Source organism: Pempheris klunzingeri, chromosome 8 (genome assembly GCF_042242105.1).
Source record: "Pempheris klunzingeri isolate RE-2024b chromosome 8, fPemKlu1.hap1, whole genome shotgun sequence".
Taxonomy (NCBI): Eukaryota; Metazoa; Chordata; class Actinopteri; order Acropomatiformes; family Pempheridae; genus Pempheris; species Pempheris klunzingeri.
Genome location: NC_092019.1, coordinates 22,175,146 through 22,414,356, shown reverse-complemented (window position 1 = coordinate 22,414,356; position 239,211 = coordinate 22,175,146). Strand labels below are relative to the sequence as shown.

The 239,211-nt window shown below is 41.9% G+C and overlaps 20 protein-coding genes across 31 annotated transcripts in view; 13 read left to right on the top strand and 7 right to left on the bottom strand.

The window, feature by feature from the left end:
• Window positions 1-4,088: 4,088 nt before the first annotated feature.
• Window positions 4,089-16,312, bottom strand: bag6 (BCL2 associated athanogene 6). 3 transcript variants are annotated; one of them, XM_070834726.1, is made up of 25 exons: window positions 16,224-16,312; window positions 14,716-14,803; window positions 14,496-14,613; window positions 13,815-14,029; window positions 13,512-13,583; window positions 12,835-12,957; window positions 12,535-12,734; window positions 12,170-12,302; window positions 11,854-12,054; window positions 11,539-11,761; window positions 11,184-11,234; window positions 10,547-10,899; window positions 10,379-10,451; window positions 9,883-10,223; window positions 9,256-9,517; window positions 8,938-9,107; window positions 8,618-8,671; window positions 8,310-8,418; window positions 7,957-8,081; window positions 6,922-7,056; window positions 6,518-6,583; window positions 6,202-6,426; window positions 5,425-5,532; window positions 5,189-5,335; window positions 4,089-4,683 (listed from the first exon to the last, which is right to left on the bottom strand). In XM_070834726.1, the coding sequence occupies exons 2-25, from the start codon at window positions 14,794-14,796 to the stop codon at window positions 4,588-4,590; spliced, it is 3,681 nt and encodes a 1,226-aa protein (XP_070690827.1). In that variant the 5' UTR covers window positions 14,797-14,803; window positions 16,224-16,312; the 3' UTR covers window positions 4,089-4,587. The 3 variants fall into 3 exon arrangements, with proteins under 3 accessions (XP_070690827.1, XP_070690828.1, XP_070690829.1); XM_070834727.1 differs by having other exon boundaries at window positions 6,527-6,583; XM_070834728.1 differs by having other exon boundaries at window positions 9,904-10,223.
• A 70-nt stretch (window positions 16,313-16,382) lies between these two features.
• On the top strand, window positions 16,383-18,156 carry glrx3 (glutaredoxin 3). The gene has a single exon (XM_070834729.1). It carries the CDS (start codon window positions 16,395-16,397, stop codon window positions 17,370-17,372), a length of 978 nt encoding a protein of 325 aa, XP_070690830.1. The 5' UTR covers window positions 16,383-16,394; the 3' UTR covers window positions 17,373-18,156.
• Window positions 18,157-19,241: 1,085 nt separating this feature from the next.
• On the top strand, window positions 19,242-24,260 carry LOC139205839 (apolipoprotein M-like). Its single transcript, XM_070836168.1, has 6 exons — window positions 19,242-19,355; window positions 19,783-19,922; window positions 21,277-21,347; window positions 23,261-23,395; window positions 24,036-24,134; window positions 24,232-24,260. The coding sequence occupies exons 1-6, from the start codon at window positions 19,242-19,244 to the stop codon at window positions 24,243-24,245; spliced, it is 573 nt and encodes a 190-aa protein (XP_070692269.1). The 3' UTR covers window positions 24,246-24,260.
• An 8,183-nt stretch (window positions 24,261-32,443) lies between these two features.
• Window positions 32,444-37,721, top strand: lta (lymphotoxin alpha (TNF superfamily, member 1)). The gene is made up of 3 exons (XM_070834898.1): window positions 32,444-32,566; window positions 34,924-34,985; window positions 37,403-37,721. The coding sequence occupies exons 1-3, from the start codon at window positions 32,444-32,446 to the stop codon at window positions 37,719-37,721; spliced, it is 504 nt and encodes a 167-aa protein (XP_070690999.1).
• An 11,297-nt stretch (window positions 37,722-49,018) lies between these two features.
• On the top strand, window positions 49,019-50,288 carry tnfb (tumor necrosis factor b (TNF superfamily, member 2)). Its single transcript, XM_070835130.1, has 4 exons — window positions 49,019-49,207; window positions 49,313-49,367; window positions 49,477-49,536; window positions 49,794-50,288. Exons 1-4 carry the CDS (start codon window positions 49,019-49,021, stop codon window positions 50,249-50,251), a joined length of 762 nt encoding a protein of 253 aa, XP_070691231.1. The 3' UTR covers window positions 50,252-50,288.
• Window positions 50,289-53,852: 3,564 nt separating this feature from the next.
• On the bottom strand, window positions 53,853-120,404 carry gabbr1a (gamma-aminobutyric acid (GABA) B receptor, 1a). Its single transcript, XM_070835614.1, has 24 exons — window positions 120,376-120,404; window positions 117,205-117,291; window positions 116,815-116,879; window positions 115,358-115,496; window positions 107,667-107,852; window positions 105,844-105,861; window positions 97,590-97,750; window positions 90,659-90,793; window positions 84,133-84,303; window positions 83,315-83,416; window positions 82,955-83,020; window positions 82,541-82,732; window positions 78,191-78,436; window positions 76,770-76,833; window positions 75,753-75,830; window positions 69,654-69,804; window positions 65,689-65,821; window positions 62,885-63,001; window positions 61,387-61,497; window positions 59,464-59,557; window positions 58,411-58,538; window positions 56,110-56,238; window positions 55,120-55,263; window positions 53,853-54,137 (listed from the first exon to the last, which is right to left on the bottom strand). Exons 2-24 carry the CDS (start codon window positions 117,281-117,283, stop codon window positions 53,853-53,855), a joined length of 2,994 nt encoding a protein of 997 aa, XP_070691715.1. The 5' UTR covers window positions 117,284-117,291; window positions 120,376-120,404.
• A 970-nt stretch (window positions 120,405-121,374) lies between these two features.
• Window positions 121,375-127,603, bottom strand: sh3bp5la (SH3-binding domain protein 5-like, a). The gene is made up of 6 exons (XM_070836084.1): window positions 126,942-127,603; window positions 126,406-126,468; window positions 125,853-125,981; window positions 124,672-124,836; window positions 123,746-123,919; window positions 121,375-123,455 (listed from the first exon to the last, which is right to left on the bottom strand). Exons 1-6 carry the CDS (start codon window positions 127,173-127,175, stop codon window positions 122,922-122,924), a joined length of 1,299 nt encoding a protein of 432 aa, XP_070692185.1. The 5' UTR covers window positions 127,176-127,603; the 3' UTR covers window positions 121,375-122,921.
• A 518-nt stretch (window positions 127,604-128,121) lies between these two features.
• Window positions 128,122-131,187, bottom strand: mgat1a (alpha-1,3-mannosyl-glycoprotein 2-beta-N-acetylglucosaminyltransferase a). The gene is made up of 3 exons (XM_070835174.1): window positions 131,010-131,187; window positions 129,691-130,624; window positions 128,122-129,473 (listed from the first exon to the last, which is right to left on the bottom strand). The coding sequence occupies exons 2-3, from the start codon at window positions 130,321-130,323 to the stop codon at window positions 128,775-128,777; spliced, it is 1,332 nt and encodes a 443-aa protein (XP_070691275.1). The 5' UTR covers window positions 130,324-130,624; window positions 131,010-131,187; the 3' UTR covers window positions 128,122-128,774.
• A 4,746-nt stretch (window positions 131,188-135,933) lies between these two features.
• On the bottom strand, window positions 135,934-138,304 carry rnf183 (ring finger protein 183). 2 transcript variants are annotated; one of them, XM_070835834.1, is made up of 2 exons: window positions 138,234-138,304; window positions 135,934-137,486 (listed from the first exon to the last, which is right to left on the bottom strand). In XM_070835834.1, exon 2 carries the CDS (start codon window positions 137,418-137,420, stop codon window positions 136,440-136,442), a length of 981 nt encoding a protein of 326 aa, XP_070691935.1. In that variant the 5' UTR covers window positions 137,421-137,486; window positions 138,234-138,304; the 3' UTR covers window positions 135,934-136,439. The 2 variants fall into 2 exon arrangements, with proteins under 2 accessions (XP_070691935.1, XP_070691934.1); XM_070835833.1 differs by having other exon boundaries at window positions 135,934-137,525; window positions 138,234-138,297.
• Window positions 138,305-139,975: 1,671 nt separating this feature from the next.
• dhx16 (DEAH (Asp-Glu-Ala-His) box polypeptide 16) lies at window positions 139,976-154,101 on the bottom strand. Its single transcript, XM_070835025.1, has 21 exons — window positions 153,879-154,101; window positions 152,613-152,815; window positions 152,222-152,460; window positions 151,256-151,424; window positions 151,116-151,172; window positions 150,557-150,811; window positions 150,224-150,457; window positions 149,721-149,912; window positions 148,833-148,943; window positions 148,489-148,604; window positions 147,858-148,068; window positions 147,476-147,574; window positions 146,855-147,007; window positions 146,340-146,480; window positions 145,905-146,067; window positions 145,646-145,764; window positions 144,708-144,775; window positions 144,228-144,390; window positions 142,890-143,051; window positions 141,015-141,188; window positions 139,976-140,759 (listed from the first exon to the last, which is right to left on the bottom strand). The coding sequence occupies exons 2-21, from the start codon at window positions 152,808-152,810 to the stop codon at window positions 140,631-140,633; spliced, it is 3,153 nt and encodes a 1,050-aa protein (XP_070691126.1). The 5' UTR covers window positions 152,811-152,815; window positions 153,879-154,101; the 3' UTR covers window positions 139,976-140,630.
• A 1,262-nt stretch (window positions 154,102-155,363) lies between these two features.
• Window positions 155,364-161,299, top strand: LOC139204876 (lysosomal thioesterase PPT2-A-like). The gene is made up of 8 exons (XM_070834897.1): window positions 155,364-155,531; window positions 156,613-156,766; window positions 158,797-158,892; window positions 159,036-159,143; window positions 159,239-159,322; window positions 159,430-159,514; window positions 159,845-159,899; window positions 160,059-161,299. Exons 1-8 carry the CDS (start codon window positions 155,364-155,366, stop codon window positions 160,200-160,202), a joined length of 894 nt encoding a protein of 297 aa, XP_070690998.1. The 3' UTR covers window positions 160,203-161,299.
• A 4,996-nt stretch (window positions 161,300-166,295) lies between these two features.
• Window positions 166,296-175,413, top strand: LOC139205117 (myosin-9). The gene is made up of 10 exons (XM_070835227.1): window positions 166,296-166,520; window positions 166,617-167,629; window positions 167,872-168,018; window positions 169,804-169,878; window positions 171,261-171,377; window positions 172,013-172,162; window positions 172,415-172,558; window positions 173,147-173,299; window positions 173,921-174,112; window positions 174,326-175,413. Exons 1-10 carry the CDS (start codon window positions 166,349-166,351, stop codon window positions 174,428-174,430), a joined length of 2,268 nt encoding a protein of 755 aa, XP_070691328.1. The 5' UTR covers window positions 166,296-166,348; the 3' UTR covers window positions 174,431-175,413.
• A 486-nt stretch (window positions 175,414-175,899) lies between these two features.
• On the top strand, window positions 175,900-180,711 carry tektl1 (tektin like 1). Of its 2 annotated transcripts, XM_070835838.1 has the most exons (8): window positions 175,900-176,181; window positions 176,796-177,080; window positions 177,489-177,593; window positions 178,412-178,562; window positions 179,145-179,311; window positions 179,434-179,529; window positions 179,604-179,717; window positions 180,238-180,711. In XM_070835838.1, the coding sequence occupies exons 1-8, from the start codon at window positions 175,900-175,902 to the stop codon at window positions 180,463-180,465; spliced, it is 1,428 nt and encodes a 475-aa protein (XP_070691939.1). In that variant the 3' UTR covers window positions 180,466-180,711. The 2 variants fall into 2 exon arrangements, with proteins under 2 accessions (XP_070691939.1, XP_070691940.1); XM_070835839.1 differs by lacking the exon at window positions 179,434-179,529.
• Window positions 180,712-181,955: 1,244 nt separating this feature from the next.
• lypc (ly6 domain containing, pigment cell) lies at window positions 181,956-182,806 on the top strand. The gene is made up of 3 exons (XM_070836110.1): window positions 181,956-182,065; window positions 182,282-182,401; window positions 182,569-182,806. The coding sequence occupies exons 1-3, from the start codon at window positions 182,014-182,016 to the stop codon at window positions 182,772-182,774; spliced, it is 378 nt and encodes a 125-aa protein (XP_070692211.1). The 5' UTR covers window positions 181,956-182,013; the 3' UTR covers window positions 182,775-182,806.
• Window positions 182,807-184,692: 1,886 nt separating this feature from the next.
• On the top strand, window positions 184,693-187,689 carry zp3d.2 (zona pellucida glycoprotein 3d tandem duplicate 2). Its single transcript, XM_070834896.1, has 8 exons — window positions 184,693-185,172; window positions 185,774-185,889; window positions 185,974-186,074; window positions 186,431-186,605; window positions 186,704-186,809; window positions 186,931-187,019; window positions 187,127-187,203; window positions 187,349-187,689. Exons 1-8 carry the CDS (start codon window positions 184,693-184,695, stop codon window positions 187,687-187,689), a joined length of 1,485 nt encoding a protein of 494 aa, XP_070690997.1.
• A 359-nt stretch (window positions 187,690-188,048) lies between these two features.
• On the bottom strand, window positions 188,049-206,532 carry fli1rs (Fli-1 proto-oncogene, ETS transcription factor-related sequence). Of its 3 annotated transcripts, none has more exons than XM_070835321.1 (10): window positions 206,412-206,532; window positions 198,652-198,851; window positions 197,978-198,141; window positions 193,380-193,583; window positions 192,187-192,264; window positions 190,991-191,059; window positions 190,601-190,663; window positions 189,862-189,909; window positions 189,531-189,617; window positions 188,049-189,096 (listed from the first exon to the last, which is right to left on the bottom strand). In XM_070835321.1, the coding sequence occupies exons 1-10, from the start codon at window positions 206,427-206,429 to the stop codon at window positions 188,573-188,575; spliced, it is 1,455 nt and encodes a 484-aa protein (XP_070691422.1). In that variant the 5' UTR covers window positions 206,430-206,532; the 3' UTR covers window positions 188,049-188,572. The 3 variants fall into 3 exon arrangements, with proteins under 3 accessions (XP_070691422.1, XP_070691423.1, XP_070691425.1); XM_070835322.1 differs by lacking the exon at window positions 206,412-206,532 and adding an exon at window positions 205,854-205,982; XM_070835324.1 differs by lacking the exon at window positions 189,531-189,617.
• Window positions 206,533-211,534: 5,002 nt separating this feature from the next.
• On the top strand, window positions 211,535-216,051 carry etsrp (ETS1-related protein). The gene is made up of 8 exons (XM_070835806.1): window positions 211,535-211,618; window positions 211,983-212,064; window positions 213,289-213,408; window positions 213,526-213,600; window positions 213,678-213,827; window positions 213,916-214,176; window positions 214,716-214,834; window positions 215,200-216,051. The coding sequence occupies exons 1-8, from the start codon at window positions 211,553-211,555 to the stop codon at window positions 215,482-215,484; spliced, it is 1,158 nt and encodes a 385-aa protein (XP_070691907.1). The 5' UTR covers window positions 211,535-211,552; the 3' UTR covers window positions 215,485-216,051.
• An 846-nt stretch (window positions 216,052-216,897) lies between these two features.
• Window positions 216,898-219,591, top strand: LOC139205721 (apoptosis-associated speck-like protein containing a CARD). 4 transcript variants are annotated; one of them, XR_011584468.1, is made up of 4 exons: window positions 216,898-217,190; window positions 218,601-218,642; window positions 218,730-218,768; window positions 219,409-219,591. XR_011584468.1 is itself a non-coding variant. In XM_070836013.1 (3 exons), the coding sequence occupies exons 1-2, from the start codon at window positions 216,938-216,940 to the stop codon at window positions 218,624-218,626; spliced, it is 279 nt and encodes a 92-aa protein (XP_070692114.1). In that variant the 5' UTR covers window positions 216,898-216,937; the 3' UTR covers window positions 218,627-218,642; window positions 219,409-219,591. The 4 variants fall into 4 exon arrangements, 2 of the variants coding, with proteins under 2 accessions (XP_070692114.1, XP_070692113.1); XR_011584469.1 differs by having other exon boundaries at window positions 219,388-219,591; XM_070836013.1 differs by lacking the exon at window positions 218,730-218,768.
• A 2,737-nt stretch (window positions 219,592-222,328) lies between these two features.
• LOC139205720 (apoptosis-associated speck-like protein containing a CARD) lies at window positions 222,329-226,153 on the top strand. The gene is made up of 4 exons (XM_070836011.1): window positions 222,329-222,635; window positions 223,977-224,024; window positions 224,574-224,618; window positions 225,090-226,153. The coding sequence occupies exons 1-4, from the start codon at window positions 222,383-222,385 to the stop codon at window positions 225,350-225,352; spliced, it is 609 nt and encodes a 202-aa protein (XP_070692112.1). The 5' UTR covers window positions 222,329-222,382; the 3' UTR covers window positions 225,353-226,153.
• Window positions 226,154-229,539: 3,386 nt separating this feature from the next.
• The window catches only part of LOC139205641 (uncharacterized), a 17,346-nt gene continuing 7,674 nt past the window's right edge, over window positions 229,540-239,211 (top strand). For 2 of the 3 annotated variants that reach the window (XM_070835914.1, XM_070835916.1), the window contains exons 1-14: window positions 229,540-229,644; window positions 231,108-231,381; window positions 231,485-231,528; window positions 231,649-231,934; window positions 232,249-232,292; window positions 232,736-233,021; window positions 233,353-233,396; window positions 234,102-234,390; window positions 234,705-234,748; window positions 235,192-235,477; window positions 235,809-235,852; window positions 236,559-236,847; window positions 237,535-237,563; window positions 239,114-239,211. The exon at window positions 239,114-239,211 is cut by the window's right edge and continues 179 nt beyond it. In XM_070835914.1, the coding sequence (XP_070692015.1) occupies window positions 231,117-231,381; window positions 231,485-231,528; window positions 231,649-231,934; window positions 232,249-232,292; window positions 232,736-233,021; window positions 233,353-233,396; window positions 234,102-234,390; window positions 234,705-234,748; window positions 235,192-235,477; window positions 235,809-235,852; window positions 236,559-236,847; window positions 237,535-237,563; window positions 239,114-239,211 (2,048 nt within the window). In that variant the 5' untranslated portion in view covers window positions 229,540-229,644; window positions 231,108-231,116. The remainder of the gene's footprint in view (window positions 229,645-231,107; window positions 231,382-231,484; window positions 231,529-231,648; window positions 231,935-232,248; window positions 232,293-232,735; window positions 233,022-233,352; window positions 233,397-234,101; window positions 234,391-234,704; window positions 234,749-235,191; window positions 235,478-235,808; window positions 235,853-236,558; window positions 236,848-237,534; window positions 237,564-239,113) is intronic. The other variant, XM_070835915.1, reaches the window with a different exon arrangement.

Genomic DNA, 239,211 nt, shown 5'->3' with positions numbered 1-239,211 from the left:
ATTATTATAGTATGTTGTGATAAAATGTTTTAACATTTGCTTTGGCTCAGTTTTCACGTAGTTGTTCATTTAGTTTTAATATGTAAAACTGCTTTGCACCTCATGTTAGCACACATTTTCAGGCTCATTACAAAGTCTACAGTTTACAGAATTGAGGACATTGATGGCTGCAGACTTTTCACTTATAGCCCTAAATGTCAGCCTCAAGGTGGCACTAGAGGGAAAATCACACAGATTGTATTGATTCATCCTTTTTCCATCCATTTTAAAGGCCATAATAACTTCTGCATAGGGTGAAGCTTTCTTTCTCATCACTGCAGACTTGTTACTGTGCATAATAATAACAATAAAGCTTATTTAGAAACTCCTCTTCAAAACCAGGCATGACACTGTTCCTTGGAGAAAGGGGTCTAAGTTGGAGGAGACTATTCTTTCACACAGATTCACACACTGAAGCTGCTTCAGGAGCAGTTCGGATACTTTGACTTGCAATCTTCCAATTGACACTCTACCTCTGAGCCACAGCCGCCAGTGAAAAGTGTAAAGTAAAACATTTAAAAATTGGGAATGATCATTTTGATATACAGAAGAGATTCAGATTCAGTAATGAACAGTGCTTGAGACATCCCACTGTGTGATGCATTACTTTATGTGCTGTGAGATTTTATAGTAAAAAAGGAAAAGCTTGGAAGCGCTTCCAGGGTCAAAGGTCATTTGGGGGGAGAAGCAGAGAGGAAGCACATGGTGAGTGTGTTGCTCATGAATTAAAAAGTTTGTTTCGTAAATCAGATAATTGAAGAGACTTGTGATGAAAATATTACTGTTTAACAATTTCTGACCCTTTCGGTGGTTAATGGTGATTTGATGCAGCAAGACCAGCAGTTAATAACGACATGAAATGTGCACAGATGGTTAAAACGGTTTCAGATGATTGAGGAGTTGGCATAGTAAATGTAGGCTTTGACAGGCAAACCATCTGGGCCCATCTATCTTAATCACCAGAGGGATTAAATGAATGGAAATACTCCCAGACTGGACTGAAGTGACTTTACATCCCGACAAAAGTCACTGCGAGTCCTCGGTCTCCTGGGTCCTTCTGCACAGTGAGCAGGCTGCTTTGTGCTCCACCACAGCCGCAGTGAAGTTAGTTTTAAGTGGGATACTGGACAGGCATACTCCGCACCCAGCAGCGCCTTCTTATTTAGCGGTGGCAGCAGGACAGTAAGCTCCATCAATAAATCCCCAAAACAGTGTTATTCCAGTACATTCATGCTGACTTGACAATGACTGAATGATTATTCTAAGTTGATTTCATGTAGCACACTTACTTTGATTGTTAATGTATATGTATTTTGCATAAACATTTCAATAAAAAGTAACTGCAATGAATTCAGTAGCGTCCATGTAATGTGAGGCCAAATCAAGACGGAAAGTGGACAAATAGGACACGGCTGTTCACACTAGATTCCAGTGCATATTTAACATTTTTTAAATATTTTTGGGCAGATTATATCTGATACATAATAAACATCTTTGAATGTAAGATGCAGTCAGTCTGGAATCTGCTCCGATCAAACCGACTGACTTTGGCAGCTTGAGAAAGAACATAGAAACCCCAGAAAAATTCAAACTTGTTCTCATCCTCCAGGCATCTATGGAAGACCAAAACCATACTTGCATTTTTTTAATACGGTTTTCTCAAGATCATTGTGTTCGCTTGAGAAAACAAGCTATGTTGTCATTAGATGATGAGAAAACAGAACAAAAGGTCTTTTCCTCTTATTGCTTATAATGTTTGTCAGATGTGAGGGGTGGCCTGCCTGCAGGACAAGCAGTCAATAATCCTGTTCAACAGATGAAAGGATCAGAGAGAAGAGTCTGTTACAGTCTCCACCTAATGTGGCAGCCTGTGGTTACAGGTGCAGCACCTGTAACCACAAACACTCCACTGCTGCCCCCCGCTGGCCTGGCCGTGATCCGATACTGATCCATTTGCATGGACAGACAGACTATTAGTGCCAAACACTGCGAATTTTACATCAGCAGGAGATAAATACACACAAAAAAACGATGGGGCCTGGCATTGAAATTTCTGCCTGTGTTAGACTTTGACTGTAGTAGGTGCTACTTTCAGCCTTGATCAGTTAATACAGTTATTAAGAATTTGTGTCGAAGAGGGAGGAGTGGATCAAAAATTGCAAACAAACCCCGACATGTTAAACACATATACATACAGTCTAACTTGCAGTATTACAGGGCTTTGTTGAATACTCGTTACTGATTGGTCAACAGCATTCATTGGTCTGTTATTTCTGTATAGCAGACCGATGCTCTGGACACAGTTCTGGTAGCAAAAGCAGTAAATTAATTTCTAAATCCATTAATCAGTTTTAAGACATATAAAATATGACATTTTTTGTGTCAAGTAACTGATTTGTTTGTTTAAGAATGGATGTCTAGTGTCCCTGACAGGGGGATGCAGGATCCCAACATGAAGCATCCTGCATCATCCTCTCAGGGTTTATTTGGCAATCATGTGATCAGCTCACTAAACATTATCCCTTCCATAATAAGTTTATTTGCCACGTGTCTGTGCAAGGCAGCCAAAGTTTCTCTTGTGTGGGAGGACTGTTTGCAACAGTTGTCAAGGTGCCATCTATACATGAAGACATGGCACTCCTGAACTCTGATGAACATTACATGTAATACAAGGAAACAACCTTTTGTTTTCCCATGATAACGGCCTGATTATGTCATTATCTTGAGATAACAAAGCTAATTTTCTCTAGAGAAGATAATTAACTTGTGATCTCGATATAACAGTGTTAAAAGAAAATAATTGCAAACACAGTATTTCTGGGCTTCCTTTCTTACTGAGTAACAGTGCAACACTCTGTATGACCATACAGAGGTCTGGTCTCCTTCACACAGATTGTTCCTGATGAGCCCTCAGACCCCACACCATCTTTTCACAGTGAAGATGGACCCCACCTTAAGGCGTAAGTAGATATGATCAATCATGCCAGTCACAAGGGTTGTTTTCTGCAAACAGGTACTTTTATGTTCAGCACTATACTATAATAATATAGCTGATAGTTATTAAGGATCTGTGTACTTCATCCACCACTGCTTTTCTCCTTTCATACACAGTGGAATGATCCTGCATTTCCCTTTTTCACCTTTAGCACCGAATGATGACAAACAGATTCCACTGAGCAGAGATGAGATGAAGCAGGACAATCAAGGTAAGTGAACATCAGCTGGAAAAAAAAGAAAATCCTTAATTTCCTTCACATCGAGAATTGAAGAACAACACATAAAAAGATTATTACAAAACAATAGTAAAAACGGATTAAACTTCTGTAAAAAAAAAATTAAATGAAGAATGGTAGAAGAAAAATGCTAAATGTATAATGGATTGAATGAATTTTAAAAAATGTAGGAGGGTTTGGCTTGTGCTGTGATTTTTCCCTTTTTTAAATAGCATTGCTTTGTGTGCCCATCTGTGCCACTATAACACTCAGTGTTTCCATTATCAGTGACATTTCTGCAGGGGTCAAAGCTGACATATGGTGCCACAGCACACGTCTCATATTACTGTATTTTATACTGTAATATGAGCTTAAGGGCTGTACTTAAAGTTAATGGTACAATGATGCTTGTTATGATTAATGCCAGCAGAAGACTAACATGATCACTTCATGGGTGGAGATGATTCTTCACGTATAGAAATATATTTTTAACAGTCAGAGGCAGTTCAGATATAATTTTTCTTTAAACTATATGATAAAGAAAATCAGAGCAACTTCCAACTATCAACCAGATAATGACAAAACCTTCCCTTAAATTGTAATTTAATAGAAATGTAATTCTCCCTCCCAAAAAACTGACCATTATATAGTAAATACTGACTTGTGGTGCTCTCTGGTGGACAAACTATGTAATTACAACAGTTTCTGAACCATCACATAGTGCATTTTATATTTTACTGCAGTTTCTTGATATGCGCCATCACACATATGTACCAGTACTGATAAATGTGATGAGCTAATATCAAAAATAACCCAGACACAAAATGAGCATTCTTTGACTGTATCAAGATTTTTATTAAGCTTACTGTACATTCATGTACCAAACAGCATGTTCATCACATGAAAGTGTCCTCTTGCGCTAAAGAGTATTGAGAGTGAGGCAAAAGTCCACTAAATAATAAGAATTCAGGCTCCATATTAACATAGCTACACGAGGATAAGAGGGCAAAACAAATACAGACATACACGTGTATCCAAACTGAAGTAAAGTGACCCGATTTAGTCAAACTTGAGTCTGTGCTATCACTTTTAACAAGGAACGTTCTCTCAGTAAAAGTTGGACCAAAATAAACAGAAAGAAATAAAGAGGCACTGGGGAAGCAGTCACATTAGCATTAATGAGTCAAGCGAGCTGCTAACTGCTTAAAAGGCAAACAGACAGTTTTGGGGGGGGAAGCTGTGTTGAGTGGTAGTCAAATGAAGATCTGAGAAATAATAAAGCAAAGCTGGAGATGGAAATGGCTAGTCTTGCAGATTTCTTATCAGTTTTACTTGATTATGAGTCTGACGAAAAGGCTCTGTGTGCGTTAGGACACTGCTGGGAGTTGAAATCCGGGTCTTCCCTCACTCGTTTCTTTAGGTCTGCTTTAACCTGAAAGGAAAGAGAGACGATCATTTTCATGGTGGGACCCACAGGCAGCATGTCAGACACTGACTTAGTGGTCGGAGAGGCAGTCATGTGGTCACAGCTTTGCTCCCTATGAGCCGCAACTGAGAGCCGGATAGAGAATCTTAGCTTTGTTTTTAGCAGTCTGTCAGTCAGTATACGAACACCATTTCCCATAAGCCCCTGATTATTGTGGGCTAAAGGTTGTGATTAGTTCAGAAATGTCTGTAACGACAGCAGAGGGGTGGACTACAAAACCAGATAGTTCAGATTAACTGGCTGATACAACAGGAGTGTTTGGTACCAGTCTGACCACTTTGTGCTTTCAAGACACGCCCTGCAGTGGGACCATGTGTGTGCGTGATAAACATGCTGAGAGAATGTTATGCTAACCAAAACTATGAAAACAAGAGGACCTAACATATTATCAGCCCGAATCATGTGCACCGTGTCCCTGACGTGTGCTAATGTTCGAGCAAGATGCAATTACCTGTTCTGCATAAGCTTCCTTCAGCTCCGGAGTCTCCAGATCGTCTTGTAACTGCTCAGCCGACGTGATGGGCTTCACTCCTGCTGTCCTGGCTGCTTGACTCACTGCGTCAGAGAGGGAGAGGAGGCTTCCACCACTCAGTCCTGTCTGAAGACGCAAACACACGGACACTGTGAGGATGCTATGGACTGGTGACACTCATTAGGAATAAGTAAAGTCACAACTGATCTGATTACCTTCCTGCGTTTAGCTGGCATGCCATGCAAATATGCATCAGACAACGGCGGCTGAGCCTTCATCTTCCTCTGGGTGATCATATCACACCTGATGATGGGCACCCATTCCTACAACACATACACAGCACATAAACGGGGAAGATCTGGATTAAGAATTATGAGAGGTATCTTTTAATGATAAATTCACTTTTTTTTCAATTCTGTCTTAAACTTTCCTCCACTGCAGCTCAGCAGGGAAACAACGAAGAGAGAATGTTTGTAATAAAAGCACTGTAACTCTATAAAACACCAACTTGATTTGACTAAGTCAGACTGCAGAAGTGTCAAAACATAAACTTTGGCTTAAGTTCAAAATGAAGGCGAGTTCGGAGGAGATCTCAGCGTCCAGTATGAACACATCTGCAGCAACTAAAAACGGTTTAAATGAACATATGGACATGTAAGACGGACTTGCAAGAAGATCCTAAATCTCAAGCTGATAAAGATCGAATTTGTGGAGCTCACGACATTAAATTTAAACTCTATCAATGTGTCCTTCCAGAAACAATGTCCCAATTACTGTGGATAATCAACAATGTTCAGTATGAACAGTTCTACAGAGGAAATGCTTCCACTAAACTGTTGACCGTTTGTTCAATGGATTATCCAGCGAGAGGAGGATCCTGTGCATGTGAAACAGAGTGGCGCTACAAAAACGCCAGGTGTTGTCATGAAAACCTTTCCCTGCAGTTAAAAAGACTAATGTTAAAGGAGTAAACAAACTGTGGGGGCTCTCACAGGGGGAACAGCAGCTGCCCAAGCCTCTGACTCTCGAGCAGACTCCTCACTCCCTCCCTCGGCTCCTGCCGCAGCCATGTCGCCACCCAATGGTGCGGCTCCTCCCGAGGCTCCCAGATCCCCAGGCAACACCCTCGTTTCCCGTGATGACGCCCTTGTGTCGTGTGACACCGACATGGCCTCCTCTGCTGTGGTGGCTGCAGCTGGCGAGAGGGTGTCCCCAATCTTTGGAAAAGGAGAACAGCGAAATTAAAGGACCACTGCAGTACTTTAACTGTCGAACTGAGTTAATCTGAAAAGGATATTAAAGACACACCATGCTTACCGTTGCACTTTGTGCTCGTTCAGGCTCTTGTGTGCCAGTGGCAGAAGACTGATCTCTCTGTGAAAGAATGTCATCTAATATTTATTAGCCATTACAGACGTGCTGTCGAAAGTAACAGGATACATAACAGCCATCAGGTAAGAGGGAAACCTTGCTCTGCATGTAACATGTTACAAACACATGCATATCTTGTTCCACAGAAACCATTCAGTTTTAACACGTGAAAATTCAGAAAATAAAACTGAAATCTACAGTTATGGGAAACAAAATCTGGAGTGTAACTGATCATGTCAGTTGCAGGTTTGATTTCCTCCAACTGCTATTTTCTGGGAAGGAGCCACAGAGGCTGAGAAAACGTACAATGTTAAAAGAAAGACATGCGTTCAGTCAGTTACCTGTGTGTGAACGATGTAGTTCTGGATCTGTTCCTGCGTGACGGGGATGTGCTCCAGAATGACCTGCAGCCTCATCGTCATCATGCTGGTCATCCAGTTGACCAGACTGGGGCTGATGTCACTGGACATCCTCCGCTAGAGCGAAAAGAGGAAATAAAGCTTTTGCTTCACATCTGATGTTTCTTCTGTATTTTGTCATCTTGGCGACATTCACTCTCTTTGGACTGTTAAAACATTTAGCAACTTTTGTTTTGTCTCCATATCTCTTGTGTGACCATTCATCCATTACAAAGCCGTTTTAAGGGCAAAGTAGGTGACAAGTGAAATATGAGGCTTGTTCATTTTTAATGACTCACTGTAAAAAAAAAAAAAAAAAAAAGGGGTCATTTTAAAATCTAAAATGTGATGTAATCACTACTGAGAATAAAGTTCACTTTAATTATCCATGACACTTCTGAAATCTTGTGTGGCAGCTTAGAAGTTCATTTTACAAACTAATTCTGACTCAGTGGATGAAAAATGACAAAATGGTCGAACAAACCTCTCAGCAACACCACAGGATTTAAGTGGCATGGTAATGAATGTAAATTGGAACATGAAATGAGAGTTATTTATGAAGTGGACCGGTGAATTAACTGGAGGGACAGTACAAGTAAATAGCTGCAGGGTGGAACAGTACACCCCCAAATGAAATGCGTTTTCTTTTCATAGGAAGGGCAAAACATGGCTAATGGCTTAACAGGCTTCACTTGATGCAATGTTGGCAAGCAGATGAGGCAAAATAATAGAAACATTTGCAGCCTCCCATAAACGGTTTCCTTCAACTGGTTGTCTGGCTTGTAGCTACGCCCCCAAGTGACACTGATGCCCACTGGATATTGACATGAGTGTACATTTGCACAGAGCACCTAAGTTGACATTTTTTGGAAAACATGCTAAATTTAGTTTGATCTGGCGTCTACAGTCTGCCACAAAGAGAGCAGAAGCCAAGCAGAAACAAACAGAGAGCAAATCAGGGAGAGATTGTATACTGACTATTCGGTGGTTGATGACCGCAGTGAGGGCTCTCTGGTCTCCTCTCAAGCAGTGCAGGTTGAGGGCAAGACACTCAAACAGTGCCTGGTTACACATCTGTAGCAGCCGGGGCCCAAATGAGTCATCTGGACGAAAAGAACAATGACATTCAGTCCTGCTGAGACCGTGACATTTAAGATTTTTAAATTACCTCACAGCAGTACTCCAAAGACATAATACATACATGATCCAAATATGATCTCTAGTACCGCAACCTACACGTGAGCACAAATGGAGGCTAAACTGGAGCTAAAACATCCACACGTAAACCCAATCACCAAGACCGACTGACTCGTACTGTTCTTAAGGTTTACCAGTGCAACGCAGAATATGTGTGGCGATGTGCATCAGCTGCTGTCTGAAGAAGGACATGTTGGTCTGGGTGACGTCAACGCCCTCCAACACTGTGACTGAAGACTCCCTCTGTGGGAGACGAATGAAGACGTGCCGTCAGTACATTTAAGATTGAAAAGGGCCTCAAGTAATTCAACTAACAAAATGTGTGTTGACTCAGGTCTTCACTGCTGATGACTCAAGTCATCGACTTTCAGGGGGCAGAACCGCATCTAATTATGAACCCTTTTGTATTTTGACAAAACTGGAGGAGGAATGAAGGACTTACAAAGCTCTCAGTGATATACTCCTCCAGTTCATTGACAAGACTGTCAGCCGCAGCCTGTGGGGATGGAAACAGGGGACATGAGGAAAAACAAGAGAATGATGGCACATAAAGGGAGAAGATGACAAAAATCCAACAGTTATTGGTCAGTTACTCAAAAGAATAAAAAAAAAAAAAAAAAAAGACATCATACCATCAAACATGGGACCAATAATGAAAAGTAATTAGCTCTATCTGCTTTTCACTACCCTCAAGTATTAAAAAAAGTGAAAACAACATTTAGAGGAAAAACAATTCCCCTCCGAATGGTGAGTGGTACTAACAGCAATGTTCTCATCGGTGGGCTCTCTGCCGTTGAGGTAGTTCTGGGTGAAGAACTGGGCCAGTTGAGGCTGGATGCGGCCAAGGGGCTGGTGCTGGCCATGAAGCAGCATCACCAGATCAGACATAGTGAACGTCTGGCACACCAACATCAGCAGCTCTCCAAAAAACCCTGGGAACCACAATTAAAAAACAAACAAACTAAAGAACACAATCGAGAGGGACGAAATTTAGTATTTTCTAATATGCTCCTTGACTGAACGACTGTCACCCTCAGCTGCTGTACCGACAACATATTGTACTTGTGTGTTTGTTCTTACCGGTAGGATCCTCAGGACTGATGAAGATGTTGGTTGCTTGGGACAGCCTCTGCATGAACTGGGCGATGCTCTCTGTGTCGTTCTGGGCCTGGCCCAGAGAGCCCATCATGGTGCTCAGGACGCCACGGACGATGCCAGTGAACAGCTCTGGGTTGAGGGCTTCCGCTGCCCCAGGGGGGTTGGCTGCAGGGTTGGGCCCTGCAGCATGGGCAGGAGTGGTACCAGCGGGAGGTGGGGGTGGAGAGAAGACGGGCTGGGAGGCCTAGAAATGGCATTAAATGAGGAGTGAGGAGTTAACATAACGTTGCTTTACTTGAAATGCAACTGATAGATGGATAACACAGACAACTCATTCACTGTCAGACTATCTGCCCTCTGGCGGGCCATTAGGAGACATGGTGATAACATCATTTGAGCTGAAAATGTAATGAATAGCAAAACTATTTTATCCATTTAACAAAAGTCACATTTCTTAAAACTTAAAAGTTGTCCAAATACAAGCATTTGTTTATGAAATCTTTTCACATGAATTGTATGCCGGTGATACAGTTACTACAGAAATGACATGGAAATCCTTTTCATGCAAAGTCTGTTAAGTGCACTGACGTTAATCATTCAAACACAGACCTGCTGCATGAATTCACTCACTCCCTGGATGAAGGCCGGGACACCAGATGTGGTGACAGTAATTGAAGGTGCCCCCACAGGACCCACGCCAGCGCCGCCGGCTACCCCCAGGAGAGAACCGAGGAGCTGGCTGAGGTCTGGGGGCATCTCCTGGGACTGGGGCTCACTGGTGTTGGTCTCAGGTTGGTTCGGTGGGCCAGTAGTGTTTGTGGTAGGTGGAGGTGTCGGACCCGAGGTGGAGAAAGAAAAGGAGGAGGAGGATGAGGAGGTTTGAGAGGAGTTGGAAAATGAGGAAGAGGCAGACGTGGACGTGGATGAGGAGGATGTGACTGTTGATCCACCTGTAAAAAAACAAACAAAAAAAAACATAACAGATTGAACTATCACTGGTTGACAGCAGTCCTTGACCAATGTTTTTATATTTTTAAGCTATTATAGATACAGAAAAATGCTGCAAATAAATTCCAAATCCAAATCCAACACTGGAAACACGTACCCATTTGTCCTGGCAGCAAAAGCTGTCCAACCAGTCCACTAATCATCTGGTTGAGAGCAGCAGGGTTGAAAGCCTGTGGAGCAATAGTTTTAAAATTACTCTCAAATGTTCAAAATGTTGACGACCAGCCTTAAAAACAGGAACCAGTTCAGAAAACACTATTCCCACCTGTCCCGGCTGCTGGCCTGGCATGGCAGCCCTCACGTTAATGGTGGTTCCCCGGGTGCCAAAGGCTTGAGGGGGTATGTTGGGTGCAAAGGGGGGACGGGTGAACACGACCCTGGCTTGGGGCTGGGGGCCAGTGTGGGGAGGCGGAGGGGGAGCAGTAGGGGTAGTGGTGGGTGTGTTAGGGCCCGTGGTGGTAGCTGAGGAGTTGGCTGTGGAGCTGTAGCCAGGAGGGGTGGGTTGGGGTGGGACTGGTTGGCCGGTGGCAGTGGCGGTGGCGGCGCTGGTAGCTACGGCAGCAGCATATTGGCTGATCTGTTGCATGAGATTCCGCATAAAGTCTGGGGGGAGGCTACCTGAAGGGGCAAACAGAAGCCAGTGAATAACAGTAACATGGTTTAGTATCATTGACTAGTCGGATTTACTTATCAACCCCTTGATTACTCTCTCTTTTATCTACAGAAAATGAGGGGAAAAAAAATCAGGAGCCTGAAAAAGAGGGCATGATCAAAACCAATATTCAGTATTTGCATTGCAACTGTTTGTAAATTGGATTATACGATAAACTGGACACAGATTGTATAAACCAAGACTGAGTTGTGCAAAATACATGCCAAGTGTACAATCAGCTGGCCTTTACCTGGAGGTACAGGTATTTGTTGTCCAGCCGCAGCAGGGTTTTGACCTGGGCCTGCACATACACACAAAAACAACGCATATATGGTTTGAACTCATTTGTACAATCCTAAAGAAGTTCACTGTGTATTAATCTCCACAGAAGTGCATCATTCAACAAACATCAAGAAAAAAATCATGTGAAATGTGAGCATGTAAAGTAGATACAGTCAAAGTTCCTGTCTTCTGATCACTCAGCAAATGCTGGTGGTGGCGGTGCACAGTGGATGCAGTGGTGTGGTATGTGCGATCATTATTCATCATAATTCTGACACAAGTGCTGCCGAGCATTCAATCAGTGGCGGCTGGGGACAACACACCGTCCGTGTTCATCTGCATCATGACCACCGGGACTGCCTGGTGGCTGATCCTGATGACCCGGGGGCCAGTCTGTCCCTGTCCAGCCTGCTGATTGGACGGGGAAGTCTGTTGGGGGGAGGTCTGTCCCTGACCTGCCTGTTCCGACTGGTTGGTCGGGTGGGTGGGCGGAGCTTGTCCCTCAGTGCTGTTAGCTGTAGCAGTCACTGTGGCACCCAGGTTCATCTGTCGTCGAGGATGCAAGAACAGTCAGTGTGATCAAGTTCAAAAGGTTCACGTCAATAACTTTTGAGTAGAATATGCTTAGTTTCACGTACTTGCACTGGGATGTGGTGGTGCACAGCTCCAGGCAGGGTGACCGGGGTGGCATAGTGGGAAAATGGCCGGACAACGTGTAGGTGGCGGGGCACAGGGCTCATGAGATTCAATCGCAGGTCACTGAGGGCCACAAGGGCGTTGCCAAGGAGACGGAGACACTCCCATGTTAGGACAAGAGTGCGCTGGTCCTCCTCTCTCTCCTGTAGCAGAAAAGAAACCAGCTTGGGCAACTTTTTCACAACTATATAATCTGTATTAACTGTCCAAAGACATCCTAATTGTTAGTTCATTATTATTTGGCTGTTTGAGTCCTACTGTATTATTGTTGTATTCTGCTGTGGTGGCCGTCTCCAGGATGGTGTGAGCTCTCTGGATGAAGGGCTGCAGTCTCTCTTCCACCCTTCGCAGCTCGGACAACATCTCCGCCAACTCAGCTGGGCTGGGATGACTGGGAGAAGAAACGTGGGCAAAGTCAGCCACGATCAAACAAAACACAGACATACAGTATAGCCACGAACAAAATCAGAAAGATAATGGCATGTCTCAATAAAACATCCAACCTGAGAGGAAATGACTCTCGCTGTGGCCCACGAGGTGTTTGCAAAGTTCAGAAATGATGCATTAATTCTATACTACACTGTAGTATGTGGCATTAACCACTGAGAGAGATGGTGTCTCACTTGGGTCCAGGTTGGGGTGTTGGTCCCTCAGGTTGTGCTGATGAGGTGGGTGGAGGAGGGGGAGTTGTTGGAGGCGGGGAGGTGTCCATGGGCTGGGCAGAGGGAGAGGGAGTGGAGGTGGTGGACGAAGATGAGGGAGGTGGGGGTGCAGAAGCAGCAGAAGCCGTCTCTGTTTGGGAGGCTGAGTCGCTCGGCCGGCCCTGAAAAAAGATACAAGAAAGCGAAGGGAGGTTGTTACTGATGAGGCAGTTATTACTCTGGAGATTTGCTACTTAAGTAATCTGAAGGTTGAGCTCTCACCTCCATTCTCTGAATTACATCATTGATGTCCCTCAGCAGGTTCTCAGCCAGCACCAGCCGCAGCCTGGGCTCACTCTGCACTGGCTGGTCCATATCAATGTGCACGTTCACAGATCCATTGCTCTGAGATAGAAAAGGTGACGACAAAAAACGACATGTTATGTGAATGTTATGCAGGGTTCGCACAGCTTTTAAAGAGTAAAATTCAAGCACCTTCAAGGTACCTAAAACAAAAAGCCTCTCAAAGCCTTTATCAACACATCGAAATTGTTACTGTAAATGCAACTGCAAGAAATAAAGTTTACAGAATTCCAACAGCAATCGATATCTTTTGTCTTGTTATTTATTTTACCAGCTGTTCATATTACCGTTGTATGTTTTGATCATGATTATTTTCTGGCGTGAGAAGCCAGGAGACAACAAACAGCAAAATATGACTGGATACAACTGCATATTTTTCCTTTCAAGTATTAAAACATTTGTTGGTTTAAATGGGCGATTGTGTAAATGAATCACCAGATTATGTTGAAAATCAAGCATTTTTCAAGGAATATATTAGAATTCAAGTATATTCCTAACCTTGAAAACATAACAGTTAAAACTTAGCATTTGCCAAGCCTTCTAGACTTTGTACAAACCCTGGCTATGTGGTTGTATGCTATCAGCAGGCATCTTACCCCAGTGCTAGTTGTGACTCTGGCATTCCTGGCATTCTCTCCCATGCCGGACACCATCTGCTGAACTGACATCTAAATGGGAAGGAGGACAAAAGTTAAATATTAATAACTGACATTGTAAAAGAACAAATAAAGGTATAAATGATCTGCACATCTGTGCAGCAGAAACGGAGATGTAAAGATGTTTTACTCCACACATGCTTCTTCCTTGTCAAAACCTACCTACCTACATTACCCACAATGCTACTCAACTGCCAATAGTTTGGTCTGACATTTCCTAAATGTGTCACAAAGCAGACCCACCTGTATCTGCTGGGGGTCCATGATGTTGACAGGGAGGTTGAAGGTGCCGAGCATTACGTAGCTGTTAGCGTTGCGATCATGTGGAGGCACTTGTGACGTTCCCTGGGAGGACGAGGAAGCCCCGCTGTCGGCTGAAGTGCCTCCTGACCCAGAGCCATGCTGGGAGGGCGGAGGGGGTGCCCGCTCCACAAGGTGTATCACCTTGCCACCCACATCTGGGAAAACAGTGGAGAACCACAGTTACATCTGTTCACTAACAACAGTGTGCTGACTTCACACTTTTGTTTTGAGAAATAAGAAAATATTCTAGCTTGAAGTTGTGGCCAAGTTATGGAAAATTACATTTGCCAGCATTGCCAGGACTTTTGGAGCTCAAGTGGGCACTTCAAAGCTAACTATAATATACAACCATTACTTTCTCCTCATGCAATATTGGTCCACCACAAAAGCAAAATAACACCAAGGCAAAAGAAAACCTTAAAATAAAATACAAAACCTCAAAGTAACTTATTTAATCAATGTGTGTAACCCAAATGTGATCAAATATCAAGAACACATAATGACAAATAGATAACCTGCACTAGTATTATACCCAAAATAGCAAAAAAAAAATCTAAAAGTGCCATGAAACACGATTAAATCCCGTTCAAAACTGCTTTAACTATCCCCTTGATTACTTACTGTAGTCTGCCAGTGTCCTTTCATCCTGTAAGACTCTGCCCTGGTAGATCAGCCTCTGTTTGTCCACAGGGATACCCACTGAAGGGGCAATGTGCTCCTTGAACTCTTTCACTGTCAACTGCAAAAAAGATGGGACAGACATGAGTCACAAGACTACCACAAAGGCTGACTGAATATGAGAATTCAGCCCAGTGTTTGCAGTAGGAACTGATGAATTTACCTGAGCACCAACAGTGTAGGTTCTGCTTTGGGAGTCTAATGTTTTGACAGTCACCTCTATGTCAGCAGTTTGTTCCTCCATGGTGTTCCTGTATCACAAAACAGCGTGTTCCAGTAATGATAGCCCAACTGAGTCTGGATTCAACAACGCCAATATCAATACTTGAGTGTTAAAAAAAAAAAAAAAACTGATCATATTGTATCAGCAGATATTCACTTCTTAACACTGAACACCTCACATAAACAACCCTTTTTGATACTGAACAGGACATTTTATATTAGAAAAATGAACTCCTCTGTGCTTTCTGGTGGACAAACTATGCATGTTTCTAAGAGACCTCAGACATATCTTTGGTATTTACCTATCGAGTTTTCTTGGTTTCTTATCTGCTGCCATACGCACTGATAGAATATATCAGTAATAAGTTTATACAGTCCAATATGAAGACGAAACCGATTAATTGGTACTGCTCCAGCCCGTAATCTGATGCTGTCTTAATCTGTAGTTTCTTTTCATTAAGTGAATAACCAACGAGTGTATAAAATGTCAGAAAATAACAAAATATAGAAGAAAAAAAACAGAAAATTAAAAAAACCCAATGATGTTCCTGTTTTCTAAATGGATTTGCTTCTCCCATCTCTTTTTATCGACTTTGTAGTAGTTTGATCAGACATCATTATGGGCTCTGAGAACTTGGGATGGCAGTTTTCCACTTTTCCTGCCATTTTTCTGCCTAAACAACAACTCAATTAATCAAAAACCTTACTGTCAGATTAATTAAAACACAATTAGCAGATGACTCAATAATGAAAATCATGGGCTGTCACTTAGACACAAGTTAGATTTATCAACAAATTATTGTTGAATTACATATTCAAAACTTCAATATCACAAATAACTGATGTTTCACTCTGGCGATAAATAAAGACTTACAGCAAAAAACAACACAAAGAATAGCTCAATCTTTACCGAGTCGGCAAATCATAGCTTCCTTACGGTCAGAAATATAATAAATGCAGCAGCTGCTGAGAGAAATATCAACGTGTAATCTTAACAAAGCCAAGCCGAGCAGATCAACCAGAGGAAAGTAGCTTGTTGGAGGAGCAGCTTAAGTTGGCTGGTGTCGCTTGTTAGTAGTTGTGTGATAACGTAGTTAAGCTAGCGTGAACTACCAGCTAAGAAGGCTAACGTTAGCTACATTAAGTTAGTTATATCCCGTTAGATCAGTCAACGACACATGTATTCAAAATTTTAGCAATATTTTAAACAATTTGAACAGTTAACGCTAAAAGTGATTAACGTTACGGATAGCGTTAGCCGGCTGTCGTTAGTTAGCATGGGTTAGCTAGCAGGATTTAGCTTAGCTTGGCTTGGAAACCAGGCAGACGTTAGAAACGAAGCTAACTAGTAAGGAGGCTAAGCTAATGCTAAATAACCTCAACGTTTCAAAAAGCTTATATCGAAGACAACCAGGCATTTCGTTTCATAAGGCGTTGTTCATCGGTTACCTTAAAAGTTACACTATCCTTTCAACTTATCCAGTGTATGCAGCTGTTTCTTATCATCAAATAACATGCAGATGACTTCCTAGTAGAAGCTCTGGTACTCGCCAGAAGCTACCAGGCTGCACGGATGTGACGGCAGAGAGACACCGGAACCGCTCAACAGGGGACAGAAACATGGCGAATCTCGTGGAGGCGACGACCCAGCAGCAGTTTGAAGATTTTTTAGCCAAAGCTGGAAAATGCCTGACCGTGGTGCATTTCCAGGCGGCCTGGGCCCCTCAGTGCGGCCAGATGAACGAAGTGATGGCCGAGCTGGCCAAGGAACACAGGCACACCACTTTTGTCAAGCTGGAGGCGGAAGCGGTGCCAGAGGTGTCGGAGAAGTATGAGATCGCCTCTGTCCCCACTTTCCTTTTCTTCAAGGCGGGAGAGAAGGTGGACCGCCTGGACGGGGCCCATGCTCCGGAGCTGACTAAGAAGGTAGAGCGCCTGGCAGTCAGCGGGAGTCCGGGCGAAGCCTCGGACAGCGGCCCCACAGACCTGAACCAGCGGCTGAAGAAGCTGATCAACGCGGCCCCCTGCATGCTCTTCATGAAGGGGTCCGCGCAGGAGCCCCGCTGCGGCTTCAGCAGGCAGATCGTGGGCCTGCTGAAGGAGCACAACATCCAGTTCAGCAGCTTCGACATCCTGTCTGACGAGGAGGTCCGACAGGGGCTGAAGACCTACTCCAACTGGCCCACCTACCCTCAGCTGTATGTGAACGGAGAGCTGGTGGGAGGCCTGGACATAGTGAAGGAGCTGGCAGAGTCTGGAGAGCTGGAGAACACGTGCCCGAAGGCTGTCACCTTGGAGCACCGCCTGAAGACCCTCATCAACCAGAGCCCGGTCATGGTGTTCATGAAGGGCAACAAGGAGGCTGCCAGATGTGGCTTCAGCAGGCAGACTCTGGAGGTTCTGAATGGCACCGGCGTGGATTATGAGACCTTTGATATTCTGCAGGATGAGGAGGTGCGTCAGGGGCTCAAGACCTATTCTAACTGGCCAACCTATCCCCAACTCTATGTGAAAGGAGAGCTGATCGGAGGTTTGGACATAATCAAGGAGCTGAAGGAGAGTGGAGACCTGGTGTCGGTGCTGAAAGGAGAGTCTTAGGTATATTTTTCTCGCCACCAGGAAGTGGGAACAAAGAAGCTGAAGCACAGGCCCGGATCAGCCCTCTGTCACTGATGTAACATCCAAGAGAAAATGTATGAACTTAAAGTAGATTTAATAATCAGATTGTTCACTTACAAACCAAATTATTGGAGCATTTGGACAAATTCATGTTCTGGTTAAAGTCAAAACTAGTTAACAATGAGAAGTGACCTCTGGTTTTCACTCTGAAATGTCATGAATGTTAATGGAAAGTTTAGCTTTTCTTGAAAATACATCTTGAGAAAAGTTCGCAGTGAAATCTAGTAATCACTGCTCTTGGCCTAATTTAGTCTGACTGTGGGATAAAATATACTGACAACAGTCGGCTTTAGTTATTATCACCTACATTCTGCTTTGTTGGGTACATCTGTCCTTCCAGTACTCATAGACTCACACTGGTTCATTGTCTGCCGTCCTGTTCACACTGTCTTCACTGAAATTCAGAAAAATTGTCTTTACTTCTGTCCAATAATCACTGGTTTAAATACTTAGAGCTAATTCTATGTTGCACTTACTGTTGCTCTGTTCAATAACATAATTAAACAATTTAAAAATACAAGCTTTGTTGGCGTTTGTGTAATACTCCATTAACTAGCTGTGTGATGTAACATTGCAGACTGCCTGGGCAACTAAACAAATCCCATATTCAAAAACGGGTATGCAACTAGGACTTATACATGACATTTAATAACGTTGAAATGCATTGATTTTTGCTATAGAATAAAGGATTACTTGCTCTGTCTGTTGTCCTGCTCATTTACTTCACATGCGAGATCTGCGTTTGTAATGTACGTCACCATCGAGAGCGAGACGAAAACCTGATCTCTGCATGTTTATCTCACGATAACAGAGCTGAAACGATGAGTCCATCATTCAGTTAGTCGATCAAAACAAAATTAATCAGCGAATATTTTGATTGCTGATTAATCACTGCTGATTAAGCAAAATAGGCAAAAATGGCCTGGTTTCAAGTAGCGAAGATCCTTCAATGTGAATATTTGCTGGTTTCCCTTGTTTTCTACAAAATTAAACTGAATATCTTTGGGACTAAATAAGCACATTGGGAGTGTCAACTTGGCCTGTGAAAAATAGTGATAAGCACTTTTTTCTTTTCACTTTTTCTGGAGGAGCAAAAGATTGAATGACTAAGTGAGAAAATAATCATGTCAAGTCAACAGTTCTGATTCTCAAATCCTGATGAAGACAGACAAACACCAGTGTAGGATGACAAAAAGTCAGAGTTATATAGTTAATGATTCTTAGTAGACACATGTTGACAGACAGTGTGTGGGACACCGTCAGTCAGGGCACCACAAACTCAAACATGTTAGCGATGCTCTGTTTTTTAGATGTTTTCGAAACAGGTTTTTGAGGTTGGAGGGCGTTGGTTTACTTGTCAATAATAAGAAACTTTCTATAATTCACTACAGCCATGCTGAAGTAATTTAAATAGATACCACCACCTCCTACGTGATGATGACTCAGTAGGCCTCACAAGGAAAAGCTTTTAAGTGAGTTTCTCCTTTGAGCAGATTTTGGAACATGATTAAAGCTCACCGTGTGAAAGAATGATTCATTTTACTATAAGTGTAATAAGTTTATCCCAAAGCTGAGTCTTTACATTAAAGGACAAGGAAGCCCCGTTTTTAACCCTTTATTGGTATTATTTTAGCTTTGAAATTTCAAGGGAGTTACAGCCAAACATGTTAATAATTTACTGACACCCACACTATTTTAAAGTGGAACATTACACAAGTTCAGTGCCCTGAGGACTAACGCACATTTTGATTTGAATCATTGTCAAGTATCAGCTCTGCGTTTGCAGTTATGTTGGATCAGATGTTGTCATATTTTATCTATTTATACGGTTTGCTGTATCAGGCCATAGTTCCCTGCACGGTTCCTGAGCTGTTGTCGGTCAGCGCTGTCGACCATCAGCAGGTGAGAAACAGATTTCCTGTTTTAACAGACTGCAAAAGGTGCTCACATACTATAACCTAGGATGACAGAGTAATAATCACTTCTGCACCTGCACTCTGCTTTGGATGGCCTGCAGGGAAGCTGAATGATTTGACAAATGTTGTACTTTGTGATACATGCACTTGAGCTAGTTTTAATGTTAGTCCAAATACATACCTGATTAAGTGCATCTAGTGAGTAAATAATGCACTGACATTTCACACTGATTGCAGATACAGACGTTTACTGACATATCTAGGCTACACAGACACACTTTCCACTCCCTCTGTTCTTTCCAGAGGGGGTCTTTGCCGCAACCTGTGGGTTTATATCTTAAAATAGTTCAGTGTCTGTGCCGCCGATGCTACCCCACACTGTTTTGCCACCTCTATGTGTCTATGTGTTCTAGTATCTGGGGAAATGGTACTTTAAAGCAGCAGTCAGTCACAGAGAGGCTGACATCCAGCAGTTCACAGCAGTGGACAACGTTTTGTTCACCATGGAGGAGACATCCAATGACACACTGCTGCTGACTGGGCATATGCGCGTGTAAGGCAGCAAGTACACGCTTGCGAATACACACACACATACTACCTTATAGGGAATAAAACCCAATTTTCCAGAACCAATATGAGATGTAGCAAGAATATTATAATACACCAAAATATGAAGCTATTTTCTCTAGAAATTAGGTTTTGACGTGGCATTCATGGTGATAGTTGACCTGAAATACACTGTTAGGTGAATTACTACATACGTGTTTGAATAAGTCAATACAGTGAAGTATATTTTTATTATTTTTTTATTATTAATGTTTAGCCATTTTCAGAGGTAGTTTGCTTTAATAAAAAAAATTGTATAACTTACATTTTGTGGGACTTTTTGAACTCAAATTAACGTCATATGCAAGTCTGGACTGGATCATAATTCTATGCACCAACAATATCCAGTGGTGAAAGAAGCACTAGTATTCTTTAAGTATGTGAAAGTACCAGTCCCATTATGTAAAATACTCCATTACAAGCAAAAGACTTGCATCTAAAATCCCATTTAAACAAGAGTAAAGCTTTTTTAGCTAGCTGCTCGAGCTGCTCGAGCTGCAGCTAGTTTTCACTGGTTTAGTCTACAGTAGTCCGTATAGTCCAGTGGCTCACAGGAGTCACTACTGCATAGCTTTTTTATTCTATTTATATCATATTCTACTTGCATAAGCATCTGTTGTTTAACATATCTCTACACTGTTGTTCTTTGCTGCTGCAAATTTGCAAATTTCCCCAATGTGGGATGAATAAAGGTTTGTCTTATCTTATCTTATTACTAGGGTAGGAAAGGAAAAACCTGGCCTCTCCTTTTTGGTGGAATCTAACTTGAATAGTGATTTAAAAAAACATCTGAGGGAAAATCGCTCACAAATAAACTTACAGACTTTCTTGTGAGGGGGTGCACAAGCCAAAAAGGTTGGAACCACTGTTTTAATCTTGAACAATGTATTATATTTTATTAGCTTATCATACATTTATCACACAAGTAAAATCTTAATGTGGAAAGTAACAAATAACCACACCTATCAAATTAATTGGAGTAAAAGGTACAGTATTTCCTTCTGGACTTTACTAAGTTAGAGTACTTAGTTACTTTCCACCGCTTACAGCATCAAAGTCGATTATAGCTCATAAGCCCATATACATGTATGAAAGTGCTGGCACTATCACGAGAAACAATAGAACCAAGAAAACCCAAGATCATAAATAGACACCAGAATTAGGGAAGTGGCATCTGGGAAGTGAAAATGTGCGAATGCATGTTTCAAAAATGAAAGTCACATCTATGTTATGATGTCATATGATGAAATATAACACCGCTTCATACTAAATGTGTATTTATGTTTAAAATGTTTTTTCAGAGGAGATAACTGCTTGAAAAAAACCTGGACCTATCATATACATCCCGAGAGGGATGATTTGGAACTGGAAGGTAACTACAGCACCATCTGTTTTCACTGATGCTCAGAACACACACACACACACACACACACACACACACACATCAATTGGTATGGGTTTCTGAGGCCCAAAGCCAATTTTGTCTTTTTAAGAGACACTGCAGATGGGAATTTTGTACAAGTGTTAAAATTAAAGAAAAATAACTTAAAATAACACATCAAAACATTTTCTAAAATTTTATTCGGAGCACGATTGGAAACCCCCTGAGCCTGAATGGATTTTCAGCTTTAAAATGTATACCCCTGAATAAAATCAATTAACAAAAACACTAAATCTATTCAGTTCCAAACTTGTCAAGTCTAACGTGTCTATACTCACATTGTCTCACATAGGGCAAGTAGATATTAGTGTGAGGAAAAAGGTTGTGCAAAAAATCATGAAAAATCATTTTCCTCGCACTGACACACGGGAACAGTACACTACAGACTGTTCCATGTAAACAATTTTATGGAAGTTGCTGGGTTACCACTGCCTTGTTAGTTTGTTTGTGTTATTGTGTCACTTTGGTATTTTAAAGGGTTAGTTCAGATCAAACAAAATACGTGTGTATCTCCTCCCTTCTCTCTCCTCTTGTTTTCCTCCCCACTTTCTCCCCCACTGTAAACGGAATTTCCCCTCGGGGATTCATAAAGTATTTTGATTGACTGATCACACAATAACACAAATAAACTAATTAATCGAGGCATCAGTAGACCAGCAATTCCTGTGTTCCGCAAGGTAAAATTACTGTTGTTGTGAGTGGAGCCTGGTGGGTTTGAATAGCACAATACAACGGCTGTCTCTGGTTAAACAAAAAGGATCTTACAGGTCTCTCACTGTAGTGGTCCTTTCCCTAATGTTGTCAGACACGTTGGATAACAATCTGAGGCAGTCAGTGGCAAAAACAAACACTTTTACTGGAAATACTTTGATCAGGCACAATACTGTCGTATCTTCTCTGATGATGATGATATGCAGTTGATGAAAGGAAACTTCCGCTGACAACGACTTAGTGAATAAAATAGGTTTATTGCAAAAAGGTCAGTTGTCTAACAGGCACCATGGAGGCCTGGGAAAACGTTCAGCCAATTGTAGGAACAGACAGCGTAAACCCCGGCCGAATCTGCTGTCTCTCTGTCCTCGTCTTCCTCGAGCCACCTCTCTGGTCACTTCTTTATACCCCCTTGACCATACATCCCAACATCTGGTTTTCATCCATATGACAGGTCTAGTCTTTGTTTTAGGGGTACAAGGATATATTAGAAGGACACCATCCCCCAGTATCTAGTAAGGGGGAGCAAAGGTCAGATCTCCCCTGGCCAGGTCAAGCAATTCCCAGCCTCTCGTCTCCAGGTAATTGATCACAGATCCAAAACAGAGAAACACTGACCACTGCTACATCATATGCCCTAAAGGCACATACCAAACACCACATTCATATTTATACTCACTAAAGGCACATATCAGACACTACAATACCCCTGTAGGACTACATTGCAGCCATTAAACCCATTAGCTGCCTGTTCACAGCAGCTGGCTCAGGCAGTCTGCGAGACCATTTCCAAAACAAAATTAGTAAAACAAATATGTAAAAATAGGGCCCAGGTTTAAAAATACTGGAGGTATCCTTTATATCAGCTGATACTGTGCTTCTGTGGTGCATACATGTTCAATGAACGATCAGAAACGTGGAGCTGTGCGCTTCGCCCAGTAGGTAATGCAGCCCGGACCAGTCCAGGACCATCACAGTCTACTGATCAACTAATAGAAAGCAGCCTTAACACAAAGACACTTCCGTTAGTGATGATCTTTGTAGCCTTTTGGGAGTATAGTGAGCTATGTTTACCTCGTCCTGTGTGACTCACTGATCAGTACGGTTGCTGCTTTACTGGTGTTTTAATCCAGGAAGGTCCAAGAGAAGGAACTTGCTCTGGAACGGCAAGTGGGCCAACTGCTCAGAGTGCATCATTTTCCAGGAAATAGAGCCGCCTCTAAACGAGACTGGCACTGAGGACTCCCTCAACAGATTCATGCTGTATGGTAAGCCATCTTAAAGGAATAGTTCACCCAAAGCAATCCTCATTTCAGCCCAAGTTCCCATAAAATATCTGCAAACAGCCTGTCCTGCATAATCTGTGTTTTGTACTGTGCCCACAAAGGCAGAGAGCAGTAACTAAGGAAGAAGTAAACTGAAAAAAAATTTGTTAAAACTTTTTGGTTTTGGTTGATCAAGAACTTTCATAATCATAACCCACATTAGATAGAAAAATATGGACTATTTACAGCCTTTGTTCACTTGTGTCTGCCTGTTCTTTACTTGGAATATTTACAGTATATTGAAATAGACAATACATTATCTTGCTATTTTAAATTCAGCTCTCCTGCCTCAGCCATGTAGTTAATGTAGCTGCATCTGTTGCATCCTGTCTTACATCAGTATTTGACCAGATGAGTCATTACTATGGCGAGGCCTAAAATCCAATGTTCAGCTTTTTACCTTTAACCTGCTGAGCCGCTGCTGACTGCAGCAAAGTCCAAGAAATGGAAAAATAGAAAGAGAAAAACTGGATTCTTGGTTTTATTTAGCTACACAGCATAAATAACAACCAATCCCAGAAAGATTCACTCAAATGTGACTGCTGAAACCATCTTTTTTACTGTTGATTGCCTTTCACTGTAGCTCGCCACAGTGACATTGACCCTGAGGTGGTGAAATCGTTTCTGAAAAACTCAGCTTGTCACAACATGTTGGCAAGCCTCAGACTACCTCACGAGAAAGGTTTGTCATTTACACTTTTTTTGGGGGGGGTGGGGGTGATACTTCTGAATCTTGATATGTTTCTTTATGAATCTAACAATTATGTCTGCATTTATAGAGTTTTGCACCTAAATACTAACTCTGAGGTAAGCATGAATATTACATTTTATTTTCATGATTTTTCATTCTTGGTCTGTCCTTGCTGATTGAAATCACAAGCTCTTGGTTTTACACATTTTCAGGATGTTGCTGGAGCCGTGGATGTCCTGGGTGGATTACTGCAAAACAAAGCAAAAGCAAAAAAAAAAAAAACAAAGTAAAGCAAAAATACAAACAGACAAGGCTTTCCATCAGGAAATGTATAATTTCATTCATCTTTTGAAATAGACAAACAAACTGCAATAAAAACTAGTGATTTGTGGTGTCAAAATTATGAAGCTCAGATGAAAAGTGAAGCCATCCGTGTCACTTTCAGTCCAAATAGGTGCAAAAGCTTGAGTTGAGAAAGAAAAACACCTTTTGTGGGGGAGGAAACCCTTCACAACCACCCTGCAAAAACCCAGGGAATTCCCATGATGCCACTAACAGAACAATCTCTTCATATAACTTGAATGAAGGCAGCGGCTTCACATTTCACACAGTTTGCTGGTGTCTGATGACAAATCCTTAAAGAAGCATTCTTTAGAAACTCTGTTAAAGTAATTCTCAGTACGAGTTTCATATAAATACATCTTGTTTCCCTCATTCATACAAAGTTTATGAATTATGTCTCGTTATAACACCTTGTTTACATCCAAATCACAGTTTCATCAGAATAAACAGATGGGATGCATGCTATCACGACTGTGCTTGTTGTTATGCTATCACAGCACACCTAACACACTTACCTCACCTTCACTCGCTACATGATTGTGAAATCATTGCTGCTCATTTGCTGCTGAACGTGTCACAGGCAGGGTGACGCATCCCAACTGTAAGACATTATTTCACAATACGGTTAGTAAACAAAGCACAGTCACTTAGTAACATACATATTTGTGAGGTTGGTCCGGAAATAGAGAAAGCAGAGGCTAAGCTCCCTTCATCAGCTTTCTCAGTCTGGTTTCCCCTCAGTGGTCTCTGACTGAATAACAAACTGCAGTGTGTCATCTTTTTTCACATTGTGTTATTGGTACTTTAACTGAAGTTAAATTGCAGAGGTATTATCAGCAAAATGTACTTAAGGAATCAAATGTAAAACTCACAATACAGAAAAATGGCCTCTGTGAATGATATTTTATCATAAATGACATTATTAAACTAGAATACTGAAGCAGCAGGTGTAAGCAGCATTTTACTGTAGTAGCTGGTTGAGGTGGAGCAAATGCTAATACCTATATATAGATATGTAGACACTGCTTTATCATAAGGGTTCGCAAGCCAGAAAGGCTGTGGTGGGTTTACTGGTTTCATCTTTAAAAATGGCTTCTATTTGATAATGTACGCTGATCTAACTGATTCTAACTAGTAACTCTAGCTCTCCAAAGTCCAGTTAACTAGTTACAATCTATTCCAACATGACCGACAGCCACAGGATGTTTCCTGCTTCACTGAAAAGTCCATTAGTCAGTGTTTGTGAACTGAAAGTTTCAAGTTTCTACATCCCACTTGTATAAGTGGCATACCGGCATACACAATTGGCTCCCAAACTAGTTGTTATTTCACAGCATCACAGTCGTATGTGTGGGCCAGGGGTGTCCAAACTTTTTGCAAAGAGGGCCATATTTGGGAGGTGAAAATGCGTGGGGGGCCAACCATTCAGCCTGACATTTTTTGAACCATCAACATTAAATGCAAATGAAATATTTCATGAAATTTTTTTTATTGCAAATGGCATACTTTTCATGTCTTAACACAGAAAACAAATCTAAAGTTTTACCAAAATCACTCTGCCTTTCATATTTGAAGACCACATAAAAAAGGTAAAACATTACATATTATTCACTATGAAATGCTCACTATGAACTTCTAAATTCAAACATGTGAACAGGAAAATAACACTAACAGTTACAATTGGATAATGTTCATTTGATAACGTTACTTTGAAACCGACAATTAAGTAAGAAAGCATGGCTTTACTTTGTCGACATGTTTCGACTGCATCCGTCTTCCTCAGAGCATCATCACATGACGCTCTGAAGACTGTTTTCTTACTGAATTGTCGGTTTAAAAGTAACGTTATCCTACTAACAGTTATATTATACAATAGTACAAAACATTGAGGGGTATATGAATCCCTGTATTACTCGTGATCAAAAAGGAGAAAGGCAGTGTTTTTCATTATTTCAATTTTAGACTCAAATCAAATGTCAGATTTAATGTCAGATGAAACATCTTCAATTCTCCGTACCACAGTGTTACGGGCCAGGCAAACATTACCAAACGACTGCCTTTTCTCAGGACAAATTTTCTCCACAATTTTCATCATGCAGTCTTGATGAATTCACCCTCAGTAAAGGGTTTGCAGTGCTTGGCAATCAGCGTTGCCACCTCATAACTTGCCTTTGTGGCATTTTCATTCGATTCACAGGCTCTTGTAAAAAAGCACTGCTGTGCCGTCGAAGCAGCTTCCAGTTGCTTCAATTTTGCGCCACGTTCCTTCCCGGTTAGCTTGTCGTAGTTAGCGTGTTTCATCTGGTAGTGCCTCTTGATGTTGAACTCCTTGAAAACAGCCACAGTCTCATGGCAAATTAGGCAGACACAGTTGTTTCGTATTTCGGTGAAAAAATACTCCATTTCCATTTGTCTTGAAAGCGGCGGCCCTCGCTGTCAACTTTCCTTTTTTTATTTACAGTCTCCATTTTGCTCTCATGCCCTTTGACCCTTGTGACGAGGGTCAAAGTTTCCCGCGGCGAGAGTGTGGCCACAGGTCGGTTGCCATCTTCTGGTAAAATAAATAGTTTTTTGTACACTGTATTTTATACTGTGGTCAACAGTGCTGGCGGCCGCATATTATTGATTTTATGACAGAAGCCGCAGGAAATTTGAACACGGGCCGCATTTGGCCCGCGGGCCGGACTTTGGACACCCCTGGTGTAGGCCTTCAACAGGCTTTCTCCCTTCAGCTGGTAAATGAGAAAACAGCCTTCAAGTGTCAAACATCATTCTGCACGGTGAAGACGAAGCATCAATATGAAGTAACATCAAGAAATGAAGTAACGAAGATTGTGTTTGCTCTTGTTTTTGCAAAGCTGACTTGAAGTAAAGCAATGTGCTTGTGTATGTGTTTACTTTAAAAATCATGACTGGATTTTTGAAGATGAAATATCGTCATCTGCCTCAAAAGTCCTGTATCGGTTGGGGCACAGTGAGGATGAAACATCAATGTGAAGTAACATTAAGAAAGGAAGTAACAATAGGACTAAGCAGAGTGCCATGTTGGATGGATGTTCTCACTGGGCTCAGTGGAAATTTGACACGACTCTCAACTTTTCTATTAACTTTGATCAAATCTAAACATAATCAGAGATTAGCTTGGTCTCTATTCATATGCAAAGGTGTTGGGCCAATGATGGGAGATTATGTGGAACTGTGCTTTCATCAAACTTGTATCTATTACAGATGAGACACACAGGGGACAACAGGGAACTGCATGTTCCCTTTGTTTGAGTGGGGACAGCACCCAGCAACCCACATCCAGCCCACCTAGTTTTCATGTAAGCACATGTAAGTGTGCGTGTGTGTGTGTGTGTGTGGGGGGGGGGGGGGGGGGGTTGTATGTGTGTGCTTGACAGAGAGAAGGTAGGAGAGAAGGTAGGAGAAAGTCAGTGACATTTACTGATCCAGGAGAACATAGACTGGTTTGTTGGGGATGCCCCATGGAGCATGAAACCAAACACAGGAAAGTGAAATGGCAATTGACCCACACTCTCTGTCTCACAGTGCATTCATCACAACAGCTTTCACTACTGTTTTCATACCGAGACTTCTCATCCTCATTCCTACATTTACATTTGATCTACTGTAATTTTGTGCTTATGACCATCAGTAAAGTCCACACTTGGGTCAAAACAGCGTTTCAGATTCTGAGAGCTCCACACTGTTGACAGGAAAAATCTCTGTACTGTGCTCTGTTAGCCCATCATAGATCTAATGTATGGAAAAATGATCTGAGATGTGATTTTAGTGATAACCAACGGGACATTATGTGAACATGTTCACACATAAGATAAATAAACCTTTTTTGTCCCACACTGGGGAAATTTGCAGCAGCAAAGAACAACAGCGTAGAGATAAGTTAAACAACAGATTCTTATATAAGTAGAATATGATATAAATAGAATAAAAAAAGCTATGCAGTAGCCATTCCTGTGAGCCACTGGACTATACGGACTACTGTAGACTAAACCAGTGAAAACTAGCTGCAGCTAAAACAGTAAAATGCTGGCTACACACTGACTTTTGATACTGCTTTACTCCTGTTTAAATGGGATTTTAGATGCAAGTATTTTGCTTGTAATGGAGTATTTTACATAATGGGACTGGTACTTTCACGTACATAAACACAACAATAAAAACAATTGGTTTAAAAAAACAAATAGAATAGAAAAGCCATGCAGTGTATACAAATATAACAAAGAGATTGCACTGTAGTAGAATGGATGGTTAGTGATGAATTATTGCAGAAAAACAGTATTGCACATCATTGAATAGGTTTTTTAATACAATAATTGAAAAGAACTGTAAATGTATGCACAGGATGTACCTGTTAAGGTGTGTCTGAACACATCTTCCTGTTGTAAAATATGCACATATTCACTCGAAAAAGGAAGAAGGAGATATTTATGGCCTGACTGTCACTGTTTTGGACTTTCCTTTGAACTTAACTGCAGTAAAATAACTCTTTGGTACAGAACTGGACAGGAAACTAGACCCCACATCTGCGAAGAGGACTGGCACGAAACCAGATGCAGCAAAGAAACATTTAAACATGTCCAACATTTAGTTTGTTCAGACAAATGCTGAACAAAACATTACAACAGGAACAACCACTTATATTTTGAAAAGTTAGGGTGGGGTGTCTGTCTGAGAACATGGACACTTTTGACCACTTCCTCAGCACAGTTGGACGTGCTTCGATTTTACTTAGAAAAGAGATACATTACATGTACTGAATACGTTTTTTCTCTTTAAAAAAGAACAGCATTTCTGCAATAAAGTCTTATTTTATCCTACATTAACACCAGCTCCTCTTAACTGTTGATTAAAACTGCTTTCAGGATGTGGGTAAAAGTAAAAGCAGAGCAGCTTCTTCAGTGCAACTTGAATAGATTCAACATTTTTCAAGCTTGACTTAAAATAACAGTCATGTGCCCATATGTACACTGAAACAGATTTGGGTCGCTGTAATCGCTCATCCTGTTCATACTGGTTGTTCTACTACCCTATCCAATTATATTGTGCTGAAAAAGAGTTTGGGGTTTGCATCTGGACTGTTGTCTGTGGTTAGCTTGGGGAGAGGTTGTGGTTTCAGTTAAATGTGTCTCGAGTGATGAGGACTTTTTCTATACTAAACCAGACCACAATCTTTCCCAAATCTTAACCAAGTGCAATGAGTGCCTAAACACAACCATAGCAAAGTTTAATAGTGCTGTAGTCACAAAGAGTGGATATCGCATTGCAAGATCAGATATTCTTAAAAACATTGTCAGTGTTACATCAGTGTAATGATATGTTCACTATCAAAATTTCTGCATCTTGCCAGATACTGACTACTTATGGTTAGATATATGATGATACAGATGCGTTAACAGAAAGCGTAAATTCCACAAATTAGTAGTATATAAACGTTCTCTTTCAGTCTGAAGTCTTCTTAAAGTTCCCCTTCATATAGCTTTCAATGAACATGATGAGGTATAAAATCCACAGTTCTCGTTCTATATGAAAACGACATTTGATAGTTAATCTGTAGCTAATTTCAGGGTTCAGTCGGTGAATAACACGCTTTGTGTTAGAGAACCTCCACAAGAGGGAAAAACAATAAGAGAATTTTACACTAAGAAAATGGTTTTGTTGGATGATGAGCTGTCAGCCTGCTGAAGATCATATTAGCTTTGGAATACAATGCAACAAAGGCGACATGTGGATTTTGTCCCTGATCACTTACTTTGAAAGCTCATGAGGAATGAATGTTTTAATGGCAAGTATGAATGTAACATTACACTTAACTTTTGTAACTTGTATCTAGCCAATGTTCAAAATATTTTGTAATACCCCACTAAACCCAAGAAGACATGTTAAACTACAAAGTATGTACACTGTTGCCCATAAAGTTGGAATAACTGTTCAATACCCCCAATTTTGTTAAAGCCTGAATACACAGTTTGCAAAGGTCAATTGTGGTTTAACTTTCACTGTGATATGTTAGGAAGAGTTGAAATAGATATACACTTTATTTATCAAGAACAAATCACATTGTCACAATCATTTCATGAGAAGAGGTAAAAAACATTTTATTCCAACTTTATGGGCAACAGTGTATAATTTCATTAATAGAATTATATGAATCATTTCATAAATATCAGCAACATAATGTAATCTACAAAATAAATCTCCACTATATTTATATCATCATACATACATTATCTTAACATGTGCATCATGGCTTTTGGAAAATACTGCCCAGTGATAAGTGCTGGTGAGAAACTAAATGACCACAAACACCCACCACAACAAAACTAAACAGCCAGAGCATTAGAGGCAACAATTTAGAGAAGGGAATTTACACTCTGGTCAGACTTCTCATGTGGCATATCTTACTCACACTGTTCCCTTAGTAGGTTACAAGAACCTAAAAAAAAACCCATGCCGGTGTTTTGCTCTCTTTATGTGCACATTTTTATACCGAGTGAGATCAAACCACCAATTAGAGCGTTAGAGGAACTTGCAATGTGTCTCTTAACTGATTAGTCAAACAAGGAACAGAATGAAGGTGGCTGAATTTCACCTTAAGATGGTTTTCAAAGAAATGACCAAACTTACTTGAGTATCTAAATTTGAGGTGTGTACCAGCACCTCATGAAGCTTAAATGCACTCTTTCTAAGCTTTCTTAAATCTGTCAATTTTAAATCCACATATACATAAACACTTGTTTAGCTGACATTGTACATCATCAAGACAGGAAGTGGATTTTCTCATCACACATTAGTACAAGTCAGGTTAAATGCATGGTGTGAAGAAAAAGTCCCTGTCATATTTGTCTGGGTGTAAAACTCTGACCTATAAACATGGGAAATCACAAACACCACCCACAACACTCACTCACTCACACACATTTATTTCTTTACATCTTGTTTGGCATTCATCACAATTTCTCGTAAAATGTTTTACTATTACTACTATTTACTTATTAAAACTCTCATTTTAGGAGAACTGAGGGCGATCATTTGTTCTGGATCAAAGTTATACTAGCTTATATGAAACTGCACTTTGGTTTCATTAATCAACTCTAATGTGTGGTGTGCCTTTCAGTTTCGGCCCACATTTTGCGGCCCATAAGTGGAGCCACCTACATCAGAGCCTCCCTCCTCCTCCCTGTCCAACCCATACTCTCTCTACAGAGGAAAAAAAAAAACGCTATCTAATCTACACCCATGTAAAAGGGAAAACCCTGTCAATCTGACATGTCTCTCAGAGAGAAGCAGCAGATGAATTTGGACACTGAGAGGTCAACACACACCAGGTGAGTCAAGATTCAGTGAGCGAATTTGATGTCAAGATATTGTGTTAGATTCCTGTGACATCTCTGAGAATCCTTGTGTTTTTATCCAGTGGTCTGTGGTTAGGTCGCTGCCAGTGAGAGAAAGGTGTTGAGATGCCGTAACTCTGTAACAGATTTTCTCTTACAATTAATCAAAAAGGGGCAAAGCAATTATCCCAATTTAACTTGCTGAATCATCTGAGATGGGTTACGCCTACAGCTAATAATACATCATAAGCATGTAGCAGAGCAACGTGTGTAAACAACCATGATCAAGCACACTGACATGCAACTCTGCACAGGACCCAGAAAACCTCCCACTCCCACTTATAATAGTAATGACAGTGATAGTAATAATTAGTTAGTAATAATGTCAGCAGTAAAAGTGGCAAGGAACTGGTGATGTTATCATCACTATATCTGATAAAAATGATGCTCATGTCATGAAAGTAGAAACTAAAAATGTAATGGTCAGGACGTAAAAGGGGTCAGACTTGATATTACGTTGAGACCTCAGGAAAGTGATGAAAATAGGCACAATTTCCTCAAGTATACAGCAAATTTAATGTGTCTGTGTGTGTATTTGACAGAATGGAGTGTCACTCGAGGTCCTCTCATAAGTACCTGTTGCTGCAGGTGTGGTGTGGTCTCCTCACTGTGGCCATGGTGGTTATGGCTACACTTCTCACTTCAATCAAGCCAAAGTCAACTCAGGTCAGTACATCTGACATAAGACGACTTTTAGATTCATATTCATTCACTGCGGCTGCTTGAAGTTTCATCTATGATCAGACAGGTTACGTTCTAGTGGCTTTATAATAGTAATATGATTCAGTCGGAGTGGTTTTGGGACATGTCACACTCCATGTGTTTTCTCGTGTAGCTGACACATGTGCCATGAATGAACTTGTGTTTTTAGAAGTGAATGCCAACACGTGTGAAGTCATACAAGTTTAAATAAAACAAAAAAAAACGTAAGCTATGAAAATATATTAACTACATTATGTGCAATGTGCATCATAGCTGTGGTGTATAAGGTCCTTTGCTATCACAAAGCAGTTCATAATCTAACCTGCCTTTATGAGTTTGCTGCTGTAAGTCAATGCCTCTAGGTGGCAGCAATGTCATGATTGACAGGATCTGGTAGCTGGAGCAGAGCTTCAGGGATCTTCTCAGGTGCCTCAGTGCAGCACATGTCCACTTAACGGGTGGATACTAAAAAAAGAGCACTTCAACACCTCTTTGACATAAAGTCGGCTAGTATTTACTGGAGTGTATGGGATTACATTATATTGTATAAGTGTTCCTGTCATTGCGTCCATGTCCGTGCTGTGACATGTAAAACAAGAGCAGTAGTTTCCTCATTTTAAACCCAGCACTCTGGTTTCCTTTTTTTTTGCCTCATAAAAGCCTCCAAAAACCTGTTGAATCGACTACAAAATGTAAACAAGGCTGTGTCATTGTTCACAACTGATATTTTGGGAGACACAAGGTTAGATGCTGAAAAACTGTAACCTGTCGCTCTCTTCTGACAGTCAGACGACAAAGTAACCAGGATGATGAGGATGATTACGATAATAATAACGCAGACGATGAAGGTTTGTTTTCTATCTTTTCAAGGATGAAGTCTCTACACTGAAGCAAGTTGATGTCACTCCACCAGGTACATTGATTACGAGTATTTTAATGAAAACATGACATTTATATGAATGAAGCTGAAGCTTTAACTCTAAAAGTTTTCTTTTGCCGTCAAGACTTTTGTGTCTCACTCAGTAGGTAAGTTAGATCATTTTATTAGTATTATTCTTATTATTTTATTTTTATATATATTTAATATACTTAATACTTGAATGTCAATATACTTTAACAACATTCTTAAACTTTTATTAATAAATTACAACAAATTTAAAGATACTAGATACTAGCTTAAACAGTTAAATGCACTGTGAACATTTCCACAGTAATTTCATCAGCAACTAACCTTATGTTGCTTTTCAGGATCCTCTCTGTCATACATCCAGCTAATCCGCTGTAAGTACGCTTCTTCTGATTAATCGTGTTTAATCATGTTTATTTTCTTTGCTTTGTCTTATGTGGTAAATTGATGTGTTTTATTAACACACATATGTTTAGAGTTTTAGGCAGCTGTAAAGGTCATCTGTCTGTGGTTGTATTTTCTGAGCTTCAGATCAAATCTAATCTAACATGTTGCGTTTCAGTCACCTGTTCTGCTTTTTTCAGTTCCATTGTTAATTTCCACCCAAAACTGGTCAAGCAGAAAAGATCAGTCGTTAAAGTTGAGACATTTCCAATGAGAGCAGTTTTGGTGCTGTCATTATGATTCTACTGGATGAAAACACACTCGACTCCTCCAGTGACTGAGTAGAACAAGTTCAGACCAGGTCTCTCAGAGCTGCTGAAAGTCATTCTGAGAAACGTAGGAAGTCTTTCAGCGAAGAGGGCAGACTGAGGGGAAGCAACAAACAAACAAAATGACACCTGATTTAGATTGTTCAACTGTCATTTTTAAGTGAGAAGTTCAGACTGACAGAGAGATCTCAGTGGGTCTGTTTGGGTCCTGTCAGGTTTCACCATTAAGGGTAAAAGCCCTGAAAGCTTCTCTTCTGAATCAGCTTGCTGCTATATATGATGGGGTCCTACATGGACACACAATTTTCTGCCAAAGTTAAGGGCTCACCTGAGTTTGCCATGGGTTTTTGGGTATTGAACTCTTAACATATAACAACTAAAGACGTTATTTTCCAAACTTACTTAGTTGCTCATTTAGTCATATAATATTATAGACCGCTTTAAATTCTAATTGTCGCAAATATAAAAAGGTGTCTACTTTTACTCTTGTGGAGTAACATAAACAGTATTTTGTCACTCTTCACTTGAATAACTATCAAATCTGAAAGATGCACTTACAGGCCCATTACATTCACATACAATTCATACATACACATAGTCATGCTTAAACCACTTATTGAGACAGACATATAGCCCCGTCATGTTTCCCATCTCATGCATTGTGTTCCACCCACTAAACTGCCTTTTTTTCCTGTGTGAAGTGGGCTCCTAAAACCTCAATAAACCCGAAGCAGGGCTGCAATGTGGGCTGCACAGACTTAAGGTATAATTACAGCCCACAGCAAAAGACATCATCAGCTTGTCAGGGGACGCTTACTCTGCCAAATGGAAAGAAATTAGCCATTAATTGAAAGATTAAGTTGGTTTGTCTCATGTCTTTATTCAATGTGAGATGAAAATTTGAGTGTGATGTTTCAAAGGGCCATAGACTATAGAACTATGAAAGGCCATTTGACTTAACTTCTTAACACAGTTCCATAGGTGAAAGGTGCCAAATATCATCACTTTCCACGACTCCATTTGCTAAAATAAAAAAATACTGTAAAAAGCTGAGTTTCGACTGTCCGGACGCTGTTTTTACATTGCAAAAAGCTTTACAACCTGTTGCTTTTTATGGCGCTCTTGCAATTTTAGATTAAAATGCCACTTCACATACCATGAAACCCTGCCAAAAGCACTGATTTTTACAGCGTTTTTTTTTTAATAGAGAAATGAGATCTTCCTTGTGTTTTGTATAGCCAGCAATTCCAAAGTTTCTGTAAACAATCTGTGGCATTTTTGGTGTGGTTTTTAAGGTGTATTGTAAAGTGGCATTTTATTGTTAATCTCTGTTCACCATAAAAATTACCCCCATAATGCCATTATGCTATTATTTTCATTTGAGTGTTTGGTCAAGTTAACGCACAATATATTTACGCATCAGGTAGATTTTCTATGCTTTAAGATATTACCTTTTGGCATGATAACACCATAGACTGTATTTAAGCAGTGGACGTAGCCACTGTGTGTCAGAAGCGATGTTGTTTAGTCACAAGGTAGTCCCGCCTTTGGGTGTCCAAACTTTTTTCACTGAGGGCCACATACAGAAAAACACACAAAGGGCTGGGCCACTCACTAGAAGTGAGCTATATTACTAACTCTAATCCACTACAGGTGATGTATATCTCCTCACCTCTAGTGGATTAAAGTTGGCAAAATCAATCAAATGGAGGTAAATTCAGCTTGATAACTGAATATGATTCAAGAAAAAAAACAGCCTTTCCATTAGTGGGCTTTCATTTATTAGTTGTGGTCCAAGCTGGTCTTTGCCTTGTAGGCTCTTGTTCAGGTGATCAGTGAGATCCACTAAAAACAGAGAGAGGATCACTGAGCTCATGAAGAGCTCCTTCTCTCTCCAACACTGGTCCATTTCTGATCTCAGGGAATCAAACCGCTGCAGCACAGAGCCACGACTTAGCCAGCGCACATGAGAATGCTAGAGCACCTCGAATTAACAGCCTTACCTCCACTTTCTTGCCCCTCGGTGGACACCGTAGAGGCCAGTCCACTCACCTGTCCCAGCTGGAGCTCCATCCGTCGTACCTCCACACAGCTCCTCCCATTTAAGTCCCATCATGCCAACTGCATCTGGCACAGCTTCAGAAACATCCTCACCCGTCGTGGTGCTCTTTAGCCTGCTAACATCAAGCAGCTCCTCCTTAATGTAAAAGTGATCTTCATTAGTTATCAGCTGTGCTCTCATCGCACACCACGTCTCAAACTTTCTACACTCACTTGCTCTGTTACGTTTCCTTAATTCTGCCATTTTGGGTCACCTGTAGCACATTTCTTCTTCGGTTACTCATTTTATAGAGAAGCTCTCCTCGTTAAAGACAGTTACTCCACCTAGCGGTGAGACTAAGAAGTACAACACAGTCCAGCGCAAGTTCCATGTGTGGGCCGTGTTACAATACATTTTTAGAATTTCCTGCGGGCCAATGAAAATTGCTTTAGGGTCTATTTTCCTACTAAATGAACATCATGCTGTGTTGAAGACCTGAAACTACCAACTGAGACCATAAATAGGAAAATGTTTACTGAGGTAATAAATCAAGTGAGAAATAGGTTCATTTTGTCATAGACCTCCATTCATTTGGACTTCTTTTTGTAGCCAGCGGGGTCACTCCATGCTGGTCATTAGAGAGAAGGCAGGTTTAAAGCACTTGTGCATTGGCTTCACTTTTGAGATCCAGAATCTACGTCCACTTCCTTTCCACACTCTATGGTTAACGCACAAAATATCTAAACCACAGCCTGGCTTTTGTTTCATGCACGCCATTTCCTTTGTGGTGTACATAAGTGCCTGCAGGGCGCCTCTAACAAGTGTGTAGACAAGCACATGAGACAACACAATGCGCTCCCTTGCATTGTTTTGAACATCACTGATGTAACCCACCATATTAATACGTGAGACTGCCTTGTGGCCACAACAAGAAAATGCACATATACATGTCAATTTCTATTGATGACCAAACTCTGTGTTGTTTGTTGTGTAAAGACATTTCTAAGGCGTTATTCGCTCAAATGGCCTTCTGTTTAAAGTTTCACATGTGAGGTTGAAATGTTTTATGGATGAGCAACTTAAGAAAAGTTTGTCAAATCTACAGCTTCGGACAGTGACTCTTGGAAAGACTCACCCAGATGTGACTCCTGCTCCCTCTCCCTGCGCAACAACTCCATCCACTGCACAGAGCACAGCCTGTACTTCATCTACGCCCAGGTCACTTTCAACAATCTCCCTACTCCCTCCCTAATGGCCAAATCTGTGATTATGATAAGAAATGCCACAATTGGTAAAACTGTGAAGATACTGGTTGAGGGGATCTACCCAAACACAACAGTGGGCTCTGTGTGGGTGGCCACGATTGTCAGCCTCACAGCGGGAGACAGTGTCAGCTTAGAGATCAGAGGTGATTTTCGAAGAGAGAACACATTCTGGGGTGCTTATAAGCTTCATTAGCACTGCAGGCACTGGGATTTGTTACTGTGCTGCGAGTTAAAGGTTGGACCGTTATGTTATTAGTAAGCCTATACTGACATATTTCAACAAAACCTGTTCATCATCTCTATCTTGGTCTAATATCTTAACATTCAACTGTGACAGTTTTATGCCAAGATGTCTAAATCACAGGTATTCAGTGATGTTGAGGAGTTACTAAATCTTAAGGTTTTTACCACAGATGTTACTGACTTTAATAAAAGGTCACATCTGCACACCTTGCTGGTCTATGGATCATATCAGTCTAACCTAGGCAGAGTTTCTACTTTTAAGTATGCCAGCTAGTTCTGACACCACACACTTGTGTGTCAATTAATAGTCTTGTAAATTTGTAGGCTAGCTCCATTTTAAATTAATGTATACTGTGACTGTCATGGGCATGAATGTGTTTTTTACTGCTATGTTCTTATGTAATTTATAAAATAAAATTATATTGCTGTGGTTTGATTTCAAGGGGAGGGAAATGAAAGAGGAATAAAAATTGTATTGCTTGAAAGAGTCAATTTATTGACTTCTTCTTTTCACTGTGAGCTGCCCACATGAGGGTGCCAGCATCCTCCAAATAATGAAGGTGTTACATCTGTCCCTCTCTCGCCATTATTTCCCACAGATCACATTACACAGCCTCATAACTCGTCCTACTGTCAATCAATTAAAAGAAAAAAAGCTACAAAAACAGTCCACGGATACCTGAGACACCTCAAAAGTAAAGTTAAAAAAACCCAGCCAACATAAAAACTGGTTTTGCGCATCTTGCTGGCCTGAGGCTGATACTATACACACATACAGTTCCTACGTGACATGGTACAACTTTAATTAAGCTTTGCATCGAGGAGGCAGGAGACACATGTGCAAAACAGGAAGCCACATATTTGGTGCAATAGCAGTCACACTGCTTCCACTTTTCAACATGTCGAATGCACCTAACCAGTCATAGGTAATGTGTACTTTTCTGACTGCATGTATGTACTGTGGTCCTTCAGCTGTACACTCATTAAACTGTTGATATGTCACTGCACCAAATGCACCACAACAATTCCCTGTATACTTAGATTTTAACCAAACTGACTGCAGTTCATTTGCTGAACTGAACAATTCAGTCCAATTCAGTGAACAGACACTGCTTTTGAACAGCATATAAGCCCAGAAGCCCATTTAAGTGCTGCTCTCAATTATTTTAATGCAAGTTAACGGGTGAGAGTAAAATGCTTGATCGTGTTTGTACCTCTATACGCAGGGGAACCCTAAAATTATCAAGACTAAGACTCTACAGCCATGCAAGCAGCTCAGTGAGGCTTCTCTGTTTGCTTTGAGCAAAATGTTCACAGAGGCTGACGTGGGCTGTGTCTACAATAACACCTTATCTGCACTATATTTACTGTCCATCATTTTATTTGAGTGTCTGAGTGTTTATATCATGTTTATATATATGTATATATAACATAGAGCCCGCGTAAATAAAAAAAATAAAAAAAGTACACATATAACATGTTTATCATGTTCACTATCTTAATTCAGCATGTTAGCTTGCTAACATTTGTTAGACAAATTCAAATTATGACCTGATATGGAGCCACATAATTCAATTCAATTCAATTCAGTTCAGTTCAGTTCAGTTCAGTTCAGTTCAGTTCAGTTCAATTCAGTTCAGTTCAATTCAATTCAATTCAATTCAGTTCAATTTGTCATTTTTATGCACAACACAAAAACAAAATAGCATTTTTTCAAAACCCTTGTAAGTAAACCATTTGAAACATTTAGTGCAACCTATATAAAGTACGTTTAGTACAATGGTAGAATAAATATGGGTTTGAAACATGTTTAAAAGTCAGTGCAAAATAAAATGCCATCATAAAAGCAAGTTTACACACTGAGGAAAAAGGTGACTGTTTAGGTGTTACCAGTCAGATAGCTGTTCTGCAGTCTTGTCTTGGAGCAAGTGCTCCTGTACATTTTTCCCTGATGGCAAAAGAGAGACCAGGCAGGGGGGAAAAAAGGTTATGGGATCATCAATTCATTATAATTCATCCCGAGGGGGACATTTATATCAGGACCAAATTTAATGGCAATCCATCTAATAGTTATTAAGACATTGAGCTGAAAACTACAATTCAACCCTGTGGTGGCGCTATGGGAAGAGTCAGGTGAGCAACAAAGTCAGTAGGTCCTCTGGGAGCAATGAATGTATATACAAAATTTATGGCAATCCATCTTATGATTGTTGAGACATTCCATCAGCCAGCCTTGCCATCCATACAGCAATGTCACTAATCTTAAACACTAATCACAATATCTAAACTGTCTTCACTTCCCAGGATGTCTTTACTCTCCCAGAATAACATGATTCACAGAAAGACTGAAGTTCATGGGTACAGATATACATCCATGAACACACAGTCACGTGCAGCTGATATCTCAAGAATTTTTAAATGGCTGTAAAAGGGTCACCAATACTTTATAAGCAGCATTGACGTGACCTTTTATGACGTAGTAAATATTCCCTCTGTGTAAGGCCCACACTTGCCCTTCATCTTATCAGTATTCACACAACCTGCGGGCCACATTAAGATCAGGATTTAGTGAAAGCGGGCAGCATGACATCACCTCCAGCAGGTATCTTAGGCGGCTGACTTCCTCACACATTCTCTACAACACTTGCTCCTTTGTTCTCCTGTGCCTTTGTAGTTCTGAAGGATTGCTTGTCAGCCTTGTCATTTCTGTCGGCCTCTTAGTCGGGACTCTGACAGCACTTACAGAGAAACAGAAATGTTGTTGTGTAAGTGTCGTAATAAAATTGGCTGTGGCTTGAACAGAATCAAACACTAAAAGACATGAAGATATTATCAGATATAGCGAAACAAGTTGAGGTGGTTTCTTCGTGGAAATGTGGGAGAGATTAGCAGTAGGAGTTCAATGAAATAATGTGACAGATGATGAGCATTCAGCAGAACTTTCTGATGGGTTTTATTTCATTTAAGAGTCTGTAAACCATTATGCTTAATGTGCAAGGCATCTTTTGTCAGGGCATTTATCAAATAATCGCATTAGCTCTAATAGCTGTTCATGTTCCCAAGGTCTTCTTACCAAGTTAAAGTGTCAAGAGCCACATATCAAATTAGGTTTTATCTGCCAATGCTTAGAAAATGCAAATGTTATATATGTGCAGGGGTGGAGGACATACGACTGAGATCGGTTAATTAAGTAAAATAACAATATTTCAATGAAAAGGATACACCAGTAGAAATCCTATATTCATAGTCTTACTTGGGCAGCAGAACAGAAATATTAACAAAATGTACAAAAAGCAGGATGGCCCCTGTCAGTGCACTTTTTTTTTTTTTTATAGTTTTGGATAATGAAATCAATGTGCAAGTAGCTGACCAAGGAAGAGTTAAACGAGTTACTTATTACATACTGGAGGGTAGTTTAATTTGTAAGAATGCACTTTCATGTTATAGTACAGTACAGCAGTACAAGTACCTCAAACTTTTAACCTAAGTATAATAAATGTACTTTTGGATGTGTTTTTGGATGTTTTCTCACGGAGGGAAATTTCAGTGTTACAGCAACCAAGTCATATGAGAAACAAATAGCGGTACAAACTCAGGTGAAATAAAAATAAACTAAAACAGACTAACGTTTTAGTTGAAGCACATAATGATTAAATAATGCAGCTGGATTGAGCCATCGCATCAGTCTGTAAACATGTAATGATATAAAAAGATATATTATCTTTTGTGCAATGCATTCGTGAATGAAAACCCTGAAAAAGTGCATTTCCTAATACAGCACTGTAACACTTCCTGCCTCGTTTACACCACCATTTGATGATTTCAATTGTTTTCGTTTGTGTGATTCTGTTGCTTCTTGTTCTTCTCGTGTAATAACACAAAAACAGGGGAAAACCTCCATCATCACTTCCTCTGTCTAGTCAATGATACTTAAATGTCAAGCACTTGACTAAGTCATGTTGACTGGATGTACTTCCTGTATTCAAGTGTGTTTTTCTTCTGAATATATATTTTTATTATTTATTCAGATGTAGCATTAGTCACATGTGAATGCTCATGTTGAACCAGCTGTTCACCATGTGATAGTGTAAACTGCCTCAGAACAAATATTAGTAGCTGGAACCTTAAAAAAGTGTGTTTTTCATTTTAGTAAGAGGCTGTTTGAGTCTGGTGAAGGAGAAAGAAAGGTGGATAAAGGTCAAACTGTGTAGTCCTCAAAGATCAATAAGGCAACAAGTGAAGGAGGAAATTACTGCAAAACACTGAATTTATGTAATGCAGGAATTAATTCCCTAAAGATTAATGAAGTGGACCTAGAAGTGGAAAGTGAAATTCGAATCCCCAGCAACTGGGAAAATCTGAAAAGTCAACCACATTTTCTGCATCCCTCAAAAAATACTGTTTGGATGGCCTTTAGCAAGGCACTTAACCAAAGTAAAAGTAGATGTGAAACTACTAGCCTGCCTGCTCCGCTAGTCGTTAAAGGTCGAAAAGAGTGAACTCTACTGTAATGGTACTGTATGTCTTAGTCACCTTCTAAACTTCTTAGTCAGTGACTCCATCTTCACAACTCCTGTTTCACACGGAAAGGACAGAGTTGATTGGCAGTTCAAGTTCAAGATTATCATTGAAACGAGTCACCTGTGCTTTGAAACCCCGTATTAGCTTAGCTTATTTTAGGGGTGCAAAGCCAGAGCAATTTTACTTGTATCTTTTAATATTAACAGCTGTAGAGTAATGTTACTAGCACAGGTGCTGTCAGCATCATGCAGGGCAGGACAGTGACAGAGAGCCTAATAATTGCATAAAAATGATAGCCTGTTAAAGAATAGCTTGTAAATGGACCCTGCCACTAACAGTTAACTACTGGTTGGAGCTCAGTCCACACACTGACTGATGTAAGTTAACCTTAACTTATAGGCTTTAACGTAACATTAGCTGCTGTCAGAGCACAACACTGTTAGCTAGAATACTGTTAGTAGAGCAGGACTGAAAAGTAAAATATTTCCATGGTAATTTGCCAACCTGTGGACTCAGTAAGGTAAAAACAGGTGTCCACTGAATGGAGTTGTTGACCTTAAAACACCAGCTTGATCCTGGAGAATAAAGGGACATGACTGAAAGTGGATCAAATGAATATTTTCTGTGTATCTTGCGCTTTCTAGGTCAAGCAGAGTTGATGAATATTTGTGTCTTCAGGTCATTTATAAAATAATTTAATACAGATGGTTTTCTGTTTACATTAAGGTCTATGGTGGGTGTCGTTTGTTTTCCCCCAGAAAAGGACGGAGACGTGTTGGAAGCTCAGATTCCCAGATGTGCTGAAATAATTTTAGTTAAAGGTTAAAGATTAGATCATGTTATCATGATCTAATCATTATCATGTGCCAGATTTACCATTCCTCTCACTCCCACTGTCTAAAAAGTATTTAGTCAGCCACCAATTGTGCAAGTTCTCCCACTTAAAAAGATGAGAGAGGCCTGTAATTTTCATCATAGGTACACTTCAACTATGAGAGACAGAATGAGAAAAATAAAAAATCCAGAAAATCACTGTCTGATTTTTAAAGAATTTATTTGCAAATTATGGTGGAAAATAAGTATTTGGTCAATAACAAAAGTTCATCTCAATACTTTGTTATATACCCTTTGTTGGCAATGACAGAGGTCAAACGTTTTCTGTAAGTCTTCACAAGGTTTTCACACACTGTTGCTGGTATTTTGGCCCATTCGTCCATGCACATCTCCTCTAGAGCAGTGATGTTTTGGGGCTGTCGCTGGGCAACACGGACTTTCAACTCCCTCCAAAGATTTTCTATGGGGTTGAGATCTGGAGACTGGCGTGGCCACTCCAGGACCTTGAAATGCTTCTTATGAAGCCACTCCTTCGTTGCCCGGGCGGTGTGTTTGGGATCATTGTCATGCTGAAAGACCCAGCCACGTTTCATCTTCAATGCCCTTGCTGATGGAAGGAGGTTTTCACTCAAAATCTCACGATACATGGCCCCATTCATTCTTTCCTTTACACGGATCAGTCGTCCTGGTCCCTTTACAGAAAAACAGCCCCAAAGCATGATGTTTCCACCCCCATGCTTCACAGTAGGTATGGTGTTCTTTGGATGCAACTCAGCATTCTTTCTCCTCCAAACACGACAAGTTGAGTTTTTACCAAAAAGTTCTATTTTGGTTTCATCTGACCATATGACATTCTCCCAATCCTCTTCTGGATCATCCAAATGCTCTCTAGCAAACTTCAGACGGGCCTGGACATGTACTGGCTTAAGCAGGGGGACACGTCTGGCACTGCAGGATTTGAGTCCCTGGCGGCGTAGTGTGTTACTGATGGTAGCCTTTGTCACTTTGGTCCCAGCTCTCTGCAGGTCATTCACTAGGTCCCCCCGTGTGGTTCTGGGACTTTTGCTCACCGTTCTTGTGATCATTTTGACCCCACGGGGTGAGATCTTGCGTGGAGCCCCAGATCGAGGGAGATTATCAGTGGTCTTGCATGTCTTCCATTTTCTAATAATTGCTCCTACAGTTGATTTCTTCACACCAAGCTGCTTACCTATTGCAGATTCAGTCTTCCCAGCCTGGTGCAGGTCTACAATTTTGTTTCTGGTGTCCTTTGACAGCTCTTTGGTCTTGGCCATAGTGGAGTTTAGAGTGTGACTGTTTGAGGTTGTGGACAGGTGTCTTTTATACTGATAACGAGTTCAAACAGGTGCCATTAATACAGGTAACGAGTGGAGGACAGAGGAGCCTCTTAAAGAAGAAGTTACAGGTCTGTGAGAGCCAGAAATCTTGCTTGTTTGTAGGTGACCAAATACTTATTTTACAGAGGAATTTACCAATTAATTCATTAAAAATCCTACAATGTGATTTCCTGGATTCTTTCCCCCCATTCTGTCTCTCATAGTTGAAGTGTACCTATGATGAAAATTACAGGCCTCTCTCATCTTTTTAAGTGGGAGAACTTGCACAATTGGTGGCTGACTAAATGCTTTTTTGCCCCACTGTATGTGACTTAAACCGAGCCTGTTTGTGTCCCATTTACAGTGCACAGACCTTTTCCCAGGACTTAGCAATTAGCATCTAAAGAAACATTTCCCAAATGAGTTGGCAGAGGTCAAAATAGAGCTAAAAATAGAGTGAATGTTGAACTTGTAATACTTTTTAATGCTGTTATTGAATCAATTATTTTATTATGTTGAGAACGTGAGCTTTTATTTTTTACAAGTTAATGAAATAATCAAAATGTTACCACAGAAACCAAAAGCCTGTTTCCTCATCACTTAAACCGTGCTAGACCTTGCTCTAAGCACAGTGTGACGCGTAGATCAATAATGTGTCATAATATTCACAAATTGTGTTTGGCAGTAATCTGTTTGTCAGTGTAAATTGATCAGTGTTGGATCCTGTCCAGGCCAGTGGGGGCAGTAGAGCGAGTCTGATTTCTCCTGTTTAACAGGATTGTTATCTGGCTGCTTGTCCTGCCATTCAGGATCTACAACATATGCATCCTGGCATGGCACTCCTGATGAAGTAATATGAGGAAACAACCTTTTGTTTTCTCATGATAACTTGTTGGTTATCTTATCATCTCAAGATAACAAAGTTATGATATTATAATAGAAAATGTATTAATTCCACTGATGCAAATTCCTTTATGTTAGTGTTAACCAACTAGCCTCTGGGTACAAACCTCATCAGACTACATTATCATTTTGTTTTGGAGGCATTTTATATGCTCTCACACACACATTGAGTACAGCATCTATGTAATCTGCTCTAACTTTTATTATACTTATCTCAAAGGCTTTTTCTCCAACCAAACCACCACATTTATTTCTTATCACTTAGTTAAATTGACTTCTTGGACCACGTTAACCTGCCCGCTGAGTTTGGAATCAGCTAATTTCATGGATATTACTACGGGATAATGGAACAATCCCAGACTCAGATAAGTACCCAATCTAATATATTGGTTTTTAGATAAACTCCTGACAAGTACAGTAGGGAAACGAGGAGGTAAAACACCTCATAGTGGGTACAGCGTAACTTCTTTTCAGCAAAGCGGAGGTTTGTAGGCCACCAGACTATACAGTCTAGTGGTAGCGGAAGCCACCTTGCATTTGTGGTTAAACCTTGTCTCGTCCTAGTTTATTCCCTTACACATCAACAGCTCCCACTGAGGGAGTGATGAGACAGAAACTAAAACCTTGTGATGTGGATTTTTTGTTTCTTCAAAAACTGGCACCTGTGATTGTGTCGCCAGATAAATCTGAAAATGAAGCTCATTGCATCTCATCTTGTTTGCCCACAACAGCTTCCTTCCTTCACTTCTTACCTCCTCTGCCTCCCACCCTCCTTTCCTTCCTGCCCCGGGGTATAATCTTTGTCGGCATTGTGGTTGAGCTCCACTGCGTGATGACCACACAGTCCTGGGATTTCATGATGCAATCCACGCGCAAAATAGGCAAAGAACAAAAGAGGGTTTATTCAAAGCGGTCCAGATATGGCAGGGGGAGTTACATGTGGAGAATATGTCACCATATAATCAGGAGAGGACTGATAGTGATTCAGTTAGAACAAGAAAGGGAAAAGGAAAGGGCACCCAGATATGAAGGCTCAAACTCAGGAGGTTCAGTTTCCAGTGTTATATTCCTCTATGAAAAGAGGTATTTGTCTCTGGGAGGAATCCAGTGGGAGTTTATGAGTTACATATTACAGATGACCTCTGACTGGGAAAATGTGCTTTTTTTGTCAACTTGGAAAGGTCCAACAGATTGTAGAGCATGATACAAATCACTGTATATAAAACCAGGAAATAAAAGAAGAACGAGAGAGAAAACAAAAAGAGGTCTTGGCCTATTAAATTTGTGTCTATATTGTTCTTTTGATTTATCCAGATCCAGACATGACAGCATCCCCGTTTTTAGCAGTAAAGATCCACTTTCCATCACACATATCCTTTACTATGTCCGTCCACTGTGTAAGACTGGGAGATCCCTTTTTACATCTGCAGTTACCACTTTTTGGGCAAATGTTGTAATTGTTTCAGAGGTACAGATTACATTTTAACACGTCTGCTGTTATCAATCCAAGATACAGTATCTTACTGTCTTTAAGCATTTCAAAACCTAAAATGTCTCAAAGGATTAAATATATATTCTCCTGAAATATTCTAATCTTTTCACACTTTTCACAGAAAATGTAGGAATGATTAGCATTTGTGCGCCTACACAATCTCCCGGCACTGCTGTTAGGTACGGAGTTGTTTATTTTTAATGTGAGTTGTGATGAAATTTACCGTGGATGTGCGTCGTGGTACGTTCATAGAATATCAATCCTCCTCTGATATTTCTGCTTGACTCCAATTTCACTTTGACACACACAGAATATCTTCATGGATCTCCCCACTTCATTCTTTCAAAATAACCATGATAAGGTGCAGACCCTAATCATGGTTATTTTGAAAGAATGAAGTGGGGAGCGTAGCCTGTATATGTGGTTCCTGTACAGTCTGATGCCACAGGATATCACAACCAGAAGCCTCATTTGGTGAATCTTCTTATGAATAATCGAGAGGCAGTGGGTGAGAGAGCAACAGGAACTGCAAAATAGCAGTGTAGATATTTGTTTGTGTGTGTGTGTGTGTCATGTGGGTGCATATCATGATGGTGATGATATCATCCTGCAACATCTTGCGGTCGGTTAGTGTTTGCATGCTGGAATGAAACAGTCAAAGCCAAGAGGTGCGATTACACACACGAGAATCACGCACACACACACGCACTTAAAACTATTTTTTCTATCGCAGCACTTGAGTCCTTTCAGGTTTCCAAGATACACAAAGAGTTCGCTCACAAAGTCATGCTGCACTCTGAGCAAACAAACAGAGCAATCAGTACAATGCAAGGGAAACTGAATGAGAAAGAGATCTATAATTGGTGCCAAAAACAGCCACTGCCAAATAAAAACAGAACTTGCTGGACATTTTAGGCATGTGTGATGAAAAACCCACACATTTGAATGTCAGGTGAGAAAGTGAAATGGGGAAACGGAGGCAGAGACAGCAGCCGATAAGGAGAAGTGTAAAAACTAGTTTGTTGAGTGGTTTGAACTGAGTTTCATCATCAACCTGTTCTGAAACAGAAAGGCGAGAGTTGTCAAGTTTTCTCTTTTGCGCCTGAGGTAGTTTTCAAAAAGAATTGTCTTTATGTAAAGGTGTCATAAAGAACAAAGAAAAAAATCTCCAAAATCCACATTATGGTGTTCTTGGGACGTTCTCTTCTATTCTTTTATATAGCAGCTAACACGCTGTGATGTAGTTACAAGCAGATATAAATCTTTACTGATTTAATTTTAATAAATGCTGTAACTTCTCCTTTTGGCACCCTAAGTGCAGGCTGGTGTGTAGGCAGATACTGAATGATAAGATAGTCAAACACGTCAGACATGTCCTTATATCTGCTTACAGCTACATCATAAACCGTTCACTAAGTATTTATACTGTGCTTATAAATGCTATCAGGCAGTTAAAGCAAAGTGCTGCCAAAATAGCCGATGAACAGGTGGATTGTTTACACGAGCTCACATTTTTGTGGTATTTCAAAACATCTGGTCTGAAGTGACCTCAAGAAGCCGGTTAACCGATTCATTTGTAATCCTCAGCACTTTGAGACAGAGCTTACATTCTTTGGGTGGCTCGAGTCAGTAATGAGCTCAGTATGTCTTTATAACTTTGAGCCTGCCTCAGTGTGTGTGTGTGTGTCCAGTATTTGTGCTTGTGCATGAATGTCTTTGTCTGTGTGTTACAACATCGTGTACATTTTTTGAAACCCAAAAGAAGCGACCAACCACTTTCCCATCCTGAAACCGCGACTCCCATTGGGTACGGCACTCTGGTAAAACTCCACTAAAATTTCTGTGACTTCTCTTTCCCTTCTGGTCGCGGCTCTTTTCTCTCCATGGCCCAGGTCGCTCTGCTGCTGCCTCCTGCACTGTCTCCGCTTACAGAGTGACATCACTGGAGTTTCCCTTCTGCAGAAGCAGCTGCCACAGCATAAATACTACAAGCTCTCCGGCAGAAGTTCATTCTAACACAATAGCAACACAAAGAGAGAAGTAACACCACAGAGCGCTGGAAGCACCTGGAGACTCAGACAGAGCATCCAGTCGAGTGGTTAGTTGGTAAATATTTCTCATCAGCAAGCAGGGAAAGCTCTTAAGATCAGAGCGCACAGCATGGCGGCGTACACAACTGCACCAGAAGACGTGGAGATGGGCCTCAAGGAGAGGATGGTGGTTTTGGTCGAAAAGAAGTCATCTACAGGGTTGATATGGAAGGTGACCGGGGCCCTTCTCGTTATGGCCCTTTGTTTAGGAGGCATCCTGCTGTTTGCTTGGTACTGGAATGGAAGGCCAGAAATGATGGTAAGGACTTGCTTTTATCTGAATCCTTTTAAAACCCTACGATTTTCAGGCAAAAAGGACATTTCTGTGTTTATATCGCTAATTAGTTTTTTTCTCTTTTTACAGACAAAATCAAGCTACACGGAGGCACTAATCGAGAAGGACACTACCGAGAAATCAGGTGATTACATGCATGGATGCTCATTTAAAATGCTCACAGGTTTTGCGAGATCCATTTGAGTCTTTGTGGATTATTTGAGACAAGCTCTGGTTTGTCTTCCTCTCCGCAGATCCACACTACAGGCTGAGGCGTATCAGCAGCAAAGCCAAGGCAGCCATCCATTTGGAAGGTGAGTCATAGCTTTCCTTGATTCGGCCCTCAGGAAACAATGGGCTCATAATCTTGGCACTCTTCCACTTGGTGGAAGTGGTATTTGTAGCATGCTATTCAGAAGTTCTGTAGTCAGGAGCACCATAAGGAAGTTGCTGGATAACTTACTCATAAGTTACTCAGTCAATATTTCCTAAAAACATACAGTTTATTATTCGCTCCCAAAAGAATCAAGATTTTTCAAGACTGTAACAGCGCTTCTTCTTCATCTTCCAGGTAGCTACGAAGAGGGCGAGAGTTTGAGCGACCAGATAGAGTGGAGAAACGGTCAAGGCCAGGCGTTCGCTCAGGGCGGCTTCCGACTCGAGAACAACCAGATCGTCATCCCACAGACCGGCCTCTACTTCGTCTACAGCCAGGCGTCGTTCAGAGTCTCCTGTAATGATGGCGACGAGGAGGGAGCGGGAAAACGCCTCATGCCTCTAAGTCACAGGATCTGGCGCGACTCAGATTCCGTAGGCAGCAAAGTCTCTCTGATGAGCGCGGTGAGGTCGGCGTGCCAAAACACTGCTCAGGAGGACAGCTACAGAGTCGGACAGGGCTGGTACAACGCCATCTATCTGGGCGCAGTGTTTCAGCTGAATAAAGGAGACAAACTGTGGACGGAAACCAACCAGCCATCAGAGCTGGAGACCGACGAGGGCAAGACGTTCTTTGGTGTGTTTGCACTTTGAAATGACTTTTTGCTTTGAAACTTACAGAAACGATACAAAGCTCCGCACTGTGCCATGTGTTTTGGCTTTTTAAGAAAAAATATTATGTATGTATTTTTTTATTCCTTTTATTATTCATCTTCACGGTGATGGAGAAATGTTTAAATCTCAATGGAGATAAAGCTTGTTGCTGAACAGGCGCTGCTGATTTTTAAAAATCCTATGAACTGTAACAGTTTGTAACATTTTAGGCACTTTTTCTACATTATTTATGCTGACCTGAGATTGTAGCAGACTAGACTTTCTCTGCTGTATCAGATGATGACACAGCTCTTCCCTGGAGAGTTTAGGTTCAAGGATTATGAGGATTATGTTCAGAACTGTTTGTAACTAACTTGTATGTATTTATTTGTATTTATTTATATTTAACTGTTGGGATTAGGTGTTGAAGATTATATTTATATACTTAATGTGCACATAAACCTAAATAAAATACAAAGAAAATCATGTTCTTGTTTCACTGCAAAGGATGAACTCATTTCATAGCTGAGATACCAAATAGAAATTTGCAGCTGAGTTGGCAAACAGCCAGCTAGGGCAGTAGTTCTCACACACACGAACACACGCACACACACGCACACACACACACACACACACAGAGGAGTGGGCTCGGACCATTATTTGGCAAAAGCTGCTATGAAATTCCTCTACAGCCAGCAAATACTTCCTTTGTTAGATCAGACAAGACGAGGGGAATTTCCTACTTTTTTGTGTCTTGCCGAGTGCTGTGTCAGGTGGAGGCCCGCAGAAGCCTCAGCCCAGAGCGGGTTTTCCCCAGTGACACCCCCCCACACACACACACACAACCTCTCTCCCACCACGCACACACACCCTACATCCTCCCTCCTCCCCCACGCCACCGACCCCTTCCCTCTATTACCACATACCTCATCTTCAGTCAGCTGGAAAGAGACATGACATGAGAGGGAGTGTGTGTGTGTGTGTGTGACTGCAGTCTGTCTGTGATTGCATTTAGTGTGTATGTGTGTGTATTATGCGATCATGGGACTGCAGCTCAGCGGGTTTTGACACATTGCCATCATCTAAAAACACACATTACACAAATATCAGATGTACTTGGGCGTGATTTGTCTACTTTTATCTACAAACATCCGCTTATTGTCTGAGTAACGAGGCTCCCACTGGCCGTCACAGCTGGTCATTGAGTTGAAAACAGCTTCCCTCTTTCCTTTAATGATCTCTTCTCCTGGGTTTATTTGCTCTTTGACTCCCACGGGCCAAACTGGAGAAAAGTATCAGGTTTCACTGACAAATAAACTCAGCCTGACAGAGTTAATTGCTCAAAAGGTCATTGTGAGTCAGGAAAGCAATAAATAATTGGTGACATCTAGTGGATGATGTAAACATGCTCGGACGTGTTATCCACACAATATCGAGACTCGAGACAAAATTAGGGAGCTGTTTGAAAAAATGCACGTTTTGTAAAAAGCTAAACATTGTAGCTATAAATTGTAAAATTGTGGTGCCTCAGATGTTTCAGAATTGAGGTGATTCAGTGTTACCTGAGCTGAAATTTGGATGAAAACTTCACTATTTCATGTCATTTCAGAGGTAATTCAACTTTCATTTTTGTCTCCGTTTTTTTTTTTTTTCATTTTTGGAAATGAACACTGTAACTCCCTGTTTGTTTATCCTGCACTTCTGCTGATGCGAAAGGTATCATTGAAAAACAAAAATACCCAATGAAAAAACAAGTATTTTATTTAAGGTAACCATATATTTGCATACACATATTCTGAAATATATTAACATTTAAGATCTTAGATATAGTGAATACAAATATCCCCAAATCCATGTATGTTGTCGTATATGTGCAAGATAATAGAACATTTCCTAAATTATGTCTGCATTCATATGTTACACTATCTGACCCAGGTACTGTACAGTTAATAAATATGGCCTATTTCATTCATTTATGTCCTGTGACTGTCCTTCTCCATACCCTGAGCTGAAATGTATTAGAATAACAGCAACTAAAGTGGAATAACCATAGTTTCAGTTCAGTTTAAAGTGCACACTGAAATATACATATTTAAAAATATTTGACAGTATTGAAGTATTGTTTTACCTGCTGATAAAGCTGTTCAGGTATCATTGCTTTATAAAATCTGGAAATAGCTCATGAATGAAATAGTACATCCAGATTAACTGCTGAATAAATACAGTATGTCACATTACTTCATGTGTTTCCTTCTTTACAACTTATCCAAAGGCAAAATGGGAAATAAAAACAAAAATAGCATCCATCCAGATTGTCTGTTATGGAAAAACATTAAAAAAAAAAACCTTCCTTTTTAAAATAAAAAGGCTCACAAGAATGACGTATAACAGATCCATATGTATAAAAAACTGTGCTTTCTCTGAATATTTACAGAAATAGCCATCGTAGAAGCCCCACATCTCATCACGCTGCTGCTGTAGAAATATAAATTGGCTTTCTTTTTCAGCAGGCAGAAAGTACAAATTACTCCTCTAGCACGTTTTAGATTTTAACCTTTACTACCTACAAAATATGAGGTTCATTTGCAGTGGCTGTGGTTGAAGCAGCAGGCGATATCTGCAAAATAGAATTAGATGCAGTATGAGGGAATTTTTTGATGGCTACAACTGTACTATACTGTTCGATAGATCAACAACACAAATCTCAAAAAATACATTGTAAAACATTATTTCAAATGGCGAAAACTATAAAAATTGTCCCTATACACGAGCAAGCTCTCACCATTTTCTCCTTTAAAATGTGTCTAATATTGTTACATCAGCATAGGACTGGATTTTTAAGATGCAGTGTTGTACTTGAATACACAGTCCTGACAACAGACATCCACACATGCTAAACTCCTCAGTCCTTCTAAATTATGGCTATTTAATAATGCACATCATCACTTTTCAGTGAAAACATTATTCCACCCAGTCGAGCTCGGCTGCTCTCCAGAGGAAACATTGGGAAAAAACTGTACATTGCTTTGTCCCTTGGTAAATTTCAAATTTTCGCCACTCTCCTGAAACATAAACAAATAATTTAACAACAACTCCATGACGAAACAGATCAGATACTACAGAACAATATAAACCACTACTGTATGTGCTTGTCTAGTCAACAAACTCGAGAGACAAAAGGTGGAGACGATATAGCAAAGACACGAACACAAACGTTTCCTTTAGAGATCCATGATGCGGTGTCTCCACAACAGAACGAGAGAACAAATGAGGGAGAGGAACGATAAAGAGATCTATGACCTTTGAAGAGACCTCAAGTGCTGCTAGTCTGAGATGTGCTTGTCGCCACGTCGTTGCTGGGTTGAACACAGTGAGATCAAAACTGTGAGCACGGGTGTTACCTGCGTGACTCTCCGCGAAGCTGCCAAGTGTAAAGCACTCCTGTGCGCACATCTGTGCTTCCAAGCTGTATTTTAAAACAGTGTCACCACACCGCCGTGATCATCGCAGAAACAAGTGAAAGTCAGTGTCTCTTTGTGTTTCGTGTCCCTCGTGTGTTTTGTGTGCCCACCCCCTTCCCCGAGCCCCCTCCGTGCCTCGCCTATTTGTACAGCAGTGGGATCTGGCTGTTGTGACAGTGGTTGCGGCTCATCTTGCTGTCGGCCGGGTACAGGTTGGAGGAGTTGGAGAAGGAAGGCGGGAGGGAGTGATTGTCCATGGTGGGGTTTGGGTAGCCGGGCGGGGGAAGCAGAGACTTGGGATCCGGCTGGGACGACGGCGGCGGGGCGTTGTGGTTCTGATTCTGGCCTGTGGAAGGTCGGCGGCGGTTGCGTAGAGCCTGTCGCTCAGCCAGCTGGTTGCGGAGAGCTGAAACCCTCTCTTCTTTCTAAAGACACGAGAGGGAGTGAGATTTATGGAGCCGTCGTGTCCATAGTGGTGCAGCTGTTTGTCAATCGGTCAGCAGAAATCAAATGAACCAGCAACTATTTTGAGAATCATCAATTGACTCATTTCTTACACAAACCCAAACATTCTCCGGTTCCAGCTTCTCACATATGAGAAATTGCTGCTTTTTATAGCAAAATGAGTAATGAGTAAATGAAATATATTTGGGTTTGGGACTGTTGGTCAGGCAAAATGAGACATTCAAAGATGTCACTTGAGGTTCTCGGAAACTATGATCAGCGTGTTTCACATTGTTTTTTAGCAGTATGTAGCAGATATGTATGGTTTGTGATGTAGTAAGCACATAATAAATGTCTATTCATGCATTTGTGCTGACTTCCACTGTTGTAGGAGAAATCTCCAGCCTAGACTAACAGCTGTACAAAGCCATTCTGGGTTTTAGAGCAGAGGGATCTTCTAGCACAAAGCGTGGGCAGCATGGGACCTCCCAATCAACAATTATCCCAATACATTTATGAATCCATGCCCAGAGTTTCAGGACTTATGCATAAATCCATCATGCATGAATTAACATGCCGTCTTTGCATCTCCAGCAAGCAGGATCCAACTCAGAGGGCGTCCAATAAACTCTATTAATATTTTTTAAGCGTATTAACCTTGTACATACATTCCATGACATATGCTTGTTGCATGTTGCGTAAAATATTAACCCAATGCTGCCTGGAAAATACAATAATCCATGTCCGTATAATGAATGCATATTAATACATGAATGTGTTTTATCTGTGTGTCCATGAATATATATAAATATATTATACAGTGTCTGCCTCCAGGATGAACTAAAATGTTAACTAAAATGGAAATGTACATTATATGCCTGGCATTTGGATGTGCATCTTTAATAATAAAAATAATAATAATGTGACTATGTCTGCATAAGACCGTGTATGTAATGTCTTCACCTCCTGGATGATCTTCTGCAGCTCCCTGTTCTCCCTCTCCAGCTGCCTGGATTTCTCCTCGTCGTTGTTGTTGGTGGACGAGCCGGTCTTCAGCGTGTCCTGCTGCTCCGACTGCCACTCGCCGCGGGTGATGAGACGCCGCATCTGGACCGCCACAGGAACAGGAAGTAAATAAATAACAAAAACAAGCCTGAGAGTACAGCAAGCTGAATGAATAATACATCTATTGAGAACACCTGGTGAGAACACATTTTTAATGTTTGCAGCCCTTTCAGCTAAATCTCTCCAATTATCTGAAAGCTTCAAACTTCTTTCAACGCTGAAGTCCATTTTTTCAGGGGTTCATTCTCTAATTTTTCTCTTATTTAACTTTATTTAATCTTGTACGGTGCGGTTCCTGCACAGCCTCTCAATCAAACAATGGTAATGATATTGTGAATTTTTTTTCCAAGAATTTTATGAAGTTTGAATTTCTGTAGGTGGCACTCTTTCCTCTGTCTGCAGCAGCTCATGTGCATTTCCCAGCTCCTCTTCTATTTATTCCAAACAAATAATTATAGCCGCTGCCAGACATGTAAAATGTCTCACTTAACTCGTGCCAGAGGGATTTTTTCACAACACCAAATGTTTACAGCAGCCACACATCTAAGAGCTTGTTATATTAAGCTTGATTAGCTTGATGGTGAAGTCACAGATCTCAAGATTATAGATTTGATCATATAAGTAGCCTTCTTATTTGATGTCACAGCGAATTCAGTATAGCAGTATTGCACAAAGAAGCAAAGAATATTTCCGTGATTTTTAAAATGCAAAGTTATCAGATTTAACTACTTTGAAGTTTAGCATTTTCATGCACCACACAGTACAGACTGGACTTTCTTCCTAAAGAAACCGAGCGTGCCACGTTTGACCTTTGATTTTTCTGCATTACAAGTGTACTTTTCAGTGTGTGCAGCAGTTCTTAAAGGTGTCGGTAAAGAGGCAGAGCACCTTGGGTACAAAAAGCACCACCAGAGTGATGTAGGCAGAGAAGACGACTGCTAGAGAGGCAAAGGCAAAGGAGGCGTCCTGCTGTGAAGACAGGATCATAGTCACCGGAGCAGTGATCAGGCACAACACCTGCAAGAAGAGAGAGGAAGACGGAAACAGAGGGAGAGAGGGAGAGGAAGAAGGAAAGAAAGACAGGTTGAAACAAAGGACGAGTAAGAGTGAAGTACAGGAGAAAGAGGGAGGCAGGGGGTGTTGGAGGAGAGGAGGTGGAGAATAAAGTGTGAGTGTGTGAGGGAGAGAGAGAATGAGAGGGCAGGAAAATCACATCCATAAAAGCATTAGGCATCTGTTTATCATTCCGGGGAGGGCTCCCATGTGAAAACAGCATTAAAAAGTCATGACTGAAGTGGCAACAGCGCGCTGACAATCACCACATTGTCATCTCATCAGGGCCTGGAGCTCACAGCTTAGCAAGGGGGAAGGAGGTCCCTTTACAGACACCATTAACTATTGAAACCATCATAAAACTGAGATGTGTGTATCATAACATAAAATAATAACATTGTCTCACATTATGGAACCATGTGATGAAATGAGCATGCAAGCTGCATTTAATGCTCTCATAAATAACCACGAACGATGATCAATGATAAATCCTCTCGTCGCACGGAGGAGACAAGATCAATCCATTTACTAATTACATATCCACAAAGCATAAGCTGATAAATGCTTGGATGCTCATTAAGATGCCTCCTTTTTTATTTATTAATGAGAATCCAGGCGAGCGCAGGAAATTCAAGCAAAATGGCTGTTAAGACTAAAAAAAGAAAAAAGAAAATGTTTGACTGCCTTTTGATCAAAACAGAAAAATTCCTCTGGCAGTTAAAGTGACAGAAATGACTTTTTCCAGATATTTTACATCAATTACAAAGTTACCCTGTGTCAAGAGTGTCAGGAAATGGCAGTGAGTATTTGTCTAAAGTGGCTAAAGTGAACATAATGGCAGCTATTTCAGTGTAAAGTGCATCCTAGGTGCCAAGATGATTCACTTGCTATTAACAGCCACTGAAAAATGTTTATGACAGACAGCAGTGTTTACCACTGTACTTTAGCACCTAAATGGGCACATTTTTAAACCTACTCCTGTCACAGGACAAGGTAAAAGCTCCATACCAGGCAGAACGTATGTGATCTGTGCCATCTGCCATCCACACACAAAGACAACACATAACCAACAGATTTCACAGCATTAAAGCTAAAGCACAAAGCAAAACTACAGTTTTGCACCTTAGTACAAAACTAAGGCATGCTTGAGTTGCATCAGATTGCAGTACAATAAAAGTCTGAGATGCACCCTTTAGTGTTTTATTGATTTTATTTAACATTTATTTCACCAGGAAGTCCCATTGAGAACAAGTCTTCATGTTAAAATGGAGACCTGAGATATGATAGCTGGTTATCGTAACACCACGGGCACCATAAGCATCATCATTCATGATTTATACAGCAGCTTGTGCTGGCAGTATAATGATTTGGACAGAAATGCATCCGGGGATCTGAATTTTAGAGAACAAAATCTCAAGACGTACTTGAATGTTTTATGTAGGAGCCTGTTTCTGTGTCTTGTAATCCTCCAACCAATCATTATGTACTCTTCCGTATTTTACACTAGATCACCAGTCTGGGGTGTTCAGCACACCCCAAAGGTTGCATTGAGAGGAAAAGCACTCATTTATATCCCGTTGTGCCCACAATGGACTTGTTGCTCTAAGATTTTTGAAGATTGATGCAAGATGGTGAATTTAGAAACCATTAAAAATCTAATTTTTACATTCCCTTGCAGCTGCACAGGAAGTATTTCATTGTGATGTTCTGTCACGTTTAGCCAGTTATCTACTCAAATAAGGAAAATACACCACAGAGGCATTAAGGGAGCATCAAGTTATTTATGAACTCCATTAACTTTGTAAACTGCAAAGTGAGATTGAAGCTTTTAAGCCTTTGCAGCTGAAGTGTCTTGACATGCTGGTCAGTTGCCTGTTTTGCTATGAAATGAGCAGGAAAGTAGCTTCAGGAGGCACCAGGCAAAGCAATCGTGGAGGCACTGGCTCGGATTAACTCCCTACAGATATACTACGGCCATTTTGTTCTATGGGGCAATAAAAATCGTACTTATTGCCCCGTTAATGTTATTCAGCACGCTACAGAATACGCTTTGCAGAGAAAGCAGAACAGCAGAAAGGAGAGTCGCCCAGAAACAAGAGTTCAGGCGTGAAGACGTCATTTCTTTTTTGGACTCACAGCAACGTTGTAAATAGCCATCCCAACGGCTCGATGGTCATTGATCTTTTCTGTGGAGACAGACTTGGTCTCGTAAGCCAGAAATATGCCCAGCAGCAGCAGCAGACCCTTGTAGCCATAAACCACACCTACAGGAAGAGGGAAACAGTGAGAGAATGCAGCTGACAGAGTGAAAGAGTGAGTGAGCAGCTGCGTTTGCATGAACATGACAGAAAATATAAATATAATATGGCATGTGTAACGCAACTGAGGCCTATATGGATCATGTAAAAGGCTCACCATGGCTATTGCTTGCTTCTAGTGTAAAAGAGAGTGAACATTTCAATGTGGATATTGAGGGAGTATATGAGTATGACCATCTTGTGCAGAGGTAGAAAATCAAAAATGTTGCCACAATAGATTCTATAGTGCAAAAAAGGTTAAATATGTTCAAAGTCAGTCGGAGGGAGGCAGACTGACAGAGAAAAGAGAATAAAACCGTGAAAGAGAGTGAAGTGGGGAAGAAAAGAGAATCTGTGACGGAGTAAGTTCGACACTTCTCCAGACTGCCCATTGTTTCTTTATACCGCCTGATATTAAAGCACCATCTTTTCTTCTCTGAGAAAGAAATTGCTATGGGGCAATGGCCCAGTTTGTGACCCACATTATTTGAATTTCAGCACCATTATACTTTCATAAGAGCTGCCACGCTAAGAAAGACAGACAAGAGAGACAGACAGGGAGAGAGAGGGACTGCGTGGGCCAACAAAAAGAGAAGCAAAGAGGGAGAAAAGCAAGAGAGAAAAGACGAATCAAACCTAAGAGGGTGGCGGGGGCTGAGGGAGGAGGCTGTGATATGAGACCTGTTTAATTCAGAGTGAATGGCAGTGACGTGTGTGTGTGTGTGTGTGTGTGTGTGTGTGTGTGTGTATGTGTGTGTGTGTAGGCATATGTGTCTGCATACGTCCATGTGTGTGACAAAGATATTCAAAAACCAGAGCAGAGCAAAGAGTGATAAAGAGACAGATTGAGATATGAGAGGGTAGGAAAAAGAAAAGAGGAGAGGACCGATACCGAGCCACGTGTTCATCTTTTCTGAGCTGCAGTGCTCCAACAGGGGCTGAATCAGGACATCCAAATCTTCTTTAGGGGCCTCCTTAGTGAACTTCTACTCACATGGCAGATAGAAGAGGAGGGAAAAGGGATGGAAGGATAAGGAGACGGGAGGAAAGAAAGAGAGAAGGGGGAGATAATAAGAAACGATGAGACAGCAGCACACTGGAAGAGAAGGCAGAAATGCGCAGTAAGCAAAAGCCCCAGCGCACGGTTGATCCCCTCGGGTAAATAGGGTCTTCCCATAAGTCAGATATAGATGACTGAATTAAAAGGCTATCAAATATCCAATAAATATGAAATATAGCTATCGAAAAACTCCATATAAGGTTTGAGTGTAGTTTAAGTCAGTGCTGTGCAGATTTGGGCTGATGATGACATATAGCTCTTGCTCCAATGCACATAATGAGTAGAATTTAATATGTGCAGTCTACATGCATCTCGGTTTTTATGTCTTATCCAGGCTTTTGACGGTGTCTAAACAGTGTAACTGTTTCTGATTGTCCGCCTGCAGCTGTGTCTTGATTCCTGAGCATCTTAGAGAACGATTTCTGTTGTGATTGAGCGACCTAAACAGTTGAGAGTGACCTCAGTTTGCTTTCTGTGTCTGAGCTCTGCAGCATGTATCACTATGCTTCATGTAGCTTCTCTATCTGATGGAAACAAGAGCGACAATAAAACTTGATCTGCGTTACTGAAGTCAGTCATTTATGCATCACTTATCAGCATATCTTGTAAATTACAATGTAATTTGAGCCAACGACACACCTGCGCACATAGCAGACAATGAGAAACCTGGATAAGGTGTTCACATGCCAGAGTATCGCAGTTTCTACCCAGCTAGCATCCAGGATTCTCAAAACTAGGACAAGGGCTTATCCACGTTTGTGAAACCAGGATATGGTGTTTACATGTGTAACACATCACCTGGATGATCCCACAACCAGGTCACATGGAAGCTCTTTCTTTGTAAGCCACTTTGGACAGATATGTCTGCCAAATACACGCCCCGTAATGCAACGATGAGGTTTCACCTTTTTCGCACACAGATTTCACATATCAAAACGCACCCTGTAGGGGTCTTGACCGTTCGTGGTGCTGTGGAGCACTATTTTGATGAGATGGCTCCTACATGGTTTTTATCTGGAGTTCAGTTCTGTATTGTTCCACCAATATATATCAGTTTTTTAGCTGCTGTCGTTAACATCGTCTGTCTACCATTTGATGCAAGGGGGGTAGCGTACAGTGGGGCCTATGGGTGCATTTGCATTTACTATTTTGGAAACAATTGCATATGAATGTTGATGAAAGCAACTCCAACTGCACTAAATGTGCTATAAATCCAAAACAATGAGTGAAAAGAGCCTAAAATGCACCACAGAGCTGCAAACTTGGTTGATAATTGTACGTTTTCTGCACTGTGAAAGTGAGCATGCAAGTCCCTGGATTCAGTGTTAATGCTGAAAATATCAATTAATGCAAGTTTAATGAATTTAAACATACAATTTAATGGGGAGGAAAAAATAAATGTTTAATGAAGTTCAATTAACATGTTTGTTTCCCGGTTTGATGAATGTGGAATTTTGTTTACGCCAAATTCCACAGGCTGCATTTTAAAAGTGCTTACACTATCAAACACAAATAAACATAATTATTCATCTCATAAATGTGATATGTTATAGTACTGCTGTTCAGCCGAACTTTGTGAAATGACATGATATTTATCCTTGTTTCGGAGTTGTAAGATGAAACAAAATGAAAGAACATTTCTACAAGCGAGGCCCGGAGTCTCATTACTGAGTTATTGACTGATGACAGTGGCTGAATGGTCTGTGCAAATGGGCGATGACACACAAATTATCTCATCTGTCTTGCGTACTCTACCTCAACTGTAATGTGCAGAGGATCCACAATCTGCCAGATCATGAGTGACAGGAAGTCGATAGCCAGCAGCACTCCAACTGTTGCGTAGAGTTTCCATGGCTCCAAGTGTTGCTGTGAGTTTGAGCAAAGACACACACACACACACACACACACACAGAGAGACACACAGACAACAGTCATCACTATCCAAGGGCATCACGAGCCGGTCCACAAACAAAGACAAACAACCAGGATAAATAATAAGACAGGCGTCCTTGTGATTTCTGGATGACTGGGCGCGAATTGTCTTTCTCAATGTGTGTCTCTGAGTGTGTGTACAAGTGTGTCTGTCCAAGTATATTTTAGGAGCAGCAGGAGTTGCGTGTGTGTGTGTGTGTGTGTGTGTGTTTCTGAAGGCGACACCAAGAGCTGCAGTAGCTATATTTGTGCTGCCACCTGAAATCATCATTTATACACACTGCTGTTGTGTGGACAGTTTCCGAGGAGACCGATATCAACTTTATTATTGTTAACTTAAGCTGTTACGGAGGCAATACACCCGTAACCGAAAACAAGCAACCAAAATGAGCTCTCCTACTGTGCTCCCCCCCCCTCCTCTCTCTCTCTCCACACATCTTTTTTTATTCGACCACGCTGGCTTACTCACAGCACCTCCAACATAGTAACAGCCATTCAAGCGAGCAATGACTAAAACTGAAAAATAAAATAAAGGAGAAAACACATTACACAGTCCTGAGCGCCTCCTCACTTGAATTGCATGAAAAATGATTTGAAAAGCGCTCATTCTCCCTTGATTTTGTGAAAGTTTCTTTAAATACTCAAGCAGAGCTCTCTGGCAGAATGCCCTTCTGTGGACATGAAGAGAGTTGAAAGTCAACCCGATTCGTTGTGCTTTGGCTCAAATAATAAACCCCCTGAAGGTTGGATTTCTGCATAGAACTTTAATACTCATCCATATTCATAAATATTCCATAAATGGCTTAATCTCTTATTCTTCTGATTAGGTCTCAGAAATTCCCACAACACATCACAGACTGGCAGTATCTTGCTGACTCCAGGATACACTATCTTCAAGGGGAAGCACACACACCCACACACACACATAAACACATACACACCCACTCTTAAACACACCAGCATGCACAAAAAAGCTGATGGCGTGGGTATCAGGGGCCTGGTTTGTGTCAAAAAAGTCTGCATGTGCCTGTTTCTGTGCATAAATGTTGCATGTGTGCATGTGTAAAGTACAGTATCTATGTCAGTGTGTGTCCAACACCCTTATCCCTGCACTGTCGCTACAACCCCGCCACAGTGAATGATGCCGAGCTGGCCTCTCAGAAGCTTATGTTAGGAAGCCTGCAGAGTTTTCAACTAAACTTTTTTTTTTTTTATCAGCTGGCACCACACACGCTGCGTGGCCTGGCCTCCCTCTCCCATCCTTTCTCTGCTCTCCTGAGACCGCTGAGAGGCTTATCCCTCCCTCACTCAGCCTCCCTACCTTCTTCTTCTCCTTCTTTTCGTCCTTCTTCGTGATGAGGGTGTGGACCCACCAGATCTTGGTGAACATGCTGCCATAGGCCAGGCTGAAGCCGAGGCCGAGGAGCCACAGGCGGAACTGGAGGAGTGGGGGAGAGAAAAATAGAGGGGAGGGAGGGTGAGGATAAGTGGGAAAGAGGGGAGATGGGAGGAGAATTTTAATTCTAAAATACCTTTATTCAAGTATGGGGGTGCAATTTTCTCTGTAAATGACACTATGATTTAACCTGTTACACTTGCAGTATATTAATCTAAAACTTAAGAAATTATGATGACGCTGATTATTGTGTTGTCTATACTATTGGTAGTATATGAATAAATATATATACAAACAATTCAATGTTATTTGAGTTTAGCTTCATTGTTAAAGAATTTTGCTACAAGGGCTCTGTACTTTACCGCCTCTCCTGTAACTGATGTTTTATTGAAGCATTTTGTTGTTGTTTTTTTGAAAAGAGAGTATTTACTGTGAATAAAAATAGAGGTTACATCAAAATGTTCTTTATTCAAAATAACACGTAGAGGAGGTGGGAGTACTTTTTCAGAACTGCATAGTGCATGAAGGTTTTCTTCCTTTTAGGTTGCGCGCATCCCCAACAACCTCCAGCCTGTGACAGCTGGCAAAGTGTTCGCTGCAGCTCATTAAGCCTATCAGTGACTCAGATGAAAATATCAACATCTTTATCAACTCTTCTCTTTTGTCATCTGGAGTCTAAAGGAACATTAAGAAATGTGTGCACATACTGCCACATATTTCAAATATGCATATGTTTATTCGCATATGAGATAGATAGATAGATAGATAGATAGATAGATAGATAGATAGATAGATAGATAGATAGATAGATAGATAGATAGATAGATAGATAGATAGATAGATAGATAGATAGATAGATAGATAGATAGATAGATAGATAGATAGATAGATAGATAGATAGATAGATAGATAGATAGATAGATAGATAGATAGATAGATAGATAGATAGATAGATAGATAGATGTTTGGGGAGATGTAGAGATTGCAGAAACAGGAAAAAAAAACCTAGCCAGAGCAGGAGGTCAGAGGCAGAGTGCAGGAGACAGAAAGAACAAAGCATGAAAGAGAATGACTGGACAGGGACAAAAGCGCAAAGAATCGACAGAAATGGAAATCTCCCTCTCGCCTCCACAATAAAGAGACCCAACATGGGTGAAGTACTCCCACTCCTCATTAGTGCTGGGATCCCATCGTCTGTGCTATTCTGACACCCAGCAAATCATGTCTCCACCACTGAATACCAAAATCCATTCAAATACTTAATGAATTATGTCAGTGTTTAAACTTTCATCATCTTTCATCCACTAAGTGTGTGTGATTGAAATCCTGAAATAACTGATTGGCTTGCAGGTGTCAGTTTGCCACAGGCAGGAACATCAAAACTATCAGGGCATCACAACACACGAATGAGGGTTTGCTTAAACTAGGTATGCAATTTCACAGTAGAATGGGGATTTACTAAAACTGACAGGTGTACCTGCAAAGTGCAAAATGAAATAAAAACTAGGTGCACTTTTGTGGTCTGTGGATGTTGATAGTAAACTTTAAGATGCAACATCTTAACCTTCACTGACCTGCAGGAGAACCAGTCAGTACAAAATAAGCCAAACAGTGTTTGACCCCTCAGAACTCTATTTTAAATTCAAGTTCAGATCCACAAATTTAAGATACCAAACATGTCGGGATACATTTTGTGGAAATGTGTATAAAATAATAAACAAGACAATCTGACAGCAATTTCAATTTGATGGAATAGTGCAGCCATATAAAAACACGGGTTTATACACATTTCACTCAAAGTATACATCAAATAGCTTTAATTAAAAACTTGAATAAAATGAAACACAGTGTGTGCAGTATGAGACACTGTCAGACACCATGAAATAAGATGAAATACCCAACCTTTAAGCTAATTACAATAAACGATGAGGTGAACTATATGCTAAAATCCAACTGAAATGAAATCATTTCTTTTTTTCTGCTACAGACCAAAAGAGACAAACTCATATTTCATATCTTTTATCTTTATGATGGCATCTCCAAGTTCTTCATCTACATGGATGGGGAACTTCTTTCCATACAGCCAATCAGATTGCTTCATTTTAAACTATATTTGCATAAGGCAGTAACATCATGTGACCATCTGTTACATAACAGAGAGTCACAGACTTTGAACAACAACCCACATTAGCTTTCCTGCTAAAGCCTCCTTCTTACCGAACTAACTTACAAACATATAAACACGTTTTGTCCTGATAGGCTTTCGTCTTGTTGAATAAGCGCCCAAGCAAACATTGACCAGGGAACAGTGCAACGCTGACACCAGTTCACAAGTTTTAGTTTGTCTCCTGCTGGGGCTCAGCCTGCCAGCAGCTGTTAATCAATCAATCAAAACCTCCTTCTGCAAAAACTGATGACTAAATGTAAATTCTTTTGGATTTTAAAATCTAACAGGATTGGCCTTCAATGTAATAGTTTTTCATCAAACCAAGGTCTGAAATTTGAATTTCATTTTTATCTGCTACTTTTGAGGCAAAGACGGAGAACAAATGCATACAATTTTTAAAAATCTGAATTTCATTTCTTTTTTGGATTACATCACATAATACATTTCTTTTCATTTCTGTTTTGGTACTAGGATAAAATTAATGACCCTGATATTTGCAGACAATACCCAGCCCTGCTCGTCTCTGCCCCTGTCTGTCACCCCCTGTCTCTTCTCCTGTTACCTGGCAGACGACCGGGAACTGTGATCTGTGGACGTGGTGGCCATCAATCCCCAGTGGGAACACTGCAGCCAGAGCCATCATACAGCCCACCGCCGTCATGTTGTTGAGGTACGGCTGAGAGTTCTGGATGTAGCTGAAACAGTGAAAGATTGACACAGGGACATATCAATAAAAAAACACATGGTAATTATTATTACTGCTTGAAGGTACAGCTGGTGAATTTGTGGGTAAAGGTGTTAATTGTGTTGGTGGTTTTGCTGTCAGTTCTTAGAAATGTCATCAATTGTTGTAAATTGCTCTCCTATTGTTTTTTAATTAAAATTTTATCATTTTATTTCCTTGTTTAAACAGTCTGGCTCTAGGGGCTATTTTTGGGTGACAAGACTAAGAGTCTACAGTTATGCATCAGTCTAGTCTGCAAGTAGGGACGCTTTGGTGCAGCAGACATTTTCTATTTCTGTTTGTGAACTCTAATTGCCAGTGATATTCCATAGTACGTACTGTACAGAATTAATATGTTGTATGGATTTGGGACACAGTGATAATGTTTTTCATGTTCACCATCTTAGTGTAGGGTCTAAGTATGCTAAAATTTGCAAAAAAGACTAATTACAGCTGAAGCTGATGAGAAAGTTGTTAGTTTGCAGATATTTAGCCACACAAAGTATTGGAAAAATATGAAACCACGACATGATGATGGTACAGAGGAACCAGAACATGTGTAGCAAATTCAATGGCAATTCATCCAACTGTGTTATAGACATTTGTGAACCTCCTGGTAGACGCCAGACAAAAAGTCAGCTGACACTGACAATGAGGTCTGTGGATTATCCAGAGTAGCGGGAGATTATTTCTGGAAGGACACATTGCTGTTGACATTTTAAAATGATATCATCATAAACGAAAGCGCCTTCTCCTCCACTGTGGAGTGGTGGGAGAGACTTACACTACCTGCATGGCTAGATCCCATTGGTGGTAACATTTTGTAATTTAGGTGAATCAGTCCTTTAACATACTACATGTGCTGTATCATTTTGCCATGGCAGCAACAATTCATTGTGGGTGTCTTAAGCTCCTTATCCATATTTTTCAGCCCACACCTTTGACATCAAATGGAAGTTTTGAAACGTTGTCAGTGCGCTGAAGCGTGGCTGAGGTAATCATGAACACTGTATGTTAAGGTAAAGATGGGAGCTTAGAGGATAATAAGACAGAAAGTAATTACCATAATAAGGAAGAATAAGTACAGTGATTTCTATCTATGTGTTTGTATAAATGCTACTTTAGAGACAATCTCAGTATTACAATTTTCTCAAAAACTCCAGATTTAAGACCTGTGTGTTTAACATAATCTGCTCTGTACCATAACTCCCACCCACCCAGCCTTCCTCTGTTCTCCAGCGCGAACTCATCCTGCAGCAGTAGGTGTGTCTTTTATTCTTTCATCCCATTGACCTGCCCTTGTGTTGCCCCCGAGGCTACGCTGCTTATTTACTGTACAGCCACACACTTGTGCGGCATGCATACAAACACACACTGAAATATACACAGTCGTACATGCACACTGGCCCCAATCCAACCTTTCATACCTCTGAAAACCTTTAATGCTGTTACATACCATGAATATATGATGTTCTTTGCACTGCAGGAGTTATTTTCTGATTTAAAGTGCTGCTCTTATCACGTATGCACCATGTCTTGTGGTTGCTTTGAATTATGGTTGATTGGAGCAACTATGTGAAGAAAAACAGGCATCTTTTTTCTTGAATGAATATTTCTACCTGAATTATTGTTGAATATTTTTGAGTGAAAGAGGTTCTTATGTGAAGGACCAAGGATCTGATGTTTGTAGCTGCTATTCTAGTTAGAGCAACGCTACCATTCATTTGGAGTTCTGTTTCTGGCCACCTGGCAAATTTAAGTCCAATGTTGACACTCTTTTGGCTCCGTTGTGGTCTCCACCAATGCCTGTAATGAGCTGAAACTCATTATGAAGCTTCATAAATCTGACAGAAGCAGCAGATTCATATGGTAATTCTTTTCATGTTCAAAGACAGAAATGTGTAGGATCAGCGACCCCTTTCATACTGTCATTTGATACATTACAGCTGCTTTTAACGGCGTCTTAGTGTTTCTGAAGGAATCTTCCTTTAAAACTGTGATTGTGTTTGACATTCTCTCGTTTTAAAAGTGGATTGGTTATGTATTTTTGTCTTCTAACATGGCAGTTGGTGGCAAATTTGTTTAGTGAAAACAGCTTACTGAATAAATATGATTTGATTTGATCTGACTCATAGTGTTTTGGCTGCTGAGAGCAGCCCTCGGTGAAACTATGTTTGAAATATAATCAAAGCTGGAAAAGGGCCTGACTGGCACACTGGAGCCAGCCAGAGAACCCCAAAGGAACAAACCTCTCCAGCTTTCCGCAAAACTCCTGATAAGCTCATGGACTTATGGGACTTTAAATCACTTTGACCCGGGTCAAACATAAAAATACTATGTTAAAAAGGCATCAGAGATATGCTACGCCGGGTTCATAGACATGTATTAAGCTTAGAAATCCAAGATCAAAAGGCATTTTTAAAGGAAGTCTATTTGCATTTGGTCTAGGGCTATGCTTAAGCTGCGACAATGAGACCAGCTGCTAGACTGAGAAAAGCCACACCCAAATCACTAACTTTGTAGTCCATACACTCAAGACGCAGAAGTGCCATTCAGCAATCACATAAACCTTAAAGAGGGAAGGATCTCTGCTGAACATGTGAATTATTTTTTCCTGTGTCTCATTTCCTACAAACACTTACAGCCACAGTGAATGATCAGCTCTGCTGGAGCAGCTGAAGGGCGCTACCGGAGGTCATTTCTATTCACTACTCGGAGCCAATGTAGCTCCTCAAACAGGTGACTTTCATGTAACAAAACTGTGGCTTTAACCTCTGACGTCCCGTTTAATTCATCAATCAATACTCATTATATTCAGTTTTTTTTTTAATCCTTTTAAAAATGACCTCTCTCTCTGTGGAGGACAACTTTATTTTCAGGATTGTATAAGAAATCCCTCATCACTAATGCCTTTTGGAAGGACAAACTTGAAGTGTGGAAAAGCAAAAAATCTACAATCCTTAAAACATGTATATAGGTAACTAGAGTTACCGCCTCGCAGCTGTGCGACACCAAGTTGCAGTACACATCCACATCTGCCCAGACCCAAGACTAGGTACCAATTCAGTATCCAAACAAAGGTGAAATATGGTCCCAATCTCCCCCTCCGTTCCTGAGTTATGGTGTTGAATAACGGCCAGAAAAGTGTTTTTGCAGAACATTATGATGTCACTGCGAAGGTGACCTTTGACCTTTTGGATATAGTATTTGTATGAACCGTTGTCACAATTAGCATAAGCGTTCTTTTTGGGCCAAAAACGTGTTTTGTTTGGGACACAGTGACCTCGATGTTTGACCATCAAATTCTAATCAGTTCATCCTTGAGTCAAAGTAGATGTTTGTGCAAAATTTGAAGAAATTCCCTCAATGTGTTCCTGAGGTATCGCATTCACAAGAGCAGGACGGACAATCAAAGATGTAATGCCTCCAGTCACAGCTGACAACAAAAAGTTAAAATGCTGTGTAACAAACACTAATAACCAACAATTGTTCAAATTTTCATTTGCCAATTATTCTTTCAATTCAGTGATTAATTGTCTGGCCTATAAAGCATCAGAACAGATTCCTTGAGTCCAAGATTGTCTCATCAAATGTCCTCTTTGCTCAACCAACAATCCAAATTCTTCTATTAGAAAAGCTGAAACCATTAAAAAAATGGGCATTTTAGCTTAAAGACTGACTAAATCAACACTTGCTGATTTATTTTCTGTCAATCCACTATTAGATTAATCGACTCTGCAGCACAGGATCTTTGGTCTATCAGTGTGAGAATGAAATGACTCATTCAGCGTTGGTGAACTCACCGGACGTTGCCATTGTAGATGTTGAAGGTCAGACAGACGATGCCGAGCAGGATGCCGAGGCCGGCGAAGACGGACACAGCTGCAAACAGCTTTTGAGACAAGAACCTGTACTCTTCGATCACCACTGTCCGATCAGCCGGAGGTCCGGCGCCTAAACGGAGAGAGTCAGAGAAAGAAGTGTGAGGAAAGAAAATGCTTCTGGTGCCAAATGCGATATCAAGGACACACCCCACATCTCACTGCATTAATGGGATGATGACTTTTAGTCTGTCTCTCAATACTTTACAACTTCATCCTGTCTGTAGTTCTTAAGTTATAGTTTAGAATTTAACCTACTAAAAAAAGACTAAATAACTCAGATGTCTTAACTGTTACCTAGTTAATCAAGACCTGTAAGGCCAATCAGTAGTAGAGTACAATACAAGAGTACCTGGATATTCTGCAACTGAAAACACAGAACTTTTTATTTAACCAGGGAAGCATTGCTTAGAGGCAGGATCTCTTTTTTTTAGGAACATCTTGTTCGTACTCACACTGTTACACACATCGTGACACACACAGTCCTATCCAGCCACTGAGCATCTCCACTGGAGTAGCAAGGGTTGAGTGCCTTGCTCAAAGTGTCACAGGATCAAACTAGCAACCATCTGATCACAAGGTTACTACTCTAAAGTGACTTAAAATGAATACACAACCTGCTCAGGAGCAGAAAATGTAAAATCTGAGGAATTAGCATCTAATTATCAGAGTACTAATTACTGCAGTTAAGTGAAATCCCGTCACTCTGCACAATTTTTCATGATGATTGAGTCACTGAGTCAAGAAGACGTACATCTGATGCACGTTTGACTGATTCTTTAGAGACTGCTGCATGCAATATCTGGTCATCACTTTGCAACTGGCCTGCAACTGCACTACAGTACACATCAGAATTACAGTAGATACTGTGAGTGCCAACCAAAGTGCTCTCACCTCATATGATGCTCTCATGTTCTCTCTACTTCTCCCCCTGTTGCTTGTTTTTTAAATGAGTCAGACAGGTGGTTAAATGTCGTTTAAACGCCAGTGTCATTAAATCAAATCGCTATCAAGAAATGCCTGTTTACCAAAGCAGACTGTCTGACAGGCACTCAACAGAGGTCAGAGCCAGGCTGACCCACTCAGATCATCACGATACTGCACCCACATCATACAAACAACCAGCGTTTGCATTAACATGTGGAAACTGCTCTGTATATGTTTGTATTTAAAATTTCCAACAGCTGGAAATCAAGACACCTTTAAGCAGTCAGTGAAACTCCTCAGAAGTATCTTTCATTTCATACCCACTTTACGCTGCAATTGGCCGCTGTGCAGAGGTGAGAGGGGAGCCTTCTCTCTCTGGCTCACTTTTTTCCTTCTTCCTTCCTGACACAACTATTTCTGTCACTTTTCATGTGAGCAACCTAGTTCAACACTATGAAAACGATGCGCAGTTATCTGTATACTTGTGTATTTAAAGACCCTCTATGACCGGGTGCTTTTCATTCTGCCTTTCAGTGTGGTCATTCAGAACAACTATAAACACTTCTGATTTCAGGCACGGTCGCACAACATGTCATTAATAAGTACTGTTAGAGCACAACTCGACCTTTAGATATGCAAGTGGCTGAGTCAACAGCAGTCGGCAGCTCTACATAATCCGTTTTATAAAAAGGAAATCATTGAAGAGTTTCCCTCATTTAGGGATGCGGCAAGTTAAACAAAACTTTCATCAACAAGAACTGACTATGCACTATGCATTCATGATTCTCGCTGTTTATTCAATGCCTTAAATAAAAATACTACTTGGAATGATGCCACAGGCGTCCAGAGTCGCTTCTCATATTAGGAGCAGACAGTAGTAGTGTACACATGTAAATAGCCCACAGGTAAGCATCAGCATGGGGGCTCCACAACCTCCATGCTGAAGCACAGAGAGATAAAGTATAAAACTCTGACCAATGATTCACACTTAAACATCAATTTCAGTGGTTATTATACTTCTACTACTACAACTACTACTTCTTATGTAAATGTCATGTAGCAAGCAAGCAGACAAATTTGGTGTTAATTAAGAGTTGCAGCTTTAGGGCTTTAAAATGTGTTTGTGTGTGTGTGTGTGCGTGTTTGTGTGTGTGTGTGCGCGTGTGTGTGTGCGAACTAACTACCCAATTATTCATGCTTGTGTAGCTTTAAACTAGAAGAATTCCTCAGTGAGGAGGGTTCAAAGAGGGGCAGATGGACAGGGAGCCTTTTTTTTTACCCACAGCAGCCTCTGACTATCTGTCTGCTTAAATATGGGAATGTTTGCAGGTCCGTGTGTCCGCACTCCCCGAGTATACGCATATGCCAGTATGGACTGTATATATTCTGTATGCATGATAACCATGTGGTCTCATACAGTAAGCATGAGTGAGTGTTCAAGAGGGTGCATGCGAAATAGAGATAAATGGAGACAGAGTGTGTGTGCATGTCACAGAGGATGCAGAGCGGGAGTGTCAGCACCGCGTGAGGCTGATGTGTCAGACGTCAGAGGAAAGTGTCAGAGTGTCGCCTCCTCGAGGGTCCCAGGGTGACAAGACACCCATCATGCTCTGTTTGGATGCTTGTCACTGCCGTCACACAACTGATAACTATCTGGTGTCACCTGACTGAGAAAAGGTGATATAAGAGGATAATTTAAGCTTCTTTCAGACCTACAATTATTGACTATATCTATATCATATTTCAGTACCTCTCAGCAGTATAAAACACTAATTAAAAGCACTAATATGATTTATTACATAAATCTGACCTGGACCTCGATATGCAGCAGCAGGAAATAAATGAATAGATTAGACAAAAACCAGAATTCATTAAAGTTCTTTACTAAAATCTGCACTTCCACATTATGTGACGATGAGCTTCCAAGCCACTATAGTGAGCAGTGGTCACAGTCGACTCTCACAACAATCCCACTTTTAGTTCAGGTGAGGTCTATTGGATAAACTGTTATGTTAAGATGTACAGAGATTCCTTCCTTCATAGTTCGATAGGTGTATGACATCTCTGTATAACATTTTATACAACTAGCATTGCTGTCTACGGCAAGCAAGGGAAAATATTTTAGACTTTTATACCGTCTAAGGTTTTTTGTTTGAGTAAACTGAATTCAGTGCTTTATGGACTTTTCAAGACCTGCAGAGAACCTCTTCAGTAAAAGGTTTTCTGCATTGTCCGTGTGCCCTAAAAGAAAATGTCTCATTTGTGACAATATTTGGAGACCGAGAAGTGTTTTCTGTGCCACTTACAGTGGATCTAATATATGAAGCACATGACAGCACATCATCAGCATGTGTTGGTGTGTTGAATAATGGCGCAAATGTGCAGTGACCCAGATTCTTTACATACATATGTTTTTAAAGTGTGACACATGCCATATCCTGCCAGAGCGTTAACAAAACCAAGTAAAACAGAGAGCTGAAATGAAACAGGAACTTATGAGCTCTGTCCCCGTTGAGAAAATCTCATTAAAATCCAACTGACATTTTAGAACAGAGCGTTTCTCACCAGTACGTTGTGTGGCTGGTTTACTCTGTGTAGATAAGGATGTGTTGAAAAACAATCTATTATTATTATCATCATCATTATTTATTCAATATCGGAGCCAAACTGTTGGTGGGCGAATTGCATTGTGGGTAATGTAGTTGGGTATTGCATGGTATTAAAAACCAGATATCTCTGGTTCTGCTGCTTCGATTTAGATCCTTTTTTAAGAAATAATTATCCTGCAATGTTATGAGTGCAATGTTCAAGTACACATTTAAGAAACAAGTTTTTAACATCTCATGCGTTTCATCTGTCATCAAATGACTTTTTTCATTTAATCCTATTTTAAAGTTTATTCTTATTAATATATGCTCTTTTATTCTATTTTAATGTTTTATGTGCCAACTTTTAACTCATTTGTTAAAATCTTATTTTTTCAAATATATACACATTTTGATCTGAGGCACTTTGAGCTGATGATGAAACGTGCTATACAAATGAAGAAATCACTATAATATGATGCATAAAGGAGGACACTAAAGGCTGTGTATGTAAATGAATGAATGTGCAACATGGAACAGTAGCACATGTGTGCATGTCCGTGTGTGTGCATGTGTGTGTGTGTGTGTGTGTGTGTCAACTGCCCATTCAGTCGGTGCGTTTGAACCATTTAAACCCTCCTCCGTCCTTGATCAAGGAATCAGGACAGGGTGTTGCCATGGAGACCCAGCTCTATAACAGTTGCCACAGCGATTAGAAGAAGAGCTGAGCTGAAGTGGTTGTTAGGGCGACCATGAAGAGAGTGAGAAAGTGAAGCAGGGAGGCGCCCGGTAAACACACAGGAAAACAAGCAGAGGAGTTAAGTTGAGAAACGCTGTGTGTACTCCACCCTGTCAGCGTAGACAAAATGAAGCACGACCCCCCCGTCAACAAAAACTTCCCCAAACTGAGTCAGCTCCAGAGAGCAGGAAATTACTCATTTCCTCTCAACAAGTAGATGTCAGATGGATGTGTCTTTATTTGGCAAACAGCAAAAAATGAAATCAAGCCCCAAAAGAGGAAGCAAGGCAAAAAAGAGGTAAACAAATTTCACCTCTGACCAGCTGGAGAGCAAGTCAGTTTCAACTCAGTGGATTTTAACTGGGCCAACACAGAGCCTGTCACGTTGCAACAAGCCAAACTAAAGAGCTGGCAGTCGGCCTGGTGAGGAACATGCTGCCTACATGCATGCAGGTCAGCCGTCCCTCGCCGCAGATGCTGACCTGGAATCTCTACCTCTACTGGGTTCAGTTAAGCCTTGGCAACTGATCATTTCCTTAAAAGCCTAAAAAAGGCGGCTCTCCACGGGCCACTGAGGCGTGCAGGATTGATTAGTGGCACACTCTGTCCAGGCACAAGTATGTCACCTCTCCAGGGAGGGACGGGCCAGTAAACAACCACAGAATTGGTCTTGGTGTCTGAGGCAAATCAGCAGTAATAGGTTTTCACAGCAAACTAGAATATGAGCAGCAGGAGTTAGAGAGTAGTTTCTGGTTTGTGGGACATGCGCTCAAGCCTCTTCACGTAGCAGAGTGATGCAAGCACCAACTCTTAGTTTGGTTGGTTAGGTTAGCCCAGATGCTTTAGAACAGGTGCATGTTGGTATTCTTAAAACACCAGAAAGTTATTGCATTTGATTTGGCCCACTTATCAACTGGAGCTGCAGCAGTGGCTGCGACAAACAGCTCGTGGAGGCGATTATGGTACTTTAAAAACCTTAGTGCCTGATTGCTGCAATTTGCTTGAAAACCCACACTCCATCTCAGAGTCATAACTCAGGAAAATTTTTAACACAGAGACATGATCTTAGCTCACACATGTTTTTGACTGCATGTGACTTACACTCTCCGGAGATATCATCATCTCCAAAGTACATTGCGAATAAATGTCCATAAATCTTAAAAATCACAAAAAAGACACTGCTGAACTTGTCTGACAATTATCACATTCAATGTCTTTCAATGCCAAAGTAATTCAGTGACAGATGTCTTTCCACCCACGGGTACACTGCAAACAGGAACTATTAATAGCTACTTCGGCATATTTTCAATAGTGGCAGATTGTAAGAATGTAAACAAACCTGGGTTACAATAAGCCAACTCAAGTTGTAGCACACAAGTAACTCACCGGGTGACGGGGGAGTTGTCTTAATGTTGTCTGAGGGGAGTGTTAGACTTTGAAACCTCATGGGTTAGCCAATCAAACCTAGCCACAGCTCAGTTTGATTACTGAGCATCTGCTGCGCCATCATTTTAACACATGTTGGACAGTGAGTGTGGAGGCGGCTCATTTTGGGCGTGTGTCCAAATAGCTGGCTTCACCCAAACTAGCGGTTAGAAAAAAATCCAGTGTGATTATATGTCATTTAGAGAGTAAGAAAGTCTAAATTAAGCCACACTGAGGAGGTCTAATGTCAAAGCGCAGGGAAGGGACCCTGTTGACTCACAGCATGACAGACAGCACACAGACACAGGAAGCTGGGTGAAGACAGTGTCAAGAACTCCGTCTTACCTATCCAAACATCATTGCCAAACCAGGAGAGGTTCTTCTGAGAGCTGTCATAGTAACCAATCTTCTTGTAACTGCCTCCTATATAATTGCAAAAGAAAAGGCAAAAAAGTCACATAAAAAAAAAAATGGAGGGAGAGAGCACAAAAGTCAGTGAGAAAGATACAGTTTAATTAGTGTTGCTTGTCTAATTCATATCCTCCCCTGGCATTTTGAGGGGGATCGTGTTTTCAAACAGTACAACAAAATCTGACACAACTGATAAACATTCATATTCATACAAAAGCTATTAAGCTACTTTTCTATAATTCCTGTGCTTTCATATTAATGGAATGTGTCGCTACAAAAATATACACACAATGAACAGTTAAAAGAAATTAGGGATGAAAAGGTGCATAAAGAAGGACAAACAAAGAAGTACCAAGGGGAGAAGAAGGAGAAGGGGAAGGAGAAAAAAGGAGCTTATGTGGCGGTCTTGACCAGGAATACTGATGAGGTCCCACAGTGATTTAGCGATGCAAGTCAGGTCGTCTCATTGTGGATGTCAAATTACCTCGACACCACAACAGGAAATATGAGACAGAATGTGAGGGGAAAGGAGCAGGATTATAAATTCTCATCCTTTAGGACGCCAAAGTGAACAGAGGTAGAAAATAATCCTCAACCTTATCCTGTGCGGGGAAACTCATTAAGTCACTGGTGACAAATAGGATGCCATTTCCAGAAACGGCTTAAAATGAAGGCTTGTGCCCAATTAGAGTGAAGCCTAGAGTCAACATATTCCTGTATCAAGCCCATTCGAATGTACAATTGTAAAACATTGAGACCAATTGCAGAAAAGGACGCAAAAGCCCCCCGAAAAAAAGAGGCTTTGGTCTGAATTGAGCTGAAAGCAACAATCGATACACGGTGAATATGAGCAGTCAGCAGTGATTTTCCAGATGCATGAGTGACATTTATTGTTCAGACCATATTCTGTACAACACAGCATCTTAGGAGGAAAGTGTGGGGGTAGTTTACCTTGCAGTTGCTCGATGAGAGTCATTGCCATCCTGGAACCCTGGGCGTCAAACACCACCTGGCCCTGAGACACAGACGGGAGAAGGGTCTTTTTTTTTTTTTTACTGAAAATTATTACTCATTTGCTTTCTTGCCAAGAGTTTGATGAGAAGATTGATACCATTCTCATATCTGTACAATAAATATGAAGCTACTGCCAGCAGCCAGTTAGCGTAGCTTAGCACGAAGACAGAGATCAGCTAGTCTGGCTAGCCAAAGGTGTAGTTTGATACCAGGGTAATTGCTGAGATTTGGGACTGGCAGCATTATTAACATGATTGATGCTGCAGTGTTTCCAAATTTCAGCACTTACTCTGGTGAGTACAGAGTTAATTATCAGAAATGATGATGGCAAAACCTCCAAATTATTAATTCAATCATACTTGTATTATTATCTCAGGCATAAACCTGGAGGGGATCATGCGTTTGGTCATGCATGTGTGTGGGTGTGTGCGTGTATGTGTGGGTGTCCGCAGCTAATCTCACTTTTTTTTTTTGTGCACATTCATTACTGCACGCTCAATGACCTTTCATGGTTGCAATGATTTACAATTCCAAATCTGATATCTTATGACCTACTAATGGTTATGCACAATACCAGATCAATAAATCAATACTGTCTTTGCGGCCGTCTTGACCGTACGTGAGCCTGTGTAAACAGCTGGTGTCAAAGTCTGTTTCCCCCATTAGATCAGAGACACATAATTATATATAATTATAATATTACAATTCAGCTCAGTATCTCACTACTGCAAATTACAACCTCAGAAATAAACATATATTGTAGTTGTATTAACATCCTCTCTTAAAGTTTTAACTAAAACTGATCATTATGAGCTTCATAAAGGTAGAAAATGTGGCAGAGCTTTTACAGGTGAACCTAATGCACACACAACCATGAACAGAGAACATAAGCTAATATGCAGTAATGTGGTGCCACATCAAAGGGTATGAAGACTATGATCTGCTCTCACCGGTTACCATATTATTACTGTTATTATCTCCATTAAAACTAAAGACATTATTTGCAATGGTTAACATTATATATTGCCATCAGAAATATTTCAGCTCGTTTGAGAATTTCAGTGAACTGCAATATCAAACATTATTTTGCATTTGTTTCCTTCCCTTCACACAGATTTACATCTCACGCCTTTGCACACAGATCTAAAACATGTCTGACCGCATAGTTTGATCTGCTTGAAAAGTAACAACTGGAATTGTAAGCATCTAAAACACAGCAGTCAAAAGACCTGTAGAAAGCATTGCATATTGATATATGCACATTTATATATGATAAATACCGATGGGATACCAAAACTAGTACATAACCAGTTGCTTTCACCACTTTCCCCATCATTTTGCTCATGCTCTTCACTTACCGAAACACCTTCAAAGGAGCTCGTGTTGAGAGCCCTGTAGATCTCAGAGGTGATGTCATGGTTGTTATAATTGAAATCCTCCAGTCGTCGGCCCTTAGCCTTCAGTGGTGCCACGGTCTTATTGAGTGCAAGGGCTAAAGCCCACACTGCATCGTAGGCTAAAGGGGCCTCCTGAAACCCGCCGGTCTCTTCAGGGTTCTTCCCACCCAGACGAGACATCAAGGCAGCGATAAACTCCTGCGATGTCTGATGGAAAAGGGACGGAAAGGATATGAAAGTCTCTCTGAAGAAATGTAATGCTAAAAACAACAAATGTATATGGGCATTTTTTTAAATTGCTATTATTTGACAATATGCTGATTTCTCAGTTGCAAATAGGAGAAGACTGAAGAAAGGAAGCAGTGGTGAATCATCTCAAACATTTATAGCGCCACGTATTCAAAGGCTTTAAAGGAAACTGCTGGAAACAAGTGTGACACCATGACACTGAGGGGAGGGATCAAGCTCAGTCTGTCCATCCATCATGAACAGCATTCTGTTTGGCGAAATATATACAACTCAGAGAGAGAACAGTGCACATCGGGTTGGGGTTAAGTTCTGCCTCAACTCAAGATTAGCATTTCAGCTAACCAGTAGGGGGTGTCCGAATGCCCTTCGGCATTAAGAGCTGAGCCTGCGAAACTGTGCCTGCTGCACTGTGAGATCTTTAAAGGAATAGTTTAGACATTTTGTAAAATATGCTTCTTCGCTTTCTTGCCAAGAGTTTGATGAGAAGATTGATACCACCCTTATTGCCTGTACGGTAAATGTGAAGCTGGAGCCACCAGCCAATCACCATGGCTTAGCCTACCGATATAAAGTAATGAGTGGGAAGGGGGGAAAGTTATATTCAAGTTTGCATACGGGATTAAACATATAGAATATGTAAGACCTGTTAATGCTGTGTTATGTGCTGCACTACTTCATGGCCTGGAGGAAGGACGTCCTGAAACAGTCCAGCACATGACTCCATGTAATATATATAACTGAGCTTTCGAGGTGCTGGTCTATTTTTTACCTTTTGACAGAAGCTAGCTGTTTCCCCCTGCTTTGATTCTTTGGGCTGAGCTAAGCTAATCATTTGCTGAGTGTAGCCTTAGTGTACAGATTAAGCCCCCAGGAAGTGCGCCAGGCTTTGAAGCCAATTTTACATAGTGACCAAACCATGAAATCACATACGTCACGTGATGCCATTGGGCCCAAAGAGATTTTTTTTCCATAGACTTACATTGTGAAAGAGACATTTCTAAATAAGCAGATACATTTCTTTCAAAGTCACAACCCTCACAAAATGATTCGTTTCACCCTCCCAGAATTTGATCCATTCAGTCCAATGACATTTGGGAAGAGCCGCACAATTAAGTCATTTTATCCCCATTCAAATTGGCAGAGGGCTAACTAGAAGTGAGCCGGCAAGAAAGTGAATAAGCATCTTTTTAAATATGCTGCACTGACTGAAGGGCAGCTACAATATTTTTTTTATGTAGTTGTTAGATATAGAGGTATTTTTCCTCTAAAATGGCAGATAGTAGCCAAAGTTTGTGTGTGCTGTTTCCATATTGGCTCTGATGGACATTCATATTTCCTTGCTTTTAAAGGCAGGATCTGCCACATTTGAGAAACTAGCAAGAGTAACTAGATGTTGAAAGTGTCCAACAGAAAATATCCCACCCCCTCCCCTCAGGCTTTCTTCCAAAGCCACCCCCGCCCCAAAACACATGAATGCATGGCTTGACAAACCATTACTACTGGAGGACGAGTCAACGACAGTGATGAGAGGACCGGCCGACACCATCATTCGTTCTTTACACAATCGCTGACTGACAGCCTCTCCTAGTTTTTCCAGTCTCATGAACAAATCACTCAGTTGAATTCCACAATCATATAAACACAAGCAAAACAGCCATCACAAGCGTAACATTACCTATAGGTGGCTGCTCACTGGGCTGTGCTTTGTGTTTGACGAGATAGCTCCATGGTCGTATGGCTAGCCCACTAAATGAGAGGCTGTCACGGTAAAGAAATTTGAAAACCACAGCTCTTTCACAGTCTTCAGCTCAGTGGGTGTGTGCTTCATGTTGGTAACTCACAACAGTCTGTCACTGAGCCGTGATTGAAATTTTGCCTGCACCTTCCCTGCCATTGTAGTGCAACTGCCTTGCTAGCTTTAGCCCAGACTCTGGTTATGCACAATGAGCATGCATGCACACAGAGATAGGCAGGTGGGCAGACAGGTTGTCCCGGATTGTTTTCTTTTTTTGGTCAAACCATTTAATTCATTGATTGCTATCAGGCTGTTATGATAGAGCATGGTTCTAAAATAAGCTGCAGACCCTGCCTTTAACTGACATTCATTACATTCGCATCGGGGTGCAACCATGGGTCATTCAATCATAAAAAATGTGGCTCCAGAGCAAATATGACCAACCCTGTGGTATCTCTTTGCTTTGATAAACATTCAAAAGCTTAGAAGGGATTTCCAACTTTATATGAATGCATTCTTTTTCTCCAAAGTGTACAATTAAGCTGTTTATTATTTTTTTCCAATTAAACAACAATAAACATTATCTCTCTCCAAAAGCTGAGATACGCATGTGTGACGGGAGATTATTGCAACCAATCGTCGAGGTGTCCCTGTGGATTCACTGAGGCCAATTAGGCCTACACACCCCAATTCTGTTATGTCAAATTCATCTCATTGAAATTCCACCTTGGCATTTAAATCTGCCACTACCTACTGAAAACTAGCTGACAATGTGCTATTGCAAACCCTGCAGTATCGGCACGCTAGTTTCATCTGAGTGCTCTATCTAGAAGAAATATGCCAATTTCAAACTTGGAAATTGAATTTAAATAGAATGACTATGGGCAGGAGTTCTGGCTGTAATTCTTATCACCCGTTGAGCAGCACGTCAACAGCTAAATCAGCAGGTAGTGGCAGGTGCTGTATGAATATAAACAACAGCTGCTGATGAAGCGCAAGGGAAGGAGGGGCACGGTGAGGGGGGGGGTGGCGGAAAAGGTGGGGATGAGGAAATGATCAGGAGAAGGGAAAGGAGAGGTGGGTAAACAAGGAGAATGAAAGGCTGAGCCACCATAGACCAGCGGAGTCAGTAAAGGTCGAACAATGGGAGAGATGGAGAGAGGAAGAGACATTTTAAGAGGATTAGAGGTGAACGGAGGAGAGCATTGGGCGAAGGAAAAGCAGACAACGACTGCTACCTGAGAAGCTAAGCAAGGGTTGGCAAAATAATAAAGGAAAACGTTCAGAAAGAGTGTGACAGTATTAAGCATCCATTTTCTACCCTCTATCAGCAGTATTTGAAACATAATATTGATTCAATCATGCACAGTTCATTGGAGTTAAGACATTATTGTTCTCAGCTGCTGGTCTTTCCTGGAAAAATCTCATGGACATTGATCCATTTTACACGGATTGTTAGGGATACGGATGAGAGGAGCTGAATAGTTGTTAAGAGCAGAGTTGACCATGATGGATGAAATTCCAAGGAGGACATGACAGGACATCTTTTGAATGATTAACAAGCAATCACTGGAAAGTGCAGGATGGGAACACCACAGAAATAAAAAACTAGCAAAAATATCATACTTTCTATGTCTCGGAGTTTGGTCCCGAAACAAAACTAAGAATGCTAACGTTCTCACGACAATGACAACATCCTAATGTTTTATTGTGCGTGTACTGTGAAACCAATTTCACATGCACAATTTGTACCTGCAAACACTTGTTTATTTATTCTATTCATAATTAGAGAGACATGATCAGCATCATATTCGCACTTCATCCCCATTTTTGTTTCCACCTTTTGGGTGCAAAATACAGGCGATAATTGGTTGAGACCAAACTACTTCTGTGTATCTGAGTTTTTCTCCATTAAAATCAGTTAATGGATTTTATGTTTGTTGTAGGTACTGTACTTCATGGTGGTTTACAGATGCAAATGCTATGTTGTATTTGGACCTTGGGCCTTACAATGAGGGACTCCATTTCCCATGTGCACTTGTATGAAAAAGCACAGGTGTGCTCATTTCGACGTCATATAAGCTCATTAAACATGTGCATTGGTGCCTTAAGTAGTTCACATTGTGATGTTTTCTTCATAAGATGCTCTATAACACTTCGCTCTTTAACACAAGTGCAACTTCAACTTCAACTCAATTACAAGACCCAATATGTGGCGGTTTTAAGCTGTTGATGTTGCAATTGCTTGTCACTGATAAACATCAAATATCTCTTTAATATAATTATTACTGTGGTGGGAGAGACATTGGTGTTTTGTGTGTTCCCACCATGTTGGATACGCCGCGGACAGTCTCAGGATTCAGCATGACGATCTCGGTGGTCACATGTCCCTCCACCGCCTCCGTCATGTTCTCCACTGTACAGTTGATAGCTGGGTCTTTGATCTTGAACCAGTTGTCTGCGTACCAGCCGATCAGGAACCACACATACTTCTTTCCATAGAGCTTCTCCTTGAACACCTGCAGCAGGGACGGAGGGAGGGAGGCAGATATGGAGGGTGGGAGAGAATGATAAATAAGCATGAGGAAAATTATTCTCAGAGATGTGTTGAGCATGTTATATCACTGCCAAACAAGGCAATTCAGTCAGACATTCAAACAGCTCATTACAGAACTCAATTTCTGCTAATAGCCAAACAGGTTGAGTCTACTGGGATCGATCCAGTGGGAAAAGGTACTAACCTCGCAAAACACCTTCCTGGCTTCAGTCTCATAAAAGAGCCCCACGATGATCCTTGCATCTTGGCGCTGCGTTAAAACATAGGCAGAAAACATCGCTAAGTTACATCAGCAACAATACAACTTCACTATAGCACAGCTTGATGTAGCAGCGCAGCGTGCCAAAGTTCCTGCTGCTTCACACGACGGCACGCACTGCTGTTCAGGAGCTGCTAATTAGCATGGCGCATTAATTTCCTCTATCAAATCGCCTCTATGCTAATGGTATCGTGTGCAGCTGTGAGCCGGAGAAGGAAGGAGAGGGGGTGAGAGAGAGAGCGAGAGAGACGACCAGCAGCTGAGGTGAATTTTTAATCAAAGCACCTTGAGGTTCTTGACAGCGACAGCAGGGTCGGTGAGGAAACTCTGGCGAACGCTGATCTCGATGCCTGCCTCCTTCACCCTCTGCTCCAGATCGTCCAGAGTCTGCGAGATGAAAGGAAGGGACAGAGGGAGGCAGACAGAGAGAGGGGGGAGAGAGGACGAGGTTAGAGAGGCAGCTGAACAGATAGAGACAGAGAGAAGTGGCGGGTTGAGATTATAGACAAAGAACAAAGAAAAACAACCAAGTACACAATGGACAAAAAAAAACCTGGAAAAATCTGAAGTGTATATGAGAAATGTCGAGAGAGGGATAGACCACGCGGGGCTGTATGATAAACAAGAAAGGCAGCATGGGAGAGGATAGATTTTTAGACAAAGAACGCGAATGAAAAGCAGAAAAGGAGAATGTGAGAAGGGAGAGGAAAGAATGTGAGAGCGGGATCATTAACCTCCATTACAGGAACCAACCCAAGTGTCATGGTATCGACCGCCGTGCCTGGGAGAGATGTATTGCTTGATCAATAGTTCTCACAACCAATACTCCAACAAATTACTTCAAAAATCCTCCATTAATCGTCAGGAGAGATTGCTCGAAGGAGCATTGCATAGCCTGAGAACACAACAGCTCTCATAAACAAACATACAGAGCCAGGCAGGCAATCAGGCAACCCGCACTTAACTGAAAATGATGGGGCCAAAGTAAGGACATGGAGAAAGTGGTAAAAAATCAAATGAGGTATAAAAAAGGAAGAATAGGAGTTTGAGATAAAACAAAGGTAAAATTGAAGGTGAGATGAAAAAGATCAAAAGGTACTCACTGAGGTGAAGACTTCGGTGGTCTGCTGGATGGTGGCGATGCGGGTCCACTTCCACTTCTGGAAGAGCTGCACCCTGGTGGGGTTGTGAAGGGTGGCCGATGGGTGCGTGCGGAAGAAGGTGGGGAAACGCTGTCGGTTGGACAGGGCTGGTGAGCTGGAGCCATAGGAGAGCTGGGAAACATGAGACAGAAATGGAGAAAATTAAGAGTAACGCTGTGACGAAGCCAAGGAGGGAGATGGAGGTTCAGGAAAGGAAATGGAGAAACTGAGGAAAATACACTTCTGAAGGACCTTCCAGGCATCAGTTGTAAACAGACTTCAATCAAAATGCATTCAAATCAGGACTCTCTTCTTCTTCCCCTGTACACAGTGTTCTTTGTTGGGACCGGTTCAAACCGCAAACAACAGAGAGGAAACCCAGCAAAAAGACAGAGAACCAGAGACAATCCCTGCTCCCATTTTCTCATTTCATCCACATTCCCTCCCTCCCTCTTTTTAACTTCCCTCTGGCTTATCAGGTGTGCCGATAAACTCAGTAAATTCAACATAAAAAATTTGAAACACTGCATGCAGGATTTCCCATGCATATATTGCCATGAAATTTCAATGACACATTCTACTGCTATGAACAGAACAAATAAAAAATGATCTAATTATTGCTGTTACAAACAGTATCCCCAGTGATCATCTGTTTCTGTCATTTGGACTCGTATTATTTGAATCCTCAGGCACAATTCCCACAAGAGGCAGACTGCAAAGATGTGCGTCCAAAACGGCAGGGAAGAGGGGTGGTGGAAACTGCCAACAGAAACAGGGAGAAGGCTGTTCCACTAACAATTAGTTTCACAGTGACGAGTGAAGATAAAATCTTCGACAGGTCTCCGTTAAAATGAGGAAGTGGGCGTTTAGGGAACCATTACAGATAAAGACAGCCTATCCTCCTCCCCAGCTCTCATCTCAGCCCCATTGTACAGCTCTGGGATGTTCACCACCGGGAGCAAAAGGGGGCTTGATGATAGATGTCAAACGTCACGTCCAATGTGGACTTATCACCATAACAAATCCCTGTGGGCATAGGCAGGTAGACGAAGGCATCATACGAAAGAGGGGAAACTATACAGGGAGTGACAGATGATCTGGGTGCGGCAGTGAAAGATCTGGAGAAGCCAGCAGCAGCTTCTGCGAATGACACATGCTTAATAATAAACGCGAGAGGTGCTCATAACATATATGTGCGCATGCAGACAGTGTGACAGGAGTCAAATGACAGAAAAACATATTTTCGTGAAGGCGATGTTCTATACTTGATACTTGATGTAAACAAATCACACAAAATTGTGATCCTATTGCAATATATTGCCTGTGCTGACAAAGCTTTGTCACAGCTCATTTTCAGCTCCTGCGCTCCAGAGCTCCTGTAACAGTTCTGCACACAGAGACGTGGATTCACAAGCAGGATGCAGAGGCAGAGCAGTAGAAAGCAATCAATCATTTACTTAGTAAGAGTTCAACGCAGAGGTCAGCAACAGATAATCGGACAGCGAGGGCAAACTAAGCAGGCATGGGGCAGACAGGCGAAACGGGCAGTGGTCAGGATGACTGGGCAGCACATTAGACGGCCTGGCAAATGGCTGTGGAAAAGATGTCTGGTATATGTGCGGGGGGAGATTACGGTGAAATAGGGAGCAGGTGTACGGGCCAGGTGGGGAATGTCAGGTATCTGAAATGACAGTGGATATTAATACTTATTCTCCATTGCTGTCTATAAACACATCAGTGAGACAAACCATCGCACTGGGTGACGTGTTCCTTTATTACCATGAATGCGGTCATTGTAGTTTATCTTGAGCCAATCCCACACACATCCTCCTCCTGCTGTAAATAATCAGTAGAGCACCACAAGTTTTATTAATCCAGTGCATGTAAATGTAATTTTGTTCGTGGTGTTCACAGTACTGGGCCAGACTACAGCCACGATAGCAGCTCTGTGAGGCCGTATGTGGGCACAGCAGTGATTTGAGCTGAACGCTAATGTCAGCAGGCTAACATGAAGATGTTTAGCAGGTGGTAATTAGCAGGTATAGCCGAGGCTGATGGGGATTGGGATTATTATCGTTTCTCGGGTATTTGGACATAAATCAAAGTAGCCTATGGGACAACATGTAACTTCTGACCCTAAGATGGCGCCGGATGAAAGGTTGAGGTATCACAGTATCAAAGTTTTTAGGATACATTGAGTGGGAGACTGTACGAAATTAGATGTCAAGCTATTTCACAGCGTTCGTGAAAACTTTGACCTGCTGGAGATGCTAGAGGAAATGTCAGGGGATCACCAGAGCGTCTAAAAATGTCTCGCATACATTTCTGTACTAACATCTTTTTGTGTCCTGGTTAGTCTGGATAATTCACTTTGTCTTCTTCCACTGAACTACATTCGATGTTCGTCACTTTGTGTCAGTTTTCTGAGTGGCTGAGTTAATGCTCTACGTAGTACCCTCATATGTTCCCACTATAGACTAAAAAATGAGTGTCTGTGACATTATGAAGATGAGTGCAACAGACTGATCTGCTAACAATCCCACAATGCAATTTGTTCCATTTTATAGACGTGAAATGTACAGTCACGTGACACTCCTTATCTGTGATGATGAACAATAATAACAATGTCCAAAGGTGTCCAATCTACTGCTCACCGTAAAGTGAATTATCTAATGCCAATTATATGCAGAGCTTTGGACACAGTTGTCTTTTGACTTGCTGCTTTTGAAATTACTGTATAAATGATGATTTTCGATGCTCTGAGCACCACAAATGAAATCCCAATAAACTCACTTGTAGGCAGAGGCCAATATCTCAAACCCATGGCAAACAAAACCAACAAAAACAAACATGCCTCGATACCATCCGAGGTTTAGTGATTTAGGGGAACAGACCCTTTAAAGTCAACCAACCAAGCAACAACTAAGGAAAACCGAGGTGCTCTCAGTTTGGCCTGGATGTATTGTATAGTTGGTCTGATCCGGTTTGCACAGCTTTCCACCATGCCTGGTGGATTAATCTAACCAAAACCTGAAAAACACCAAACTATGAGCTGCAAGCATTTCTTTATGATACTCAAATAAACCTTCACAAGACATGAAATCAGTGACAAAACTGAAATGGAGCAAGAAGCTGCTGTGGCAGAAATAGACGGATGTAGCTGCACTCCACAACAGAGAGGCAAAGTTTCACATCGAAGCTTCCCAAAAAACCACAAACAATATCTCTTGATTCTCAGTTCGTCAGTTCTCCCTTAGCCTTGTAGTGGTAGATCAATGGCTGTCTATGGCTTACAGTGCTTTTAGAAAGGGATATGGGGCATCAAATTAACATTGTACCAAGAGGAGCCAATCGAGAGCCCCTCCTTGATCAGTGTCCAGAAATGGAGGTTGCTTTAACCCTCCCGGCGCTCTGATGAGGCTGTTTGACATGCGAGGAGGCTCCTGCAGGCAGGCAGCGTACAGAAATAATTGAGTGTGGCGGTTAGGAGGTTGTGCCAGTGGTGGCGTGTAGTAAAGAGAGACGGATCCCTTTGTGTGCGGGGGGAATCGACTGCTTGAGTTAAGGGAGCGAGGCGGAAATGAAGAGTGGGAGAGAAAGACGGTAGAGATGGAAAAGAGGAAGGAAGGAAAGAAAAAGGGGCTGACATAGAGCAGACCAGCTCCAGGCAGCAGCAGCAGACAGAGAAAAGAGGAAGGCAAAGACTCAAAAAGTGGAAACAAGTTTTTAATGATGAAGAACGAAAGGGTGACAAAGACAGGAAGACCAGAAACGAGAAAGAGGGGCAGATGCCAACCACTAGAACTGATTGTTCTCGATGACTAATCTCTGGATGAAACTTCAATTATAGGACAAAGCTAATAAGTAGAGCACTGTGAGTGACAGAGAGGCAGATCAAGAGAAGACAGAGAATGAGATAAACAAAATCAACTAACACATGAAAGCATGAGAGGCAGAAATGTTTTTAAAAAATGAAAATAACAGCAGCAGAAGACAATACCAGCTTGCTGCTTCAGAGATGTGGGATGTATTTGTGCGTGGAGTAAATGTATTATCGGGCAGTATATGAGGTCAAGCAATATGTTTTGTACTGAATGTGGAGCTGCTCTCAGTGCAGATCGACAGACACTGCTTTGTAAAGTGCCATTGCGAATTAAAAGTGATTTGTGAAGTAATCAAAAATCAATTAACAACTACAGCATTGATTTGGGGAACTTAGTATAATTACCACAAGCACAAAAGATCATCATTTAGATGAATGTCAGCTTCAAACGGCATCCTCAGGACATTTTACATTGTTTGCCTGCACAAAACAGAGGGACAATATTCTTTCAGCACAGACGGAGCCAAATATCTTGGTGTCAAGGTTTCTTATCAGCTCATATCCTTCATCAGAAAGAGAAACGTACGACAACAGGCAACACTGTCTTCTTTTCCGTTTGTTTGGCATCTAGCTCTTGTTCAGCTTTTATGGCATCAGGTTTTACGGCAAATGTGGTCCTTTCTAAATTGTTTAAACCATTGGGTCCTCTATTTACAGTATTTACAGTAGGGCCATGTGTGCGAAGAAATAGTTCATAGGATGTGTCATCTGAGAACAAAAGTAGTTGTTACTAGGGCTGGCTGATAATATATTAATAATATATTAATAAGATAAGCTATTAATAATATCTCAATATAGGATATATACACGCACTTTCACTAAAACAACATAAAGTAACACTGCCAATTTTCAAATGGCCGAAGCCAGAAGAAGAATTATATTAAGCAAGTCTTTATTTCTAATTTCCTCTGTTTGATTATGTTTGATCTACAGCAGTAAAATGTAACATACACAGTAATGCAGCAGTAATGTTTGTCCATAATGTTCAGATATGATAGGACAGACTGACAGGGAGCATTTTACTGCTAATAGACTGATGCTGACATACTTACATACTTTTACCTTTTTGAGATTTAGAATGCAGAACTTTTACTTGCACTGGAGTATTTTTGAAGTGGGGTATTAGTACTTAAGCTTCAAGTGGAAGTAAACAACTTGCACAGTGTAATGGCTGTAGAATAATGACATCAATGGCGTTTAGATTAGTTCCCTCACTTTTACTATGCAATTCTGGCTGCCACCGGGCATGATGTCCTGGGAGTGAAGGCTCAATTTATGGCAAAAAGGAAATGTGTCAACCGTTGCACAACAAAACTGCCATTGGGATAGCATGTTTTCCACTTGATCTACTTGACACAACTTGTCCTCTTGTTAATACAACCGGATGTTTTGCTCTGCCTTTACAATAGCACTGAGATCAGGGTTTGACAATCTAAACAATGACTATGCATTTTGGCGACGGCCTTTCTAACATGAGCTGTAGTGAAAATTACTATATTCTGTTATGATCAAGGAGTTAATAAGATGGTTGAATATTTGAAGATGTTGATCCAGTTGTCTTTTGCAACAGCAGTGCAATAATACCATTCGGGGGGGGTTTGAAAACTAGTAATGGCCCTGAATACTCTTCCATCTCTGGTTGTGGAGTCTCGCCCTTTAAAGAAGGTGGCCTTGTGGGTACCCTATGTGCGTGTGTGTGAGTTTGTATTTGATATCACATGGAAGAAATAAAAGTCTGTGTTCGTGTAATGTTACAACGGCATCCTCTTGTACTTTTCACAGCAGCAGCACAGTCGACGTCGACGTGCACAATCGTGAATAACTAGTTAACAGCTACGACTAAAGCTAAGGTCAATTAATCTAGCCTAAATACTGCCGGAAGCTGCACGTAGAGTTATGAACGCAATCAGATGATTTAACGTTTTGTTTTCTTTTATGAATGTCTTTTTGCCATAGTGGCCCATGACCAGTGGCAACTCATTGTCACAACTAGCCAGATTCTGGAAGGGTGAAAAGAAATGGGAAAAATGCAAACATTTATAGACAGTTTTCATTCGAAGTGATGCCCATTGTGTTTGTACACACAGATAATGGCAGAAATGCTTTTAAGATAGAAGTTCAAACCCTGTTCACTGTCACACCACACACGCCAGGCCAATTAGTTGCTGTATGAAGATGGTGTGATTGTCAGTCGCATTTTCTCACTTAGTCCTGCTAGAGTCTAGCAATGCGGGTAGTTTTGGTTTTATCTGTTCAGCTTGTAAAACATCTATTTCTAAGATTTCTGCCTCCACCTAATCCACCATGAGGTGAATACACAACATTTTCTACCAAAGAAAGAAAACTACTGACAGTGGGATCTGTGGGTTTTCAAAAGGAACATGGACACAGGACAGATTGGATGCTGTTGAATTTCTAAAAGTCAGCTCTCGATGCTGTGAATCTGACAAAAGAAAGCCTTTTTCTTTCTTCTTTTTTTTTTTTTTTTATGTGGATACTACTACAAGTGAGAAAATGTGGCAATCAGGGTGAACTGACCCTAAAGCACAGGCATTATTTAGCATTAAGTTATTTAATCAGTGCCCATTATTGAGATGTACTCACCACTATAAGGTTCCACATGCGAGCAGCTTCGGCTACCAGCGTGGAGACACCGCTGCAGCCGGGCATCAGGACGATCTTGATGGGCTCGGTATACAGAAGGTCATACAGCAACTTAGTGGCTTCCCCTGGGTCACACTGGAAGGACAAAATGAGAAAGAGTTTAGTGTTTGGACAGGTGAAAAATGGATAGGTGGATCAATAATGAGGAAAGGAATTGAGGTGATCAAAAAAGAGAGAAAAAGGGGAGAGATAGACATGGAGGAGTCAGAGGGAGCAAAATGGAAAAGATAAGGGCGAGGGAGACAGATGGAATGAGGACACAGGGTGAGGGGAAAGGAAGAAATGAAGTCTGGGACATGGAGGCGACTGTAAACATAAACAGAAAGAAGAAAACAGAGGGGAGTAGATAAATTAAAGGGAAATGACATAGATGTAGCAGGGAGCAACAAAAAGGTCAATTCAAATGTGAAGGGAACAGACAAGTGGGAGAAAGAAAAGGACAAGTAATGGAAACGAAAAGAACAAAACAGACAAGGTTAAGATACAGTAAAGGAAAATGACACAAAAGTTGTAGGGAGCAGCAAAAAAGCAGATGCAAATGTGACATGAAAAGACAAGCTGGAGGAGGCAAAGAAAAGATCACATCCAAACAACGGAGCCAGTATGTATCATCAAAGTACAACACGCTGTCCACAGATCAAGACGCAAAAGCACAAAGACAGGCTGAAACCAAACAAAAGCGAGCCCGACGACCAAAACAGCAGCCATCACAAGTCATTACAACCCTCCAATAAAGTCATTTACAGCATGTCTAGGTGGCGAGAGTGGAGCTGGAATGATCCATCACCGCTCTGTCAGCCAGATTACCGACAGGCCATCACCGCCGCACCGCTCATCAGAGTCATAGATAAACTGGCCTGACACATCTAATGATTCAGCATGGAGGAGGAGATATGGCTCGCAAACACAAATACACACATGCACATTTTAGAAAATACACTCCAGATGAGTGTCACAAACAATCGCACCGCAGCCGATGATGCCGACGACCAATGTGGCTCCTAATTGGAGTGTTTGCTCAACGACTGAGTTGTTTCTTTGAGGCAGCCCTGTGATTTTCCTGAAGAGGTAATCACCACTCAGGACCAAGAAATATGTGGAATAGCAGCGCTTCTTATTGAGCAATGTCTTTTCCATTAGCTCTATATTGGGTGGAATTAAAGAGGAGTCATGGATCAAAGCAAGAAGTCAGAATGTTTACATGCACTTGGATAATTCATTCTGAACCCAGTTAAAGTAGAGCTCTGACGTTTGACTTTCTCCCATAAGGGTAAGATATTCTGCTTAAACTCTAAGATCTCACTAATGTTTCTGACACTTTGATTTATTGGGCCACATTAAGAGCTTTAGGACATTTTTATTTAACCTGCGCATGTCAGTGTGATCACTGTAGAGCTGTAGACTGTGGAAAAACCAAGGTCACAGCATCTGTAACATTTCCTGTTTTCGATTCAGTGGGTGCTCAGGAGCATGGTCACCCACAGAAAAATAACACTGTGAGGCAACAGTATCAGGCAAAAAAGGCCAAGCAGAGAGCAGGCACAGCAGAGCTCTGACTGTGAGCAAGACCTGCGTCCGTTTCCTTTATTAATCTTTCTTTGTACTTTGCAACACTTTGTGAACCGCTGGCGTGTGACCTCATTAGCTCTAACAAGCGCATAATAATGTTCAAACCAAGGCTGTTGCAATTAGTTTAACACATCCCGCCTTTTGACTTACCAATGAACCTCCATTATCAACAATTTCACTCAACCACCGACACTTCAGTTGTAGATTCGGGTGTGTTATGCTAGTAACATATGCTAGCGGCTCTAGGCTGATGTCACCTCGAGGTCTGGTCAGCTCACTTCCTTCTAACTCCACACCTACAGATTTTTTTTTCCATTTTCAGACTTGTAGGCTTCAACTGTCATGTCATGTGACTCAACACTGACTCACATGACATCACTTGAGGCAATTTAGCAGCTTTATCACAGCTCCCTCTAGAGCAGATTTCACGCATGCAGAGGTACTTTCAGTGACCCGTGTACAAACTTTGATGTGTAACATTAGCACAGCTTAAAGCTTTGGAAAAGCTTGTAAGCATAGGTTAAAAATGTTTTGTTGGAGTTGGTCACGGTCAGTGAATCTCCGCTCTTCATTTGCTTACGTAGGTTTCAATCACTACAAAAAGTCAGTTTGGTGTATTTAGCCTTATGTTATAGCCTTATACTGTTATCACAGTAATGTACAGTTTATCCTTTAACCACCATCCCATAAAACATTCATGGACTGTTACGATGACCAAACGTTACATGAATATATAATATAATAACCAAATATATGTACCAATAGTTTGAAGTCTTTTTGGTCACAATGGTCATCTTCAAATAAAACCCCTAGAAATACTACATAAAATACTCCAGGTACAATGAGGAGCAGAGTATTCAACCAACACCTTAAAAATATCATCTCTGTACCTTCAAAGGTGTCTGGTAGTCCAGCGATATTAATAATTCAATTGAAATTCATCACAAGGGTCCAAAGATCAAAGATAGTTCAATTGTTTTAACTCAACACACCACCACAAAGGGCAGAGTGGCTTGATCACCTTAACCTGCAGCAGCTGAAGCACCAGGATAGCTGGCTTTAGCGTCTTTGAACTCGCTGACCAATGACAAAACAAATCTGCACAGGAATGCCATTATTTGTTGACATCAAAATATTGTTTATCTCCAGGCAGTGCTGAGCATTTTCAGTTCAGTGGGTTAATATCGTTAATATTGACTGGGAAAGCAGCTTCACAATATTGATGAGATCAATATAAGGATAGGCGACTGTGTGCAATGCGGAGCCGAGAGGCTGCAGGTTTCCTCTCCAATCAATCACCCGTGATGGCCGCACCTGCTGCCACACAGCTGATTTAAATGCCAGTGAACCTCCAGCACTCAGCTCACTCTCTGTTTAGTTCGCACACTTAATAGTTTACTTTCTCCGATTTCAGAGATCGCCTCCACCTCTCTGGGGTTCCTGGGTAAAATCAGCTGCTGCAGCTGGATTCAGACCTGCAGCCTGTTGGGCATCCACAGACAGCTGCTTGTTCCTCATGAAACAAATTGCCGCGTTATCTTCATGTGAGGGAGATGCAGAGTGACGCACAGACCTTTTTAAATACAGTCTTTCCCGAAGGTTGTTTGTGTTCTCTGTCACTGTGGCTGTGGGCTGGCTCCACGCTGAGAAGAAGCTTGTTAGCTTTCTGTTGTTACAGTGTTTTAGCTTTACCCTGATGAATGGTGATTCGTTTAATTATCATCATTTAATAATCATCTTTGAATTACTTCATTAATCTACCATTACTATTCAAAACACGATAACAGCTTGTTTTCATAAATTCTCCAAATCGCTCACTGCGTATATTGTGTAGAAATTAGAATTTAACCTTGTAGAGGTATTCATCCTTTAACTTGTTCAGTCAATATTCATTTTCTATATATCATTTTTTCATCAAACAGAGATATTTCAGACTATAATGGGTCAAACTACCCTCCGTTTGCAAGACTATGGAACAGGCAGCTGAAATAAAGACATCATTTTCCCATTAATTCCTGTAATCATACATGTCAGAGCTAACGGAGGAGAAAAAGCAACAGCTTGAACTTGACTTTGCCGAGGAATAAATTCAGTTGTTTTACCTCTTACTTGCATACTGTTGAGGTGTGATATAAAGGGGGTCTATTCTTGAACTCAATTGCAAAATGTCAGACTCCATAGTTAGAATCTTTCAATCATTCAACTGTTTCTATGCGCGTAAGAAATGAAACCTTTGGTTACAAAATGGGAACACGGTGCAGTAAGAGGTGAAATGGCACACAGTCCCCCTTATGAAAAAAATACAGAGAGAAAACAGGGGTGTTGGCAGGTATGCAATAAAGGATGAGGAATCACTGCTATTCTTGGAGGTCTGTCTTCTACAACCCTCTGGGGTCGTCACCATTTCCACTTGCATCGCTTGGCTCATGAGAGCTCCTGGGTTGACGCCCCCGATGCCATTCTCACATACACATTCACTGCATACACACTGACACACATTTACCAACACACGCTCACAGATTAATGCATGTGTGTCCACAGTCATAAAAATGCACTCACGCAGCTACACACACACACACACACACAGTGTGCATGACATAGCACCACCTCTTCTGTCACTGTCCTTGGTGCTGAAATTCCCTGAGCCAATATCAGTGTCGACATGCCTGTGTGGCCTTTCCAATCAGTCAAACCCAGCTTGCGAGAACCTTTGAAAGAAGCTGAAGGTTCCCTGGGCTGGGAAGAACGGGATAAGACACATGGCTCGTCATAATACACTCTGTAATTATACTCCAGATTGAATAATAAAAAATAAAGGGTGTGAAGAGGGGATAAGATAAGGGCCTGGGGGACAGCCTATGTCTTGAATCTCAAAGCACGCTCAGCTACATCTCCTAATTTCCTCATAATTACGTCTGGCACCCCACTCCAGGCTTGTATGCCAATGGACATGCATGAGGACCAGTGATGAATACTGGTTATGCCACAGCGGATGGGAAATTGTGTCACGGCTGCCAATTAAAATAAAGGGCGGAAGTGAGGGAAGCACCTTGCTTCACCATTTCTCTGTATCTCCACTGTCTCACTCCATCACTGTTAATAATTGATCAAAGTTTGCAGTCTCTGCTTTGATATATCCATGGCAACGGCCTGCGCGGAGAGCATGTGTGTGTGTGTGTGTGTGTGTGTATACGTGTGTGCGCGTCTGTCCATGTGTGTGGATCTCAGAAGGCTGTAAATAGTCTGATGCTGTCGCCAGAATAGCCAGAGAAACAAGCCGTTCTGCTACCACAGGGTATCTGCATCCATTAAAAGGACAGGCTGGGATTAAGTGTTGAGCTTCATGAATATTGTATGATGTTGAACAAGCTGAAGACATCGCTTGATACTCGCAACCCTAACGGTCACGAACCGCTGTGTGTGTGTGTGTGTGTGTGTGTGTGTGTGTGTAGACACCTGTTTCCCAAATTAAACTTAAACTTTAATGTATGTGCTGTATGTGATGCCGCTACTTTAAAGAAGCAATAAAAGTTCCTCATCGTGATGAATTCAGATCAAGAGAGCCTGCTGCATAATTACGCTTCTCCACTGTTGATATTGAGATGCAAGCAAACAAAGGGCCAGTTACGCCCTTGTCTTAATCTCACAGTTAAACAAAGAATTCACAAGGTGGAGATTTGCTCTCAGACCAAACAAGAATGTGGAGTGAGTCGTAATGACTGGATGTAAATATGATAGCTAATTAATCCCTTTCTCATAATTGCTTTTCTGCCTCTGAGAAGGTAAGATCCTCATTACTATTCCAGCCAGGTGAAAAGCGTTTGCAATCAGAAGGCAAAAAAAAAAAAAAAAAAAAAAACCTCTTTCCAAACACACTGTACCCAGAGCAGGAGCAATAAAATCCCCCCTTGACTTAATTCAAGGAATTAGCCGGCGTCACTCAGACAATGTTATACCAGCCTCTTTGAGCTCCTCTATTCAAAGGATCTGCATCTATTTCTCAAGCCGGAGGCGCCAGCGACTCCTGAAGCACGAGGAGTGATGTCGCCCAATCCCTATGAAATCTGTTCATGCAATTGCTTTATCTTTATGTTTATGGCAGCTACATCTGCAGCTGCCTGCCTCACTACACTTGTATACAGAGGGGACACACACACACACACACACACACAGACAGAGGCACACATTTGATCTGGTTAGCATTTGATTGCAAAGAACAAGGTGTATGCATAACAGAATGTGAAAAAGCATGCACTGTACTATCAGCTCTGCATACATACAGCATATGAATTTGCACACATATTTTCACAGAGCTGAAACCATATTTGTTTCTGTGGTTTGCTTCAAAAGTAACTGTGTTGCCATGCCAACTCTCTCTCTCGCAAAACACACACACACTCTCTCTCTCTTTCTCTCTCTCTCTGTCGCTCTCTCCCTGCTATTCTGTTTAACAGGATCCCAATGCAGAGCCTTGTACACCAATCAGAATAAAGCTCGTAGCAAATTTCTAACCAGTCCCAGCACAGTTAACTGTTTGGTGCCCCGGCCACTCTCCAAGCACCTGTCCTGCATCCCACTGTTGATAAAAAAACAATTGTTCCTTTTGGGGGGAGGGGGGGACTAGAGAACAACAATTAGGACATGCAGCAACAAAGAGAACGTAGATGTTCATAGATGAATAATGTGCTTTTTGATTCAGGTCTGTGTCAGAGTAGTGGGTGGTTAACTGGGGCAGTGAGGGGAAATGAAACCAGTCGTGGGCGGATATTGGATTTATAGTGGTTGATAATGCTGACATTTTAAAATACCACCATGATTAATGATTGATGAGCAACAGGCAGGAGGTGTGTTTGTTCATTTAGCACGATCCAGCTGTGTACATGGCGTGGCAGGCCCCTCTGTTAAGCAGAGTGAGGACTTGAGGGTCATTTATCAGTGGGGTGACCTTTCATGAAAGCTCCTCTTTGAGATCTGTGACTTGTGAGAATGCAGGTGTTCCTAAAGAGGCAGTCCCTCCTGTTGTTCTGACAAAGTAAAATGTAACACACCTGACATGACTCATGGGGAAAGTAGAGCGGAAAATTAAATAAAAAGCTCCAAAAAGCCAGAGAAGATTGTTTGGTTGCAAGAGGAAATGTCAAAATTAAACACAACAGCGTGACGAATGATAGTGAGCACACTTGAAATGCCACAACAGTCAGAGTCAGTTCCTCTGAGAGGCAGATCATTAGATCCCTCACTGACTGACACCACACATCACTTAAGTGCGCACCTCCTCTGACTCTCCTCCACATGCACTCACCATGCTGTCGTAGTGGATGAGCTCCAGCTCGTAGTCGGGCAGGATGTCGCTCCTGTTGTTCACCAGGTCCAGGGCCATCTGAGCGGAGGGCATGCACGCCTGACCGCCCGGCCAGCCTCCGCTCATGGGGAACAGCGCTCCGATGTACAGCTTCTTCTTGCCTGCGGACGGCCGTGGCCAGAGGAGGAGAAGGACGATGAGAGATGCCCGGAGGAACATCGCATGCCTGCGGGCTGCGCGAGTTGCCCGCGGAGGAGGACTTCTGCAAATTACCAGCATGGTTCAAGGTGAGCTGAACCGGAGCGAGTTGGCCCCGGTGCTGCAGCGGAGTCAAGCTGGACGAAGGTTGTTTTATGTGCGGGTTTTTTTTTTTTTTTTTTTGTGCAACAATATTTCCAGCGAACTCAACACGTGTCCGGCGCCTTTAAGCAATTTGGATTTGATGTTGAGCTCTGCAGGTATTGTGTAAGCCAACTATTTACTTTTAAATGCAAGCGTTTTGCGACTCGTTTAAATAATTTAGTCAACCTATAATTCAGCATAATGCGTGGTTAATTATGCATGGCAAAGCTGGATATTTTGGGGACAAAGTCAAACACAGGTCAGTCAGCCTTTACTTTGCGGAGATCGTAAGCGATCATGTGAGGACACGGTGCTGCTCGCGTCGAGATGCTCAGCAGTCAAGTTTCATACGAACCTCGATCCAGAAACTCATCTCATCTGTGCAAGTCCGTGCTATTGACTAAACCATCGCCTTTTACTTACAATAAAAAAAGGGACCATCGGGCAGCGCGCCCCTTACCCGCGACTTTTACGCAAAAACGACGCGCGAATTAGACAGTGGAGTACGCGCAGAACACGTCAACGGGGTCAAATGAGTATGGATTGGGAGCTGTAGCTTTAACACACACACACACACACACAAAAAAGAGCGATTGGAGTGTGAACTGGGAGCAGAAGCAGCGGAAATAGCGGGCTACATCTCCCCCTGTAACGCGGCCGTATTCCAGCAGATGAAACGATTTGCCGCGGAAAAGCAGGCGCGCCAGAGCTCTGCGTCTGATCCACTGCAGCACCGGCTGGCTGAGTGTGAGTGTGAGTGAGAGAGAGAGAGAGAGAGAGAGAGAGAGGAGAGGAGAGGGGGAGCCAGGACAAGTCTGAAATGTATGCTGAGAGAGAGAGAGAGCGAGGGAGAGAGAGAGGGGGAGGGAGGGAGGAGAGAGAGAGAGATGAGTGGTTGGGAGGGGGCTCAGGGCAAAATCTCCTCAAAGATTTTCTAATGAGTTACACGCTGAGCTTAACTTAAACAGTACATCCATTCCACAAAAGCCCCACACAACCTCATTTTGTCACATTTTCTTCTCCTTAGTCCCATCACTTGCAGCAGCTGTTTTATTCTGTTGGCTTCCGCATCCATAATCAATTTCTGCCCATCGCATGAATACAAGTGGGTAAATGGTGACGCTGATTAGAGCCGCACTTAAAAAAAATAAATAGTGAATACAAAAAGAATTGGATTTTTAAACTCCAAGTGAGCAAGGTAATAGTTATATATGGTGAAAATCAATAACACACCATTAATGATGAAGACTTCTTTCTTCTGACATTGATTGATATTATGGTTTGGACTGCTCTGTATTATCCACTTCCACAAAAGTTGCTTAACAATAATGTTCAGTTACGGCTCAGCTCAGTCTCACCCCCAAAAACTGGACCAAATTCTTCTAAAAAAAATAAATAAAATACATGTTTTTCATTTGTGATGACAACATCTTAACATCATAATCTCTGATCTGCCCATTAATTTATCTATTAACCCTTTAGTATATTAGATAATTAAAACATCCATCACAGCTCCCTGCAGCCCAAGGTGACATCTTCAGATTGCCTGTTTTGTTGGACAAACAGTCCAACATGCAAATTCATTTCATTCGAGGGACACAGAAAAGCTGTAAACCCACAACACTGACCAGCTCAAACTAGATCATGTTTGGCGTTTTCGCCTGAAAATGACCACAAACAATTAATCGACTAGTCTCCGATAAATTTTGGAGAGAAGGGGGCTGACGCACGCCGACCGATCTACAGCCTGGTGCAGTGCACAGAGACCAATGTTTTGACTCTATGTGGATTCATATTGGATTCATTCTTTATTCAAACAGATCGGAGCCTTTTAGTCAAAACGAAGAACTGAATTTGTCGTGTTTCCTCTGATTCATTCCACTTAATGGACGCAGTGCTTCTCCTTTCTGAGGGCAACGTATATCTTTATAACTTTAAGATATGTCAAATATATCAGTGGACAGATATTACTACTACGCTTTTGCCTCTATGTCCATTTTGTCTCTGAAGAAGACACAGCTGTGTCAAAACATTGGTCTGTTTTCATCATTACAGGCTGCAAATCAGTGTGCTCCAGTTCCCTTTTTCCCTTGGAAGTCTGATCTCCTCCAGCTGAGAAGCATCTGATTCAACTGCATACTACCAGAAGATGTGCAAACAACCATTTTCCAGTCGCTGATACATTTTCTGTCAATTCCCTAATCAATTTACCGACTTGTTTGTTAAGATCATATTAATGGCATTGCAATCATTGCACGCAGTGAGTATAAGTACTACAAGACGCTGCTGAGCATCTAATCAGATCAGTGCAACCAGTGGCCATGTGCATACATAGGAATGAATTAGTGTACAGCATGTCCATTACACCAATGTGGTAATACAGTGAGAAGGGATGTAAATGTTATTTGTATAAAATCAACACACTGATTGTGCACGATGAGTGAATGCAGCACTGAACATTAATGCAAAGTTAAACATCAAGCTAGTACATAATATGTGACGCATAAAATGAAGCCATTATGTAGAACTGAATATGATCCAAGTTAAAATGCAGGTCATAGGAAGAACAAGTACAGCAGGCAATGGGCCCCATGTAACCGCAGCAGCAATGGTGTTATAAGAGCAGAACAACCCCAAGACTGTGCAGCCACGCCAGCGGCTCTGTGGCGCATGCTAACATGCTCACTATGACAACGTTAGTGCTGATGTTTAGCAGTTATAAAGTTCACTAACATTTGCTAATTAACGCTAAACCCAAAGTAGGTATTTTGTCCATAAACCAAAGTGTTGGACAAAAAAAAGGAATTGTAGCCTGATGACAGCGCTGGATAAAAAGTTAATCAATGACAAATATTTTTACAATTCATCCTGAGAGGGATGTGGATGTCTGTACAACTTTTTGCTGGAAACACAAATGTGAGCCTCATGGTGGTGCTAGAAGAAAAGTCCGGGGTTCACCCCAGCCAGGAAGATTCATCATCCTCTGGGGACGATGAAAGTCTGTACAGAATTTCATGCCAAGCCATCCACAGGCCGACGCCGCCAGCACGGCCGCTAGTGCTAAAAACACAGATTCCACTTAGGACCTGCATGATCACCTACACTCAAATCTTTGCTAAGCTCAAATCCTCAACCTTTTAATTTCAACCAGATTTAGCCTGGTTTTAAGATGCATACAGTAGCTGCTGTTTGACCTGCAAATCAATAACCTCATGCTTACTGGGCGAGCACACACAAGCAGTGAGCAAGTGCTCTGTAACCACCTCTGCTAATCCATCGACCATTTCATTTCTCCCTCCCCTCCACAGCCAAGTCTATAAAATGCTACAGAAGCTGCTTTGAGAAATCAGCAGAAAATGTGGCAGCCAGCATCATTCACGACTTTATTTGCTCCGATGTCAAGAGTGGAAACATTGATGTAGTTAGGGTAGATAAGGGAGAGACTGGCCTCCCTGCACACCTGTTCAAACCCTCTGTTCACCTCAGGCACAGTCAGCCACTATTTGTAACTCTGACACAAGACAAATCAAACGTGTGCACACACACCTTCCATAGAATCACACACAGAGGCCCTCAAGCGTTTATAGTTCAAACTAATGATCACACAGCTGGTTTTCATTTGCACCCTCCGTTAAAACGAGTTTTTGAATACATCTGTCGACGTCATTTGATGTTGAGGAATCCTTTGAGGAAAGGAAAGTCATAACTAAAAAGGTTGGCAGCTCATTATCTAAGAAAACAATAGAAAGACACTGCGGTGCCAACGGTACTTTTAGCTATTTTCAATGTAGCTTATTTAGGTTATTGACTACACTTTTCATCCATTTTATGGTCATGTTTTTGCAGTTCCTGTGTAAGCGCTCTCGTTTCAATGTAATGTTAGTGTTAAAGTTCCCTTTTGAAAATTACTTATTGCAGCAATTGAAAAGAAGATCATTATTTCTCCAGTCTAAATTAAAAATCCTCTGTAGTTAGGCGATGGAATATGACTATTATATAAGCCTGGTTCATTACCCAAATCTCATTATCTGCATATCTCCATGTAGCAGAGAGCTATTCCGATCCAGCTGCTAACAAGCCCTCACAGGCTGAGGTGAGTGTAGTGATCATCTGCTGGCATTTGCCTTCCACTTCCACCTCCTCATCCTCTCTGCCACCCTGTGACCCATCCAACGCGCTATCAATTATTCAGCCGTGAACTTTATGTGCTGTTTCGCTCCATAAGCCTGCAGCCAACACTGGCAAGACGCACCAGCATCGGGTAGTGCAGTGTTAACAACCCCCATGGTGGCCAATGCCACATTCAGAGAAGAGACAGGGCATGGAAAAGATGCAATGGAGACCCGAGTGCTGTAGCATGTTGCTGAGCCGCTTTAATGAGGGCCTCGTACTGTATATCTGTGTGTCTGCAGTTTGCACACTGGGCATCCTTCAGGATAATGGCCTGTTTTCCTCCTGGCAGATGTGTTAGAGGGAAAATACAGTGTTGAATGTCCCCTTTTTAACAAAACTGCCAGCTTACATTGTCCTCCACCTGCAGAGCACATTTTTATTCAGGGAGCAATCCAAATCATTGTGAAAACGCTCTGATATGTTGCTCTGAATATGCTCTGAAAATATATTGTGTAAAATCAGTCTGACTGTTTCAATTCCCAAGACACTGATAAACTGTAGACGTGAGGTTTTTCCATACTGCCAGATACCGTACCATCATACGGGTCATATGTTTCGTGCAGAGATGCGGCTTTGGTCAAAGAGTATTTAAAAATCGATGCATGGTGGCTGTTTAACAAGATGAAAACTCGTGCATCATGTATGCATTACAGAGCCAGTGGTGTTAAATGACAACAATTTATAGGAGCACAAATGTTCATCATGAAGTAAAAAGCTCTAACTTCAATTGTCCAGCAGCAGCACTCTACATACTACCTTGTTTTCAATAGAACAGCAGTTATTATATCAGGCCTGAGTATCAGGGTGGAGTGGAGTTAAGAATAATAAGTTCATTGTTCTGGAAATATTCTGTCAATAGAGCACAACTGATGACCAATAGTGTATTTTTTAAGATTGTATAGTAGCTATGTAAAAGGAATATCATCAGCTACATCACTATCTGAATTTTTTTGACGGCTGAAACATCAATAGTCACTGATTATTGATCAATAGTCACCTTTAGAAATCCATCATTAGCACGTGTAAGGCTCACTTCAGCTCAACGCTCACAGCGCCTGCTTACACACGGTTTCCCTGCTTGTATGTTTTGCCATCATGTGATACTGTACAGATAACACGCATGAAAAGTTCAAAGCACAGCTGAAGTCCCACCGATACAACCAATCTCTTTAAGGTTGAGAGTGGCAATAATTTGTCTTTTGTCTGTCACCAAAGCCTAATAAAGCTTATCCCTCAATGAGCTCAGTTGTTGTAAAAAAAAAAAAAAAATTATTATTAAAAACACGCCAGTGAGCCTTCATTTGCCTTTATTACAATGAACATGGGCGCCGCAGTTCATTTTGAGTCAAACCGGCATACACTGTGCTGCTGCTGTAAATACTTCCTAGTGCACCAAACACACTATGCTTTAATCCTCTATTTCAATTAGGCTCTGACAAATGCAGTTTGTATTTCTCTTTGAGCGGCGTTTGCTCATTACTGCCCAGGGCTGCTGTAGGTTAAAAAGTATCTGCAGAAAAACACATACCCATACGTGCACACTTTTATCTCACTGACAGTTCTTCTTTTGTTTTACATGGACGTATCAATTTTGATTTGGAAGATGAATTAATGCACTGTTGGTTTTGGAAAGAAAGATGAGAAAAATATAGAATAATGCCACCCTGTAGTTAGCGTTTCTACGGCATCTTAATCATCTCAATAATCAGACTGATTATTAGATAGAATAATCTGAAAATACAATACAGAGTATATGTACATAGACATATGTATTTGCACTGTGCATATATACACATATACAAAGTGGTGATTACGTCCTGGCTGTTTGCTGCCTGCCTGTTTGTGTTCACTATGTACTGTGTACCAATGGTTTTGCTATAATGCACTTGGAGAAAACAGAAAGTAGAGATGCGATCCTACTGCATATATATGTGTGCACGCACACACACACACACACACACACACACACAGGGTAAAGCAGACACACGCAGACACAGACAGGAGCAGGGTATTAACCTTTCTCCCGCTGAGGAGGCAGTAAGTGGGTGGTGATGGCACATGGAGTGGAGAGAGAGAGCAGAGCCAGAAGGAGGTCAACACTGTGACAGTGGATGGAAATTTCTATTTGAGGAAACAGTGTTCTCTGCTGCTTTGTTAATTATGTGTTTGTCAAATCTGTACGTGACATTTGGAAAGTTTTTTTTAACAGCAATTTATGGGATTACTTGCATAAAACTATATATGGAGTTTAGCGTTGCGTATTGCGTGTGCATGCCCAAGTGTGTGTGAGTGTGTATGGACAGTATTTGGCTTGTGAAAAGCTAGTATAGGTCCATGCCTAATTCATCAGAGTAACTGTGCAGTGTTGTGAGCCTTCCAACGACTGTTGCGAGCGTATGATTCAATATCTGGCCAATTCCTAATGTGGTGACATAACTGTGCAAGAGGGTGAGGCATCCTGCAACAGTAATGTATTCATCACCACCGCCAGGCTTCAGATAAAATGGCTGCACTAGTAGATGTTTTGACCCTTCATTTTTTCCAGGGAAGGCTGACTAAGCACATTAGATCATTTTCAGAAATAACCTGCTGCAAACTCATACTGTTTTACCCTCATAGTAATAAGAACTTAAGTTATAACAGCACTGCGTGTAGGACTGGGGTAAGTGAGGAGAAAAGTCCACACCTGATTATATTCATACCTGCAGGGTGACTATTAACCCTCTCCTCTTTCAAATCCTCCTTAAGTCTTAGCGGAGGACAGAGGGATAGCAAAAATGATTAGCAACAGATGAATAAGAGTACACAGTTTCCATTAAATATTTGGAATTAAAATTAACTGTACACATGAGGGGGTTAGTTTGGATGACATGAGTGGGAAATGCCGCCTCGCTAATGATGCTTGTGAGCAAATTAAATAGTCTAAATCTTCTCTCTCAGCGCTTTGATTCATGAAAGAAGGATTTGCGCAATACTCTGGGATAGAAAAGTGATGTTCCTCATATGGTGGGTTGGTGAGGAACTGGGGGGGAAATGCTGCCAGTCCTGCAATATGCATGCGTTCTAATATTAGATATGAAAACTCATTTCTTTAACTTCTTTAATTGAGTTTACAACTTCAAATACAGTTAAACTATAATCTCGTTTCTCACAGCAATTGGACATATTAGGAGTTTCCTTTTCCCGAGAGGTCAAACTCTCCCTGGTGCTGGGATTTGAACCAAAGCCACTTGTCTGTTTTTTAAGCTACTGCTGCCCTCTTGTGGTCCCAGCATGCATTGCATCTGCCGCACAGTGTTGCCAAGCCCAGAATTTAATTAAAAGATAAAAGATGTCTGTGTGTGTAGGTACATCATCATCATTAGCTACAGGAACAGACAGATTGAATGTTCCCCTGAAGACTACAGGTTGTTTATTTTTTAGAGCTGTGTTTTATTATGAATAATTACATGATGGGCTGCAGTTTTTTGTCGTAAAATGTCTTTCATTTCTAGATAAATGGGTTTAAAAAAAAACATTTAAACGTAAGGGGACCTTGTTTGTGGAAGTTTTAAAATGAGAAATGTCAGAGGTTTGTGTCAGACAAATGTTTCACCACAGAAACTGCATGTTTGCATGTGCAAGTCTGTATGTGCTGGGTACTTGTATGGACATGACGCGGTAAAAACATAACTAATTAACTACTGTGGTGTAGGAGGATTCGGATACTATGGACAGGATAAGAATGAAAAATTCCTACCTGTGTAGTTTCTGTCATCTTTGGCCGGCGAACACAAAAAGAAGGAAAAAGAACAGCTGATTAAAAAAAAAATACAATCGAGGTGGAAACAGTGGTGGAACAGTTAACCAGAAGGAAAATATCCTCCTGCTTCAGCATTAAAATCACAGCTCTGATGAGTATTTCAATGACATAATTCCCCTTTAGAAACTGTAATTTGTTAAGATTTGGTGCAGTAAAGCTCAAAAGTCAGATTATTTCTCTCCACTAGGTGGCAGTGACACGACACCATTCCTGAGACTTCTTGTTGGATGCTGAGTACTAACTCTTGTAGATCTTATGTAATGCTGTGATATTTCGCAGGCGTACCATGACAACACATGGAAAATCCTTAAAATCTCATATAGTTGTGTAGTGCAGGGAACATAGAATTTTTCATAGAAACAACACAAGGGATTAAAACACTATCAGGGTGCATTATAATTAATTATATACAAATATGAGTGAACCATGAAGCATTCACACATGGTCTAGATTTTCTCATTACACAGTAAGTCACCTACTCTCAGCTGCCCAGTCCAACTGTGCTTATTATTCCCTCTTTATCCATTTTAATACTACCATTCCCATAGCAACTTTATTGGTTGCCATGCCAACCCCTCTGATAACCAGTTGGCAACGTCATTTCTTTCCGTTCTTTGTTTCATCTGTGTGTGTGTGTGTTTTTTTTTCTTCTTAAATCCTCATTTATTTGCTCAAATTTGGACAAATAGTTTCAGACAGTAGTCATGCCAACTGTTGTAACTGAGAACACTGTCAGTGATATCACAAATATCCACTCACACTCTCATTTTGTAGCCATTGAGTAATCCTATCCTGCATGTAGTTTAATGTGCAGGACATTAGCCCTCCACTTGCGTTTGGCATTTGTTTTACCTGCCTGTGGCGACGGTGCACGCTACCCTCTGTGGATTACACTCTGATTGGGTGAATCATTTATTGCCTAGCAACCGTGCTTCACTGTTGGGAGAGCAGGTGTTTGTAATTATCTGTCATCTTTAAAGCCTTATGTTCCCGTTTTTGCGAGGCAGGCTGCAAAAGCTAAGTGAGCCATGTCTATGTGACAAAATGGCACAGGATGTGTCCTGTTTGTCTGATTTCTGCCAATAAAAACCAGCTAAATACATTTACTGAGGCTGCAGCTAACATCATTTTCATGAGGGAATAATCCAACAATTATTTGTCAGAAAATAGTAAGAAATGGTAAATAATTTTTACCAGAGGTTCATGTAATGTCTTTACATGTGTTGTTTCATCGAGTATCAAATATAAGAAAGAAAAGCATCCAATGCTCATATCTGAGAAGATGGAACCAGAGAGTGACGGCATTTTTTGCTTGATGAATTCACTGACACAATTAATTGACTATCAAAATATTTGCATATAAATTGTTTGTTAATTTAGTAATGGACTGATTGTTTGGGTTCTAAAATTTACAGTAAGTCTAAAATACATGTATCTTTTAAACTATTCCTAAGTGGTGAATAAAAAAGGGAGTAAATTATAACCTCCAGTGATTCTCATAACACAATGAATCACCAGTATCAACTTAAGAATCAGCCTTTGTTTTATACTATTTGTTGTGATTGATATTATGAATTTATGATAATGTCAATGTCATTAATTGCTGAGTGTGTTGTCAGTTTGTCAGCGAGCCTGTTTAGCCTGTTGGATACCCCGCTACGGTAAATGCCATCCCACCGTATAACATCATTTTCTTAATTCTGCTCTAATTGGAAGCTGAATATAAAATCTCATTTAGTCCCACTGGCTGAGATACTCACAGAGGCAGGTGGGTTTAGGCGCATCCCACTTGCCCAGTTTGGTGCAATGGCTGATGTTTCTGCCCTCCAGGATGAAGCCGGCATGGCAGCTGTAATGTAGCACCGTCCCTTCCACTGGGGGCCCGGGGGGCTTCACCATCACCCGGCCATTCTCCAGGGAAGTCCACACCCGCGGGCACAGCAGCACTGGAAACACCAAGGACGACAAAGGAGAAGGACACAGAGACACAAAGAATTATAGAAGGGTACATGCATCAAACTGGGGTGGGGGGGGGGGCTGCAGCCACACAAATATCTCTGAGGCAAATGTGCTTTGGATGAGGGAATAATGTTGTTGGCAGGGCTTAAGGTTGTTAGGCACCATGACTGATTTCAGGCATAGAGCACTTTTGAATTCAAATACCGTAATGCTTAAATCAAAACATTGTACACATCTCCTCCTGGACAGCCTGTCAGTCTCACAAATGTTTTCTTGCTTTAATCCCCGTATTGGTTGTCTTAAAGCTCTCCAGGTGTGAACCAGCACAGTTTAGCTAACTGGCCGGATGTGAGCAGAAGCTTATAAAACATTACAGTTTCACCTTCTTGTGGTTAACAAGCAGATGCCTGTTTACAGTGGCGACACATCCAGCTGAGCATCCAGGGCAACATTCATCTGGAGTCGTGTTTGTGTCACACACAGAGTCCATCCATCCATCCATCCATCCATCCATCCATCCATCCATCCATCCAGGTACTAGTGGAAACGCGCCAATAGGGACAGACAACCATTCACACTCACACACACACACACACACACACAGACACACACACGCCTACAGACAATTTAGAGTCACCAATTATTTCTGTATGTTTTTGGACTGCAGGAGGAAGCCGGAGTAGGGGGAAACCCTCTCAAGCATGTAGAACAGGGGTGCACACACTTTTTCGGCTCGCGAGCTACTTTTAAAATGACCAGGTCAAAATGATCTACCCACATTAATAATGCTAAACATATATTACCTTCTATATACACTGAGTATACTTTATGTTTACAATATATGTTGGCATACACTGCATAACTGCAACTAATGTAACCCTTGGTGTTACACTTAAAAACTGACAGCAGTGATGCACATAGGTGACAAACAGTGATGGAACCATCAATACTGCACACAAGTGACCAGAAGAACTGGAACATTCAGTACATTTATGGTCACTGCCTTCCTCTGATGACTTGCACTGAATGGAGTAGAATATCCCTTCATATCCTGTTCCCCACTCCAGAGTATCCCTTCTTTAGTAGATATAAATTGGAGGGCTAGCTAGTAGCTAGCGCGTTTGACCGCGCATGTCCCTTCCCGGGACCCATAGGCCGCCCTGTACGTCAATCAAGTCGCGAACGTCAGACGTCAGGCGATCTACCGGCACTACCTCCACGATCGACATATTGGGCACCTCTGATGTAGAGAATATGCAAACTCCTGTATGGAGTTGTGTGGACAGTCATACACTCAAAATTAGGTGTATTGGCAAAATGTACAATCTTTCAGCTGTGTTCAATGAACAAGTCAAACAAGAACAATCTAATAGCTCATCACAACTAATATTGTTTCACCAAATTCAACACAATATGCAACTTTGCATGATGCATATCCAGACATCAGGTTCTCACAGCGTTCCTGAGGAATCTGAGCCCATTCTTCATGGCCAACAGCCTCCAGCTCTCTGATATTCTTGGGTTTATGTGCTGCAATCGTCTTCTTCAAATCCCACCAGAGATTTTCTGTGTGATTCAAGTCAGGCGACTGTGACGACCACTCTAGTATCTGCCAGGACTTTTTCTGAAGCCTTGGTGGACTTTTGACGTACGCTTGGGATCATCGTCCTGTTGGAAGGTCCGATGACGTCCAAGCTTCAGCTTTCTCAAACGGCCTGACGTTTGATAGAATCCATCTTGCCCTCCAAACGCTGCAGGTTTCCAGAGCCAGAAGAAGCAAAGCAGCTCCAGAGCATCACTGAGCCACCGCCATGCTTCACTGTAGACAGGGCGTTCTTTTCAGTGTAAGCCTCATTCTTCCTCCTCCAGACATACCGCTGATCCATATGCAAGGCAAGGCAATTTTATTTATATAGCACTATTCAGACACAAGGTAATTCAAAGTGCCGTACAGGGACATAAAACACAATAAAAACAAGACACAAAAACATTACCATTGCATGCAAAAGATAATAAAAGCGCAAGAAAATAAATAGTTCAAGCTTCAGAGAAGATGCATTAAAAGACAAGCATGTGGATAAATAATTGTAGATTAGAAGAAAGTTATATAGCTCATTCATTGGAAAGCCACAGTAAATAGTTATATTTTAATACCTGATTTAAATGCAGACCTTAGGTGTTCGGGAAGCTTGTTCCATAGGTGGGGAGCATAGAAAAGCTATAGAAAACACCATTGCAATAATCCAGCCTGCCAAAGATAAACGCGTGAATACGTTTTCTGTACCTTGTTTTGACAAAAATCTTCATCAACCATCAATCTTTTGATGGTTTCGAGCAAATTGGAGCAGACTTGTCTTGTGCTTCTGGGTCAGTAGTGGTGAACCTCTTGGAGTTCAGTCATGGAGTCCTTCAGTGTTCAGTATACTGTTACTGTAGAAACTGAAAGCTCACCGCCTGCTGCCACCAAGTCTTGCTGCAGGTCTTTTGCAGTCACTCGAGGGTTTTTGGCCTCCTGCCTCCTCAGAAATCTGGTGGCAGCCGCTGATAGCTTCCTCTTTCTGCCACATCCAGGTAGTGTAGCGTTAGCGTTCCTTTAGCTTTGGACTTGTGAACTCTGCTTCCAACAGCATCTCCAGGAACATTCAGTGCCTTTGCTGTCTTTTTGTATTCTTTTCCTTCTTTGTGCAAAGCAATCATCTCCTCTCTTAACTTTCTGAACAGTTCTCTTGACTCACTCGTATTTCTAACATGTAACCAAACGTCACTGTGAACAAAAAACCCCCGAGCCAGTCTGAGTATTTGATTTGAGTTTTCTATCTCAAGCACACCTGATGCAGCTAATGAGGCTCTTGATTAGTTACATCAGGTGTGCTTGAGACAACACCTGGTTTGTAAATGAGTCTCCTATGAGGGATTCTATTCAGGGGGTTGAATAATTTTCAGACTGCAGTCATTAAAAGTGGCATATTGTGTAGAATCTGGAGAAACCACCTGTAATATTAGTTGTGTTGAGCTATTTCAGTTGTTCTTGTTTGAGCCGTTCATTGAACACAGCTGAAAGTTTTGCCAATAGACCTAATGCAATGGGGTTGAATAATTTGGAGTAACTGTATACTGCTTTGTGGACTGCTGTTTGACCAGAGACAGAAAAGAGAGTCCTGCCGGAGAGTCTTTTCCTTATCTGTGTCACATGGGTTATGGCTCTGCCTGGGTCTATTCAGTCCGATGGGAGAAGTGAACATGATCACAATAAAGTAAATATTGGACCCATTTGTCACAAGCCACATATATAGATGGATATTGAAAATAAGATGGATTTTCAAACCAATCTGGAGTAAATTAAATTCGTTTGAGTCCTGCATCTGCCTCAGCAACATGCTCTATGTGTTGTGTTGTCTAATTATGTTGTGTTGTCTAATCGTCTCAAGCTGGAGGCTGTTGAAGTGTAGAAATCTTCACAAACAGTAAAAAATACGATTGTGTGTTTTAACATTAACCAGAGTCGAGCAAATGGTCTCGGTGTGTTTTGAAGCTGTTTCTAATGGAAACCAGGTTATTTTATCACCACAGTGTCGTCCAAAGCTAGTTAGCATGTACGCTAACAGCAGCAACAGACTGACAGTTCAACCTCTTTGTTGAACAACAACTAACCATGGCCTATACTGAGCAAAAGTCTGAAGCATATTAAAACAGCTATTGCTAAGCACAGGTCATAGTTGGTTGTTGTTCAACAATAGATTATTTATGCGCTCCACAGCCCCGACTGCTTCCCTCCATCCACACAATGTTCTCAACAAGGTGACCGCGCCCACTTAAGAAACAGGAAGGGTTTTACCATCTCAGACCGCTGGCATAGCCAGAAATCTTTGGTTTGGCATTAAAGGTCTATACATACTCCGCAAGAACAGAGAAGTTTGTTAGTTTTCTCGAGGTGGCAAGAACAAGAACAAAGTTCGTTCTGGCCAGGACATTTCATACTTCACGAGAACTCCTGGGAAGTCCTCATAGGGAATGACAACATTTCTGCTTTTCTGTATTAACCACACCCACTTAAAATTTCTGACCAATCACACAATAGTTCTTGGATACCAAACGAGAAAAAAGTTGTGGTGTCAAGAACAAGCTGCGAGAACTGCAAAACCAGGGCTGCAAGAAAAGAATGACATCATTTTTTTCTCGCAGCCCTGGGAGAGAGAACAAATTTCTCTGTTCTTGCGGAGTATGTACAGGCCTTTAGACTGTCGCCTTCTTGGTTTCCAAACCAAAGGTGACGTTCATTCTGCGAGGACTCAACATCTGATTGGTTAAGTTTAGGTAGGACACGCCTCTGATTAGTTCTTCACAAGGTCGTCCCGCCTCAAAGCATATCCTATCCTTATGTTATTTTCCTCTAAATGAGACCATGATTTACAGAATGAACATCATGCTGTTCTGAAGAAGACTTCAAACAAGCGACGGAGACCATAAATTCATTAGGAAAGTGTTTACTGAGGTAATAAAGTGAGAAGCAGGACACTAGCAAAAGCTACTTCCACATCTTTTACACAGTCTGTGGTTTCTGGGCACTTAATGTACATCCAACATTCACTCTTTGTTAGCTTTTAGGTGTTTTTTAGTTTTTGGTCTCCACCAACTTCTGAGGGAGATAACTGTCTCTTTAGCAGCTGAATGGTCCACTGTGTTTACCTGATAACATTAAAAATATTTTTGCTCAAAGCAACTGCCTGCTGCAGCTAGGCACAGGGTTGGTGAGAGCAGACAGACTCAATCAAAAAGTAGTGGGCCAAAAAGACGTAACAAGCTGGAACATGTTAAACCGCCTAGTGGAGCGGAAGTGAACTTCAGAGTTGAGTTGTAATTATACTGTGTGTGTCACAATAAGTGACATCCTTCACATTACACTTTTATTCACCATCTTGTTCATTGTTAATATAAAATGGTGATTAGTGCAGCGAAAGTGCAAAAGAAATAGCCGACTGAAACTACTACATTTCAGACCCAGTCCATGGTGTACTCAGAGGATGGAAAAGTCTTGGACTTGGCTCTTCATGTAATACTTATATTGTTGTTAACTGCAGTCTTTCATGAACCACGAACAATCAAATTATATTAATTAATTAATATTTTATCTATGCCCCTTGTTTGCTTTTTCATGGTTGTACCAAAATTGTAGATAAAAAGTCCACGATAAGTTACATAAGTTCTCAGGGAACAATATTAATCATGTCAAACTGATGAATGAATTGGGGGAAAAAGCAAGTGTCACTGAAGGACAACGTGGCTAAAAGAGTCTGCAGCCACGCCGGCAGCTCTGTGCAGGTGTCCTCAGGCACAGTAGTGTTGTGAGCTGAATGCAGCAGGCGAACATGCTCACAATGACAAAGCGAACATGCTGATGGTACACTGTTCACAGAGTTTACCTTAGTTTATTATGTCAGCATGTTAATACTTGCTAATTAGCACTAAACACAAGTAGTACAGCTGAGGTTGATGGGAATGTGAAATTAGATTTTCACTTTAGTTATTTTGTAGATCACAAAAGCCTCGGTGGCCAGGGCAAGAGCTTAAAAATGATCTTGTTCAAGCTTTTTCATCTCTTTACTTATTGCTGCTGTTGGCATTTTCTACACTGTACATGTACATGTATGAGTGATGTTGGCCTAACATGTTTCTCCAACATCTGAACAAGCAGTTCTACTCTGAAGAATGTACAATTTTAGGTATTAAACTATACAGTACAGATAATACAAAAATGATGAAGTTAGAAAGTATCTGTAATATAATATCATGATATAAGTGCCTGGGAAACCCTTTTCAGCCACTTCAAGGCTCTCATTTTGTGTTAGTTAACAGTGACAAATATATGAGACCACACTTTAGCCCACACTTATGATGTTAGATTGCTGTACTACAGCCTTCATATTATTTAGCATTTGTCCTCTTGTTTTGATATCCTGACAAAATGGCAAAGCTCTGGAATATAATTTGTTTAGCTGCCGAGTTTGTTGAATCTTCCTTCCAGCATGTGAGCACATGATAAAACTCCAATCTGCACAGTGCAGCTTGTGCTCTTACATAAGACAGAGAAAACAAAAAAGAGAATCTCTTGGGAAAAATAAATACCACTGATGTTAAATGTGAACTGAAAGAACAAAAACTGAGGTATGAACAGGGATTTGATTAGATCGCTGGACTTATTCTCAGTATTTTCAGGCAATGTAACTGTGATCTGAGTAGAAATTACAGTCAGGCCTCACCGTCCAATCAGACAATGATGGCTGTATACGAAACGATGCATATACACACAGATCCTTTATTCTTTAACTATAATCTAAATGTAAGCACTCCAAAGCAAGACCCAACAAGCATCAGCCTAAACTATTCTCTATGGGGCTGTCACAGATTCGCTTTTACTTTTATTCATTCATATGGGCGAGCCCTTCCTCAGCAATCAACCCGACACAGCAAAATAACAAACCAAACCTATTCATGGATCACAATTCAGCAAAACAAACTGTTTACAAGCTCTGGTTGGTGCCAAATGGCCTGTACAAGAATTCCACTGAAATGATTTGTAAATCCTAAATGTGTGACAAAATAAACTTAACGCGAAGATCCACTTTCTAGAACAACAGACGTACAATATGAAAACACTGTGACACTGTGAAGGGGGTCGCATTTAGGGATGAACCTTTATAGAATTGTTCCGTTTCAGCTCACTGGTTCACTCTCAGTGCACTCACAGTGCAGTTTCCTGCAGTTTCTGGAGATGGTAGGGACCAAAAAGCACCTAAACATAGTGAATATTAGACTTATATTCATCTGGGAATGTAGTATGAAGAGCAAAACAGTTTACTATGTCAGTGTTGATCTTTTTATTTTAAGACTGAGTTGACTTTATTGCTTTTCTTAAATTATTTTCAGTTGTCAGTTGCAGTTTGGTTAGGGTTAGGCAATAAAACTACTTAGTTAGCTTTAGGCACCAAATCTAGGGACATTTTTAAATATTTATATCCCACTTACTTAAACCGTTTAAAGAAAATCTGCTAACACCCAGGTGCAAAAAGCATCTGCCTAAAAATGATCATATCATATTATCTTTATCACATTAGATTGTTATAAAAGAAAAAAAATATGGCAGATAATGTAGGAAAAAACAACAATGAAAGGCTGTGGTATGATTTCATGTAAGCTCCATTTGAGATTTCATCACTTTAATTTACTCTGGATTTTCATATTAGTACTATAGAGTTGCACTGTATTTCACACTTTCCTCTGTGTGTTGTGTAAACGGGGAAGGCGGTAATGCGCTGTCAAAACAACTGAGACTTCACTGACTGGCTTTATTTTGATTTTGATTAACCCGACAGAACACGGTGAAACTGATTATTATCCGCAAGACTTGTCTGGAAAAGGGAAATTTGTGACAAGATAAAGGAAGGGAGGGGGGCGGGATGAAAAGGGGATGAGAATCAGACCAAAAAAGACTCACAACATCTGCTGTGCTGCGCCATGTCCGTCCATGTGCCGTTGGGTAAGCACTTCCTGACCTTGGGTCCCACAATCACCCGGTTTCCTCTGCAGATGTACTCAATCTCATAATCCACAGGCAGGATCTGCACACTGCGGATCTATAAGAGCAACACAGATGGAAATACAGCAGTTAAAGCATGATTGATGCTCTCTCACACAAGTTTCCCTCATTCACTTATAGACCCTCTCCATTCTGTCTCAGTGCAGTAGACTCCGGTGCCATATGGCTGTGACAATAAAGCTCTACAAGGAAGATTGCAATATTGTCTGAATTGATGGGCTGTCACTGTCTGAATCACACCTTCTCTCTGGCTGGGAGAGGAGAGAAATAAGCAGGATTGCCCAGGCTTTACAGTATCTTTCAATTTAATGTGATGTGTGTGTGTGTGTGTGTGTGTGTGCGTTTGACTCACGGGTACATACATCCATCAGTCAATTTCAAGCATGTGAATGGCTCTATTCGAATGGCTTGTTACTGCATCAGTCGCTCTTCTGATTTGAGTTTTGCTGCAGTACAGAATCCACCTCCTCTCAAAAATGTATTTTGCTTCTTGTTATTTCACCTGGATGTTTGACCTTCACTGAGCAGAATGAGCGATATATGTGCAGAGTTGGACACTGGATGACTGTTCTCACATTCATCTGGTGAAGTGGGAAAGTTTCTCTGAGCTCATTTTAAACCTCAGTGTAACATCTCTACATTTGAGCATGATTTTGGCACATTGCTACTAATTTGGAAGCCAATCAGTAATTCATGCACAGTTATTCCTGTGGTGTTTTAAGACTTTGTTTGACAACAGAAAGACACACGGAAGGATCAGAGAGCTGGCTGTCATGTGACAAATATTGCAGATGATTCTGGGACATGGCTTTGACAAGCACATGAGCCGTCAGAGCCATGGGTTGCTCTGTAACTTGAATGAACAAAATTGGACAATATTTGGGAGGCTGTGCATATTATATTTCTTACAAAAGTGACGTTAGATGTCTGAGTGGAAAATATGAAGCCGTAGCCACCAGCTGGTTCGCTTAGCTTCGCACAAAGACGGGAAAAGGAGGGAAACAGCGAGCCCGGCCTGTCCCTTGATTTTACAAGAAGTTATGTAGTGGACTATTTGCTCTCATAAAACTGCAATTTGTCATTTTTATAGTTGTTTCTGTACTGATTAAAGAAATTAGATATAATGTGTTAATTTGCCGGCTTTAGAGTTGATGGTATATTATATAATTAGCCAATTGGCAAATTTTTTATACTTTCAATTCAGTTACATTACAGTTAGAAGCTACAGTTTGCTGTATACTCCTTACAAATCTGTGTTTTTTATTTGGAAAATCCTAGAGCCAGCTGTGGTTTAATGTGCCTGATTTGACAAATGGCATTTTTTTTATTTAGATCCAGTGCAGGATTCTCTGTACCTGTTCTTGTGTCAGGCCTCTGTAGCGGATCCCCCCATCCCTGGGGGGCCGGATGATGGCACAGCCTGCGAAAAAAGAAAAGAGGAAGAGGAATGAAGGAAGAAGGACGAGAGCACAGCGGGAAAGCTCTGTCTCCAGATTATGCTGATGCATTACAGCAACATGATATATTGTCAATTTAACTGATGCCTTATTTGCTGCACAAATTACAGTGTTTCATTCAGGTCACTTAGTGCTCTCTGCAGAGTTACTGCTGTCCATTAATGCATATTATAAACACACTCTCACACACACACACACACACACACACACACACTCACTCACACACACACTGCAAAAACACAGACAGATTCCCACACGTATTCAGTCACAAACAAACACACAAATTACCTCCAGTTGATGAATTATGTATGGGCACAACAAGAGATGGAAGAGCATAGAGAATAATCAGAAACAATAGCCTCGCCATCTCTGGATCTGAAAGAGAGAGCGAGAGAGAGAAAAAGGGTTTTTTTTTAAAAGCAGGCAAGTGTTACAGGGTAATTGTGGATTTTGGAGAAAGGCAGCATAGGAAACGACAGACAACATGAAAAAGGTTACTGAGAAAATATTCTTTCAGCAGTAATGCAACAAACTCAGATCTTAGATAGTCATTTTCAGCCCACTGCTGCCTGTCCTTTTAAAAGCGATGCATCAACTTTTTTGGCAGAAACGCTCAATTTTCAGCCTGCCTGAATGTGCACAGAGAGGATGAGCTGCAAGATAAGTCCACTTTTCTCTCTCTGCCTCTATTTGTATTTACAGAGCAGACAGTCCAGGCTCAGTTGATCGCCAGCTTGGCTTTATTTCAAAGGCTCTGTATACAAGGTTTCAACCGAGGTTTTGATGGCTGATACTGAAAGCAGCTGCCGATGGAAGCATTTCACGCTGAGGCAAACTCGAGAGAGCTTTCTTCATGTCAGGGTAGAGAAGTATCTGGAACAGCTCGTAAACAATGGGTACAATACCTCTCTATTAAACAGCACAGAGGTATTTAACTAGTGTAGCATTCTCAGACTCACACTGAAGAGGTTTTTCTTTTTAATGGTTAAAATCTAGGCAGAAGACCTGCCAGCAGACAGTGACTCCGGTGTTTCCAAAAAAGAAGACCAATTGCATGCAAGTCTATGAGAAAACAGCCCATCAGGTTTGATTTATTTCCTCAGTAAAACCCTTTCCTAATGAGTTTATGGTCTCAGCCGCTAGTTTCAGGTCTTCTTCGATACAGGATTATGCTCATTTAGTAACTTATGTTCCCGTTTAGAGGAAAACAGATGATAAAGCAGGGTATGCTTTAGGGCAGGACTACCTTGTGAGTAACCAATTCAGAGGCAGGTCATGCCTAAACCTAACCAATCAGAGGCAGGAAATTCACAGAATGAACATCGATTCAGGCTTCAAACCCCAGATGGTGACAGCCTAAATGCCACATTCAATGGACTTCAAAATGGCAGTCCACACATCAATCGGCGGCATTCTTATATCCAGTCTATGCTAACGCCACACACCCACATATCGTTCATTTTCAAACTTGTACTCTTGAGCCCCATCTGCCACTGACACGAGTGACACCTGAGAGAATTTTCCAGACTTCACACGGCTCCTTTTGGCGGCACAAAGGGTTTTTTTTTTCAACTTTTTTCGCATATGCAGTGATACTCCAGCTGTAAACACACTTTGATGTGTACAATCTGCTCTGAGCTGAGCTGGGCTGAGGAAGAGTTCCCCTTCAGAGGAAGAGTGACAATTAAATCAATAAACATCGGTCAAGAAATAAGAAATAGAGCAAACTATTCCATTAACTTAACACTGCTTGATGTGTAGAAAGACTCCATCCAATTCACAAGGATGGTGAAACGACGCACCACTTAGCAGTCACACTGACTGTCTAATCTGCAGATTTCATGAGAACAGAATGAGTGTGCTAAGCTAACCAGCAAAAAGTCAAAAGTCCCGTGAGCCACAGCGCTTCAAGTGCTGGCAGGAAGGGAAACACAAACACACACACACACACACACACACACACACACAGCTGACTGTATCAATGATAAACAAACTATATATAGCTGCTCATTTGCAGTTTTGAATAATAAACGTTGCTTTATGAGGTTGTCGCACATGCACAAACATAAACACATCCATACACGCACACTTAACAAGGCTGTAAGCAGGTTGAGGGTGTGTGTGTGTGTGTGTGTGTGTGGTGAAGTGGGTGGGAGGGTGGGGGCATAACAAAGCAAAGCACCACAGTGAGGGAGACAGATGGCAGCGAGGCTTGCTTGTGGAAGACAGACAAACTCTGCTGGATACTTCATTAGCATTATCCAGTGTATTTTTAGAGTTCACTGACAAGAAGCATGCAGGAGGTAGACACCACCAGAGAGTGTGCATTATGTGTGTGTGTGTGTGTGTGTGTGTGTGTGTTGGCAGCATACAGTGTGTGATTTAGACCTGTGTAGGACGGAGGGAGGGGAGGCAGGAGAGAGAAAAGGGGGAGAAAGAAGGACAGCCCAGCAGGAGTCATTAATATCAGCGATCACACACTGAGCCGGATAAAAGCAAACTATGTGAGTGAGTGTAGCGCGGACGAGGCGGCCTGACTCCATCAGGCTGCAGAGGCACTGAGCAGACAGGGGGAAGGGGGCCGTCAGCTAGCCCCGAGCTTTAAATGCAATTAAGGCTTCAGCACCACGGACAGCGCCTTCACTGCTCCAAAACACTGCAGCCTTGAGAGAGAGAGAGGGGGGGGGGGAGAGAGGGAGAGAGGGGGGGAGAGAGAGGGAGAGCGCGCCCATGTTACAGAAGCACCTCCAGCCCATGCACATCCTCTTCCACCTCTCGTGCCACTGTTGCAGACACCGCCTGCTTCCTTGTGCGCTAACTAATGCCGGAAGCTGCATCGGACAGGGGTGCTCAGGTCCATTTCAGTCACCGAAGCCAGCTCACGCCATGTCCCAGCTCTACAGCGGGTCCACAAGGCACCCTACATGCACACAGACTCAGATGCTGTATTTCGTGCATGGCTGAGCATGAACTGTTGAGACGTGAGGGTCACAGTAAGGGTGCCACCAACCGTATGCTGCCGGTAGTTACTTGTCGGCTGTTGACAAGGGAATCCGTGACGGCCTGTAGGGGAAGGCCGACCATATTAACAAGCCCGTATAGTCCTCCATGAATGGATCTCAATAATAACATGTCATCTGCTTAAAGCGGCTGCGTGCTGTTTAGAAAGGTGGAACATCTCATCCTGCCGTCCTCTCCTCCTGGACCATAAAAGAGGTAAAACGCGCGCAGGGTGGTGATGGTTTCCTGCAAGAAGGGACTCAAAACAAATCTGGCCTGTGCCCATCGAAAATGTATGGCCTTTGCATGCAAAATGAGGCACGAATTTGGCATCCGTCTGGATTATTCACATGTGAAACGGAGCCTTTTTTTTCTGAATAAATGCAGACTAATATCGCGACCTTACAGTAATAGTAGCATGTAGCCCCCCTGAAGCAAAGCTGTTACATGTGTACTTACTATTAGTTTCGATGCGCTCAGTCAAGATAACAGTGCGTCCTCCGGATGGGACCCGCCAGGGAAAGCCCACAGTCGGATTATTTGGTAAAAATGTGCATCTTTGCGATTTGTATGGCTCTATTAATATGGCTATAACTGTGCAAGCTGCTCCGTTCGTAAACAGGATGTCACAGACACAAAACGTATCGTGCTCGGGTTCCCTCCATGTATTGCAGTTTACGTATGGCAAAGGTTAAGAAACGACAAGAACCCGTACAAAAAATAGACATGCACTATGTACAAACGCGTCCCCATAAACGACGAAACACCGATTCACCACACTCCCCTCCTTTTTTCTCTCCCCCTCTACGATCTTGAGCTAATTCACGACGTCATGATGGAGACGCACCGTGCGTAACGGTCCCTCTCTCACGCATTTATATGCCCCCCTCCTCCTCCTCCTCCTCCTCCCTCCTTTCCAAGATGAAACACGCCAAGGTCCGGGCCCACAAAAGCGAAAAATATCATAATGAATCATACGAGGAGGCTTTGGGTTTATGGTAAGCTTGCAGATTGATCCCACCGTGAATAATTATATCACGGCAGGAGGACTAGACACGGATGGAGGTGCAGATACGGCGCCGTGGTATTAACAGTGACTACTTTAAGCCTTTCTCTAAAGCCCTTTGGAGTTAAGTCAAGGAAGCAGCAGTCAGTCATTTCTACAACACTGGCCATCTATTAAATCAGAGCCCATCGACTCCTTCATCTCCTCTGTTGTATCTTTCCAACCATTCTGTGCTCCTCCTCTGCCATCTATTCTGAGATCAGCATCCTGCTTCATATTTATACATCTGCTGAATAATTGAAGGACGGCTGAGGAAGACATAACCTCTCCCTCTGTCTCCCCATCCCTCTGCCTGCATCTGTAAAACAGGGATTCTGGTCTTCTCCTGCCTTCTTTCATACTACAAGATATCAAATAAATATGAACATGTGGGAATCTGACAGGCCCAGATTTATTGGTTATAGGAGTGATAGTGAGTGCCATTCTGACTAATTTCACAAATGCCATTAAAATGGTGAGGACTAACTGTTAATAAGACAGAGGTGAAGGTGAGGTGCAACAATAGTGATTTAAATACAGACGTCATACACACATCAACCTGCGGGTGTCCACAGCATCTGTACAACAAACTTGTCAAATATTCAAATCAGCAGCACATGTAACTGTACATGTCAATATTTTCCAGCTTTGTAATAATTACATACATACACAAGTCATTTCTCGACTTTTGTGTCTTACACTTTGACATTCAAAGTACAATATCGTAGAAAGAAAGATCACAAAAAAAGTCAACCAAAAAAAAAAAAAAGTCGTCAAACTGTGCCTGGGTGACTCCGATTGTTAAAATCGGAATTAAAAATCATAAAAAAAGGCGCACACTTGTTCTTTAAAATAGCTCTAAACAAAAGTACGGATGAGCTAACAACAAAGTACAACTGATGCTTCATTTGTTGCTTGTTCTGTGTCAAGGCACACTCCGAATTACAAGAACAAATTTGTCTTAAAAAACAAAAAGGCAAACAAGAGAGGATTTGCTGCCACAGAAATCAGCTCATACAAATGTAAACAATGACAAAATAATACAAAGTTGGGAAAGGCTTTTTGCATCATAAGACTACAGAACAGCAACGATAAAAAGAAAAAATGGCTGAGCTTCATCACCTTAGCTTCAATGGTGTCAGTGTTTGAGCATACAGCTCGAGATACATGTCACACATATCTGTTTAAATAGCCAACAAGGAGTGCATGCTGTTGGAGGGAAAAGAGCCAAACAGTCCCTGTTAATTCAATTCATCGTTTCAGGAATTTTCAAAAAACACATTCTCTCGTGCCAAAAATAACAAAGCCTTACTTGCAGCATGTTACTAGAAATAAATATACGTAATGTGATTTCTAACGTGCTTTCACTCTGCTCTGACAGAGAACTGTTTTTGTCATTCTTCCCCTACACGCTAACCTGACGAGGGTGGATATGAGCGTGCATTCCCCGCCGCCCTCTACCTTGAAGCGATCGCTGATAAGACTGGACACAATGGGGGGAGGGTGGGGGGGGGGGGTTCTTTTGCCCGTCTCGCCAAATTAGATCAACCATTAGCCTGGCAGAGTCCCTTCTAAATATGCCTGTCCCAACAGGGCTTTTGATCTTTCTTCACTGTTCCTTCATGCTCAAGGAACAAATCCTACCCAGAGTCCCTCACAGGGAGTGAATATACAGTTTAGTTGTCCTGGAGGGTTGAAAGCGTCCAGTAGTGTTCTAACAAGGCTGCGATGTTAACTATTGATCAGCGTCAGCTTTAGAATAATGTCAGTCAATGTATGTGTGCTTATTTACACCAGGTATCATACACCTACAACTCCACCACTCCATTCGCGGTTAATTTGTTGTCTTATACGTTAGTTGGTACCTACGTGTTCACCCTAATTTGTACTAATTTGATAACTCACATTTTACTTTAGTAGTAGTGTTTACAGCTGTTATATCTATGACACACCTATGACCTCACAAACTGAAGCTTCGGTGGTGCTGCTTGTAGAACTGCTGCTGGCGCTCTTTGGCGGATGTTTCCGTCAGCTTGTCTCTTCTGTCCATCGCTCCGCCTCTCTCCTTCTCCCCCTCATCCCCAGTTACACTCCCCACGTCGCTGAGGTCCCCGAGGTGCTCAATGGAGTCATATTTCTCCAAGTCGGAAGCGATGGTCTGCAGGCTGAACACCGAGAGGGAATCCGACCCCGCCCGCTCCCTCTCCTTTTCATTCTCCTTCTCCTTGTATTTCTCCACCAGGTCTGTGGCACCCACCCGATCTGTCCCCGTCGCACCCCCACTGCAGGTACCGCCCTCCTTCTTGTCGGACTCCGCTCCAACGGGGGGACTCCGCCCACCGCAGACAGTGGGGCGTCCTCCCTCGGCCTGGTCCCTGCCTCTCTGAGCGTGGATCTGCTCGCTGATTTGTTCCAGGTTTCGTAAGGCGATGGAATAGCGGGTCTTCACTTTGGCTACTTGCTGCTCCAGCTGCAGCACTTTGGCCTTGTTCTCCTGGAGTCACACAGAGGGCACAGCAACTTTCATCATCAATTTCAACATTGATTTTATGCCATAACCTACCGGTGACCCCCCAAGAAAATCCATAAGATACAGAATATGTTACAGCATTTTTGCTAACTCAGCAGCGTGTTTACAGTGCAATTAAACAGATGGAGATTATTTTTTTCTCGTGAGAAAGTGAGACTGGTGGGAGAGAGCAAAGTAAGCTTCAGCAAGCACCCTGTAATGCACTTACGGTGTCACAAACAGAGGTGTTACAGGGCTCTGCGTGTCAGCATTACCTCCAGTATGTGATTGAACTGTGCCTTGAGCTCAAAGTACGGTTTGGATTTCACAATGACTCTTTTGAGGGACTTTTGCAGCATCTGAACCCGAGCCTCAGCCTCCTGACAGGCGTGCGTGACGCGCATGTGCTCCCTCTCACTGCGGAGTCGCTCCTCCTCGGCCTCATTCACCTGTGAGAGACATGCAGGAGCAGAGTGTTTAAACACACACACACAAGCGCACACACACACAAGCGCACACACACATTCCTAGTGCCTTGTCACCTGCAAACTGCTAAAGTTAAAAGAAGAACTGCATGAATTTTACACATCCAAGTCTGTTTACAAGTCTTGGGGAGTCCTGCTGCATATGTGAAAAAAGAGCAGTGGAGTTTAATGTTGCAGTTTATTTGGAGCTACGGTTAATGCAGTCTAATACAACAGTCCTGCAATAACGCCCATCATCATGACAGTTATAATGTTCAGTTGTTGTTAAGACTGTTTTGTATAGATGCAGCTGTCGGCAGTCAAGTTGCATATTGGGTAAAGTAGAGAGGATGTTTTGACAAGGAAGAGGAACGTGTAGAGTAACGACATCTCCGGTTCTGCTGTATTGATTTTTCACTGTTGTTGTTCACTGGGAGTCTATTAGTGTTATAAGATGTGCAATGCTAAATCAGTGGAGTACTCGTGTAACAAGACTATTGCCGGTTTGTCTTGTACGTGTAATTCTGCTCAAATAAACAACCAGATAAACGGCTTAAACCGATTTGGCTTCTTGTTTTATTCCTTTGTCGCTATCCACCAAAATGCTTTGCTCTTTCTACTTACCAGTCAATGTTTTACCGTCCTGAAAAAAACATGTATCATCCCATTTGAGACACCAGAGTCACCCTGCACCTACCGTACATGGCTGACTCAACCTGGGTCCGCTGTCATTTTACCTTGGAGGTAGCATGGTTGAGCATCTCCTGCCAGGTGGGATCCAGGGTGTTCTTGCCATCAGCCATCAGGCCCTGCTCCGCCACATAGACCATCTCCCTGGCAGCTGTGTGCATAGAAACCGCTCTCTCGTAGCTCAAAGCTGCTTTTTGGGTCTCCTGCTGTGCCTACAGAGCAGACAGAACTTTTACAGCCTACAGAAGTGGAATATGACAGGGACATGCCCCATTGTCGCCTTAGGTCCCATTAAAATCAATATTTTTTCATCATAGTTTTTGATTTAAAATGCTTGATGTTGAAGTCCAACAGGTAAGTGAAGAAAAAACTGCCTTTCAAATACATCTATTTAAATTTGTAATTTTAACTGTTCACAATTTCCCATAAGGCAAATTATCTTGTATCCAGATTGTGTGCAGGGCTACTTCCTGCTAAAATGGGTGGCAGTTTACACCTGGCATTAGAATTAATCTCAAATGCATTTTGATTGTCCACTTGTGATCAGAGTTCAACTCAGATTTACTTTTAGATGTCTAAAACTGTAATCGCTGCAAAATAGAGAAGGCATCTAAAGCTCGTCTATGTTCTTTGGTGTAGGTAGAGAACAGTGTGTAGGGGGTGTAAGGCTATATGCACAATGATAACCAGTAGGAACCCTACACCGCATATGTCGACTGATGCATCCCTGCCTACCTCCAACTGCTGTCTGAGCAATCAGATCAAAGATTTTGAAGAATGTATTTATTTTGGGAGCTTCTCCTGTATTGGTGAGCTTGCCTCTTGTGGTAAGCTCATCCCCAGATGCGTTTCAATGCTGAATAGGAACAGGACCAGAAGATGAGTGGTCCAAAAAAGTCACTTTAAATCATGTTTGTGCTGGTTCACACTGGCCAATTAAAAAAAAAAACAACGGGTAAAATGACTTTCTCTTGCTCTCAGCAGAGCTCCTGGATCCGGTAGGTACAAAGTGCCTAGTTTGAGGAAACTTCAGAAGGTCCTGCTTACACCGAGACTAGAACCTAGCTACCAGGATAAGCCAATCTCTAGGCACTGTATTCACTTTCGCTCACAGCATTTTTAGCTCCTGCATCTCAACATAGTAAACTGTATTTCTGACAAAGAAGATTTCTCAAAGGCTTACATATATCGTAGTGAGACAAGTGGGACACATGTTTTCTGAGCGTACCTCTTTTGCAAGGCGGCGAGCTTCATAGTAGGGTCTTGCTTTCTCTATGCAGCCACCAAGCTGAGAGCTCTGAGCGTTTAGCTTCCTGGCAGACTCTGTGAGGATCTTCCTGTACCCTGATCTGGCATCCTGGATGGTTAATGCATGAAAATGACAAGATTAGATTTACCTGTAATGGAATAGCCGATTAGATTTCACACAGAAGTATGGCTGCCAGTGAGCAATCCATTCACTGTGTCAAACTATCGGCACCAATGCATTTTCCATTTTAAGAGTTCTAGCTTTTCCAGACAGTATGCCTAGAGATGCCGAAAACACAATTATCATATTGATTGGTACTACTACTAAAATATTTAACGACAGAGACAGACCCTCAAGCAGTCCCTGGGTTCAGTTCTTTTCACTTTTCTCATGAGTATTGTTTTGTCAAAATCAAAGTATTTTTGTTCAAACTGTTTTCCATATTTTTCAGTCATGTTTAGAAAGACTGAAAAATGCCCCTAATTGGGTGGAAAGTGTTTTTCTTTCTTTTTTTTTTTTTTTTTAAACTTACATCCAACTGCAGTTCTAGTCTGTTGATCTCTGCGCTTGCTTCATTAAGATGCTCCAACTCCTCCTGTGGGAAAAAATAATAATAATGTGCTGCTTTATGTACTTATCAACAACTAGTGAAAATGTATATTCTTCAAGTAAACTATCTTCAGCTTAAATCTCCTGTGTTAACATTTCATTCAATATAATGACGCTGAAACTGTTTGAATTAAATAGTAATGCAAATAAGGCACAAACGGGCTGTAATGAAGACATAATGGTGCATTTTTGTGTCAACTGACAACATAATCACTGCTGATCTGACAACAGGATTTGCACAGATTACTGTATTATGAAACTGATGCAAGGCACAAAAGAATGATCAAAATGTTTTTATTCCGACAAAGCTAACTCGCAGTTAGGCTTAACCCAAAGGTGATCCAGTATCACCCACCCAGGTGCCGTTAAATAAACTTACAGCTTGGCTAACTAATGTGTCAGCCTCGCTCCTTGTAGGGTAAATGACCACTAACAAACCCCAGCTGGAGGCTCTCCTACCTGGATTCTGGGGTCTAGTTCCTCCTCGTAGGGACTGTGTAATTGTTCTCCCACGCATTTTTGTTTTTCACTTTCACCTTCCTCGCAGGTGTCCCTGAGCGCTGTCTCTAATGGGTTTCCATTAGTTTCGGCAGCCTTGACTTCCTCTTCCTCACCGGGAATAACCTCCCTCCAATCCCCTGCATCTGACTCGCCGGACCCGGCGGGGCTCTCACGCAAGTCGCCAGGCTCCATTCCAGGCCTGATGGTTTCGGTAGAGGCAGCGTTAGCTAAGGTTGCTTCACCAGCAGACGTGGTGGCTAAGTAACCCACAAAAGCCCGGTCCCGTTAACCAAAATTCAGTGTTACTCAGCAGGGGTACATTGGTAAATAATTCCAGTGGTGACGACTGTTGCTGAGTTTGCAATGTGCCATATCACATCACAGAAAAACACGAACCCTCTGAAGCTAGCCTCGCATGCTAACAGGCTAACTCCGTCACTGAGAATTTAACGGCTGCTTTACAACAACCAGATGAGGACAACTTGCTATCATGAGATGAAACGCAAAAGGAGGCCCATCACTGTGCCCCCCCATCACACATGTTCTCTCCTCCATCTCCCACCGGCTCTTAATTGCTTTAGCTAGGCTAGGCTAGGCTAGCTAGCGGTTTCGGTCTCACATCATCAATACAAATGAAGTAAACAGACGCGTTACAACGTTTGAGCCAGTGCGGCTACCGTAGACACGTTTCCTCACCGTCACAGATAAAAAACGAAACAAACTGATCCCTGACATGGACGAGTGGTGTTAAATAATATGTTTAATACGCTGTGTGTTGTTGCCATTTTTATGGACACGTAGTGTTTCGTTAGTACAAATTTTATTATCAAGTAGCATTAGAAGAATCTTATCCCACAGAGTTTTAGATATAATGCATCTGCTCGGTCCAACCCTCAATCGAAGCTCTATCATGGATACACTGAGTGACCTTATTTTAATGGCTGCACCATTATATCATATTGTTGATGTCTTCTCAATCATGTACTACTACTATTTAAAATAACACTGAATAGCGTTTGGCTGCACAGACTGAGTTAACTTCCTACAAGTGGTGTAATGCATGTCTGAACTGAGAGCATGGAAAAGATAACAGAGTTAAGCAATTCATTAAAAAAGAAAATCGAGTATTGTTTTTTTTAATTCAAAAAACATACAAACACACTAATGTTGTAGTTTGCAAGGTGACAAACCTGCAAGGACTACTACATTGTATAATCATTAAACAAAATTATTTGACATTAAAGTGTAAGTGTGACAAACTGATTTTCATAGAAGACATAATGTGAATCAAATGACAGATTATACTGCAGTTATGACCAGTCACCACCACCATAAGCAACCATACCACAGATTAGGTTTTCATATTTGTACCTGACATAAACAGTTCACAATAGACTACCAGAGATTGCAAATAATTTAAACAGATGCTGCAAACTGGGCAATTGCATTGAATGCATTAATGAATGTCATGTGCACAATTAGCATTATATAAAAATAGATTTCTGTTTGTTAGACAAAACAGTAGGTGTGTCTTACAAACTGTTTCGGCAGGATTGTATACTGTAAGAAATGTTTTGGAACAGTGAAAAAGACCTGAGTGGCATTGGCAATAACCCCTACACCGGAAAGAGGGACAATCCATTCTGTGTTATCAAGCACAATCAACTAGAGTACATTTCATTCAATCAATGAGAAACTTTAAGGACATTCGTCTTTGGTCTGGAATGCTTTCCCCAATTGAAAATTAGAGATTACAAAAAGGCTACTGCACATATGCTTTCTTCCGGATTATCAACTCCAGGTGGTGTCATACTTTGTCCATCCCGGAGGAGGGGCCAAGTAGATTCTCTGTCCTTTTGAGATAAAACTGACAACCCCTCTGTATCCTGCCCTAGGGACTCCAGACTTCAAGTCATCCATGATTCCCAGGTTTTTGGCCAGCATTTTGAAACTGTCCTTGCTTGAGTATTGAAGTCGGAATGGCCCAGGTCCTTTTAGCTGGCCCTGCTTAACACCTTCATATGCAACCAAGGGAGCACTGTAAACTTCCTTCTCAAAATTTTCTCTGTACGTCTCCTCCTTCAAGTAGCTCAGGTCTAACTTGGTGAAAGGCACAAATTTGGTATTCAGTTTAATGTAACGTAGGTACTTGTCATAAAACTGGCCCAGACTCACGCCCTTCCGGCCAAAGGTTAGGGTTCGTGAGATTTCTGGGCGTATACAGGCACGGTTGTGGCGCTGCTCTGGCTGACGCATCCAGTCGTCCCAGAATGAAGCAGGCCACTTGGGCTCCAGCTCCTCCCACACCTCCCTGAGGAGCATCCACCCCAGACCGGGAAAGAAATCTGTCCGGTAGAGCAAGTTGGCCTTGCCTGGATCCACGTAGCCATCCCTTCCGTTGTCATTCCAGGCTGACACACACCACAGACTGGGGTCAGATTTCAAGAGTGGCAGCGTGGCTCGGAAGTACTCAAAGAAGTCTGGCGCCACCTACAGTAGGAGATAAATAATTCAATTTCAGTTTGCATGAGCAAGTCAACAAGTGAAATCAACTGTGTCAATCATACAATAACACAACTGATGTGAAATATGCAACATATGCATTGTTTTTAACATCTACATGTATCCATCATGTTTGCAATCTTATGTAATACTTTAAAGCATTAACTGGAGCAATTTCAAGCCACTTATTTGATGGCATGATTACCTCCAGGTCATCCTCTACAATCACAGCAGAGGAGTGAGAAAGGGTCTTGAACACTTGGTTGAGAGCCCAGCGGTAATGCCTGGAGATTTTGTAGTAACCCTGAAACTTCTTGTGCTCTGGTCGCACAGCGATGTCTGTCAAGTCCGGCTGTTTCAGATGCATTACTTGATTTCCATAAGAACGAATCACCTCTGCAGTCTCTGCATGTCCACAGTCCTGACTCACGATGATTGGGTAAAGCTCTGCTGAAGGACGGTGCTCCAGGAGTTTGTCCAAGCATCGCTTCACGGTGACCCTGTTACAGGCGATTACCAGGATAGGAATGACAGGCTGAAGGGGGGCGACAACCTTGGGTCTGTCTTTGTTTGCCGGCTCCCACAGTGACTGATGGTTCTGGATCTGCAGCAGGATTTTTTTCTGCATTTCAAGCTCTGCTTCGAACGTGTCTGCCATTCGGAGCACATCTCCCACCACGTCGTTCGTGGGCCTTTCAGCCACATCTCTCCGCTCTGGGGCAGGCTCACCTGGCTGGCCAGGTGGTGGTCTCCCCCACAGCAGAAGCACCAGTATGGCGTTCCAGGTGATAAACAGGAACGTACCACAAAGAATGAGAGAGCCTCTCTTTCGAAGCATGGCCCAGAAACTCAAAGGGGAAGAGGTGGGTTCAGAGGGACAGGGTCTGAATAGAAAGCTGTGCCCTTGTTACAGACAATAGGAATGGGATATGGGAAGGACCGCCTGAGTATCATCACAAGTGCATGATCAGAGATCCCGAGTCACACCTTGTTGGCTCACTGTGCAGTAGTTAAAGTTATAAAGACACAATGCAGTGTCAATGAAGGCCAGAGCGGATGAAATATGATGACAGGCAGCACTCATCTTGGGGTAAAGCTGCGATTCCAGCAGATCCTCAACTTTCAATATCCTCTTCCATCTGAAATAATAAGAACATAATGTACTTTCAGGAAAAAAATCAAACATGCAAAGTCAGTGAAAATAACATGTAGGCAACAAAATAAGTTTAAAAAAAAGGAAAGCAGGAAATTTATGTCAATTTGTCTTTCGCAGGAAGTGGTCTCATGCGAGCTGGAGTGATGATTCACCCAAATGTCTCTGATCGATTTTCGCTTATCACCTGTGGCTGCCTCGTCAAATGAGCCAAACCTCGTATTAATAAGACAAAAAAAAAAAAAAAAAACAACTACAAACGCTGACTTTTCGACTCCACTGTCCTCCCTGCTGCTCGACAGACACATTGCACTCGACAGACCGAACACACACAGAGGCTTGAGGAGGAGCGTGTTGAAATTAGCCCTTACCCTGACTGAGAGACTTCTTCTCCCTCCTGTGGCCATTTCTCCACCGCTCCTTCGATGACAACCGGCAAAGTTAAACGACAGGAGCGGACAGACCCGGTGGTGCCGGTGTACAACTATTCTCTTCCTAGTTTCCCGGCTATTAAAGCAACTTGACGCCCTGTAGTTTGTCTTGTTTCTCGCAGACTGGAAGAGGAGGAGGAGGAGGAGGAGGAGGAGGAGGAGGGAAAAGTAACACGACGACTTCCTGGATAGCGGGCGGTGACGGGAAGTCCCGCCCTAACTGTCACCTTGAGAAATTACACAACATGTTGACGGCTGGCTGCTCTCCGAGGAGCTAATTAAGCTAACTATGATGTCTGTGTGAAGATTCAGCGTCTGCATCCACACACTGTGGATTAGATGTGTGGTGAGAAACACGCTGGGAGGCTAAAAAAAAAAAAAACAGTAGAATATTCTTCTTCTTCTTCTTCTTCTTCTTCTTCTTCTTCTTCTTCTGTGTCAAACAAACGAGCAGCACATGGCAGTGACTGATAGGGGATGAACTCAGGGATGATGTTTGTGTGTTTGTTAAATATCTGCAGGCTGTTTCAGCAGCAGAGATCGACTGTAACTGAGTATTCAGGCTCTGGAGTTAAAGGAGTAGTTAGACTTTTTGAGAAACGTGCCTGTTTGCAGCTCGCCTGGCTCTGTCCAAACTTTAAAACAAGCACCAGCAGCTTAAACTCACTCATTAAGACATCATGTATTTTCTTCATACGTATTACATCATATTTTTTTTTATACAGAAAAACTATGTAAAAGGCACAAATAGAAAATTGGTGTCTTGATGTCCAAGTTTTTGTACGTAATAACAAATGATTAGTTGTTAATTAAAGAGCTTTAGAGGAGCAGGAAGGTGGATTTTGTCTTTGGACAGAGCCTGAGCTCAGGGGTGTCAAACATACAGCCCGCGGGCCAAAACCGGCCCGCCAGAGGGTCTACTCAGGCCCGCGGGGATGACTTTGCAAAGTGTAATAATTACAGAAGAGACATTAACTGTTATTTCAAATTTGTCCACTGTTCAGTTCCAGATACCTGCGACTAAATGTTTTGTGCCTCAGTAGATAAACTGTGATCTGTAAGTTATAATGTGTAAATGATAAACTGAGGCATAACACTGGTGAAATTGCACTTATTTTTCTTAAGAAATTTTGTAAAAAGATAGTTCATTAAATGTGAACATTTTCAGAATGTACTTGTACTTTTTTGCACTAAAGCAAAGGGAAACATTTTGAGTTTCTAGGTTATTATGCTGTGATTTTACTGGTCTGGCCCACTTGAGATCAAATTGGGCTGCATGTGGCCCCTGAACTAAAATGAGTTTGACACCCCTGGGCTAGCTGTTTCCCCCTGTCTCCAGTCCTAATGCTAAGCTAAGCTAACTCGGGCTGGTGGAGCTAGTGTCACATTATGGTACAGACATGAGTGGCATCATCTATCTAATCATCTACCTAAAACAGCAAATGCTTGAGTAAAAGATCGAAATATTTCAGATGTAACTGAGTACATTCATGCAAGTCATTTTGACTCACACACATACATATATACATATATATATTTGTTTCTAGTTGGTTTTAATATTTCATAAACTGATATGTTACATTTTATCAAGTGACTTCAGCTGTCAAATACATTTCAGCTAGTATAGTAAAAAGTGCAGCATTTCCCTCTGAAACATCTAGAAGTATAAAGTAGCATTAAATTCAAATACTCAAGTCAAGTTCAAGTATCATAGAAATGTTCTTAAGAACAGTGATGTAGGTAGCACTGGTAATTATATACAGCATATGATAATGCAACACTTACTGCTGCATAATGAGGGCCTTTACTCCATGTGCACTTGGCTGATAATACTTCAGTACTACTACTAAGATTTTGAATGCAAGATAGTATATTTAGATTGTTGAACTGCTACTTTAACAATAACGATCTCAGTTACTCCTTCCACCACTATTTCAGTGATAGCAGACTGCCGTCCCTTACGGCACGCCCTTAAACCAGGTGGAAAGTATATATATGCAAGTGGCCTTGAACTGGCACTGAGTATTTAGGAGGTTCTATAGTTTTGGTCCAAATGGATTTAACGATTCCACCTCATTTGAACAGTTTTAACTCAGATTGTTAGTTCTGATGAATTTTGTGAGACTTCTACTTTATTCCAAATTGAAATTTTATTCTTCAATGTTCATAGCAAAATAAGCTTTTGTACAAATCCCGCAGGGTGAGCTCGAACATAAAATGTACTGCCATTATTTCAACTATTTACCAGGAGGAATACTTTAAGTGAAATGTAGGACCTCAAAACAGTGCGTGTGCTCATGTTTCACAGGTATTTCTTGTTCTCACTTGAATGCAAAAAAGTGCTCTAAAAACAACTTATATCACCGGGTTGAAGTCCAAATGTGGGTTGTTTTTTGTGAAGGCCAAGTAAAAGTCAATAAATAAGGTTTGATCACAGTGTGTATTTTTGGTGCTAAGGCCTTGAACCCCCCCCCCCCCCCCCCCCCCCCCCCCCCTCTCTCTCTCTCAGTCAGGTCTGTCCTCACGGCTGTCTGTGGTGGAGGTGAAGTCAGTGGGACCGTGGATTTGTCCATTTGCCTGAAAGAGGACGTATAAAGTGATCTCATGTATTAATGTAGTAAAACACAGGATGTGCTCTCATTGTAAAAGTGCACAATAAAGTTTAATGAAGCTCACCTGCGGGGCGTCGTTTCTGAGGCCTTTCTCATCCTGTGGAGCATCATCAGGGCTGCATCTGGATCTGCACAACACCGCCAGCTTCAAACACAGAAACTGTGACACCAGAGCAGTCAAAGATAAGCAGGTGCTCTTCAGTGATGACCAGCCAGTCAACAGGAAGGACCTTATTTGTCCCGAGTGTCCCATCAAACATGGAGACGTTATGGACACTTTCAAAACGCTGGTTTCCTTAACAAATACTATTTTACATATGCGTGGGTCACATGTTTTGTTTTGAATCATTTGAGAGCATTTATCTAATCCAGGCAGGTTAGATGTCAATCTGCGCGCCAGCTGACGCACCAGCGCGTTTTGGACAGCAGGCACAGCTGTGCGCGCGTCCCCTGCGGATTGCGAAAGTTTCGGATGACATAATTTATTAACGTCCCTGGGATCTTTTTCTCTCAACACTTTACCATCCGCCCGTCCTCCCACAACAACACGCTCTCCGTGGAGAAAAGCCTCCCACGTTGACGCACGGTCTGACCGGGTGCGTTCAGACGGCGAGTCGCGCACCACCCCGCCGGTCAGTCCGAGGCTGTACGCCGAGGGGGCAGGCCGCTTGGTCGGCGGATTCCGGGCCCAGATATTGCCCCGACACCGGAGAACAGCAGACAAGGCAGAGGCGGAGGGAGTGGAAGCCATGGTGGTCGATAATATCCACAACAGAGCGGCTACGTTTTAGGACTCTGTCTCCTTTCTGCCTAATGTCCCCCCTCTGCCCAAGCAGTCACAGAACGTATAAAGGTTAATTTGCGTAAGAAGTAGATCAGAGGAGGGGGGGGGGGTCTTTTCTGCTCTGATCCACCTAACCATATTAGTCCAGAACAGTCCAGGAGGGGTCTCAGGTGGGTGTGTCTTTAGCCAATGGTGGGAAAAGTCCTCATTAAGTAGAAATAACATACTGTAAAAATACTGCTTCACAGGTAAAACCCATGTATTCAGGTACAGACTGATGCTATAAGTATCAAAAGTACTCATTATACAGTGTTATAATATGTACTGTGCAGCTTCTATATTATTGCATAATCTTAAAATCTTAATCTCCAAAGTAGCTCCAGCTGTCAGATAAATGCAGTGGAATAAAAACCACAATGCTTCGATATGCAAAAGATGGAGATATAAAGTACTTAAAAACTAAGTTTAAGATTAAAGCCACTGAAATTCGACTGAGCTCATTTCCTCTTATATTATCCCTGCAGTTTGTCGTGGACTGTGTGGATGTTTTTAGGTGTCACATGTTTTGCCTACCCCACACCAAAGAGTTAGACAGTGGTGGAAAAAAGTATTCAAATTTTTCACTTGGAAATGGTAAGATAATCTGCAGCAAGCAAAAGTCCTGCATCCAAAATCTGTGATCAAAAAGTGTTAGCATTAAAATATATTAAAAGTACCAAAAGTAAAAGTACTCACTATGTAGAACGGCCCATTTCAGAGTGACATATATTATGTACATTATAATTATTGATGCATTCATGTGTTCATTGCTTTAATGTTGCAGCTGGTAAAAGTGGAGCTCATTTTGCACGTTTACATTACTACTGACTGACTGGTTGATTTATAATTTGTATTAATACAAATCTTCAAAGTAACAAGCAGCTAAATCTAAAAGCACTATCACATAAATGTAGTGGAGTAAAAGTGCAATGTTTTGACGCAAGTACCTCAAAATTGTACCTGAGCACAGTACTTGAGTAAATGTACTTAGTTGCATTCCACCACTGGTTGGATGGCATCTTACAAGCGATCACTATCTCATCTGACTGCCAGGACATCCAGAGCCAGACAGAAGAACGGCCATGAATGTAGAAACACTCGTGCAGTCCAACAGGTTTGTCAGGCTGGCGACCTGAGAGGCACAGCTGAGGAGGAACTAGGTGCTCCAGCCGCTCTGTCAACTGCTCTGTTTACAAGAGGATATCGGGTGTCTTCAGAAGCCCTGCAGGTTTCTAAAAGGACAGGTAATGGGCAACAAGTCTGTTTTGACTCAGTAGAGGAAAAGGCGTCAGAAAACCAGACAGGAAGTCCCCACTTTACTGTGGTCAGGGATATGTTAAGAACTCAGAGCAAACTGTTTAATTTCAAAATAATATACTATAATTATATAATAACATAATAATGTATATATTAAAAAAAAAAATCCACATTAGTATATTAGAATTATGTATACTGAGCAATGAGCTTTAAGTAGTTGATTTAATAGGAAATAAAGTCCATTCTTATGAGGGAGAAGAGAAAATATGTAGAAATATATACATCCTCTTTGGCTATGTACAATGAGTGGGTCTATAAACAAAATGTATAAGAAGTACAAACCCTGAAGCGGTTATGGAGATCAGCCTGATGCTCGAGTCTTTTCATCACAGAGTTTAGTGCATTTCAATTTATACAGCTTATTAATCCCAGTGGACATACAGTGTTTCACAGTTAATCACAGACATGTTCAGAAAAGAGCACAATGGCCAAATGAAAATAAAAACTGTTTCCTTCATGTGCAACTTTCAGCCTAAGTGCCCTTTGTTTAAAAAAATGTTGCTGTGCACGTTTTCTTTGTTGCATTTCTTCACCTCACTGCACGCAAACCAGCTCAAACGTGTCTAGATGCTTGGTTTAATCTTCATCATCACTCGCCAAGAGGAGAAAAGGTTCCCCTCAGGTTCCTGTCACCGGGCTGACTGCGCCTGCACCCTCAGTCCCGGGGGGGCCGTGTAAAGTCTGGTTGTCTGCCTGGACCGGCCTCCGGTGGATGACCACGTTGGGTATGATGACGAAGGCCAGGATCCCCACCAGCATGAGCGCCACGGTGATGGTGATGATGGACGCCACCACGGCGTAGTAGCACTGGTCTGAGCGGAACAGCCTGCGCAGGCGACCTCTGACCCTGTTCGGAGGCCTGCCCACGTCCACCTCGGTGGCCGGGACCGCCCCCTGCTCCATGGCGCTCAGGCGCAGCTCCCCGGCCGCGGTCAGCTGGCCATCCTGGCTCTTCTTCGGCAGGGTGAGGACGTTGGCCTTGATCGGGCTGCTGGGCGGAGGGTTCTTCAGGAGCAGCTTGCCTTTGCTGCGCTTGAAGCGGATGGACAGAGCCCTCTGCATGTCCGGGGGCAGTTTGCCTATGATGTCCTCATTGTTGCCCAGACGGGGCAGGTCCTGGCCGTGGGGCAGCTCTGTCAGCTCCCGACACACGGGGCAGGACAGGCTCTTGAGCTCGGGGGAGCTCACGTTGATGCGAGCCAGGCACTCCAGGCAGAAGGTGTGCCCGCAGGCCAGCAGCTTCGGCGTCTTGAAGATGTTGTCGTAGGTGCAGAAGCACACGGCGCACTCAGTGTCCTCCACATCATCCTCGGGGGGCTTCACCTTCCTCCGCTCGCTCTCTCCCTCCCTCCTGTCCCGTCTCCGGGCCTCCTCGCTCCTCCCCCGCTGCCCCCTCTCCCCCCGCTGCCTGTCCCGCTCCCTCCTCCTGCCCCTCTCCGACTCGTTGCTCCTGGATCTCCTCACTTTCGCTCCTTTCTCCTTCTTGCGCTGCTCCTCCCTGCCTCCCGCCTCCCTCTTGCTCATCTTGGGTTTGACGTTGGGGGTCTGCCGGCCTCCGTGGCTCCTGTCGGGCCTGCGTCTCTCCTCGGCATCGCTCATGTTGGAGGGTCGGTGTTCAGGGGCAGGATGCTGGCTGGAGTCTGACTCCCACTTTTCCAACAGGAGCTGTGGGGGGGGCAAAGGACGGGGGATGAGCTGGAAGAGCTGAAAGAGCAGGAAACAGGCCGCAGATATTTACCTGCACACTCACCATGATGAAGCAACAAGGCCTGATCTAATCTAACATCTCTATTGTGTTAAAACGCTATCGCTCATTAAACACGCGTGTGGTGCTTTGGGCCTGATAATGAGCTGCTGTGTTTGTTTAAGAGGCTTTACTGCACAGAAACCACCAGCAAACAGGAGCTGGAAGTGCTCCACACAGACTCCAGTTTTTAAAAAAAATGATCCTGATGTTTTTTGGTGGGATCAAACATCAGGATTCAGTGTAATCCTGATGTTTTTACCTGGAGAGTTAACCAGTCAAACCAAAGGTGACCCCAGTGTGCTTCACTGCTTAGAAATGTCACAGGACACATTCCGCCACAGCAGCCCGTCTCACGCAGTCAGACATTAACTCAAAGGGAACACACTGAACATTTCAGCTGCTGACTGCCATCAAAATGTCCAAGCAGCGCGTTTGGACATTTGCAACAAGTTTAGGTGGAATTAAAAGAGTGCCCGTTTCTTCCCGTTAATGAGGGTTTTTTTGGGGGGGGTGAGGGGGGGCAGGCTCTTTAAAACAAGAGAGGATGAGAGTTTGCCAGCTAAGAGTAGCAGAGAGCGAGAGGGGAAAAAAAAAAAGAAGCTTTATGATCAAGGTGGAGAAGAGAGTGGTTAGACTGGACAGGGTTTGTACGCATGCGCACTGACCTGCTGCGGTAGAGGAGCGCCGGATCACTTTGTCAGAGATGACCTGACAGGTAGAGCAGTCCTGTAGTGTGTCAAAGCAGTGGAAACCTGCACATCACAAAAAGTCATTACTTCACCAAAAAAAAAAAAAAAAAGCAGCTCTATAGTTTAGTGTGGAGGTCCTCTGTTCTCCTCCTCCTCCTCTGCTGCTGTCCTTCCTCTCATGTCTTGTTTTCTGGCTGTGACACAGCACTGCCTCCTCTGAACGCTCCTCCTCACCGCCTCCAGCCCTCCTTTTTCTTTCTCCTCTGGTCAGACCAGTTGGACCAGCTGCAGTGAGCCAGGGTATGGGTTTTTTTTTTTTTTCTTTCATGTCGGGAATATGTAGATCTTCAGGTCATTTACTTAATTAAGAGATCAACCTCAACCATCCTGGTGTCACAGTTGCACTTTACAGCTGGCTGTTCTTATCAGTCAACTTTAGAGTCGCAGTAGGATTTCTCAGCTTTTGCAGTTCAATCAGGCATTCAGTATCAGATGTGGTGTCATTGGCATGGAGGGGGGGGGTCACATGGTACATACAGATTCACACGGTTATGTTTTTTTATCTCTTTTTTTGCTCTTATGTGACTGTGTGTGTGATAGGAATCGAGAAGACACACCACAGCGGCTGTTGGGGAAATTCCACTGCTGCTGCATAAAGAGACAGAGTGACAGGACTGTCAACACCGCACATATCAGCACCTCATACCTGTCATACCTGCACCGCTCTGCTGTCACTTTGTCAGTTTACCCCCCAAACAAGAACAGCTACCTGCTCCTCGCTGCACTCTCTTGGCTACTCCCTTTTCATCTTAGCCCTCTGGATGTCTGAGAATACAGCTCTTGGCGATACAAAGGCTTCAACTGAATTAATTGAGTTACAGGAAATATTGTCAGCATTAAAAACCAGCGGTGGAAAATAACTCAGTACATTTACCTAAATACACCGGCCTGCATAAGTACAATCAGGTGGACTTGTACTTTAGCTTGAGAGGGAAATATTGTACTTTTTAGTCCACTGCCACTATTATCTGAGGGCTTTAGATACTTTTCAGGTTAAAATTGTACACAGAAAACAGTTTGTAAAATGACACATTACTGAAGGTTAAATATACAGTCCTTTCATAAGGTGAGCCTCCTCCACCAGCTACATTAACAGCAATGTTATAGTAATAATCAGATAACGTAGTACATTACACAGTAGTATTATGAGAACTTTTTCTTTTGTACTCAAGTAAAATTATTCTTACAGTGTGCTTTTGCTGCTTTTACTTAAGGATCTGAATACTCTAGTCCACTGCTGTTAAAAGCAGCTTTGTCAAACAGCCCTTCCTCAAACGGAGTGATGCGTCACTCTTTGTGATAACAACATGCCGCTGCATGAGGGCCTGTTTTCTTTTGAAGGATGATTATATATTTTGTGCTGGTTTACAAAATGAAAATCGACAGACTGGTAGCATTCCAAACTAGAAAAATAGACGTGTTAAAAGTGTCACATCAGTATTTTTTGTGAGAGTTTGATGCTTTTTTTATGCACCAGTAGTAGTTTTGTAAGATATTTCCACTGAAGATCCAAGTTAACCTAGTCCCTTTGTAGGGGAACCTTCCTACTATAGAGGAGAATGGATATTTAAACTAAATATAACTTGTTGATCTTGAAAGGTAGTAAATAACAATGTGATGACTAATCATTGAACCGCAAAGCCAGTGACAAAAACAAGTAGTTGTAAAACTTTATTGCCATAGAAAAATGAAAACAAACAAGATAAGGGGGCTCACATGTGAGTGACACTCATCATTTGGACATCAGTGTTCAGTTGGGTGCAGACTCCTCAGCAATACCAAGCCCCGTTTGTTTAGGGACGTTCAAGAGCACCTGAAAAACAAACCAGCAGTGTATGGTCATTACGGAACTGAAAAACCAACCCAGCAAGCCCGTACTGCTGCTGTTGATGAGGGGAAAATCCGATCCAAGTGCATTAATGTTTCCTTGTTGTGGGCCGGCTGGTTTATGATTAAACCAGCCAGTAAGTTTGTGACCCACTTCACAGCGGACGGATCTCTCTGCTTCACACGCCTGTGCTCAGGATTCTTTGTGCAGCCAAATTCTGTCCAAATTCAGTACGCTGAAAGCTGACACCGTGTGTCAGAGCTGCAATATCAAACTACAGCAGCAAACTACTTCACATGTGAAGACAGGCTGCGACCATGCAGCTGTTTATGTGCTGAACTGGTACCAAACAACTACACATCCACACTTTACCTCAATATTTTTATGCATTTTCCAACTTTCACAGTCTTTTTTGTCCTTTCGCCCTGCCCTGAGAGGGGGAGGGTTTATTTTTGCCGTCCGTCCCCTGAGCCTTGGTCTCCTCTTCAGCCCAGCTCCTCTTTTGTTTTACCCTGCTTGCGGGGCATCTTCTTGCTGCTGCTGTCCTCCAGCTCTTTGCTCTTGTAGTAGTGAGGAGCCACTTCCAGCAGCCAGCTGCTCTCTATCTCGATCACCTGCGTGCAGAGGGACAGCGATGAATCAGTTAAATATTGGACAGGAATACTTCCTTATGAGTGTGCTTTCTCATTGTTACGAGCAGTTATTCTGTGGAAGCCTTCATGCTGGACAAGGGTGACTTTTTACATTTCAAACAATAGTTTTTCTTGCGTTTAATGATTCACAAAAACGGACTGCAACTACTGCCCGTCATCTCCTAACACCGAGAGACTGTTTAAAAATAACCAGCATCGCATGGCGAGGAGGCAGACCTGTCTCATGAACTCCTTAGTGGTGAAGACCAGCTCGTGGTAGATGAGCCAGCGGGGCTGCTCCTCGAACAGAGAGCTGTTGGGGTGGACGTAGACCGTCTGCTGGTGCTTCACCGTCTTGTAGCCGCCTTTGCTCAGTCGCGCCGTGTGGTAGAAATATCCCGCCGTCACCGCCTGAGAGAGGGACGAGAGAGGGGCATAGAAACAGCTGATTCATCGCCACGCAGGGTGGAAATCAAGGTGACCGCAGCGGCATTACATGAAAAGAGAGCTGCAAGGATGAAGAGGAATATGAAAATGGATAAGATGTGGATGTGTGGAATAAAAAACAAACTTCAAACACACCAGTAACTGGTCCTTTATTAGCCTCTTCAGAGGGTTGTTGTGGTCAGGTGTGATCAAGATTCTTGAAAATATATATTTATCTATTAGCTATAGAGCTATAGGGCTCCAGGGGGTCACACAGTGGAAAAAAAATATATGTATTGATGTTGAAATGCATTTGAGGGGGTAAAAAATATTTAGAGGAGCACTGAGTTGCACTCACAGAGGACTTCTGATATGAACCTCAGAATCAAAGGGGCTGAATAGTCATTTGTTCTGTGAAAATGCATGATCTCCAACATGTCATCTTTAATTCTCACTGGAACTGGAATATCAGCGCGTGGGATTTGTTAACAGATGCCGTTGTTAACGCACCATTCACACCTTCGTTTCTAATCTTGTTTTCACAGATGCTCTCACCTGCTGTAATCTAGGTGGTGCTCGGTGTGTTCACACAACGGATGCTCAAAAAGGCACATCACGACAGATAACATCTGTCACACACCCATCATGCGGTGGGCAAAGCAAATCTACAATTGTCTGTCATTAAAGTAGAAGAAACATTTTCAAATGACTCCCTCTCCTTACGTCAGTATGTCAGCATGGAGATGTCGGTGCCCCCTGTCTGACAACAAGGAATACACACACACACACACACACACACACACACACACTCTGTATTTGTTTAATTATTTGTTATCCTTAGTTAAATAAAAATAACAGAATAAGTTAAGGGACTGCTTTTGCCGGTTTGGCTGCAGGAGTTTCGACATGGCAAAGGCTGCATATGATGAAAACAGGTGTAACCCAACTAATAAAACAAACGCCCTTGCTTATCTCAAGTGGCTCAGGGGTGCGTTCACAACACACACAGACCCAAATACGAGAATGTTATTCACACAGCCACTGTTCAGTGATGATTTAAAGGCTTCCTCTTATTATTTTATTACGCTTTTTCAGTTTTGTTTATTTTTATTTATTTTCCTGGAGCTCAGTGCCTTGATAAAGCTCTCATGACAGCAAGCATCTACTCGCCTGAATTGTTCTTGAGCAAAAACAGGGGCTCTATCTGAGGGTAACCTTTCACGTCCTTACGGAGGCATGGAGGCTAAAAGACGACATTCAACGCAAGAGAACAACCGTGTATCCCAAAAAGTAATCACCCTGACAGCAGTATGTTAAAGCTAAAGGTCTTCGGTGTATTATTAGGTCTGCCATCCACGGGGTCAAGTTACAAACACTTGTCACTCATCCTCAGTTGTTTACCTCAAACCGGTGTTGAACCTAAGGTTGACTTACCTAAAAAACCAAACATTGAATGCAAGCAGTGTCTATTAAAAGCACTACTTTCATCGTGTTTTTGAATTTTTCAGTGGGTCTCTTCTGCCAGCGCTTTTATTTCTGCTTTCCTCTATTGCTGTATTTGTTTCCACCAGACGTGGACCAGGACTCATTAAGTACAATACACCCCCTCTACTAATAACAGGACATTTTATGCTTGTCAGGAAATCTGTGGTAAAAGTTCTGGGGACGTTCTGAGTTATCACTGACCTTGCGAATGGGCAAGCTGTCTTCCTTGGAGCTGACCACCTCCACCTCTATCCGATCCATCAGACCCTCCAGCTGGTCCCTGACGTCCCGGGCTCTTCTCATGGAGCGGAACTGGATGAAGTTTTCGTAGCACCACTGTGTGGAGTAACCGCTCTCCACCCACTGACGGAGAGAGACATCATGTTAGTTAGCACAGGTAGGATATTCTAGGTGGGAATATCTCAGCGCTGTCAGGTTTTTACAGACCACAGCCGTGGTTTGTAAGGATGGCAATGTTGGTCTGTCGATCCACCATTTTGGTCCAGACTAAAATATCTCAACAACTATTGAGATTCAATTTGGCACAGACATGCATGGTTCCCAGAGGACGGACATCCTACTGGATTTACTGATGCCTTCATTTTTTCCCTCAACAGCAGGTTGATATTTGTGGTCATGATTGAAAAGTCAACTCTTGGACGGACTGTCATGACAGTGGTACATTCACTGTAATAACTTTAGTGCCTTTGATGATGAGCTGACCTTTCATTGAGCCCCATCATCGCGTCAACATTTGAATTCCTCCAATATATTTGTTTATGACCAAATACCTGCAAAACTAATGACATTTCCATCAGCCTCAGCCGTCGTGCTGTCTTCAGTGCGTATTAGCAAATGCTAGCACTTGTGGTTTGTGAATTACTGTACAATTTGACAACTTCAGGGATTATCAAAATAAATAAAGGAGAAAAAAATATATCATTCTTTGGTTGATGGTTCCATTTTTTTAAACTGACACAACCTAGTTGATATAGCATCATTTTAAGGGGCCAAAAGCCAAATCGATTGGGAACTTAATTCAGAGGACAACTGTAAGTAACGATATTCCATAGTGCAAGTGCAACAAAATAAATTTGTTTTAAAAGTCAGTTAATTGATAGAATTAATTAAAATATCCATCCTGTCATTTTAGCAATGATTGTGAAATAAGTTACAGGTTATAAACTGTATATAAACTGTTTGAATCTTGTTGGCTGGTCTAAACACAGACAGATGTTTAGAACACAACGCCGAAAACTTCCTTAACTGTGCGTACAGCAAATATTTGCATACCAGGTCCTCTAAAACCTGAGGATTTAGAGGTTTGCTATATTTAGAGGTTGGTTGAACTCAAATATTCTGTCCTGCTTGTGTAGGTAAATGGATAAATATATTCATGTAGAGCTGAAAAAAGGAGACCTCTCCGGCATGTTTATACATTATAAGATTTATAATGACAGATTTTTTTGGACAGCATACAGACAGTGTCAGATTGATAACTCAAGGTAATCTGAACATATCCTAAGTGTGTGTTTATACCTGTGTGTAGACGTTGAGCAGCACCAGGTGGTCTCCCCCTGGCACCACAAAGTTCATCCGTGCGTTGTCAGCGTGCACCACCTTGTCCTTGGGCCGGTAGAAAATAGAGTTGTTCACTGACAGCATGGCAGCAATCGTCAACACTTCCTCCGAACACTTGTACCTGGTAGGGAGGGGGGAAAAAATTGCACATAAATATAGATCAGTGCAGACAGAGATATACGGAGAAGAGAGAGCTGCAGGAATATTCATCATCCATCCCTTACACAAGGTTTTCCTCCTGAACTTCATGAATGCGTTCACTTAAGCTGTGAATTTCTCTGAGGTCTCTTTTTCAAACAATTACACAATGGACAGATTTGACTTTCATCCCCTAAAGCAGCGCCCAGTCTAATGCTCATACAGTGTTTGGGCAGGTCGTGCCTCCCATCAAATTAACGTAGAGTAAAGGCTTATGCTAGTGTCAGACTGAAGACTTACTGCTCGGAGGCGAGGATCATCTTGCTCAGCATGGGGTCCACTGGCAGCTCGGCCATCCTGCGACCCAGCTGAACACCAACAACCAAGAGCAAACAATTAAGAGGCGTTTAACCAATCTAACACTTGATCCATTCATTTAATAACCTGTACTACACCAGTTACTAGTGACACGGTCAGCCAAACTCTCTGGAAAATATCCTTACATCCTTGATAATCATTGATTAACAACACTAGCCTGGAAAAAGTTTTGAGTTGTAAACACAATGAATCATAGTGCTTCTAAATGGGAAAGGTATCAAGCTTTTGATCAAGGAAGTGAGTGACTCATCTGTACAGGACGTTATGCAAATATACAGACGGTCAGAGTGAAGACAGACACGGATTACGCATGTCAAAACAAAAGTATACCTATCCTTTTTCAGTGAGTGAAATGTAAAGCTGACACTGACTCTCTGTTGATTTGACTGTGAGAACACTGTTAAATGGGACCTTCATCAGCTGATAGCAAATAATGAGTGCAGTCAGAGTCACACCAGCTCAAAAATGTATTCAGTGTGAAGTTACACATTATAGTTATCAACTCTCTAATTCTAAAACCCCAAACCTTAACCCGTTGGGTGAAAACATGATGTTTTTCCTGACCATGTTGATCAGCTGTTAATCTTAATTTAAAAACTGCTATTTCTGCTGTTTCTCCTTGAGCAGGTAGTGGACAGTGGTTTTTCAGAGATTATTTCACTGACAGCAGCCTGTTACAGCCACGGGAGCGGTAAGATAGAGTATCTTAATAGCCCCATAAAGCCCAGGGGTGCTGCGCATTCGGGTGATAATCCACTGCGAGCTTTCACATGGTCAATACATTGGTTTAATAAAAATATAGATTATAGCCACTTCAAGTGTAACTGGGAGCCTGATAAATACAGGCCCTGACTTTGTACCTTGGTGAGCTCTCCCAGGTGGTTGAGTGCTCCCAGGGCGTACAGCTGCTCCAGCGCTAAGACCAGAGTCTCATGAGGAGGTGGGTCCATGAAGTCAAAGTGAATGAGGTCATTAATTCCTGCAAGCAAAAAAGTATTAGCTTCCTGCACAGACACAGCCACCAAACAGTCAGATAATGTGCCCCAGCTTAATGACTGAAGTGTATTGAAATGAGATAATTTCAACGGACATTACATCCCACCCGCTTCCACCCCTCACCTAGACTCTTTAGCAGCAGGACTACATTTCCCAAGTTGGTCCTCTGAATCTCAGGCACAGTCGTTTCCTCCATCTCATGTTTAAAGGCCCAAGCTGTGTAAAGCCTGAAACATTTCCCAGCAGCCACTCTGCCTGCACGGCCCGCTCTCTGGTTGGCTGAAGCCTGAGAGTGAAACAGAAACACAGCAATGCGCTTAGAAACCAACACGGAAACTAACAATGTGCACACAGTTTAACAGTTCCAGCTGCCCCGGCGACTGTACCAATGAAGCGCCACACTTAGCCTTCATACAATATTACAGCTTGTAGCCTGCACCTGAGGGACTGAACTTTGAAAGCATTTTGAAAGCATGTGCATCCATCCATCCATCCATCACTTCCTTTCAGCACCAACATCTTACTGGTTTCAGATTGAGAGAAACTGTGAGTGGTTACCCGTGAGCAGGGCGTGACGATGAGAGACTCCATGCCGGTGCGGGCGTTGTAACTCTTCTGTTTGCAGAAGCCTGGGTCAATGACGTAGATGATGCCATCTATGGTCAGTGAGGTTTCTGCTATGTTGGTAGCCACCACCACCTAGAATTGATAAGGATAGAGAACACAGTGCCTAAAGATAAAGGGAGTAAGCACCACTCAAACAAAGCAGAATGAAGATTAAATCTAGCTGTTAAACAATGGGAACAAAGACGTGTTAAAAACATCAAGACCGTGATAAAAAAAAAAAAAAACTAGGATACCAAGTCTTGTCACCAAATCTCATTTGGCTACAGCAGTCTCTATTGGTGGACAATAGCATGACATTTAATCTGGGTAAATATGAGAAGGCTCTTGCTTTTTACACAACTGAAGCAGTAAACAGACAGCAGAGAGCTATTGTCTTCATTTAAGTTGCTCAAAGAACCTACTACATCCAGGGCAACTGTATTAGGAAACACAAGGCATCGTCTCACCTTACGGGCTCCAGGTGGAGTGGGGTTGAAGATCTTCGCCTGCATGTCAGACGGCAGGTTGGCGTAGATGGGAAGGACCAGCAGCTCTGCTATCTTAGAACCAAGCCGCCTGCATCTCTCCTGGAGCATCTCGCACGACGCTTCGATCTCCTCCTGCCAGACAAACACAGGCGTAGAGGTCAAAGAGTCAATCAGCACACAAGGATAAATAATAAGAGTGTCCCCTTTGTAGTAATATTCTTCACTGGGTAGTGGTGAAGTAAACATGGTAACTTAGTTTGGTTCATGTATGCGAAGTGATTGGGTACAGGTTTCATTATCTATTACAGCACGCTTCATACAGTTAGTATACTTGTTTACAATGTATGGGGACAAATGTTTGTTCTTGGAACTGTGTTTATGTACAGCGAATGCAACTAGAAACTGGAGTCAAATTTCTTCTATGTGTATTTGACCAATAAAGGTGTTTCAATGAAGGTGTTTGAGCGGTAAACAAGGGTAATTACATACATACATACATACATACAGGCTGGGAATATAATGAGCTGTATAAATACAATCTTTCCGCCCAAAATCAATAGATTTTTTTTTTCCTGTAAAAAATCTTGACATGAACATTACCTGTCCTGTGAGGAAAACCAGAATGTCTCCAGGAGACTGGGTGACGTGGATCTGCAGGACTGACACCACACAAGCTTCCAGGTAGTCTGCCTCTGGAGCCTTGACAACCCAACACACAGATGTGTACATTAACAGCACAGTTTGATTTTGGGGGGGGGGGGGGGGGGGCATCCATACTCATAACAACCTCTTTTATCTAGATTACAGGTTGAACGTTTTTCTAAACCCACAAATTTCAATGAGTGAAAAATAAGAAGTTGTTACGTGCAAGTAAATCATCAAGCAGCAATCATACACCAAAGTATTCACCCAATACCACCAATTCTTCTAAAAATATAACGAGGACTGTAAGTAAGTAACCAAATATCAAGCTAGCTCCTACTTTAGTGTAGAAGATATCGACGGGGAACCTCCTGCCAGGGATCCTGAAGACAGGCGCGTCGTCAAAGAAGCAGGAGAAGCGCTCTGTGTCCAGAGTGGCGCTGGCCACCAGCACCTTCAGGTCTGGTCTGAACCTGGCGATGTCCTTAATCAGACCAAACAGGATGTCTGTGTGAAGCGTTCGCTCATGGGCCTCATCTATGATGATCACACTGGGGGGGGGAGAAGAGATGAATAAGCACGACCAATACCTACAGGTGTTTATTTATCGAACATGAACATATTCATTTGACATGTGAAACTGCAGAGAGGGACTGTGATGAGTTTATGGACAACAAATGACACGAGGAGTTGGGATGTCTGCCAGTAGAGGAGATGTCTTATTGAAATAAATACAGTCAGTGATAATTCAACTCATCTCAATTAATAGTGCATGAGTAAAGTAAACTTGTCATGTATAATGAGTGATGTGACTGGAAACTCAAAAACATAAGAAAAGTAGAAAATTACAAATTTTCCAAAAAATATAACATTCTTATAACATGATTAAGTGCATAGTAACTTTATTTACTGAAAAAGTTTAAGAGCAACTCCCCAAGAGGACCAGTTAATGATCCCCTTCGTTACATTACCTGTAGCTGGCCAGGTCGGGCTCAGTAAGAAACTCTCGGAGCAGCATGCCGTCTGTCATGTACTTGAGCACTGTCCTCTCTGATGTACAGTCCTCAAAACGAATACTGTAGCCCACCTGAATGGAGCAATAAAGTTAAAACACTGATAAATTATCTTAACGATTAAATTGTCAACAACTATATAATTTGCAAGAAAATATGATAAATATCAGACAACAGCAGCAGACAAAAACGTACAGGATAGAAATACAGGATGCACTGCTGTACAAAACTGCACCTTTTTCAGTAGAACTGTGCTCGTATTGAAATGAAATGGGATCAGCGTGATAATGTGCCAAACTCACCTCATTCCCAAGCTTGACGCTCATTTCCTGGGCCACTCGGGCTGCCACTGACATGGCTGCCACTCTTCGAGGCTGTGTACATCCAATCTTCATGCCTCCGTTAGTGTAGCCCTGAAAGAGGCACAGCAGGTTCTATCATTCATTCGTTCATTATTTCCCCCAGTTATCGCTAGTCTTGTCTTGTTGTGCCGACCATTTTAGTGCTGTTCGCAAATGTTTTGATGCTGCTGGCACAAAACCCACAAATCTCGCTGACAGTAGTCGTCGCAAGGAGCAACAGCGACTGTTAAAGGACTAGTGCCACATTTTGGGAAATAGACTTCGTCACTTTCTTGTTAAGAGAAGATCAATAACACTTGTCACGTCTGCACGGATAACTATGAAGTTTCAGACAACGGCCAGATAAACCCTCGTTTTTCACTCGCCAACAGTTTCTGGAGATCACCAACAAACTACAGTTTTTTTGTACTGATCAGCAGCAACAAAGAAAATAAGTATGTTTCCCAAAATGGTGAACTATTTCTTTAGATGTCATAGGAATCAGCTCCACATGCTGGCTTTACGTGTCACTGATCTCTTGGTTTAAAATATATCAAACAGTGCTCAAAACTACCAAAGCATCAAGTACAGATGATGAGAAAAGACGTCTATCTAAGGTTCATCTGTAGAGTAAAATATATGATCAGGGGGCAGAGATGATTCAGAAAGATGTAAAGCTGCTTCAGTTGACTTCGATTACTTTTCATGTTCACTTTTCCTCATTACTCTTGCAGTAAATTCTGTTGCCTTTTGGTAGAATTTGTTATGTTTATTGGTCACGGTTCTATAGGTGAGTGTAACATGTTTAATGTGTGAGTGTATGAAGGTATTATTAGATCCTGCACTCACATCCTCCAAGAGGTACTGTGGGATCTGGGTGGTCTTCCCGGAGCCCGTCTCCCCCTCGATGACCAGGATCTGGTGCTCGTTGATGGCGGCTAGCAGGTCCTCTCTGTAGGGAAAGATGGGCAGGCTGCGTCGGACCTCCTGCATGGACTGTTTGTTCAGCTCCGCCTGGGACAGAGCCGGAGCCTCCTGATCCTGAACACAGCAGGGGAAGAAGAAGAGACCACTTCAGCTGACTGGTGGTATTTTTTCACAGTGGTGTGCGGTGAGTAAGTGGGAAGGTTGTTTCCATGCTCGGGGGGCAGCATGGACACACTGGCTGTAGTAAGAAATTTTTCCTGTGATCTTTCTCTGTTTGGCCTCTCACTCTCACAAAAATAATACAAGTGGCGGATTTTTTCGATGATCTAAAACTCTTTGTACTAAATTACACGAGCTGCTATCACCTGCAAAATTTGTCACACTCAATAACAATAAGGAACTATAAAGTACCAGAAGAACCCCACCTTTTCGTTCCGAGTTCCCTTCATGGTGATGGCGGTGCTGACAAAGTCGATCATCTCATCCTCCTCCAGGATCAGCTGGTACTTCTCCTGCTCATGCCTCATCCCTAGCTCTCGCTCCTTCTTGGCGCCGAAGCTGAGGGAGGCCGTCTTCAGCCTCTCCTCCTCCCAGCGGCCTTGCTCTCCTCCCAGCTCCATGGGAGTTTCCTCCAGCATCAGGTCCTTCTGGGGCACCTCCTGGTCAGCGGGGAGAAGGAGGGAGTTGAACAATTGAACATACGCACACTTTTAGCAGGCCACTGTCTCTGCACACTGTGACAGTGTGTGACATCTTACCTTGCTCCTCTTCTCTTCTGGCATGTAGTATCTGTTCCTCCTCTCCTCCTGTTCTTTGGCACCGGCCTTTTTGTAATCTTTCGCCAGGTCCCGAAGGGTGCGTTTGTATTCCAACTCCTTTCTCTCCCTCTCAGTCAGCTCCTCTGTATGGAAAAGGTACTCATCGTCTTTGATCTCTGCATCCAGGTCCTCCAGCTTCTCTGCCTCTCTCTTCTTTAGATACTCCCACCGAGAGTGCTTCCTCAACTCCGGCAACTAGAGAGGGACAGAGGAAGACAAAGCACCAGGAACAATTAGAATTATGGAAGCTGATATTTCCCGTCATGTTCCAACACCCAGGCTAATGGTAATTAAAGGTCCCATATTTTGCAAAATGTAGTTTTAATGTCTTTTTTAACATAAATGGCTGTCCCTGGCGTGCCTACAGAGAAGTAACCTAAGAGAAAAGACCATCCTCTCACTTTTTCTTTTCTCTTAACACGCCGTTTAGATTTGGCTCCCCTTATGACATCATAAGATTTTATTCAGGGCACACAGAGACCACTCTCAGAGAACCCACCATATTCTTCTGATCATCTTCAGCCATCTTTAGCCTCTTCTGAGCTTCCTCGTAAGCCTGGAGAACAACAAACAGAAGGTGAACATGTTGACCTGCATGACATAGTGGGTCATCTTTGAAAAAATTCCCTCGTCTCCCACCTTTTTGTCTGTCCTCTCTGCTATGTTGCGAGTCTTGTCTTTGTCCTTCTGCTTCATTCTCTCGGCAAACGCATCTCTCTCTTCGATGTCTTGTTTTCGCTCTCTCTCCTCCTTCTCCCACTCTTCTTCCTCCTCCTCCTCCTCATCTTTCTTGACCGATTTGTAGTCTCTTTGAAAAGAGTGCAAACCTCAGCTTCTATACAACATTCATGCACACAGCCAAGCTTTTTACGGATAATTTAAAGGCCCTGAATGGTTCGGCTCTTCCATACTTGGTTGACTGTTGCTCCTTCACCACAGCCTTTATCAGACAAGCAAGTGCCAAAAGTTAACTTAAGGGTACCTGTGATGATAAATATTTACAGGCTGCTACTCTTTTCTCTAGGATTAATCTCAGTTTAACAAGACTAGCTTTGTTTCAGGGCACACTTATTAGGGTTTAACCTGTCGGGTTTTTTCACATGCAAGAACACCATTATTTAAATCTTGACACGTGTTGTGAGACTGGAAAACCACCAAAAAACGCAATGTGTAGAATAAATAAAATTGCTTAGAGCTCATTTTTCTCCAAAAAGGTACAAAGGATATTATGATGCTGCACTCCAGATGCTATCTGACAGCTGTTCCTAATTGGTCCTCCCACTGTTTGATTATAGGTATGACTGTGTGAACAGGGTGGGTGAAATGTTTCCCCATTTTAAACACTGTTTGACAGTGACCACCCACTCAGCAAAACCTGGTTCAAATAAGTAGATGAAACCACAACTGAGACAGCATTTATGAATATGATTGACTGAAAATAAACGAGTAAATCACAGCTTAATCGCTCAGCTGGAATTGTTGCTACAGGACAGCCTGTCCTGCTCCAGCACTAACACTATACACAAACACGTTATTCTATGAAACAAGCAACAAATAGTAAGAAAGTATAAGTGTAATCAAATCAGTGCCAAATATCTGGATTACTTTTTAGGTGCTTCGTCCTCACTCGACGACTCGCTCTCTTTCTTCTGTCTGATGTGCCTCCTCTTGCTTCCTCTGTCCTTGTCCTTGCTTTTCTTTTTCCCTTTCTGCTTCTCCCGAACAGCCTCTCCATCACTGTCACTGTCCTCCAGTAACGTGTACGTCCGATTCTTCCTGTCCATTTCAATGGCTTGCCGTTCCATCTCCCGGGACGGTTTCTCAACAACCTGCTTGCGAGGAATCTATGACACACAGCGGCAAAATATTATAAGAGGCTTCATTCCCACCAGAAAATGCCAGCAACTACTGTACTGTTTGGAGCTTTTAAACTTTAAACTCAAATGTGTTTGGGCAAGTTCGAAAGAATAATGGAGATAGAATCCAACGAGTGTACCTTGTCAAACAGCTCCTGTGCAAAGGCAATAACACTCTGGTTGATATCAATCGTGCCCGTCTGCTCGAGACGAGTCACAAAGTCCTGACCGCTCGATGCTCTCCGCGCAGTGCCGATCATGAACTGAGACACATATCTGTCGCTCAACCCGAGGATGTCATGGAGACGGTCATTCACCCACTGCTCTAGATTGGCCATGGTGCCTGATGTGGGAGCAACAACAACATAAAAACATGGTCATCCGTAATCCAGGTGTAGATGTAAGCACTGTGGTTACAGGAGCTGCTGACTGCAAACCAACATCCAACGGTGTTTTCATTTACCATTACCTTTGTGGGAGCTTGTACTCTGTCCACAAATCAACAACCCAGCAAAGGTCAAATAACTGCTAACAATTACAATATAACATTCACACAGTTCATTTAGTTTATTGTATTAAAGCAATAGTCAACATAAAATTGATTCGAGTTTGAATTTTCTACAGATTGTGAGAGATGATGAGACATTACTTTAGGATATGATCATTTTGAGGAGGAAAGAGGAAAATAATACCATTTTGATTAAAAATACTAAATTGATTTAAGGCGGTATTTATCCCTGAGGAAAAATTCACATTGACAACACAAGAAACAAGACAGGAAACACCATATACCAATCAGCAGCTCTCCAATTAAATGTACTTTCACGAAAGTTTATAACGTTCAGTTTTTGGTGGCACTGATGGAAATGTGTTAATTCGAATAGATCTTCATTATCAAAGACATCGTTACCGGAAGTGTTGTTCTGAACTACAGGAAGTGGTGTTGTGAACTACATTATATTGGTGGTGTTGCTAAGTTTTAGTCCTAGAAAGCAACATGCATATGCCCCCTTATGAAAGTCAGTTACAGATAATAGAAAGCAAAAGAAATACATAATATGAGAGATATAGAACTGAAATGAGTCAACAAGTCAGTGTCAACAGTGAAGTAAATGACTAAGTAATGGTACCAAGCTCGGTCTGTATTGATACAGAGCTATAATATAGAATAAGGCACAAGGTCAGTGTAAGATGTTAGCACAATGATATGGCACTTTATATACAGCATGGGATATTCCCTGTAAGGTGAAATGTACTACTATAATATAACACAATCCAATGTACAGTACAGCAATACAACATAGTAAATAGTCTGATATGTGACTATAGATATTGAGAACTGGAGTCAACATAACATCTCTTGGCCAAACTTGGTTGGTAAAAACACCCTAATTAACTTCACTTACCGCTTTTCGAAGCGTTCAGACAACGTTGTTGTTACGGCAGCGGTAGCGTTAACGTTAGCTAACTCTGCTTAACTCATGCAGAGTTAGAAATAACTGCAGTTGTAGCTCACAAGTTCCCGGTGAGGACACTTAATGGATAGGCACATCCCTCCGCAGCCACTTAAAACTTTGTGGCTTTGTTGTATACAAAATAAATCATCAATACATGCTTCTGCTAACTTCACATAACGCACGTTCAAGTCGTACACGGAAACACGTCATGTCAAGAACCACCGAAGAAGAGCGGAGCTGCGTCACAGGCTGCACGTCTACTGCCCCCGTGCGGCCACCTGAACAACAACAGCACCAGCCAGGGGCTGTTTCTGCAGATACACACTGCACAGAACAACTGTGAGGACATTAACAGCTACAGTTTAGGATTGTATTATTGATCATTTTAAGATATGCATGCCGCTCTTAAACATCTCAACAATGTATGTAGTGTTTATTTATTCGTGCACCACCTGTTTACATCATAAGTCTTCCTCTTTTTCTTATAAATATTGCAAAATCACTAACACATACAAAAACAAGAATACAGTCATTTATTTGCACATTTCCTCACACCATAGGAATATGTAAACAAGTCAATAAATTAGCTGCAGTGGTTCAGCAGAGATGACTTGTGCATACCTTTATACCTTTAATAGTTTAATAGTTCTATCTGTAGAACTAAGCTGTATGTCTATTCCTATCCTCCTCCGACTCGATTCAATAATGATGACAATAACATGTAATAATTCCAGTGATTTCGCTGTCATGAATATCCCTTTAACCTCCTCACCAAGAAAAAAAGCAATGAAAACAATTATTTTTTATGTATTTTATTTCCTTGGGGCACTAATAACAAAAATCAATGTTTTTTTTAATGAACAGACCCCACATTTTTTTTGTTGAAATATTGGCCTCTACCAAACGGTTGAGACGTCGTAAGTAAAACATGTTTTCAATAAGATATAGTGAGTCAAAATGTGCTCTACCATATGGTTGAGCAGAAGGTTAAAGGGATATTGCTATTATTATTATAATATTTATTATTATTATTATTATTATTATTATTATTATTATTATTATTATTATTATTATGAGAGGAATTGATATTATTGGTAGCTTTATAAAAATGTTAGATTGATGCAAAATGTGACACCTTTGCCACACTAAAACTGGGTAAGTGTTAGAGGGATGGCATGCCAGGGACCATATGTAACTGAAAACGGATGTGATCTTAAACTACCTAAAAAAAAAAACCCCACAAACTACAGCAAGACATCAGGAAGGAAACGCGCACATGCTCTCCAAGTCAAAGCAAAAGTGCAAAGAGATCGATAATCACTCATCAGCACTGCTGAAGACCTCATCCCTCCACCCCGGGGCAAAGTCTGTCTGCGGTCCCCTGTCTGGACCCCCGTGTGCTCGGCCAGAGGTCCCACCTGTGAGCGGGGAGAGATGAACACTCCGCAGGACCCCCGGGGATCAGCGGTGCCGCTGCCACTGCTGCTGCTGCTGCTGCTGCTGACAGGGGTCTGCATCGACGGCTACAAGCCTGTCATCATCGTGCACGGCATTTTTGATGGACCAAAAGAGTTCAAAACGCTCTCTCTTTTCATAACCAAGGTAGGACTCCGCAAAAGCAAACACGTGCAAATATCTACAAAGTACAGTTTCAAGCTGCAAGTTAAAAAACTTACATCAAAATGTTAAGTACTCAGTAAATGTAAGTATTCAGTAAATGTAAGTACTCAGTAAATGTAAGTACTCAGTAAATGTAAGTATTCAGTAAATGTAAGTATTCAGTAAATGTAAGTACTCAGTAAATGTAAGTATTCAGTAAATGTAAGTATTCAGTAAATGTAAGTACTCAGTAAATGTAAGTACTCAGTAAATGTAAGTATTCAGTAAATGTAAGTACTCAGTAAATGTAAGTACTCAGTAAATGTAAGTATTCAGTAAATGTAAGTACTCAGTAAATGTAAGTACTCAGTATTTGAAAGTGATGTGTTATATTATTGGATCATTTCATCTGCTTATTGGGTATCTTACAGTAAGCTATAATAATATATCATAATTTTTTAGTTTATTATATTGTGTATCAATAATTTGAATCTGTTGTAAAGTAACTAAAGGTTTCAAATAAGTGTAGTGGAGTAAATGTCCCTTGGACATGTAATGAAGTAACAGTCTTTAGTATAAGGTATATAAAGTATAAAGTACTTTTATATAAAGTAACTATACCAACACTGGTTGATATCTCATTTAGCAACAAGTGGTGTAAGTTCGGTCCACCTGGTTTTGCTGCACCTTGATGCATTTTATTTAAAATCTTTCTTTACAAACCTGTTGTTCATTTTCATGTTGTTATTTTCATAAATGTAATGTTAATAATCTCAACTGTGCCAGCAGTCAAGTAGCCCCCAATGAAACTTATTTTAAGATCTACAGTAGATGAGAGGACAGTGCAGATTATTGCAAAAGCAGTTAGATTTTAAGTGAAGTGAAAACTGTCAGTTTTGAGGCAGTGATTTCTATTCCCCTGTCATTTTCTATTCCTCAATATCAGTTTTATTTTGAGAGAGCTCCTGTGTGGCTGAGCTGTCTGATAACACTATCAGCCATCAGGCTGATCGTTTGCAGACAGGTGATTCAATCAGTAACTGCTGCCTCTGTTACTCACTTCCTTTCTAAATGTTATTCCCAGGCGCATCCAGGCACTAAGGTGTCGGTGATTGACTTGTACGACAACATGACCAGTCTGAAGCCACTGTGGCGGCAGGTCCAAGCCTTCAGGAAAGCCATTGAGTCCATCATGCGAAAGGCTCCTGATGGCGTCCATCTTCTGTGCTTTTCACAAGGTGCTCTTTGCCGCTCGCACACACATGCCGACCATACATGCCATTCACCAGACAGTGAGCCCGTTCTTACACATCAACACTAATAAGCATCGGAATGAAAATGTCCTGCCAGCAAAAGAGTGAAGAGCTTGAAAAAGACAATGTTAGTCCATGACAACCAAGTTAAAACAATTTGTTCTAATGATCAAAGCATTTATCAAAGTAGGAAGAGGCAAGACGGGATTATCAAACAGGCAAAAGGAGGATCGCCCTGCAGTGGCCCCCAAAAGCCCCGGGTTCACCACGGCTCAGCTACTTTTTGGTTTTTTGATTACTTGCAAATTTGTCAGCACAGCCAGAGTACATTATCAACAGAATCCTCCATCATTACCCAATCTTGCTGTCTGGTGGTTTTAAAGGTCCCATATTCTGCTCATTTTAAGGTTCACACTGGTGTTTGGAGGTCCCACTAGAACAGGTTTACAGGGTTTAATGTTCATAAAACACATTATTTCCCTCATAGCAGACGCGGCTGCTGCAGCTGTTTTCAGCCTCTGTCTGCAGGCTCCGTTTCAGAGGAACAGAACTATCTGCTGGTTCGCTGTTGCCTTTGACATCTTCGTGTTGCTGTTGGTGAGGAAACAACAATGGCTGACAGTGAGGTGGATTCAGGAGGTTTTCATTGGCGGGAACAGTCGGCCCGATGAAGGGCTGGAGGAGGTCACAGGGTTAGCGACAGATGCCCTTATGACATCATAAGGGGAGGCAACTTAAACTGAGCATTTTGACGCACATTTACTGAAAGATGGGAAAAAAGAGAGAAGATTGTCTTTTCATATAGTTTGAGGGGCTCTAGACTTCCTGGGGATGCAAATTTATGTTGAAAAGACATTAGCACATTTTACATAATATGGGGCATTTGATTATTTTAGTTTCATGTGGTGCAGATACCAAAATAAAGATGCATTTCATGAATTATCACAAATTAACTGACAACCTGGGGCCAGGCAGTATTCAAGTGCATGAAGCTACTGTCTAGTCAGTCATGTGTGCGCTGCACTTGGAGGCAGCAGGGGCCCAAAAGCACATTTCTTGCCCCCAAGCAGGTGTGATGAGAAGAGGCGATAGATGTCTCTGATATGAGTGTGGTTATGTTAGTGCCTGGGCAGTTGTATCAGACTGCATTAGCACTGCAACAGAGTGTAAGTTTTGAGAAATGTTCATCTTTGAATGGTCACTTGGTACATAAAAGGATGTGGTAGATGAGAAGAGAGGCGTCAGTCAGTCTGCCAGACCAAGATAAATTCTGACTGTGAGATAATGTTGTATAATTTGCTCACGCCGACTACAAGGACAACAGGAGGTCGCTCAGGGAGAAAGGGGACAGACTGTCTGTCTCCTGAGGGTCAGCTTGACAAAACAACCACCGCGAGTACACACACATATAGTAAAATACATTGAACACAGAGGGAGAAAAGTGCAGTGAAAAGGCTGTTGATGGCATGACGTCTTATTTGCCTTCTGCTTGAGGTCTTTCCTGCTCACTCTACAAATACACACACACACACACACACACAGATATACTATATACTGGTATATATACAGCAGTACATTACACAAATGCGGCCAAATGTCCATTCACAAAGCCTGAGAACACACACATGCCTTCATAATGCTATGGAAATTAACCCACATGTAGAGGAACATTGACACACACACACACACACACACACGAAAGATCTATACACCAGAGGGCCTCAACTTCCACTTCCACGTTTCCATCATACCGAGATAAGTGTCATTTTCAGTCCCAATGGCTCTCAGTTCTTATGTACTAAAACATTTAGAAGCAGAAAACAATTTACAAAGAACGTACAAACGGGAACGTCAAACTTTCAGTGCAGCTGTGAACTCATTTGACATTCTCCTCCAACAGGCCTCCCTTGCATAACAAAAATTTTAAAACGCATAAAAGTCTCTGTTTGGAAAAACTGGTCTGTTCGAAACCCGCTTGCTGTTGTGACCCCTTTGTCTCCTCCTTCTCCTCTAAGGTGGTCTGATTTGCAGAGCGCTTCTCTCGACAATTTCAGACCACAACGTGGACGCCTTCATTTCGCTGTCATCTCCACAGGCCGGGCAGTATGGAGGTCAGGGAGCATGTTTAGATAAGCCTCCACGGCATTATGACATTTTAGGACTCTTTAAAACCTTTCAAATATCAACAAATAGTATTAATTTATCATAGATCTCCTTATTGTAAAGAATTCTTCCTCCCTGTCTCACTCCACAGACACAGATTACCTGAGGTGTGTATTTCCTGACTACCTGAAGAAGACAGTGTTTCGTATTTGCTACACCAGACTGGGACAGAAAGTGTCCATTTGCAACTACTGGAACGGTGAGACTGGGGGATGTTCTTAGCATGAAAAGATATCTGCCTGTAGCTTAGGAGCACCTGCACACAGCAGACAGACCTTTGTCCTTTATCCACAGACCCTCACCATAGGTCCCGCTACCTGCAGACGAACAGCTTTCTGCCGCTGCTTAACGGTGACAGACCTCACGCCAAGATGAAAGGTAACGGGACGGGTTACTGCCATGGTCACCGTGCGCTGTATACTTGTGGATGTACAGGAAAAATGTGCTCTGTGATAAGCATGCATTTCTTCGCTTCACCCCCTCAGCATGGAGGGAGAACTTCCTGCGCATCAAGAAGCTCGTGCTGATTGGAGGACCAGATGATGGCGTCATCACACCGTGGCAGTCCAGGTTCTCACTGTCATCAGAGTTTTATAGTCTACACACACAGTGTTGATTCTCTTTCTGCTTACTGCACACTGACGCCTAATAGACACCTGATATTTAATGATAGCTACATTTTGTATTGCCTTTGCTGCCTTATGTGTGTTGTTCAGCAGCATGTTTAGGAGATCACTGACTATAAATAAGATCATACATAAAACATACATTAGATTATTTTCTAAACTGGAGTTTGCAGTATTTTCATAACCCTAACGAACAAATGAACTGTTTGTGGTCCAAATAGCAGTGACAATTTTGAGACTCATCTGTACTGACTGTTTCCTCTTTTCCACGCAGCCACTTTGGATTCTATGACAGCAACGAAAATGTTGTAGAAATGAGGAACCAGGAGGTAAGTTGCAGACCAATGTACATGTTTTGCTGCAAAGCCTCCACCCTATCACTTCTGTATTGACTGAAATCCCATCCCCACCTTTCCTCTGAGCCCTCTGTCAAATATTAGGCATCTTCTCCCATGTTGTAGCCTAATACTTCGTCCCTCTCGTCTAAGTTTTACAGGAACGATACGTTTGGGCTGAAGATGCTGGACGCCCGCGGGGACATATCCATGTGCGTTCACTCTGGAGTGAAGCACGTTCACTGGCACTCCAACATCACAGTGTTCGGGAGCTGCATTGAGAAGTGGCTCACATGAACACAACTCACCCCACGGAGTGCGACAGGTGTTCATGCAACTGAAATATTATCTATATTATCAAAACTGGTCACACATGCAGACACCTTGTGCAAAAATGTGCAGATGATTGATATTTTATGCTATGCTAGCAGCATCGCTCGAGGGGTGGGAATGGCGGCCGGTCAGCTGGTCAGACGGTCCGCTACTTAGAGTCAGAGTGAAATCAAAAACTATTAAATGGATTTCCATGAAAACAAACATTTTTGTATCCCTTGATAAAAGAATGTGAGCCTAATGGCTTTGGTAACCCCCTGGATTTCCCTTCAGCAGCACCAGGTTCACATTTAGGTTTCTGAGTAAAATGTTGCAGTTAATGATTTTGGTTATCTTGCCACTGAATTTGGTTTTGGTACAGACAGAAGAATTATAATAACTCTGGTGATCCCTTAACTATTTATTGCTAATGATTTACAAATGTCGGCATGCTAACACACTGCTATCTGCTTCATCATCATGTCAGCATTATCAGTGCATTAGCATGCTATCTCAAAGCACTGTTGTGCCACTAAAGGGCACGACCAAAGGTCAACGCCATTCATTTTCTATGGGACCAACTAGCAAAGTGAAAAAAGGAGAGTTTTCTCATCTGTATAAAGTTAAACATTAAAACGTCATGGAGATATTGACAAAATAGCAATAACAACAATAACAATGTATGTTTAAGATGGAGAAAAACACCGTCATACTTTCTGCGCTCCCTCTTTGTGTTCTCCGCTATGTCCCTGGCCTCCAGAATCACTGATACAAAGATGAAAAACCTTCATCTTTGTATGTATGTATTGTATTGTATGTATCTTGGCAAGATATCAAACACATTGTGTGAGGAAGTGCAGGTTGTCACATTGTTTTAATGAGGAAGTTACTGGCTGGCCTGAAAGAGTGGACGGTAACAAGTGAGCACTGGTGGAGGCCTTGTATTCATGAGATTTGTTTGCTTCCAATGGGTCTTCACTGCTGCGTGTTAGAGCTCGTAGCCCATGATTTTTTATACAAGACATTAACCATGTAACATAAAAGTAATACAAATATACAAAATAAAAATGTACCAAAGTCCACTTCTGCGTTTTCTTCTTCACCAAGACATTGTCAAGAACAAAAGTCATGAAGATGTGGACAGACATATCAGACATATCAGACAAGGTCTCCATATCTTAATATTGTAGGTTTCCTTGAGAGATTATGATGGATTTTGTCCTCATGAAGCATTCCAGTGAGTTAGTTCAACCAAATGGTGAGTGCATATATAGTAAACACTATTGACAGATTCCTTTTTTGGAATAACTATGCCAAATTATAACGCCTGTTCCTTCCGGTGGGAATTTGTGTAATGATAATTTATTGGGTTTTCAGATGAAGCTAAAACAAATTAGTTAAGGATCCATTAGCGTGCATTTTTTCTCAGTGATATGTTTTGTGTCCAGACTTTATATTTGAAACAGCTTTTTAATTTTTGCAAATATCAGGCTGTTTTTGTTTCCAACTGAACAATATATTCATATATTAGATATTTAGTGCTTTGAAATGCCATTAATAGAAACATCCTCAAAAGGTCGGTAATATAACAGGAGGCCTAACAGTGAGTGAGTCACACATCATGGCAGTACCACAGACTGTAGGGCAGCACATAATCAATAACCAATTAATCACTGACCTCTGGTGGAAGTTTATGGTACTTTGTAGTGTTTTCAAGGGTGAACTCACTTTACAGCACATGACAATGGAAACTACTTTGTCCTCCGCTGTTCGGCTTGTCATTATAATTTGTTTATTTTGTGCTTTTTGAGGGAGAGTCAAGGATCGATCGAGTTGAGTTTGGCTCAACTCCTGAGGAATAACTATGACCTGGATGACTGAGAATCTTCACAGACACAGATGATTGATCTATATTCTTCCTGTTTCATTGTTGTTCATGAAGTTTGTCCTGATAGCCCGTACTGATAAACACTGACTGTAGAGGATGTATGTTGACTCTTTTGCCCTTTACACATGATGGGATTAAAGCAGCATTATGGGTGCGATCAATCAATCAAACCAATGGATTTTGAACTGATCGATATGGGACTGAGCTGTGCACTTCTGAAATAACAGAAAAAAGTGAATTAATCTAATTCCACTTTCAGCAGATTTAGTCTGCCACAAAATTTAATTATTTATGAATGATGATGTCTTTTGTACTATGAAACCAACAAAAATATAAATATGCTTCTCTTTAATATGCATCCACAAGATGCACTTGTTTATCTCAGCTGAACATATGATGGATGCTTTTTTTTGACCATTGTTGTTTCTGGTTCTAATAAATTTGGAATAAGTTCTTAATACATTAAATGACTCATTACATAGTCACAGTTTTTTCATCTTTCCAAAGGTGATGAATTTACATTTTACATTTTTATGACTTATCGTGTTACAGTTATAACAAAATCTGAGAAAGTTCCTTACATGTCATAGGGTGCACCACTATATGAAGCAGTCACTTCTAATTATTAAATACTAAATCTTGATTATAACGCACAAAGTCATAATTATGGCAAACCATCTAAAAACTAGGCGTGTGTGTGTGGAGTGTGTGTATGTGTGTGGAGTGTGTGAACTGTGTGTGTATGTGTGTGGAGTGTGTGTGTGTGGACTGTGTGTGTGTGTGGAGTGTGTGTATGTGGACTGTGTGTGTATGTGTGAACTGTGTGTGTGTGTGTGGAGTGTGTGTATGTGGACTGTGTGTGTGTGTGTGAACTGTGTGTGTGTGTGGAGTGTGTGTATGTGTGTGGAGTGTGTGTATGTGGACTGTGTGTGCGTGTGGACTGTGTGTGTGTGAACTGTGTGTGTGTGTGGAGTGTGTGTATGTGGACTGTGTGTGTGTGTGGACTGTGTGTGTGTGAACTGTGTGTGTGTGTGGAGTGTGTGTATGTGTGTGGAGTGTGTGTGTGTGGAGTGTGTGTATGTGTGTGGAGTGTGTGTGTGTGGAGTGTGTGTATGTGGACTGTGTGTGTGTGTGGACTGTGTGTGTGTGTGGAGTGTGTGTGTGTGGAGTGTGTGTATGTGGACTGTGTGTGTGTGTGGAGTGTGTGTGTGGACTGTGTGTATGTGTGTGTGGACTGTGTGTGTGTGAACTGTGTGTGTGTGGACTGTGTGTGTGTGTGGAGTGTGTGTGTGTGGACTGTGTGTATGTGTGTGGACTGTGTGTGTGGACTGTGTGTGTGTGTGGACTGTGTGTGTGTGAACTGTGTGTGTGTGGAGTGTGTGTATGTGGACTGTGTGTGTGTGTGGAGTGTGTGTGTGTGGACTGTGTGTATGTGTGTGGACTGTGTGTGTGGACTGTGTGTGTGTGTGGACTGTGTGTGTGTGGACTGTGTGTATGTGTGTGGACTGTGTGTGTGGACTGTGTGTGTGTGTGGACTGTGTGTGTGTGGAGTGTGTGTATGTGGACTGTGTGTGTGTGTGTGTATGTGGACTGTGTGTGTGTGTGTGTGTGTGTGTGTGTGTGTGTGTGGACTGTGTGTATGTGGACTGTGTGTGTGTGGACTGTGTGTGTGTGTGTGGACTGTGTGTGTGTGGACTGTGTGTGTGTGTGTGGACTGTGTGTGTGGAGTGTGTGTGTGGACTGTGTGTGTGTGTGTGTGTGTGTGTGTGTGTGTGTGTGAACTGTGTGTGTGTGTGTGTGTGTGTGTGCGTGTGTGTATGTGTGAACTGTTTGTACGTGTGTGTGTGTGTGTGTGTGTATGTGAACTGTATGTGTGTGTGTGTGTGTGTGTGTGTGTGAGCTGTGTGTGTGTGTGTGTGTGTGTGTGTGTGTGTGTGTGTGTGTGTGTGTGTACTCTCAGCCCAGCTCTCTCAGTGTTTGCGGACCTCCTCCCCCCGCTCTCTCGCGCAGGTATGACCGATGACGCAGCAAGGTGACACCCACCTCCCTCCCTCCGCTCCGGTGAGTCTCCACAGGACTCCAGCTCGGTCCCCGGCGGAGATTTTTCAGTAAGAAACTCGTTACCGCACATTTAACGCTTTTTCTGTGACCGGACCTCGTCCATGTGAAGAACTATGACACTGTGAAGATTTCTCCGTTTTCACCGGACGGACTTTAACTTTTATCGGCGCGCGGAGGACTCGCACGTAAGACCGCGCTTCAAAATACTTCAGAGCCCTGAAAGCTAATGTGTGTTTTACGGAGTGTGTGTTAGAAGCGGGCTGAGCCTCAGTGGGGGCGGTGGGGGCTCACAGACAGCGATATTCCTGCCTGCATGTTGAAAGCTTCACTTTGACACACTGACGGTACTTTGACGTTGAATCCCTGCGCCTCGCTTGCTTAAAATAGGTCCTGACAGACAGCAGCTCAACAGTTTTCCACTGGGTGATGAAGACTTTCCCTTTGGAAACACGCCGGTGTGGTTTGGTTTGGGGACCAAAGATTGCTCCCTTAAATCATCGTATTCAAGCAGCCAGAGTGCAGAGATAACAGGCACTTTATCACAGTTATGCTTCTAATTCAGACTTTGTTCAGTCGCTGTGCACAAAAAGCACATTGTCGTGTTAAATTCACATTTCAAAATGGCCTCATTTGATCTTAGACAGGTGCGGAGATCCAAATGGTGTCTCATATTTGATTTTTAAACACATTCGCGGAGGTCCTGTGAGGGGCCAAAGGCTCGTGCAGAGGCTGAAAGTTTCATTCATCGACAGTCTGACTGAATTCACTGACAGCGTGGCTCAAGGTCGACGTGTCCCGCCCTGTGGGCAGCTACTGGAAACACAGGGCAGCTGAGGGCCGGAAGAAAGCGGCCCAAACATCCAGGCAGCAGGCAGAGAAAACAGCATCAGCAGGCAGAGAAAACAGCATCAGCAGGCAGAGAAAACAGCATCAGCAGGCAGAGAAAACAGCATCAGCAGGCAGAGCAGCAGGCAGACACTCAGTGTGACTTCCTCACACCGGTTCAGTGTGAACGGAGCTGGAGGATGAAGCCTTTTCCCATCAGCATCAGCTCCCACCAGCTTTAAAAAAAACCAACTGCCACAAGCCTTGTTGACTTTACTCAGGAAGCTCCTGTCTCTAGCTACAGACCAGCGGTTCTCAAACTGTGGGTCGTGGCCCAGCGGAGGGGTCACAGACTTAAATCTGCCGGGCCGATCTCTATTTTCTCACATTTCCCTCTTTCTTTCTGCACGAATCACATTAATAAAACAGCCCTTGACTTGTAGACATCACAGACCGATAATGAGGGCTCAAACAAAACCTTCCTTTGTTTCAGGGCTGCATGTAATCATTATTTTCATTATCTATCACTCCACCAATTGTTCTCTTGTTGGTGTATGAAATGAAGAAAGTTGGAAATCCAAGCTGAACCCAAGATTACATCTTTCAATGTCTTGTTTTGTCCAACAATAGGGGATCACTTGTTGATTCATGTCAGTAGTTAATATTTTTATTTATAGCCTACAATTCCTTCATAATTTTTAATGAAAACTAAGTTGAAGTGAGAAGGCAGACAGTGACAGACGGTCTGCAGGGATACCACCTGCAGCATCACATCTTAAATCTTGTGTATTGTTCAACTGTTTCCCGTGGTCCACTGTTGAAAAAATAAACAAAGATCACACTAAATTGTAATATCGACTCCATAATACTTCGCTATACGCTATTGCAATACCTAAAAAGAAATCACAATACATATCAAATCAGCATCCAAGTATTGTAATGCATAGAGTCCCAGCACTGGAAACTAACAGCTCAAACCCAGAAATATTCCGTTGTCATAGAAGACCAAGAAAAACAACAAATATTCACATTTTCTGCCACTTGGCTAATCAATCAACTAGTTGTTTTACTTCTAATGCCAAACAGTTATTTAAATGTTTTCACATATTTTATAGCAATTTGACTGTTCAGTTATATTTAGTCAGTTTTATCTTCCTACTAGAGAGATAATTTGATTAATCAATTACTATTAATCATAGCCTATCAAAGGTGAATAATCCCTGGTTTCCTCAGTTTTAGTGATAATATTTTTTTACAGCTGATTTGACAGAGCATAACTTATTCTTAATCCTTTTTAGAGCCTTCCCCAGAATTTCCAACATCTGCCGGACAACAAGGGGCATAGTATCTGTCCACGATGTCCTCCAGAGGTAAGAATGACTTGTGCAGAATATGTGGCGGAGCGCTCCTGGGAAACCAAAGGCGGTGGCTGTTTGGGGGCCAAAATAAGAAGACAAGTGAGCTTCAGACCCCGAAGGAGTCCATGAGGGGAGGTAGCCTGTCCCGGTCCTCACAGAGCAGCCCCTGGGGTGAGCCTGGAGCACGACAAAATAAAGAAAAGTGTTTGGTCACACACTGCATGGCTGTTTTAGAGTCTGGAGGTAACTTTTTCTCACTCTTCACAGGCAGCACATTATCTCTGGGTTCCTCAGTGTCTCTCTCCAAGTCCCCAGGAAGAACGGACTCCCCGTCCAAAGGCACAGACCTGCTGTCACTGCTCACTCACATACTGGGGCAGCCTGTGCTGCGAGGCAGCGGCCAGGGGGAGTTTGTATGTGGCAAATGCGTGTGCGTCCTCGAGCGGGTATTCAAGTTCGACTCTGTGATAGCCAGGGTGAGGGTGCTCTCGTCCGAGAGGCTGCAGAAGCTGACACAGGAGAGGGACAAGATCAGACAGTGGGTGCGTCAAAACTACCACAACAGACACCCACGGGACTCCCAGAGCAGGGGCAGCACCAGCGAGGAGGATGGAGAGGCGGAGAAGGAGGGCTACAGGGAGATGCTCAAGGAGAATATGGCTCTATCAGAGTACGAGTGCTGGTCCGAGAAGTGGGACACATGTCCGTATTTTGTACGAACGGGTAAAAGATGCAGAAAGGGCAAAGGATGTGAAGGGTGTGACTCCTTACGGGTGTCCGACTCGGATTATGAGTCTGTTTGTGGGGTCCCTCGCCGCATGCCTTTCCAACCCTTCTCCCCGTTGGCCTTGTCGCGGGACAAATCCCGCAGCATGCCCCTCCACTGGCAGAGGGTGCCATCCATCAGCTCCAGCCCGGCTTCACTGGGGGGGTCCAGTCTCTCCTTACAAGCGTCATCCCGCACTACGTCCATTCAGTCCCTTGACTCTCTCGATGGCGACGACCCGTTTGACTCACCAGGCATTGAGTCAGTCAGCTCTGTGCTGAAGGAGCTGAGAGGTATTGAAGGGAAGCCAGTTAGTTCCCCATCAGGGAGTAGGATCCCAGTTCTGGGGAGGAAGGACGGGAGGTTCTCGGGAAAAGTTGTAGAGATGGCATCCTCGTCCGTGAACAGGGTGCTGGACTTTGTGGATGCAGAAAATGGAGGGGATGATGTGGATGAAGAGGACGGGGATGTTCTAACAGAGCTGAGGGACGAGTTCATGCCTCTTCATCGAGATGTGAGTGTATTCAGTCCTGGCTGAGCATGCCATAGACTATCAGACTCTGCATTTATGAATAGACAAACTCAAGAGGTGATGCTGTGCGGGCTAGTGGCTGTAAATATTGACACAGTGTGCTGCAATATTTAATCAGGCAGCGGCTGAGGCCAGCAGTTTAACAAGATACTACAACTACACATTCCACATTTTTACTAAATAATGCCACAATATGTTTAATATGAAATCCTTTTTCATTTCAGAGCACTACTGGCAGGGTCCAGCACGCTGTCAGGCACCTGCGAGGCCAGCTGGACCAAGCTTTGTCCCGCGTCAGGACCCTGGAGGCCGAGCTGAAACATGGGAGGAGCAAACACACGGAAGTCAACGGATCAGGAGACTGGGCCCCTGTATGTATTCAGTTTGTTCTCTCACACACTCCGTTTGAGTTAAAAGAGTAGTTTGACATTGTGCCCTTCAGCCAGCCAGCTTAGCTTAGCATAAAGACAGGGAACAGGTAGAAACAGCTAGTCTGGCTCTGTCCAAGGGGAATAAATCTGCCTACCAGCACCTCACTAATTTAACAAATGTATGAAATGTGAAAAATCTGAAAATCATAAATGTGTAAATATTACATTCACTTTAAAATAAATGTAAGTTTTTTTTTTTATCAGCTGTTACATGATTACATGAACCTTTTTTTACACAAGAAAAACAGGTTCGTTACACAGCAGCTCCTTATACTCACATGTCCAAACAGCTCCATAAAGTGAATGTTGACTGAGCACAAATACAGCATTATGACAGGAATGGAGGGTGGATGTACTGTGTTTTGTGCCTGAGGAAGGGTGTGTCCATGCTTCCTCATTTACAGGTGCACATAAAGACACACACAGCCTCTCTCTGGAATCTTCCCCGACTGGTGGAGTTTGCCCAGGGCTCTGTAGTCTTATGATAGAAGATATCATTAGAAGGCCTCTCAGCTGCTTTTCACAGCCTGTGTCCTCATGACCCGATCGCTGCTTGGCCCCGGTAATAGCAGGTTTAAGCTTTAGAGTTGTTTAGTACATGTACGAGCAAGTCTTTATCAACAAATTTCCAAAGAAAACTGACTACTGTGAATCACCATTGTCACTTACAGACTCAGCAGGTGACTAAGAGCGCTGTTATATGAGCTCAGCTATCATTCACTACGTTATCTCTTTGTTAGCAGCATATTTAAAAACTGTGAAAGTGACGGAAACAATTGACGGGATTTAATGATTCTGCTGAGCCTTTAACCTTATGTGCAGTGCTTGTATGGGCTGTTTTTTTTTTTTAACTGAACTGAACGTGACAGTTTGGACTAACAATTGACTGAACACACTATTGAACTGAGGACAGTCTGAATGATCACTGAACGTTACACTGTATGAAAGGTGATGTGTTCACTTTCTGTTGTGCCTATCAAGGTGAACGGTGAAAACGATTTTGACGAATTGATAAGCTACCAACAGTTCTTTTTATTGTTAAGTATTCTACTTATTTGACCAGTTATAGTCAATTGGCCCATTAATGATGTGTACAATATATAATGATATCCATAATAATATTGAAAAATGCCTGTTGTAACTTCCCAGGGTCCAAGACGACATTTTTCTGACCTAAAACAGTCCAAAGCCCAAAGATGTTCAGTGTATTCAGTAGAAACCAGAGCCCGATTTGAAGTTTCTGCTCAAAGAACAGCTGACACAATCAACCGATTATCTCACTAGCTGCTGATAATTTTCTATTTATTGACTGATTAAGTAATCAGATCAGCTATAATGTTAATTTTCCCCAAACTAAGATATAAAGTATTGTCTTTTTGTGGTTGCAAAGCTTAGGTACAGCGTTAGGACAGATATTGAAAAATGTGCTGCTTTTTCTGGTCTTGCGTTATTGCAAATTTGATATGTTTTGATGTTGGACTTTTGATGATGTCACATTGTGATTTTCACTGTTCATTGTTTAACTTAGACCAAAAGATTAATCGAGAAAAAAATAAGCTGCCTTAATTGCTAAGGAAAATAATTGTAAATCGCAGGAAGAGTTGTGAAACCCAGGATCTGGGTGTATTTACTCGGCCCAACCCCAGAATGGTTTCATTAACACTACATTTTGATCCACTTCTCTGACTGAAAACAATTGTCATTTGTTTTCCTTCCCCCCTTTAGCTGGTAGAGGAGGGTGGCAGTTCCCTGCTGCAGACCCTCGGTCACTCTCTGCACAGCCGGGAGCGTCTGATCCAGGTGGGTGAGGTGATGAGGGGAGACAGGACTCAGTCATGCACGCACCAGTCGGATCTTCTGCTCCTGCTGGTGCCCCGGCCCAAAGCTCACTGGAATGTTGTTTGTCTTTGAAGGCACCGTACGCCCTTAAAGTGGCAGCGCCAGAACTGCATTTGCTTTTGTGTGTTGACCGCATTGTACCAGTGACACTGAAGTATGTTTCCTTAGGCTTTGTTCTCACCTGCCCTTATTTTTAGCTGCTTGTTACGTTTACAATAGGAATTTTATTCAGTGTGGATAATGGCTGTCCAGCTAAAGCAAATAGGACTGGCTTGTCAGAAAAACCATCAAAGACTTTCTTTTTTCAAATGAAGGGTGCTGGACTGATTTACAGCCTCTTAAAGATTATCAATAAGTGACTGTTTAACAAAGTACCTGTTGCACTTTTATCTGTCTTGGAAAATGTAGGGCAGTGGTGTTTTATACTGTGCCACACTAATAACTTCTTTTATGTGTAAAATACATGTATCCGTATTAAATTTGAAGCTAGGCCAGTAGCTTGTTGTCTTAGTTTAGCATATCTTAGCTTAGTTTAGCTTAAAGACTGGAAACAGGAAGCCCGTCTGTGTCCAAACGTAACAGAAGCGTGGTGTGTTAACTGTCTTTGTGCTAAGCTAACCAGCTGCTGGCTGTAGCTTCATATTTACCACACAGATGATTGACAGAGTGATATTAATCTTGTCACCAACTTTCAAAGCAAATAAGCGTATTTCCCATAATGTAAAGCTATTCCTTCAACATATGCAAGCAGTTCAGGTGTTTTAAACATGCACCTGACAAGGTTACAAAAAGACAGCGTGCTTATATCAAAGATAAGCTGTTAACGTGCAGGGAACATTGAGTTAGATGGCCTCATTATAATCCTTTTAATGTTGCCCCCAGTATGTCAGCAACAGTGTCGGGTTCAGTTTTACTTGTCTTTAGATCAAGTCTACCTTTGCTGAACTCCTACTGTGAGTCGTGTGGTTTCAGACAGATTTGAGCAGGTTTTGACAGATTTTACTGTCGGGGTGAGTAGATAAGTAATGAATGCGGCTGCCTGTTGGACTGTCTGATGTTTGCAGTGGTTCTCATTTGCATATATATCAGCTTGGCTCCTGCCTCCGCACTACATCAGCACTTGGCTTGGGTTAACATAGCCCTGTGTATTGATTCGTGCTTCAAGTGGCTTCATAAACTTTGAATCTTACAAAAATCTGCACTTGGAGAAGCCTTAAATGTTTAACCCCAAGTAAAGATGTTCAATCCGATAAAATGCAGCGGAAATATTTTTCCCTATCAGTGCTGTCAGATGAGTCTGTTTGTATTTTGACCTGGGCAGACAGACATTTCCTCTTTTCCAGGAGTGTATGGGTCTGATCAGAAGACTGTGTGAGGACGAGGGAGCAGGACCCGAGCTGGCCAACAAGCTGACCGAGATACTGTCTGAGAATCTGAAGGAAACTCTCTCTGACAACAAGGTTGGAGCTGACAGTACCCTGATTATTGACTTTAAATGCTCAGCATTGCATCTGCTTGTGACGACACACTCACTAGAGCATAGCAGCTATCAGCAAGAGCAGGCAGACTTTTGCTGATAGTCAGCAGACTCGATCCTCCAGTCCCTGAAGGCCTTTGTATTAACAGTGCGGGTCTTATGATGGGTATTTTTTCCTCCTCAGGCCTGCACATAGTTTTACCGGTTTTAGTGAACTCTAGTGTTTCTGTCATTAACTTGCACAAAGTTTCAGCTGAAGTAAGTGCTGCTCTGGTGCTTCTCTATGTAGGGCTGCAACTATCAATTATTTTCATTATGGATTTAATCTGCGGATTATTTTCTTGAGCTGACATCTACAAGTGTCTTCTTTCGTCATCCCAACAGTCCAATAACAGACAATATTCAGTTTACGTGTGAGCAAATCCTCACATTGGAAAAGCTGAAATTAGAATGTGTTTGGTATTTTTGCCTGAAAAATTACTTGATTATATGATTATCAATACAGTTGCAGATAGATTGTTTTTGTAGGTCAACTTATCAGCTAATTGTTTCAGCTCTGCAGGCGTCTTCAAATCCAATGCGTCAAACGTGGGCGTAACATGTTTTTGTGATCTGTAGGCTGCCCTGGAGACTTTGAGGTCTGAAGTGACAGAGAAAGAGAGGAACATGGAGAATGAGATAGACGCCCTGAGGAAGGCTGGAAGAGACAGAGAGAGAGACCTCAACACACTCAACACTGTGCTGCAGTGCAACCAGGATATTATCAATGTAAGAACACACACACACACACACACACACACACAATAGAAACCAGAGATGGAGTTGCATCCTTTGTGGTTCAAAACACACACATACACCCACATTCTTTCTTCATTCAGGAACTGGTTACACAGTACCCAGGGTGCTGTGTAGTACCCAGGGTGCTGTGTAGTACCCAGGGTGCTGTCCTCCCATGCTCATTGGAATCAACATGTCCTTGAAGTTTTATTTTGATAGGCATGTGTTTGGTCCTTGTTCCAGGGCCTGCGAGTGGCTCTGGTGGAGAAGGAGCGACTGCTGACGGAGGTGGAGAAAGAGAGGGAGGTGTGGAGACAGAGGGACCAGGCCCTCGGCACTGTGCTGCAGGAGAAGGAGGCTCTGATCCACGACCTGAAAGATGCACAGGTCATATAAATACACAAGGGTTTCTTTTCCAATGGGGAATAGTCCCCGGTGATAAGTGTGCATCTGTAACTTTTTCTGTTTTATTTATTTTTATGAGGTAAATAAATTATATTGTCTCAGTTAGAAACTATAAACTAACTAAAAGTGCAAGAAATGCAACAAAGACTAAATGTTTATGCCGAACTAATAAGATTCAATTAGGATAAGTCTCAAGCACAAATTAGAATTAAAATCATGAAAAAAATAAATCAGTTTGATATTATTTCGACAGAATCAAATAAAGATAGGCCATCTGATTTAAAAGCACCAACATTTTTGACAATCATTTACATGTATTAGTAGGTGAGTCGTTGTTGAATGTAAAAGTGCCAGCTTCTCTACACTACACTGTATTTCATCCCCACACTTAACAGACACATATGAGCTGTCTAATAGCTGCAGTTTGACAGTATAAAGTGTGCATCTAACCTCATCCACCTCCAAAAGAAGGTTGCATCTCTGTACTATTGAATGAGGAGCCTGATCTGCAGTCCTCACTCCCTCTAGTGACCTCGGGGAAACATTCACTCACATGTCATTTTCCACCAGGCTCTCTCTGACTCTGTGATTGGTCATGGATCGTCAAGAGGCGGGGCTGAGCTGGCAGCCTTGTTGGAGGACAGAGAGAGAAACAGCGCCACCTTGTGCACGGAGGTCACCAAACTCACCACAGCCCTGCAGGAGTACCAGGTCATAGTACAGGTGAGATATGAGTTTTATACAGTAAAGAGACACCTGAACAACAGAGATCCATCTGCATATTGAGGTCACAATGACTTTTCCCTTTTTCACCTGCTACTTATTTAAAGTCTAAAAATACATTTATCAGATTAATTTTGACTGGAGACCATGACTGCATGGTAGGGAGGAGAGCTATTATTTTGATAAACAGTGAATTGTTTTAGTAATTTTTAACAAAAATAGTGAAAAAATTGCCCGGTAGTATCTGGTTACATCCTCTTAAATCAAATGAGAGTGGTTTTGATCTTCTCAAGTAACTCTGAGCAAGAAAAGTATGTATGTTTTTCAAAATATCAAACTATTCCTGTAACTGAGATTAATTTAGCTTGACAGCGGTGACAAAAATGTCAAATTCAACAGCTGAGACTGGCGAGGAAAACACACAGTCGTACTGTCAACTGAAATAAGTAAACCTTACAGAAAATCAAATCATCAACATAACGAGAGGGAGCCTCCAAACTCCCAGGAAGGGGAGACGAGGGCCAGCTGCTCCAGCTAAACACCACCAGCAATGTTCTACAACAAAACACAACAACAATAAATCTGAGCCATCCTAACTCTTTCCATTTGCTCTTTCACCAGAATCAGCAGGAGAGTCACAGCCAGACGGTGTCTTCTCTGACAGAGCAACTCAGAGACACTCAGCGGGACCTGAGGGAGAGAGAGAAGGAGAAGAAGGAGGCCGATAGAGCTTCTCAGAACAACAGAGAGGACAGAGAGAGAGAGGAGAGGAGACTCAGGGACAGTCTGGAGAAGAGAAACAAACTCATAGAGGTGATGCTGTTACCGTCTCACTTTAATCAAAAGCAATGTACAAATGAGAGACGCATTGAAAGGATAAGATGGAGATATTATATATTTGATCCTGCCAACAAGTACTCTGTGTACATGTGTAACGACATCACGTTTTTAGGTTGTGTGATAATCTGAGCTTGGTCGTGAATACTTGTGATGGTGACTGAGATCTTTTATTTTCCTTCGACGCAGCAAATCCTGTTGGATGCTGAGGAGCGGGACCATCTGTTCAGAGAGCTGCAGCAGAACCTGCAGAACAAACGTGAGCCTCTGACCGCCATCAAGCACACACTGTGACAGAGGACAGCTAACAACAAGATGCGAACTAACTGCCCAGAGACAGAAGGTTACTTTTGCACTTTCTGCACCACTCTTTGGCTCTTCAGCTTATTTATTGTGGTGCACATTAAGTCTATTTATATTTATCTCTCTGCATTTTTGAGGTTTGCGTTTGCAGACCTGCCTTGTTCTGGCATGGGAGCAAGGAAAGTTTACTTTTCCACCGTGACTCCTCAACTCTCTGGAGTGGATGAGTAATTTAAGGCTTGGAGTCAGACACAGTGTGATTGTTTTCAGTATGGAGAGGTATCCGGTCCTGCTCCTCATAGTAGGATGTTTAATACTTGATTTAAAAATCACCAATGACTGTGTATAATTTTTGAATGTAATGGGTTTAATGGTTAAGCAGTGATTAGCTTTCATTTCATGCAATCTCATTGTTGCTGATACAAACATTTCTGAGTGGGGTGATTGTTGATCTGAGGAACATTTATTATGTCCTTTAGGGCCGGAGCGGGTACGATATTGCTTTATATCTGAATTAGCTTTTTGTCATTTCTTTGTTTACAATACTGTCTTAGCCCTTGAGGAGGGAAATACTTCGGACCAAAATAATATTTTTAACAGTTTTCATTTCCTGCTTTTATATTGTCTCAGTTTTGTTTTATTTTTGAACTTTTCTCAATGATCTTCAGTGTTTACATGTGTTGTCTTCCTAGTCTGTGATTTATTACTGGAGACATGTTCTTTCTTTTAGCTCAAGAGAATTAAACACTCTGATTCAAATCACTCATGTCCACAGATGCTGGTATTTCATTAACCACCATGCTCACTTGTTGATGAAATATAACCTTCACACTGCTGCAGTAGATTTACAAAGTGCTTCTCAAGCATTTCTGTTCTGACTGAATACTACAACACCCATGAGCCTCTGCCGCCGTTGTTTGACAGAGAGGCGAGTGGTATTTATGACACCTCGCCGTTAAAATAGTGAATGAAATATTTGGTGACATAATAAAAAGAAATCGTTTAAAGTAAACTGATTCTCATTAGCTTTTCACTTTTCTCGACGCGCTCATCTGGTGCAGTGCGTAACAGTTTAAGCTCTGTGACTGGATGCTTGTTGACGAAATGCACCCTGGTAGTTGTAGTTAACATCTCCCTCAAAGTTCTCCTTTAACTCCTTTAACTTAGTCCATATATGGGGAAAGTTAGTGGGATTTTTGTTTCTGGAACTGATGGCACTCGAAATATCAACTTTGTAGAAGCCGGGGATGAATAAATGTGCCCCGTTTCTCCTCCTCACTGTCCAATCAACGATCAGCTTTGAGTTACTTCAGGAAGTGTTGCTATGGAGCTCATACCCCAACACTTGACACTAAGTTGTCCCTGGACGCTTCACGGTGGACGGATGATCCCGAGGTCACATTCAGGGAGGTAACAGCTGTTAGTAAACATTTCATTAGGAGGAAAGAGACTGTGAAGGAATGCAGGTCCACTCTGTGCCCCTCGGCTCTGTCACCATCGGACCGCAGTCTTGGCGCGATGGGACGGCCCGCTCCATCCGACGGGCGGCGCGCCTGGTGCGGCAGACTCGGGCCGGACGGGCCGAGAGTTGCAGCCGGCCCCGGAGCTGCGGCGCCGGTTTCAGCCCAAAGCAGACAGACGGCACAGCGGGAACCAGCGCTGATAGGACCACAGGGGAGGAGTGCGGAGAGAGTCGTGACTGCATGTGCGAAACTAAGAGGCCCCAAACCACAGGAGCCACGGTGAGAAACACAGGGCTGCTGCCAGAAAACTGATGAGGACAGGGAGCAAATAACTGAAGAAACAATATGTAGCATGTTATCTGCAGATTAATATTCTTTATGACGATGATAAATAAAACCACACCAGAAACGTTTGCCGTGTTAAAAAGTAAAAAAAAAATAATTTAACTTCCCATACTTCTTTTATTTGAGTAAAAGTATCCACACAGTATAAATGTATTGTTACAGGTAAAAGTCCTGTACTGAAAACTCTGAAGTATATTTTACTGATAATACAGCTGTAATCAATTATAGTATCACAAGTATTCATTATACAGAGCGGCTCCATGCAGAGAGTTAAAGCATTGGTTGTAAATTATATTGTTGGATGATTAAGAGATTCTTTAACATATAAGTAACATTTTACTGTTGTCCTCATTTCAACAAGGCTGCTTCATGTACTGTTGGGCAATTCAGTCATTAACTATTGTAGAGGCTTAACATTGTATTGATAAATAAAATCTTACTCTGTAAAGTAACATTAAGTAAAGCCCAAATACACCAAAAACAGTATTTTGGTAAATGCACTTGGCCTCTTTGCATCAGTGACTCTTACATCTAACTTTCTCCTACAGTTCCCAAGTGGCTCCCAGAAGACCTCTGTGGCCCCGTTCCCGCCTACCAGCCTGCGTGAGCAGTGTGCCGGGGCCAGCGCCGCCGTGGCCTCCGAGTACATGCGGGGGGTGCGGGAGGTGGAGGGCCAGCTGCGCAGGTGGGCCGGCAGGGTGACCCAGGAGGGCGTCAAGCTGGAGAGGGAGAGGGGTCACCTGGAGAGGATGCTGCGCAGCCTCAGGGCCGATCTGACGGTCAACAGGAGGAGCTCGGAGGGGAGGACCAGGAGGCCGTCCACTGCTGAGACGGTGCGTTTCACATTAGAAGCAGTCTGGGACGAGTCTGGCGTCTGCTTCGGTGCAGATTAAGTGGATGTTTGATACAGGTCTCCATCCTCGCTATTCAACCCTGAGTGTGAAAGGAAATGGATTATTCAGCCACCTGCACAGCAAACATTTAGGGCTTTCGCCTGCAGGAACAGGCATGTAATGGCTCCTGAACTCCCATTAAAGTTTGATGTTACATTTGTCTTATTCAGACAAAGAGCTGCTGATATCATTTTTAAATCCTTTCACAGCCATTGCAGAGTTATCCAACACCAGGCGTGGTGTAAATGATACAACAGGCTGCGGATTACTTCATTAAGTTCTGTATTGTGAACTTTGTTTGTCGGGGAGAGGAGATGTGTGTGTGCTGACAGGTCTGCTCTGCTGCAGGAGAGAGATGGTGCGGATTACTTGTTGTCGTGTGAGAGAAGAGAGCTGGCCCAGCTGAAACAGGATCTGGAGGGAGCACTGAGGGACACACTGACCCAGCTACAGGTGATTTACAGCAGTACAGTGTTACTGTTCTGTCCTCATCGCTTGACTCATTTTTCTCTAAAGCCTCCTGCACCAACTCTGTTTCCCTCTCTCTCTCTCTCTGTTCCACTTGCTTTACTTTCATCTGTCCTGGAAGAAAAAGAGCACCACCGAAGCCTTCACGCTCCAATCTCACCACTTCATATTTGCTGCTCATATATGAAACAAAAGCAAGTGATTTCATGGGCCAAGTGACAGGACTGACTGTCTACAGACTGTCTACAGACTAAATGTGTTTCCTGCTAGATGAAAAGTCAGGGGATGGCTTAAGTCATCTGGATTCATCCTCTGAGAGCCTTAAATAACTTTAATTTGATGGCAGTCAGTCCATCCAGCAGCAGTTCAGATATTTCACTCAAAACCAAAACTGTCGGCCTCCAGGTGGCGGAAAAGTGAGACGATCAGAGAAATGTGAAACGTGAAGCTGGGTAACTTGAAAACTGCAGGTTTTGACATTTCAGAGGACTTCATCAGAATCTACAGCAATCCCATTGCCATTTGTACTAGTGCTGAAACGATTAGTCGATCAATTATATTTGATCGACTAATTAATTAGTTGATCTATTGTGATAATTGATTCATCTTAAGGGAAAGCACTAAATATTTTCTGGTTATATCTTTTTCACTGGGAGAATTTGAAGCTTTTCTTTGTAAATGAAATTATTTGGTTTCTGGACACGACATTTGAAGATCTTGGGCTTTAGGCAAATGACAAAATACTTGGCAGATTAGTCAGTAATCAGTGTGTCCTGTGTAAGTCCTCCGTCTGTCTCTTCCAGGCCCTGGGCCGGAGCAGCAGACAGCTGCTGGACTGTGCCGGTGAGAGGGCCCGTGTCCTGGAGCTGCTGCCTCACAGCGGTTCTGCTGGAGGACCCCGCAGTGCTGCTCAGACCTTCGTCAAACCAGACCCCATCAGCCCCTTTACACCCGGTACACTCGGCACACAAAGTCAAACTGCATCCGTCCCTGCAGGCGAACCTGCTGCTGGAGCAGGAAGAACAGCTCTCAGGGAGAAAAGACAAACAGAGGAAGAAGCGTTGTTTTACACACATCCAATGTAGATGTGTGTGTGTGTGTGTGTGTAGACAAACACACAAACAGAAAATAATCTATTAACAAAACATGACTACAAATAATAGTAGCTGAAAAATTGAAAGAGGTGCCATGTGCCAAATGCTGGATCCAATATGGGAATATCAGTATTTGTATTTAAGTATGACTGAAGAAAGGAGTTTACTACAATGTTTGAGTGTTTTTTTTTTAATCTCCAGCATGTACAGAAAATATTGTGGCCAGAGTCTAATTCATTTCTAATGTACTGTAATTCTGACACATGCATTAGTAGCCATCTATTAATATGTCTCACAACAGGCCGAGTAACTGTTACTGTTACTAACAGGAGAAGCAGTGAGGGTTACTTTAAGATGAAACATCTCACTGTTCTTGTGACCTCTGGGGGAAAAAGTCCACCAAAGCTTGTTTAAATGGAATCACTGATTTGTTTCCTTGTAGAAAGTAAGGAGGTTTTAGAGTCGTCCACTCTGACAGTCAGTCAGTCACAGCTGCTGAGGAAAAACATCAGGGAGCTGCTGACCAGTGCCATCAGCAGGCAGAAAGCTGTTCACTGCACCGTCAACGACAGCCTGGTGAAAAAAGTGGCCGAGACAGTCAGTCTGGAGGTAGACGCAGATACAGCACCGTGTGAATCATCTTTGCATGCAAAACAGAAATACTCTGCCGTCATTGTGACCTGAATAATAGAACAGAATAATACAACTATTCAATTCTCATTTGTTTTTAGCAAAACCTGACTGTGATGTCTGCAGCCACCAGGCAGGCCATGTTTCGCAAGCAGAGGGAAATTAACTGCATTCGTCACAGCCACGGCAGATTGCAGGTTGGTGCGTGTGTGGAGTAGGATCAGTAAATTCATATGCGTTTCAGTGACAATGTGCCGATTCTGTCTTACAGGGTCCAGAGTACAGCGGTGACGTCCTGTCCAGAGAGAAACTCAACCGGCCTCTGGTGCAGGTTTATCAGAGACACCCTGGGACACAGTTATCTGAGGCTGCTCATCTCATACAGGTGCTCACTGCTCCCAAAATGTCTGTCCATGTATGTTCAAATACTCTCATAGATGATGGTGTCAGAAATCTTCATACTTCATTATGGGGTTCTGAGTTGTAGCTGACAGCTTTATCAATCAGCAGAGGTGATCCACTGAACCCATTCCAAATGTCTTTGTGCCTGCAAATCCTTTCAAGATAGTTTAAGTTTTTAAGAGGAGCCCCAAGCACATAGACGGACTTGAATAAAGGTGAGGAGTAGAGGTTCATCATTCCACTGTATCTTTCACTTAGTTAGATCTAAGGAAAGTTACCTTTCATGAAACATAGTAGGAGCTTCTCTCCTGCTGCGTGAAAATTAAGACAAACACAGTGCGTACCAGGATCTGTTCAAATTCAAATATGCTGGCAGATGTTCACACCATATATTAAAGAAGCATTCAGTGGTTTGACACTCACCTCCCCCTTTTGTCATCTGCTGAGTGTCTGAAACAAACCAAACCTAAGCAGACTAAATGTGTTTCCTGTGCGTCTCTCAGGGCAGTGCGGTGCTGAGGCGATGTGTAACGTCCTCTGAGGGTGAGCTGGCGAGGCTGCAGCGCGCCTGTCTGCGGCTGCTGAACGACCACCACGGCAAGAGAGCAGCAGCGCAGGTGGACGCAGCCGTCGTCCGCATGAGGCGCCAGCAGGTCGACAAGCGAGCCATGCCTTCTTTCCTCCAGCAGGTGGCGTGCAGAAGCCAGCTCCCCCTGTCTTGTGCTCAGTAGAGCTGAAGCGAGCATGCAATTAGAGAGCTGCTGATGGTCTTAAGTGTGTTGTGACATATAGAGAGCAGCCATGTGCAAAATGTGCGGGTTCAGGATTAATCAAAGGAGCTACATGAGCTAGAAGCTAGATGATGTGGCCAAAAGTATATGGATACCCATGTTCTCTTGCTTGCATGGTTTTGGATTGACTCTTAAATTCCAATTAAAGACATTTATTTTCTAAGGGAATAATGTACCTCCAGCTATGAGGCCCTTTCCTGTTTCAGTCAGCTGCACAGTTGCACAAGTTCAGGTCCATAAAGAACTGCTTTCTCACCATTTGGTGAGGATGAATGTGAATGACCAGCACACAGCCTTGACCTCAACTCCGTCCAACAGCTTTGGGATGAACTGGAATGCAGACTGTGATTGTTTGTGACATTTTAATGTCTAGAAATGAAACTAATTAAAGTTAAAGTTGAAAACGTTACACTTCCTGCTGAGAGAGAAAGCGCAGCTGAATTTGTTGTCTCGGGTAATTTAAGAAAGCTTAAACAAATGCAGTAAAGTATTAGGAGTGGCCTGTACTTAATATGTGGCAGACTAAATCAAACACCAACTGTTATTTCAGTGTTAAAAGAAATGCCAAGATTTCCTTTTTTCATTGTGGTCTAATTCAGTTATCTTTACTGCAGTGATCATGATAGGAACAATGGCCTTCTATATGTCAGAAATAGTAAGAGAGAAAATGAGACTTCATAGTGATATGTTTCATGTAATTACCTTATCTAACAAGATTATCAGATTTCCCATTGATGACCATTTATTTACTTATTAAACTATTATTAAATATCACTATGAAACTAGTATTTAAGTATTAAAGTTGATTCTAAGATAGAAACTCTTAAACTGCCTTTCATTGTAAATCAAAACAGTTTTAAAGACCTGTGAAGTTAAGATATTTTCCATAAAGTTCAAAACACTTAATCATGTCAGTCATGGGACTGCAGGTCACTTGACAGCCCTCCCAACAAACTCAACGTCTTTCATTAAGAGATAAGCTGTGATTTAATAAACCTGCCTTGTTACACCATGCAACATGCCACTCTTAAAAAAAAAAAACATGGTATAAAGGGACATAAAATGATGCATTTATACAGATTTTAACTCTAAATTAGAGTGTAGTTTCCTAACAAAGATTCTCTTAATCTGAATGGTGCCATTCTCTGCCGGACGGTTAGCCTTTGCAGCTGTAAAAGCACGGCTGTCACAATTAGGCTAACAGCCTTATTGAATCATAAGTATTGGACTGTGGAGATTCTTGGAATATCAAGAGAAAGCAGAGGAGATTTACCTTCAGATCTCTGCAGCTGGGCCGGCTGAGGAAGCTGGGAAAGCCTGGACAAAGCTGATCGGAAACTGACTTCAAGTCAGAGAGACAGAGACTTCAGCAGGTCTCTTGAGTTGAAGATAAAGGCAGCTGGTTTGCTCTAGGAAATAACGAAAAAGAGGAGACGCTGAAAGCTGAAGAAGAGTATTTTCCCCCCTGAGACAGAAGCGGAGTCAGTAATGTCGAAGCTGGTTTGCCCTCTGCTCCTCCTTTGTTTACTTCCAGCTGTGGGTAAGTGTGAGGCTGCATCTAACAATTATTTTTGTTTACGGATTAATCGGCCGATTATTTTCTCGATTGATCGTTTGCTCTAGAAAACATTAAAAAAGTGTCCATCATGATATCCAACAACAACAACAACAACTCCAAACAAAAACATTTAATGTAGTATAACGCAAAACCACTTTAAAGCCACTTGAGGTTGTAACCAACATGTCTGCATTTCAGTTCCCCTCTTCTGTTACACGTGTGTGTTCCCGGCCATCTCGCCTCTGGACTGCATCAGATTCCCCCTCAAGTGTCCACCGGGGCAGGTCTGTCTGTCCAGCAGAGCTGTGGGCCAGAAAGGTGAGGGCGCCTCATGTCACTGAGCGAGATGTAAATGAATCAAAACTGAGAAAAAGAACCGAGAAAGGCAGCTCCAGGCACGGGGAGGGGAGATGAGTCAGTGCGGGCTGTTTTGTGAGCGAGTCTTTCCCAAACCGAATCTTTCTGGTGAACTTGTTGATTTTCAGGAGACTTCCGCGTGGTGTTGTATGAGAAGAGCTGCATCCTGCCCGCCATGTGTGGACTCACTGGTGAAAAATACACCATGGGGCTCAACTTCACCTTCACCAATGAATGCTGCAACACACACCTGTGCAACGGAGCTGCAAAGCCTGCTGGCCCCTACTGGACCGGCACATTGCTCACACTACTTCTCTCGTACTCAGTTTGGTGAATAGAAAAAAATATTACAGCATTATGGAAGAGAACTAGTCTGGCGTGCATGAAGCGGAGATGCCTCTCCTGCCCTCTAATGGACTGACAGTGTACTCAACGTGTTTTAGTGATGCACTAACCTGTGCTTTGTTTTACCATGAGTGTGAATTCATATTTCCCTCTGACTACTGCTACCAACATCTAAAGACGTCGAGAGCTGTTTTTGGAGGGGTCAGTGGAGATTAGTGTAACACATGTTTAGTTTTTGCTCCCGTGACGTGATCATTTTATACAAATGGTGATATTTACCTATATCCACCTCATCAGTCACGGTTGGCCCAGACTGCTTTACAATTTGTATGCAAATATGTACTACGTGTCGCAGAGTAGGCAGCAGTCGCAGAGTTCAGTATGAGGAGATGAGGTCGTTTTCAGTGATTCAAACAAATGAAATCAAATGGTGCTTTAGCTGCATACGTGTGACCACATCACTTCAGGATTATGTGAACACTCCAAAAGTGATGGAAGTGGCAGATTATATCGATAATGATGGAGAGGAGATTATTATATGAAAAAAATATGTGCAAATAGGAGAAATATTGTTACCTAAACCCTGAATGAATTGTTCACACACCGTATACAAACAGCCTTATCTTTAAGCTGGCCCACAGAATGAGGGGCACGTACCGACACGTCCTCAAACTCTCATGTGAGCCGTGTTAAATTTGAGCATGACTCACATGACCGTAGGCCACCGCTCATGAGCACAGACACAACAGTGTCATTATGTTGCACGCCTGCAATGTGGGAGCATTACCATGCTGTTTGTTGGTCGTTTTATTTATGTGGCAGAATTGAATGAGAACTATTGTTTGGACCTGACGTTTTCATGTAATTGTGTAAAAGTATTTTTTTTGTATGTTTGCTCTGTGCAGTCATGTTCAAGTCAAAAGTCAACTAACTTAGCAACTAACCAACTAACTGTAAAGTAGCCGATCTTTAAAGAATCCAATAAACCAGAATAAACTTTTACACGTAATGTGTTTATATACATCTGAGCAGAAGTTAACTTTATTTTAGTATTTACTCATTTATATAATTGAATGCCCTTTAACCCTTTGTCACAGGCTTTCACTGGTGCTACACATGACATTAATCTTTGCCAGTGGTTGAAAGAACATTTACTCAAGTGCTGTACTTTTGAGGTGCTTGAACCTGAGTATCTTCATTTTCTGCTGTTCTATGCTTCCACTTCGAGGGAAACATTGTCCTTTGTTACCCCACTCCACTCCACCGCCACATGTTTTACAACTTTAGTGACTTTACACATTCAGATCATCAATGCAAAACATAAATCAACACATTAATTATGATGCATTACTACAGGTTAAACTAGACTTCACAAGCTATACAGCAGTATATGAAGTAATCTGCAACTTTAAAGTCATGTACATATAGATGCATCAATAATTGTGATCCAGTCATAATATACATTATTCAGTCCTTTAAGTATTGGTACTATAAGTATATTTTGATGCTGATACTTTCAAGTTAATTCATTTCATTTAAGGAAAAGTACCTCTCCACCACTGATTACAGCTCCGTTCACCTAAATGGAGAGCAGCCATCTCTGGTGTTTCCTGAAAATGGTCTGTGCAGTAAAACTCAATCAGGCCACTTGTTGTGTTGTAGCTGTGCAGCTGACAGAGCAGAGCTGGGTGCACGTGAACATCACACCTGTGAGGAGAAACCTGCTTTGCCTCAAGGCACCAGCGAGAGGCGCCATTTTGTTTCTGCCTGCGTCCTTTTCACCAGCAGGTGCTGCTGATTTGGCTCCAACTGAGGAGACCACCATCAGTGATTGGACTCTGAAGTTTTCATTCTGAATCTTAAAATACGAGTTAAACTTGTTGCTAAGCTGAGCCAGAGCTCCGGGCATGGTTTACCTTTCTCTGGTCTTCGTGCTGCCGCTGTTGTCCTCCACCGGCGGAGGGTCAGTACCGAGCTTTGAGGCTTTCCAACCAACAGCCCAGGTGATGACTAAAGTTTCCCGCAGACAAACTACGACTCTCCCGCCGCCTTTCCTCCACCTCCCCATGTTTGTGGACTCGAGGCTGCCGCTCGTGGACAAGGAGCGTCTCTCTCCGGCCAGAGGCACCGGGCAGGAGCCTATACCGGAGTCCGTCCGCGGAGTGCTGCTCCCGGTTCGGCCCGCCGCCGGCCCGCTCAGAGCTTCGGGTGTTTCCGTGAGGACTTCGTGCAGGAGGAACAAGATGCTGGTTGAGGTGCAGCGGAGCATCCTGGGCGCCGGGGAGCCACAGCCTCGGCTCCAACTGGGGGCGTGCCGGGCCTCTAAATCTACGAGGGACTACATCTACTTTGAATATGACATTGGCATGTGTGGAACCAAAAGCACGGTGAGCCTCCCAGCATGGCTGTCAGCCCTCCCTTTGGTCCAAACTAATACACCTCACCGTCTCTCGTCCACGACTTTCCCTCTAGCGCCACCACGAGGCTGACAGTTGTGGGTTTGAGGGAAGTGTCTCAACTTGAGCCGTTTTGACGATCATTTAAGTCATTTTCAAGCAAAACTGCCAAAAAAAAAAAAATCAGTTTCAGGCTCTCATGTGAGCTACATTGCTTTTCTTGATCTCACATTATAGTCAGTGTAATATTACTAACGTTGGGACTTGGCAAAAGAAAATATTTGATCAAGTCACTTTAGGCTTTTGGACATTGAGATGGGCATTTTCTTATTCTCCCCCTAATGTTGTATAGACCAAAAAAATAATCCATAACTATGACTGACACATGTAGCCCTACTGTCCATGACTATTGGATGGATTACCATGAATTTTGGCGCACATTAATTTCCCCCTGAGGATAAACAGACTTTTCATGCAGCACCATCATCAGGTCAAAGTTTCACCTTGTCCCCAATATTTAGGATTGTAACTAAATACAGCCGAAGCTAATGACACAGATGTAGACTCTTTTAAGCAAATAGTTTCTTTGCAGATCAGTAATAACCAGGTGGTCTATTCAAACATCCTACATTATGACCCACCGAGGGTCCAAGGACCAATCAGGCGAGCTGTGCCCTTCGCCCTGCCGGTTACATGTTACTATAACAGGTACGACCAGACCAGAATTCGTACTGCACCAAGTTCTTTATGAAAGATTATTTAAAAATCTTGACAATGTATTTAACTGTTTAGGTACCAATACTCCTACAAAATCGGCTACATACCGAAGATGAGGATGCGCAAGGTCTTCAAACCACTGAACAGAGCAAAAGTCATTCTGACTCCACGAAATGGTAAAACCTGAAAATATATTTATTACTACCAGCACCCACCTCATCACACCACCACCTAAAAAAGAAGTCAATCGAAAAACCTATTATTTTGCATTACTTAGTTCCTGTGGCCAATGACAGCATGAAATATTTCTGTAATTAAAAGTGTAAAAGTGATTAAAGGTTTCTGTATAAATTTAGGATCTAACATTTTATTCAGTATCATGTGTCTCAGTTCTTGAATGTCACCACAAAACTATTTTAAAATCACCACGTGCTCGTATTTGACTTTAGGAAAGCTAGAAGCGTCTTTTCAAGTGAATCTGGAGGCTGCTGCCGTTGCTGTTGTCTCACTGTCTGACCCGTCTGTCTTTCAGCTCAGTGGGAGCGGCTTTCTCCGTCAGATCATTACGTGCTGGGGAAGCCCATGTACTTTCAGGCCGAGGCTCCGTCCATGTCCCGAGACAAAAGGCTGTACCTGCACTCGTGTTACGTGACTCCCGAGACGTCCCACGCGTCCACGCCTCAGTTTCCAGTCGTGAAAAACTTTGGGTGATGAACACCTCACTCTCACACAAAAAAAGGAAGATCTGAAGTATAAACCAACTAGCATAAGTTTTATGGTCAGGATTTCTCTCCCTCTGATAAAGGTGTATGGTTGAAAGCAAGCACAAGCACTCCAGATTCCTCCCATACAAAAACAATGCTGTGAGATTCTCTGTGGATGCCTTCTTGTTCAGGGGGATTACAGGCCGGGTGAGCAGAGATGCTTTCCTTTTTTTACTGTTTCTGGTGGAGGTCTTTTGTTAGAAATTGCCATGCTTAAAGACTGTAGAGCATTAACTTACGGAGGATCTTGGACTCTGATCTCCTGTAGCAGCTTAACATGCACTGCACCATGTCTGTGGGCAGTTCTGTGCCCACACCTACAACCAAGTCCTGCAACTACGACGCAAAAGCGAGAAGGTACAGTTTTTGGGGTTTTTTTTTCCATAAAGAAATTGAAGCTCAAACATTCTGTATAATTCTTGGCACAAAATGGATGAACTCTCATCACTGTTTTTTTTTTTCAGATGGGTTGAGCTCTATGGAGAAGACTCGGTGTGCACCTGCTGCGACTCCAACTGCAGCTCCTTTTCAGGAACTCGCTGTGAGAGTCACAATGTTTTTACTGCTTTTTATGCAATTTTGAGAAACATATGTGACCTGTAAACTGGAGTATTTTTTAATAGTGAGTTTGCACTGCAAAATTTGAAACAATTTGTATTCTAATATTAAAAACTCAACATTTCTAGCGTCTAAAGTAATCAGCACCAGGTCGTGGAGGATACAGCCTGAAGTGAAACCCACCACAACCCCAAAGAGGAAGACGCTCTCCACCACCACCGCAGCAACACACAAACCAGTGATGACCAGAGAGGTGACTGACTGGTGGACGACTTCACAGCCCGAAGCGATTAGAGCGTCTCTGATGGGTCAAGTGAAGGAGTCGAAGTGGCTGTCGGGAGGCGGAGGAGTGAAGTGGGTTGACGTGGAAGAGAGGCAGGTGAAGGGCTCAGCTGTTGTTGAGGAGGAGGAGGAGGAGGTCACAGGACCTCACACAATATTTGAAGAAATCTTTGCTTTTGACAAATAAAGTTGGCGTTTGTATGTACAGTGATAAGTTCAGTCTGGGTGGCTCATTACATGATTCCTAACAAGCTCACAGCAATAATCTAGTGGTTTGTGTTAATGTTCTTTTTTTATGCAATTGTCTGTTACACGGTTGAAAAAGTTACTAATGGTGCAGCTGGATTGCCTTCATGTGTCACTCACAATGTTGAATCTATATCAATCTTCTCATTTAACTCTTGGCAAGAAAGCAAAAAAGCACATCTCAAAGTTCTCTAAATGTTGAACTATTCCTTTAGCAAAGTCCAAACTTGTCAAACAGTTCAAAAAGTTTTTATCCAGAACCTATAAATGATAAAATTCACAGGAGTTCATTTTCAGGTATAAGCATCATTTATTTGCTTTACATCATAAGTAAATGTTATTTTGCTACACGACAGTCATTCTGTACAACTTTTCTTTTACAAATGTCAGGTCATGAATGTGATAACTGCAGTTTCAACCTATGAAGAAAAAACAGTTAGAAAACCGTTACATTACTCAAACAGTAAAGGTTATGACTGTTTTTTTACAATAGGCACTATCAAACAAAGTACTTACAAAAAAAAAAAAAACTTGGTTTCAATACATTGTGTCATCAGTATATTCATGAAATTCTTGGCAAAATACAATACCAACCCTTTCCATTCAGAAGAGTTAGTTTACCCTTATGTTTTGTCCATTTCTAAGGAGGAATGCAACAAAGACAAAATCTTAATGCCTTTATAAAAATGAACCATAGCGTCATACCACCATCATTTCAGACGGGTCAGCGCGGGTGCATCCTGGATGGTGTGTGTGTGTGTGTTTTCTCGCACGTTTGGGTTCCTCTCTCATGTCGTCCTGCTCAGGTGTGAGCTGCGTCGTCCTCAGTAGTACGAGCTCAGGTGGGAGTGAGTGGCTGGATGTCTGGTCATGGCTGACCCAGGATAGATGGGGCTGTTGGGTGAGTTCCAGTACGTTGTCGGAGGGCCGAAAAAGTTGCCGGGGGAGACGGGCATAGGTGCAGGGTGGCCACCCATGAAGTTCATTTTGGGCTGGTGGCTGTGGTAAGGCTGGACGTAGGACATCTCAGTCTGGTACTTAACAATCCCTCCTTCCGCTGCGTGATTTTGGTGTGCCTGCGAGATGCCTTGGAAGTCAAATTTGTAGGCGTAGCGCTTCCCGTGCACCTTAGTCATGATGTTCTTGTCGTAGTAGTAGCGCAGGGCGCGGCTCAGCTTGTCGTAGTTCATGTTGGGCTTGCTCTTGCGCTCACCCCAGCGCTTTGCCACCTCGTCCGGGTCGGTCATCTTGAACTCGCCGTTGGTGCCCTCCCAGGTGATGATGCCAGAGTTGTTGCTGTCGGACAGCAGCTCCAGCAGGAACTGCCACAGCTGGATCTGCCCTGAACCTGGGAGGAGAAATGAGAAGGAAGACTTAAGGAATCGGGTACTGACTTCCTTGGTTGGTCACACAAAGCAAGACAGAAAATGTACACAGTCGCCAGTAGTAGCTGTGTGAAATGTTTGTGTCTGTGCATCTTTACTTTCTTTCATTATCGAGGATTTAATCGTCCATGTGTAAATATCAAGCCATGAGCATCAGGTATCCTTTAGCAATAGAATTTTGAATAAATACAAAAGCATCCAGTTATTTCAGGCCCTTGGACAGCTCCTCAATTTTTCTCATAACAAAGAACTAATGAATTTTGTTGTGGACGGGTTTCTTTCCCATTGGTATTAGGACACATATCTAACATCCCAGTCAGCTTGTATTTTTCCACCAAATTTGACCTTTTCACTGTGTGGCTTGGAGGAAGTCACAGACATCGGGGCAGAAACCTACCCACAGGCCTGTGAGCGCTGGGGTCAGGGAGCTTGTATGGACTTTGTTTGCCTGTTCGGTTCTTGGATGAGCTGAGGGCTTGGCCTTCTGTGAGGAAACAGCAGGGCAAACAGTCATTTTGGTGAGAGGGAAGCCAGATTTCGTCTGTGTAAGCGTGATGCAATTCTGCCGACACAACAGGTGTTGCTCGATGCTTACTCCATTTTGGAAAGTGAGTGCGTGTGTGCCAGCCCTTGCTTGCTTTTTTTTCTAATGTTGCCAAAGCAGACAGTGTAAAGGCCTCATTTGTGTCATCTTTGTTGGTTTATCTTGTTTCGGTTCAGACTCTTACCTGGGTTGGCTAGTCGACTGCTAATGGGCCCTAATGTCTGATACGGGTCTGTAAAGGAGAAAAACCTTATTATTTTCACACCATCTTTCTTGCAGATGTTACTTTCTTAATATCCCCACCCCCCCCTTATATTCCATCTTTAGTGCCCTCAGGATTTGCTCAAACACCTTTTGCATGTTGTTTGACATCACATGCATCAGGATTCAGCAGCTGCTGTTGATGCTGTCGACCAGTCAGAAACATTCAGAGATCTACTGTGGATTACTTTCGTCCATGCTTGTCCACCACTATAATCAATAGCAACTATTGGACGGATCGCCACGAAATTTTCGACAGACGCTCATGTTCCCCAGATAGTGAATCCTAATGACTTTGGTGATGCTCTGACTTTTTTGAATGAAAATTTTTGGGATGAAGCGATCCTTTCAAGATGAATCGTAACAACTCCGTCGACCCCTCAACTTTTTATCTAACGCCATCATTTCAAAAAAATGTCACCTTGTCCATTACTTTGGTTTATGACTAAATACCACCAAGCTAGACACGTTCCCAGTGCCCACTAAGAGGGGACTGCCAAGCATCAGCATATGAGCATTGTCAGTGTGACCATATTGGCATGCTGTAAGTGATGTTAGCATTCAGCTCAAAGCACTGCTGCCCATAACTATGGACTGTCAGAGCTGCTAGCACGGCTGTGTCTCCTACCACACACATGATGGGGGGGGGGAAATATTCATACCTTGCACAATTCTCGGAGCAGGCTCTGTAACTCTTGTGCTGTGTTGGTGCTCCATGGAGGGACCTACAAATAAAACAGAAAAAGACCCGTGTGAAATTGTTTTAGAGCACCTTGGCAGTCGAGTGGTTACAGCACGTAGTCACCGGTTTTAGAAATGCACCTTTGTCACTTCCCTCTCTCTCCTCTTTCCTATTTATCTTCACCGTCTCTGTCCAATGAAGGTAAAAACCACCAAGAAATAATAAAAAATAATAATCTTTTTATCCTCAGATGTGGCCTAGCTTGTAATTTACAAAGAGCCCATTTCTGCACGATACCGCTAGTTGTTCATGGATGAAGAGTTTGTCGTGATCATGGGTTTCTTATCATCCTCAGTTTTTGTTGTCATACCTTTCGGCACTGCAGTCATGGTGTTTGCCGGCCAGCTGTTCCTGCGGCTGATCTCATCAAAACTGCTTTCTGCACACACAAGAAGAACAAGGATGAGGCCAGACATTGACAGACACGTGGTGTAAAAGGGCTTTGAAGTGGACAGCTCAGCGATAGTGGGAAGGAAGTCAGTAAATGGAGACCAAGACAATAAGAGTTTGGAGGTCTGAAGATGACCCACAGTTTCTTGGGCAAGCATTCTTTTGTTCAGGCCACCCCTGTCGCCACAAGATTGTGAATTGTGTCCCAGGAGCAGGACTCATACCCCCAATTTCCTGCGCCGGTGCAGCTGTTTCCTGTCTGAAACTGGCTGTTGAGTTTTCGAGTCAATGAGGCCAGCGATGTGCCATGGAACCTTTTTAGACTCTTTAAACTATGCAATACGGTTCTGAAACTTAGCACATTATTTTTGAATCCCCAAGTTATTCAAGCACTTTGATCTTTTCTGATGAGCCTGGATTTTGAGTTTTGAGCTTGAGACAAATGTGGACAATATGACTGATGGGAAATGGTGGCAAGTGAAATGAGAAATACTAATACTAGATAGTGTTGCATTTAGAAAAAAATCTTTATGATGTATTTGAATCATTCAGAGTAAAACCTTAAGTCATAATGGGATAAAAACGTTGGGCAGTTATGTGTAATGTGTCATCTAAAGAATAAAAGTACTAATACAGCGATGTAAAAATACTCCATTAAAAGTAAAGGTCCTGCATTCTATCACATCCTTAGTAAAAGTACAAAAGTGTTATTAAGTACATAAATATAAGTTTAAGTATAAAAGTGTTTTTTTCTTTTTTTACAAACTTTTTTTTACATTTTGCTGCAAGTCTGTAGTTTAGTTCAGCCTAGAGCTCAGGTCCTGGCAAATGTTTAAAGGATGGGACAGAAGAAAAAGCTTCAGTTACACAATTTTGTGTTCATTTTTTGGACTTTTCTCTCATCTGTGCTTTTATGTGTGAAACACTGAATAATGCTATTTTTTAGCAAACAAACAAGCAAAACAAAACAATTGCACAAACCTCTCAAGTGCAGTATCTTTAGTAGAAAATAGAGTTTTCATGGACCCATCGCTTGTGGCAAGAAGCTGATTGAGAAATTAGGTTTTCATGGCCTTTAATGAAAAGGAGGTGATAGAGGAGAGTGGGTGATCTCACCTGTTTTCACCTGTAGTCTGGGTTGTTGTGGTGGTGTGTTGTTGGTGGGAGTTGTGGAGTATGAGAATGTGGGGCTACCTGAAGCAGAGACCAAAAAAAGCCAATATTATGTTCTCTTATGATAGATACAATGACAATCAGTCATGCCGCACTGGAATTTGAATGCCAAGAATAGTGTTTTGAAATAAAGGACAGACATCAGAGACATTGACAGACTAGTGAGGCGTTGATTCGACTCAACTTCCAATGACTAAGTTTGTGTTGTCGCTGTAGTACTGGATCATGTTATATGGTAGCATGTTGCAGTCATCAGAGCTTGGTGACTGCCATCGTTAGCTGAATTTATTTATTTAACTGTAGTTTTTACAGTCACAGTTATGTAATGCAGCAAGTCTCCGAAATCATGACGACATATCGTGTATCAAATACAGGAAACCTGCATTAGCCAAGAGGAACAGTGGCCACAACCCCTTCGTGGTCACACACTGAAGACAGCGAAATCAGGTAATAACACAACAAACCTCAGCCTTAGATAGCGTCATGTTCTTCCAGCCTCAACAGAAAACATAACGAGGACCTCATAAGATGCTGTGCTGAAAGGGGTTTGTGTTATTTTGTCCATATCCTCAATCCTTAGTACTTGGATGGAATTTGGTAGTCATGAATCAAATTTTGAAATAAAGGAGAGCGACCAATGAAACGCCCGTTGAAAAATTCACCAACTTCACCTGCAGACATAAGGGCTGATTTTTCAATAACCAGTTATTTTTCTGAGCAATAGACTCATATAATCTATAGTGTATATAATTGTCAGAAAGTATTTTAAGAGGCCAAAGTTACATTTTCATTTTTTCTAAGCAACAGTCCAAACTTCCACAACATTGTTATTACTATAATTATTATTATCATTCTTTTTTTATCAAGAGAAGAGAAAAGTAGCAAATCCTCACTTTTGGCCTTTTTGCTTAATCAACTAATTGTATAGTTTATCATCAAACAAGCCACTTGTCGCCTAATTGCTGAATCGCATCAGCTCGACATATTTCACAGTGTCTGATTCATTTCTGATCCTGTTTACATGCAGGTAAAAACACTTGGGGCCTCGGAACAATGAGAACCTTTTTACACAGTCGAAACCAAACAATGTCACACAGCTGGAGAGAGACATGTTTCAGACATGAGGCGAGCCTTACTCTGCCGGAGGTAATTGAGGTGTGAGAGCAGGATGTCTGCGTTGTAGGCCGACGTGAGACGCATCATGTCCTCCCTGGTCATCTTGCACAGGGCCTTGCCATCCAGCGCTTGGAAGAGCAGGACGTCCACCTCCTCCAGGACGTACTCCTTAATGGCCCAGTCAAGCCACTGGCGCACATGGTCCTGTGTCCAAACCTCAGGATCTGGCAACAGAAGCACAGAAATGATCAGAGAAGACTCCAGAAACACTTGTTGTAGTCCTCGTTTTGTTGGAGGACTTCTTTTATTTTCATTTTTTAAAGGTAAATGATCTTTTAGCTAGATATAGTTTGTGCATACTATCTGGACCAGGGGTGTCCAAACTACGGCAGGAAATTCTAAAAATGTATTGTAACACGGCCCACACATGGAATCTGCGCTGGACTGTGTTGTACTTCTTAGTCTCACCACTAGGTGGAGTAACGGTCTTGAACGAGGCAGCTTCTCTATAAAATGAGTAATAGAAGAAGAAATGTGCTACAGGTGACCCAAAATGGCAGAATTAAGGAAACGTAAGAGAGCAAGTGAGAGTAGAAAGTTTGAGACGTGGTGTGCGATGAGAGCACAGCTGATAACTAATGAAGATCACTTTTACATTACGGAGGAGCTGCTTGATGTTAGCAGTCTAAAGAGCACCACGACGGGTGAGGATGTTCTTGAAGCTGTGCCAGGTTCAGTTGGCATGATGGGACTTAAATGGGACGAGCTGTGTGGAGGTACGATGGATGGAGCTCCAGCTGGGACAGGCGAGCGCAAAGGAATCTACGGTGTCCGCGGAGGGTCAAGAAAGTGGAGATTCGAGCACCAGGGCTCTAGCACAGACTATTACAAGCTTCCCTCTCTGATGCTGGTGCGGGGGGGCTAGCTGGCTAAGTCGTGGCTCTGTGCTGCAGTAGTTTTATTCCCTGAGATCAGTAATGGACCAGTGTTGAAGAGAGAAGGAGCTCTTCATGAGCTCAGTGATCCTCTCTCTGTTTTTAGTGGATCTCACTGATCACCTGAATAAGAGCCTACAAGACAAAGACCAGCTTGTACCACAACTAATAAATGAAAGCCCACTAATGGAAAAGATGTATACATGATATATACATCACCTCTAGTGGATTAAAGTTAGTAATATAGGTGCCTTCTAGTGAGTGGCCCAGCCCTTTGGATGTTTTTCTGTATGTGGCCCTCAGTGAAAAAAGTTTGGACACCCCTGATCTGGACCTTTAGATTGAAATGGCTGAAGTTCTCCCTGTCAAGAAGGCACATAAACAGGATGTTGTCGAAGTCACACCACAGCTAGTCCAACATGCAGCTTGAAGTAATCGAGCGCAAACTTTAAAAATGGAAAAATATTTGCATATTCACACATTCTGGATTTTTCAATGAGGGATTAAGTGTAATTGTAAGACTGAACTTTTTTGTGAGTTTTATTTTCCTTGTATATGAGACACACATTTTTTTAATAAAATGTCTGGACGGGATATTTATGACACCATCTGTCATACTCCCAATACCGAATCTGACACCTGAGGTGCTTCCCTGCTTCATTTTGTTGGATGAAAACATGTAATGTTTTTTTTAGCTATTTGTGTTTTGGACGTATTATCCGGTCTTTTACCTAAAGGATGGAGGGAGGAGCGTCGTACAGAAGAGCTCATGATGTGTTTTTAAAATGTGCTGAATAACACCGGAAACTACCACCATGAGCAGCGGCTGTGATGCTTGTAATTTTGATACTGGTTTTGAAACGGGTGGTGGGTCGGGTACAACCATTGTGAAAACAGATGTGAGCTTTAGTCAAACTCAAACCGTGGTTACCAGTTCCTACTTTTTTGATGTGTGTGCTGTTTTAAATAGCTGTTTGCTCTCATTTGTTGTCTTGCAGCACCTACTTGCAGGGCCCTTTAAAGTCTTAGGAGGCCTTGAATTTGTTCTTTAAGATTTAAGGCCACCACATCAAATGGACAAACACATTTTAAAGGTACTTATTAAAACATGACATGACCACCACCTGCTCTCAGTGTAGTGTCCCTGAAGGTAACAGGATTCAAGATGTAAACAAATAATTAGAGATGATGCTACGCTGCCCCAGAGGTCTTCAGGGACGATGAGAAGTGTGATTTATGTTAGCGGTGGTTTTTACAATAATTAAAAATCCACAATCCACTACTATTTCTAGGCACCAGGACTGGGCAATAACATTTTATTGTATATTGCTTTATTATTTTATACATTTCTGTTGTTTAATGAAGGATTTCAAGCATTACAATCAAAAGCTAACAATTATTTGGAAAAAATGATTATTATTAATTAGGTTTTGTTTTAGTGTTTTTTGTCTTGTGTGCATAACAGTGCAATAACAGTTTATTGCGTTAAATATTTTGTTTACATTTCAGTATTGGGAAAAATATCCATTTAAAAAATATATTTCCCAGTTTGAACATAAGGACATTACATTATCTATGAGTTCTTTGAAAGATCTTAAAAAGCATTAAATGTGAATATACTCCAGTTTGAGAGAGCAGCTGTAAAGCCTCCAATCATTGAAGCATTTAACGCTGTCATCCTACCTTAACTTCAAGCTTCTAAAAACACCTTGAAATAAACATTTTGCTGTGACCTATATGACATGTGGCCTATATGAATTACAAATTATATACCATTAATTTGCAACAGCAAATATGTTTTGTTAGAAACACAGTGATGCCCAGATTAGATTTTCTTTTATCAACTTAATTATCTTCTTTACATTCTCTGCTCTTGTAATACAATACCTGTGCATGGCAACTAAAGCATGATTCATGTTTTTATGGTTATGTCAAGGTGATTGACAGAAATAAGTTACAGGAAAGATCCTATTGCTAGTGTATAAATAATCAGAATTGCAAATCACAAATGCTTATTTTAGAACTCTATAATATGAGAAGATGTTACTTTAATTTATAGTAAATCTGAAACACCATATTACTTTTGTCCAGGCATGTAATGAAACTTTTTTAACCATATTTTGTACAGTTGTATCATATCCTAAGAATCTGAAATTGGTTACGCTTTTGATAATGGGTCATTTTTGGTTGAAGCTGATCTTAATATATCGGCACAGGACTAAAATATATCCTTAGTTTGATTCAGGAAGGCAAGCTCACTTCCAGTAGCAAACAATGACTTTGAATTGCCCGTAATATTAGGCAGTAGCCTTAGTGGCCCCACCCTCAGGTCCTGATTGTCCTTGGTTAACACATGCTACTGTGATGCAACATCCGTGCATTATGAAGCAGAGTAACTTGGTGCTGGTGACTCATTGATGAAACTCGTTGGATTCCACAAAGCTGAATTTTAAATCGCCCACGGCACCCATCAGGAGAACGTCTGAAGAGGGATCCCTCCCAAGACTGACTCACTGAAACGTGCACATGAACAACTGCTCAGAAGCGCTCACGTGACGAGTCTCAAAGGACCACAGCGATAGGGAAGAGAGCAAAGGCGAGAAAGTGAAGTAAGTCATCAGGTTAGTTTTTAGATGGTCGGGCCAGTGATTCATAGCTGGGATGAAACAGACTGAACACAGCAGGGTGTCCGAACCTCGGCAATGACTGCTTGGGATAGTAGTGAGACATAACGTTACTCCATGTTGTATAGCAGTGATTTTCCACTGCAAATAAGTATTTATTTGCAGTGGAAATATTGCAGTATTTATTTATTGCAGTATAAATAAATAAATAAAGTTTACATACATAGTTTACAACATATTGCTCACCTGAAACACGCAGGCATCAGCAGTGCTGACATTAAGGCTCTGTAACTTTGTAACTGGCAACATTTGAACTCAATAACTCAACTATTTAGGGATTTTTACCTCAAATGCCTATAAAGCAATGACACATCCTTCCTCTTCCTCACGTTCATATGAACAACTGAAGGTTATTTTGCTGTATATCTTCCACGTTTTAAAGGATAAATTCAACATTAAGACTTAATAACTTCCTCCAACAGTTGGGCATTGCAGTCTTTAAAAACTGTTACTCAAACAGGAGTAAATAATGCATTTTCTGGGGACTATTTTCTGCTGGGGAATAACAATAACAGGTTAGTGAGTATTTACAGCAGTAGTACAGTATATGTGGGACTCAAATATAAGGGACTCAAAATAACAGAGTGTATATCAGGCTTTGGATATACACACAATACTTTTTCAATTTGGGCTTTTCATGGGATTTGTTGACAGTAAACTGGAGCATTGGCAATTTTGGCCCTGGAGACATTTAACAGTTTAACATTTGGGCTTAGAAAAATCCAAAGCCCTTATCAGTCATGATAAGCAGGATGATCAAAAATGAAAATGGCCAAATGTTAGTAGTAGCAGCAGCAGGGGTAGCAGTAGCGGTGGTGGTGGTTTGGAGAAGAAGGGTTAGATACACAAACCCAGGCTGTGTCCATCCCTGATTCAGTTATTTATATTGCACAACACTAGTGTGCCAGCTCTTGGGAAACTGTCTTATGACAACGGTCTTGTGTGAGGATGGAGGGTGACTGAGGGTGAGCGCCAGCTCGTGTAAGTGACTCGGCTCACCTGCCGGCACGATGACCCTCTTCTCCTCTGTGGCGCTGCTGGGTGGGGTGGCCGTCTGGGGGCTGACGCGAGGCTCCGGGTACGAGGCCTGGTACACCATCGGGGCCCCGTCGCTCATGTGTCTGGAGCGCTTGGTGACACTGCAGTCCACCGGTGACTCACGGCTAGAACAGGCAAAACATTAAGGTCACGCTTTTCCTCGCAGCCTGGAAAAGTGCTGGAGGAGTTATTTGATCATTGAAATATCTTATAATTCTTGTTATTCTGTGTCCAACCACTTCCATTTATTTAGCTTTAAGAGCTGATTCTTTAACTTGTGTTTCTAGTGAGTTCTCTTGTTTTTGCTGTTCTCTTTGGGTCAACTGCTATTGCTTTTAATTGTGCTTTATAAATGAATTATATTGGATTGGATTGAAAATGTACAGTATCAGTAAGTACAGTAGCTGAGTAAATGTTGTTTGTTACTTTCCATCAGCTAAAATCAAAATACCAAAATTACCATATTTGTCAGTGGTAGAAGACAACAAAAGACACCAGGCTGCATTTGTTACGTGAACAATAAACATTTTTAGGGTCTGGAAAAACCCAGAATGTTGACATGGACCGTAACAAAGCTACAGTCACATAATCCGGGAACCTGTGCTCCTGTGTGGCCCCGGCCTGTCCTGACTCACCTGGTTCCATTGACGTGTTCGCCTCTTTTGCCAGGATTTTGTGCCGCTGACCCCACCCACTCCGGCTCGGGGGTCTCTGGACTCTGCTTGGAGGCCTGGCTGAACACACCGGGCGACGTCATCTCAGTCTTCATGTGCATGGCCGGAGTGTAGGGCGGCTCGAATATGGGCTGATCCTCACTCACCACGGACAGCGCTTCCTGTCCAACAGAGCCACAGCGGTCAGTGTCGGCCATTAATGTGCCGGGTCACAACCTGTGGAGACTTTTTCCACACACAGACTCCGTTTATTCCACCTCAGCAAACATGAGCAGAAGTGATGATAATAATGATGATAATAACAGACTTTAAAGATTGGAGCGTTTCTAACGTTGTAAATGAAAGCTGAACAGAAAAAGAGTTTCCCTTCACAGTTCAGACTGGATCCTGATAAAGAGAAAATGTACTCACAAAGCACCTCAGCCCTTATGAGAGCTCCTGCACTGTTACAGTGAAGAGGAGGATGCTAAATAGGCTAAAGGTTTCTTAAGCAGACGACAAGATGGCAGAAAGACAAAGAGGTAGGAGAGAGCGAGTGAATAACACGCTACAGATTAGATCGTGCAGGGATGATGTTTGTGGTTGATCTCATTAGAGATGCACTCACATCTCCCAGCCAACGCAGTAACGTCAGAAATTCAAATGATCACAAGACTGAAATGCAACAGTGCAGCAGTGATGACTTGGGTCTGTGGCAAGCAGGGTAGGTAGGAATAGATTACATGTAATCACAATTATGTAATCAGATTACCAAAAATAAACTATAACTATGATCAGGCAAGATTACATTTTTAAAAACTACAAATAGATTACAGTTACATTGCCAAGGATTAACTGATTACGTGTTTGACTGCATCTTTAAAAATGGAAATTTTAAAACGATGAGCATTTTTCACGATAACCAGAGCTACGAACTCCTGAAAGCATGTCTGACATATGGGGTTTCAATGACAACAGGCGAACAGCAGCTACAGAAATAGATCTGTTTTGTCGTTTTGAGTTGACCTGTGAATGCTGAACGTGCAAATCGCATTTAAATGAGAAAATGTGTATTTGTGGAAGTCAAATGTGCGGCTGCTTCCATTTTTGTTTTTGTTTGATTTAGAAGCGATCCAAAGCCACTCAGAAATAGCCATGTCATTAATATCTGTTAACTGACAATATTTCATATTTCAGTAATCTGACAAAATTGGTCACAACCTTCCATTTTCGTCCATTAATATCGAATAGATAAAGTACTAAAATGACCTACTTGGTAAATAAACTGAACCAACTGAATATAACAGCTATCAGCGTGTAAAGAGACAATTGCACCAGCAGGCCTGTAGGCTTCAACAGAGATGTCCTTTACATAAACTGATATTCATAATTACCCCATGTCCTAATTGAGATTAAAGTCTATGATTAAGACGGTTGATTTCGCTGTCCATTATCAGTAAATATTTAGTTCTATTTTACTTACTTACATCTTATGGAACTTGGCAGTTAATCAACAAAATCAATAATCATAGTTTGCAAAGGTTATAGCAAAAAAAAATGAAAGGCAATCATATCTCCTTTTGTCAGATCTGCTTAAAATAGCTAATAAAACACAACCACAACCATTAGCTTGAAAATGTTAAAAAGACCCAATGAAAGGGTTAGAAAATTAAAATGACCTATGTGCCTACCTCCATCACCAAATGTATTTATGTATCTATATCTAATATGTAGATGTACATAATGATCTGTTGTTCCTACTTTTGTGGATATGAATGTGTTCTCGTTCTCTTTTATTTTATTTTCTTGATTTAATTCTCGGTGGATGCGCTTGACTTTCCTTTTGCAGTGCTCTTGAATTCGTCCCCGTCCCCTATGGGGCTTTAGTGGCGTGCGAACAGGTACTTGAACTGTAGATTCTGACGTTTGATTTGGATCATTTCGCCTTCACTTCTCTCCCACCTCTGGCTTTTCCTAGCTCCTCTTCTTTTCTAGTCTCCAAACTATCGCTTAAAATTCAGTGGCGTAGCCCTGAGACTGATTAAAACTTTGAATCTATGTGAAATGGAAACAAGAGAAACAGGAGCTCATACAAACCACTTAGAAAATGTCTTCTTATCTTAAAGAACATCAGTAACCTTAACCACATTTATATTTTGTCGTTAGGATTAGGGTTGAGGGTGGGGGGGGTGGTGGGGGTGTCAAGGTGGAGTCTAATTGAGATTACAGTCTTCCTGTATTCAGCACCTATAGCGAGGCCTCAAAACCACCCCGAGATGGCAATTTGATCCCACGTACTCAGGAGGGCAGAAAGTGGACCTGTTGTTCTGTCTGCTGCTCAAATGAAGCGCGTGCTCGTGCGATGAGGCCACGGCAGCCCGAGTGGGTGCAAGTGCGTGTTTGTTTAGAGGAGCTGAGCATTGTCTTTGGGCCTTGTACGTCAGTGCCGTGCTTTTTCAGTGGCCTACAGGAAACCTGGCCGCCATGTGCAGAGGAACCTTTTGGCACAGGCCAAGGGACAGGAAATGGTGGAGGAGGGGGGCACAGTGTAAAAATGTGGGTCATTTTAAAGCTGGAAAACAACCCTAAAGGCCTTTGGTCAGGGGAGGAGAGGGGGTCGGGTTCACTGGACAGCAAGAAGAGTATAGCCTTGATTGAAGTGCCGCCTTCGCATTGTGTTTTTTCTTCTCTTTTTTTTTAGCTCAATTGTTGCCTGCGCATTGTGAACCACATCTTAATGCATGGCACACAGTTTGGCATTTCCTCAAGGATGCAGACAACCTGATACTGTGAGTCAGTGTGTGAGATTTCAGCAGCCTGTTGCTGCAGCTTGGAACATTTGCTGCTGTGTAACGGATAAAGCAAGCGTGGGCAAAAGGTTTTAGTTTGAGAGAACCCGCGCACGTTTAATAATGAATGATACTAGTCGCTCACGATTTAAAGACACGGGCGGTAACTATCATGTTGCAAACGAAAAGATTTAAAATACTTTCTTAACCCTGGAAGCAGCGTAAGCACAGATGCTATCTTTTTCATTTCATGCATTCGCCTTGCTTGTTAAAACCCAGAGTCCAGCAGAAGTACAGACAGTTAAGCTGGAGGTTTGGATGTGTTATGCTAGTAACAGCTAACATAGATGAGCGGCGGAGCTACAGAGCTCTGCAAGCTCGCTTCTGTCTCGCTCCACGCCTCCGGATTGGTTTTCATGTTCTAGCTCGTAGTTTTCAGACCAACTAGCTGAGGGTGACTCAAGTGACATCACTTGAGGCAGTTCATCAGCTCTCACGCAGTTCCCTCTGTGGCCACAAAACACTTTCCATGTGCTAATCTGTGGAGCTCCCCTTTCAGTGTTGGGTTAATAGAAACATATAATGTTATGTTGTAAAGTAAGGACTCTAAATGAAGTATGTAGGTGATCGATATCTAATTTGTTATGTTAAATGTTAACTAAAAGCGAAGATTTTTTTTAGAGATGTGTTCAAAAACTGATTTGCAGGAGTTCATAATATCCAGCACAGCTTTCTTTTGACTGTTTCTTCTTCAGCTGATTGCTTTGTTTTACTTCTGTTGCCTTGTCCCCTTTCCCCCAGTCTTCCTCTCGCACACTGAGTGCCTCCCGAGGCCCTTTTTCTCTGTGCAGAAGTGAAACAGGCGGCTGAAGGGCTCCGGGCAGCAGATTCTCATGGAAAGACGTGATAGTGGGTAGTTGTGCGCCACGGTTGAAGACGATTTTGGAGTGTTTTTGGTGCTCAGCGCTCAAACTGTTGATATTATCGTGACGGGCCCTTCACATTGAGTTTTCAGGGCAGTACATTCAGTGACAAGCTCATGCTTTCACAACCACAAACACGCACTCCCGCTCTTTCTTTATCTTCCCCTTGCGCTCTCTCCTTCTCTTTCTCTCCCTCCTCTGCACACTGATACAAATATATAAGTGTGGCCTGACCGCTAATGCCACAACTGACTTCCTGTTCAATGTGTTTCAGCTTGTTGCTCAGTGACACAAAACAACTTTTGAAAACATGACCTTCTTTAAAGGCTGGTTCTGCCGTGTGCCTCTGTGTCCTAAAATTTACACCGCTTGTGCTCATTGATAGTAAACTCTTCACCCTCTTCACCTGCTGTCAGAGCACAAACATGAAGTCCGTCGTGGAAACTTTCCGCTGTGGCTTTAAGTCAGCAGCTTTGCGGTTGCATCATGCAGTCTTACCCAAACCCATAGCTCAGAGCGTGATCACAGGCTGTTTACGACATGGATGCTCACACTTTTTACGTCTTCATGATAAACCATTTTAGATTAACGGTTTAACTGCAGGAAAAGAGAAAAACTAAGAACCATCATGCACCATCACGTTGGACTTGTGCTTCCTAAGCTGAGATGCAATTGAATAGCTCCGGTTTCAGTTTCTACCTTTTTAAAGTATGATTATTACTATTTTTATTGCCATAGTGTTATTATTATTAATTATTAGACCTGTTATGAATCAGACATGGAGGATGTTGGTACTGTTTTTAAAAAAAACAGGGACTTGAGAGTAAAAAAAGATCATGTGAAGTGACTTTTCTTGTTATATATCATTTTGTACTTAATGTATTCAGAACAGCAGCCTGAGTGGCTCATTTTCACTCAAGTCATCATAATTAGCCTTTCAGTATTTTCTTTACATTGCCAGGCTGGAGTGCCCTTTGGGGGCCACATCTGTTAACTGGGGCTGCATCGAGCCATTATTTTCATTATTGATTCATCTGCAGATTATTTTCTCATCTCATATTTTTCATCGCTTGGTTTGTAAAGCATGGCAAAAAAGTGGAAAACACGCATGAATGAAATAATCCTCCAGAGGCCAAGGTGACGTGCTTTGCAAGTGCTTTGTTTTGTCGAACCAACGGTCAGAAAAACAAAGACACTCAAGCTGTGGAAAAGCAGCCAATTCTCTCATTTGAGAACCTCAAACCATTAAATTCTCATCTGTTTGGGTGAAAAATGACTTCAATGACTTATTGATCATCGAGGTATTTGCAGATTAATTTGCTGTTGATCAGCTAATCAGTTAATCAACTAATTGTTTCAGCCCCAACCTATCGCAGGATGAATCTGAGGGATGGCAAAAAGATTAATATAGTAGAGCAGGGAAAAAAAACACACTCCTGCTGCACAAAATGTTCTTTTTTTTTTTTTTTAGATTTTCTAATCTTTGTCCCAATGTTTGCTTGAACTGGTCCCAACAGGTAAATGTATGAAGACAGCGATCTGTTCAAAGGGGTCACAAGCCAACAGGCTTTGGAGCCACTGCCCTAAACTCTAACCAGGGATGTGGTTAACAGCTACTTTCTCACATGCACCAGTTTTTGGTTTATTTTGAATGTCAGTTTTTGAGACACCTGTGAATTTCTAATGAATTCAATTAGCTGATGTGGTGACATACTTCTACCCCACTGCACCCTCATAAATCATCCTCATCTGAAAACATTTTGCTTTGCACCGGACTGATGACTTTATGTGTCATTTCCTATAGATTTGAGAGACAGACACAGTCTTAATAATAGCACCGCACAGGATTTCTAATAATGAATCTTTTAAAAATGAGAAACTTCATGATTTGTGGGTTGCTGCCACATTCCTCACTGTCTTGTTTGTAGAAATAAAATTGTTTTAAGGTGCTACTGAGCTCCTGTTTACATTTGGGGCTACCACAAATGGCTTCCAGATACTTATATGTTCTAATAACCAGGTTTCAGGATATTAAGGATATGAATAAGGACTGACAAACGGCACAGTCGCTGCAAAACAAGGTGTAGCCTACAATAACAGGCCAGAGATGAAGTTGTGCAAAGGCGCAGTCCTCTGTGTGCGCCATATCTGAAGCAAGCGGCAGAAAGCAGAAGTAAAAGTTAAAGCAAGCTGATTTTGCAAAGGCCCGAGCAGCTGCTTACTTCTGCGACACAAACAACGATGCGGTTTTCACAGGTCGGAGCCTGGCAGCACGCAGGGCCCTGCAGGCCGCGCACGGAGAGCCAGGTCCGGGTCTCCTGCACTGCCCCCCCCACCCCACCCGGGGCCTGTGTGAGCGGACAGTGGAGAGTTAAAACATTAGAAACGCCTCACTTTGTCCACTGCGTTTCTTCCTGGTGAGGCTTTGTTGCCTTTTCGATGTGTTTTTTTTTTCTCGTCCACGAAGCAGGAAATGTGTGCGGAAAGTCTGAGGTTTGAGACAGGAAGCCTGCTGAGTTCAGATAACGACACCTGACAAGCGCTCCCTTTTTGCAGCTATAAATTATACTTAAAATAACCTCATACACACAACCCGCTGCGACAAGCGCAAGAGAAGAATTATGAGAAATAATCATCTTGCTTTTAGTAAAGAAGACTTCTGTATTTGCGCTGAGTCAACATTTAAACAGCAAAGCAATATATATATATATATATATGTGTGTGTGTGTGTGTATATATTTAAATACGGATGAAACTCGTTTTCTCGCTCGATTTTCGTTTCAGGGTGGCCTCATTTTCCTGCAATAGCCCTTTAATCACTCACCTCTTTACGCTACAACGAAAAAATGAAACTTTACGGGCCAAAATGCGTCGATATAGCCTACACTTCAATATTTTAAAGACACGGAACAAAAGAGAAATTAGTGGAATTAGTTCCTCAATCTACCTCTCAGGCCTTTTTCTCAAACGCCTTTTTAAAAATATATATATATATATATATATATATATATATTTTACAATTAACTGAAAACGCCTTTAATGGGTTGGAACATCAAGTCATTCGTTATGATAAATCTTTTTTATTTTTTTTTTAAATCCTAAATGTAGGATTATCCGTATTAATGTTGCGCGGAAATGAGAGAGGCTGTTCACAAGGCTGCGAGAGCATTTTACTGCAGGAATAAAAAGAAAAATAAAAGCCTACAGGCCAGTGTTGCATGTTGGACGCCCATTGGTTTAAAGATAACGCGACTTTGTATATTTGTGGTCCTTCACATCAGATAATTACATGTTTGCCTTTTCCCTCCTCGCGTAATAATCACTTTCCAGCGTTAATTTCATGAAAAATGCCTTTTCGGGTTGAATTTCCTGACACGAAGGCCTTTATTTCTGCAACTCTCGGACAGTTAGAAATAAATTGAGACAGTGGGGACAAACGTGTGTAGCTGTAATGGTATGAAATGTGAAATACCAGTCATCTGATGGAAATGGATCCCTCCTGCTCTTTAAAAAGGGACTCTCGCTGTATCCTCGTCGATCCACGGCGCCATCGGGGACACCTGCCTTGTGCGCACCAGCGAAGTCCTGCATCCCTTCATTAACTTATTCTCCGTTAAAGAAAAAGAAGTCTCTCAACCTGGTAAATGTTCGTTAATGTCCCTCCCCGGGCCTTTTTTCGCTGTTGTTTTGGACACTGGGGGTGAGCTCGATTAAACGCAGCAATTAGATTAATTAAAAAAAAAAAAAAAAAAACCCGAAACGCGCGCTTTTGGAGATCCTCTTTTACGCGTGTGAGCGGCCACCAATTAGTGTTTTTATCTGAGTGTAAAGATGTAGTGGTTAGTTGTGTTATTATAGAGCCGACATACAACCACGAACGGGAAGGAAGAGGAAATTTTGTACAAGAAGGAAAGAGTGGGGAGCTCGCATCACCGTCTCGACTCTCTCACTCAGCAGACTCCGGACTGGTGTGGGTGTCATTTTCACCGCCAGCAGCAGCAGCAGCCTTAAAAACAGTTCAAACTCCTACCTTTATCGTACAGTCCATTGCAGCAGCCTCGCAGTCTTTGTCATTTAGTCGTTTTTGTAGATGTTCCAGCTAATTTTGCCTTCTAAGTTAACCGCACTTCAATGCATGCAGGGGTGCATTGGCTCTATGTCGCAAACCATTGCACTTACAATTTTTTGCTCGCAGACCATAACCGGATGGCAGGTTTTTTTTCACCCCCCCTCCCCCCCCCCCCCTCCCTCTCTCTCTCTCTCTCTCTCTCTCTCTCTCTCTCTCTCTCTCTCTCTCTCTCTCTCTCTAAATTGGGAAGTGAAGTCACTGTTAACACTGAAAGCCTCTTCTCATGAAACCATTGCTTGGAAGGAAAAAACAAAAGAAAAAGCCAGGGCATATAAACTCACAATCCTTCACCTAAAAGTAACAGATTTTGCAATAGTTTTACCACAGTGGAGATGAAAAGGAAACCCTGACTAACAAATGCCACAAAAAAAAAATGAAAATGGCTTTTGTGGTCAAAAGATTTAGTAAAAATCTCCTCAAAAAGTGTGCCCTTATAGAGGTGCCATGCCAAGTGACCAGGCACTAGGATATTCACAGGCGCTTCAGCCTAGTAGATACCAAATATGTTAATATGTGATATTTATGTGTGTGGGCCAGCATTTGGACTCTGTTACAGTTTTAATAAGTCTAATAGAAAAGTGATAGGAACAAAAATGTGCTATTTAATGAGTAATGCCTTAAATCTGTGCTTCTTCTAACACAACACAAACCTGTAGCACGAAATGGGAGCATGTCATGTCATGTTACGCGTTTTTTTGTTGCATCATATGAGCAGTTTGGTTTATCTGAATTCATTTCACATGTTCTATCGTTGCATGTCCAGGTCCCATGTTGGGTGGAATCTGTGCTCCTTGTCTTTTGTTCTCTCATTTCCTGGTGAACCTTTGTGTGAGCATAAGTGTTATGTTCTTCTTGACTGGGAAAAAAAACAAAACACATCAGCCTAATTTAGTCGGATAAAAAAAAAGTCCTGGTCGAGCAGTTGTTTAACAGGGGAATATTTGTTAAGTGTTATAAGTGTTCATGATTATAGCACCAACAGTGAAGCAGCCACGAGCATCAGTTTTTGCTGAGGGGTTATGAGCATGTTGAAGGTGTGTGTGTGTGTGTGTGTGTGTGAATTAAGGTCATGTCTCCTTAAACCACCTCTGGTCTTATGACAGGTACGATCAGAGGTTCACGAACTGGAGCTCAGGCTCCTCTGGGTGTTTTGCAGGCTTTTCAGGGAACCCCAAGCAAAATAAGCTGAACACTGTGATTTTTGATCATCACCTCAATCAAAATCTTCTCATCACCCTCGTCCTCACATTACAGGTTATCTAGTAGCCCTGCCCAGACTAAACTTTTGAACACGTTCATGCACAAGACGAGGACGGAGGGTTCCATTTAGTGGAAATGTCCCACGCTGTTTAAAGCGGGTAACTTCTTTTTTAATTTTTACTTGCATGAAAATGAACCAAAACTGATCTGTTGTATTCATACAGTTATGGTGGTAGCTGGATCCTTAAAGAGTGCACCAGCAAAGCAGTTTTTATAGTTAATTTAAGTCTGATTTTACCTCCAGTTTGGCACTTAAGTAGTTAATTTCACAGTCTCAAGGTAAAAGATAAAAATCCAGGTTAATTAAAATGTCTAACAACATTTTGGTCTTAGTGGCCACGCAAGTTCATACAGAAATCAAGGAATGACGTTGTAAAAGTAAAAGTAGAATTAATGCTTTATAATAAGGTGACAAATCATATAGGGAAGTCACACTTAACAGACGCATGACTCATGATGAACTAATGCGTGAATCAATGGAGGATGTCTCATGAATTCCTGTCGCTCAAGTGGTCAAGTATTGATGACTTTATGTCTACTTGTTTTTACAGTTAATGTATGTTTGATTCACACGTTAACTGATACGAGACTGAATCGACTGGATCCTCCACTGGATCAAAACAGCTTATTTTGTCTTTGCTCAGCCTCTCTCATTAAAATACAACAAAAAACCCCAAATGCTTCATATTTCTATTGCTCAGTTTCAAACCGGCGGTCAGATGCAAACATTATTATTATCATTATTATTATTGTCTTGTTGAAAGAAGTGAAGTGTAGAAGGGTTAAGGAAGCAGAACAGTAGGCCCACTTGTTCTTATAGAAATATGAGGCTATTCTGATTTTCTTTCTAATCAGAGAGGCAGAGAAAACACGTGGCCTTGAAATAAGCTTTTTTGAAACAGGAATCTGGCTGATTTGGTTGCATATCAGCTATTGTATGAAGTAACTGAGAATAGGTTGATGACCTACCAAGTGTGAAATAACCACGAAGTATAGTCATCGAGATATGATCACTTTTGCTGACTAGCAAGCAACAGGAATCCATAATACATCCTAATACACTAATTCACCACCAGATGTTTGTTAGTTAAGCTTTATTTAAGTGATTTGTAACCTTATTATAAAGCCTTTACCCTTAAGATTATTAGCAAGGCCTACACCGGGTATGTGGACCAAATACTTGGAGCATTATATATATATATATATGTGTATATATATATATATATATATATATATATATATATATATATATATATATATATACAGTGACTCATCACTGTTATAAACACTGTTGACAGTTTTCATCAAACATTCCCCACCAGACTCCATTCAAACTTTCACTGTTTTAATTTCCGGGCAGGTTTGGTGCCTCTGCAGTGCTCCGTGACTTGAGCTGCGACCCTGTGTGTGATGGAGGCGGACTCCTGGTACTTTACCGCAGACAGTTGTTGATCACATCGTGTTGTGTAACTTTAGCCTGCTTGTGTCCTTGTCTAGAGGTCTTGGGGTGGGGCTCCCAATCACGACTCCCGTCTCCCACAGACGCGCACGATTTCACCCAGCTCGACTTTTCCAGATGGTGCGTGCGTGTGTGTGTGTGTGTGTGTGTGTGTGTGTGTGTGTGTGTGTGTGTGTGTGTGTCGGAGGAGGAGAACAGCAGAGATGTTTGTTTATACAAGGCCCTGGGCTCGGCCTTATCTGCCGCAGCCACTCACGCCGTGATTTCAGACTTTCTTCAGCGAGCACTTGTGTGTGTGTGTGTTTTTTTTACGGGCCATTGTTTTGTCGAATGGTTTCTAAAGATACAGCGATTTTTTTTTTTCTTCTTCTTCTTCTTCTTCCTCCCACCTCATTAGAAACAGACTGCTCTGATTTGAAAAGCCTGCACTTGATCTCCACCCAAACTGTGGCTCAGTTATTTAGTCCCTCCTGACAGACAATCAGAGAGCTGTGAAATATGGTAGAGAGAGTAAAAACACACTGCTGCCATGTTAGCAATGTTTTCTTCTCCTCCTTGTCTCTGTTTCATCCTCAGTAGGCTTTAAGACTTCTAGAAAGACACTTATAATGGTTGAATACTAGTTAAACAGCCTTATTGGCTCTTTCCAATAAGCTCTGTGTATCAGCCCTTTTCACCACTGTGTCTTTATGAACTGCTGAACAATGATGTTATCAAACCTATGCTGTATTATGTTAATCTCATGAGATTTATTGTTTTTAAGTTTGCAGCTAATTATCATTATTATTAATATGATTATTATTATCAGCAGCAGCAGTATTTCATCTGATATTAATCAATTAGTCATTCAGTCTCTGAAAAGTCAGAAATTAGTGAGAATTATCGGACCGAGACGTCTTTTTGCATAAAGCAACAGCGGTTCTGCTGATCACTAAGCCTTTTTCTTTACAGGATTCATGAATCAAATAAAAATAATCAAATATAATGAAGATAATCTGTTTGAAGGACTCAGACTCAGATTCAGTGGTGAGTCAGTGACATTACTGTGCTGTTTGGGACGTGGTTGATCCACAGTATCATAATAATATTGGCAGGATAATGATAATGTGTGTACTGTATCTTGTATGTGTGAATCAGAACTGCTGCTGACTTGAAATTTCCCCATTGTGGGATAAATAAAGGAATATCTTATCTTATCTTATCTTATAATAGGTGTCTGTGAGAGATTTAGTGCAGTCACCGTGGTAATCAGTCGTAAAAGCCTTTGTTGTGCTTCATACATACAAAGATGTCTTTAATCTGAAATGTTATTATCTCATTATAACACAGGAAACTTTTAACAGTGAGTTGATATGATTTCCTTTTTTATTTTCCTTTTTTTATTAAGAAATAATTCTACAGGTTATGAGTGTTTATTGTGTCTTTATAAACTCTCCACACACACACACACACACACACACATATATATATATAATAATCACTGGTGGAAAGTGACTAAGTACAACTATTCAAGCATTGTCAAGTATACATTTGATGAACTTGTACTTTACTACATTTTAAGCTACACAGCCTCCTTTTCACTCCACATCCTTTATCTGACAGCTTTGGTTTCTTCACAAATGAGGATTTTTTTTTTTACAAACAAAACATTAGAAAAATCTGCAAGTGCAGCTGAATCCATCAATCCATTCGTGGACTGACAGAAATATGTTTTCTGACCAACCAGCCAGTCGACTGATTAGGCTACAAAACAGCCTACACTTGAGAGTTTGCTTCACTTCAACCAAGCAGCAACACTAAAATCCTACTTTTCCATTGATGCTTGAATGATGAGAGTCTTATGAAGTAACATGTGACAGCACATCAGCCACAGGAGACACATGTCTCTGGATTGGTTGGTATTGGTTGGTATTTTTATTACATTAAGAACTTTCTTTTCCACATTATACTTACACAGGCTGCTTTTACTGAAGTATCATCTTCACTGCAGGACTTTTTTATTGCTACTTTTAGCTCAGTAATATCTCTAAATACTTCAGCTGTTTATGGTCGCCGGAGGAGGATTCACGGTGCCAGTGAGTCTTTTATGAATGAAGGTTTAGTTGCTTGTTGTTGGGAGGGGGTGGGGGTGGGGGGGGGGGTGTCTGACGTCACGTTTCATTAAACAGACCTGGTCACGACGCAGAGCGGTGCGCGCGTCCCTCCCATCTCCGCTGCGCTTAAAACGGCACCGCCTGTGCCGCACGATGACCACTCGGTGCTGCGCGGCAGGAAGGGAAAATACTTTGAGTGAGAGAGAAAGAAGAGAGGAGGAGAGACAGAGATGTACTGGGACACCGTCATCAAACCCGGAGACAGAAACCCAGACAGCACAGACTCCAAAATAAAGGTGAGTTTTCACTTGGGGGCTTTAATTTGGTCAGAAAAGTCATTCATAACATCCAGCCTCTGATAATTCATCACAGAATAAGGGCACACATTGGGCTCATAGGACCAGAAACAGCAGGGTTTTGTTTGAACTATTTTCTGATATTTATAAAGTGAAAGATTCCTTGTCTTATAAGCAAAATAATCATTGATGATGAAAATGGTTGTGTGTTGCACCCCTGCTCTCGTGCCTGTGACTGCAAAAAGCACCAAACCGGGTTATATTGCAAAACAATGTTCTGTCCAGAGTGTTATTGCTGCCTCTGTTGATCAACCATGAGGTTGCAGTGATGATGGCTGCTGTAATCTCGGCTCTTTGACCACAGATGGAGGTTTGTCAGACTGGATATTACGCAGAAGACTTCAGGACACAGGAAGTGCCAGCCGGCTTTGACTTTGCATCTTATGGTGAGTTTGGAGAATCACTTGGCTGCTTGTGCTGCGATGCTCCATCGTGGCTTTTGTCCTGGTGATGGTAAAAGGTTTAAACCCTCAGTGATCAGCACAGAGGTTGTTTTTTTTTTTTTTTTTTTAATGTTTGCTCGATCTGTTTCCTCTGAACCTGAGCGGCTGAAGGACAGAGGAAATATTTTGCGCAGACTGTATCATCACATCTGTCAGAGCTTTCTCAGTGAGGCCTTGACACCAGGGGGGCTCTCGCTCAAACTCTGTGGTACATGTGTGTGTGTGTGTGTGTGTGTGTGTGTGTGTGAGTGTGTGAATATGCTTGAATGGGCTGAGGTAGGCAAAGCCAGAGAGAAACAGGGTGGTCGGGTTAAAGACACTCCCCTCTCTGTCTTCCCTAATCCTTTCCTCCAGACTTCCTCCTCCAACAGATTTAGAGTCCCCCCCTCCTCCCCATCCCTCCATCACTACTCTGTCACACTCCCTCCGCTGGCGTTTCCTCCTCTCTCTTCCTCCCCCTCCCTCCCTTGTTTCCTCCCATCCACTGAGCTTAAACAACCTGAGGCGCATGAGCTTGAGTGCTTGGTGCTGATTCGACAGTAAACAATAACTTTTTTTCTTGTGTCAACACCCGTCGTCAAGATAAAGATAAAAACCCAAACTTACAAATTCACCCCATCTTTCCTCACTCTTTTGCTGAGCTGTAATTAACCTCCCGCTTAAAGGAACCGCACCAATAATTTAGCTATTTAAAAAAAAAATCAAATGTACATTAGAATATACATTATATGATTAGTTTCTGACCATTAAGAGCCTCAGGTTTCATTTTATTTCAGCATGGTAAGAAAATCAACTTGAAACATGGTTTGCATGCTGTAGATATTTGCTTTTATTGATGCTTTTTGTCCAGTGTTGTGATTTAGCTGTGAACAGGAGCTGGCAGGAAAGGTCTTCCTCTGTGGTGCATTCAGGGGTGTTATAGCATCTAAAATGTGACACTCAGAAGTTAAACTGTGAGAAAAATCAAACTAAAGAGACAAACAGTAACCAAATATGGACATGGAATCCATCAAAATACATTTGGAGGAAGGAAAATCGGAGGAAAATGTTGAGCATTAATAAAGCATGTCAGATAAAGCCATTGGTGTGGTCCTTCACAAGCGTGAGCCGTGTCTCTGTCATCTTCACCTACTGACTCCGTCTGTCTGCATTGTGTTTAACCTCCAGACTACCCTGGTGAAGACCTGTCTTTTCTGTTAGACAGTAAAGCGCCCGGACAGCAGCAGTACGTCACAGAAAGCAGCTACTCAGAGCCACCGAAGGCTTCTCACCCCTACGACATCAAAGGTGAAACCTCCTATGTAAAATGGTTGATGATATATACCATCTATGGTTGTTACTAGGAGCCACATGTTGGTACCTTTGACTCTAATGTCACGTTTTTTACTCTTTCCCCCACTTCAGTGAGCTCCAGTGACACGGCCCTCTTCAACCTGGACTCATACCAGGACTTCAACTGGTGGACCTCATATCCTCATGGTGAGTCTCACACTGCACGTGAAATACCCTTTTTAAAGGACTCTCTTTTTGTGACTAACTGTGTGTTTGATGGGCAGATGCGCTGACGGTAGACCAGTCACAGCCTGGGTACCAGGAGTCTCCACAGACGTACCAGAGCCTGGTGCCCCAGAACGGACAATTCAGCCCGGCCATGGAGGGCAGCCACAGCCCCTTCCTGACTGGAAAAGGATCAAGCACATTACAAAGTAAGACCTTTCACCCATGGCTGTTTAAACACCCTCTTGATTGGTCTACTTTTGCCGTCCAAGTGTGTAACCCTTCTCTTTGTTCCAGGTGAGGCAGATCAGAGCTACTCATGCCGCTCAGCTGAACTGTACGACGCTGACGGCCAGAGGCAGGCGTCGTCCTTCTGGCCTGAATACTCCTCTCCCAGCTTCGCCGCCCCCCTACCACACCCGCCTGCGGCCCCATGCCCCCCAAGCCACAGCCCTCAGTCCTCAGAGCAGTACTGCCCCCGTGTGGTCAAACGCAAAAACACACACCCCCAGAGGCCAGACAGGGAGGGCCAGATGACGGGCATGTCTGCTTATCCAGGTTGGTTCTCTCATCTCTTCTGAGCTGCTCTTTGACTCTCATAACTCCAATTGTTATTTACACGATGGAGAAATTCTACATCATTTAAGTCCCATTTGGATTATTTAATAATGCGTGGTGTTAAAGCTATTAACAGCTCCTGATAAGTTGATACTTTTACACATATAAGACGTTTACCAGATAACAGCAAAGTGATACAATATGTCCATATATGCTGACATCAAATTGCTAAAATAGTCATCAAAATAAAGAGCTTAAATTAGACCGTTTGGTACGTTGAAAAAGTCACATTTTCCATCATTATTCCCTGATTATGCCCGATTAGTACGGGTGGGAGTCGGCCTTTTTAGTCCTCTTTGAAATACTATCTAGAATAAAGTACATTTCTTGTTCTTTCGATTCTGTAAGTGGCAGTAAAACACATCCAAATGAACTCCAAAGGGGTATATATATAGAATATAAGAAGAAACCCACCGATTTAATCTAAAGTCTTTGAAAGAAAAACTGTGAAAAACCCTTAGATCTGTCTGTCTGTCTAGGTTCTGGTCCAATCCAGTTGTGGCAGTTTTTACTGGAGCTCCTGCTGGACTCTGCCTGTCGTACCTTCATCTCCTGGACAGGAGACGGCTGGGAGTTTAAGATGTCCGACCCCACCGAGGTAAGGAGGGATCTTATTTTGGACTAGGGCACCTGTTGAGTACTGCATGGCAGCGGTGGATAGTGCATTCACTCAATAGTATTGTGTATTTCCATTCTATGCAACTGTTACTTAATAAAAAACATATGATAAACTCATAAAATGCACTCACAACCTCTCAGACTCGTCTTGTGACTTGGACTGTGGATTTTGAATCCTGGAGTTTAAATGTGTTTTTACAATGTTGTATTGGTATTTTTATTGAAGTAAATGATCTGATTACTTCTTCCACCATTACTACGTGTACATGGAGAGCTTACGTAGTGTTTTTTTCAGGTATAAACACATCCAAGTCTAACCCTGTGTGTTTTTCGGTGATCCCACAGGTGGCCAAGCGCTGGGGCCAGTGCAAGAACAAACCCAAGATGAACTACGAGAAGCTGAGCCGTGGCCTGCGTTACTACTACCACAAGAACATCATCCACAAGACGGCGGGCAAACGCTACGTCTACCGCTTTGTCTGCGACATCCAGGGCATGCTGGGAAAGACGGCGCAGGAGGTCCTGACTAGTCTGAACGTTGTGGCCACAAACGCAGAGTCGTGGCAGTGTCCTGGGGCCCCGGCGGCAGCGACGTCAGAGCACACCAGTGAAACGTGGGTGCCACAGTAGGTGACGGGTGCACGGACCCTTGGTGCTGCTGGCTGAGAGTGACCAGCACTTTTTAACAGAGTACTACAGCCTTCAAAGTGAACACTGCCTCCTCACGGCCTGGCTGAGCTACAGTGTCCTCATGGGGCGACGTTGCAGCAGAAAGACCTGGAGCCAGGTTTACAAACGCTGCATTTCAGGGAAAGAAATAATGAAAAACTCATAAATTCATGCTGCCAGTTACCTTTTTTTCCTTAAATAATAGCTCATCCTAAATAAAAGTCTTCTAATACGACCCATGAACACACCTCAGAGCTAAGTAACTGCAGCACAGGAACTAGCCAGGGGCATTTTAAGCACTATAAATAGATGATTCTTGCAATGCCTGAGGCCATATTTTCATCTGTTGTGTTTCTGAGAAAGAATTGATTTGTAAATACTGTTTATATGATTACAATGGAGAGTTTTGTGCATTTATATATATATATTTTTAATACAAAACTCATGTCTACCTCTGTTTGCTAATCAGAATAACAGTAGCTGAGATGATTTGAAGGCACTCACTGTGAATGTTTTTGGCTGCACGATGATTTTGTTCTGTGTAAATAAAGTGTACATAAACATATAGATCTGTGTGTGAAGAGTCTCACTCCATATGTTTGTTTGGTATTTTTATGTCGCTTCTGTATTTAATCATATTAAATACACTTTAAAATCAATAATGAGAATATTAGAATGTGTTCAGCTTTTGTTGGTGGTGTGTTTTATCGCCTCAGGTGTGTTGTTACACTTGATCGACAAAAACACTTAGATGAGACAAGGGTACTTTTTAAGAGGTAAGAGCCTAAATAAAGATAAATGAAGCTTAAAAAGAAATTTGAATATGAACAAAGGAATGGTTTCAATTTGAGTGGATGACTCAAATTGAAACCAGTGGTGTTATAATACATGTAATCAAATTAAACTGAGATACTAATAAAAATCCATCACTGTGAAGCTGCTGCATGCTGTGATATTGTTGCCTGAAGGGTTTGTAGTAATTAAAGATGTATTATTTGGTTATTTCAGGGATATAAATGCGTCACTGGTGAACTGTTAAGCCTATAAGATAATATAAATGTGGCCACTGGCTATGCTGCCTTCAAGTGCTGCGCGTACATCAGACTCTGTACATTGAAGTTGTTAATAGGTCAATTGCCTATTGAGTTGTTACATGTTATCCTCTTTTTCTGGATAAACAGGATAAAAAAATCTGAGATGATGTGTAGAGGTGTATAATATGTTAACAGTTCATTCTGTGGGAAACAATGCAAACACACTGACTGGAGAGATTTTCCATTCAGAACAAATGAGGTGGTCCATTTTCCCCGGACGCTGCTCATAAGTTGGATACTTTCGAGCGACATTGAAGGCCTCCTTCCTGATTATCATTCTGCTGTGCAGAGGGGTGAAGGAGGAGACAAGACTCTAAGAAATGCCCCCCAAAACTATGAGAGAGGCTTTAGCGGACACCCTGGAGGACTTGTCGAAGAGGGACTTTGACAAGTTCTGCCGCGACCTCGTGGACCGCAAAGAGGAGCCGCGGGTCCGACGCAACAGGGTGGAGGAGAAGAACTTCCTGGACGTCGCGGACGTCCTGGTGTCTACTTTCACCGAGCGGGGCGCCGTCCGGGTGGCCGCGGAGATACTCAGGGAGATCGGGTGTAGCGAGGAGGCGCAGACACTTGGTGAGATAAGTGAGGAGGCCACAGTGTGTGTGTGTGTGTGTGTGTGTGTGTGTGTGTGTGTGTGTGTGTGTGTGTGTGTGTGTGTATATACACTATATGGACAAAAGTATTCGGACGTCTGCCTTTCCACGCACACGAACTTTAATGACATCCCATTCTTAATCTGTAGGGTTTAATGTGGAGTGGGCTCTCCACAAGGTTTAGGAGTGTGTTTATGGGAATTTTTGATCATTCTTCCAGAAGCGCATTTGTGAGGTCAGGCACTGATGTTGGACGAGAAGGCCTGGCTCTCAGTCTCCGCTCTTATTCATCCCAAAGGTGTTCTATCGGGTTGAGGTCAGGACTCAATCAAGTTCCTCCACGCCAAACTCGCTCATCCGTGTTTTTATGGGCCTTGCTTTGTGCGCTGGGGCACAGTCATGTTGGAACAGAAAAGGGCCTTCCCCAAACTGTTGCCACAAAGTTGGGAGCATGGAATTGTCCAAAATGTCTTGGTGTGCAGAAGCATCAAGAGTCCCTTTCACTGGAGATAAGGGGCCTAGCCCAAACCCCTAAAAACAACCCCACACCATTATCCCCCCTCCACCAAACTTTACACTGCACAATGCAGTCAGGCAGGTATCGTTCTCCTGGCAACCGCCAAACCCAGACTGGTCCATCGGATTGGCAGACGGAGAAGCGTGATTCGTCGCTCCAGAGAACGCGTCTCCACTGCTCTAGAGTCCAGTGGCTGGACTCTAGAGTGGTAATCTGAAGGCCACATGAAGTTTGGAGGTCTGTAGCTATTGACTCTGCAGAAAGTTGGCAATTTCTGCGCACTGTGCGCCTCAGCATCCGCTTCGTGGCTGAGTTGCTGTTGTTCCTAAACACTTCCACTTTCTAATAATATCACTTGCAGTCGACCGTGGAATATCCAGCAGGGATGAAATTTCACGAACCATCTTATTGCAGAGGTGGCATTCAATCATAATTGACAGGTGTGGCCAAATACTTTTGTCCATATAGTGTATTTACCTTTTGATAGAGCCAAGCCAAACATTTTCCAAAATCTCATGACCCATATCTGTACAAAACTGGACATTTTACATGAATAAATGCACTTACCAGTGCTCTTTAGTGGACAAATGATGTAGTGGTAACAATGCGTCTAATTACCTCAAACATACTTTTGATATTTCTGTACTGGCATAACAGGCATATCTTGAACGAAGCACATTAATTCCACCGTCATCCATTCATCTGAAACAAACTGGCGCTTTCAGCAATATCCACACAGTGAAAGGACTCCTAATTCTAATGAGTTCTTCTTACAGTAAAATGATCAAAAATATCTGTAATGCAGCTGCTCATGAATCACAGGAAATCCATCAGTGCCATTCACCATGTATGTTCGTGTTTTGGGGTTTTCAGAGAGAGAGACAACAGGAGGACAATAGACTCCTCATTCTGACAGTGAGTTGACCTCTTTTTCTCTCAAGCTGTCAACATGGAAAGAGCAGACTTGCTATACAAATAATATATTTCTTAAATGTTCTACAGCTGCAAGACCTTCAGCAGGAGCCCTCGCGGTGGGAAAAGGTACTGACTGTTGGATTATACACCTCGGCACATTTTTCACCGTCTGTCTGACTGTATTCTGTTATAATATAAAATGTCTGTGATAATAATAAAAATGACATATAGCTTCCCTCTAAACTGAGATATCCTCTAAATACAAACAAAATCCAACCACAAAATTATCAGTACTCATGTGATATACATGTAACTATTAGATTCATCACATGAAAGTTAAAATCCTTCAGATTTTCTTGAAATCAAACCCTATAGGTGATGCTATTCGTGCTGCGTATTTTTCTGAGACAGACATATTTAGAATGTATTCATGTTCAGTAATCCGTGTTATAGCTTTTCTTGTTTATGGCGGGGTCCGCCATTTCTATGCTGGACTTCACGAGCATAAGGGACTCACAGGGAGTGATGTGGCATAAAGTCCTTTGTATATTTGTCACAAATGTGTGAATGTGAATGATCAGCTTTGACGCCTTGAATATGTTTCGCAAAGCAATATTTTGGATGAAGATTGCTGTATCATGTTTGCAGTAAAACCTGTCAGACTCTTAATGCCTTAAAAATAATGAATCCTGATGAAATGCATAAGCTATTAACTCAAAATGAATTAGTTCTATTAATGAGTCAGGGCCATTCTGTCTCTCCTCAGGAAAACACTTGATGTATCTGCACATGTGCGCTCTCATCCAGGAAGTGAATATTGTGGCACCGTATTGGATAAAAGGCCCCGCACTGAAGGATTATCTGCAGAAACCAATCTGAGAGACTAACAACATCAGTGTTCTGCATTTTGTCATCATAATAAACGTTCTTGTGTTGCGTTTCCTCTGTGGCTCGCTGTCTTTGATTGGTGAATGAACTCGATGCAGCTTTAAAGGCACAAGTAGGCATTTGAAACAATACACACAAGATGAAGGTTTCCATGAACATTGAAGTGTATCCAGGTTATAATGAGGCCCTGCCACACTCATCTGCTTGACCTGTTTACCTTTCTAGGGAAGAGGGCTGTCACGGGGCAGCTGTGGCTCAGTGGTAGAGTGGGTCGTCCCTCAATCAGAAGGTCTGGGCTTCGATCCCCAGCTCCTATGGGTCAACGTGTCTGTTCATGTCTTGGGCAAGACACTGAACCCCAACCTGCTCCTGAAGCAGTGTCAGTGTGTGAAAGAGCATGAAAGAATAGTCTGCTCCAAAGTACATTCCTCCTGTATGAATGATGTGTGAATGGGTGAATGAGGATGTCATGTAAAAGCGCTTTGAGTAGTTGAAATCACTAGAAAGGGGCTTTAAAATCTGTACAGTAAACAGCACCTGCCATCGCTCGCTACAGATAAATATATAATAATATAATATAAAAATATCTAAAAACCTGTGTTGATGCTGAAAAAAACAACTTGTGCAAACCACTTTTGGCTCCTTCATTATTTTGTCTGCCCCCCCCACACACCCCCACGCCCCCTGCTGTGGTGTCCTCCCCCTGTCTTCTTGATCAGCTTCCTCCATATGGGTCTGGAGGGGAGACAGAGGAAAGTCAGTCGGGCCATCTCAGGAATCAGACAAAACACAAGTGACACTTTTAAATATGTGTGAATGTACCATAGTATAATATCAATAACTTTGTCTCAAAAGCCTGGAAAAGAAGGCGAAGGGTCTCACTTGATTTTGCGGCTTTTGACATTCTCCAATTAATTTCACCGGCTCTGTCTTACAAGTGCATCATTAAAGCACACCAAAGAGTCCGGGGATGCCACGTCTACTGAGTCTGATGACGTTCATAAACTATGACCTTCGGATCATTTCTCTCCAGCTACTGTAAACGATGGGCTGAAACACATGTAGGTTCATCACTACGTCACAGTGTTTTCACATCATCACTTCAGTCATTATTGAGGGCTCAGTGAATCTCCTAAACACCTTCATCCTCCTCAGCTCTGCGTCTGATCTGCAGCACAGCTGGAGACAAAACTTCACTCAGATCCTCTGCTAAATGGTGGTAGGTAGTGTCAGGTTACATCTGTAGCAATAAAGTGCTGCCTTCATGTGCCGTGGGAAACACTATTATTATTCGTTTGCTAACTGAACAGGCTGTTCAACCATTGCCTCAGCAATCCAACCTAGACACTCACCACATTTGAATGGCCAACCATTGACCTGTCCACATGTTGACACAGTGTGCCAGCAGTGTGCATTTGAAGAGTTTGGAGGGTTATGTCTACTTTTCCCCCTGGCCTTCCAGAACTAGAAACACTTAAACAAAAGTGTGAGGAATGGGTTAATCGGTGTGTGTATCTGCTCTCACTATCTATGGTAGCTACCCAGCAAGTCCAGGGTACACCTCATTGCTAACAACATTGTGTTGTCACTATTGATTTTTGACGCCAAAGTTGCCCAATCTGAGCTTTAAACAATATTCATAAAAGTTGTTCTCTGGAAGTGTCTTTTTTTTTTTTTTTTTTTTTACGATTAACACTTAAATGACTGAAGACACTTGCGAATGACGGGGGAATACAAAATGTAAACCTTACTTTCAGAAATAAAATGAACTACTATTTTAAATCATACTTCAAATCCCTCTAAACTAAAAAGAAAGCAGGTTTACTGAAAACTAATAAGCAGAAGAGAGCGATAGATCGTTCAGTTCTTGTATATGAAAACACAAGAGACTCACCATACTAACCCCAGGCAGTACAGTGTCCACATATGGGTCAGATTAGTGTAAACAGGCTCAAAAGTGGTGAATACTGGAACTAATATTGCTTGGAAAAAGTGTAACAAGATAACCATCCATAGGCTCCTCTACGTGCAGTAGGTGGTTTAAACAGGTCATGCACCCTGCTCAGATTTGACCTTTGACACTAGCAGTGGATTCGAAGCACGTCTGTGGCTCTGGTGCATCTTCTCACAGTCTCGACCGATAGATTTTACGTTCTGCCTGTAGGTCTGAATAAAATGAATCAGATATTCAAGCAGAGAGTCACAGCCTGGATAGACAGACAATACTTAATAGTTAGTAGATCAGTCCTTTCATATTCAGTCAGTCTGGAGGTCTTGCTACTGTCTAGGAACATTGGGGGTCTATTCACATGTCTGTGCCCACAGTCCCATTGTCTCATAAGTCCGACCAAGAATATAGGGCTACATAAGGAACAAAAAATACATACATATATATACACACACACACACACACACACACACACACACACACACATATATAAATATATACATATACACACATATATATATACATACATACATATACATATCAGTTTCACTGTGATATGTTTGGAAGAGTTTGATCAATAAAGTTGAGAAGATATACACTTTATTTATCAAGAATAAATCACATTGTCACAATCATTTCATGAGAAGAGGTTAAAAACATTTTATTCCAACTTTATGGGCAACAGTGTATACACACACACACACACACACACACACTAACATTTATATATATATTTATATATATATAAATGTGTGTGTGTATCTATGTATCTATATTGATCGTTACATTTCCGACAGCATTTAAAAGCACCTTGCGGATCTTCCGTCTTCTCAAACCTCGGCGGGCTGACTTGGACGGAGCAGCTCCCCTCCCAGGACTGCAGTGTGAGATCAGCTGGTGAGAAATGCCTCCCAAAACCACGAGAAAGAGTTTAGCGAACACCCTGGAGGACTTGCCGAAGAAGGACTTTGACAAGTTCTGCCGCGACCTCGTGGACCGCAAAGAGGAGCCGCGGGTCCGACGCAACAGGGTGGAGGAGAAGAACTTCCTGGACGTCGCCGAGGTCCTGGTGTCTACTTTCACCGAGCGGGGCGCCGTCCGGGTGGCCGCGGAGATACTCAGGGAGATCGGGTGTAGCGAGGAGGCGGCCAGGCTCGGTGAGTATCCCACATACAGGACAGGAAGAGAAGCGGGAAACATTGAACGTTAAACCCTTAAAGTGTGCGAGAACTGACTTTTGTGTGTGATGTGTTTACATGTTCCAGTGAAACTGAAAAAGTGAAAAACAACTGCTTCTTTTTTTACTTCGGTCACAACAACTGGCTTCCTTCATACTGACACTGTTACTGTAAGATAACTGGAGGCCGTGAATGCACTCTGTTGATGTTGATACTGTTAATGTTGTTGTAGGGGAGACTCTCATCATCAACAGTACATTCCTATTTTAGTGTGAGGCTGAAGGTCTTGGATTGAAATTGATATTCCTTTTATTGTTATTGTTGTATAATGTATTTTAACAGCAAGTTATTAATGATCAAACACACTCACAGCCAAGCCTGTGATGGGGTGAGTTGTCCCCACAGTGATCAGTGAGGTTTCACTACAAAAGTGTGATTAAAAAAAAACATGTGCAACTTCGGACAAAGTTTTTATGTCTTTAGTCTTTAGTCTTTAGCTGGCAGAGGAGAAGCAGACTGAAATGAAAGCTACTAGCTCACCTTCCTCTTGTAAAAAATGTATGTCTGTACATTGCCAATTGTCTATTACGTCAGAAACATGAAAAATTACTACTACTACTAAAAAGAAATGCTAAATTTGTCCTTGCCTCAATGTTTTGCGCGTCAAATGTTTGATATAAAACATTTAAAAAATCAAAATGCAGCTGTGTTATCTGGCTAAATGAATTTTTATATTGATATTTGATATTTTACACCGTGATTTCAGGGCTTAATCGTTTAGAGTCACTTAAGACCAGTTAAAAACATACCGTCAATGAACATTGTTAAAGTTGGAAAACATTTTTTTAGGCAAAAGGACAGACTGTGACACAAACAAAGAATATAGAAATGTAATAAAAATGTAGAGTCATCAGAGTAATCAGGCTAAATAGGGATAATCGGGTTCAAAATCTGTATAAAAGTGCAAAAAAATGCTCCTGTTTAACAACATGGGGTATACCACCTAAGATTAACAATAGTAACAACGATAATAATGATATTAATAGGCTAATTATAAACTAAAATTATATATAACTCTCTTGTCTCTCTGTTGATGTTGATCCAGAGTCAGTGGGTCCCTCATTAAAGGATAAAAACAATAATAAAATGCCCAGATGAACACTGAAAGAGTTTTTTTCTGGCTGTCATCATACTATCAATTATGTTTCATGGGTGAGTTGATGGGTCAGACATGACTACATCCGACTGTATGTCTCAAATTGTAACTGCATCACACTTGTAATCAGAATCTGACACCCTTCGCCTTGGCTGTTTCCACAGTTGAAGAGACGAGCGGAGAATCCTCCAAACCTGCTTCCAGCAGTCAGAGTGAGTTCCTTTCCTGTTTTTTAACATGAGACATTACAGATTAGCTGTGGTAGAAAATGAGCTGCATTGTTTTTGAATTCCTGCAGAATGAGCGCACACACATGTTTAGCTGAAAAACTGGATTTTTGAGATTCGGCCCCAGAAGGTCTTTCAGCAGACCAGTCCAGACAGACAAGTTTATATCTATGATGTGAGTGAAGCAGGAGGTTAGAGTAGAATAAAACTTCATCCTCCACGTCCATCACCACTGTAGCTTATCTTGAGTAAATCCCACGCACACCATACTGCTGCCTTTAAGTACTCCCTTTTTTTTCACCTGAAAATAGTTGAAATCGAGAGACAGACTATTACATTGTTGGTTTTGGTGTTTTCATTTAGTTGGCAATGAGAAAACAAAAATAAATGAACGTCATTTCTCCTTGAAAGTATTTTCTGATGAAGCTGAGGACAAATTGAGTGACAAAGTCTGTACCTATATCAGCCTTCTATGCATAAACACTAGTCTGACTTCTTAATAAGCAAGTTTAATTTTTCCTTCATCTGTTTCAGCTGGAGCATCTGGTGCGAAGGCCATGGCAGACAGCGGGTGCACAGGTAGTAGGGTGTCTTCTGCTGTGCCTGATCAATTTGTCTAAAACCGTTTCCCAACTACCCAACAGGGTGCTGACAGCTAGCACGCTGTCTGCATGTTTCAGATGTTTCCCTCTTCTTTCAGGTGTAGTTGCATTCCAAAATGATAATAGAAGTGAACACTTGTTGCATGAGTGGTTTAGTCCCCATTTGCTACTGTAACAGCTGTAATTACTCGTCGTGGGACCCACGTGCAGTTTAAAAATGCTTCAACAAATGCAATACACATGTAACTGATCAGTAGAAATCACTCTTACTCTTTCTCAGAAAAAAACCAAGGCATGAATTGTCTGTTTTTATTATTTGATGAATTTCAGTCATCTACACTTTGCCTATAGAAAGTAGAAGTTTTACCAAATCTTGTAATGAAACCCCTCTTCAAGAGAAACGTGTTACTTCGCTCATTGTAGATTTATTATTTCTCTCTTTCCTCAGGCGAGCAGTTTGTGGAAATACATCAGCTGGAGCTGATCAATAGAGTGAGCAACATTGAATCCATTTTGGATGAGCTCCTTTACAAAAAAGTCATCTCTCCAGAGACCTATGACACCATCAGCGCTCTGAAGACCAATCAGGCCAAGATGAGAGCACTCTACACTGGTTGCCTGAGAGCTAGTGGATCCTGCAAAAGGATCCTCTACGAAATCCTCGAGGAAAAAGAGCCATATCTCGTTGCTGACCTCAAAGGGGAGAAGTAACTGTTGTGGTGAAATCCATTTTTAGACCAAACACACAGTCTACCCCAACACGTTTATTTTTATACATTCACAATGGGGAAATAATGCACGCTATCTCTCTGTGGATATCTCTCTGTTTTATGTCTAAACACAGCTGCTGCCTTTAATTTTTTTACTTACAATTGTTCAAACTTCTATGGTGTGTGGTGCCTTCACTGCCCTGATCAGTGAGGCTCATTTAATATCTTCATTTTGATTAATTATGTAAGAAATGAACGCAGGATCCCACCGGATGTTATGTTGTCATTACCTAATGTTTCCACCCAGCAAATAACAAATGGAATGAGGGTCTGTTTTTAATCTCATTTTTCATTTTTAACCCTTTATCGGGCAAGGGGCCATATTCGGTAACTTAAGTGGGAGTTCTACTGCCGCACCATGAGGCAGCAGAACTACAAGATTTCTCCAAGCCAATCAGCGACAATCAGGCTACATGACAGACCGGCAAGAAACCATATATGGTAACTTCACTGACCTTGATTTTCACCATAAAATTAAATTTTTTGTTGAGAAACTCACAAAAGTAAAAAAGTCTTGTAATGACCACTAGTCTGAATTTCTAAGTATTTCAATGAGTGCCCTATAAAGGGTTAAGTACACCACATGTCAAGCAGGCTTAAACTTCCCTTTATGCCAATGGTGCTAAAAGATTGTTTTTATCTAGTTTTATCGCTTTTATTCTGTCCAATAAGAAAAAGTTTACTTTTTTTCTATGCTCTAATGCTTTCTATTTTTAAATTTGTAATAAAATCTTCTGATTGATGTGTGTGGTTCCTACGTTTTTGAGTGAATGGAGTGTGTGTTGGAGTTTAGAAATGATGACGTCTTTCCTTCCAGAGGAGGTTTTAAGTCCTCACTGATGTGATGGTATGAAGGTGGATGTTACTAGTAAGGAAATATTCAAGTTTAATCGACGCTTGTCGTGTATTGTAGGAAGATTATTTTTCACAACTTTGTGTTCCTTTTTCAAAAGCTTGTTTTCCTCACACATCCCTAGAAGAATGTCGTAGTTTTGAATATTCGCCACAAACATTTTACTGACCAACTACCTCTGTTATGATTGTGTTGTACTGAAAGCCCAAATATTCTAAAATGTTATACTGTCATCTCATATCTATGCTGCAGGTTTTAAAAAGGCACAAACACAGTTTTCTCTTGTCTGACTGGCAGTAAACGGTGCAGAGGTGTTCTGTCCTCAGCTTTTTACCCATTAAGAATCTGTTTCTGGCCAGATGGAGGGAGGCTGAAAGCAGAATCTTGTTTTAAAGGAGAAGTGCAGCAGTTTTATACATGGAGTCTGTTTGCAGGTCCTGAAAACTGGAGCACTATTACATACGTGAAAACAGTGTTGTTAAACCGTTTGCATCTCTAGAGCTGTCTGATAAATACTGTTGGTTCGGGCTGAGTCAACACTATGTGACACCTGAGAGGTTATTATGAAGTGTGTATGTGTGCATGCATGTGGTGTGTTCGATTTGAACTTCAGACCCAAATGTACATGTTGTCTGAAAGACAATGTAGACAAGATGTGGTGAGAGTTTTTTTTCAGGAATGCCATCATCAGATCTACAGCGTACAGTATATTCGAAGGGAAGACATGAAGACAGTTTGATATCATATCATGGTATATCAGGGTAGAGTTACATCTGTTTGATTGAGAGTGTGTTTTTCCCTCTTAACTAAAAGACCGAGGCTCAAAGACACACTGTAATAACCACATGGGACTTTTGTACCCATCCTGACCAATATTTCATCAGACACACAACTTTTCATGGTTGTCTGAAGAATAAGCAGCCGACAAGAGTTCATTTATTTACAGCCTAAAGTAAAAAGTAGTTTATCTAACCAGAGGTAACAAAGGTTAGAAGCAACAGTGCAGGTTTGTGAGTTAAATCTATTCAACTAGTGAAAAGTTGCATTTTGCTTTGATAGTGGAGCTCAGACTGTCGAAAACAATATTTAAGTGAGCCTGACTAAAAACAGAAATACTGTTGGAGCAGAATAACTACTGAGGATGCTTATTACTTTAAACAAATCTGAATTTCATTAGGCTGTGTCAGACAGTGTTAGACAGAGTTTAATAGTGTCAGACAGTGTTAGGCAGAGTTTAATAGTGTCAGACAGTGTTAGGCAGAGTTTAATAGTGTCAGACAGTGTTAGGCAGAGTTCAACATAGTTTAACAGGGTTTAACAGAGTTTAATAGTGTCAGACAGTGTTAGACAGAGTTTAATAGAGTTTAAAAGAGTTTTACAGAGTTAAACAGTGTTTAACAGTGTTAAACAGTGTCACACAGTGTCAAACGGTGTTACACTGAGTTAAACAGTGTCAAACAATGTCAAACGGTGTTAAACAGTGTTAAACAGTTTCACACAGTGTTAAACACTGTCAAACGGTGTTAAACAGTTTCACACAGTGTTAAACAGTGTTAGTGTTAAACAGCGTTAAACACTGTCAAACGGTGTTGAACAGTGTCACACAGTGTTAAACAGTGTTAAACAGAGTTAAACAGTGTCACACAGTGTTAGTGTTAAACAGTGTTAAACACTGTCAAACGGTGTTAAACAGTTTCACACAGTGTTAGTGTTAAACAGTGTTAAACAGAGTTAAACAGTGCTAAACACTGTCAAACGGTGTTAAACAGTTTCACACAGTGTTAAACAGTTTCACACAGTGTTAAACAGTTTCACACAGTGTTAGTGTTAAACAGTGTTAAACAGAGTTAAACAGTGCTAAACACTGTCAAACGGTGTTAAACTGTTTCACACAGTGTTAAACAGTGTTAAACACTGTCAAACGGTGTTAAACTGTTTCACACAGTGTTAAACAGTGTTAAACAGTTTCACACAGTGTTAACCAGTGTTAAACAGTGTTAAACAGTTTCACACAGTGTTAAACAGTTTCACACAGTGTTAGTGTTAAACAGTGTTAAACAGAGTTAAACAGAGTTAAACAGTGTTAAACAGTGTTAAACACTGTCAAACGGTGTTAAACAGTTTCACACAGTGTTAAACAGTGTTAAACAGTTTCACACAGTGTTAAACAGTGTTAAACAGTTTCACACAGTGTTAAACAGTGTTAAACAGAGTTAAACAGTGTTAAACAGTTTCACACAGTGTTAAACAGTTTCACACAGTGTTAGTGTTAAACAGTGTTAAACAGAGTTAAACAGTGTTAAACACTGTCAAACGGTGTTAAACTGTTTCACACAGTGTTAAACAGTGTTAAACAGAGTTAAACAGTGTTAAACAGTTTCACACAGTGTTAGTGTTAAACAGTGTTAAACAGTTTCACACAGTGTTAGTGTTAAACAGTGTTAAACAGAGTTAAACAGTGTCAAACGGTGTTAAACAGTTTCACACAGTGTTAAACAGTGTTAGTGTTAAACAGTGTTAAACAGAGTTAGTGTTAAACAGTGTTAAACAGAGTTAAACAGTGTTAAACAGTTTCACACAGTGTTAAACAGTGTTAGTGTTAAACAGTGTTAAACAGAGTTAAACAGTGTTAAACAGTTTCACACAGTGTTAAACAGTGTTAAACAGTTTCACACAGTGTTAAACAGTGTTAAACAGTGTTAAACAGTTTCACGCAGTATTAGTGTTAAACAGAGTTAAACAGAGTTAAACGGTGTTAAACAGTTTCACACAGTGTTAAACAGTGTTAAACAGTTTCACACAGTGTTAAACAGTGTTAAACAGTTTCACACAGTTTCACACAGTGTTAAACAGTTTCACACAGTGTTAAACAGTGTTAAACAGTGTTAAACAGTGTTAAACAGTTTCACACAGTGTTAAACAGTGTTAAACAGTTTCACACAGTGTTAAACAGTGTTAAACAGTGTTAAACAGTTTCACACAGTTTCACACAGTGTTAAACAGTTTCACACAGTGTTAAACAGTGTTAAACAGTGTTAAACAGTGTTAAACAGTTTCACACAGTGTTAAACAGTGTTAAACAGTGTTAAACAGTGTTAAACAGTGTTAAACAGTTTCACACAGTGTTAAACAGTGTTAAACAGTGTTACCGGTAGAGGGCGTTGGTTTGAGGAGGGAAGAGGCAGAGAGCCTCAGCCTGACCGTGAACTCAGCACCACCGTAACTTCAGACAGGAGGACCAAACAAACTAGTTTATCTGCGGTTTTTAGGGTGCTGAACGGCTCTAATGTAGAAATATGGCTGGACTTTAAACTCTCTCTGATGATTAAAGCTGACAGAGACTGAAAGAGACTGACTGACGGAGGAGGGAGAGACAGTCGGTGAGTTTCATTTCCTCATGAAAACTTCACTAAAGTGAAACGTTACTATCAGAGGCTCGTTCAAATACAACGGTGAAGGACTGTTGGACAGAGGTGGACGGATTTCTGCTCCAAACACTGAAGCTACGAGCTGTTTTTAAAATTGTAGTGAGTGACAACATCTGCCTGGCTCTCTTTACTTTCATTTTTAAAGTCCTACTTCCTCTGTCGAGCTGTGAAAGTGGCTCATGATAACAGGCTAATACAATTGATAGTCTACGTTAGCTAACTGTGTCAAGAAGAGTTTGCTAGCTAACTGTTAGCTGAAGACAATTAAACCACTCATTGAACTAGAAAAAGGAGAGCAAAGGACCTTCAAATTCTCTCTGCTTTGATTATTATAGTTTTTAAGTCTTTGCTTTTTATTATGTTTTGCTAAACTTTCACCCTAATGTCTGGTGAACCAATTACAGGTTGATTTTAGCTCCTGCTTTGGACTGTTTGTCACCCATATTGACAGTATCATTAGGCAGTAAAATCACTGACGCAGCTCCAAAGTCTCCACACTTTTCTTAACTTCCTGCCACAGTGCTGCTTCCTCTACTGAAGTCTGTGGGAGACACATGGAGAGAAGAACACTAAAACCTGACATACAGTATGCACTACATGACCTTTAATGGAGAAATGCCTCTAACATGTAAAAGAACAGGCTTCAGAGAAACAGCACCAACATTTTAAATGCAGTTGTTTTCCTTGAAAACATCAAAAAAAGGACGGCTCATTATGTCACTGTGACGCCTGGACGTGCATTGGTGCCACAGTTGAAAGTTTGACTCGTCTGAGCCCTGTAAAGTATGTCACAGCAGATCCAAAACAGACCAAACATGCTAATAAAGGTAGCATTTTAGCAACTATCGAGCACGGAAACAAAGATAACCTATAAAAAATATATATATATATGTATTTATATTTATCTATTCCACCAAACTACCCTTACATTTTCAAAGATCTAAGCTTTTAAAAGGCTGGCATTTTAACTGCAGATATCGCACACGGTGTAAAATACAACTTGAATAACCCACCAATAACAAAATAACCCTATGTTCTTTGATACTCAAAGAATATGCTCAGTCAACAGACACCCAGTAGAGGGGAAGGGACCCCGGTTCACCCTGGAGCCAGGCAGAGAAGCCATGGATGCTACATGGATGATGAGTGCATGGCCTGCAAGATGTTCTCTGTCACTGCCCGCGGGGAATCTAGCTGTAGATGCTCGCTAATATGACCTCCTCCTTTTTTCCCTTTATAGAATAGATGTCGATTTTTTTGAAAGATATTATCACAGTGCGTAACATTGGTTTTAAAAAACAAGCCAAATGCCAATAACTCTGGCATTGATAAAAGGCAAAGATCAGTTTCCGCCCCTGGGAAGTAGATCACACAAATAGCTTTCATCCAGTCCTACTGTACTGTTAACTTTCCAGGTAGAAACCATGTCGGCTGAGAAGATGCTCTCTGAAATGCTGAATGATTTGAGTTTCGTGGAGTTTGATGAATTCAAGTCGCTCATTAAACTGGAGAGAGGTTTCCCAGCCTCCTCCAGGAGGCAACTGAAAGTGGCAAACACAGAGGACATAGTGGAGCTGCTGGTGGAGACGTACAGCCAAGAGTGTGTGGAGGTGACCAAAAAGGTTTTAAAGAAGATGAACAGGAGATATCTGGTGCAGAGGCTGTCAGACACCAGCTCAGGAGCCAAAGGTAAGGCAAAGAAGACGGAGATATGTGAAAATGTACATTTTACATTTTATTATGTAAAAATCAATATTACTAAAAGGCCTTTTACTATTTCTTTTCTCCTCAGAGAAACACTCTTTAGTTGAGCAGAAACCTTCAGGGACCCAGAAAGTGAGTGTCACATCACTCTGAGTTTACACAGGGCAGCTTTTATTCATTTGATGAACACAGTGAAATATGATATTTCATATAATATCATATTTTACTTGGATTACTATTACTTGCTTCCAGATGGCAACGTTGGCTGTTAAAGAGCTGCTTTTGGAAACACTCAGTGATTTGAGTCACAAAGAGCTGAAGAACTTCAAGTGGTTTCTGAGGTTCACGTTCTTCAAGAGGGGCCTTTCAACCATGCCATGGGAACGACACATGTGGGTAAACAGCACAGAAGAACTGGTGGATGTGATGGTGGAGATGGCCGGCCAGCAGTCTGTGGAGGTGACCAAGGAGGTTTTAAAGGACATGAACAGGATTGATCTATTGCAGAGGCTGTCAGAAAGCAGCCCTGGACCCAAAGGTAAGATGAGGAAGATGACTGTCACATCAGTCTGTCCTGATGAAATAACAATGAATAATGAAATATATACATGGTTACTGGTTAATAGTATTTAATAGCATCACAGAGTTAGCTGTCTTTCATCTTAGAAATAAAATGACATGAAGAGTTTATCAGGTGAAACTGGTTATTGATTATTATGATGCTGTTATTAAGTAGATTTTCTGTTGATTTTGCAATGAATCCTTAATACTAGAATTCTTACAGTCTGACAGCGTCTGATTGTAAAACCTGGTGTTAAATCAATCAATCATTTATATTTCCTTTCTCCTCAGAGAAACTCTCTGTAGATGAACATCAGCCTGCACCCATCCTGAAGGTGAGTGATGTCACATCTGTCTGACTGTAAACTTAAGCTGAAATAATGAATCAATCAACAGAAAATAAATCGACTCAATTAATCATATTTTAGTTTAGGGTTCAGTTTGTATTGTCTGTTCACATGAGGAACGCCTTAGGCCTGTAAAGACATAAAAGTCATGAACCTGTTAACAGAAATAAAACAACTGTGAAAGAGGACAACAGTGATGCTAAAGAAATGTATAGACATCCAGGTGGTTCACAAAAGACAGGCACATGCGATCAATCGGACAAATATTATTACCTTATTATTACCTTGTGTGTTGTGGCTAATGGACCCTTATCACATCCACATTTATAAACACACGTGTACTTTGATGAGATGTGAACAGAAAAATCTGTCAGCATCTCAGCTGAGAAATTGCACTTTTGTTCCACGAACATTTCCTTTGAATTCACCAGGTGGAAACGATGGCGTCTGTTACAGAGCTGCTTTTGGAAACTCTGGCTGATCTGAGTAACGAGGAGCTGCATATATTCAAGGAGGTCCTCCAGAGTTCAGTTCGTCTCCGTAGACGTTACTTTGACTTCCCATGGTGGCTCATGGTAACAGACATGCAGGAGATAGTGTTTTTAATGATGCTGAACTTCGGCCAAGAGTCTGTGGAGGTGACCAAGGAGGCTTTAAAGAAGATCAGCAGGACTGATCTGGTGCAGAGGCTGTCAGGCGACTGCTCAGCACCTAAACGTAAGACAATAAAGACAAAAACATGTTAGAATCATAAAAATAGTCCATGTCTTCTATGACTATAAGCTTTGTCTCCTTCTCTTACCATTTTAAGTAGTATTTATAATGTAGACAAAAGAAAACACATCGTCTAGTGTACAAAATGTATTCAATGACTAATGTGAAATATGAAAAAAGGGTTTGAGAGGAGGTGAAAATGATTATTTATATGTCACTGATTAGGAGGTAGAATGTTGTGTATTATGAACGTGTACAAAGCAGTATTGCCTGATAGTCGTGTTTATTGTCTGATGTTAGATCAGTCTGCCATTTATTCCACTTCTCTCCTCAGAGAAACACTCTGCAGATGATCATCAGTCTGCACTGATCCTGAGAGTAAGTAATGCCACATTTCTCTGTCTTCATGCAACACAGTTTTCATTCATCAGACGCAGGTTAAAAACTGTCGTCATCTTGAACATTTTAAACAATGATACGACTCAAACTCATGATTTATTTTTCACTGATCTGATGCTGCATTCAGGTGGAGCTCTTTAGCAGTACTTTAATCTAACTGTAGTGATCTGATGTCTTTACCACTGAGGATGAGATGAGGAAATGTCAGCATATGCTTTTCTCCTGCTTTTTTCTTCACTAGTATAGAGAAATGTATCCATCAGAAACATCTATGTATTGTACTGTAAACCATTTTTCAAAGCAGTGAACAAAATTTAAAACTTGAAATAAGGAAAATGGTGTCTTTGAACCACTGCGACTCATTTCAGTGTTTGAGAGAAGAATTGCAACAGGTGAATTCAAAGAAAAAATTATAAAAAAGTCTCTAAGAATTAAAGGGTACAGTCATCTTTGCTTTGTGCTTTGTGTTTTCCAAAATAATAAAAATCACAAACTAACCAATCATTAAAAAATGAACATGCAGTTATAAATGTCACAGTAATTACCAAATCAGATCTCTTCCTCGTGTGGTATAGCAGAAACATCCAAGTCCACACTTACATTAATGAGATGCAAAAAGTCATTTGTATTTGAATTGCAATTAAATATATGTTCCATATATGTTACATGTATTGATTATTTCAGGTAGCAACAATGTCGGCCGTTAAAGAGCTGCTTTTGGAAACACTCAGTGATTTGAGTCACAAAGAGCTGAACAACTTCAAGTGGTTTCTGAGCTTCACGCTCTTCAAGAGGGGCCTTTCAACCATGTCATGGGAACGACACATGAGGGTAAACAGCACAGAAGAACTGGTGGATGTGATGGTGGAGATGGCCGGCCAGCAGTCTGTGGAGGTGACCAAGGAGGTTTTAAAGGACATGAACAGGATTGATCTGTTGCAGAGGCTGTCAGAAAGCAGCCCTGGACCCAAAGGTAAGATGAGGAAGATGACTGTCACATCAGTCTGTCCTGATGAAATAACAATGAATAATGAAATATATACATGGTTACTGGTTAATAGTATTTAATAGCATCACAGAGTTAGCTGTCTTTCATCTTAGAAATAAAATGACATGAAGAGTTTATCAGGTGAAACTGGTTATTGATTATTTTGATGCTGTTATTAAGTAGATTTTCTGTTGATTTTGCAATGAATCCTTAATATTAGAATTCTTACAGTCTGACAGCGTCTGATTGTAAAACCTGGTGTTAAATCAATCAATCATTTATATTTCCTTTCTCCTCAGAGAAACTCTCTGTAGATGAACATCAGCCTGCACCCATCCTGAAGGTGAGTGATGTCACATCTGTCTGACTGTAAACTTAAGCTGAAATAATGAATCAATCAACAGAAAATAAATCGACTCAATTAATCATATTTTAGTTTAGGGTTCAGTTTGTATTGTCTGTTCACATGAGGAACGTCTTAGGCCTGTAAAGACATAAAAGTCATGAACCTGTTAACAGAAATAAAACAACTGTGAAAGAGGACAACAGTGATGCTAAAGAAATGTATAGACATCCAGGTGGTTCACAAAAGACAGGCACATGCGATCAATCGGACAAATATTATTACCTTATTATTACCTTGTGTGTTGTGGCTAATGGACCCTTATCACATCCACATTTATAAACACACATGTACTTTGATGAGATGTGAACAGAAAAATCTGTCAGCATCTCAGCTGAGAAATTGCACTTTTGTTCCACGAACATTTCCTTTGAATTCACCAGGTGGAAACGATGGCGTCTGTTATAGAGCTGCTTTTGGAAACTCTGGCTGATCTGAGTAACGAGGAGCTGCATAGATTCAAGGAGGTCTTCAAGAGTTCAGTTCGTCTCCATAGACGTCACGTTGACTTCCCATGGTGGCTCATGAAAACAGACATGCAGGAGATAGTGTTTTTAATGATGCTGATCCTCGGCCAAGAGTCTGTGGAGGTGACCAAGGTGGCTTTAAAGAAGATCAGCAGGACTGATCTGGTGCAGAGGCTGTCAGGCGACTGCTCAGCACCTAAACGTAAGACAATAAAGACAAAAACATGTTAGAATCATAAAAATAGTCCATGTCTTCTATGACTATAAGCTTTGTCTCCTTCTCTTACCATTTTAAGTAGTATTTATAATGTAGACAAAAGAAAACACATCGTCTAGTGTACAAAATGTATTCAATGACTAATGTGAAATATGAAAAAAGGGTTTGAGAGGAGGTGAAAATGATTATTTATATGTCACTGATTAGGAGGTAGCATGTTGTGCATTATGAACGTGTACAAAGCAGTATTGCCTGATAGTCGTGTTTATTGTCTGATGTTAGATCAGTCTGCCATTTATTCCACTTCTCTCCTCAGAGAAACACTCTGCAGATGATCATCAGTCTGCACTGATCCTGAGAGTAAGTAATGCCACATTTCTCTGACTTCATGCAACACAGTTTTCATTCATCAGACGCAGGTTAAAAACTGTCGTCATCTTGAACATTTTAAACAATGATACGACTCAAACTCATGATTTATTTTTCACTGATCTGATGCTGCATTCAGGTGGAGCTCTTTAGCAGTACTTTAATCTAACTGTAGTGATCTGATGTCTTTACCACTGAGGATGAGATGAGGAAATGTCAGCATATGCTTTTCTCCTGCTTTTTTCTTCACTAGTATAGAGAAATGTATCCATCAGAAACCTCTATGTATTGTACTGTAAACCATTTTTCAAAGCAGTGAACAAAATTTAAAACTTGAAATAAGGAAAATGGTGTCTTTGAACCACTGCGACTCATTTCAGTGTTTGAGAGAAGAATTGCAACAGGTGAATTCAAAGAAAAAAATTATAAAAAAGTCTCTAACAATTAAAGGGTACAGTCATCTTTGCTTTGTGCTTTGTGTTTTCCAAAATAATAAAAATCACAAACTAACCAATCATTAAAAAATGAACATGCAGTTATAAATGTCACAGTAATTACCAAATCAGATCTCTTCCTCGTGTGGTATAGCAGAAACATCCAAGTCCACACTTACATTGATGAGATGCAAAAAGACATTTGTATTTGAATTGCAATTAAATATATGTTCCATATATGTTACATGTATTGATTATTTCAGGTAGCAACAATGTCGGCCGTTAAAGAGCTGCTTTTGGATACACTCAGTGATTTGAGTCATAAAGAGCTGAACAACTTCAAGTGGTTTCTGAGGTTCACGTTCTTCAAGAGGGGCCTTTCAAGCATGCCATGGGAACGACACATGAGGGTAAACAGCACAGAAGAACTGGTGGATGTGATGGTGGAGATGGTCGGCCAGCAGTCTGTGGAGGTGACCAAGGAGGTTTTAAAGGACATGAACAGGATTGATCTGTTGCAGAAGCTGCCAGAAAGCAGCCCTGGACCCAAAGGTAAGATGAGGAAGATGACTGTCACATGCACTGTAGGAGAGAGTCAGTCTGATCACAGTGCAACAACACATTCATTACTTTGACTGCAGAAATCACAGAGTTGAATCCAGCCTCTTTGACTTTCATGATGTCTCTACTGAGTTGATATATGATTTACTATTGGTCTCACGTGGGATTCAAACCCTGTCCACCTTGGTGAAAGGCCCTGATCTAAACAACTCAGCCACCAAACCCACATGGTTAGAACAGGAATCTGTTGTTGTTTACCCTGCGTGACCAGATCAGTTGTAGATAGCAGAACTGCAACTGAACCTTATTTAGGAAGAGCAAAATATTTGGTGCAGTTTATAGTACAATACAGTGCATCAAGGCCAAAAGAAAAATTAAAATTAAAAATTACATTGACTTGAATCAGCACCTCTCTGACATGAGGGATATATTTTGACAATGTTTGAACATAATAGTCTTTACAAAGGCAATATTTGTTGCAGGGCTTTTGTATTGTTGTTTAGATTCAATGGGTGTTACTGACATGGTGTCTTTGTCTGTGACCAAGCAGATTTTAGTGCTATTAGGCAGGTATTCTTTCATGTCACGTTTCATTCACAAGCAGTTAAATCTGACTAAAGTTGTCTGTGAACTGATTCTGAATCATGTCATGTCATTTTCTATTTTCTTTCTCCTCAGAGAAACATCAGTCTGACCTGCTCCAGAAAGTGAGTAACGTTACACCAGACAGACATTAAACAGCACAGCTTTCATTTAATTGTAAAACAAATTCTTCTCATCTTGACAGTAAAACTTCAAACTTCACATTTAACTGTAGAAAAGATCATGTAAACAGGTGGCTCATTCCTGCTTTTGGTAGCAAAGATCCCTATCTTACACCCAATGCAAAGAGGGTCTGAAAATATCTAAACTGCATGAATCATCCCTCCACCACCAATTTTTAAATTATGTGAAGCAGAACGGATGTGCAGCAGTGCTCCTCCTCCTCAGTATGCATTTGCTCATACTGTATGCAGTTAAATGGAGTTACTGATGGGACAGAGGATTGGGAAACGGCAGGGGTAGAGGGTCCACTGGCCAAGAACCATGTTTGTGTCCACCATTGAAATAGCAGTGCAGCTGGCTTTTAAATAGAATGGGAGATGACACTCTGATTTAATTCATTTTACGCCCCAAACACACCCACGATTAGTCAAGAGACTAAAACTTACTTTTTTCCTAGATTATGCGTGGTGGAATGGAGTGGAGTGGAGTTGGTAACGCCTTAAATGCACCTTACATGCTTGTGCCATGCACTTTCAATTCAAATGATCAGCTTGTCATCAAGCTCTGCAAAAGCCTGAAGAAGTCCCACCCATTTGAATTACATGTGTTGGAGCAGAGAAACGTCTAAAACCTGCAGGGCAGTGGGCCCCCACCACCATGTTTGAGAAACACCGCTTTAGACTATAGACCATTGAAATAGGGGCAAGAGACAAAAAAGTCAAAAAAGCACAAATACAAATAGAAAGTTTATAGAACACACACATCTGCTGACTGACCACCTCTCTTAGCTGAACCACTTTGAACGCCTGGATGTGAGCAAGACGATCGGGCACAGGACAAGGGGAGACGCAGACTATTTATACATTAGATAATGGGTGACAGGTGGAAACAATTAGGGCGGGGCAGACAATCAACAGTGGGAAACACACAAGGGCAGGAAGTCAAACAGCCTGAAACGAGAGGAGAGTTTAGACTTAGCAATAAAACAGGAAGTGGGAGACAAGACTAGGCATGAGTGAACTAGACAAACTTAACAAATACGACGGGACATGACAGTATGTGACAATGCAGCTGTTTTCTGCTACATTATCCATCAATCAGGAGGTGTCCTTGGGCAAGACACTGAACCCCAACTTACCCCACATGTGTGAATGTGTGTGAAAGAATAGTCTCCTCCATCTTAAATTCCTCCCGTATGAATGTTGTGTGAATGGGGGAATGAAGTTTTAATGTAATGTTTAATGTGTTTTGAGTAGTCGAAATGACTAGAAAGGAGCTATACAAGTACAGACCATTTACCATCATACATATGACCTTTAGAATCTGATCACACCAAATGTCTCATAGTACCTAATGTGGTTAATGTTAGGTGTTACAATATTCTCTTGACTTTCTCATCTCTCATGAATTTACATTGATGCAAAGAAATTAATGTGTGATCACTACAGTGGAAATATTACTAAATGTTCTCTGATCATTTTGAATCCATCAGGAACCCATGACATCCGTTAAGAAGAAGCTTTTGGATACACTGGAAAATCTAAGTTATGGGGGGCTCGAACAATTCAAGCATGTCCTGCTGTACTCTAA

Bases quoted from the DNA above. Each gene is read 5' to 3' on its own strand.
- zp3d.2 (XM_070834896.1), top strand. From the start codon at position 184,693: ATGGTTTACCTTTCTCTGGTCTTCGTGCTGCCGCTGTTGTCCTCCACC. The intron at 186,075-186,430 runs GTAAAACCTGAA...TCTGTCTTTCAG, and splicing joins CATTCTGACTCCACGAAATG to CTCAGTGGGAGCGGCTTTCT. The intron at 186,810-186,930 runs GTGAGCAGAGAT...GATCTCCTGTAG, and splicing joins TCAGGGGGATTACAGGCCGG to CAGCTTAACATGCACTGCAC.
- etsrp (XM_070835806.1), top strand. From the start codon at position 211,553: ATGTACTGGGACACCGTCATCAAACCCGGAGACAGAAACCCAGACAGC. The intron at 211,619-211,982 runs GTGAGTTTTCAC...CTTTGACCACAG, and splicing joins GCACAGACTCCAAAATAAAG to ATGGAGGTTTGTCAGACTGG. The intron at 213,601-213,677 runs GTGAGTCTCACA...TTTGATGGGCAG, and splicing joins GTGGACCTCATATCCTCATG to ATGCGCTGACGGTAGACCAG.
- LOC139205117 (XM_070835227.1), top strand. From the start codon at position 166,349: ATGTCCTCCAGAGGTAAGAATGACTTGTGCAGAATATGTGGCGGAGCG. The intron at 166,521-166,616 runs GTGAGCCTGGAG...CACTCTTCACAG, and splicing joins CTCACAGAGCAGCCCCTGGG to GCAGCACATTATCTCTGGGT. The intron at 173,300-173,920 runs GTGAGATATGAG...CTCTTTCACCAG, and splicing joins AGTACCAGGTCATAGTACAG to AATCAGCAGGAGAGTCACAG.
- LOC139205721 (XM_070836013.1), top strand. From the start codon at position 216,938: ATGCCCCCCAAAACTATGAGAGAGGCTTTAGCGGACACCCTGGAGGAC. The intron at 217,191-218,600 runs GTGAGATAAGTG...TGGGGTTTTCAG, and splicing joins CGAGGAGGCGCAGACACTTG to AGAGAGAGACAACAGGAGGA.
- glrx3 (XM_070834729.1), top strand. From the start codon at position 16,395: ATGGCGAATCTCGTGGAGGCGACGACCCAGCAGCAGTTTGAAGATTTT.
- LOC139205839 (XM_070836168.1), top strand. From the start codon at position 19,242: ATGTTGGATCAGATGTTGTCATATTTTATCTATTTATACGGTTTGCTG. The intron at 19,356-19,782 runs GTGAGAAACAGA...TATGTGTTCTAG, and splicing joins GCGCTGTCGACCATCAGCAG to TATCTGGGGAAATGGTACTT. The intron at 19,923-21,276 runs GTAAGGCAGCAA...ATGTTTTTTCAG, and splicing joins CTGACTGGGCATATGCGCGT to AGGAGATAACTGCTTGAAAA.
- dhx16 (XM_070835025.1), bottom strand. From the start codon at position 152,810: ATGGCCAATCTAGAGCAGTGGGTGAATGACCGTCTCCATGACATCCTC. The intron at 146,481-146,854 runs GTGAGACGATGC...TATCAATTCTAG, and splicing joins CTCCACCTGGAGCCCGTAAG to GTGGTGGTGGCTACCAACAT. The intron at 146,068-146,339 runs GTAACCACTCAC...TTTCACTCTCAG, and splicing joins TCGTCACGCCCTGCTCACGG to GCTTCAGCCAACCAGAGAGC.
- rnf183 (XM_070835834.1), bottom strand. From the start codon at position 137,420: ATGAGCGATGCCGAGGAGAGACGCAGGCCCGACAGGAGCCACGGAGGC.
- gabbr1a (XM_070835614.1), bottom strand. From the start codon at position 117,283: ATGGCGAGGCTATTGTTTCTGATTATTCTCTATGCTCTTCCATCTCTT. The intron at 84,304-90,658 runs GTGAGTACATCT...CATGTTTCCCAG, and splicing joins GCATGTGGAACCTTATAGTG to CTCTCCTATGGCTCCAGCTC. The intron at 75,831-76,769 runs GTAAACTACCCC...GCAATTATATAG, and splicing joins TCTCATCGAGCAACTGCAAG to GAGGCAGTTACAAGAAGATT.
- LOC139205720 (XM_070836011.1), top strand. From the start codon at position 222,383: ATGCCTCCCAAAACCACGAGAAAGAGTTTAGCGAACACCCTGGAGGAC. The intron at 222,636-223,976 runs GTGAGTATCCCA...CTGTTTCCACAG, and splicing joins CGAGGAGGCGGCCAGGCTCG to TTGAAGAGACGAGCGGAGAA. The intron at 224,619-225,089 runs GTAGTAGGGTGT...CTCTTTCCTCAG, and splicing joins GGCAGACAGCGGGTGCACAG to GCGAGCAGTTTGTGGAAATA.
- sh3bp5la (XM_070836084.1), bottom strand. From the start codon at position 127,175: ATGGAGCCTGGCGACTTGCGTGAGAGCCCCGCCGGGTCCGGCGAGTCA. The intron at 125,982-126,405 runs GTAAGTTTAAAA...TTAACCATCCAG, and splicing joins GACTAGAACTGCAGTTGGAT to GATGCCAGATCAGGGTACAG. The intron at 123,456-123,745 runs GTAATGCTGACA...GTGTGACTCCAG, and splicing joins AGTTCAATCACATACTGGAG to GAGAACAAGGCCAAAGTGCT.
- tektl1 (XM_070835838.1), top strand. From the start codon at position 175,900: ATGCAGGTCCACTCTGTGCCCCTCGGCTCTGTCACCATCGGACCGCAG. The intron at 177,081-177,488 runs GTGCGTTTCACA...GCTCTGCTGCAG, and splicing joins GGCCGTCCACTGCTGAGACG to GAGAGAGATGGTGCGGATTA. The intron at 179,530-179,603 runs GTTGGTGCGTGT...TCTGTCTTACAG, and splicing joins ACAGCCACGGCAGATTGCAG to GGTCCAGAGTACAGCGGTGA.
- bag6 (XM_070834726.1), bottom strand. From the start codon at position 14,796: ATGGAGGAACAAACTGCTGACATAGAGGTGACTGTCAAAACATTAGAC. The intron at 14,030-14,495 runs GTAAGTAATCAA...CTGTTTTCCCAG, and splicing joins AAGGACACTGGCAGACTACA to ATGTGGGTGGCAAGGTGATA. The intron at 6,584-6,921 runs GTAACTGACTGA...ATTCTTTCACAG, and splicing joins ACTACATCGTTCACACACAG to AGAGATCAGTCTTCTGCCAC.
- LOC139204876 (XM_070834897.1), top strand. From the start codon at position 155,364: ATGAACACTCCGCAGGACCCCCGGGGATCAGCGGTGCCGCTGCCACTG. The intron at 159,144-159,238 runs GTGAGACTGGGG...CTTTATCCACAG, and splicing joins CATTTGCAACTACTGGAACG to ACCCTCACCATAGGTCCCGC. The intron at 159,515-159,844 runs GTTCTCACTGTC...TTTTCCACGCAG, and splicing joins ATCACACCGTGGCAGTCCAG to CCACTTTGGATTCTATGACA.
- mgat1a (XM_070835174.1), bottom strand. From the start codon at position 130,323: ATGCTTCGAAAGAGAGGCTCTCTCATTCTTTGTGGTACGTTCCTGTTT. The intron at 129,474-129,690 runs GTAATCATGCCA...CTCCTACTGTAG, and splicing joins TTGTAGAGGATGACCTGGAG to GTGGCGCCAGACTTCTTTGA.
- lypc (XM_070836110.1), top strand. From the start codon at position 182,014: ATGTCGAAGCTGGTTTGCCCTCTGCTCCTCCTTTGTTTACTTCCAGCT. The intron at 182,066-182,281 runs GTAAGTGTGAGG...TCTGCATTTCAG, and splicing joins TTGTTTACTTCCAGCTGTGG to TTCCCCTCTTCTGTTACACG. The intron at 182,402-182,568 runs GTGAGGGCGCCT...GTTGATTTTCAG, and splicing joins CAGAGCTGTGGGCCAGAAAG to GAGACTTCCGCGTGGTGTTG.
- lta (XM_070834898.1), top strand. From the start codon at position 32,444: ATGGAGTGTCACTCGAGGTCCTCTCATAAGTACCTGTTGCTGCAGGTG. The intron at 32,567-34,923 runs GTCAGTACATCT...TCCTGTGTGAAG, and splicing joins TCAAGCCAAAGTCAACTCAG to TGGGCTCCTAAAACCTCAAT. The intron at 34,986-37,402 runs GTATAATTACAG...AGACTCACCCAG, and splicing joins GTGGGCTGCACAGACTTAAG to ATGTGACTCCTGCTCCCTCT.
- fli1rs (XM_070835321.1), bottom strand. The intron at 189,910-190,600 runs GTATGAATATTT...TCTCCTTTACAG, and splicing joins TGCTCCGAGAATTGTGCAAG to ACCCGTATCAGACATTAGGG. The intron at 189,097-189,530 runs GTAGGTTTCTGC...TTCTCCTCCCAG, and splicing joins CAGCGCTCACAGGCCTGTGG to GTTCAGGGCAGATCCAGCTG.
- tnfb (XM_070835130.1), top strand. From the start codon at position 49,019: ATGGCGGCGTACACAACTGCACCAGAAGACGTGGAGATGGGCCTCAAG. The intron at 49,208-49,312 runs GTAAGGACTTGC...CTCTTTTTACAG, and splicing joins ATGGAAGGCCAGAAATGATG to ACAAAATCAAGCTACACGGA. The intron at 49,537-49,793 runs GTGAGTCATAGC...TTCATCTTCCAG, and splicing joins GGCAGCCATCCATTTGGAAG to GTAGCTACGAAGAGGGCGAG.